The sequence below is a fragment of the Amphiura filiformis genome, chromosome 2 (genome assembly GCF_039555335.1).
Source record: "Amphiura filiformis chromosome 2, Afil_fr2py, whole genome shotgun sequence".
In the NCBI taxonomy this organism is placed as follows: Eukaryota; Metazoa; Echinodermata; class Ophiuroidea; order Amphilepidida; family Amphiuridae; genus Amphiura; species Amphiura filiformis.
In genome coordinates this window covers 7,143,230-7,425,962 of record NC_092629.1, presented here as the reverse complement: position 1 = coordinate 7,425,962, position 282,733 = coordinate 7,143,230, and the positions used below count along the sequence as shown (strand labels likewise).

General features: G+C 37.8%; 7 protein-coding genes and 2 long non-coding RNA genes across 15 annotated transcripts; 5 read left to right on the top strand and 4 right to left on the bottom strand.

The window, feature by feature from the left end:
- The first annotated feature begins 15,624 nt into the window (after window positions 1-15,624).
- Window positions 15,625-33,225, top strand: LOC140145836 (uncharacterized). The gene is made up of 2 exons (XR_011858139.1): window positions 15,625-16,532; window positions 19,226-33,225. It is a non-coding gene; the product is annotated as an uncharacterized lncRNA (long non-coding RNA).
- Window positions 33,226-46,712: 13,487 nt separating this feature from the next.
- On the bottom strand, window positions 46,713-66,719 carry LOC140145835 (uncharacterized). The gene is given in 9 exon segments (XM_072167520.1): window positions 46,713-49,405; window positions 51,994-52,131; window positions 53,115-53,303; window positions 54,227-54,316; window positions 58,422-58,597; window positions 59,185-59,356; window positions 60,317-60,409; window positions 60,412-61,054; window positions 66,546-66,719. Coding segments are annotated over 8 exon segments (1,665 nt in total). The 5' UTR covers window positions 60,872-61,054; window positions 66,546-66,719; the 3' UTR covers window positions 46,713-49,058.
- A 3,664-nt stretch (window positions 66,720-70,383) lies between these two features.
- LOC140145834 (exportin-1-like) lies at window positions 70,384-115,000 on the top strand. The gene is given in 25 exon segments (XM_072167519.1): window positions 70,384-70,644; window positions 84,060-84,239; window positions 85,286-85,387; window positions 86,677-86,811; window positions 86,962-87,122; window positions 88,045-88,159; window positions 88,959-89,078; window positions 89,813-89,832; window positions 89,834-89,939; window positions 94,586-94,744; window positions 95,646-95,846; window positions 100,975-101,113; window positions 101,543-101,646; window positions 102,426-102,660; window positions 103,265-103,428; window positions 103,655-103,789; window positions 105,080-105,184; window positions 105,943-106,128; window positions 106,562-106,684; window positions 107,158-107,205; window positions 107,208-107,400; window positions 108,092-108,226; window positions 110,973-111,135; window positions 111,481-111,577; window positions 112,098-115,000. Coding segments are annotated over 24 exon segments (3,219 nt in total). The 5' UTR covers window positions 70,384-70,644; window positions 84,060-84,113; the 3' UTR covers window positions 112,245-115,000.
- Window positions 115,001-130,982: 15,982 nt separating this feature from the next.
- LOC140138044 (melanopsin-A-like) lies at window positions 130,983-132,717 on the top strand. Its single transcript, XM_072159886.1, has 2 exons — window positions 130,983-131,793; window positions 132,641-132,717. Exons 1-2 carry the CDS (start codon window positions 130,983-130,985, stop codon window positions 132,715-132,717), a joined length of 888 nt encoding a protein of 295 aa, XP_072015987.1.
- Window positions 132,718-141,352: 8,635 nt separating this feature from the next.
- Window positions 141,353-143,023, bottom strand: LOC140138018 (uncharacterized). The gene has a single exon (XM_072159854.1). It carries the CDS (start codon window positions 143,021-143,023, stop codon window positions 141,353-141,355), a length of 1,671 nt encoding a protein of 556 aa, XP_072015955.1.
- A 10,195-nt stretch (window positions 143,024-153,218) lies between these two features.
- LOC140145831 (uncharacterized) lies at window positions 153,219-189,369 on the top strand. Its single transcript, XM_072167518.1, has 17 exons — window positions 153,219-153,458; window positions 155,589-155,761; window positions 158,748-159,053; window positions 169,954-170,268; window positions 172,464-172,763; window positions 174,314-174,442; window positions 175,725-175,808; window positions 176,233-176,463; window positions 177,062-177,190; window positions 177,754-177,843; window positions 179,498-179,725; window positions 181,823-181,957; window positions 184,312-184,407; window positions 185,376-185,606; window positions 186,663-186,845; window positions 187,788-187,918; window positions 189,231-189,369. Exons 2-16 carry the CDS (start codon window positions 155,749-155,751, stop codon window positions 187,907-187,909), a joined length of 2,592 nt encoding a protein of 863 aa, XP_072023619.1. The 5' UTR covers window positions 153,219-153,458; window positions 155,589-155,748; the 3' UTR covers window positions 187,910-187,918; window positions 189,231-189,369.
- Window positions 189,370-197,396: 8,027 nt separating this feature from the next.
- On the top strand, window positions 197,397-199,837 carry LOC140145833 (uncharacterized). The gene is made up of 3 exons (XR_011858138.1): window positions 197,397-197,495; window positions 199,279-199,401; window positions 199,821-199,837. It is a non-coding gene; the product is annotated as an uncharacterized lncRNA (long non-coding RNA).
- Window positions 199,838-214,553: 14,716 nt separating this feature from the next.
- Window positions 214,554-215,015, bottom strand: LOC140138000 (leucine-rich repeat-containing protein 3-like). Its single transcript, XM_072159832.1, has one exon. It carries the CDS (start codon window positions 215,013-215,015, stop codon window positions 214,554-214,556), a length of 462 nt encoding a protein of 153 aa, XP_072015933.1.
- Window positions 215,016-220,258: 5,243 nt separating this feature from the next.
- LOC140145830 (5'-AMP-activated protein kinase catalytic subunit alpha-2-like) lies at window positions 220,259-271,236 on the bottom strand. Of its 7 annotated transcripts, none has more exons than XM_072167513.1 (16): window positions 271,122-271,236; window positions 267,839-267,980; window positions 266,505-266,598; window positions 265,605-265,749; window positions 263,999-264,086; window positions 263,026-263,095; window positions 262,523-262,571; window positions 262,153-262,261; window positions 260,718-260,820; window positions 259,321-259,435; window positions 258,530-258,603; window positions 257,744-257,786; window positions 253,840-253,881; window positions 223,249-223,415; window positions 221,830-221,986; window positions 220,259-221,161 (listed from the first exon to the last, which is right to left on the bottom strand). In XM_072167513.1, the coding sequence occupies exons 1-16, from the start codon at window positions 271,228-271,230 to the stop codon at window positions 221,007-221,009; spliced, it is 1,662 nt and encodes a 553-aa protein (XP_072023614.1). In that variant the 5' UTR covers window positions 271,231-271,236; the 3' UTR covers window positions 220,259-221,006. The 7 variants fall into 7 exon arrangements, with proteins under 7 accessions (XP_072023614.1, XP_072023616.1, XP_072023615.1 ...); XM_072167515.1 differs by having other exon boundaries at window positions 223,249-223,388; XM_072167514.1 differs by having other exon boundaries at window positions 253,840-253,878.
- Between the last annotated feature and the right edge of the window lie 11,497 nt (window positions 271,237-282,733).

The window sequence follows — 282,733 nt, the reverse complement described above, 5'->3', positions numbered from 1 at the left end:
TGTCTGTCTGTCCGGCTATGCGTTTCGCCGCACTTCGACGCATCGTGCTGAAATTTTGGATATAGGTAGGTATTGGGAAAAGCATGTTGGCCATGTGGTTTTGAGGGTCATCGGAGGTCAAGGTCAAAGGTCAAAATTTCAAACTTTGTCCGATCGGGCCCAAATTTGGTGGGTGGAATCCTTGATAGGAGGGGAATATAATGCGCGAAATAAAATCAAGGTCAACCGAGGTCAAAGGTCATTACGGAGAGGTCAAATTTCAAACTTTGTCCGATCGGGCTCAAACTTGGTGGCTCGAAACCTTCGTATGAGGGAAGCATGAAAAACATTATATGGAGGTCATCCGAGGTCAAAGGTCAAAGGTCATGGATTTCAAACTTTGTCCTATCGGGTTCAAAATTGGTGGGTGGAATCCTTGATGCGAGGGAATATATGCATAAAATAACATTGAGGTCAACCAAGGTCAAAGGTCATGTAGGGGCTAAATTTAAACTTTGCCATATTGGGCTTAAACTTGATAGGTGGAATCCTTTGTATGAGGGGGGCATGAAAAAAATTACACCAAGGTCATCTGGGGTCAAACAGAAATGCTATCATGCCAGTGCTCTCACAGCATCAGGGCTCTCACAGCTGCAGGTGCACTAGTTACTAATAAAATAATAAGCGGGCTGTATCTGTCTATCTGTCTGTCTATCTGTCTGTCCGGCTATGCGTTCCGCCGCGCTTTAACGCATCGAGCCGAAATTTCGGATATGGGTAGGCCTAGGTGACGGGAAAAGCATGTTGACTGGGTGGTTTTCGAAGGGCCCCTCGAGGTCAAAGGTCATCTAGGGGGGAAATACCCCAACTGGATAGCAAAAGCAGCAGCAAGTGGATACAAAGATGTGTAATGGGCAACTATGGACAAGTTTCATTCAGCTTTTGGCTGTCTGCCCAATTTGAAATGCACTGTAATGTCTACCCAGAATGCATTGCTGCAAAGCTACAGGTGCACTAGTACTAATAAAATAATAAGCGGTCTCTATCTGTCTGTCCGTCTATGCGTTTCGCCGCGCTTTGACGCATCAATGTGATATTTCGGATATGGATCGGTAACGGGAAACGCATGTTGACCGGGTGGGTTTAAAGGTCATCGGAGGTCAAAGGTCAAAATTTCAAACTTTGTCCGATCGGGCCCAAACTTGGTGGGTGGGATCCTTGATACGAGGGGAATATATGCCCGAAATAAAATCGAGGTCGATCGAGGTCAAAGGTCATTACGGAGGGGTCAAATTTCAAACTTTGTCCGATCGGGCTCAAACTTGGTGGGTCGAATCCTTCGTATGAGGGGAGCATGAAAAACATTATATGGAGGTCATCCGAGGTTAAAGGTCACAGGTCATGGATTTCAAACTTTGTCCTATCGGGCTCAAAGTTGGTGCATGGAATCCTTGATACGAGGGGAATATATGCGCAAAACAAAATTGAGGTCAACCAGTCCCAGCAAACATTATAATATTGGCCCAGTAATGGCTTAAACCGGTCTACTTCTGGCAATACCGGACACGGCTGACGGTATAACGCCAGTACAAATCCGATACTGGTCAATGTTTGGCCGCCGTTTTCTTACCAGGATAAGCTGTGCCGTACTTGGTCCATTATTGGGCCAATTGAAGACTACCCGAATATGGCATCGAGCCGGCACATACATACTGGTCCAGTTGCGGCAGACACTTGTAGGCCGGGCGAGTGCCGGCCCTGTATTGGCCCAATGTTGCATTAATGTGGGCGTGGTTTTGAAACCCCGACATTTTCAACTATCAAAATACAATATTTGATCAGTATCATCTTCATTTTGAAGTGCCACGTGTTATTATTAATTCTTTTATTATTATAAAGAAGAGGCAGTGAGTTTGCGCTTGTTCCGAATATTTCATTTACTCCCTTGTAAAAAATCTATGTGAGCAAGGCATAATTTTTATCTGATGACACCATAGAATATATATTTCATTTATCAATGGCTCAGTTTTGTGAGCTTGGTTTGTTATCGACCTTTAATACTTTGCACATCAGTTAACACAAATTCAATTGTGCTGAGTGCAAGTAACCTGTAGGTCTCCTTTATAAAGAAGGAGATCTGGTTCAACAGGTGAAACTGACCAATAATGCCTGAACCAACCGGATAATCGAGGAATGAATAGAAGAATATTCCACAGCTAGACGTGGACCAAAATGAAATAAAATAAAAAGGACCAAAATTGGACCATTACCGTTTGCTTACGGTTGCATAATGGGAATATATTGGCAATATTATATTGGCCCAGTACAGTATTGAATAAATTGGACCTCTACTGGGCCAATTTCAACCCATTTTGGCCCAGTGCTGGCAATATCTATTGGGCCAGTCGAATGCCCGTGTGCACGACCGTGTCGGACCAATACAGGCTGCCATTCTTGGTCCTTTATAGCAGCTTTTATAGAGCCAATATCGGGCCGATTGTATAATGTTTGCTGGGGTGCTCTCACAGCATCAGGGCTCTCACAGCAGCAGGTGCACTAGTACTACTAAAATAATAAGCGGTCTCTGTCTATCTGTCTGTCTGTCTGTCCGGCTATGCGTTTCGCCGCGCTTCGACGCATCAAGCCGAAATTTCGGATATGGATAGGTATTGGGAAAAGCATGTTGACCATGTGGTTTTAAAGGTCATCGGAGGTCAAGGTCAAAGGTCAAAATTTCAAACTTTGTCCGATCGGGCCCAAACTTGGTGGGTGGGATCCTTGATAGGAGGGGAATATAATGCACGAAATAAAATCGAGGTCAAAGGTCATTACGGAGAGGTCAAATTTCAAACTTTGTCCGATCGGGCTCAAACTTGGTGGGTCGAAACCTTTGTATGAGGGGAGCATGAAAAACATTATATGGAGGTCATCCGAGGTCAAAGGTCAAAGGTCATGGATGTCAAACTTTGTCCTATCGGGCTCAAACTTGGTGGGTGGGATCCTTGGTATGAGTGGAATATATGTGCGAAACAAAATTGAGGTCAACCGAGGTCAAAGGTCATCTAGGGGCTAAATTTAAACTTTGCCCTATTGGGCTTTATCTTAGTGGGTGGAAACCGAGGTCACCGAGGTCAAAGGTCATATGGGTTCAAATGTTAGAATATGCCCAATTCGGCTTAAACATGGTGAAAAGAATCATTGATATGTCAGGAACATGTCATAAAGTCAAAAAGGGTCATCAGGGGTCAAGCAGTATCTCTATCATGCAGCTGGTGCCCTAATAGCTACAGGGCCATTGCAGCTGCAGCTGCACTAGTACTAATAAAATAATAAGCGGTCTCTGTCTATCTGTGTAGGCCTATCTATCTATCTATCTGTCTGTCCGGCTATGCGTTTCGCCGCGCTTCGACGCATCGTGCTGAAATTTGGGATATAGATAGGTCTTGGGAAAAGCATGTTGGCCATGTGGTTTTGAAGGTCATCGGAGGTCAAGGTCAAAGGTCAAAATTTCAAACTTCAGGCTCTCACAGCTGCAGGTGCACTAGTATTATATAAATGATTGCCAATACTCCGACTGCAGTCCGCATGGTGCATGTGCAAGCCTATATTTTGCCTAGGGTGATCCACAGCATCATCCCCCACTTTTCTCAAAAGAAGTTGAGATTTTTATATCACTGGATTACGTTTTCAGAAAAACCCAGAAAAACATGCTAAAAATATTTTCTTTAACCTACTTTTATTTTAACTCCATATTTGGAAAATGTGAGGAAGTGGAAAGAACAGGAAAAGTGTTTGCTCTGGTAAAGAACTGACTATCATAAATGATAGGCCTAGAAGCTGATAGAAATGGCACCAAATTTATTGAGAGTGCAGACATCAAAACCCGATGGACAGAATACTACACTGAGCATAGGCCTATATGAACAGAAGAGGAATCGACCATCAATCAGTGTTGTAGGTCTCGAGACCAGGTCTCGGTCTCGAGACCATCTCGAGACCTTTTTTGTAGTGTCTCGGTCTCGGATGTCAAGGTCTCGGTCTCGGAACTCAAAAGTCTCGGTCTCGGACCTCAAAAGTCTCGGTCTCGAACGTTTTTTGTTCGAGACCTGTCGAGACCTGAAAAAAGATATGATTTTCTGTTTTTGTTCATTATTTATTCCTTACCCTAAATTTCAATGAATGTTGAAGAAATTGTTAAGAATAAAGATACAGAAATCATTTTATAAGGTTATAAAAAGTTATAAATGAATCATAAGTGAGCTTGTTCGGATGTGAGCTTCCAATTTCAGTTCATGATTAAACATAGGTGGGCAGGTGGTGGAAGTGAGGATCCCACTTAACTTGTGCAAGGGGAACATTCTCCACAAAAGCAAAATAGATCTGAACAAATAGTTGCCCTGTGCAGTGTGCATCTTCTTTTCAGCACGAAAAACAAGTGTGTTTTTGGCCCAAATATGGTAAAATTGCTCAATTTTGTGCGCTTCGCGCACTGTTGTTTCCAGCCCTTCACACACTAGCCTAATTTTGCCTCCACTATCGCCAACATTTTTGAAATTTTCCCAAAATTTGGAGAAAAAATTGCAAAAATTAAGACAAAAGTGTTAACTGCAGGTCCAAATTTCTTGAACAGTTGGTACAATGATGGGTTCCCTTTTAAATTATCAGCGGCACACCCCTACCCAAACCAAACTTGAGTATCCCAGGGGATTAAACCAAGGTCTCAGGTCTCGGTCTTGGTCTCGGAACTTAGAGGTCTCGGTCTCGGAAGGGGTGGTCTTGGTCTCGGAAGGTTTGGTCTCGGTCTTGGTCTCGATCTCGGACGGGCAGGTCTTGGTTTTGGTCTCGGTCTCGGACATAGAGGTCTTGACTACAACACTGCCATCAATCAATGACTATGAACCACCACCTCTTCTGGAATGCTGGATGCAAGCAATGAAAGAGATCACCAGGCTGACGGTGAAGAGATTTCAGGCGTAGGCTAAGGCATCTGGTGAGCAAGGTGTGATCAGTGGCGTAGCCAGTGGGGGAACCAGGGGCCGGTGCCCCCCGCTCGAGTCATGGCCGTCGGTAGGCCTACATGTAAGGCCGTCGGGAGACGGAAGGTGTTGTTGAAAAAATTGTAAAGAAAATGATGAAAATTTTAGATTTTTTATTTTTTATTTGCTCTTCATTTTTCAAACCATGCAAAAAATTTTGGGGTCAACAAATCACAACTTCCGTCGATACAAAATATTTGCATCGGTACATTTACAAGTTGTGCCCCCTCGGTTCCAAAATCCTGGCTACCCCACTGGGTGTGCCGTGTGATCATCATTGGATGGACGAAATTGTTAATATTCGAGACATCATTGAAAAATCAGTGCAAAGGACATTCCATTCCACTCTACCTTTGTTTCATCGAATGTCAGTCATCAAGACTGGAACATCATGGGAGAATGGGATTCCCCGGTCATCACATGGTGAAGCTCATCAGTACGCTAGGATCAGGAATCTTCAGTCAGAACTAGAGGTGACGTGTCAGAGTGATTCCGAATTAGCAAAGGTGTCAGACAAGGGTGCATTTTGTCTCCTCAGATCTTTAACATCTATGCTGAGAGCCTCATGCGAGTTGTTCTGGAAGACTTCCAAGGAGGTGTTATATACTAGGTAACCCAGGCAAACCTTAGTTTTCCCACATTTGCTAGTCAGTCAAATTCGCCGACAATGTCAATGCATTTTTACATAGAAATTTAAAACAAGTGCCCGAAGAAAGAAACCTACATAAATATGTTTTCTATACTTCACTTGACCCAAATATATGATTTTTTATGGTGATAAGTCACCCGCACATGGAATTTTAGACGGATTTGGATAGCATTTCCATTAAAAAAAGCTGCTATCATAATGAGACTAAGATCTAGAAACACCCCCGAAATGCCGTTTTGGGGATTTTGCTAGCTGAAACTTTTTGATGAAAGTCAATCTTTGACAAGATGTAACTTTGCTATGGAAAGTGCTATGAAAAAATGGTTTTCAGTTTTGGCTTTGTTTACCCAAGGGCTTTAATTTGATATATAAAATGATGCAGTTTGATGGCAAATTTAAATTCACCTAGCATACCTATATATACAATAGGTGCTCAGCACTATTAGGGTACCTGAACTCATACTCTGCAACTTGAAGTCAAATTTTGCATTATGCTTGTTTAATTGAGGTTATTGAACTATACCATTGGGATGAGGCCATTGTGGTCCATAGTGTGATCTTGAACACAAAGAAGACCATGGTTGTGCACAGCAGGACGATTGGACATTGACACAAGACGCAAAATTCCCCTGGCCTTGGAAGCAGACCAAGCGGGGAGTACTTTTTGACAGGTCGAAAGGGGGAGGGGGCAAGCAATTTTTGGCAGGAGATGTTTTCACTGTTTCTATACGCCCTAAAAAGGTGGAGGAAGTCGAAACGTTAGGAACATGTTCAAAATGCAAATTTTCCTGCTCGCTGCACTGCAATATGATGAGACAAAATCTTGCATATAACACGTGTAGGGGGGGGCAAATGAAAGGGGCAGAGGTTTTTTGTCACGTCGAAAGGGATGTAAAGATTTTTGGCACAGTCATCATGACCAAAGGGTGAGGGGATTTGACAGACCATTTTAGGAATTTACCACCTCCCGCCCGGGGTACACATAATTGGACCATGGTTCTCGTATATATAGGGTGCACAACTTATAAGTTCCCCCCTACATATTTTTTAAATAAATCGAAAACTATTTGACGAAATGCAAACCTGTAAAATGATATGGATAGCCTGATTTGTTTTACACATGTGGACCAAATTTGAGCGTCACACGTCATTGCGGTCAGTCACAATGGTTCATTATGTAAAAAAAGGAGACCGTTTTAAACAGTGTTAAAAGTTGCATCTGAGTCCATAGGACTATTCTCAAACAATACAGTAGGACAGGGATATTCATGTGTTTGTAAAAGAAAACTTAATCTTTGGTATTCTTCTTCTTCTTCTTCTTGAAAAGCAAAGCAGGTGTTTTATTCTTTTCTTTTTAATGATAAATGTCTGAGATGGAAGGATATGTACTGCAGTGTGAATAGACCACATCGCCAGTAGTTCATCACATGTGAAAAGTCACATTTTAATAATGCCGCGTTTGCCCGAATTTCTTCGCGGTAGAGCAATAGCAAGGGGTGACACTAAATTCACGGTTGTTCTATTAGCAACGCAAAATCTATGAAAAATTCAGCTGGTTTACTTGCTAGAAAGTGAGGCCAGTTATCGATCCGTTATAGCTCGTTATGAATAATTCATGTTCGACCCCTTGGATCATGTTAATTGAGTTTGGCAAATAACAACGTTGTTAGTTTTGCGAACTTTGCCTGTTCAATGAGAGTATAGCACGCCCCCAATACATCTGGGCGCAAACCAGGCGAAAACGATCCAGTTTAATGAAATGGCGGACGGGTATTCCCATCAGGCACCAGTGATATGTTTTTTCAAAGAAAGTCTACTAATTTGATATGAAATGACATTTTGCAGTAGCAAAGTCAAAATTAGGACTTGCTGTCAATAATATGAAGGAAATATGTGACAGAGGCAAGGTGGAAAATACAAGTAGTATTTAAGTTATAATAACCTTTGATACCCGACCTGACCTTCCATCATGGCGCCATGATTCGTTTTATGTATTTCTATTATGCTCTCAAGTCAAATAAAATACCAATCTGCGCTGAGCAGACAATGTTACTTGGCTCCCAGCATGAATTATTAATTTTATACGAAGGTAAAGAAATGCACAGTGTATGTGCATGATGTGCAAGCATACTCCAAATATTTACGGTAAATCTGAATAGTGGTCACATGGTGACATATCATGTGTTCGGGAAAACACGTGGCAACATTTAAAGATTTCAGGCTTGTTTACTAGTTAATTGCCATTTGTACTCTTTATTATTTATCTTTGTTAATTAACATATATTTTAAATGCTGATAAATCATGGTTGGCTGCCCATGATATCTGTTAAATTCAATGTTTTATGAATATAATTCTACCACGCAGAGGGGGTCACGCAGCAGAATTTCACATCACCTGACTTAGCTAGATTTCGAAGCTCTGCTCTTCAAATTCATGTAACTTTCAAAGTTTATACATTTAATATATTTAATAAGATACTAATTTTTGTTATAACCAACTGGTACACGAAATATACTAGCTTATTACCTATACAGAAAGGTGATTATCAGCCTTCACTCAGCAAATTGACATGCCCGGCATATATGCAGCCATTCTCCGTCTGGATAACATGACTGTCGCCCTCAATACGTCTGGGCGCAAATTTAAATAACAATACGCTATTTACATATCAATGCGGCCTCATGCTAATTAAAGCTGCCCCATCCAGGAGATCATCCTTGGCAATAGGTTTGCTGGATGAAAATGTACCGGTGAAAGAAATTGCTCGACGTTGCAATGCACTTGTCAACAGTGCAGGAGGACACATCCCCTACTAAACATCTAGACTTTAAGTTTTATTTCCATTACAAACACATGGACAGGCCTAACATACTGTATTGTTTGACAATTGACTCCTATGGACTCAGGTGCAACTTTTAAAACTCCCTCTTTTTTACATAATGAACCATTGTGGCCAAACGCAATGATGTGTGACACTACAAATTGGCCCAGATTTGTAAAACAAATAAGGTTACTCATAACTTTTTACAATTTTACATTTCGTTAAATAATTTTCGATTTATTTCAAAAAGCATTAGGGGGAACTGATAAGTTGTGCACTGTATATTATGCTTTTAAGCATAAAATTTCTTGACAGATGTCGATCCGTATAATTATATAGGAGCTAAATCAGAACATAGATTCGCATTTCGCATATATCGCATGCCAATCGTGCGTGATTTTATAGTTGACATACGGTATCACATAGGCTATTGATACAGGCATCGAATCGAGTATTTTTTAAGTTTATCTGTTGGTCACGTCACAAACAAGTTATTTAAATGTCACGGCCATCGGACTTTTTTAAATTAAAAGGAGCAGAGCGCATCAGTGGCGTAGCCAGGGGAGGGCCAGCTTCCCCACCCCGTGAGAAGTCCCCCCCGTCTTGCCAGTTGCCATCCTGTGGGATGTTAGCCGCCCTGATATTTTTAGGCCTTTTTTGTACTTTTTAGCCCATTTTCGTCAACGTTTTCCCCCTCCTTGAAATTTGTCTCCCCTGCCCATCTGAAAAGTCTTGGCTTGGAAGCTAATAAACATTAAGGTGCGGGATTGTATAGACGAATCCAACGAGCCAAGTCATGGTCAGGATTTGGTCGACCAAAAGGCCGCTTAAATTAAAATCGATGTTAGATTCTTTTGTGTTGTAAACTGTTATCATTCTTTTGTCTAATGTGTAACACTTTGGCAGCCATTAAGGTATTGGAATGCGTGAAATTGGATTCGTCTATAAACTATCTAAATTTCTAAATTATCCTGACAAATATCCAATTAGCTTCAGCTATTAAGCTATTTAGATATTTAAGATATTTGGATATTATTAAAGGATATTATAGATAATTTGGATAATAGTTGTACCTATACCGGTACTGATATTTGGATATTTTAGATAATTTGGATATTTAAATATCAAGGATATAGCCTAATATGGATATTTAGCCTATATATTTTAGATATTTGGATATTTTAGATAATTTGGCTATTATTATGGCTAATTAGTATATAATTTGGATATTTTAGATATTTTGGATATTATTATAGCTAATTAGTATAATTTGGATATTTCGGATATTTGGATATTTTAGATAATTTGGATATTATTAGGGCTAATTAAGATAATTTCGATATTTTAGATATTTTGATAGTTTAGATAATTTGGATATTATTATTGCTAATTAGGATAATTTTGATATTTTAGATATTTTGGATATTATTATGGCTAATTAGGATAATTTGGATATTTTGAATAATTTGGATATTATTAGGGCTAATTAGGATAATTTGGATATTTTAGATATTTTAATATTTTAGATAATTTGGATATTATTATGGCTAATTAGGATAATTTTGATATTTTAGATATTTTGGATATTATTATGGCTAATTAGGATAATTTGGATATTTTGAATATTATTATGCCTAATTTGGATATTTCATATATATTTTAGATAATTTGGATATTATTAGGGCTAATTAGGATATTTTGGATATTATTATGGCTAATTAGGATAATTTGGATATTTTGGTTATTATTATGTCTCATTAGGATAATTTGGATATTTCAGATATTTTAGATATAGGCCTACTTGGATACGGTATTATTAGGGATAATCTTACTATAAATAGGGGAATGTTGTATGTGTGTATGTGGTTTATGTAAAAGGCTCCGTCAGTTTCGATCCACATGTCGCCAAATTCATACGGGAGATCGAGGAATATACGGGAAATTGCCTCGACTATATTTGGTTGAAATCGGTCAAGAATTGGCTGCAAAAACAGTGAAAATATGGGTAAAAACGGGGTTTTTGTTATGAAAATCAGTTACCAGCCTGCGCGTCACTGCAGCTGGCAGGCAGCGCGTCGGCGCGAGAGCGTAATGCGCACTACGCCAATGCGCGCGTAAACGGCGCAGAGCCACGCGACTTGCGAGCCAGAGACCAGTGGACATGATAATACAGAAAGAAGGAAAAATAAATAAAAATTAAAGGACAAAAAGGTACATGGACGGGTCACGGGATTATGATAAAGATGAACACGTCCGCATACACGCTCTGAGAGGACGTATACGGGAAAAATATGTGTGTTGTATAAACAACAAAAATCAAAATGTATCTTTTCGATGATTCTACCTGTCCATTAATTCTTCCTGTTATAGTGAACGCTCCCATTTACTCATCTAGCGGGGACCCGCGCGAAGCGCGGGTATCCCGCTAGTCTTACTATAAATAGGCTAATGTTGTATGTGTGTGTGTATGTGGTTTATGTAAAAGGCTCCGTCAGTTTCGATCCAAATGTCGCCAAATTCATACGGGAGATCGAGAAATATACGGGAAATTGCCTGGACTTTATTTGGTTGAAATCGGTCAAGAATTGGCTGCAAAAACACAATGAAAATATGGGTAAACACGGAGTTTTTGTTATGAAAATCAGTTGCCAGACTGCGCGTCACTGCAGCTGGCAGGCAGCGCGTCGGCGCGCGAGCGTAATGCGCACTACGCCAATGCTCGCGTAAACGGCGCAGAGCCACGCGAAGCTACGCGACTTGCGAGCCAGAGACCAGTGGACATGATAATACAGAAAGAAGGAAAAATAAATCAAAATTAAAGGACAAAAAGGTACATGGACGGGTCACGGGATTATGATAAAGATGAACACGTCCGCATACACGCTATGAGAGATACGGTATTATTAGGGATAATTAGGATAATTTGGATATTTTAGATATTATTATGGCTAATTAGGATAATTTTGGTTATTATTATGCCTCATTAGGATAATTAGGATATTTCAGATATTTGGATATTTTAGATAATTTGGATATTATTATGGCTAATTAGGATAATTTGGATACCGTATTTCAGATATTTTGATATTTTAGATAATTTGGATATTATTATGGCTAATTAGGATAATTTGAATATTTTAGATATTTTGGATATTATTATGGCTAATTAGGATAATTTGGATATTTTGGATATTATTATGCCTCATTAGGATAATTTGGATATTTCAGATATTTGGATATTTTAGATAATTTCAATGAAAATCAACCTTATTTTAAAATTGGTACTCAAACACGGCTGACGAAGCTACACGTTATAAAATATGAAAATTTCTGGTGTTTATAATTTTGAGTTAATTATAAACTTTGTATTCACATGCATAATTTGTTTCCAAAATTTTACAGTACAGAGCAGTTGCTGTATTTTTAGTTTTGCTGCTTTTACCAGTCAAGAACACAATTTCCTCCTAAAAACAAGTACGTTTTCAGAAAATATATACCGTATAGCTTTTTAGCTACAATATGAGACCAAAATCACATACTTGACTTGATTTTCAAATTTTGACAATTTGGGCGAGGGTGCTTGGAATTGACCATATTTTGATATTTTGGATATTATTATGGCTAATTAGGATAATTTGGATATTTTGAATATTATTAGGGCCTATGCCTAATTTGGATATTTCAGATAGGCCTAGGCCTATTTGGATATTTTAGATAATTTGGATATTAGGCCTATTAGGGCTAATTAGGATAATTTGGATATTTTAGATATTTTGGATATTATTTGGTGTGGGGGTGTGTGTTTTGTTTGTTTTTTTAATTTTTAATTTTTTTTTTTTTGGTTTTTCATGTTTTACAGCGGAGCGCCGTGGATTTATTTGTAGATAAATGGCGCTCTACAAATTAATGCTTATTTCTATTTCTAACATTTAGGCCTATGCGTTTTATACCCATATGGGCCTACATTGGTGCCTAGCTTTTTTAAAACTTTATTTTCTGTATAAATAAAACGGTTTAGTGGTGGTGCAATAATTATGTGTAGGCCTACCCCGGGGTGGTGAATTCTCAAAATGGTCTGCCAAAATTTGCTTGCCCCCCCCCTTTGGCCGTGACAAAAAATCTTTGCCCCCCCTTGCGACAAGCCAAAAAACCTTTGCACCCCCTTTTTTGATGTGCAAATCTTTGCCCCCCCCTACACAATGCAAGATTTCAGGGAACCCGAATTTAAAACCGTAAATTGTCTTATAGGCCTATAAATGCGCGCGCAGCGAGCAGGAAATTTTGCATAATTTGAACGTGTTCCTAACGTTTTCCTACACCTTTTTAGGGCGTAGGCCCTATATAGAAACAGTGCCCAAAATATAGGCCTATGTGCCAAAAATTGGTTGCCCCCCTTTTGACCTGCCCAAAATCGCTTGACCCCCCTTTCGATCTGCCAAAAAATGCTTCCCCCCCGTTTGGCCTGCCAAAAATCTCCCCCCTCTCTAATTCACCACCCCAGGGTAGGCCTACACATAATTATTGCACCACCCTTTGACAGTGTTATATTTTGGATTGGAAATTTTTTTTTTATTTTTATTTATTTTATTTTTAATCTCCTTCAAAATTATTAAATGATTTATTTTTCTTTCAACTCATCCAATATGCTCGAATAAAGCTGAATAACAAGCATTTTTGCACAATTGCACTCTCAACAGCTGATATTGCGAAATAAACAACGTAGGCCCTATTGATAACGAAAAATACGTGGGCTGATCGTTTTCTGTGGTCAGGCTGTGGTCTTATTATTGTTGGTGACGTCACAGGCACTTATGTACGCCAACTCACCAAATGACGCTTGCCAACATATTACTACGCGACATAACAGATTGTTTACGTGCATTGTACGTGCAGTGCGGGTGTTTACATGTCTATTTGCAGCATATTTAAAGTTAACGGTGTAAGAACCACAATTTTACTTTGATATGTGAAATAATTGACAAATTCAATATGATCATAATGATTCATGATACTATGTGCACATAAATACGTAGAAATAATTTTTGAGAGGAATGAGAAAAGTACAACAGATGCTGTGCATCAAGAGGGGAACTTATTTGCAGCAACGTAAAGGTTTATGGGCAATCCCTGCCCAGACACAAGCATTTCGCCTGAGCTATTATTTCGCAACACATGCAATAAATATTGATCAGGTTTATTGCACCTTCTTGTGCCAGATTTAGAACGATATTAATCTTTTTATTTGAATATTTCCAAATAAATTCACCTTTTATTATTGTACGTATTTACTGTGCAGCATGTGCAATATATGTGGGTGCCTGGGATATGACCCGCCCAGGGATCATTTATGTTTTGACTAAAATGCAAAATGCAGTACCCTGGACTGATTATTATCTGAACGTGATCTTCAGTCGGCTGGACCATGTTCAAGTCCCGGTGTTCAAGTGTTGTTTTCAGAGCCAAGTTCAGTGAACTTTGTCTTGTTACAGCCCGGTGGTACAGGCCAAGATGGAAGAAAAAGAAAACACACAAACACAAAATATTGCGATGAATGTGTTTTAGGGACCGTTCAAAACACTTGTAAGGGGGGCCTGATGCAAAAAACTTCATCGCGAAAATTTTTTGGGGCCCCCTTTACAGACCTCAAAAATTTCAGGCCACCCCTTTTTGACATGAAAATTATGGGTCAACTTGTGGTCATTTTTTAAGGCCCCCCCCCCTTAGGAGGGTCAAAAATTTTCAGTCCCCCCCCCCTTTTGCATCAGCCCCCCTTACAAGTGTTTGTGAACGGTCCCTTATAAACGTGTTTAGCCCGGTGTGTTATATTATATTTATGTCACAGGGGAAATCGCCCAAAAGATACTAATTTACCGAAGTTTACCAAAATAAAATGTACACAAAGTTTCATTAAGTTGCCTAAACATTCTGAAGTTGCGCAATAAGTTGCCTAAACATTTTTGCAAAGTTGCCCAAAACTTTTCATTAAGTGAAATAAAACTGCGCAAAGTTACCCGAGGTTAATGCAAAGTTTATTTATTTATTTCTTTTTATTTTTTATTTTTTTATTTTTTTTTATATTTTTTTTTTAATTGTTTAATTATTTTTTTTTTTTTATTTATTATTATTTTTTTTTTTTTTTTTTTTTTACCAAAAAAAAAAAAAGAGTCTAGAGTCAGGCCTACTTTTCCGACCTACCTAAAATTAAGCCCGACCCTAGACTTTTTTTTTTTTCTTTTTGAAACAAAATAAATAAGTAAATAAACAAAAAAAAGGAAATAAAAAATTTAATTAAAAAAAAGATCATTTAGGCCCTATCAAATGTAATTTACAGCTTTAAAAGTTGCATCGGCAGGGTTCGGTTTTTGCCGGCAAAAACTTGTTTTTGCCGTTGCCAGTGGCATAAACTGGCAAAAACCTGTTTTTGCCCGTTTTTGCCTGGTTTAAACCGGCAAAAATGGCAAAAACTCGCAAAAAATATTAAAAGTTAATGCGGAAAGCTCATAAACAGCAGCACACAACTTTTAATGAATCATTCAACATAATTTTTATCTCATCAATTCCTTAAAATGAAAAAGTTTTAAATCTGATATATGCCACATTTCGGTTAAATGCACTTGAGCAATGAAAACATATGCCTTTAAAATAAAATATGTTACTTATAAAATACAAAATCTGGCCTTGTTAGACTCAGGAAATGATTTTTGTAACTTAATAATTTGTTTTGAGATGAAAAAACTGAATTACAAATCACTTTTTTAGTTTTTGCCATTTTTGCCGGCAAAAACTGGCAAAAAGTGTTTTTGCCAAGCGGTTAAAACCGTGGTTAAAACGGTTCATCAGTAGTTTGACCAGAAATCTTTCCTGACATGTCACAGTTGTGTAAATTACTAATACTCCCTAATATTAATATTTGGTAAAGAATAACACAATTTAAACGTCACTGAAATCGTATGTTGGCCCTATTAAAACCTATTTTCCTCTATAAATAAAACTTCATTTCCTGTTAAATATGACAAGCACTTGAACATGAAAGGTTCATTCAGAGAGGAAATAGTTTTATTACTCATCATCCCGCTCATCAAATGTGAGCTTCTCTTAATATACATTTAGGTTTCCTTAACAACTTTAACCTTGTCCTGACCCATTGTTCTCCAATAAAAAGTTGGGGCATTATCATCACGATCTCAAAAGCAAAATTCATGGCTTTAATTCCATGCAGTCCCAGCTCTGCTTTTTTGTTTGCGACGGAAACACCGGACTACTTTTAATCTGCGAGAAGCTATCGCCGTAATTCGGTTTAAAAGCATATAAATAGTGGCGTCGGAACTTTTTTCGTCAGATAGGCGTCTTTTTATTGCCACGATAGGTGTCGTCGTTGTTTGGCTCTACAACATTGCCATCTAGAAATTTCTTTAACCATTTAAACCAAATATTTTCTACAAAGTTGCGTTCAAATCTCCAGTTTATAATCACCAACGTCTTGTTCATCGATATTTGCGGATGACGGTGTAATAAAATGAGATTTTCGTGTGAAATATTGCGTGCCAACTTTGTGGCGTCGTTTTATTTGTTTGACCGAATATGGCGCGGGTTGAGCAGTTTAGACGACGTGGATGGATTGTTCGAGCCAGGCAACTCGACTGAATTTGATCAGGGCGTAACTTAGGATTTTGTGAGTAGGTTTTCTTTAAAACAAAATGAATATTTTTGACTAGATAGGCACGTGAAAATGTGAAAAAGATAGGCATTGTTTGTAGGGCGCTCTCGGGTCGCGTTGCGTCGTGATTCCGGTTTGATCCAGTTTGTCGAAACCAATTTTGTTGTGGATCCGTGTCGTATGGTGAAATTGTCGACAGCATTCAATCGATGTATGAAAATTTACATATTTATGATAGTGGCAAATTAGGCAGTAAATTATTTTATGAACTTTTGTTACAATTTTTTTTACCGCCGAGCTGTTTTCTTATGAGTTGATAGCAACTTGCTCGAGCCGCGGTAGTCATCGAGTCAAGAGTGGTGACGACGCAGTCATTTTCAAACTTGAAGGTAATTTGATTAAATGATATCGTATTATTTAGTTTTTTAAATATGAACTATGGCCGGTACGTGTGTTTGTAAACGGACGTGTTACATGTGTAGCGTCACGTAAGTTCGAACTCATAACTCTGCTAAATTAATGATGCGTCATGAATTGTCAAATGCGTCATGAATTGTCAAAACTCGCCTGCAGTCATGTGGTTAGGTTATGCATTGACTTCAGAACGATGAATTTTTTTTAATAAGGATATGTTCATTTCCATTGTGCTATGTTTTCTATAGCGATACGTGAGCAGGATTTAAGATAGAACATCGTCAATAAAAAATTGTCAGGGGCACAGGGCGTGAAAGATGAAATGAGTTTGGATTTGGTGTTGAACTTGAAGTAAAGTTATACTAGAAAAATTATTCATGTATTTAATTCGTGTACATCGTGGAACATTCAACTACGCTCGTTACCCAGTCTCCTTACTATAGTCAGAATATTAAATTCTCGATCATGAGAGCCAACTTGGGAACGCACGGTTGTTTGCGTCAAGCGCAAGCGTACTACACAGATTGGCGCAAACACAGCTTTTGGGAATTGCCCAATCCCACGGTCATTGCTAGGCAAGGTCAAGCTTCGGTCATGCAGGTCGCGCAATCGTGTTTTTCTATGAAAAGTACGCTGACGCAGAAGGTTACATCCTCTCATGATCATGATGATCGAGAATTTGTTATTTCTACTATAATCCGAGCCAGGCCTTATATTAAGTATGCCTGAACCAGGAGCTAAAATGAGCTTCTGGTCCCAAAGATGGCTCCTGGTCCTATAGTTTGTAGTGTAAAATATTGGACACACCAGGAGCCAAAACTTGGCAACCATGGGGTAAAAAAAGCCTGGGTGCCTGGTTAATATAAGCCTTGATCCGAGCGTACAACGGCACGCTACTGACTACTCTACGACTACGCGTCCATGTGAGGTTATCTGCGTACAACAGCTTACTACGCACAGCCAAAAGAGTATGTTCCACGATGTACACAAATTAAATAATTTTTCTATAGTATCATTTTTTTTTTCATATCACTCACAAGTAGTGAAGTAGGCAAAGGTTTTTTTCAAAAACTCCCCGATTCCCCCTAATGTTTAATAATGGTGCATCCCTTAGCCATGTGGCCTTGGGAATCAAAAAGCATTGTGTTGTCACTATAAAACACCTGTCCCCTGTTGCAGTCATGACTGGATTTTGTGTAGATGTGAATTTTCATTTCAGCTCAACTGTACTTTTTACGGAAGTACTTTCCATTGAAAATTTCGTATATATTAGACTTTATTTCAACACGGAAAGCCCAATTCAACAAAAGTTGTTCTTCCTTGGGGCCGTGCATAAACAAACATACATGTACAAAATAACAAACAATTGAATACATGAATACAAAAGCCACCTAAGTCCATGGGAAGTGATTTTGAGAGAAAAACCTGTGTATCATTTTAATTCCTTCAGTTAGATTTACCTGGTCAATATGGTAAGTTTTACGTGCAAATGAGTGGATTAACCTGTATTAGGTATGACGATTAGCATTTCAGGGACTTCGTGGGGTTCATTTTAAATTTTGGACTTAGGTGGTTGTTTGAATCATATACAAAGACAACAATGTTAGAATGAGATTACCACTAGTAAGATAATACAAAATAAAGCGCACAGGTATGTATAATGTTGATAAGCATTCTGCCATGTAATATAAACCACACACTTTCCTTTATTAAACCCATTTTTTTTCAAAAGTCACTCTCTAGCAATGAATGTGTTACAAGTGGACTTTTATACATACTGGATTTTAATCAATGTGTTACAAGACTCAAATCATGGAATTGGGTGATTCTTTCATACATGCTATTTTTCACATGCTCAATAGACACAGAGGATGAATTTGAGTTGTTCTTTCATACATATGAGAGGCCTATGTAAAGGAACACTTTCCCATGCTTAACTCAATTTGGTTTAAGTATGGACTTAGGTGGTTTTTGTATTCATATATTCAATTACAAAAGCTTGCAGTATGCACATACTTAATAAGTGAAGGTACCAGTCTGTATCACATCACAGAAAATTCAATTTTCCAAATTCCATTACTTGGAAGAAGGGAAAGGGACATAAGGGCTTTCCTTAGTTTTTTTGACAACTTATTTTTATGAGATGACAATGGTAATTGAACTGCTTTTTTTCTTAACTTTTGAAAAAGACTTCCAGTGCGTGTTCATGATGATTAAGTACACGTTTTGTATAAATGGTATGCCATTTTTTCATTGCGAAGTAAATTTATACAATTAAAAGGGGTCAAGTTCACTTAACTGCGTAACCATACATGTAGACCCGATTTGCTCAGTCATGTTTATTTATTTTGAAAAACAACCAATGTCATTGGCATGTGTATCTGCGATACCCGCTATTTTCGGTGCAAAATATGTTATTTAAGTATAGCCGATTATTTGCAAAATTGTGTGTGTTAGGCTTTTCTTATTTTCTCAATGTTTAGAGATATAATATGGGCTCATACTACAGTGACATAAACTTTTTTTCATGGCCAGAATCGTAATTGCATTTTGAGTTTTTTATTTTTTTTACATTTTGTGTTGGGACTTTTTTATTTTTATTTATGACTTTATTGTATTTTTGTATATTTTTTCCCCTAATGCCAACATTTTCTTTTGTCCCTTCAAGGTATCCGTGAAGGTAGGGTAGCCAATGCAGGCCCCTAGGCCACAACCCAGATGTTAAAGATGCAAGCAGTGATTCAGTTTAGCTTCTCCATTTCAAGATATCAGGCAGTCAATAGAAATCTACCAATAGTACCAGTCTAAAGAGGAAGTTAAAGTTATGAAAAAGGAGGGTAAATGTTCAACATAGCAGTAACCACTTCAGAAAAATGTTTGGTTTGGGTCAGCTCCAAATTTTCTTCACAAAACCATGATCAGGGAGTCTAGAAATCTACCAATCTAACAGAAGTGAAAGTTTTTGAGAGATAAGGATTACGGAGGGTAAAAAAAAACCCATTTTTATCAGAACTTACAACTTCATACGTGGCTTATTTAGCTCGGACGTGTTAGCCATTGTGTGTCATAGCCTCTACCATATCATTGTAACTTAGTGTAAATGCAAGGACATTGAAACTGTGAAATGAAATGAATGATGATTGAAATAAGAAGTAAAGGATGATTGTATTAGCGGTGAACAATCCGTGATATCATACAGCTTTGAGATCTTTGTGTGCTTCAGTTTATTTGGCAACTTGTGTGACTGACTTTTTCTTTACGAACTTGGCAAATTGGAATGGGTGACCATGGGAAAATGAGTATGGGTGCATGTGTGCTAACCATCACCATGAGAGATGTGTGTTTGTGTATGTTCTTCTCGTCTCTTTGATAGTGCAGAAGTTTGCAAGTGCAACTTGAAGCTACAGTGTAGTACTAGTTTGTCCTGCCTGCTCACTACTCGCCCCCTTTAAACCAATCGACATAACCAAACCCTGGAAAGTTGGGAAAATGTGGTGTGGTGTTCCTACTCTGTGGACTAGGTGGAAGTTTCTTAACCGAAGTGGTCAATCGCATGGACAGGATTTTTTTCCCTCCATCTCTATTTTTCTTTGCATTGTCTTTGCACAGCAGGTTCAGATGAAAAACAACCAAAATAACCATATCGCCCACTCCGAACGCCCTAGGAAGTTTGAAAAAGTTCCAGGTAACGGAAAGAGAAAAATTTGAATATTGATGCATCAATTTTGTGTTCTCGATTGTTGTCTTTTGGTGTTTTTTCCCTCTCCTGCTTTTTGAGTATGCATACAGGTTAACAGCTAATGTGCTTAAAGACAAACCCACTTTTGGAGTCGCCTGGATACAAAGGTTCAAAGGCAAGAAAATCAGTTTTTGAATTATTTTTGGAATGAAAAATTTTGTGTTTTGCAAATTGTCTCCCTCAGTAGGGAATATTTTTGTGCAACATGCTTTTTTTTTTGTTTTTCCACTTTCACCAAGTTTTATTCCAGGCATTAACAAGACACTGGTCAGGTTCTTTAAAACCAGCCCAAATCATGTAAATGGTGCTATAAACCAGCCCAAATCGTGCAAAAGGTACTCAAAACCAGCCCAAGTGGTGAAAGGAGCCATAGTCTCCGGTGTGCTCAAGAAAGTTTGGCTTAATTCCTCACGTCTAGGGTTCTAACATCTAGGACAAGCATTTGGCAGATAATCTGTGTAGCCTACTATTTCATCATAACCATCTAGGATAACCTCGACTTGAACGTTAAGTAAACTTCCACTGCTGGCAGATATTTCTTTCACAAGAACTTTTTTCAAGTATGCATTGAAGATTTTATACAGCTTCATTCTAAAAGATTAAACAAGACCAGGATTGTCAGAACATTGCATTATTTTGGACAATGAAATGAAGATTTGTTGGAATTAAAGGATTGCCAGATGTTCAGTACATTCCATTATTTTTTTGGACCAATTACATAACCAATCAACTGAAGATTCATTGGAATTGGAATGTGAAAAAAAAATGCAAGATTTATGGACTGGAAAATTGTTTCAAATGAAAAAAAGGTGATTTGACTGGACTTGTTTCATTTAGTGAAATAACACATGTAGCAACACCGCAACTAAAAGCTCAACTTGGGACTATGTTAAGTAAAGGTAAACGCTCTGTCAAAAACGACCATCGTTCATAGCGGGGAGGGTTTTGGTGCAACATGTTTTGCTTCAGTTAATTTTTGCAGATCTACCTGTGGACTCTCTTAACCCCCCACTTCGCACTCGCCAATAACCGCAAGCCTCAATTGCAAGTTTCTTTCATACCCACTGCATCGTCACGCTGCTTTCAGTCAGGATTTTGTCTTCATCAGCTTATGTAACACATCAGGTAACCATTTGTCTTCATGTTGCGTGGTTTAACCCTTTTTGTTTTCCGCGTGTTTTGTGTATTTTCACATCTATTCTAGGACCGGAACAATCGATCGTTGGTAACAGTTGAGGTAACTTTTTCTTGATTACAAAAATTTTGCTGTACAAAAATTGGGGGGTGGGCTTAACTTTTTCTCTACCCAAGTTATTTATTACAGATTATAGCAAGCGTCTCATGATTTACGTGATGAACTTCGGTCCCTAGCAAACTCTGGAATCCCAGTGGATGAAAATACAGCCCGATTCGCATACTTTTCCAAGTCTCAAGATTTAACCAAGTGGTTCATGGGGCTTTAAGGGCAATCGGTTTCGAAGAGGTAATCCAGTGTTGTGGATTAATCCCTGTAAAGGGCAAAGAATGCTTTGTATTCCTACTTTGTGTAATCTACAGATAGCATTAAAAGAACAAGACACCCGACTATCCTATGCGTGTCCTCGACCAAGAACTTGTGATCAGTAGGAAGGTAATTTTGTGCTGTTGAAGCAAAGTTTTTGCAAATTTTGTAGCTTTGAACTTTTCATACCAAACTGGAAACGGTTCTAAACGTGGATGAGATTGACAATTCTGAAAGAAATGACCTTAAAAATTTGACATGCCAGAAATGTGAAACTGTGATGACCTTCAACGATTCGAATCGAGGGTGGGTGGGATTCATAACATTCCAAAGTTTTTTTCTTGCAGCCACAAATCGACCTGAAAATGTGACACATCCCAGACCAAATATCTAGCCAGTCTTCCCCACATCGGAATCCATGGGATCATACTAGTACTTCAAGCAAATCATGCAACACTAAGAATCTACATCTCATTCGGTTTACCCTCTCATCGGGGCCCCTTCGGATTTTGCTTCGCGTCTTTTCTTTGTTTTTCCTCCCTTTTGTCTAAATAGGTTCTAAATTTGCAAGGAGCTGAAGTGTCAAGAAATTTACCATGCAAGTACAAGATCTAGGTAAAACAAACTGCCTTTTAAATTGTCAGATTCTGACTTTGTTTTTGGAGTTATGCAAATTTTAAAAAGTGGATAATCAATAAACCAACAAAAGTTGGATGTTTTCAATAAGTTGAAGGAAAAGAATTTTGTAAATTGGGGTTTGGGAGGGGGCAGCTTCACATTTTTGTTCTGTACAAGTTCATCTTTTCAGCTCAGGTGACCAGTAAATATAACTGCAAGCAGCAAATCGTCCGCATCAAAAACAAAATCCAAGCCCATCAAGCGGAGACCTAACCATACAACCCAATCCATCAATCGAAACTAACCCATTCAGAGTGCTTCTCAATCATACCAAGCGTCACAGATCACGGTCAAGCTACGGTGCATCAGCTGCAGCCGTTTTTCTTTTTGTCTTTTTCTCCAGTTTGTCTTTTTATCCAAATCTTAGGTACACGTTCAATGCAAGCCTTTCAAGAATCGGTTTCGCAGTTTGCTCATCATTCGTGCTGTAATCTTGTAAGCCCTACTTTGGAAATGTTTAACTTGAAAACTCTGTAAATTATACAAAAACTTGGAATAAAATTGAGATGGCAGCACTTCAAAGATGAATAGCTTTTAAATGCAAATATGCAATGTAAAATTCTTAAGGATGATACGGGTTGGGGGAAAAACCATTTTTTGGTCTGCTTAGCATTATGTTGCAGGTTTTCGTGATTCATGCGGTATTTTGACGGCCTTTTCTGGTATGTGGCATAGCACTTTTGATTATAACATTCTAGTAATTTGTCATTTATTTCTGTTATCTATGACATAATAATCACTTCTGGCTTTTTTTGTGTTATAACAAACTTGTGTCCATTTTAGCATGTATGTTGTGGCCCTTTTGGACAGTTTTTTTCTTTCCACCTTCGTTTCCATAGCTTTTTACTATTCAATACAGGTGATAGTACTGCCTAATAGAACATGTTATCCATTGCGCTTCATCCTACTTTTTGTCTCCACCGGAATGCACGAGCTTCAGACTTGAAAACTGACACAAACTTGTGAGCTTTTTTAACCTACGGGACCATTATTACCCACGCACTGTGTACCTTCATTTGACTTAACACCTTTTGGCAACTTGGCAAGCATTTTCAATCGTTACTTGATGCACTTGTGTTAGTAGAAGTATTACATGTAGGTTGCTGTAGCGCTTTTTTTATATACATTTATAACCAAACGATTATTATAGCACTTTATTTTGCGTAACTTTTGCCAAAACTTCATGTATGCATCTGTTTGTTACTTCCATTTATCCTAAACTATTCCTAACATCAAAAACATCAAATTCCTTTCTCAATAGCAATTACACCCATATTTAGCCCTTTGGGAGCATGACTGCTTATCCATATTATTGCGCACTTGTTTGTTTGCCCATGTTAGGTGTTTTTGTGTTCGCGTGCTTTTAAAAGAGTTGTGTAACAACGGGGTGTGATTTTGCTTTAAAAGGATTTTGTGAACTTGATGTTTTTTAATGAGATTTCGTGAACTTGTGATGAATTTGAAAATATAAGGGTGGATGCTGGACCGAGGGGTGGGCGTTAGTTTTTGCGAGTTTTTGTTTTTCACAGGTATGGCAGTGACTGGTGTTTCATAGCTTAGTGATCATGTCTACTTGAAAATGAATGCAAGGACCTGAGCATGTCCCTTCAAGAGTATGCGACAACACAGGAAAGTGTGCATGTTTGAACATTTGTGTTGATATTTTACACTCGAGCGTAGTTGTGCTTTGTGACTGGTTGTTCGACTGATGACATAAAAATTATGACGAAATTAAGATCTACGAATTATGGTGTTAAAGTGAAAGACGGATTGTCTGAAAAGTGATATACCGTAGTTAGAACAAAGAATGGCTGCAAGACACGAAGAATGGCAGAGTAAACTTGTGATAAAAAGTAAATGGTGATTGTGTGGGGAAATGAGGGGAGGCAACGCATATCTTTTTTCTTTTCCAAAGTTTCATAGCAAGGGATGCAAAAGAGACCAAAGAGTGGATCGTGGTACCTCAAAAGCCGCAAGCTTGAGTATGTGAACATGCTACATGTAGCAACAAGTATGGTATTTGAGTATTTTATTCTTTGATAGCTAGTCTTATTCTGTAAGTAAAATTGGTTGTGAGCAAGGGTATTGTGCCAAACTGCTGATATTTTCAGTCGTCAAATACTATGGAAAAAGCCGAATTCAAGGTACTGTGTGATATTTGATAGTTAATGATCAAGTCCATGACGTAAACTGTATGAAATGTGAGCTTTGACGTACTGTACGAAATGCGAGCTTTAATAGTATCGATCGATGTCCGTGGCGTGGTAAACTAAACAAAATGTGAGCTTTGAAATTACCGATTAGTGGAAGCATGACTTAAAAGAAAAAGCAAAGTAAGTTGGACCAAAACGCAGAGATGACCTGGCCGTGTTTTCGAGGCGAGCGATATGCAGTGCACTGGTAAAAAATGACATGCGTGTTAACTGTAACGGATCTGTGAAAATTGATGTTTGTGAATGACCGATTATACTAGTCTGAAAAGTGGTGTAGCTTGAACAATGAATGGCTTCAAGACATCTATTGAAATGTGCACATGATTTAGTGTGGGGTTAGTGAGGGGAGGCAATGCATATCTTTTTTCTTTTCCTGAAATTAGAAAGTGATGCAAAAGTGACCAAGAGTGGATCGTGGTACCTCAAAAAGCCGCAAGCTTGAGTATGCGACAAGTAGCAACAAGAGTATGGTATTTGAGTATTTTATTTCTTTGATAGCTAGTCTTGATTGCGATTAAAGCACTTAGTTAAATTCTGTTTGTAAACTTGATGTTGACAAGGATTATGTTTTGAAAAATTCCGGAAGATAATCACGACTTAAAAGCTGAATTCAAGGTACAGTGATATTTTTGATAGTTCATGAAATTGTTGACGTGGATTTTTTTAATCGATAATAAATGGAAACTGGGCTTGAAGTAAGTTTGGAAATTGACGGGGAGGGTTGTGATCACCGGGTGGGTGTTTTTCTTTTTTCCATATTTCTTAAATTCTTTAGGAATCAACTGGAAACTTGGAAACCGTCTAAAGCGCAGAGTGATGTCCTGACTTATTTTTCAAGGCAAGCAAGATGCACTGGTAAAAATTGACATTCGTGTGTTTGTTCAATAACCAGTTGTGTGATGTTGCATTTTGGGATGTTCTTGTTTTCCCCTTTTCCTAGTTATATTTTCAGGTTACTTCCAAAGACTTAACTCGTGACAAGAACTTTCTGACAAGTCCCAGGGTAGGAGATGGTCGTTCACTTCATTCAGGTGACCCTATCTATATGGATAATTTACAGAAATTGACGAAAAAGTAAAATTAAAAAAAACTGATCGTGATGATAAATTGACAAACTTTACAAAATGATTTGCAGAAAATGGGAAACTACCAAAGAAATTTACTTGTTGAAATCGACGACACGGAAGACAAAATGCGAACTTAAAAATTATAAAAATGGAAATAAGAAGTTTGGAAATTAATCGGGAGGGTTGTGATCATCACAGGGTGGGTGTTCTTCTTTTCTCCATAGTTTTTGAAATTCTTTAGGAGTCTGCAAGAAACTTGGAATCTGTCCAAAGCGCAGAGTGGTGACTTGGTCGTGTTTTTCAAGGAAAGCAAGGTGCACTGGTAAAAATTGACATTCGTGTTTGTTTTAATAACCAGTTATGTGCAATTGCATTTTGGATGTTCTTGTTTTCCCCTTTCCTTAGTTGTATTTTCAGGTTACTTCCCAAGACTTAACTCATGGCAAGAACTTCTGACCGAGTCCCAAGGTAGAAGATGTCCGTTCCATTCAGGTGACCCGCCTTTATATGGATTTCAGAAAAAGGAAACTACAGAAATAAATTTATAAAAACCTCAGTGCTCGTAGAACTAATTTTCTTGCGAAGAAAGAGAAACTTCTGAATTAAAAAAATTAGGTAATACTTTGTGCAGAAATGTTTGGGATTTTTGGGTGGGGTTCTTACTTTCACTTGTTTTTTCAGGCAAAAGGACCTGTGCTTGGAGTGCAACTTGACTTGGCAGTGATAACAGACTCGCGAACTGCAGACACCCATGTTTTCAGGTGATCCAACAGTTTCAGAATTTGCATTTTACAAATTTAAACATAACCAAATTTGTAGGCATGTGTTGGGTTCTGTAGGGGTGGTTTTTACTTTTCTATTTCGCAGTGTGGTTAACTCGAAAGTTCCTAGCGGTTGGAAAGACTTTGTGGTGCCCGAAGTTGACGCGACCAGTACCGTTTCGAGTACATGGTAGGCAATGTTAACATGAAATTGCATCTTTTGTTTTTGAGTGTTCTTTGCTTTGGGGAAAATGGGTGGGTTTTTTTTTGTTTTTCAAGTCTTTGACTACAGATTTAGCAGGCCATAACACTACCCAACTAGCTTCTGTACTACCCAACTAAGACCAAAAAAGTAGCTTCTGTCTATGTGTGGTGTAAAGAAATGGTGTGCTGAGTGGTGCAAGTTCTCTATGGTGTCTAGATTCAAAACCAAACTAGGTGTCAACCCAAGCCTATAGATCAAGTTATCAAGAAAGGGAAATGGGCAACCACCATGACCAACAACCCCCGGAAAACCAGTCCTGTAGAGAGCCCTGTGGTGTGTGATCGGCGTGTCCCATGTGTGTCAACGGTTCAAGAAAACCAGTCCTTTGAGTCCTATGGTGTGTGATCAGCGTGTCCCAACTAGGTCAACGGTACAAGAACCAGTCCTTTACCCAAGTAGTGTGATCGGCAAGTCCCGAGTGGGTCAACTGTGGGGAACCAATCCTGAAGTATGTGATCGGCGTGTCCTGTGTGGGGTCATGGTGAAGGCGTGTGTAGGCTACCGTGAGCATCGCGGGTGACGTGGTATGGGGTCCTTAGGAAGAAGATGGGCAGAGGGATTCAGATGTGTGTGTAGGCGTTATGAGCATCGCAAGCGGCGTCATGTGAAGGGAAGGCTGTGTGGGTCCTAATGAAGATGGTTGAAGATCAAGTCCAAGGGGAAACGTAGGGAGTAACCAAGCGTTGAAGATCAAGTCATAGGGATGATTAGCAGGGAACATCGCTGGGTTAGGAAACGGGCGTGTCTTGAGGAGGTGATGTTAGCGTTTCATTCCAAGGAAGCTGCCATACCAAGCGTTTTCTGGGGGTTGCAGAGATACCAGTCGCTTACTGGGGGATCGGCGGCAGCATTGGTGTCCATTGGATGTATGTTCATGGGATTGTATTTTTGGATTTGTACAACTCTTCAGTAGAGGTTCTTTTCAAACAATGGAAATAACTTTTGAGTAATCATGAAATTGTATTGAAAACTTCAAAGCATTCTTGCATTTTAGTGCATTGCTAATTCTGTGGAGCAAAATTTTACAATGTCACATTTTCATAATTGAAAAATGTGCACATGTATGTTAGCAAACAAAAAAATTAAATAATTTACTCAAGACCTCTACTGAATGGTTTGCAATGTCTGTATCTGCAAGTGTATATCATCGTCTTTTTTTTTTTGTTCCGAGCTCGTGTTAACCAAAGTCCTGGCGCCATTCAGGACATAAAATGTTTTTTTCTAGAATTGTTACTCCTGTCCACAAATTCAGGAAAATTGCAATTTTTTTGTGTGTGTGTGTAAAAGGTTAGCTTAAGGGCTCGCTTTCCTGATGCCATTCAGGAAATATGTACTTGATGAATTAAAATGATTTATTGCCTGATATCATTAGCAGTAATGATGCAACTTTAAAGTTACTTTTTCAGTACGTTTTGAAATTGCCCACTTCCCAAGACTCGAAATGCGTAGGGCTGAGGGCGTTTCAATTGGTTGCTCATTTCTTTCAACAATGTGTTCAGGCATTCATTCAATGCATATTTTGTGTAGGCTATAATGAAAGCTGGTATATTTTCTAGGTAGACTACATTTTTTAAATATGATAGTAATTGGCTATTTTTATTGAGAAAACTGTTTAGAAACTGATTTTAGGATTTTCGCCAATTGCAAATGCAAAATTCATGCTGACAAAAGGAAAAGTATTAAACTAAAAAAATTGTCAAACTTGAAAAATGAGCAAATTGTGACAGTGCTGAAAAACATTAAAAATCATGAACTATTGTTTCAAAAAATTGCACAATTTTACAATTTTGTTATTGCTTTCAGGCATGTTCAGATTAATGTGAACAGTCCAATGGCTTATTTCCAAAAATTCAAACTTGTGAGGTGCAATAATGCTGTAGGCATAATTATGTTCATCTTACAGAAAAATTTTGATGTTTTTCTCAATGTTGCAAATACTGAAATGTTTGTTGATGTTAGCTGAAATTAATAGCCAACTAGGCTTGTATTTTTCTCAATGTTTTGTTAAAAAACTTAATTATTTGCTGAAATGTTTTGGCCACTTATCAGTTTATTTAGATTTGCCTTTTATAATTTATGAAATTGAGGGATTTGTTTGGAATGAAAAGTGCAAAATGCTTTAGATTGTCAGACAAAGTTATGATAATAACTCTAGTTTGCTTGTTTTGGTATTGACGTTTGAAATCAAAACTAAAATTGAAATGAAAATCCAATTGTCCAAAAACTTAAAAGAGAAAAATAAAAACAAATTGTGGGTGGATCGGCTGGCTAGAAGGGGAGATGTGGAGGCCAGCTTTAAAAAAAAAATGCTCCAAGTGCAAATTCTGGTATAAATTTGTATTGAAAGTGATGTCTTTGTTGAAGTTTGTTCCAGTATTATGTTTGGAAAATTTTTGTTATTTTGAAAAAAAATTTGAACTTCAGAAAATTATTGATCACCAAATGTAACAAGTGATTAGAAATACAATAGGTTGAAAATTTATCGTCACAGTAATAATTTTTATTTTTGTGTTATGTCATGATATGAAAACTACAAATTCACGTAATACATTTCTTATATATGTGTTTCGTTATCTGATGCAAAGTTGAAACTACTAGTTATTAATATGGAAATACATGATTTGTACAAAGGTGTATTTGAACTTCTCAGGGAATACTCTTTGAAATATTTGATTTTAAACATGCTTCAAGGCAAGTTATGTTGTTAATGACATTTTATTCAAATGGGAAAAATCAAAATAACTAGAAAATTGAATGGTTGGTTATGTGTCCGCAAAAGGGGCTAAAAATCTTCAGTATGATCAAATTCTGGTATTTGTTCAAGTATCATATGTTTGAAAAAATTTGGTTATTAAAACTTCAGAACTTTTTTAAAACTTGCACAAATTGATCACCAAATGTAACAAGTGATTGTAATAGATTAGAAAAACCAATAGGTTGAAAATTATTTTGTTAACAACATTTTTTCAAATGATTTTATTTGGAAAAATAATTAAAAAATTAAATGGTTGGTTTAAAAAACATTAATGTGTTAAAAATATTTTGGATTGCAGATAGTACTAAAATTGCTTCTGTAGGTTGAAAATTGTTTCTATTTTTAGGAAAGGTAATTATTTACAGTTAGAATTGTTATTTTGTATGTCATGATAAAAATGAAGGAAATACTTCTACAAATGTGATTGTATTCTAACTTCTCAGGGATACTTTTTAGTAAAATATTTGATTTTATACATGTTTCGATGCAGGTTTATTTTAACAGCATTAATTTTTTATTAGGTCAACCAAAATGACTGAAAAATGGTTGGTAAAAGAAACCAATACTGACCAAATTTGTCAAATCAATTTTAGATTCTTTTTCTGTCAATTGTTTCTGATATTTCGTACCAAGAGTAGTTTGAAACATGTAGAAAGTCAATGTTTGCTATTTTCTAATGTAATCAAGGTGACAAGAATTTTAATGTAGACGTTCCAAATCGTTTACAGGTGTAGAAGGAAAATGTATAGAAACCAGTTTCACACTCTGGATTATGAGTAACATAAATTGAGTACCGGTATATTTTGGAACAAATTGTTTCAGTATTTTTGAAATGTATACAAAGTTGAAAAGTAAACAATTGTCAAAAAACGTTTATCAGTGAATGTTACGCACACTGGTTGTTGGCTGTATTAATTGGTACATAATGTTATTCACAACGAAAGCAAATTGCAACATACCAAAATGGACATTGTAGGTCTTTTGGAACCAAATGTAATATTCAGTAACAAAAGCGGATTGTGAAAATCAAAATGTAATGGACTTGAATTGCAAATTTGTAGAAATTTTTCACAAAAAATGATTTGTGTGCTTACAAGTAATATCAGATTCAAAGTAATTTAACTTCAATTGAAAATATGTTAAACAAAAAAAGTGGAAAGTTAATTGCGTGTTTTATCAGATTAATAGAACCAAAATTTATGTAATTTTCAGTAACAAGTTTGCAGGAAAATGATGATTTATGTGCTTAATAATCAGATTTAAAGTAATAATTGAACTTAGTTTTGTTAGTAGTGACAACAAATATTGTGGGTGGAACGGCTGGCTATAAGGGGAGGTGTGGAGGCCAGTTTAAAAAAAAATAAGGTGTGATTTTTCATAGAAAATATTTTCTGTGTATTTTTTGCAGTAATGAATTTGCAGATTATAATTACAAAATGTTAGCAATTGTAAATTTTTTCTATCTTTTGTATCGAAGTGAATTGCGCACAATATTTATTTATCAGGTTAATAGTTTTGAAAGAATTGATACAAGCAAATTATGAACAGTACATAGTCTTAAATGTCAAAAAATCATTGTATATTTTAATGAAGAAAAGATTATGTGAAGTAGATTAGTCTTACATGATTGTAATTAACACTTCAATTGTGATATTTGGTATTAATTATGACTTGCAATATATTGTATAGGGAAATCATTTTGATCTATTCAGTAATGACATTGTATAGGGATCTAGTAACTATTTAGCAACCTCATGTATGAGTAATATTACTGCAAAATAGCAAGTTCAAATTCAAAATATTATGTTGTTCGATCAAGAGTGAAAGTAGTTTGTATAAATTGAATCAAAAACAAGTTTTTTCATAGAGCAAAATTATCAAGAGCTGAAAGATTGTTATCAAATTACTTTGTTGTTCGATCAAGAGTGAAAGTATAAATTAAATCAAAAACAAGTTTTTCAAGAGCTGTAAGATTTTGTTATGCAGACGAGCAAAAGTACTTTGTTATTCAAAGGCCAAAATGTTTAATTGAGCAAAAATGTTTTGTATTCAATCAAGATCAAAAATATTTGAATTCAATCAGAACAAAACAAGTTTTCAAGAGCAATAGTTTTTTAGTGAATTGTGTTCAAAGATGAAGTAATTTATTAGTAATTCATTTAGTACACATGTATTTACTTACGAATAGGATTAATTTTGAAGGAATTGATACAAGCAAATTGTTTAAATGTCAAAAAATAACATTGTATATTTTGATGAAATGGATTAGTCTTTTACTTCTGTGATATTTAGTATTAATTATGACTTGCAATATTGTATAGGGATCTAGTAACTATTTAGTAACATCATGTATGAGTAATATTACTGCAAATTAGCCAGTTCAAATTCAAAATATTTTGTTGTTCGATCAAGAGTGAAAGTAGTTTGTATAAATTGAATCAAAAACAAGTTTTTCCATCTAGAGCAAAATTACTTTGTTGTTCGATCAAGAGTGAAAGTATAAATTAAATCAAAAACAAGTTTTTCAAGAGCTGTAAGATTTTGTTATGCAGACGAGCAAAAATACTTTGTTATTCAAAGGCCAAAATGTTTAATTGGGCAAAAATGTTTTATATTCGATCAAGATCAAAAATACTTGAATTCAATCAAGAGCACAAATATTTTCTTAGTCAATCAAGAACAAACCAAGTTTTCAAGAGCAATAGTTTTTAGTGAATTGTGGTCAAAGATGAACTAACTAGTAATTCATTTAGTACATGTGTATTTACTTACTTAATAAGATTTATTTTGAAGGAATTCAATTGATACAAGCAAATTAAGTTTAAATGTCAAAAATTACATGTATATTTTTCGTGAAATGGATTAGTCTTTTACATGATTGTAATTATCACTTCTGTGATATTTGGTATTAATTATGACTTGCGATTTTGTATAGGGAAATTATTTTGATCTACCGTATTTAGTAATGACATTGTATAGGGATCTAGTAACATGTATGAGTAATATTTACTGCAAAATAGCAGTTCAAAACATGTTCAAATTCAAAAATATAACAAGAGTCAAAGTTTTGTTCGATCAAGAGTGAAAATACTTTGTATCAATTAAATCAAAAACAAGTTTTCCATAGAGCAAAATTATCTCAAGAGCTGAAAGATTTTGTTATGCAGACGAGCAAAATATTTAATTGAGCAAAAATGTTTTATATTCAATCAATATCAAAAAATTTTGGAATTCATTCAAGAGCACACATATTTTCTTAGTTAATCAAGAAAATTACGTAGGGTTTAAACTTAAGATCAATAACATGTAGGGATTGTAAACGCGTAGTTAGTGAACCAAGATTAATTTAATTAATTTATTCTTGTACCGACTTAAAAATTCTTTGTAAACTTGAACCGATACACGCTGCCGTTGAAAGGTTTTCCTGCTTTTATCCCCACGAAGGGTTTTTCAGGTTTTTACCTTTCAATTTTCAGCTATCTGGTATCGGTGAAAGTACTTAACTGATTCGAAAAAGAAAACTGGAAAAAAAATATTTTGAAAAACACTACAAAGTGAGAAAAAAAATGAAAATGTATGTAACAAACTGAAAATACAACAAAGAAAAAAAAATTACACTAAACTGAAAGGAAAATGATGCCTTGTGATAAAATTTTGAACAAAAAAATAAAATACTTAAAATGTTAAAAGATTGTGTGAAGTTGAAGTTTGTACGAGTCCTACTTATTTGTAGCACAAGGAATCATTTTCATCTGGCGGAATTACCCAAGTCTTGTTTTCAAGTCTGAACTAAATAAGTTCAGTGTATAGAAAACCGACTGGTAATCGAACTTGAATATGAGAATGGTATCTTGGAAGTAAGGAAATGGAAGGGGGGTCCGTATTAAGTCTAGATGTAATGCAAGGAAGCACTCTCGCATGGAAGATATCACTCGGAATCGGGGCCCATACACCATCAATATTGGGACCTTGGATGCTGAAGTCGGGGATGCAAGTTTTCCTGGGTTTTTTTCCTACTTCAGGCCACTTGCATCCCTGTGAAGTGTATACAAAATCTATTGTGCACTACTCGCGTCTACTGTCCTGGGGTCTTTGATATTGATCGTGTTTGGGCTGTAAGAACCGGCTGGCAAGTCCAAATACGAGAATGGTATCTTGCAAGGTAGGAATGCCCCAATTATCACAGGTGATTAATCCAAGAAGTATCAATTGGTGAACAGAACCTCGTAACACAAAATGTGTGCCAATTATATTCTTCGCATCACGGTGTGTTGGCATGGTGAATTGGATACTAACGATTGCACTGTATTTTTTGTGGGAGCCGAGAGTGCACCAGTATATCAGATTGCATTCTGAATTCTTAGTATGAGGAATGTCCTGATATCCAAGAAATTCGTGGTATCAGAGATGCCAGACTTCAGGAAATTTCCTGATTTCAGGAAATTTTGCTCAGATTTTTATGTGCAAAATTAGACACAAAAGGAAATTTTGTCATCGACCACTGGTATCTCTGGTTATATCACGAATTTCAAAAGTGTTTGATATCAGGACATTCTTTGTATTCAGAATGCAATTCGATGTGCTCTCATCATACTCTTGTCCCACAAAAAGTACTGTCGAAACATTGCTACCAGATCCTTTGCCACTTTGTGTAACAAGTTTCTGTAGAAAAGAGGGAGGTCCTGACCATCCCCTCCCGTGCCCCTATGAAGCTATGCCACCGACTGGTTAATCGCAGTAGCAGATTTTTGAGTGCCTACTAATCCTGCCAGGGATTTGTACACATAAGGCAATTTGTCCGTATGCTGGTGACTAATGGTGCCCATTTGAATCTGCCACTGCGAAATCCAATATGGTGACGTCCCTTATCGTGCCCCTAGGGACCGTTCACAAACACTTGATAAGGGGGGGCTGATGCAAAAAAAATTTCATCATGGAAATTTTTCAGGCTCCCCTTTCAGATCTCAAAAAATTCAGGGCCTCCCTTTTTCGACCCATATAGAAAAGCATATAAACTCAATTTAACCAGACAAATTTGTGGCCATCAGCCCCCCCCCCCTTAGGTTTAGGAGGGTCAAATGATGCACCCCCCAAATTTGGAAAAGTATACCAAAATTTCAAAAAGGGCAAAATTTTGTGAAGAAAGTCCACTTAACAAAATTGCCCCCCCTTGGAAAAAAGTCCACTTTTTCAAAACCAGCACCCCCCCAAATGAAATCCTGTGCACGGGCCTGGTCAAAACTGAGGGTCTCCTTTTTTTTGCATCAGGCCCCCAACAAGTGTTTGTGAACAGTCCCCTATGAAGCTATGCCACTACTTGCAGATTCGAATTATAAGTGCTGACCTAATCTGCCAGGAAATTAAAAATGCTGGCAAAGTGACGTAATAAATCAGATTAACTAACTTAGCAGTAGGTGAAAACAATTTGAATATATCGCGCTGCACTACAAGCAGGTTGCACTAATGACCTGTGTGTCTGCAATCATAGATTGAATACAATTATACTGGTCTTTTCAAAGATACTATTTTACAGGTGCAAGTGATCAGCATGCAGCATATGATTCAATGCAGAGGTACCGCGTGAACGTACCACTGCAGCGCGGTATTCTGTCGGTCCGTGCCACGTCACTTCCGGTTGATGATGCGACTCACGGTCGAGTGAAAACAAGTCCCTGATTCAATTTTTGTTGATGATTTCTGTCATTGGTGTTATGTAAATTTCGATCGCAAATAGTCAGTGGAATCAGAGAAGATGTAATAAAGAGGAGGTTGATCCAGCTATCCTCAAACAAAATATGTGTGAGACCGCTCATTCAAAGTAAATGATGAATCACCCTATTTAGCCGCTTTTTAATTATTAATTAATTAACTTTATTTTTTATTGTCAATTTATTTATATATTTATTTATTTATTTGTTTATGTATTTATTATTTTATTTTCTCTTGTTTCTTTCTTGTTTCTTTTCTTTCTTTTTTTCCCCTCCAACTATTTTGGCATAGTCGGCCCGGCAGCCGACACGTGCTGCTTGTGGGCATGACATAATGGTTTGCGATCGATGCCTATCATCAATGTATCGTGACCCCGACTTCCGATCGATGTCATTGAGTGGATAACGGTCACATGAACGGAGAGGGAACAATAGCGTGAGTGTTTGATTGACAAGGTTACCTGTCGTCCCCTAGCCGCTTGTCAAATGCTGGCGACTAAACGCACCAATTCGAATCTGCTACTCTGACAAAAGTGTTATTGTTTTACCCTTCCCCAGGACTCGTAATCGTTGCACAGCCCCTAAAAACAAGCTTAAAATGAACACCAATTTTGGCTAAAAATAGTTGAGTTTATTTTGATATAGACAAGACCTATAGCTATAATACAATTTACAAACAATACTACTACAATACAAAGCTTGTTCACTTCTCAATTTACACCCATAATGACATTAACTTGCAGTCCTTTTTTCTTGTTCAGATTTTTTTAGCATTTGCATTGCGACAAATCAAGCATCAATTTTGTCCAAGTTTTCTGAATGTCTACAGCATTTTCCACTGCAGAAAAGATTGAGACCAAAAGTTTGTAAGGGTAGAGCCTCAAACTGGCAGCATACATAAATGGGAATTAGGTATACCTCCGGGTATCATCAATTTTTTGGTGGGTATGCTCCCCCGAAATTCAGAGATGGTGGGTCTTTTGGAAGCTGATGGCGTAACGGTAGGGGGTCTTTCAGAACTGTGTGCGGTCAAAATCAAGGATCTTTCTTGGCTTTCTGATGATTGAAAATCACCTGGGAAAAATCAGAAATTTGATAAATGAGCAATTTTAAGGGATCTAAAATGAGCGTTTATTGTGTTTCGACAGTATTTTTTGTGGGACATGCGAGCACCTCAGACCTATCGAATTGCATTCTGATTACGAAGCATGTCTTTCTGATATCAAATAATTTTCATTTTTGAAAATCACAATATAATACAAATTTTATGACAACTTATAAAAATTGATATTTTTCAAATTTTGATATATAACAGTCCTCGAAGTAAATTATATAAATCTAATGATATATTCTTAAAGTGTATGTAGCAGGGAGGAAATGCCGACGGTCAATTGAAAATTTTGACCTTTCATATTGAAGATATGGATTTTTTCCCCAAAAGACCTAATTTTTTTTGGTGTTTTGGGAAAAAAAATCCATATCTTCCATACGAAAAGTCGAAATTTTCAATTGATCGTCGGCTTTTCATCCCACCTACATACACATTAAGTATAAATCATCAGATTTATAAAGTTTACTTCAAGTACTGTTAAATATCAAAAATATCAATTTTAATGATTTGCCATAAAATGTGTATTAAATTGCTAATTTCAAAAAATCACAATTATTTGATATCAGAATGACTTTCTTCGTATTCGGAATGCAATTCGATATGTCTGATGTGCTCTAATGTCCCAAAATAAATACTGTCCAAACGTTCATACCCCAGCCCTTAAGAGCTGACAATTTAAAAATTAAGTCTTTCTGCACTCTATTTTGGTAAACTTCAAGGGTTTTTCAGAGCTGCGCAGCCCAAAAACAGTTCTTTCCGATAGAGCATATACCCATTTGATCATGTTAAGTCCCCCCCCCCCCAAATGTTGTGTAATTCTTCCTTTCATGTCCGTTGCCAGGCTCAGGCTCTACCCAACATGGTGGAACCATGCCCGTAGTGAATTGGTAGCTAAAAGCTACATAAATCCAAATGAAAATTGAACCAACCTCTAAATGTCAAAATTATTTTCAAATTAAAACAAGCCCTTCCTGGCACCAGCATTTGATTTATGGTGTAGCAGAGGAAAATGTTCCATATTTTGGACAACCTGCTATACAAATTTCGGCTTGTATAGCAATTTTTTACAATGTAAATGTATGCTAATATCATGTAAGAATATCCCGAAGAATATCACCTGATACTGAATTTGATAAAAATTGCTATGCATATATTTTTCAAAGTACCGTATTCATTCCAATAAGTGCCCAGGGCACTTTACAGGGCACGTTACAAAGTCATGTTGGGCACTTATTGTTACCAGGTTTACCTAATTTATTCGCAAGGACGTTTATTAGAGATAAATTTACCAACGTTATAATAGGGTCCCGAGACAGTAGCTTTTCTGATGCAGTAAATGTATGTAAGTTTACACAGGACTACAAATCCTCAAGCTATTTCACTGTATCAACATCTATCAGTCACTTCAACATTAATGGTACCCTTCAGTGTCCGAAATATGCCTCAAAAAGTTACAGGCCAGCCGAGCTTGACCTTAAAAAGTTACCGGCCAGCCGGGCCGGCAACTAAATGCCAGTCAGAAAAGTTACCGGCCAGGCCAAAAAGTTACAGGCCAATGGCCGGCCGGCTCTATTTCGAACGCTGGTACCCTCGAGCAAATTGAAAATACCCTGGGTGGGCGCTTTATTGGGGTATGGGTGCTTATTGGAATGAATACAGTAAATCAAACTCTGTCTGACAAATTGAAAAATCACTATCTGGGCAAAATATGCTATTGTTCTAATTCATTAGCCCCCCCCAATTCATTTATACTGTAAATGTGGAAATTTTTGTGCTACATTTATTTTTGCGCCATCGTGATTCAAGTCGCTACCGCGAAAATAAAAAGCTCAAATATATTTCTTTTGTGTATAGACTGTCAATGTAAGGAAATTTAGAATCACAAATTTAAAAACATGGGAAACAGATCAAAATTGGCAAAATGCAAAAAATCAATCTCACAAAAATCCCCACCTTTACAGTAGTCAATCAACATCCTCTCTCACTCCACTGAGTCCTGGGTCCATTTCACTCACTTTTAACCCTTTGTAGCTCAAGTTAATGTTCATTAAGTGATGAATACCCAATACCAGACATGCACTCAGTAAATCCCTATTTCTTACCATTTAGTGAAATGAAACTTGTCATAAATTATGAACCATTTTGAGACTTTTTGAAGCTTCATAAAGTTAAGAGAAATGGACCCCTAGTGAAATGGAACTTACAACTCGTAGACTTTGAGACTTACAAAGCTTCGTAAAGTTTAGTGGAATGAACCCCTACACATAGCCAATCAGAAAAGCCGTTTTATAGTAAACTATACAGAATTCATATATATTGTATAATTGCCCGCAGTTTCGCATAGTGAATTCGCATCTTGCAGGATTAATTAATTTTTCTTGAAGGTGGCTCCATTTATTTTGTTCAAATTTTCCAACATTTTTAGTATTTGTTTGTTATAAAAAATAGAATAACTTATATTGCAGAAATTCTTTGTCATGTAATAGGAAATAGGTAATAATAAATGCACATCACTGAAATTCAGTGGCGTAACGTCATAGGGGCACAGGTGGGGGCATATGCCCCCAATCGATTCCAAAATTTAGAAAATGGCCAAAAAGCGGCTTGTGTCACCCCCCCCACAAGCAGACCCGGTGCCCCCCCCATATGATGACCCACGCAACGCTACTGCTGAAATTGGACACAATATAATGCACTTACACTGAATGTTGACGAGTTCAATGTTCTCCTCCTGCGCCACTCATGTATTTATTGGATTCGACCCTCAGCACATGTACATTATTGAGTCCCGATTTCTCAAGCAACAAGGGACCGTTCACAAACACTTGTTAGGGGGGCCTGATGCAAAAAGGGGGCCCTGAAAAATTTTTACCCTCCTAAGGGGGGTCCTGAAAAAAATTACCACACAAAGTTTATATGCTTTTCTATGGGGTTGACCCATAATTTTCATGTCATCAGGCCCCCCCCCCCTACAAGTGTTTGTGAACGGTCCCCAAGTGATATGTATTTATTAAAACCTATATAAATATCGAGGGTTGTGAGCCAGAAAGCCTCAACTAGGCTTGTCACCAGGGCAGGGCACTATAGAAGATACAGTCCATTAATCATGACAAACTTCAATAGAAAACAAAGACGTTCTGGAGGAAATATTGATTTTTCAAGATCAAAGCAAAGAGTCATCCTAACATGTCTTGTATGATTTTAAAGGGCATAAAATAAGAATTTCAAATCTGAAATATCTCAAAATATTTTGTCAACTTTATGCTCATTTTGTGAGACCTGCATGGTCATTGTGAGTTCAGGCTTTCTGACCCTTGTATGTTTTACTGGAAACATAAAACAAAATAACACACTAGATAAAAACTGGGCTATTCTAGCTGTAATCCATACACCCCCTATGAAAGACATGACCTTAATCTCTACACTATGGGTGTAGATTATAAATGTTGACCATTCAGGTAAACCCCATTTGAAATTCACACTCCCTGTGTGGAAGATTAAAGTCATATCTTTACATAGGGGTGTATGGATTTCAGCTGGAATAGCCCAATGTAACAGGATTATTTCAATGTGTCCCGTCACACAGTGACATCGCCCCGATATCTTCATGGCAGAAAATGCCATGGTAGGGTGAATCCACAGCCACGAATGGGTGTTCCCACCTGTTTATAAAACACATATTAAATAGGCTGAAGGACATCCGACTAAGGCTAATGACATTAGCCTGTGACTGACCTCTGTACGGTCAGCGAGCATACATACGCCATTGTTATATGCTTTTAACTGCCTTTACGATAGTCTCCTACACAGTCAGTTTGTGTCAGTCGGTCTGACACTCGCCGATCCTGTATGTTTGTGATAGCCACATACAGTCTGGCCCGAGACTACCTCCACGAGGGTCTACGCTGCGCTATATAAAATCTGATGATTTTGGTCACTTTTTCAGCTCAAGACGCACGCTGGTTTTTCAAAGCGCAACCTAACGCCGATAATACATGTTGAACATATATGTTCAAGTGCAAGGAACCAAATCTGGTTTCTTTATACGAAATCATTTACGGGAGATATTCATCATTTTCCACCCCGGTATCAAAAGATTTATCGTCTGAATATCAATCGTGCATAGCACATTTATGTGTATCGATCCCGTGTATTCATTTCAGTGTCTCTGGCTGTACTAATGTAATTATTAACCGGGCGATGTCGGTGTGCGTCACTCCCATGTCAAAATGGGCTATTCCAGTTGAAATTCATACACCCCTTATGCATGGGCGTCTATCCGGGGGACGCCCCCCCCCCCCCCACCTTTTGGCAAAATGACCCATTGTTTTGTGCTTTTCAGCCACTTTGAGACAATTTTGGTCGATTGTTCACCCCATATTTCAAGCCGGATTGGCACTTAAATATGAAATACATGACCTTAATCTCACAAACAGGGGGGGGGGGGTGTAGATATCAAATAATCATTCCTTTAGGTAACCCCATTTGAAATTCACACTGCCAATTATAACGGTCATGTCTTCCATAGGATGGATTTCAACTGAAATAGTCCAATTGAAGGTTACTTGGTAAGATAACCTGAATGCATATCAGTTCCATGAGACCAATCACTACAAAGATTCATATTCAAATGTTTCAGTTCAATTGCTTTTAAAAGTCGTTTGGTTTCTAAAAGTCTGGTAATATATGAGTCGCTTGATAAAGGTTTTGCTTTTAAAATCCAAACCACTGGAGCAAATTATATTACAGTAAACCTTTGACGAACACATATTTTAAGCATACATCGTGTATTTACTGCGTTGGACGCACTTGTCTCTGATTGGCTGCTGAGGTGATCTGCTGTTGCCGAGTGGAAATTTATGAATGAGCTGTGCGCCGTACGCATTGTTAGCTCTGAATTTGCAACATCACAGTAGTCGCGCTCGTCAAAGGTTTACTGCAAAATACTATAACTCAAAACTTAGCATTAGAATGTTTGAGTGACGGGCCTCAATGTCAGGTAGAAAACACAATGTGTTTACAATTCTCGCGATTCCAAATACAGCGCGCCACCAACGACGGCAGTGAAAATTGGCTTGGGGTCGACAGTTTTCATCAACCATAGCTGACCATTGTGATTATTACTCTAAAAACACAATGTTTTATAGTACTTTTGAAATTTTTAAGATTTTCTGTGTTGAAGTGAAATATTGCAGTTTGATATTCACAGATGTCCTTTTCTAAATCCATAAACTTGACGTTGATACTATGTGTTTCCTTTTTGTTATACATTTTCTAAAACCGCCTTTTTTGTTTTTAAACTTTGCGATGCTTTTCAGCCCGATACTGTGAGCCTAGTCAATGCTAAGTAGGCCTAGGCCTGTCCTTTTTTTTAATGGAAAACGCATATGTTTTATTTTGGTTATTAGAATAAATTGTTTTAATTCTTTCTGAATTTATTGTTTGTTCAATACGATAATAATATAACACCAACATCCATACTATCGGTGTTGCATTTTTGTAATCGGCCTACATTTTCTAAAAATGGTTTTTTTTGCACGAAGCCGCTTATAGCGACCCGTGCTGGATAGGCCTACCGCAAAGAAATTCAAGTAAATTTTAAAAGATTCTTAATGTCTCATTACTTATAAACATGCATCACATTGGTTTGCCGTTTTTGTTATTATTGTAATTGTTTGATTTGTCCTTATTATATTTTTAGCCTAAATTTGTATTTTTAATTGTATTACTATCAAACATTAAAAAATTACGATCACAATAAAACACTTTGTAGGCATAGCCTACCGCGCAAACCCTAAAAATAACATTTATTTTTTGTTAATATTTCAATTTTAGACTTTAATGCATAAGTTCAACAATACCTCATAGAGTTCTAGCATTATAATAAAGATGAAGAAAGTTTCAAACTGCATGCAAAAGAGTACATGAATTTAAAAGATCATTATTTTACGGCATAGGCCCATCAAGAAAATATGCATGAAAAACTCCATAGAACCAAGTATGCTAGACCTTTGGTGTTTTCACAGTAACACAATTTTCAAAAATGCCTCTTTTGCCCCCCATGAACCAGATCGTGTCACAATTAAGGTTTAAATTTGACAATTGTCATGCCCGATTTTAATATTAATTCATGTTTCTTTTTTATATTTTATTTTTACTTCCGCTTTCTTGCATGTCATACCATCTTTATTTCATATTTCCCCTTTTCATAACCCAAGGAAATTTACTCTTAATGTAGGCCTAGGCCTACTCCCAATTAAAATAGCACACGTTGGTTGGAATGAGTTTCTTTTTAGTCATATAATATCGGTCGGCACAACATTGAAAAATCAAAAACTGTTTCGACTAAATATTCAATTGGGCGATTTTAAACGCCTACGCCTATACACCAATCCGACTTCGCCATTACTGCGGTGTCCCCGATGTAAAACTGCGGTGTCCCGAGGTCGGGGGTTCCACCTTCCACCCATTATTTATTGCGTGCTACACAGAATTGTATCCGGGAATTGTACACAACAGTGATATTCAATACACGATCATAAGTATTGAATTACGAATTAAATCTCCCGCTCTGGTACATCTGTGTTACCGTCAATAGAGGGCCAAATACAGTAAACGCTTCTCGGATTGGTGTATACATGTTTTTTAAAAAGAAAATTTTCTTTTTCTTTCTCATGAAATTATAAGTCAACACTGTGAAAAGAACTGAACTGTAGTGTAGCCCAACCTTTACGGCATTGTGGACTTTGGCCAAATTGGAAAGGTTTAAATTCGGAGGGTCGACATTTCTTGCATATTTAAAATAATGGATCAGGCCCATGGATCAAGGACTCAACCTACAAAGTAAAGAGGTCAAATCTGGGGATGGACTTTATTGGAGGGTGAACGCATTGTTTAGGCCTGCTTCATTTGAGACTGAAGGGCGAACGGGACCCCCCCCCACATACACACCAATTTACGGTGAAGAATATACTGTACAATAAGGGACAAAACAAGATAACTTAACAATGTAGCTTAACAATGTAGTTTGGAGGTCATTATAGGCCTAAATGAAAATGAAAACATGCCTATTCATACAGAAGGGTAGGCCTATTCGAGCCCCCCCGCACCAAATTTATTGAGGGGCTGAGCCCCAGCCCCAGTTCATAAGCCTATGTAATTTTGTTGACAGAATTGCACCACAAGAGTTTATTTAAAAATTAACAGGTTTATTTGTTTAGTGCAAGTATATCTGATATATTTTCTCCCGACATTATACATTGGGGCCAAAGTGTTTTGTTTATGGCTATAGGCTATAGAAGGAAATGGCTTCTAAATTTACCACCTTTCGTGATCATACAGTAGGCCTACATCATGCTACAAAGAGCGTTTCAAAAAGTCACAAGAAAAATGCTTTAAAACAATTAATTCATATCTATTCAAGTTTGTAAAAAGGTTATAAATGTAAAACATCTATAGGCCTAGGTTAGGAAAAAATAATAAAAATAAAAAAATAAGACAAGCGTTCAAAACATTTATGAAAACCAAAAGCTTTTGTCTTAATCATGTATCACGCATGGTATAATTATGGGAAAAGTTATCCAAACAAGAAATAAAAAAGATTTAGATTAAATTTCCTGTTTGAAATTGTCTTGCATCAAAAGCATTTTCTATTATAGACCTACCCAAACTCGAAAATTGACATTTTGACATCGGGTTTATAGGCCTAGATGGTCGATCAGAGACATCAACATTTTTGACATCGAGTTTTAACCGTAGATGGTTGAATCCCAGCAAACACATAACGTTTTCGACATCATTCGCAAAAGGTTATAAAAGGTTGTCAGAAAACGTTTAAATGTCGGGTTATATAAAGGGTATAATAAGAGTATAAAACGTTTGCATAACCTTAAAAACATTTTTGATAATCTACTGCTCAGCAAACAAAAATGTTTTACAGAAAAGCGTTTAAATGTCGGGTTATATAAAGGGTATAAAAACGTTTTAATAACATTCCAAAAACATTCTTGAAAACTTGATACAAAACATTCTAAACAGAATGTTATTTTGGGAGTTGAAAAAATATTTTGCGAAAAATGTTTGCCCAAAATATTTTCAATAACGTTTTAAAAACGTTTTCATGACCTTTGTACAACCCGACATTTAAATGTTATTAAAAGGTTTTGAAAAAAACATTTTAAGAACATTTCTGTGTTTGCTGAATTCAAACATTTTAACATGTTTTTTACGTATTGACACAATATTTGGCATGAATGTTTGTAAAAATAGTTTACAATAACATTTTTTGAAAACATTTAAAAATATTGTTGTAGTGTGTTTTCATACAAAACATTTTAAAACGTTATCATGACCTTTATATAACCCGACATTTTAATGTTATTAAAACGTTTTTACCTAAACCAAATGCCAAAATATAACTTTTTTAAACGTTTTTAAAACGTTTTTGTGTTTGCTGGGATAGGAATAGAGTACATTTGAAATTGAAAACGTTTTAATCAGTATTAAAAAAAATGCTTTACGCTGTCCATGCTGTTAAAATATGTACCGGTATTTTGAATATTTCGTTATTCTAAAAATTGAGAATTAGGCCTCCTTTACTTAAAACAAACAAGGTTTAAAAATGGTTTTCTTTAAGGATATATTCATGAGGGTCTAAGTAGGCCTATCCCCAATCACTGATTTTTCAGTGTTTTCTTTTCTTAAACGAGAGCCTAAAGTATTTTCCCAAGCGCCTCGGATCGGGTTGGAAAAGTTTGAAAATAAGGGTTTAATTGATGCCCATTATTTTGTGTGGGAATAGGCCTAACACTCTGAACATTTACAGATGTAGGCCTAAACCATGACTGTCGAAATTAACTTTAAAATGGAGGCAGAAAAAAACATTAAAAAATATATACTTTACGCTGTCCATGCTGTTAAAATATGTATTGAATATTTCGTTATTCTAAATAGGGCCTATTGAGAATATTAGGCCTACTTTACTTAAAATAAACCAGGTTTAAAAATTGTTTTTTTTTTAAGGATATGCATGAGGGTCTAAAGTAGGCCTATCCCCAATCATATTTTTTTAATCAAGTCTATTATTGGCCTTCTTACCATGCTTACAACAAAGCTTAAAGACCTGAAAGTGTTTTCTTTTCTTGTAAACGAGAGCCTAAAGTATTTTCCCAACACCTCGGAAAGTTCGGAAAAGTTTGAAAATAAGGGTTTAATTGATGCCCATTATCTTGTGTGGGAATAGGCCTAACACTCTGAACATTCACAGAGGTAGGCCTATACCGGTAGGCCTAAACCATGACTGTCGAAATTAACTTTAAAAAGGAGGCAGAATTGGGAAAAAAATCGTCGGAGGGTTGAATTAACAGCTGATCATCATCAACGTAAATAAACACATTTGAGTAATCGATAGCAACACTCGTTACGTTTCCAGGGTCGATGGTTCATCGTCGACGCGTCATGGATGTCGACTTTTACCCATGATGCTCTGCGCGAAGTTGATCAGCCAGGCGTGATCGTAGGTGGCGCGCTGTATTTGGAATCGCGTCAATTGAGACCAATTTTCATTTCAATAGTTACAATTTTAAACAATCCAATTCTCTGTATGCAGTTGATGTGTCAAACTGCATCTCACATAACTTAAAATCTGTGTAATCATCTCTAGGTTATCACATGATTTCCTTTATACTTGAAGGTAAGTATATTGATTTACCCACAAGATGGCAAAAAAAGATGTCACACTGATGACCCCTATATCCAGTAGCATAGCCAGGAGGCAAATTGCACCCCCACCCAAAAAAAAAAATTCAGGGATCAAATGGGGACGGCAAATAGTAAAATATGTCATTAAAATGGGACAAAAATGTGAAAAATCAGACAAAAATGTGGCAAGTGGGGATGAAAATTGGAAACATTGCACCGAAAATATGGCAAATACGGACGGAAATTTGTACAATCTGGACGAAAAATTGGTAAATGGATGTGAAAAGTTGGCCTTGTCCCCATACACTAAAACACTGGTTACGCTGTTGTATATTATACAAATATTAACTGTCTATGAGTGTGATGGTGAAATATAATCACGAGGTGAAAGATGGATTGTTCCATTCCACGAGCCTGAAGCGGCGAGTGGAATGGAACAATATATCTTTCACCGAGACAGTTAATATTTGTTTTATATCACTCATACATAAATTCTATTACTAAAATACTATTTAAAGTAGGAAATACATTTTTTTTTTAACATAACACCATGTTTTGCTTTGATATACTTCACATTTTGGGATCCACCCCATAACTAAATCGGCGAGTCTAAGAGTCAGCTTGCGGCTTAGCGCTTAGGCAGGCGCTGACTCGGCAGGCACTATGATGGTAAAGACTCACACGGAGAGGCTGATAGTAAAAATGATAAATGGTAATCAACCAATGAACTGTCTAGAATTTATGTATGAGTGATATAACAATGAATATCATATAAACCATTATAAAAAAACAGGTAACAAGTAATGATTTAATATTCCTTCTGAGTTGTTTATATATATATTGAAGGGTGAGTGACACAAAGACGTAACTCCATTTTGGCCATTCTGAGAAAATTGAGTTTTAATATAATGGTCCACATTGACTATGTAGTTAAGTCTATGTTTCACTGGCCACTGATTTCAATGGGGGTGCTAAATGAAGTAACATACATGTATATGCGTTTATTGGAAAGTGCTCATGTTTCTGAAAATTTTGATATAAAAATCTTATTTTCGCAAAAAATGAAGGTACTTCTTTGTGTCACTGACCCCTAGATATGCACTTTATTTTACATGTTGCTCGAGGCACATTTAGTCCATTTGGCTTCTTAGAGAGAGTGACGTCAGTACTTTGTAGGAGTTACTTTGCACATATACAGATGTACCGCCTCTGACCGCAGCACGTAAACACATCAGTTCTCTGAGTCAATGTGTAATTTAACACTGCATACACTGGAGCACGCACTGACATCACTTTCTCGACAAAGCCAAATGGATTATGCAAAAACCTTCTATCATTGACGCGCAAAATTGCTGATTTGATCAATTCCCAACAACATGTTTCACAGGAGTTGCGTGTGCATCCATAAGTGTGCATAAAATGCATTGTAGCAACACAGCGTGCTAAGTGATACAAGCACAAAGCTTTCTGACACTATAGCTTACAGACACAGGTCAGTTATCATATGACTTTGCTGATAAACACTGAATGAACATATCATTGTCCCCGTCCCCATACATGACAATCTAGAAGTCTCAAAAGCCTGCCTTTAGTGATTCTTTTTATTGTCATCTAATTGTGATGAGTGAACTGTATACATTAATTTTGAGGTACTATCACAATATAACAACCTCATGTCCATTCATAAAAGCATACTGAAATATAAAATAACAATATGAAATACATCAATGATTATAAAAATCACACAAGGCAGCCTTTTGAGAAACGACAGTATATGATGCAGATGATTTGTCTAGAAAAATTTTAAGCAAAAGTGCCTACAAAAAGTGAGCCCAGAGAGAGTTTGTTGCTTTTTAAAGAAATCAGCCCTGTATAATATACCAGGATAATATATTGCAAAAAGTACCCATTCACTTAACGTAAAAGCAATTTCACTAAAACTAAATTACAAAATTAAGTGGTCGATAGATGGAGAATTTTGTTCTGCATCTTTTGATACTGCATTCGGTATGGTGCGACTCTATTTGCTGCTACTTTGTAGCAATTTGAATAAAGAGTTTTTTCGAAAGTTAAATGATTTACACTGACTTTTCCCTCAAAGCACACAAATTATCAACACAATGTAGTGAAGTGAGTGTTCATCTGTCGGGCTGCAATGAACCTGTAACAAAAGGACATGGAAATTGCCTTGACGGAGGAAATATCCAAATTTGTCACTTTTGAAACTTGACAGTTTACAATTCAAATGCGTATAACATGAGGGAATAAAGCCGCATTGTGCCAAATGAGGTATCAAAATGCGTAGCAAAATTCTCCATCTATATCTATCCACCACTTTATTTTGTAATTTAGTTTTAGTGTTTTCAAGAAATTGCTTTTGTTTTAAAGCAATAAGTGATTTGCATGAAAAATAGATTCCTATTTAAAGATGAAGCCCCACTTTTGGTCTAAATTCCTTAGGGAATTAGTCAAGGTTAAAATTCTGTTCTGTCTGTCATTAAAGTAACAGGTGTAAGTCAGTTCTCCTATGTTGAACTGGCCAAACAGGGCTTTGTGTTTAAATGTTTGTTTTCACTGATCACTTTGTCCCCTTTTAATTTTGAGCCAAATAAATGAGGTAAAACAAAGAAAATTGCTATTTCATTCCAGCGTCTACAATGTGTGTATTAAATCGCCGATCGTATTACTTCACAACAATCCTAGTATCAGACTGAATCAAAACATCTGTCTTACTCTACGTACATCCCTGTACAAATATTTTGAAGACCCCCACCGGGACATATATAGTGACTTTAACCAGGTGTAAGAGAGGTAATGATCCACTCCCTGAAAAACATGCAAGCAGAAGGTGAGGCGTTCAACAGGGGTCCCAGAATTTCATGGATTTCTGGAAGACCTACATTTGTTCAATCAATACCGACTTACACCTCTGTTTAACTACTTGATGACTGAGAACATCTGTCTTCAACTTATACATATAAATATAACTTTCACAACATAAAATTCAAAAGCTATCACTTTCCATGAGAGGTTCCAGGCCTATAATGGTCTTATGATGGTCAGCATCAACAACCATATGTGTGTGGTGTATGTCGCTATCCTGAAGCCCCGGTCCCACTTCGATATCGTCCGACACCGGTATATCATGCGCGCTGGCGTGTTCTAGTCCCGTCTGCAGTAGCGCATTGGTGTAGACGATGTCTTCTGTGTTTGTGGTTTGAGTGTCTGAGAACTGAGTACCTGCTACCATGGAGAGAGTATGCTGAGACTGGGATAAGACTATGTGCGTGTCAGAGGTAGGTGCATCACTGTCAGAGGACTTGTGATGGTCTTGGCCCAAGTCTGTAGGCACTGGAGAAGAAATGAAAGACACAACATTTGTTTATTGTGATATATCAAAATATTTGGCCAAAGCAAAGCCCAATAGTGGCTCAGAGGCCACTAAATGAAAGGGAGGCCTAAAATACACACACAAACAAGGGTGAAAATAAACACCCTACAGGCCTTGTTTCAGGACCATGAGTTGCCTACTGTAGCCCATTGAGATTAAAAATCTCAACACCAGACTACACTTTTAGTTCTGAAACACAGCCCATCACCATACAGTCTATACATATTAAGATACAAGAAATAGGAAATGGTGAACCAAAATGGGGTTTCTCTGCAATGTGAGGTCAGAGGTTGTGCTATTATTATTGAGTATTATTGTTGAAAGTAGACTTTTGAACTGTGCCATTAGATACTAGCATTACCATAATGTTACTAAACAAAAGTGATCCTGATCCTAAACTCAGGCAAAACCAGCACTTACTTTTTTACCCAAACTGAATCCTAGTAGAAAACTCTTATTTTCAACCTTGCACACAAACGTATACAAACTAAAGAAAATTTCATAATATAGCTGTACAGAACACAGTATAAGGAAGCCATTACATCAAATAGTCTTTAAATAAGCAAGTCTTAAGATTCTTTATGAATAACGCTTCCTTACGTCTGTCAGAAGAGCTTTCCAAAATTACTGATTATACACCGAGCTCTACTGAAGACTTCACACTGATCCCTATACAGAGTTACCTAATTTGCATAGGTCTTCAAGCATGGTATGTGATAACGTTATATTATCAGCCACTGACGTATGAGCGCTACTGACAACATCCTCCCTCACACTGATCCCCATACAGAGTTACCCCATTTAGCCCCCATTATACCAACCTTCAAGCATGGTATGTGATAAGGTTATATTATCAGCCACTGACGTATGAGCACTACTGACGACATCCTCCCTCACACTGATCCCCATACAGAGTTACCCCATTTAGCCCCCATTATACCAACCTTCAAGCATGGTATGTGATAAGGTTATATTATCAGCCACTGACGTATGAGCACTACTGACGACATCCTCCCTCACACTGATCCCCATACAGAGCTACCCCATTTTAGCCCTCATTATACCAGCCTCCACCGCATGGTATGTGATAAGGTTATATTATCAGCCACTGACGTATGAGCACTACTGACGACATCCTCCCTCACACTGATCCCCATACATACAGAGCTACCCCATTTAGCCCCCATTATACCAACCTTCAAGCATGGTATGTGATAACGTTATATTATCAGCCACTGACGTATGAGCACTACTGACGACATCCTCCCTCACACTGATCCCCATACAGAGCTACCCCATTTAGCCCCCATTATACCAACCTTCAAGCATGGTATGTGATAAGGTTATATTATCAGCCACTGACGTATGAGCACTACTGACGACATCCTCCCTCACACTGATCCCCATACAGAGCTACCCCATTTAGCCCCCATTATACCAACCTTCAAGCATGGTATGTGATAAGGTTATATTATCAGCCACTGACGTATGAGCACTACTGACGACATCCTCCTCACACTGATCCCCATACAGAGCTACCCCATTTAGCCCCCATTATACCAACTTTCAAGCATGGTATGTGATAAGGTTATATTATCAGCCACTGACGTATGAGCACTACTGACGACATCCTCCCTCACACTGATCCCCATACAGAGTTACCCCATTTAGCCCCCATTATACCAACCTTCAAGCATGGTATGTGATAAAGTTATATTATCAGCCACTGACGTATGAGCACTACTGACGACATCCTCCCTCACACTGATCCCCATACAGAGCTACCCCATTTAGCCCCCATTATACCAACCTTCAAGCATGGTATGTGATAAGGTTATATTATCAGCCACTGACGTATGAGCGCTACTAACGACATCCTCCCTCACACTGATCCCCATACAGAGCTACCCCATTTAGCCCCCATTATACCAACCTTCAAGCATGGTATGTGATAAGGTTATATTATCAGCCACTGACGTATGAGCCCTACTGACGACATCCTCCCTCACACAGATCCCCATACAGAGCTACCCCATTTAGCCCCCATTATACCAACCTTCAAGCACGGTATGTGATAAGGTTATATTATCAGCCACTGACGTATGAGCGCTACTAACGACATCCTCCCTCACACTGATCCCCATACAGAGCTACCCCATTTAGCCCCCATTATACCAACTTTCAAGCATGGTATGTGATAAGGTTATATTATCAGCCACTGACGTATGAGCACTACTGACGACATCCTCCCTCACACTGATCCCCATACAGAGTTACCCCATTTAGCCCCCATTATACCAACCTTCAAGCATGGTATGTGATAAAGTTATATTATCAGCCACTGACGTATGAGCACTACTGACGACATCCTCCCTCACACTGATCCCCATACAGAGCTACCCCATTTAGCCCCCATTATACCAACCTTCAAGCATGGTATGTGATAAGGTTATATTATCAGCCACTGACGTATGAGCGCTACTAACGACATCCTCCCTCACACTGATCCCCATACAGAGCTACCCCATTTAGCCCCCATTATACCAACCTTCAAGCATGGTATGTGATAACGTTATATTATCAGACACTGACGTATGAGCGCTACTGACGACATCCTCCCTCACACTGATTTCTGTCATACTAACTGGTGGGTCATCCTCTTCATGCTGTCTGTGTAGATTCATATCTGGAACACAATACAACCAATTATCATATTAAGTAATAAGTGTACATTTCTATGCAACACAATTTATCCACTGTGGAGTGGGCAGAGGTCAGACCCACACCCTGAGAAAAATAATAGACATGGGGCAGAATTAACACCCCTTATATAAACACTTGGGATAACCTTTATCATTTATAGAACCGATAAAATTCCTCTTGAGTGTCATCTTTACTTGTCTTTTACGAAATATTTAAGGAACATCAAAATATTTGAGTGAAACGCTGCTAGGTCATGCTCCCCTCTGACATGCCTTAACAATGTTTTCTTGGACACAAATAACAAAAACAGCAAATGACCCCTCCGCCGTCCACACCCACTAGGTCAGGCAAGGCGCATTGACTCGCCAGGCCGCGGTAAAGGATTCTCAAGTAGCCCAATTTTTAAGCTTCAAAAAGCGCCTAATACCGGATATTTGGGCGGATTTACCCAATTTTAACATAAAACACCCAATTAGGCGGAAAAGCACTTGACTTTGAAACTTCCGGTACTTACTGGGAAGTTACTGACCGATCAATAAATGGTCACAAAACCCATTGTAATTTCAATTTGGACCTTCAAAGACTCGAAACCTTTACAAATCGGCTAATTTGAAAGGAAAATACATCAAATTAGTGCCGCGGCCTGAGACTGACAAAAGTAGCCCAATTTTAGACAAGTAGCGGCATGCTTTTTTGAGTAGCGGCAAGTGATCGCCAAGTAGCCCAATTGTGCGCCTAAGGCACGGCGTTGGCACCACTGGGTCAGGGACTGTATTTTGGAATATGCTGAATAGCTCTTCTGGAGCCTTCAAGGAGAGCTGTTTAGAGCATTTACAATAGAATGTAAGGACAGAATGGTCAACTAAGGAGAGCTAAAAATCACTCTCCTATATCATATTTAAGGAGAGCAGTACAGCTATTGCTCTCACTCTCCTCAAAAGGCAGTTCCTGCTAGGTTCTTCTTACCATTCAAATGCATCTCAGCTTCTTGTTGAACAGATAGTATTTCACCATTTAACCCAAGACCATCATCATCTTTGAAACGGTCTAGGCCTCTCTGCAATGACAACCCATGTTGGCGCTTCTTGTGCGCATTGCGACTCCCGCTTTGAGAGAATAGCTTTCCGCACAGCTCGCATTCATAGGGCTTGTCACCTGAAATAAAAATCAGTTAATCAATATAATGAAAGACAGATAAAAAGACTAGTTTGCATCTGACGTTACTGTCAATCAAATTCCCTGCGATCCTTGATTGGTTAATTACGCGTAAAAGGAAAGTTGATTTATCTGGTGCAGATCGGAGAAAGGAATAGCAGAAAATGGGGGAAAATTACGTACTTTTACAAGGCAAAAAGCAACTTTTCTAGGCATTGTTGACATGGTGCCTTCGGAAGACCTACAAAATTAACAATAAGGCGCCAGGCGACCCGGTTTTACTGCCGCGTTCAGCAACTCATCATCATCAAGGCACTTGTAATTAACTGTGCTCGAGTTTGATTGACAGATAACGTCAGACACAAACTAGTCTTTTTATCTGTCTTCAATTATAGTTTATTAATTAATCAATTACTTCAGGAACAAACCAGAAGTTTGATGACATCCTATAAACAACAGCTTTCTTGAGGGGGTCAAAAAATCTGATTATGTTTGTAAAAAATAGTTTAAATATTGGTCAAAGTTGATCGGGTTGGAATTTTTTTAACATTTCACACTTACCTTTTAGGGAGGGAGGGAGGGAGTTGGTCAGCCTCCTAACGAAGGACGTCATCCAACTTTTGCTTTGTCCCTTACAGGCTAATCAAGTGAAATATTCAATTTGGAGCATTTTGAAATTTGACCCATGTATTATTGTTATTAATACCCTTTGACCTATATCTCATTAATTAGACATCGTGGAGATACACAGCCATTGACATTTTTATTCCTTGGGAGCAGAGGAACATTATGTGATATTTTATGACTTGATTAAAGCAAACTTAATCCCCTTGTGTAACCTTTGACCTCAATTACTAATTTGACCAATTTTGGCCCCCCCCCCTCCCCATTTCAATGTTTCCTGGTGATGTCACTGTCCATACCTGTGTGTGTTAGCTTATGCTTGCGTAGACTGGATTTCTCTGCAAAGCTGAGTCTACATTCACCAAAATCACAACAGTAGGGTTTTTCTCCTAAAAAAACAAATTTAAAGCAAAGTTTAAAACGTGTTATTCCTTTTATTATGCAACTTATAGATACTAATAACCCCACTAATTTATTGATCAACCAGCATTTTTCCAATTTAATAGAGGATGGTTAAGGGCTGGGGTATGAACGTTTGGACAGTATTTATTGTGGGACATTAGAGCACATCAGACATATCGAATTGCATTCTGAATATGAAAATCATTAAAAATTGATATTTTGATATTTAACAGTACTCGAAGTAAACGTTATAAATCTGATGATTTCTACCTAAAGTGTATGTAGCTGGGATGAAAAGCTGACGATCAATTGAAAATTTTGACCTTTCATATTGAAGATATGGATTTTTTTCCCAAAACACCAAAAAATATTGGGTCTTTTGGGGAAAAAATCCATATCTTCAATATGAAAGGTCAAAATTTCCAACTGATCGTCAGCTTTTCCTCCCAGCTACATACACTTTAAGACTATATCATTAAATTTATAAAATTTACTTTGAAAATACTATAAAATAATCTCCAAAATGTGAAAAATATCAAATTTTAATAATTTGTCATAAAATTTGTATTATATCGTGAATTTCATAAAATGAAAATTATTTGATATCAGAAAGACATTCTTCGTATTCAGAATGCAATTCGATAGGTCTGATGTGCTCTCAAGTCCCACAAAAAATGCTGTCGAAACGCTCAAAACGCTCATTCCAGTTCCCTTAAGTTTCGTCACAATCATGTTTCCCACTATGCTTGTATGATCCTGACCCCAGCCCACTCTCCATCTATAGAATGTCAGGTTGGTACATCAACCTCGAAATATTGCAGCCAAGTGTGGCACTTAGCACACATTTTCAGTGCAACATGTTACATGCTTTTATTGCAACAAGCACACACTCTAAATCATACTTCAACTGCACGTAAAAATAATCTGGGAATACCCTTGTTCCCCTCCATGAGCGACATACAGCGCTATCTCTATGTCATATTTGCTATACTAAAATCAATAACCATGTTCAATCAACAGGGAGTAATGTTTTGCCAATGTCATCCCATGATCATGATAAATATGCAAGCACAGTAAGGCAAAAAAAAAAAATATTGTTGTGTTGCCCTCAAGTGGGAAAATGGGAAATTTGGGTCGGACGGTCGGATTTTTTTTTTTTTCAAACCTTCAGTTTTTAAAAATCCCCCCAAATATTAAATAATGCTTCTTCAGTTAGGGGACATATTGTCAATTTTGACTTCTTTTGACCTGTTAGATATAAATTAAGAGCCAATCTCCCTTATTATGTACGGATTTGCGATAAAAAAAAAAAATAGAATTGTCTCTAAAAAATAATTTTGGTACATATTAGCACCAACAACTCACATGTAAAATATGAGCGTGCACAGCGCCCTCGTTCAGCTTGAAAAAATTCTTGAAATTTCAGCCTCTCTGAGCCTTACTTGCAAATGGTAAACTTTGGAGGTGCATAACATTGTGCGCCATCATTATCCCAACCTGCATTTTGCATTTTTTTAAAGTACCAAATGGTTACATTACAAAAACCAAGAAAAAAAATGGGATCTAGATGGCGACAAAATCAGCAAATCCAATGATTTGATGAAAAGCGCCCTCGTGCAAACTTCAAAGCATCATAACGGGCTGCGCCATCAAGATCCCAAGTCCGAACAAGTTTGAAATTAAAGATTTAAAGGTGAACCTCATTGAAAATAAAGTTATATATCAATGGAAAGCTTATGATGTCAGGAAGCAGAAAAGAATATTTTTTATTTGCATAGCGTACCAGGCTAGACATAATCTCCATGCAAAGATTGGATTTTGGCACCCCCTAAATTACAAAACGAAATCGTTCAAATTGGGCGCTTTCGTTGATGGCGTCAGCCCAGGGACACACAGTTACTTCCGGGTTTGATTGTAAACACAATGTCCGTGTATTACTGTGGCATGCATCGGTACAATGCACGAATTCAGTCATTGTCAACTTAAATAAAAAAAAAACTATCTTCAATAAAATAAGAATAATATGAAGGAAATATCATGATCAAATTAAGAATGAAGTTCCTGAATAAAGTGTGTGGATTTAAAAATGGGGAAGTGCTGGCGGGTGATTTGGGATAGGCCAAGCCATCCACGATATGCATAGGGAATATTACAGTAAAAGCACGAAGAGCGAAGATTAGCCAAGAACCGGAATGAAAACAGATTACAAAAAAATAACTGCTAGTGCTCGTCACACCAAGTTGAGATGAACTTATCACAATGAGAAAATGAAGGAATAGAATAAGGTACATGTACAGGATTTTTTAATTATTTCTTAGCTTTACAACCGGTCATGTATGATAGGCGAACTGTATATAGATACATACGGGATGAGCTCAGTGACTGACTGAGTCTCACTACGCCGAGTGTTTGGTATCTGCGACTGTACTGTACTTGCAGACAAAATGACCAATTTGATATTCACATTCTGATATTTCCAACTTATTGCTACTTCATCAGCAAAATTTATTCCTGTAAATGTTCCAAATATAAGGGAACGATTGATCAAATTTGCTGAAACACCCCATGAAACACAGAGGACGAAGCCCAAGCGAGTCGCTGTGTTTGTGCATATCCGTCCCTGCACTTCAGCAGCAATTTACGATCGTGTTCGGTAATCCATAAAACATGAATGTTTCACTTTTTCAGTACCATACACTGATTGTACTATCATTAAAGAATCATGACACAAGTGACAATATTTTAATTTTATTCAGATTTTAGAATTCCATCAAATAACGGTCTACTAAGCCTAAATTGTATTTATTTTAAAATAAAGTATCTGCCCGAGTATCTGTTTCTTTTAATCGCGATTGTGTGGAAAGAATGTATTACCGCAATACGCTAAATATGAAAACCTTTATATGGGCTGGATTTGATGCAATCGGCGGTTTTTTATTAATTTTTGGATTACTGCAAGACGATATTTTTTAATCAGACATTTTACAATGAATCAAGAATATATAGGGAATGTCACAAACAAGTATTTAATTTGTTATTCGATCATGATTATTCAGTCAATGACATCGGTAGCAGCAAGCATTTGCGCATGGGATTGATCCCAGCGCGAAATTCAAACTCAATTACCCAGTTATACCCAGCCAGTTATGACTAATTTTGTCAAAAATTTACGGAAAATTTATGTGTTGACAATAATTCTATTATTTCTAATATATAAAGAAGGAACCAGCAACTTGAAGATTCCTCTAATTTCAAGCTTTATTGTGAAAATCAGACTTGCCGGGCAGCTTGCAAAGTACAGGAAGCAAGTCTTGTTTACACGCTTCGAGTAAGATCACGTGACTCGCGTAACCCTGAGCTTACGCCACGAGCATTCCCAAGGTCATAGACGATTGATTTGGGTGCTTTTGGGCGCTTTGAAAAAGACCAAAAATTACAATCATTTTTTAATTTTTCAGCTTTATTGGCCATCAAAAAATCGGAAAAAATCATTTTTAATATCCTGACATCATAAGCTTTCCATTGATATATAACTTTATTTTCAACGAGGTTCACCTTTAAGTGAAAAACATTGATTTTTTGAACAAATCTGTATTAATCATCATTCAAAAAAAAAAAAAAATGCGACCCTGATTTTTCAGGATTTAGGGTCGGGCGGTTGAGGGCAACACAACAAATTTTTTTTGTTGGCCTAATGGGCTATTCCAGCTTTCTTGCTGGCTACCCCCGCTGGCTACGTTACTGCAACCTCTATGGAAGACCTTAAATCTTCAACGCAGGAAAAGTGAATTTCATGGGATTACTGGAATGTGTGACTCAATATGAAATTCACACTCCCTGTGTGAGAGATTAAGGTCATGTCTTCCACAGGGGGTGTATGGATTTCAGCTGGAATAGCCCAATGTGCAAATTGCTGAAGACCACAAAAATGTTGCCGTACCTGGATTCGTCAGAATCTCAAAACATATTTTGTCAAATTCTGGGAGAATTGAACCCTGTGCTGCAAGCGTGCCATTTGAGGTAAACATCTTTGTGTCCCATGTGAGTTCTCCCTCACCCTCTATCACACCTTCATTGAGTCATATTACTCACCTGTATGAGTCCTGACATGGTTTTTCAAGTTCCCTGCCGTAGTGAACCTCTTGTCACAGCTGTCACACTTGAATGGTTTGTGCCCTGTGTGAGTTCTCATGTGAACTTTCAAGCTTTGTACCGTGTAGAATTGTTTCTGGCAGTGAGGGGTTGTGCAAGCATATGGACGGTCATTCCTGTGTAATATAACATAATTAAGTATCATTCTTGATAAGATCCTTCTCCTTCGTCTCTCCATAATTAAAGATTGGTGTTTTCGAAGGTGGAGTATGTGAGGTGTGTGGGCCAAGCAAATTTCTAATACATCGATCCACACCGCAAAATTTGAGTATCAGTCTCGGCCTTGTATGCAACTTGCAAGACCCTCATCCCTCTCCCAAGTTCCCCTCCTCTACTTTAAGCTTTACCCAGTTGCAGTGCCAGGAAATTGAGGAGGGGGGCATTGAGGGGGCAAAGTGAATTTCGGGGGTAAAATCTATAAATTTTGCATAAAATTGCAGCAAAAAGTGGTAATTTTCGCAATTTTGGGTTTTTACTGGGGAAAAAGTTCTGACTGGGGGCATTTGCCCCCTCATGCCCCCCTCCATGGCGCCGCCACTAGATTTACCTGATGATTTACTGATATGTTCTGTGGTGATGGCCATGGTCAAACAAAGTTCCTATTATTAATAGCCATTCACACTACAATGGTGCATCAGGCTCTACAAGACCTGTGTCCCACTCCTCCCTCCCACAAATCTCCCCCTCCTTCCCCCACACTTACTGATGTGTTCGGAGGTGATATTTGAGGTGTGCTGGCCAAGCAAATTTCCTGTTACAGCCATCCACGTTACATTTGAGTACTTTGTTGCCTTTATGTGTTTCCTGGTGATATCTGTAGTGGCTATGGGACTTGAAGATCCTACTGCACTCCTCACACTTATACACACGCTCAGCTGCATAAAAAAGAAATATTGAAATACTTATTCATCATGTGATGTCTTTCTGTTTCCCCACAGAGACTTATTGTATTTCAAGTTGTATTATACTATATAATATCACCCATGTACAAGGTTAATTAGTACAATGTACTACTCAGTCGTTGTCCTACCCATTCGCTATCGTAGTCCGAGGTCACAACTACTTCCGTAGTGATGGATCAAGCGGTTGCATGACAATGTTATCTACGCTGTACACGTCTATGTTCTCTTGTTTGAAAATCAAGTTTTAGCCATTTCTTCCCACCCCTGATCTAGACCATTAAAGATGGGCTCTTTCACTCTGAAGACCTCCCACCCCTGATCTAGACCAATAAAGTTGGGCTCTTTCACTTTGAAGACCTCCCACCCGGGGCCACCCCTGATCTAGACCAATAAGATGTGCTCTTTCATTTTGAAGACCTCCACCCCTGATCTAGACCAATAAGCTGGGCCCTTTCACTTTGAAGATAACTTCCACCCCTGATCTAGACCAATAAGCTGGGCCCTTTCACTTTGAAGATAACTTCCACCCCTGATCTAGACCAATAAGCTGGGCCCTTTCACTTTGAAGACCTCCCACCCCTGATCTAGACCAATAAGATGTGCTCTTTCATTTTGAAGACCTCCACCCCTGATCTAGACCAATAAGCTGGGCCCTTTCACTTTGAAGATAACTTCCACCCCTGATCTAGACCAATAAGCTGGGCCCTTTCACTTTGAAGACCTCCCACCCCTGATCTACACCAATAAGATGTGCTCTTTCATTTTGAAGACCTCCATCCCTGATCTTGACCAATAAGATGGGCTCTTTCACTTTGAAGAACTCCCACCCCTGATCTACACCAATAAGTTGGGCTCTTTCATTTAGAAGACCTCCACCCCTGATCTTGACCAATAGGCTGGGCTGTTTTAGACTGGTTGTTATTAATGACTAACCTGTAGACTTTACTGTTGGCTTTGCTACATTTCCAAACTCTCTGGCAATACTCTCCTGAGTGGCGCTTATCAGATTAGCGTGAGCATTCTCGCCAATCGTAACAGCTGCTGTGAACGGGACGGATCTATCAGTACGTACTGCGTAGGCACTGGGAGATTGACAAATAGTAAACTAGTCTGAGGTAGACCTAATGGAGTTGAAATGTCTGTTGAGTCGCCGTCTTCACCACCGTTCAACGGCGACGCCAGTTCCTCACTGTTGCATTCCGAAAACGTAGAATCTTCGCTGGCTATATCGGTATTTGTTTGTACTACGTTGACATCGCTCAAGTCTAATTGAGTTTGTTGCATGGTTAAAGTTGGCCCCATGGACGTGCTGTTTATAAGTAACTGTACATTGCTGTCTGTAAGCGCTGCTGTACTGCATGATGCTACCGTAGATGGTAAGCTTTCTAACGATGCAACAAGTTCATTCGTTGACGTCACACGTACCGAGACATCGTGAGATTCTTTAATGGCGCCGCATGCCTGCTCCAATTCAGCACTACTTGCCATGATGAATAACCAGGTTTGTATGATACGTGTAAACACGTCAGGACTTGTCACACCAGCATGAGGTAGATAGGGGTATAGCGTAAATACAGGTAAAACAGAGCCGTCTATACATAACAGGGTAGTTAACTTCTTTTGGATTCAAAATTGCAAAACCTAGGCTTTAAATGTCGTTATTATCTCAACCTGTGAAAAGATGAAAAACACAAAAATATTCAACACTATTCAACACATGTAGTATTTTGAAAATAACAGGCATGCTACAAATCACACTTCTGGAAATGTTAAGGCAGGCTGTCAGGTGTGCTATTATTGCACTCAGTAAGAAGTTTAGGAATTGAGTAATTGCACTCAGACAGACGATTTAAGGTGTGTGAACAGTGGCGTGTCCGGGCCGGGGGGGGGCTTTAGGGGCACATTGTTAAAAATCATGTAAAATCAGCCTTTTTTTGGCGATTTTAGCCATTAAGCCCTTCACCGCAAAGCCCCTCTGAGAAACTTTGATTTTTTGTAAATACCTACTCCCCTAAATCATTATCATGTAATGAATACGGAATAAATCGCAAATTATACGTAGGGGACTAGGTCTATATGGAGGTTATTGCACATTTTGCATAGCAATTTTAATGCCCAGTTTTTGGGTCATAAACAAGCTGCACCAGAACCAATGAGTGTGGAACATTTTTCAAACAAATTCAGGCTACCGGGCGATCATGCATATCAAGCTATGCATGACTGGCAGATGATCGACTGGCAGCCTGCATTTGTTGGAAAAACTTCCCACAATGGGTTAAATTGGCTATAAATGATTGTTTTTTAAGTTGTGGAGGAAAATAATGTTCAGCACATGTTAGAATGTATGTATGAACAGGGTTCATTCATATAATTTTCATGACTTAGCAATGTATGCAATCGTTCAGTCATTTTAAAATATAACTAAAATTAAATAGGATTCTTGACCAAATACAAATGACTGAACTTGTTTCTCTTTTTTGCAATAAAAATGATGTGTAATGTTTGATTTTTGACATAAAAGAATGATAAAAAGTTATTTGTAAACTACGTTGTTATTTTGTTTGTTTGGTGTGTTTTATGCTGGGTAAAGTTATAATTTATAACTTTTATACAGTGTAAGTTCATTTTAATTACCAGTACAAAAAAAATAAATTTGTCTCATGACATGTCTCATGGGAGTTTGAAATCTAATGGGGTTTAAAAAACAACCCTAGCTAGCTTGAGAAACAAGAAAAAGTGATTGCAATGTGTTTATAAATGGATGAAAGTTATTTTGATGAATAGGGCATTTTGTGATCCACAGCATCAGCCCCCCACTTTACTCAAAGAAAGTTGAGATTTTTATGAGTATACCGTCATGACGGTGGCGAGGAAATTGCATTTTTTTTGCTGTGAAGATGCAGGGAGTGTTATTTTTAAGGATAATATCACAAAACTGAACATGTGAGTACTTTTATGAATGCAGGGTGAACCTTTGAAACTGCGACATGAGTTCCGTGAGGCGGTGCCCCGCTTTTTGCAATAGTATGGAAGTCATGGCCCTACTGTGAGGAAGGAACAGCTAGGGCCAGGCCCATGATGTGTCAGGCTATGTGTGCACGTTAATTAAAGGTGGGTAACCTGATTGACAACCTCATCCCCTCACTTTACCCCATCAAAATGCTGATTTTGGTATCAGGTAAAAGCTCATATTTTTCTCATTAACATGCTGAAATTAGGCATTCCAAATTGGTACATTTCCGGAGAAATCATCAAAAAACTGTTGAATTAGTCTCAAATATGGTATACCGTACCATATTTTAGACTACCATAATTCAACAGTTTTTTGATCATACATATCTTCGGAAATACACCGATTTGGAACTCCTAATTTCAATATGTTTTACGAGAAAAATAGGATCTCTCATTTGATAATAAAGATATCAATTTATTGCATGATCATGATGATATCATTAATAAAAACACTGTAGACTACCAAAATCACGCTGTATGTCAGTAATTCCATAAGGAATTAGTCACATTTACAAGGAACATTTACATGTTCGTTACGCATGAATGTTTGAAAGGGACGACAATATGTTATAGGTAAGTTTTAAAGAATTCGATTTTCCAAATATATCAGGTCACCTTCCTTTAAAGAACGTCACAGGCTATTCGAAAAGAGCAGGGGATCATCCCTGTACTGTTGACTGTACTTTAAGGGGGTACTACACCCCTGCCTAATTTTGTACCTATTTTTGCCTTTTTCTCAAAAATTATAGCGCATTGGGGCACAAGTAAGATATATATATTATAGGGGCAAGGACTACAACTACTGCACTGAAAATTTTATTTCAGCACAGACAACAGTTGTGGAGTTACAGTCAAAAATGAGGGAAAACCAATATTTGATCAATAAATCAATAACTACTTGTTTTGAGTTGCTGAATTTTCAGTACAGTAGTTGTTGTTTGAAAATTTCTAACTTTCGTATGAACAACCGATAGCTTGTGATACTGAAGTTAGAACGTCAAGGATTTGCGCTCATGTAACGATACCTTCACTGACCTTGTTTGGTACATGTACACGGTTGGCATACAGGTCCCAATATCATGCATATGAATAAAAACTTCTTCCTGAAGTTTCTTATTGTCTCAAAAATATGAGGATTAAGGCTGGCATTTTCGGGTCGGGTAAACGGGTAATTACCGAGATTACATTACCCGGTAGGAAATACCCTCCCGGGTATTCCAAAAAAAAAAAAAAAAAAAAATCAAGATATTTTGTTATTTTTAATATGAAAATTGATCATTTGTATTCATGTCATAGTCTATTAATGATTTCAAAATGCATTCAAATTCAATACATTTTGAAATCATTAATAGATTATGACATGAATACAAATTATCAATTTTCATATAAAAAATAACAAAATATTTTGAAATTTTTTTTTTTTTTAGGTCAACCATGAATGATCCTGGCATTTAGGTCTAGATCCAGAGACACTACAAAACCGAAATTTTTTTTTTTTTTTTTTTTTTTTTTTTGCAATTGGTACCCGTTACCCGCCTCGAAAATTGCGGAAGGGTACCCGGGTACAAAATTACCCGAAAATGCCAGGCCTAATGAGGATATTGTTCTTGACATATTACCGACACACTGTGCTATACTCCTGCATCAGTTCGTCATTATAATATTGTACTTACTAAAATCGTTATTTTGTGTACATTTTTCTGGAGTGATCGCCGGACATCAACAACATGTAGCGGCCGCCATATTGTAATTAAATACATACTTGCAACACTGCCAATTGATGACGCGCAGCCAAATTGTCTTATCTATAATTTTTCACTATCTTTTGCAAGTTTTCTGAGGTGATTGATTACAAATATTAAAAATATTGTGATTAAAATAAAATAGCATCAATTGGTATTTTCCCTTTCTTTGAATTTACAAAAAATTATTTTATTATAAGTTTTTTTCGTTAAAAAAAACCCAGGTGACCTATGGTACCTTGCAAGCTTGAGGCTCCATGAAGCGGGTGGGGAAAAAGTCGTGGGGGACCGGCGACCCAGTCAGTCGTCAAAACAACTGCGATCAAGAAAGATCGCAGAACTACAGGACCTATTACCGTTTTTTAAATGGTCAGAATTTGTACTTCGGCACCTGTATTTCCGGTTAAAAGTAAGCAAATTATCTTGCGAAGATACATAAATGTTAGCCAAACTAAATTGTAGCCAAATTTGATAATTACAAAAATTGTTTTAGAGCATTTTAAAACAGTCGACGAATCTCTGACTCGGGCAGGTATCATTGCCCATTCTAACTTTCGTATCACAAGCTATCGGTTGTTCATACGAAAGTTAGAAATTTTCGAACAAAGTAGTTGTAGTCCTTGACCCTATAATATACATATCTTACTTGTCACCAATGTGCTATGATTTTTGAGAAAAACACAAAAATAGGCACAAAATTGGCCAGGGGTGTAGTACCCCTAATAAAATACACTCATCTACTCTTGCCAAGACTTCTTGAGCATGCATGTATTACATGTGATCAATGAGAATCATGACAATGAATGTCAGACACTCATACTGTAAAACATGACTGAGTTCCCCTAGTCATGCTAGTCCGAATAATCAGACCCAGAACAAAATATTAATTAGACAATAATAACTGCGCATCATCTATTTTGAGGTCATTGTGGGAAATTGGAGGGTTTTGTTTTGGGCTGAGGTATTTCGAGGGCGGTAGCTCCCGAGAAAAAATACGAGGCCCAAAACAAAACCCATTTACAATTTCACACAATGACCTCAAAATAGATGATGCTTAGTTATTATTGTCATTCCAATGGAACTCGATTATTAGTTTCCGATTGGATGTTTGAAAAAAAGGACGAGGTCGTTATTTCATTATTCATTATTCGGTCTCTTTTCATTATCCATTATGTCAACAAAATCAATGATTTTATGAACAGCTTTCTCCAAATTTAGGTACCCCACCAGTATCAATGTATATATTGTTGATGAAAGACCATTTCAAAACAGGTATTAATGCTTAGATCATCATTACAGACATTTTGCAACAGATTGAGAAAAGATTTTATTTTTTTAAATTAAAATGAAAAGAAATTTGCAATTTTTGTAATCACCAGAAACATGATGAGGTAATCCGTAAATTTCCATTATTTACCACATCCTCTACCCCTACAACTAAGAAAAACTCCTGATTATGATCAGCAGGGTATGTCAGACATTTTGAGAGTTTCAATTTTGATTAGTTCCATCTCAATTTTCAAATAATTGACTTTTTTATAAAAATAATGAAAGTTTTGGTCAAATTGAAAAGGTGATGCGGGAGGTCAATAGGAAACTAACAATCGAGTTCCATTAGCCTTACCGTCGTATCTAATATTTTGAACAAATCAAAATGGCATTTTATGTTCTTTTATGCCATAAAACGCTATTACATATACCAGTTTTAATCATTGTTGTAACCTACCCTACAAAAAAATCAACCAGGCGAATATAACATTCGCGCCGACAACAAGAGCTACCAATCACAGAAGCGCGACGGCATCGCGTAGGCGTGTGCGTTGCCATAACGCGTTATACACGCACGCGCGCGCAGAAGTCATTGTTGCGAGTCCTTCCTATTGTCATTGTGAGTAAATGACCTCGCAATTAGTGCGCGGTCAGGCAATCAATTTCTTTTGATTGGATTACAGGCTTCGCGTATATTAATGAGGTTATGAATTTCTGACATGATCGTGTTCCCCATGCCATGCCAGACAGTACAAACAATAATAAAACAATAACATGCAAAAATGACATGGTATGACTTAGTCCGAATAATCAGACCCAGAACAAAATATTAATTTCTGACATGATCCTGTACTGGGTCTGAACTGTTTCCATATGAAATCTTGATGGCAAATTGGACAATAGAAGCACATGGTTCTACGTGACAGCTTTTTAATCCCTATTCATCAGTGATTCATGTTACGTGAATCACGCTATTGTGGACCATCCTTCTGATACTTGAGTGTTTGGACAAGCGGGACGGTCTTTTGTCTACCTCTCTGTTTGTAAACAAACCAGGAGGTCGAAATCGTCCTCCTCGCCGAATACGAAAGTCGGCGTAATAGTACGGCACTGGGTATGACTATGAATGATCCGCTTACCAAAGGTCAGAACTTGAAACTGCCTGCTTGCTTTCCCTCATCATGATCATCAAATATTGGTGCTCCTCCGTACGCAGAGATGTTATTTCTTCAATTACAAGGTAAGCCTAAAATAACATCACATAGCTCCATTTAGCAACAGAATTCAGCCATCTCCGCAGTCCTCAATGTTGAGTAAGTGTTGCCAGAAGTAGCCCAAATAATACCACTATATCCGCCCAATTAATCAGGTAATTAATTTAATAGCGAAAACCGTCATGATAAACCAAGAGAGGGCGCTCTTACGGCAATTTTAACGGTGCCTGCAGGTTTCCCCAGGTGCACTCAACTTTGGGAAGTGCCAATAATTATGTGCCTGTCAATAGGCCCTCTTTTTGAAGTCGAATATAACCGATGACCCCCGGGTGACCCCCCCCCCCTTTTTTTTTTTAGGTGCAGCTACTCAATCTCAACATGGTAGTACTTCCATGATCTCAATGACCCCTTTTTTTTCTCAGTCATAAAAAATGCTGGAAACTTTCAAATTCTCTTATTCAGGAAATTTGTCTTTTAAATTTGAAAAATCATTGGAATAAGAAATAGAATTTTGCTCCATTTTCTTCAAAATATTCTATCCGATGACCCCTTTTTTTTAAATTTTATACCCAATGACCTTTATTTAATGACCCCTTTTTTTTCATTTTGTTTGTACCCAATTAGTGACCAGGGTTCGGTTTTTGCCTAATTTACCACTGAGAAACTTGTTTTTGCCATTTCTGCTCGGTTAGACCGGCAAAAATGGCAAAAAATGGCAAACTTCACATTATAGTCTCTCAAATATTAAAAAGTAACACAGAATTAATGAATCATTCAACATATTTTTTGTCTCATCAAGTCCTTAAAATGATATAATGCCAAATTTCGGTTAAATGTACTTGAGCATCAATGAAAACGCATATTTTTAATTTCTTAAAAGGGCATTTCGTGATCAGCATTATGATGATCCCCCCACTTTTCTCCAAAAAAGTTGAGATTTTTATATCACTGGAAACCTCTGGCTACATAATGTTTATGAACAAAAAAATTCTTGCAGATTAATTCATTTACCAAAAACATCGTGCAATCTGAATTATTTACACCAGAACGCCAATTGACACATTGTCGCGGCAGTGTGATACGTAGTCACATAATACGCAAAATCAGAATCAACTGATATTTTAGGAACTTACGCTTTTTTCGTGGATACTAAAAAATTTCATAAAAAGAGGATGTAGACAAGGATCATTAATACTCTGTTTTTATTAATGATAATCATCATGATCATGTAATATATTGATTTCAAGTGAAAGGCCCTATTTTTCTCATAAACATATTGAAATAGTTCCAACTCAGTGTAGGCCTATTTCCGAAGATATCATCCAAAAACTGACTAATTAGTGTCAAATGTGGTATACCGGGTACCATATTTGAGACTAATTCGACAGTTTTTTGATGATTTCTTCGGAAATATATCGATTGAACGCCAAATTTCAATTATAAAGTGTTTATGAGAAAAATATGAACTTTCATCTGATACCAAAATCAGCATTTTGAGGAGGTAAAGTGGGGGATGAGATTTTATTTTCAATCAGCTTACCCACCTAATATCAATTTTTGATAATTTGCCATTAAAATTTTGGTAACTTTTCGTCAAGAAAATTTTGACTATATATAGGAGCGTCGATCTTCGCAGGAAAAACACTCGTTGTGGCGATTTCGAAGTAAAATGAGCCTATTCGTGCAAGTGAGCAGTCCTGAAAGCTGCTGTCCAACATGAAACATGATGCAGTCATGTCTACAGTAGAATTCATCTCGACCTTTGCAGGACTTAACCCCATTAAAAGCTATTAAACCAAGATAACACTTATTGAAACAGCTCAACTGATTAAATCGGATCTTCTCTGGTTGTGCACAAGTGTCTGTTTTCATGTGCGATATCGCAATAAAGCTGGTATTTTGGATCATTTGCAGCTCCGAAAGACCACCTATATTTGACCAAAATCCCGGGACCAAAATAGAGCTCTGAATGACCCTTGATTTTGATAATTTTAGCTCTAAAAGACCCAAAATTTCTCATTCCTCATATTTCTGGCATTTTCAACCAAAAAGCCAAGAAAGACCCTTGATTTTGACTGTTCGCAGCTCCAAAAATGTGTTCAGGTTCGCAGCTCCCCCGGGCAGCTCAAAAGACCCCCTTTTCCCGGTACATTAATTGTAGAATTATTAACTTTTGGAGTAGACTAGCAACTAGTGATTTACGTAGAACTCAAGTTCCAGTATTATGTATAAACTATTATATTCACTTGACCAAAAGAATGAATTACATTCTAATTGGATTGTTAAAGTTAAAGATACACTTAATTCATGTGGATTCTCTTACATTTGGAACTCACAAGATCCTAAATGCAAAAATCCACATAATTTCATCCTCCAAAGACTAAAAGATCAATTCAAGCAATCCTGGCTCTCTGATACCTGGCATTCAAACACTTGTATTAATTATCGCATATTCAAAACTGATCTTAATTTTGAAAATTACCTAATCAACCTTCCACGTAAAGATGCTATCGCACTATGCAAATTTCGAACAGGCTCAAACAAAATTCCAATTGTCTCAGGAAGGTTTAACAACATTGATAGAGTAGATAGAATATGTAATTTATGTCATTCAGACATCGGTGATGAATTCCATTATATTTTCATCTGCCCCACATTTAGTACTCTCAGAAATAAATACATTCCATCGTTTTATCTTTAAAAAGGATAAATACTTTTAAAATGAATAAGCTCTTCAATGCAAATAAACAGACATTAAGAAACTTAGCTATATTTTGTAAAAACATTATACAAACTTTTTCAAACACTGTGTAGTATTATATTAGTAATGTAGTGATATGTATTGTATTCTGTATTTTTATCCTTTGACTTCATATCCACATGTTATTTTAATTGTGCCTTACATGACTTATATGTTTGTTGAGGGCGCTTTGCTCTCCTTTTCTTGTACACCCCTGGTGGGTTTAAGAATCGAGTTAATAAAATAAACTTGTAAACGTGTAAACTTGACCAGGTTGACGCCGACAGCTCCCAAAGACCACCACCTCGAAATTCCGGGGAACATACCCACCAACATTTTTGATGTGCCCCCCCCCCACCCCTCCCGGGTCCCCACACTCCGATCCGACCCCAACACTCCGGGCCCGACACCCACCGCGCCGTGTGTTCATACTGTTCATATTGCGGAGTATGTTGGCCCATTGTTGGGCGTGAAATTGTCTGACAGTCAAAACCGGAAATCAATCAATAAATTTACCGTAATAGCGCCCTCTTTTTCACAAATGGGAATTTCATAATTTTCATTCATTAATTTTGCGTGACATTTTGAGTGACAATTTGTCACGCATTGTGAGTTTATACTCGATCGCTTTTGCATAAAAGCGAGTCGTAAACGATAGCACGCATGCTCAGTGTACATAAACGATATATTTTTCCATACTGAGCATGCGTATGATTCGCTTTCATGCAAAAGCGATCGAGTTTAAACTCAGCTTACTGATTGTAAAATGGTAAACAACTTTTTAACCACGATATCCGCCACTCTAACTGTCTTGTTATCAGATTTTTTTGACAAGTAAGGCAATTTATGAACTTTTTCCTTACCAATTTCGTAAATTTTAAGTTTCTTTTATCCAATGATGTGTATGTGGCCATGACTAAGGAGATTTGGGTTGTTTATTTCAAGCACAAAAGCCCATTACGAGAAATAATGATTCTGTACAAACTGGTTCAAACCGGTTCCATCTTGCCAAAATTTTCCATCAGCCGACCATTTGAGCACGAGCTTTTGCACTGAGAGGACACAAAAATAAGAGAATGATCGATTCTCGGGAACTTTATCATTTTATAGTAAAATCTGCGCTTGAATAAATAATAAACATAGGAATATTGTCAAATTTGTGCTCTATGCGAGTTGTATGTCAAAGGAGCGCTAAAGAAAGCAACACACGTGTGTTTATTTTTGCGCTGCATGTTCCGTCAAATTGTTTCGCGGGCGGGGATTTGAGCAACTAAAAAAGGCGAGGTAAGATAAGATTTGCAATAAAATTGTTTTTATACTACATTATGCTGACATATATCATGTTAGTATCCATATATTTTGATAGTTTATTCTTGTTAGATAAGATTTTTTGAATATCGCAAACTCTCAATCGGTGAATGAGATTTCCTGAAGGCTCATTCACTGTTTGAAGAGAAAGCAAAAGCTTGGTTTGTGTATGTGGAAGAGATTGATTATCACTGTTTGTAAAATGGTCCTGGATCATGAAGAGGCATTTTATTATTATATTTCATGATAACATGGATATTTATTCATTTTATTGCCTATAAATACACACTGTACTTAAATTTACTATCTACTAGTATTATTATAATTAATTTTCTACTCATCATTGTTTGTAGGTATGTATGTGAATTCAAATTTGCCATCAAACTGCATCATTTTTGTCTCGCCTGATATTAAGGCAGGAGAATAATCACTTTTCCGTGCGGATGTGTGTATGCGTACGTGTTCGCCGACAAACGAGGACACACACAAGATTTTTCACCCTAAACTGTGGACCTACTTCCAACCGAGGACTGTCCTCGGACCTCGGTCTCAAACTGCTGCAAAAGACCTCAAATGCATGCTAGATGCTTTAAACGCTATTTGCCTGAAACCGAGGACCACACGTGTAAAAACTACCGTCCGCAGGGTGATGGCTAAAATTCCGTTTTGTATTATACACACAAAAAATCCGCCATTTTAGTCCACGGTTAGGCGATGAAAACATCATACACACGTCCTCGGTTAGATAGCAAAACACAATGTCCACGTTTGGAGGCAAACACAGACAGGGGGTGTGTGTATGTGACAAATTGGTTAAAGTTTTGGTTAAAGTTTGCTTTCCGCCTATTTTCTCGGAGACTATGAGTCGCTCGTTCCTCAAACTTGGGTGGGTTCATCTTGACCCGAGACAGAACCGGTTTGTATTGGTTAGTGGGTCAAGGTCACTGAGGTCATCTAGGGGTCATCTGAGGTCAAATTAGTAAAAACTGTCGTATGTCCATGAAACTTGGTGGGTCCATTCAACATTTAAAGCCACATTTTTGGAAGGTCATTTCGAGGTCATCTGAGGTCAAATTAGTAAAAACTGTCGTATGGGCATGAAACTTGGTGGGTACAGTCAACATTTAAAGCCAAATTTTTGGAAGGTCATTTCGAGGTCACCAGGGGTCATCTGAGGTCAAATTAGTAAAATGTGTTGGATGGGCATGAAAATTGGTGGGTACAGTCAACATTGAAAGCCAAATTTTTGGAAGGTCATTTCGAGGTCACCAGGGGTCATCTGAGGTCATATCAGTAAAAACTGTTGGATGGGCATGAAACTTGGTGGGTACAGTCAACATTTAAAGCCAAATTTTTGGAAGGTCATTTCGAGGTCACCAGGGGTCATTTGGGGTCAAATTAGTAAAAACAATCGTATGGGCATGAAACTTGGTGGGTACAGTCAACATTTTAAGCCAAATTTTTGGAAGGTCATTTCGAGGTCACCAGGGGTCATTTGAGGTCAAATTAGTAAAAACTGTCGTATGGGCATGAAACTTGGTGGGTACAGTCATTCAGTCAACATTTAAAGCCAAATTTTTGGAAGGTCATTTTGAGGTCACCAGGGGTCATTTGAGGTCAAATTAGTAAAAACAGTCGTATGGGCATGAAACTTGGTGGGTACAGTCAACATTTTAAGCCACATTTTTGGAAGGTCATTTCGAGGTCATCTGAGGTCAAATTAGTAAAAACTGTCAGATGGGCATGACACTTGGTGGGTGCAGTCAACATTTGAAGCCAAATTTGACGCCAACTTCTTGTTTTGCCAAAAATAGCCCCCCCCCCCCCCCCCCCCTTTGGATTCAGCTCGCCAAAAATTTCTGGCCCCACACATCCATGGGGTGCCTTTTAAAAAAAAATAAAATGCTCAAAAAAGGTTTAGGAAAATAGTACGGAAACACTAAATGCAAATTTTCCTACTCGCTGCGCTCGCAACGTCTATAGCCAAAATATTAAATTCTCGATCATGAGAGCCAACTTGGCTACGCACAGTTATTTGCGTCGAGCGTACTACACGAAAGACCAGCGCCACTGGCGCAAACACAGCTTTGAGAATTGACCAATCACACGGTCGTTGCTAGGCAAGGTTCGGTCATGCAGGTCGCGCGATTGTGTTATTCTATGAAAAGTACGCTGACGCAGAAGGTACATCCTCTCATGATCGAGAATTTGTTATTTTGGCTATAGACCATTTAAAGTTTGCAAATTGGGACTCGTCAAAACATTTGGCATGAGGGGGGAGGCAAGCAATTATTGGCAGGCCAAGGGGATGGGGCAAGCAATTTTTGGCACACAATTTGACATTATTTTAGCATCTGGGGGCTCATAATTATTGGACAGCCCCTAAGGTCAAGTAAAATAAATAAAGATTTTTGTATTTCTCATTTCTGTGTAAAATTGCAAAGGCTTTGTCAACATAAAAGCGGAGAGGCTTTTTAATTATTGCCCCAAGGGTGGTGGTGCAATAATTATGTGTACCCCCGGGGGTGAGGTATAGGGGGGGGGGGGCAAGGGTTTTTTGGCAGGCCAAAGGGGGGGGCAAGCATTTTTGGCAGGTCGAAAGGAGGGGTCAAGCAATTTTTGGCAGGTCCAAAGGGTGGGGGCAAGCAATTTTTGGCACAGATATTTTGAGCACCATTTCTATATATGGTCATGTTTTTTATGTTGGGCACCAATTGCGTTGCATGTGTATTTTTCAAGCGAATCACATGTTTTTACAGGTTTGGTACTATAACTTCAAAAGTTTACATTAGAACCCAATTAAAGTATATATTCTGAGAGCATATACTCGGATGATTTCAGAAAGCGAAACAATGGGAGTCATTATACAGGGTGGCCCATAAAATATACAGGGTGTAACAAGCAAAATAAGGATGAAAATATTAATTCAGTTAGGGGTGTCACCCCCGACGATACATCGATAATGTAAAAATTTGACAATTGTTTAAAATAGCTAACTTAATTGCCCACCCAGTCATATGGAACTTATGGCGGTCAAGTAATTCAAAATGTAGATACAGGGTTGTCAAAAATCTATCTATAAATTCTATATTTATATAAATTTCTTCAAAACACACCTTATTTGGCACTGGAAATGCAAATTTTCATGATTGAGGTATGTAACTAGATGTAAAATAAGCTCAACAATCCAGTTTTGAAACTTAAAAGAGAATTCGACAAAGCGTTTTTGTAAAAATTGACTTTTTGGACCAAAATTGAGTGTGAGGGCGCTCTTTCAGATTTGTCGCAAACCTTCTATGTTTTACCTGTTTTAAGTTTACTAAAGTAAAGAGGATCACAACCAAGGTCTGCTAAAGAAATTTGAGCCTTTTATCATGTTTTGTTTGCCCGTAGCACCCTTTTGAATGTTCCCTACATTAAATCCCTATTCAAATGCATAGAGGTCAATGAACTTTATTAGTGTAGCAACAAGTAATTAGTAAATTTTAATTGTCTAATTAACAAATACTGAGGCAATGAATGCTAAACATGATATCATTTAGCCGAGATCAAGTACAGAAACAAGTAGAAACTAGATATGGTTGCGGTCGCCTGCGACCGCGAGCATGCACAACCGCCAGGTATTTTAGAAGGTATTTTGTTTAACACCGGAAGTGACGCCTCATAACCTTTGACCCTAAATGCAATTTTGCATGTTTTCTTACAATTGTTCACAAAATTGTAAGACTTGGTGAGTTGGTACAAAGTTTGTAAGTCTAAGGCTAAGCATTTAAAATCTCGAGTATCTACATGTAGGGTAAGAGTTAGCTCATTTAATTTTCATATAACATTTATTTTTTGCTAATTGGTTATGAAAAAGATTGTTAAATGTGTTTTCCAAAAATTAGAATGCATAACTTGAAATTAGTCTTTGTTCAAGTCTTTGGGCTTGATTGTCACAGAATACAAAAAAAGGTGGAAAAATGCCCTAAAAATGCATGTTTTTGGCCATCTCCAAAAACTGAATATTTTTGTACTTTCATTCATTGCCAGTAGCAAAACAGGATACCATAATATAAAATGCAGTAAACATTTGACGAGCGCGTATTTTAAGTATACATCACATATTTACTGCGCTGGACGCACTTGTCTCTGATTGGCTGCTGATGCAATCTTCTGTTGACAAGTGGAAATTTATGAATGAACTGTGCACCGTACACAAGCATTTTGTCACCTTGGCACGACATCCTGACAGAAGGACTACATGTATGCTGAGTATATAGCAAAACAGGATAATATAAAATGCAGTAACCATTTGACGAGCGCGTATTTTAAGTATACATCACATATTTACTGCGCTGGACGCACTTGTCTCTGATTGGCTGCTGATGCAATCTTCTGTTGACGAGTGGAAATTTATGAATGAACTGTGCGCCGTACACAAGCATTTTGTCACCTTGGCACGACATCCTGACAGAAGGACTATGCCGAGTACATCTATGTAGATGTAGATGTACGCATTGTTTACATTTTGTAGCTCCGCATTTGCAACATCACAGTATAGTCAAATGCAGCAAACCTTTGACGAGCGCCACTACCGTGATGTTGCAAATTCGGAGCAAACAACGTGTACGGCGCAGAGTTCATTCATAAATTTTCACTTGGCAACAGCAGTCGCACTCATCAAAGGTTTGCTGCATTTGACTATAGTTCGTATTTTTCTTGAATGGGGAGTAGTCCGATTTCAATTCAGAGCGTCATGAGTGACGAGAGTATAAAACCCGGGGGGGTCACTCCCATTGTGGCCTGTACACCATCCGCGATAATCAACTTTTGAAAAGCACCCTAAACAAGGATTTAACCCTTGGCTAAAACGACACCCTAAACAGGGATTTCATTCCTAACATCAAATTTCATACCCTAAATTTCATTTCGCAGATTTAGAAATTGCAATTTTGCTACCCTTTTTCCAATTTTTCATGTTTTTGACACCCTAAACGCGACACGTGCAGATCGTGCCTACCCCCAACTAAAAAACGACCCTTTTACGCGCGTTTTCATTATCGCGGATGGTGTACAGGCCACAATGTGAGTGACCCCCCCCCGGGTATAAAACCAACACCGAACTTTCCTTCCAAATACAATGTACATGCTTACCTCAAATGGTTGGTTGAGTATCTACATTCCAGCTCCATAGTATACTAATACATGTACACAGCGCACTGGCACTGTATGATACGTATTAAACACATCATTCACCATACTGCAAGCGGCTAGGGGACGGGGTACAATAACATTAACAATGTATTCCTTGTCAATCAATGGCCATTCTCACGTTTGAAAGTCTTCATTTAAATCGGTTGAATCTGGCCAGATCCGCTGGCTGCTCATTAAATCACCAATTCAGCATCTGAAGAATCTTGATTGTCTCCCACGCTGATAAATCAAGTCCAATTATCCATAATCATGTCAAATCAGTACAATTTCACGGCAAACCACGACCGGTTTCATTATCCCTTCCTTTGTTTTGATGGCAAGTCCCCATCTAACCTCAGGCTATTTGACCTCAACGGCCAGGGGTTTCGCTTAATCTGTGTGTTGTTTGACCCGGGAGAGGGGGGGGGGTGGTGAATGGACCAGCTAATTGATATAAACAAAACAAATTGACAAATATATGAAACATTTTTATGTAGTATTTAAAGGTTTGTGAGACCTTAAAAGTACAAAAATAATAATGTCATGTGCCCAAGGCTGATATGGCATAAGGGCGCACACCACCAAAATGGTGTTCATTATTTTTTCATTTTAGTGAAAGTGAGAGTCGCACACCGACATCGCTCGGTTAATAATTACATTAGTAGGCCTACAGCCAGAGACACTGAAATGAATGCACGATTGATATTCAGACGATGATGAATAGGGCCTAGATGATCTCCCGTAGGCCTAAATGATTAAAGAAACCAGATCTGGTTCCTTGCACTTGCCACATATCCCTATGTTCAACGTTTTGATTTTAAAAAAAATTTATGATTGACCTTTTGACCCCCTTAATGACCTTTGACCTCAATGAAAGAAAAACCTTAAATGTACACCGACAAAATGCATTGTTCCAATTTTAATTAAAAAATTCTACTATGTTTAGTTGTCGAGATAAAAATTCTTGAAGTTATTTAGCTAAAAACAGGAAGTGACCCCTTAATGACCTTTGACCCCCAAAATAAAAATACCATGCATACATCAGGTAACACTGATTCATGTATGATGATTATATTACTCTGGTCTGTTTACATTTTGAGATAAATTTTTTTTAAACATTTCTGATAATTTTGGTTTTTGACCGGAAGTAACCCATTAATGACCTTTGACCCAAAAACTGTATGCATCCTAAAGACCCAAGCTAGTAGCAATGCATGTGTGCTAATGGCGACTCTCTGCTATGTAATTTGTAAAGACAGTGATTTTTTGAATATTTTTTACAAATTTTTCATACTTTTACCGGAAGTGACCCCTTAATGACCTTTGATCCCAATTCTGTGAAGGACTTTTAGACACTCGTAATAGGCGATGCATGTGCGCAAGTGACGTCATGGTGCTATGTAAAATGTGGAAGAAGAAGCATTTTAGTGAAAATCACGTTTTGGCCACTGACCGGAAGTGAATAACCTTTGACCGGAAATGATCATGTGACAGTTGTGGCACCACTCAATGGTCCTAGTGATCAACTTTGATCAACATGGCTGAAAGCATGTGGCTACGATGGCTGATTAACATGATGTTGACAGAAGAAGAAGAAAGAACGAGATCTGATTGCGTTAAGCCTGCGATCATGAAAGTATGCACAGCCAGCAGTGACAAATGAGTTATGACCCCAAATCTGTGAGAACCGGAAGTGATCCCTTAATTACATTTGACCCCATAAAAATATTGCATAGTGCTTAGGATGTCATAAGGAATATTCCTGGTGAATTTCAGCTTAATCGGAACTTATACATGAATTTTGATTTTTTTAAAAATTTATGATTGACCTTTTGACCCCCTTAATGACCTTTGACCTCAATGGAAAAAAACCCTTATGTACACTGACAAAATGCATTGTTCCAATTTTAATTTAAAAATTTTAATATGTTTAGTTGTCGAGATAAAAATTCTTGAAGTTATTTTGGTTTTTGACCGGAAGTGACCCCTTAATGACCTTTGATCCCAATTCTGTGAAGGACTTTTAGACACTGACTATAGATGATGCATGTGTGTAAGTGACGTCACGGTGCTATGTAATATGTGGGAGGAGTAACATTTTTAGTTAAAATCCAAGTTTTGGCCAGTGACCGGAAGTGGATGACATTTGACCGGAAGTTGATCATGTGACATCTGTGGCACCACCAAAGCAGTTCTACTGACCAAGTATGGTCATCATGCCTGAAAGCATGTGGCTACGATGGCTGATTATGATGTTGACAGAAAGAAGAAAGAAGAAGAACGCGGTAAAAACAATGCACAGCGCCGATGGCGGCTGTGCAAATAGAAATCCATCAATAATGTTTATTGAAGATCATGTGGTGGAGGATCACCATTGTACAGCATTGTGATCCTCCGCCACATGAGCCACCCCTGACTAATTAGACTTAACGAGTTGCAGTAATTAGTACAAATGACAATCATAAATTTTTGTTTCAGAAATTGAAAGGCCAATGTCTAAGGAACAAAATAGTACTAGACAAGCTCATAATAAATATCAAATAAATAAACTACATGCATGTAAACACGTCTTGGTGAGTAAGAATGCAACAGAGCCACCCTTTTTAGGTGCCCAGTACATGTATAAAAAACATGACCATATGCCATAAAAAGGTGTAGGAAAACATTAGGAACACGTTTAAATATGGCATTGGCCGTGTGTCGTGAATTGGTGTTCTCAATAGGGTGGTGGTGTTTCATATTTTACTAAAAAAAATATTACCGTATACGTCCGAGTATAGTCCCATGCTCGAGTATAATCCCACCCCCCATTTTTCGAAAAATTTCAGAAATTGTAAAAGTGTCCCTGGACCTAGACCTAGATGCTAGGATCATTCATGGTTGACCTAAAAAATAAAAAAAATTCAAGATATTTTGTATTTTTAATATGAAAATTGATAATTTGTATTCATGTCATACTCTATTAATGATTTCAAAATGCATTGAATTTGAATTTAAAAATGGTTAGCGATTTTTCAAAACGGATAGTGCATTTAAAGGGCGGTTACATGTGAAACGTTTAAACGTAGACACCCTTACCCCCCACTATTTGAAAATTGCTCACTGTTTCTTCACAAATTGCTCCTGGGGCAGTCCTGGTTCTTGTAAAATCCCAGTGAACCAGGAGCAATGTTCAAAAACAAATTGCTCCTGGTTCCAGTCTGCTTATTTCAAGCCTTGTCTACAATGCATCAAAAACTTAAGGTGGTACTACAGTCTACACCCCTGGCCAATTGTGTGCCTATTTTTGCATTTTTCTCAAAACTATAGGGCACTGGTGCCAAGTAAGATATGTATATTATAGGGGCAAGGACTACAACTACGGTACTGCACTGAAAATTTTATTTCAGCACAGACAACAGTTGTGGAGTTACAGTCAAAAATGAGAGAAAACCAATATTTGATCAATAAATCAATAACTACTTGTCTTGAGTCACTGAAATTCCAGTGTATTAACTGGATTCCTTGCCCCTTATATACATAACTTTTGTTACCAGTGTTTTATTAGTTTTTGAAAAAAATGCAATAATAGTTACAAATTTATCAAGGGGTGTAGTACTAGGGTGGTCACATGAAAATTTCAAACCCACCCCTGGAATTACTTTTTCTGTCAGGATTGTTCCTTCTGCAAACTGATTTAAAAAACCGTTTGAATCAACTCAATCGGACAATCCGCTTGAAGATACAGCCTTTAAAGATTCACAAAATTGGCAATTTTACCCCATTTTAGGAAAATCCTGATTTTGTCATAAATTTGCATATTCATGAAGCGATAATTGTGGGAATAAAGCCAAAGAAGGCATGAGATGTATTGTTTTTGTTTATTTTATGTTCATTTGGGCAATTCCAAGCAAAAGTGGACATGACTCAAAAAAATGAAATTGCCAATATATATTTCTTTTAACTTTTATATTATTCCAAACAGATGTAAGGTTCAAGTTATAAACTTTTTTCGGCATTTTTCTAACATTTTGGTTGTTTTTTTAAAGTTTCTTTGGAGAGTGTATTTTAAGTGAAAAACTCCTGTTCAACTTAGATATTTTCCAAGTGGGCCTATTTTATTAAACATGGGCACTTTTCTTTTAAATTTTATACATTTTATATCTCTGAAATATGGTCTTCAAGAAACATCCAACACATTTTAAATAATCCCCACTAATTTTTTTTCTTTCATTATGCTTTTCATAGCACTAAATATGGCGTAGTACGAGTTACCGAAAAGATGCATTTTTTATGTATTTTCAAAATGTTGGCAATGTAATTGATGCCACTTATTATTTTCCTTCTACTAGTAGTGCCTTGAGTAAAAATAAGAAATTAATATACAAAACACTATCCATCACATAATAATGACCCATTAAAAACTGTAGCATGAGTTACCAGTAGCACGAGTTACCGATGTAGCACGAGTTACCATAGCCCACTTCCCCCTGTACCAGCAAAGGTAATGCAAAATCTACCACTTGGCAGCAATAGAGGATCTCCCAACTACATGAATATGCATTTATATGTGACCATGGTATTGGTAACTATTTTTTTCTTTCAGTGCGTTTTCATAGCACTAAATATGGCGTAACACGAGTTACCGAAAGATGCATTTTTTTATATATTTTCAAAATGTTGGCAATTTAATTGATGCCACTTATTATTTTCCTTCTACTAATAGTGCCTTGAGTAAAAATAACAAATTAATATACAAAACACTATCCATCACATAATAATGACCCATTTAAAACTGTAGCACGAGTTACCAGTAGCACGAGTTACCGATGTAGTACTGAGTTACCATAGCCCACTTCCCCTGTACCAGCAAAGGTAATGCAAAATCTACCACTTGGCAGCAATAGAGGATCACCCAACTACATGAATATGCATATTTATATGTGACCATGATATTGGTAACAGCTTTCTAGCAGCAGTGTAGCCAGTGTGGGGGGAGGGGCAGCCTGCCCCATGACAAACTAGAATTATGCAGTTCGTAATTAAGGTGCCCATACACACACACACACCCCCACACACAAAAGTGTGTAAATAACAAAGGTTTGTAAATAAAAGCTCATTAATATTCATAAATATGCAAATAACATGACACAAAATAATACAGCACATCAGGCCACCATATCCAACCAAACCAAGTATGAAGTTGATTGGTTATTGTGTTTATAATGCTGCAAAGTGGATTAATGAAAATGTTGGCAAAATTTGTAAATAAGCTCATTAATATTCATAAATATGCAAATAACATAACACAAAACTACACAGCACATCAAGCCACCATTATTCTATCACCATACCGGTACCAAGTTTGTAGTTATTGTGTTGGAGCTGTACAGTGGATTAATGAATTTGCTTCCGCCCGGACAGCCAAACAAAGATAGAAACAAACAAACAACCAGGCAACCACACATGTGTGGGGGCCAAAAATTAAAGAGAAAAGTGACCTCCTGTTGCAGGAAAATTAAAGTAAAAATATGGAAGGCAAAGATAAAGAAAAGATTCAAGGAGCCAGTTTCCACCCCGATCATGTGCCAAAATAGTGTAAATTTATTTATACCAAATTTTTGCACACACCAATAAAGTCCTTTTTTTTTTAAAAGCTCAAAGACTTTACATTGTACAGTCTCTCTAAAAAAACATGCTATTTAGCATATATCCCACTATCAATACCTGGTCAAAATGATGCAACCAAAATTTTAGCCCTCCACCCCTAGGATCTAGCCTAAGAACCAATCAATTAATATGGGCCTCATGGAAGAACAGAGGATACCTTAAAACATCCACTGCATGAGTAACCGAGGCAAAAGAAGAAATAAAACAAACAAACAAAATAGATACTGGAAATCCTGAGATTAACAGCCACAGTGACATTGGTGATACTGAGATGTGTGTGGTTCTGAGATTTGTATTGGAAATTGGTTTGTTGTTGAGTGTAATGAGGCTCATTTTCCAGCTTAGTGAAGTGATTGAAATCGGGCAAACTAGAGTATTTGCACCAAGCAGGAAATGGTCTCAACCAAAAGATGACCAAACATTCTTTAACTCAGAAAGCAATTTTTAAAAAACTTACAGAGCAAATAACCATGAACATTACAAGTTTTGTGAGGGAATTTAGAGTCAAATAACATGGAAGTAAAAGTTTTATCAATTGTTGACTGTTCAATTTAACTGTTTAAATTTAAACCCTAGAATAAAATATCCAAACAGGATCAAGCAAGGCGTATGTAAGGCTGGGATGTTTGTATGTAATGTGTGTGGTACATTGTATGCTGGTGCATACACTGAATAGTGTTATTTGTACATAGATGGGTTATTTGGGGGGTTATTTGTACATAGATTGAGTTATTTGATCATTACACCAGTTGTTGAGGAAATTGTTAAAAAAAAAAATTGACATTTAGATGAACAATACCATTTTATATATGGCGGACAAACTGTAGCACGAGTTACCGTAGTACGAAGTTACCATGTTTTTTGCCAGTCAATGTAAAACTATGAGGGGCACAACTTTTTAAGGTATACCAAAACAAACCTTATTATAGCAATTACTTATCATATAATCAATAAGGCTTTAGTGTTTTTGTTTTAGCACACCATCAAAATAAAAATGAGTGATTTTTAAGCATGTCCTCTGCTCGTAGTACGAAGTTACCGATTTTACAGCTGTCCCATACATACAAAAGTTGATATCCTGAATTAGCAATACTATGAGGATCTAGCCTTGAATGTTGGGTATTAAAATACAAAAAATACAGATTCCAATCAAATCAATTTAAAAGCTGGAGCACAAAGTATGTAAAAGGACGCCATAAAGTGTAGCACGAGTTACCGTGGAATTGCCCATTTATGCAAATATTAAAAATCCAGCGTCATAATTGCTATATTTGCTTCTTTACAACATTTTTAAAATGGCTGAAATCACAAAAATAACTCTTTTGCCAGGACTTTTAAGGTAAATATGTGTGATTTTCACCATTGAGGCGCTTATTATGTGCCAATTATGACCTTCAAAGGCCTGTATTTCCTAAACTACACAACCAAATTGTCTGATTTTTGCACAGGATTTTAAGCTCTGAGGGTCTAGATTGTAAAACTGAATATAGCATAATTGTACATCTTTGGGAAAATAGTTTTATTTGATGACAAAAATTTATTTTGTGCGTAACTTTTTTATGCTTGACCGTACAAAAATGCTATATTCACCTTCATTACGAGCAGAAAATTTTCTATCTAATTAGGTAGTCGGGTTTGCACAGAAGTTACTAGGAGACAAATTATATGGAATTCAAAATGCCCAAAAGTTTTCCAACTGCTGCAGAATCTGTTACATTTTCACCATACATTTGTGTATGTAGGCAGGGGTACACACAATAGCTAGCATTGTAGCCACCCTAGTAGTACCACCTTAAAACTCTTCCCAACATTTAACTATTTAAAATTAAAATCCCCAGTCCTGTGCTATAACTTGTGCACACAATGCCCAGGGCTGGATTTAGTCACTCATAGTAGTACACTTTTAGCATGTAATTGAGTACACAGGAAACCATCTTGCCATTTTAGTTAAATCTCTCAAACCTGTGACTGGCAATAAAAGTGAAATCTAACTGGCTATGAAAGTGAAATTTTGATATTTGGCACCTTTTTGTCTCGCCTGATGAACATGTTCAGACACTGCTGTCACTATATTGCCTTCTTTGTCTTAGAAGATGTGCTAATTCTGGTTTATCACTATCTTGAGTATGGTACATGTATAGGCCAAGATATTTGTTTACTGTTTTGTTAATTTGAATTATTGGTTATTTAATATGGAATGCAAAATGTCTTGGCTAAAATTTAAGAGTGCATATACATTGTTGTAACCTAAAAACTTAAAAAAGTCTTCAGGCTTGATTGTCAGTTTGTCACAGCATAAAAAAACACCAACAAATGCCAGTTTTTGGCCCTTTTAATTTCCGAAATTTTGCAAACATTGCAATTTGCAGGTTAGGCAAAACGGGTTATATTTTTTTATCCCAAAAAAACTTACTGTATTTTTCTGGAATCATGACATGGTACATGTAGGTTGAAACTGTTGAATGGTACATGATTTATGACATGATGTATTAAATTACATTTTATTTCAAGTAGGAAATGTGTTTTGTCTAGATCTGAATTGTATGTTTTGTTTTTCATTTTTTCAGATCAATAGGTAGGAGTTTTTTGAGCAAGTAGTGATCCTATGATAGCGAGCCTTGATGCCTTCCCAGAGCATGAGTACACTGGCTGAGCAGGCAGCTAAGCTGCTGGATTTCAGCCAGAAATTGGACATTAACTTGCTGGATAATGTTGTTGGATGTCTCTATAATGGAGAAGGGGCACAGGTAAGAACAGGGTCAATCAGGGGTATAAAGATGTACCATATAGGGTGGCAGGGAGCAGGAGAGGGGAAGAAATTGGATATCAGCTTGCTGGATGATGTTGTGGGATGCATCTACAATGGAGAAGGGGCACAGGCAAAGAACATGATCAGGGTGTACAATGTACATTGTAATTGGTGAAGCATAAATTCGACATCAACTTGCTAGATTTTTACAGAAAGAACACAGGTACAAACATGGCCAGGGTGCCACTAGGTTGGCAGGGTGGGGTGCAGAATATGGATGTCAGCTTGTTGAATAATTTAATGGGATGCCTCTACAATGGAGAGGAAGCACCTGTTGATAAGAACATAATCAGGGGCATGTTGATTGGGAAGGGGCAAGAAAGTGGACATCAACTTGCTGGATAATGAAGTAGGATGTATGTACAATGGAGATTAAATGGCATCTAGGTGAAGAACATGGTCAGGGATGGCAGCCTGGGAGGGGGAGAAATTGGACATCAACTTGCAGAATAAAGTAAAGGCCAGAAGTTTTATAACTATGTACAGTAATTTCAAAAAAAGTGTGACTGCCATGTACATGTCGAGTACTGTACATCAATTTTGTGCAGATGTTAAATGTATGCCTACTGGTAGCAGAGCTAAATGCATGTACATAGTGTTCCACAATCGCCACGATGAAGGCCTGTAGGGAGTATTGGGTGTAGGGGAGAGTAGATAATGTGGTGAGATCTCATGATCATTGCAGTGGAGTTGGTGGTTTTTCTAAAAGTACTCCTGTTAGTGTTATCAAATTACAGTGAAGGAGAAATATACATGCTTTTACATTGTGATGTTTACAAAAAATTTCAGGCTTATTGCCTGAATTCAGGCAGTTTTGTTGTCCAAATTTACGTGGTTTTTTTTTTTTTTTTTTTCTTTTTTCCAGCCTGTTTTGGGCCCTACTATTAGGCCGAATTCATACACTTTTTCAGGCAGTTTTCAGAAAAAACCATTCTCATGCTTGTATTTTGTATTTATTGTTTATTTTATATTTATCTTTGACAGCAACAAATGGCCCAACAGATACTGACCAGTCTAAAGGATCACCCTGATGCGTGGACCAGAGTGGACACCATCCTCGAATATGCTGGCAACCAACAGACCAAGGTAACTTGCAGAATTTTGTCTGTTTGCTTGTTTGTTTAATGGTAGGTTGGAAGCTATAGGGCCATGAGTTTTGAACTCGCCATGCAAAAAAGGTAGTGACGTTGCATTTTTCCAGATCCTTTCGCCAAAAAATATTTATAACTTGACAACCACATGAGTTATAGACATAAGTTTGGTGTCAATTTAAAGCTGACACTCCATACTCCATGCTGTGCGAAATTCATTAATGTGTGTTTTAGGGTGTTGGAGATATGTCCATAAGTTTTTGGACTGTTTAGAGTGGCGGTGGCTGAGGAAGCGGGCTGTACAATCCCTATGGAAGGCACAGCATCATGAGCATTGCAGTTATATTTTTAAATTGCTCCCATTTGCAAATTATTAGGCCCCACTCCATGTAACTTGGACCCAAGTGTCCATAAGTAAAGCGGTATTAGATAAGCTATGTTTTAGGTCAAAGGCGGAGTCAAAGGTCATTTAAGGTCATTTTCCAAACTTAAAGAAAATAGGTATATATGCCCAACACCTATACAAGTATACATTTTCTGAAGGGAAATTTCATGGGGAGTTCAAATATGATGAGCAATTAAAGATAGGGGCAGAGGTTAAAAAAATATGTCTTGAAAGATAAAAAATGAAAAAGTTAAATTTTAGCTGACAATTTCAGTCTGGACAACTTAACAATACCCCCTACAATTTTTTAATGGCATATTTGATTGCCCATGCAATTTCCTTTCAGGAAATGTATAGTTTGTATGGGGTGGAGTGCATATTTAAAATTTTATGTCAATTTCAACCTCGGAAGGCGTAAATAAGCTCAAAAAGGCTGCGCAACGCAAAATGGGGCGAGTTCAAGACACATGGCCATAGATGAGCTGACTTCTGACGTCAATGCCTGGCAGTATGCGCACGCATTGTAACAATTTCCATTGTGTTTTGTCTGGCAGTATGCGCGCGCATCATATTTTGTTCAGGACTTGTGTTTTTAAAACTCCCGCCACATCACAATAAGGCTATTGAACAGTGTAGTGGTTGCATGGGGTGTTGTCAAGCATTTCGATTACCAGTCCCTTGCCTTTGTTGATGAACATTCAGGTCAACTCATCTATAGTTTGTATGGCTTAGAATTGGCAAATTAGGTGCAGCATTTTCACTAGCTGTGCCTGACTGGCGCACGCTTGTGTGAATGTACATGAGCGTAGGTCAGAACTATCACTATTATATCAGCATTACAAAACAATGTGTGTCATTCTGTATTTTCAAATGTTGTTTCTTCTTTTTTTTCACTGTAGTACTATGGACTTCAAATTCTGGAAACAGTGATAAAGACAAGATGGCGGGTGTTACCCAGGAACCAATGTGAAGGGATCAAAAAGTACACAGTGGGACTCATCATTAAAATATCTTCAGATCCAGACTCGCTAGGGGTAAGCCTATGATTTGGTCATCTTACAAGCAAATTAGGATGAAAGTGATATTGATATTAATATTGAGAACAGAGTGCAATGTGGGTGAGGATGAGACTGTCAATTGGCTCATGAATTTGACACGATTGTCTTTGCTTGTTTTGTTTGCAGAAGGAGAAAACTTACCTTGGTAAGTTAAACATGGTGCTGGTTCAAATCCTGAAGCATGAGTGGCCCAGGAATTGGCCGTCGTTCATCAGCGATATCGTAGGAGCAAGTAAAACCAATGAATCACTCTGCCAAAATAATCTTGTCATACTCAAATTATTAAGGTAAGTAAAGAAATGTTAATGGTGATGGGTTTACACTGGGTTTCAGAGAAGAACGGCAGTCCTTTGCTCAGATTGATGTGAGTGCCCTATTAATGAGCGACATACGCGGAGCTTTGCGTGTCATTCAAGGGCGTCAACCAACGTTTGGACGCATAATCGGCCAATGAGATTATCGGTCGGTTGCTATGATTTTCAGGCAATTGACGCTGTGCACGCTCTCAAAATGTAAACATCTGCCGTTCTTCTCTGACAAAATCTGTAGAACAATATAATTCAAAGAGAGAGCAAGCAAGCAAAAGAGAGGGGAAGAGGGATGATGTCAATGCACATCAAAGGAACAGGAATCGCTGAAATGCCCTATATGTCTTTTCAATTAAGAGTGCCAGCAACTGTAATAATATTAACAGTAATGTGGGGATCCCTTGTTTATGGGCATTTTGATGGAAATCATGTGGTTGCTTTTCATTTCATATTCTGTTCAAATTTGGTATGAATAAGAGAGAAAAATTGAAAGTTTGTGTACCCTTTGAAGGAAGAAAAGAAAGAAAGAACATGACCATAACTGCTTCATTATCAACAACATCAACCCCCACTTCAAAAAAGGTGAGATTTTATACCATCGGGAAAATGGAACTACAGATTATTTGTGTGCATAAACTTTCTTGCAGATTTCAGTTGTATGACAAAGACATTGTCCAATTTGTGTTTTCTGTTTGTCAACAGACAGAAATAACAACACAGCATTGTTAATGTCTAAATCAATGAAAATTTAGAAAATTTAAGAAGATTTTTGTCAATATCCATTGATCCTTGGTTATCCTAAAAGAGCATGCTAGAATCGCAGACATTTATTTTCTTGTTATTGTTTACATACCTACTTGCCACCTGTTAATGTGTAGTTGTTGTTGTTGTTTATTTACAGTGAAGAAGTGTTTGACTTTTCCAGTGGTCAGATGACACAAGCCAAAGCAAAGCACTTGAAGGACAGTATGTGTAATGAATTCTCTCAAGTCTTTCAGTTATGTCAATATGTAATGGTAAGTTATATCCCCCAGGATTGGCAAGTTTTCCTAAAGTTAATGCTGGTTTCATACTTTCCTGTCGCGGTGACGATTTTGCTTCACTGCGCAGTCGCCCCAGAAATGCTAGCGGTGACCAGTGGCAAGCTGAAATGTTGATCATTCCACCGCTTTGCCCAAGCAGCAGTATCACTAGGAGTTCAATTCAAGTCAACTCGGGAGCGGTGCCACTCTGACGTATGAGAATGTTATACAATTTTTGGCGATGCTGATCAGCAACATTGGCTTTCATAGTCATGCAGCTCCGCTCGTTTCTGCAAGTGGCATGATGGAAGCGGCTGAAAGTATGAAACAAACATAAGGATGTAATTTTCAGGTAATTTTGTTCCCCGTTACCCTGTGTAATTTACGGGTATCTGGGTTCCAAGTATCGCCAGGGATCAAGTCAAAACGGAAAACGGATTGCAAAATCCGCACCTTTATTCCCTAAATAGTCTCCATACAGTTACGTCATGTAGCAATGATATTTATTGAAAATATATAAAATATTAAATGTAAACTAGTTAACAGATATTTGTTTGAAGTCGGTGTTTCTTGAAGTTGAAGTGACAAATCCCTAATCAGAACCCAATTCCGGCATTTATCATTGCAAAAGAAAAGCCAAAGTTCTCTCATAAACATTGTATATATGGCAGCTTTGGATGATCAAGTTTCATTTCCTAATCATTGTTCCCCAAGAAGAATACTTATATTCTTAGTTGGAAATTCTAACATCCCTTTTTTTATCTTTATCTTCTTTTTTTTTACCATCTTACAGGATAACTCCCAAAATGTGATGCTGGTAGGCGCTTGTTTGGAAACATTACTCAGGTTTCTTAATTGGATACCCCTTGGGTACATATTTGAAACCAAACTGATCAGTACACTAATATACAAAGTAAGTAGCCTAGTCTTCTATTGACATGTCTAAATAGGATATTCCATTTGAAATCCATACACCTATGGAATACATGGCCTTAATCTCCCATTCAGGTAACCCCATTTGAAATTCACTCTCCCTTTGTAGGAGATTAAGGTCATTTCATATATAGGGGTGTATGGATTTGATCGAATAGCACAATATTTAGAGAATAAAGATAGATTTTGCCTATCAATATCATATCACAATGGATGGGCTGGCCAATATTTTGAATACTGTCCGGTCCATTCATTATGACACGATATTGGATAGGCAAAGACAAAATCCTGTCAGATTTTATTAGCATTCTTCTTATTATTTTTTGTAAGAAAAACTGCTTTTTCCAGAAAAAAAAAGTTTTGTGAGGACATCCCTGTTGTTTTAAGTGAACGAAACTGTCACAAACATTTTAGGATGGACTGGCCAATATTTCGAGTAGTGGATACCGGCACATCCACTACTCGAAATATTGGCCAGCCCATCCATTATGACATGATATGGATAGGCACAAGACAAAATCCTATCTTTTATCTCTAAATATTATATGGTCCTGTGTCATAAACTGGGTACTTTCTTAAGTGTTTAGGAATTTGGGGTCAAACATCCTTAGAAAAATAACAAAGCAATTGAAATAAGTCAAACAGAGAGCATGAAAACAAGTGCAAGTTACTAGTCCACCTGCTTCAATTTTGTGTTTTGTTCTTTCTCTACAGTTCTTGAATGTTCCAATGTTCAAATACAACCTTGAAATGTCTGACTGAGATAGCGGGAGTGACAGTGAGCCAGTATGAACAACAATTTGTTGTCATGTTTACCCTTACTATGACACAACTTAAACAGGTAGGTAATCATTGATTGATTGATTGAATAATTTGTTGACTGAGATAGCGGGAGTGACAGTGAGCCAATATGAACAACAATTTGTTGTCATGTTTACCCTTACTATGACACAACTTAAACAGGTAGGTAATCATTGATTGATTGATTGAATAATTTGTTGACTGAGATAGCGGGAGTGACAGTGAGCCAGTATGAACAACAATTTGTTGTCATGTTTACCCTTACTATGACACAACTTAAACAGGTAGGTTGAGTTTAATATATTAGAGACTTTTTTGTTGTTGGTTTTTTTTTTCCAATTTCCAGCGATGGCAACTTGCTTGGGTATTTGCTAGGGCTAAAGTCTAAAATTAAATTGACAACATCTGTAGTTGTTTGGATGTAATTCACAGTCTTAAGAGCTCTTGAACATAATTTTTTAGAAGTGGCTCTATACCTCAAAAAATAGATTTTTCTGATATTTTGTGCAATGATGCATGTTAGGGTGTTGACTACTTGTGTGACTAAAAAAAATTCAAAAATCGGCTCGTTGCCATGGAAACGGCCAAAACCCAGATTTTGTCATTTTGGGCCAAATTGGCAGTGAAATTAGTGAAAAAACATGTTATTTCAAGTGCTCGCTGTATCTAAGCCATATATTGCTGGTACATCGCATTAAGTTCTTGTGAAAGGACATCTATTCATCTGATGATCAGCATATTTAGAGGTCAATAAGTTATTCTTAAGGGTACGTGCAGAGCCCATCTGACAGGTGTATTTTCACTTTTTCATAAAATGTTATTTTAGCACCTAAAATATCATCATGAAAATCAACAACCCGGTGTTCCCAGGAATTTGTCCATTCTAGTGTGGGTAGTATAAGCTAGGTACTTTACATTTTAATAAAAATCAGCTTGGGCAAATGTTACTTCTAAATACAGTGTTGCCAGAAAAACCGGTATTTTTGCAAATTGACATTTTGTCAAATTACGCCTTTTTGTCACAATTTTTTGCATTTTGACAAATGTTTTCCTTCAAGGTGAATCCAAACAACACTTTTTCGTCTTTGTAAATATCTAAACACTGAAAATTCAAAATTAGTGTTGCCAGAATTCTTGATAAAACACCCAATATTAGCATTTTAGTGATTTTGTGTTGATGGTTTGGTTAGGAAATGCTTATTTCTAATTTTCATACATCGAATGTACATAGTATAGATTGTTATATGAATGTTTAAACACCTGAGAACAAAGTAAGTGCTGCCAGAGTTCTTGATAAAACACCCAAAATCATATATATATATATATATATATATTTATATGTGCCATGATCCAACATCAAATTTTTTTACTATCATCAATATTAATAATAATATCAATGTAGGTCTATTAACATCATTATCAATACTAATCAAAACTATTTTAATCGATGTAAATAATAATCAAATGTATTAACATTAATTTGGTTTACTATCATCAATAATATTAATAATATCAAATATATTAACATCATTATCAACAATCATCAAAAATATTAACATTAACCCTAGAACTACTGAGCCATATTTTGTAACACGGACTACGTAAGGGGGTTGCAACCCCTAATTTTCAATTATAAACGCTCATATACCGTTATATTTGGAATCAATGTATAGCTATGGGTCTCCTCTACCCCAGTGATACCAATAAGTACAAACATTCCTCTCATATAATGTCGCAGACGTCATAATGTGAGGGCGCCCATGCAAATTTGGAAAATTTCAGCTATTTACAAAAGTAGTGGCAAAATTGATTTTAGGCTAAAATTCTACAAAAAATGCAATTTGACCGAATTTTCTCCTCAAACTAACAAGTAAAAAGTCAATAGCTTATAATAATTTTACATGAGCGAAATGAAAATAATTTATTTTACTGTAGAAACCATTGGTGGCCCTCACCAACACCCCCTCTATGGTTATCTTTGACAGCCGGTCCTACCCCCAGGTAAGGTGCTGGTAAAAATTTTTACACTAAAATGAGCGCAAAGGATGGATCTATGATTAGTTTAGGTCGAGGCGTAAATGCGCGCATTTTTTTTATGACGGATAAGAAATCTTGGGGTGGTACTTCGTAGTTCTAGGGTTAATATCAATAATAATCAAAAATATTCACATCAATATATCAATAATATTTAAAAATATTAATACCAATATCAATAACACTAATAAACAAAACTATCAATATCAATAATAATCAAAATATTAATACATCAATAATAATGAAAAATATTAATATCAAAATCAATAATGACAAATATATTAGTATCAATATCAATAATAAGCAAAATATTAATATTAATATCAATAATAAGCAAAATATTAATATCAATAATAATCAAAAATATTAATATCAATATCAACAATATCAAAATCTTAATATTTTAAAATTGATATTAGTATTACTATTTTTGATTATTATTGATATTAATATTTTGCTTATTATTGATATTGATATTAATATTTTTGATTTTTTATTGATATTGATGTTAATATATTTGATCATTATTGATTTTGATATTAATATTTCTCATTATTATTGATATAGATATTAATATTTTGATTATTATTGATATTGATATTAATATTCTTGATTATTATTTAAATTGATATTTATATTTTTGATTATTTTTGATATTAATATTAATATTTTTGATAATTATTGATATTGATGTTAATATTTTTGATTATTATTGATATTATTGATGTCAATGTTTTTGTTTATTATTGAAAAACGATATATATATATTTTTTTAATTATTACTGAAATTGATATCATTTTTGATTATATTTGATATTGATATTAATATTTATATATTTTTTAATTATTACTGAAATTGATATCAATATTTTTGATTATTATTGATATTAATATTTTTGATATTAATATTTTTGATTATTATTGATATTGATATATATTTTTGATTATTATTCATATTAATAGTTTTGATTATTATTCATATGACATATAAATATTTTTGATTATTATTGATATTGATATCGATATTAATAGTTTTGATTATTATTGATATTGATATTAATATTTTTGATTATTATTGATATTGATATTAATATTCTTGATTATTATTGAAATTGATATTTATATTTTTGATTATTTTTGATATTAATATTTTTGATTATATTGATATTAATATTAATATTTTTGATAATTATTGATATTGATGTTAATAATTTTGATTATTATTGATGTTAATATTTTTGATATTGATGATAATATTTTTGTTTATTATTGATAACGATATTTATATATTTTTTCATTATTGCTGAAATTGATATCAATATTTTTGATTATTATTGATCCAGTCCAGTAAGGTTTGAGTGACCAGTTCAAAATTCAATAGAAAACAAAGAACAAAATTAATACCCATAATTACCCTGACTATAACTCTGTACTAGATAATACTAGAACCGTGGGGTTTTTAAAATTTGAATACGCTTTTTAGGACAAGCTATTGATGATAGTAAACCAAATTTTGACATTGTCAACTTTAGCGTGAGAGGACTGGATCATGGCATTATGATTTTGGGTGTTTTATCAAGAATTCTGGCAACACTTACTTTGTGCTCAGGTGTTTAAACATTCATATAACAATCTATACTATGTACATTCGATGTATGAAAATTATAAATAAGCATTTCCCAATCAAACCATCAACAACAAATCATACTATCAGTAAAATACTAATAGTGGGTGTTTTATCAAGAACTCTGGCAACACTAATTGAATTTTCAGTATTTAGATATTTACAAAGACGAAAATGTGTTGTTTGGATTCACCTTGAAGGAAAATATTTGTCAAAATGCACAAAATTGTGACAAAAAGGCGTAATTTGACAAAATGTCAATTTGCAAAAATACCGGTTTTTCTGGCAACACTGTATTTAGAAGTAACATTTGCCCAAGCTGATTTTTACTAAAATGTAAAGTACCTAGCTTATACTACCCACACTAGAATGGACAAATTCCTGGCAACACCGGGTTGTTGATTTTCATGATGATATTTTAGGTGCTAAAATGACATTTTATGAAAAAGTGTATACACCTGACAGATGGGCTCTGCACGTACCCTTAAGAATAACTTATTGACCTCTAAATATGCTGATCATCAGATGAATAGATGTCCTTTCACAAGAACTTAATGTAATGTACCAGCATTATATGGCTTAGTTGCAGCGTAACACTTGAAATAACATGTTTTTTAACTAATTTCACTGCCAATTTGGCCCAAAATGACTTAATCTGGGTTTTGGCCGTTTCCATGGCAACGAGCCGATTTTTGAATTTTTTTTAGTGACACAAGTAGTCAACACCCTAACATGCATCATTGCACAAAATATCAGAAAAATCTATTTTTTGAGGTATAGAGCCACTTCTAAAAAATTATGTTCAAGAGCTCTTAAGTACAGACATGACTCGCAGCAAGGGTTGTGGTGGTAGCGACCGTAGCGGAAGTGATCTGATCTTGATTTCCAAGGCTATGAACAGCGATGTTTTGTACCATTGCAAATAACAGTAGATAAATAAAATACAAAAGTGATAGCTTTCATTAGCTAGCTGATGACAAATAATTTTATCAATCATTGACAATTAATTTTATCAATTGCTATTGCAGATGCTGCCATTAAATACCAATATCAAGCAAGCCTATGCCGTGGGGAAGGACGACGAGCAGAACTTCATTCAGAATCTCAGTTTATTTCTCTGCACCTTCTTCAAGGAGTACGTCAGGCTGATTGAGAAGAAGCCAGACCTGCATGACATTTTACTGGAGGTAACAAAATTTAGAACCTGGGGTGTATTGGGCTATTCCATTTCAAATCCACATTACCCCTGTGGAAGATTTTTTGGAAATATCTTCCACAGGGTGAGTATGTTTTTCAAATGTAATTGGTCAGAGTTAATCATTTTGAAACCTATACTCCCCCTTTACCTATATCTTCCACAAATGGAGTATTTCAAAAGGAAGTTACCCAATTGTCTATTCTATTTGAAACTTTTGCATCTGCTGTGGAAGACTTAAGCTAAATCTTCCACAGAAGGAGAATGGATTTTAAATGGAATAGCACATTTCACTAAAACTTTTAAAACCCTTCGTAACTCTAGTAACCGTTCTTAAGTTACGAATACCATTTTGGTAGACTAGGGTCCCTGTAGTAAATCTGTATTACTTGGCGAGGACTTGCGAAGCTCCGTGAAGTTCCCTGTGACTCAGTCATGCCGAGACTCGATCCTGGGATAGTTGAGTGCACTATTGTATAGACAAAATGAGGACTTTGCTGTCTGGTCTATAACATGGGGAAGTCCTCTTTTGGTCTATAACGCTAACCTGCTTGACTTTTAAACCTGGGATCACATGTTCAAATCCCGACAGGACGGAATCACAGGGTACTTAAGTCGAGGAGAGTTGATGGCAGGATAAGTCTGTGACAATATGTCTTAAGTAAATGAAACAAGATATCTTCAATGCAAATTTGTGGGAGTATGAGTGTAAAACAGTAGTTAAAATTTTACATTGAACATTAAGATCACATGGTTCAATGGTTTAGCCACAAACCTTCCCCTAATTTAATGTTCACAAGAGGAGATCTAGGTGAGCATTCTAGGAGAGATTTGAATGTCTCTTGAACTACATTTTTAGCTCTAACCAACATCACATGACTTGTCATCCCCAGGCACACCAGTACCTGATCTTAATCTCCGAAGTTGAGGAAACCGAGATCTTCAAGATCTGCCTGGAATATTGGAACACGCTAGCATCGGAGCTGTACCGAGAGAGTCCGTTTTCGTCCACACCGTCGTCACCTCTCCTATTAGGCGGTACAACGCCGGACATCCCGCCCAGGAGACAGATGTACTTGTTGATTCTCTCAAAGGTAAGAGACAGGAGGGGTCATTCCATTGGGGGGTGGGGTCATTCCATACCAACTGACGTGAGAGGTTTAAACCCCATACGTACAGAACTAATTCCACGCAATTGTTTATTATTCAAGGGTAAAAAATGTTGGTCATAATCACCTACAATGCTGGCCATAAGTGTTGGGACGGTTTGATAGGGTAATGTAAATAAGCCCCCCACTCCCCGATCAATGTTGAATTCGACTTTTTGGTCACACGAGCCTTGTGGCACCCAACATTGATTGGTGGGGAAGGGGAGGGTTGGGGTGTTAGGAAAGTGTTTAGGCTTGACACCAAAGAAACCTCCACTTTATCACGTTAATAATAACGGAAATAAGGTCATACTATAGTGTACGTTTTCCATAAGTGTCCCAACACATTTTGGCCATGGTTGTATTTGAAAAGTTGAAAAAAATCATCTAATTTCAGTTTTTTTCTTTTTTTTCAAAAAGTAAATATGATATTGATACCAAATTTGGAGCAGTTAGAGATCTTATCATGTGGCTTTATCAAAAAATTTTGGATGGCTACATTTGAAATTTAGGGACTGGTCACTTAAATTGTCTTTAAACGATATTTTGGCCCTGTCTAAGTTCACTATTCGTCACTTTAACTGTCAAAAACTTGGGTTTTAAAATGGAAAATTATTGTTTCCACCAATTAAAATGTCACATTACAGCTATAGAAGAAAATAAAAGTTATCACAACATCTCGTGATCAAAAAACAAATAAAGGAATAAAAGTTTGCTATCTTCTGAAGATGATGAAATTCTAATTTAGAAATTATGTGTAATATTATGATAATTACTTTTTTTATGTGCTATGTTATTTTTTTTATATTAATAGAGCAGCGAATATAATATGATGAAGGATATTGTAAAATAATAACAAAAAGAAAAGAAAAGATATATAAATAAATTCAGGGGCTCGAACCCGTGTCCACTGTGCCTGTGGCAGATGCCGTATCCATTGGACCACAGAGCTGTATTACTTTAACAGGCTTAAACTGTAATATAATGCTATTCAAGATGCATGTATATAAATATACGCTCTACGGACGATAAACAGTCAAACAAATCACACTTTTACGGCATTTGTTTCATTAACTGAATATTTATCATATAGCAGGTGTTGGCTGACATTGGTGCTCCACATATATTTCAGTTTTGGGCGGGTAAAATGATTTTGGGACAAAAGCGAACGATATACACGCTTGTAAAAAGAAAAAGAAAGTAATATTATATTAAAATTCTTTACTCTTTAAAGAGGCGTGTATACCGTCCGATTTTGTCCGTAGTCATTTATCCCGGACAAAAACTGAACTAAATGTGGAGCACAATGTCAGCCAACACCTGCTGTATGATAAATATTCAGTTAATGAAACAAATGCCGTAAAAATGTATTTTTTTGGACTGTATATCGTGTGTAGAGCGTATATTTATATACATGCATGTTGAATAGCATTATATTATAGTTTAAGCCTGTTGAAGTTACACAAGCTCTGTTAAGCATGAATGGATACGCATCTGCCACAGGCGAGTGGACACGGGTTCGAGCCCTGAATTTATTTAGATTTCTTTTTTTTTTCTTTTTTTATTATTTTACAATATCCTTCATCATATTATATTCGTCGTTCTATTAATTTTTGCCAATGTCCGTCCTTCTTTTTTTCTGTATGTCTACCTATATTTTACTTTCTATACTTACTATAAGTTTCTTTGAAAGCGCTTTAATAAATTTCAGTCATAAAATGTAATTTAAGCCTACTCCTGCCGACTATGATTATATTTACACGATATACTCGTTGCAAATACCACATACATTTTTGATGCAAACGATGAAAATGATTAAGGTTTGGTTTTTTTTTGTCTAAAAATTAGCTTTTTTTTAAATTTTAAGTATTTTTTTTCCCAAAATCACTCTTTTAAAAGACTTCAATCAATTCCTGTCAACAAATATCATGTATTTCTGGCGATTAAATCACTACTCTTTCAAAATAAAACGTCATTTTAAGCAAGATACGTAGTTGGCATAGGCTATAATAATGTTCAGAACGCACTGTAAAATACATGATATTGCGTATAAAACGTGACCGTATCCCTAAATCACATGAGGAAAATGCAATAATTTTTATTTAAGTGAAAAGATAAATAGTTTCTCCGTTTTCATGTAAAATTTGAGGAAAATCCAAGCTATGGTTGAGGAGATATGGGCCAAAACACACATTTTAAAATTTGATTTTTGTACCTTAGAGACAATGCTGGCCATAAGTGTTGGGACGGTTTGATAGGGTAATGTAAATAAGCCCCCACTCCCCGATCAATGTTGAATTCGACTTTTTTTGGTCACACGAGCCTTGTGGCACCCAACATTGATTGAAGGGGAGGGTTAGTGTTAGGAAAGTGTTTAGGCTTGACACCAAAGAAACCTCCACTTTATCACGTTAATAATAACGGAAATAAGGTCATACTATAGTGTACGTTTTCCATAAGTGTCCCAACACATTTTGGCCATGGTTGTATTTGAAAAGTTGAAAAAAATCATCTAATTTCAGTTTTTTGCTTATAACTCAAAAAGTAAATATGATATTGACACCAAATTTGGAGCAGTTAGAGATCTTATCATGTGGCTTTATCAAAAAAATTTTGGATGGCTACATTTGAAATTTAGGGACTGGTCACTTAAATTGTCTTTAAACGATATTTTGGCCCTGTCTAAGTTCACTATTCGTCACTTTAACTGTCAAAAACTTGGGTTTTAAAATGGAAAATTATTGTTTCCACCAATTAAAATGTCACATTACAGCTATAGAAGAAAATAAAAGTTATCACAACATCTCGTGATCAAAAAACAAATAAAGGAATAAAAGTTTGCTATCTTCTGAAGATGATGAAATTCTAATTTAGAAATTATGTGTAATATTATGATAATTACTTTTTTTTTATGTGCTATGTTATTTTTTATTTTATTAGAACGACGAATATAATATGATGAAGGATATTGTAAAATAATAACAAAAAAGAAAAGAAAAAGATATATAAATAAATTCAGGGGCTCGAACCCGTGTCCACTGTGCCTGTGGCAGATGCCGTATCCATTGGACCACAGAGCTGTATTACTTTAACAGGCTTAAACTGTAATATAATGCTATTCAAGATGCATGTATATAAATATCGCTCTACGGACGATAAACAGTCAAACAAATCACACTTTTACGGCATTTGTTTCATTAACTGAATATTTATCATATAGCAGGTGTTGGCTGACATTTGTGCTCCACATATATTTCAGTTTTGGGCCAGGGTAAAATGAATTTGGGACAAAAACGAACGATATACACGAATGAAAAAAGAAAAAGAAAGTAATATTATATTAAAATTCTTTACTCTTTAACGACGTGTATACCGTCCGATTTTGTCCCGTAGTCATTTATCCCGGACAAAAACTGAACTAAATGTGAAGCACAATGTCAGCCAACACCTGCTGTATGATAAATATTCAGTTAATGAAACAAATGCCGAAAAATGTATTTTTTGGACTGTATATCGTGTGTAGAGCGATATTTATATACATGCATGTTGAATAGCATTATATTATAGTTTAAGCCTGTTGAAGTTACACAGCTCTGTTGGCGAATGGATACGGCATCTGCCACAGGCGAGTGGACACGGGTTCGAGCCCTGAATTTATTTAGATTTCTTTTTCTTTTCTTTTTTTATTATTTTACAATATCCTTCATCATATTATATTCGTCGTTCTATTAATTTTTGCCAATGTCCGTCCTTCTTTTTTTCTGTATGTCTACCTATATTTTACTTTCTATACTTACTATAAGTTTCTTTGAAAGCGCTTTAATAAATTTCAGTCATAAAATGTAATTTAAGCCTACTCCTGCCGACTATGATTATATTTACACGATATACTCGTTGCAAATACCACATACATTTTTGATGCAAACGATGAAAATGATTAAGGTTTGGGGTTTTTTTTGTCTAAAAATTAGCTTTTTTTTAAATTTTAAGTATTTTTTTCCCAAAATCACTCTTTTAAAAGACTTCAATCAATTCCTGTCAACAAATATCATGTATTTCTGGCGATTAAATCACTACTCTTTCAAAATAAAACGTCATTTTACATAAAATACGTAGTTGGCATAGGCTAATAATGTTCAGAACGCACTGTAAAATACATGATATTGCGTATAAAACGTGACCGTATCCCTAAATCACATGAGGAAAATGCAATAATTTTTATATAAGTGAAAAGATAAATAGTTTCTCCGTTTTCATGTAAAATTTGAGGAAAATCCAAGCTATGGTTGAGGAGATATGGGCCAAAACACACATTTTAAAATTTGATGTTTTGTACCTTAGAGACAATGCTGGCCATAAGTGTTGGGACGGTTTGATAGGGTAATGTAAATAAGCCCCCCACTCCCCCGATCAATGTTGAATTCAACTTTTTTGGTCACACGAGCCTTGTGGCACCCAACATTGATTGGTGGGGTAGGGGGTGGGTTGGGGTGTTAGGAAAGTGTTTAGGCTTGACACCAAAGAAACCTCCACTTTATCACGTTAATAATAACGGAAATAAGGTCATACTATAGTGTACGTTTTCCATAAGTGTCCCAACACATTTTGGCCATGGTTGTAGTTGGGATGGTATTTTAACCAATTTGGTTTCCACATCATAATTTAATCACGATATAATTTATTCTCTTATTAACAGCCAGCTTAGATTTAAATTCATAGCACAGGGGGTTTCAAGGTCGAGTGAGGCAAGCGGTGTGTGGTGACAGATGAGCTGTTCCGTCCATTTGTGTCCCCTGCCAATAACAGCCAGCTTAAGATTTAAATTCATAGCACAGGGGGTTCCAAGGTCGAGCGAGGCAAGCGGTGTGTGGCGACAGAAAAGCTGTTCCGTCCATTTGTGTCCCCTGCTAATAACAGTCAACAAAGATTCATATTCATAGCACAGGGGGTTCCAAGGTCGAGTGATGCAAGCAGAGTGTGGCGACAGACAAGCTGTTCCGTCCATTTGTTTTCCTCCCCTGCCAATAGCGGCTTCCACTAACTAATGCTAATATTAAACCTACGACTTATACAGGTGAGGAGAATCATGATTTCTAGGATGGCGAAACCGGAGGAGGTGCTCGTCGTTGAAAACGATCAAGGCGAAGTGGTTAGAGAGTTTATGAAGGACACAGATTCTATCAACATGTATAAGAATATGAGGGAGACTCTGGGTAAGTGTTAACAACTCACAGAAGCGCCCTCTATAGTTGCAAATTGAGGGTTTCAATGGGTTCACCGTCAGTATGAAACCACAAAGCTTTTGTCTGGATTAGTGCAGAGTTCTGCATGTAGACTGCCCCTTGTCTACTGAGTATCATAGGGGACTGTCCCTTGCCCATTGATATAGCAGACTGCCCCATGAGTTGGTGGCTCTGAAAAGAGCCGTTGTAGTAGATTCAATGACTTAACATGTGTTCAAGTTTGGTGTGTTCCTAAAATTGGCCCATATTGGTCTGGAGTTATTTTGGTTTGCACAATACCTAGCCTAATTGACACTTGTAGCCATGTTAATTTAACAAGCACCCACCTGTGAAAGAAGGTTGTAATTGAGGTACGAATTAGTCCTTGAAACGTTTTGCTTTCTGTGTGTTTTATGACAGTGTATCTGACTCACTTGGATTATGCCGACACAGAACAGATAATGACGGACAAACTACACTTACAGGTCAACGGGCAGGAGTGGTCATGGAAGAATCTGAACACGGTAAGGTTAATGCAATGTTAAACTAAAAAAATTGATCTTACTACAGTCTGATTAGTTCGTAATCGGCAGGCCTTATAACATCGCGGATTAATATCAATATATTTTATTTGGAGAATTGTCTTATGACATCTTGCCAGAAGTATTATAAATTACTAATGGCAGTTATGTACTTTGTCTACTTTCTTTAACATGCAAAATATAGACCAGGCAGATCAACTATATCACCCTTAAATGTGGATCTACTTTTCGGCGTAGTGATAATTTCTCGCCGATTACGAGCTGATCAGAGTATAGCCAAGAGTTTTCAGATGAACCTTGGTAGCAAGACATGCGCCACAGCTGCTGAAGGCTGATGGTGATGATCAGTGGTGGCGGTGGTTGGCAGTCTTAGGCTTTGAAATGTGATTTTTGATAGGAAACCAGTCCAAAGAAATTCTTGCAACTCGCATTTGATGTTTAGAACCATATTTTGCGATGTTACTTGAAAACTGTTATGCTGTTTTTGTCTTGCCTGGACCACATTCTCTTTTGTTTCTCCACATGTTTGTCCGTATGTTACAAACATTTTGGATGGGCTGGAATTCTTGTTTGTGTTAGGAAGCAGGACTGTGAAATCCACACTCTATGTGTGGAAGATTACGGTCATGTCTTTCATACTTGTGGATGGATTTCAACTGCAATTAAGCCCATTTTGCTGTTCGAGAACAGCCTGCATCTTTGTGAGCCTGCAATGTAACATATACTTTTCACTTGAAATATTTGTATCACTTTGATCACAGTTATGTTGGGCGATCGGATCAATAAGCGGGGCAATGCATGAGGAAGATGAGAAGCGATTCCTGGTCACAGTCATCAAAGACTTACTGGGACTGTGTGAGCAGAAGAGAGGGAAAGACAACAAGGCCATCATCGCATCCAACATCATGTATGTGGTGGGACAGTATCCTCGCTTCCTGAGGGCGCATTGGAAGTTCCTCAAAACAGTCGTCAACAAACTCTTTGAATTCATGCATGGTAAGTTAACTTGTGCAAAACCTGAAATTGAAATAAATTCACTTGCAAGTATCACATCTCTACTCATCCATCGCCTGAGCTGCCCTTTGTTGGCCTGCAATCAGGCTTGGAAACAAGCGGGCATCCAGCTCTGTTTTGTGAACTGTTGGAAAGCGCCTGTAAGGGTACTACTACTAATAATGTTGACAGGCGCTGTTGCTTTTTACCACAGTAGCACCCTTTGCTAAAATGCTGTTGAAAAATGACAAATGTTCTTCTTTTCTTTTTTCATTTGCCCCTAATATGACACGTTTATTACCAAATTTTAAATAGATCCCCTTGTTCAGTAATGAAAATTACTCAAAAAGTAGCCCCTAGTCCTGTGCCTGTTATTTCCAGACCATGCTTCATTTTGACATGAGGCAAAGTTGCATTACTTACTGGTTAAATGGAGACCAATACGTGAACCCAGTATTACAAATATAATTGAGAAAATTTGCCTTTCTGGTGCATTTGGACATGTTCACTCGTTTTCAAGATTTGACTTTCTACTAGATGTATACATTTTCCTTGACAGATGGGTTATTCTTCATGCTTAACCACTGCTGATTCATTTTCTCAACAGAAACGCATGATGGTGTGCAAGATATGGCGTGCGACACTTTCATCAAAATCGCCCAGAAATGTCGGCGCCATTTTGTGCAGGTGCAGGTTGGAGAAGTGATGCCGTTTATTGAGGAGATTTTAGCCAGCATCAACACAATCATTTGTGACTTGCAACCTCAGCAGGTAAGCTGATTGAATGTGTAGTTTTTATAAGTAAAATCACATAACCCCTTCACAAGTGAGAAAATTCATCACAATTCAAGTTTGAATGACAAATCAGAGTACCAAAGGAGCCTAAATAAATAGCAAATGAGTTCAGTCGATATTTGATTGCAACCTCAAAAGGTCATAGACAGTGTATGTAACTATGATTTTGTATTTATGTCCATATATTTTTCATCTGTTTCAGGTGCACACATTTTATGAAGCTGTTGGCTACATGATCAGTGCGCAGACAGACAGTGTAGTACAAGAACATCTGATAGAGAAATACATGCTATTACCAAACCAAGTCTGGGATGGCATCATACTCCAGGCGACTCAAGTAAGACAAACCTTCAGTTATAATGGGCTGTTCCAGTTGAAATACATTCCCCTATGGAAAACATGACCTGTATCTCACACCCAGTGAGTGTGTATTTCAAATGGGGTTACCTGAATGGGTGTCTCTATTTGAAATCTGCGCCCTCGTGGGAGATTAAGGTTTTGTCTTCCATAGGGGATGTATGGATTTCAACTGGAATAGCCCAAACCGTATTGCAATAGTGTGATCCACAAGTAAAAATTGTCCCTTTGTGATGGACAGTCCGTGCTTGCAAGGCTGTCGATCATCCGTTTATCATAAAGGTAAGCTTGCCAATCAGTGCTTTTAATTTCAAATCAAGTAATGTGAAACAAAATCAGGTTGAGTGGGAATCTCTTGGATATAGGTTAAAGGCATATTCAGTCAATTTTTGTACAAAATATTTTGTGTAACTGGGCCTTATTTTTTTATCACAATATAATGAAAATGATATAGCTACCAATGAAATCAATTCACCTGTTCAGTAAATCTCATAAGACTTTGCAGGTGGACCCCTGATGTTTTCATTTGACGTTATACTGATGTGCACATTGGCGTGACAACATCAGAGGTCAAATGCATTGGCTTATAGGATTTACCAAAAAGGCCAATTAAGTGTGTCTGCTTATTTAACTGTCCGTAGAATAGTGTTTGGTGGTTGTTTTTTTCGTCTCCTGTATTATATTAAGAGTGCTTGTTTTTCTTTTGGTATGTGAAGTTATGGTGTATTGATATTGTTATTTTCTTGTTTTCAGAATGTGGAAGCTCTCCAAGACCATGAACAATTGATCTTTTCGGTAAATCCCATAATTCCTTGTGTTAGTACCCCTGATATTGTCATTTGACGTCACACCGACTTGCAATGCGCAGTAGCAGTGTTCACTAAACCATGTGCGCATCGACGTGACGTCAGATAACTATATCCGGGGTCTAACCACAAGGAATTGTGAGCTTACCGAAAAGATCAATTGAAAGAACAATGAAGAACAATAAATCAATCACTTGAGTGACAAAAATAAATCCCAATTGCTTTGTGAAAAAGTCAGAAAATGTTCAAAATATGTTTGTTATTGTATTCTCGGATTTTTCAAGCTTTCAGTGATTTGGAGGGGGGACATTAACCTTCTTCCCTGAAAAGGGGAAAAAAAGTTGACCAGTGAACAGTGTTTGGGGTTTTTCGTCGCCTTTGCCCTGTATTATGTTGACGTTACTTGTTTTTTCTTTTGGTATGTGAAGTTATGGTGTATTGACATTGTTATTTCTTGTTTTCAGAATGTGGAAGCTCTCCAAGACCATGAACATGTGAAACAGCTAGGCAGTATTCTCAAGACCAATGTCCGGGCTTGCAAGGCCGTCGGTCATCCATTCGTCATACAGGTAAGCTTGTCAATCAGTGCAAGCAGTTATTTTCAAATCAAGTACTGTAAAAGAAAATAACAGGATCACGTTGGGTTAGAATCTCTTCGATATAAATGGCATATTCAGTTATTTGACATTAACTAGCCTACAATATATTTTAAAAGTTGCTCCAATGTGCAAATGATGTCATTCTAGATCCAACTCTGAACCAGCAGTGTGGATACTCCAAGGAACCTCTGATGCACATTGTCTTTCACACAACACAAGAAATTCAATGTTTTTAGTTGAATAGTGACACAGCCTCTCGCAGGGCTGTGAACCTGTTGGATACAGCTTTTGGTGATATTGCAGTAGTTGTATGAATGTCAGATGATGTTATCAAAATGATTTTGTGAAAAATAAAACAGGTTGGCAGCTCTGTTATACTATGATCACTCTTAATAGGCCAGAATTTGGTTTTTGTTACTGTCAGTGAATTCTAAACTTACACCCACGTAATTGGCAATATCGTGCATGAAAATGACCTTAACCCTCTCCATGCAGGTGTCGACTGCAGACGACAAGTGTCAAATTTAGTTTTAATTCCAGAAATGTAAATTTGGAATCAGCATTGAAAATGCATTAAAATGAGTACAAACAAGCCTAGTATTGGGTCAGTGGTCTAAAAGATAACTCTTGATATTTTGAGAAAATATCTCGAAACTTTTTCTGGCTAGCATCATGCGCAGCATTGAGTCGATAAATGTTAATTGTGGAATTGGCATTGTGATTTTCAGCTCGGTAGGATCTACCTGGACATGTTACATGTGTACAAGTGTATGAGTGAGAACATCTCAGGAGCCATCACAAACAGCGGGGAAGGCGTCACAAAACAACCGGTCATCTGCAGCATGAGAACGGTCAAGAAAGAAACGCTCAAACTCATCTCAGGGTGGGTGAGCCGGTCAACGGATGCAAATATGGTAAGTGGTCAGTGAGGTTGCTTCTATGGCTATTTTTGCACAAAAGCTGCTGGTCATGTTTTAACCTACAGTAAAATTTAGTATTTCTTGACCAAACTGAAACACTAGTGGCTCCGCGATAAACATGCGAATATAGCGCGGTACAGAAGAGAGCATACTCGTGCCTTGCATTGCGTACACGCTTAGTACACTACATGGATGCAACGCGCATGTTCCAGTTTGGCCAAAAAAATACTTAATTTTAATGTAAGGGCACTACCAGCCAAATTATTGTTCTCTAAAGAACTAGTTTCATTGGTGCCCTGGCAGAACCGATAGTTGTATAATTCGCTTCTGAAGAATTTAAATTTTACGCTGGCTACCAAATTGTCTTCGTGTTGCGTTTTAAGTGTTCATTTAACACATAATTTATGGATGTTTTCTTTGTTATCAGGTGTGCGATAACTTCATCCCGCCTCTGCTAGAGGCCGTCTTGATGGACTACAAAGGTAACGTCCCGGGGGCACGAGAACCTGAAGTACTCAGTACCATGGCAACCATTGTCAACAAACTAGAGGTAAGAAAGATTGTTTTCTGTTTTTAGATTACATTAAAAAATGAGGATGGTTGGACATCCAGGAACATTATTCCTCTTTGTCCCCGGCCCCTTTGCACAAGCGCGCGCAACCGCTCATGGCAACCAGTTTGATGAATAGAAACTGATGTGAGCACACTGGTTTTACAAACCTTTTCCCTCTTGTGTGACGTCAGCTCGCCTAAGAGAATGATGTCTGAGAAAATTCAAGAGTTAGTGAATTAATATTACGAGGAGCTGTATAAATCACTCGGTTCCTCTTAAAAGACAGTACCTGAGAAATGGTTTGGTAGTGCATGAGAGCGTCAATAATGCAATCATATTGCATCAACAAGCCAATCATATTGCTAAGATTATAGCTTTTTTTTTTTTAATGACCAATATCACAGATAGTAGAAGTGAGGTGATCTTCATTGTTTTATTTTAATAATAACCTCATCTTTCCTCACCTACAGGGCCACATCACATCAGAAATTCCAAAGATATTTGATGCTGTATTCGAAAGTGTACATTAGAAATGATCAACAAGAACTTTGAAGAGTTTCCTGAACACAGGACCAACTTTTTCCTCTTATTACAAGCTGTTAACAGTCACTGCTTCACAGCACTTCTCAATATTCCTCCCAGGCAGTTTAAACTTGTGCTAGATTCTATCATCTGGGCGGTGAAACATACAATGAGAAATGTAGCTGACACAGGTGAGTCACAAGCCTATCTCTGCGGAATCCAGCAAAATGTATTGTTTTCAGACTGTCCCAACCCTACTTTTTTTTTGGACCCAAAATCACAGTTCTGACCCAAAACCACATGTGACCAAAAGAACATTTTTTGACCAATAACCACATTTTTGACACCAAGGAAAGATTCTGAAAACATAATAATGATATAAAATTGGATCAATTAAGCCCATATTTATTGGTGAGCTATGAGTTTTAAAATATTGGAAACCATCCAATTTTGTCATTATTATGTTTCGGATATATTCACACACTTGGATTCATTAAAACATAATAATGATAAAATTTTATGTTTTTTCACCCAAAATATTGAGGCTCAACCACATCATGTCCAATATTTTAAAGCTCATAGCTTGACCAAAAGATTTGTGTATTGGGTTCAAACAATCCAATTATATATCAACATTCCCTCATTTCTCCCTTTCAGTGGAGTGGGGAATCCATTGGCACCTCATGCCCAAACCGCACCACCCCCAAAGCCAAACCACTCCTCGACCCAAGCCATGCATGTTGAGATTTGAACCCGGGACCGCCTTAACCAGTGTGTCACGCAGCTCCCTTCATTTGAGCAGATGTTGGGAATGTTTTACCTGTAATTTGTAGATATCTTGTTACATTTTCTTGACACTAATGCCCATCTTTTTTCTTGCAGGTCTTGCAATACTTTACGGCTGGCTACAAAACGTATGGCAAGAAAACAATGCAGCACAGAGCTTCTACCAAACCTATTACACCGATATCTTACAACATGTTCTCTCTGTGGTCACAGACACATCACATACAGCAGGTAAGGAGTGCTTCCATTGGGCTATTCCAGATGAAATCCATACACCCAAGGGTGAAAATAAACATGCTACAGGCCTTGTTTCAGGCCCATTAGTTGCCTACTGTAGCCCATCGACCTTAAAAATGACCACACCAGGCTACATTTTTTGTACTGAACCGTAGCCTCCATAAGGCTCCATAACCATACAGTCCATAGTCCATACATATTAAAATCCCCAATAAATGGGGAACCAGAATGGGGTTTCTCTACCATGTGATGTCAGAAATTGAGCTATTATTGTTGAGAGTAGACTATTAGATTGGGCCATTGGATATTACACTATTTGGTTTAAATTCTGTTACCAAAATCAAAGTGAGCTCTAGACTAAATTTAGGTAAACCAGGACTTATTTTTCCCAAACTGAGTCCTGCTGGTAGAAAAGATCTTATTTTCACTCTTGCATACACCCCCTTATGGAAGACACAACCTTAATCTTCCACATAGGGAGTGTGAATTTCAAATGGGTTTACCTGAATGGGTGACTCCATTTGAAATCAATACCCCTTGTGTGGGAGATTAAGATTGTGTCTTTTGGAGAGGGTGTATGGATTTCAACTGGATTAGCCCATTCCCAAGTCAAAATGCAGTACTGTAAAAGTGGAATTTTAGTGCGATAAATTTTTTTGCAAGCTGCCAGTTTTGAACAGTTTCGCTTGCTTTTAAAACTCCTTGCTTGGAAAAATCGAATATATACACTCATTTTTGCAGTACAGCTGCTTGAAATATTAAAAAGCGTAAAAATTAATGTAGCTCGAAAATTTCCACTTTTCACCAGGTTGTACAACCTGCATGCAGGGTAAACACAGAAGTGGGGTTATGATTGGCTCTGATTAAACCTAAGAGCCCCAGTGATATTGCTGTCATAAAGCCCTCCTTTGCGTATATGTTATCTGGGAATTTGCATGCATCAGGAACCAGTTTTAGTGCGTTTTGCAAAAGCATGATGCATTGTGGTGATATCTTCTTTGGTACACATTATAAGCAGTGTTCGAATTTAGGAAAAATAAATGGTTGTCCCACGGACAACCAGAGTACAATTTCTGGTTAAGTTTTTGGTTCTCCGTGGGCCTACAAATGGGACTCGTGGGTAGATTTAAATATCGAATCAGTATTTTTGGTTGTCCGGCGACTTTTTAGTTGTCCCGGCAACGGACAACAAAATTTCTAACGCTGATACCATTTTAACATTTAACATTTCATATTTATTGAAAATAACATCGTGGCAAATAGCCAAATTGCGTCACTTTTTACAATATTAAAACATCAAAAATTATTTACTATTATTACACATAAAAGTTATTAAAATACATATTACAAGAAATAAACATAAGAAAAACATATAATATTCAGAATTATATTGCACATAATTATAAAATCTTATCTCCACACTCACCCCATCACACCACACTCACACACACCCCTGTCTGTGTTCGCCTCCAAACGTGGACATCGTGTTTTGCTATCTAACCGAGGACGTGTGTATGATGTTTTCATCGCTTAACCGTGGACTAAAATGGCGGATTTTTTTGTGTATAATTATAAGTCATCCCGTACCGTGCTCCAAATACACACCCTGGCAAAACATGTCTGCTGTGTTATTCATTAACAGATTCTGTAGGTTTACTCGGGAAGTGGTTGGAGCAGGCACTCTCTTTCGAGGGGAGTAAGAGCGTTGGCTCCTCTACAGCTCCTCGTAGTAAGTTGCATGTGCCATGACTTACTAACTCAAGTTAATGGCCATGGGTCCATACAGCTCTTGCAAAGCTGTTCTTGAGGAGATCAAAAGAGCATTCTGTAGCTCTCAACCTCATTTCAAAACACAGTGGCTCCCAGTTTGTGATTTTATCAATGGACCCATCATTTTTTGGGATTTCTCCCATATCACGGCACATCACACAGCTCAATTTTGGTGTGGGATGGTGCTTCAGTATATAATGGTGGCCACTAATGGTACCCGGGTGCTGCAGTGAAGCAAAAACAACATTGAGAATCGCTTGGAAAAAATGAATGGGAAAAGTAAGCCAAAGTAGTAGTTATGAATAGCCATCATGATATTTTGGGTTATTTGCATATTTATGAATAGTAATGAGCTTAATTTGCATATTGTGCCTGAAATTCCAATAATTCACTCTGCCACTGATTAACTTCTACCTTGTAGGATGATAGAGTATGATTATCTCTTGTGCTGTATTGTTTTGTATTTATTATTTAGTTATTTGCATGATGACAACTATTAATGGATTTATTTTGTATATTGTGCCTGTATTTAATTTTGTTAATGCACTCTGCAACCTACTCACAATATTTGATGAACTTCTTACTTGGTAGGATAATAGAGTATGATCACCTCTTGTGCTGTATGGATATCTATCAAGTTAATTTGCATATTTATGAGCTTATTTGCCTACTTTACCTGAAATTCTTTTGACTGCAGCTTTCACACAACACACAATAACCAATGAACTTCTAACTTGATAGGACGATAAGAGTATGAACAGCTCTAGTGCTGTATGGATTTGTATCAAGTTATTCGCATGTATGAATATTAATGAGTTTATGTGCCTGTTACCAACAATAACATGCAATAACCAATGAACTTCTAACTTGATAGGGTGATAGAGTATGATCACCTCTTGTGCTGTATAGTGTTCTATGTATATGAATATTAATGACCTAATTTGCATATCTGTTTTATTTTGTCATACAGGTTTGACGATGCATGCAAGTATCCTGGCATACATGTTTAGCATAATTGAGAGCAGTAAAATCACAGTGCATCTAGGTGCAAGCCAAAGCGAGAAAACAAATGACCTCTACATCAAAGAATTCACAGCTAGTCTTCTCAAAGCAGCTTTCTCGCATCTGCAAGAGTAAGTTCCTGAATTATTGCGAAGTATTATGTAAAAAATTACAAAATTTATAATAAATTTCATGTTTATATAATGGAAAGCTTAAGAATAGTTTCAAAATTCATTCCTGAATGTATATTCCTTCCGCCATCCAACATGAACTCTGAAAAACAAGTTCAAAACATTACGCAATCTATGAAAGCTACCTCAAATCAAATAAGTAAGTTGGCACATTATTGACGCAGTATAAAAAAACTGAATGATTCTTGCCTATTACGTGCTGATCATATTATATACATCTGTTTGTTAATCGAATTAATGCCCTTCCATTAACCATTTTCCTGTCGTTTTGTTTTTATCCCTTAGTGCCCAGATCCGGGTTTTTGTAACGGGACTATTCAGTTTGAACCAAGACATTCCTGCATTCAAAGAACATCTGAGGGACTTCCTGGTGCAAATAAAGGTACGTAAGGGGCTTGTCAGGCAAATGAGGTAATGGGGAGTCCAACTGACAAGCACACTATACACATCGAGGATTAATACAAGAGGAGGGTACAAATCATGTCACAATCACTTTTGTAGTCTGTTCTGTTTGTGAACACAGACTCTAAGTGCACCTTCCCCAGTGCTTATATTTGCGATGACCTGAAAAAGAACTTACAAGTGTTAAACCGTTTAAAACGCTTCGAAGATGTGAATAGAGGGCACAGTATGGTATAAGATCATAATTTTTCACAGTTTTATGAGGATGTACGTAGCGAGGGTGCTTGTTTAGGTCCTCGTTAAGCAGAGGTCTTCATTGTGTATTTTGTGTTGTTATGTTGGAGTCCTCAGAAGTAATGCAAGACACACGCATGTATGTGGGGGGTGTGTAATTGAAAATATTTCTAGAAATTTTGCAACATGAGTGAAAGAAATTTTCTATTTTACATGTTAAGAGCAAATACGATAACTTACACGCTCTCTGTCTTTTTGAAATACAGGAAATCGCAGGCGATGACTCCAGCGATCTTTTCTTAGAGGAACGAGAGACAGCCCTCAAACTTGCTCACGACGAGAAGCGAAAAGTGCAGATGTCGGTACCGGGTATAATCAACCCTCACGACATGCCAGAAGAAATGCAGGATTAATCTCCTTCCTCCACTGAAGAAACAATTTACTGTCATTAACAGATCTGTATCAGATCTGAATTATTGCTACAAGTTTTGAGGCGATTGCAAGCGAGAGGGCGTTCAATTCGTCCCAATTTCGGGACAATCAGTGGATTTGAGAACAGGGCATGCCTGCTTGAAGTATGGAGGTATTCAACATTGTATAGAACTTGAGTTGTCTTTCGACAACATGGATGCATTTATCTCTCTCTTCAGACATGGGTGAAAAGGGCTGCTCGTGTAACTTGAGCAAGGGTGCATACAGTGGTTCGAAAGCACATTAGTACAAGCTTTGGCTTGGAAACATCTCAATGGGTTTTCCAGATTAAATCCATACACCCTCTATGGAAGACATGACCTTAAATCATCTACACAGGGAGTGTGAATTTCAAAAGGAGTTATCTGAATGGGTGATTCCATTTGAAATCTTTCATGCCCTGTGTGGAAGAAAAAGGTCATGTGATGATGTCTTCCATAGGGGGTGTCTGGATTTTAACTGGAATAGCCCAATGCTGTTTAAGTTCATCACTCTCCTTTAGGCCCTTCGCACTTGATTATTAGTTTCCTGTTAAAGATTTTGAAAAAGGGACGAGGTGACTTTTAATTATTAATTATTAATTATCTTTTATTTTCTTTATTTAGTTTGAACTATTACAAGCAACCTTCAACTCATTTTGACTAGGGCGGGCATTTAATTATTTCACAACAATATTTGATTTTATAAATAAGTCAAGGTAGAGTTGTACTCTTTGTTTATTCATCATTATTGTTGATATTATTAAAGTCAGAAAATGGCAAGTTGATGTAGTTGAAAGTTAATTTAAAGGAGAAAATTAGAAATAAAAATAAAATAATTAATTATTTTGAGATTTTCAATTTTGGATGCGGGCGGTAAACAGGAAACTAATAATTAAGTGCGAAGGGCCTTATACAATGTACGTTATCAGCAGGGCAATGTGTACCTGGAATGCCTTCATTTGCACAATTGTAGCTGCTATATGCCAAAAAGGATGAATTTTGTTTGCTGTGCATCGTATTGGACAGAGTGTAGTTGAGAGTATGATAAGGCTTAAAATATCCACCTAACTAGGAAGAACTATTTGTTTTACAGAATGTACAAAAGTGTCCAGCACTTAATAGTGCCACTGATTGGCTGCTCAGGCCGGATAGTCGGTAACAGTAATTAAGCCCCTCCTAGTTTGTATAAAGGGTGATGACAGTTGTGCACTCTATGTAAAAGAAGTTCTGCTTCCTAGTGTAGACATGTATGTCAAATGTGCTATTCCAGGTGAAATCCTTACACCCTGTGGAAGACATTACCTTAATCGTCCACACAGGGGATGTAGACTTCAAATGGAGTCACCCATTCAAGTAACTAAATTTGAAGTACATCTCCTTGTGTGGGAGATTAAGCTCAAGTCCTGCAGGGAGGGTGTGGATTTCAAGTGGAATAGCCCAATAGCTCCACTTAGTTGATATGAAAGCTTTAAGTTGAATTTCTTTTGAAGTGAGGTAAAGAGCTGCAACAGGTTTTCCATAGGTTTAAAGTTCAGCTTATAATTGGCGAAAATTATTTGGTTTTTGTTACTGAGCATCTAGGGTAAGTGCTGTATGCACACCATTCTGTATCAATTCATGGATGATATGAATCTTTATATTTTTTGGCCAATTATAAGCTGAACAAACTCGTTTGGACCAACAGAAAAAAAAAGCCTAAGCATCGAGGTGATTCACTAAGAAAAATTGCTCAGCTTCAAAGAGAGCCCTTGCCTTCATTTAGCAAGATAACAAATATGGTGGGGTGTGCAGTTGAACTGATTGCTTTATTGATTGGATATAAAATCGTCATTATAATTGCAGCCGTAACGGTACGTACGTCGTACAGTGATCAAGAATGCGTGCCTGGAGCAAGATATACATACAAAATACAGCCGTTTGACTTGTGAGAAACCCTGGTGTACATGCAAAAGGTCAAATAGTTGCGTACAATTTCATACACGCACCTTGCACTAGACGCACAATAACTTATTTGTGGCACAGGGTTAATGGTGCTTTGGGGCATTCATTGGCCAAGTCAGGGCTAGATATTTGGCGGGAACCGATTCTCACACAGATCCTCCTGGGTAGATTTGCGAGAATCCAAGTAGATTCTTGTTGATATTATGTAATTGGAGGAGAATCAAAAGATTCTTGTCATTTTCTTGATTGCGAATTTAAATGGATTCTGGCAGCAAACAAGGAACTGTTAGCCCTGCAAGAGTACCAAGATAACTTTCTTTCAATCCAATTATAGCTAGAGACCAAGAATATTTGGGCTGCATACCTAGCTACCAGTTGTATAATCACCTGTACCAACAACGACGCACAGAATTATTACCGGGTACATCCTTTTGTCATGGTAATGAGAACTAACTGCTGATTAGACAAAAAGGAGTTTTCATTATCAATTGGACCAATCGGCAACATTGTTAGAATAATTTCACCACACAAAAAAATTGGGGTGAATTATTTTCAAAGCTCCATTTTGATTGGTGATTCAAGTGAAGATATCATGTAATTGACCAATCGGTGGCAATGTTAGATCGGCAGGTAGTGCTCAGGGGGTTAACCTTTTTTTTATTGACTCCCAATCTTTGTATATTCCTCTTATTACATTATTTATGTCCAGTTCGGGGTTATAGCCTAGACAATGCACCATTTGAGGTTACTGTTCAGACCCAGGCTACCTTTCATTCATTCATATTTATTTGGCAAAAAGCGACATAAAATTGTACAATGAAACATACAAAAATTAACACATTGAAAAGCTGCACACCAAAAAGACACCAAAATGCCGAATTGCCAGGATGACCCATAAAGTCTAGCTTCCTGTGTAGACTTAATTCCAATGGGGTCCCACAAAAGAACAAAAAGATGCCTGGGAGCGTGCGAAACAATAAGATAAAATAAAGGCGGGGACCTAAAGGAGTAAGCTACACAAATTCAGCAGACTCATGGGTCATAGCAACTCTAGCCAGGTATTTTTTCATAGCATGTTTATAAGTACATTTGTCCAGAATGGATTTGATATGCGAAGGTAGGTTATTCCAATCAAGAGTTGCATGGTAGAAAAAAGATTTTTTGGTATTTGAACCAACTCTTGGGACATGGAAATTCCAAGAGCTTGACCTAGTGGCATGAGAATGAATATCAGAAATTTTGGTAAAAACTGGGTAAGATAAGAAGGGCCCTGTGAATGGAAAATATTGTACATGTGGTTGAGTCTCAGCTGCCTAGCCCTGTTTTGGATATCTAGAAGTTTAACTAAGTCAAATTCAACCTGACCAACATGATCTCTGGGAGCTAGGTTCAAAATAACTTTTGGACATTATAATGCATACAGCCTGTAGTACGGCCCTCTATAACAATACGCATAGTATCAACACATCCGCCAATGGCCTCAAATTGAGCATGTTATGGTATATAGCCACAGGTGCAACTGGTAGCCAAGTATGAGCCCATGTTGTATATTTTCTTTTTTAGCCAGGATATCACTAAGTTTCTAAGATCCTTGGGAAAATCCAAAGCTGTGTATTTTTTTTTTTCAGTCTATGGCATTCATATCAGGGGGTTATCGCAAGAAGAAGGTCCTATCTGCAATAGGTGTTGGATATGTATGATAGTGCAGGAATTCTTGCTAGCATAGTTGCCAGGGAATAAAATATGTCCACAGAAAGTGAATGGACTATTCCAATTGAAATACATACATGAGGGGGGGGGATAATCTGAAAATTATGTTGAGGAGAATTGGCCAAGATTATTGTTTTGCTACGGATGGGGCAGTATAAGGCCAAGACGGTGGCCACAAATGCCCACTCCCCATGGTGCTGTCTCTCTCAAGGATCTGTAAGATAAATATGTTGAAGTAAGGTGACAATCCTGCCGTATTGTTATTGTTGTTGTAAGATAATGTCCAAAGCAGTTGATGTATAGTTTGTCTTTATGTCCCAAAGAGAAAAGACCCAAGAGTCCCAACTCTGCCATGTTTGTGTGTGGCTCATGGAGGGTAAAGTACTGTACCTCCAGTAGTTAGGCTGGTGGGTAAGCATTACTAGATCTCGCACGCTGCTGAGATTGAGACCTGTTTATCCAAGACAGTCTGTGTAGCTCAGTGATTAGGGCATCGGACTCACTATCTGAAGCTCAAATCCCACAGGCAGGTATTTCCAGAGGTTTTTTTTCCTCTTGCATAGTTGTATGTTATGTTTCTATTACAATATCATGTTATTTTCATGCACCTGCCGACACAGACACATGTTGTTTGATTTGGGGCTAATTGCAATAAATACCAGAGGTACACTATTTTGTTCTCCGTCATGACAAACCAATGTGGCAGGCAGATTGGCCATAGTGTTACACACTCTTTGGGTCTAATCTCGACACCATTTTTCACTCTGATGTGGCAGTAACGTTACTGCCACATCGGGGAGAAGAAAAATGTACAAAAATCTTCATATGTTTATTTATATTTTTTTGTTACTCAAGAGCAACTGGTATTAAAAAACTATTTGTAAAAAATGTAATGTAATGTTTTCTGGTTTTTTATTAATGGGACTCCCCCAGTGGTGTAGCTGGGATTTTCCAGATGGGGGACGGGCAGGATACTACTTATTTTGTATCAAATCATAATGGCTACTTGCCTACTTCCTTTATACATTCTAGTTGTAGAGACAAGGTACTTGTACAAATGAATTGTTTCAAAAATACACTACCCTTGGCCTAGAAATTCCCCAGGTAGTGGTAGAATGGGGTAGTCTAGTTGAAATCCATACACTCCGTATGGAATACATGATATTAATATCTCACAAAGGGAATGTGAATTTCAAATGGGGTTAGCTGAATGGGTAACTCCATTTGAAATATACACTGCCTGTGTGGAAGGTTACATCTTCCATGGGGGTGTATGGGTTTCAACTGGAATGTAGAGCTGTACATTTATAGTTTACAAATCAGGTTAAGTAGACAAATAGCAATGGGCTATTCCAGTTGTAGTCCACACACTCCCTATGGGAGACTTAGCCTTATTTTCCCTCACAGGGGATGTAGATCTCAAGTGGAGTCACTCACTGTGGTAATCTCATTTGAAATTCACTTTGGGAAGATAAAAGGTCATGTCATCTTTAGGGGCGTGATGGATTTCAACAAGAATAGCTCGATATGCTAACTAGCAGTAACTATGGTAACAGAATGTGTGCAACTTCATATAATTTTGAGATCTTGATATGCTGAGGAGACAGACGGTCTCTCAGGCCTCCTTTGAAAGCAGTGCTGTACATTGAATGGAGCTAACCTGGGGTCCATTTCACTAAACTTTTTACCCGTAGTAACTCAAGTAACCATTCGTAAAATTACGAATACCCAATACTAGACGTAAATTTATGAAGGGTCCCTGTAGTAAATCCCTATTACTTGCAAGTGTGCCATTCATAAGAAAGTTGAGTGAAATGGATGAGTCATAAGTTAAAACGATTTCGAGACGTACGAAGCTGCATAAACATGATAAAGTTAAGAGAAATGGACCACAGGATAAAATAAATAAGATATAGGCCTAAATGAAACTCTACCTCCCAAAACTTTTTGAGATGATGCCACTAACTTGTCATAAAGGTGCGACTTTGTCTTTCGTAAAAATAACGAAATTGTAAGAAAGCAATTCTACAGATGCAACAAAAATAAATATGTTGGACTTTACTGTAAAGCTATAATTTTAATTTTTCTGGAATACAGAAAACGGGCAAAAATCACAGAATCAGGAGTACGAAGTAGAAATGGAAGTAATCATGAAATTGCGTAAAAAACACCTATTAAATTCAACAAATCACCACTTCAAAATGAAATTTGATAAATGATAACACATAATCATGGTCAATTTGCTGACAGCTTCCATTTCACTAAACTTTATGCGCAAAACCACTTGTAACTTACAATGCATCATAAAATCCATTTTACTAAAATGTAAATGGAAAATAGAGAAAACAATTTAGAAAAGGGAAAAATTGTGGCTTTTACCGTACTTATGTGTCCTATAATGGTGTATTCCAGTTGAAATCCATACATCCCTGTGAAAGACATGCCCTTCTGCCGTACAGGGAGTGGGAATTTTAAATGGTGTTTAGGAGGTGTGTGGATTTTAAGTCGGGGGTAGCGCTAGGTTTTCAAACAAGGGGTTACAAATTCGAAATTTTGTGAATCTATGGATCCAAAACAATAAAAATGAAGGGTTCTAAAATGACCCTTAGCAAGCTCTAAATTGTAATTTTGTGCGCCAAAAGCTAAAAGAATGCGCCTATGACCCCATGGCACAAGTTAGCGCTAGCCCTGTTTCAAATGGAATTGCCCAATACTGGCTTTAAAGTAACACAAAGTCTGCAATTTATGGAAACCAAGATATAGGCAAAAAGTGAGGAGGAAAATAACATAAGAAAATGGATATATAAAAGGTTTGTAACTTTGCAACTAGGTTTTCAAGAGACCTGGCGATTCAACATTGGTAAGATACTGTGCAAGTAAGTTAGTAATGGTAGTAACTCAATTTTCAAAATTTCCAACTTTGGCTTGAGTGAATCAGATCGGGTCACTAAGTTTTTGCATTTGAGCTCTTCATTTGCGAGGGGTGTTAAATTGGGAATGGAATTTAGATTGACTGTCACTTAAATACTCATTTCAGTATTTTGGGGTATTATTTTGGTGTTTATTTAATGTCCCATAACCATGAAAGCATTGCAGTAACCATGAAAGTACCATTTTAAAAATCTTAGGTAAATATCATCTTTTCCAACTGTCTGCAAAATATTGCCTTGGTGAATGAGACTACTGAAGTACAGGATTTGAAGAAGTCTTTCAACTAGACTAAAGCTAACTTTTAGCGATGAAAACCACAACTTGATTTGCCCAGCCATTTGCCATTAAACATGATTGAGATGTTAGTATGATAGCATTATTGTTAAAAACAATGTACTGTCATTTTGAAGAAATCTTTCTACATAAAAAAAAAAGAATATCAATGTTAGCAAGTGAACTTGATACGAGATACTGAAAGAAAAGCTAACACACATTTCAGTTCATTTATTTGTCAAAATAATACCTTAACTTAACATCATTCAGTATTTAAGCACCAATTAAGTAAAAAGGATATTAGGTGACAAAAAACTCTGTTCTACAGGTGGACTTATTTTCCACACAATTTCAGTCAAAAGCAATACATTTTGGCCAAAAAATATGGCCAAAATAAAATATGAATCGTAAAAGCCAATCTGAATCACTGGCTATTCCATTTAAAATCCACACTACCCCTGTGGAAGATTTAGCTTAAAGTCTTCCACAGAGGGAGTATAAGTTTTGAATATAATAGACAATTGGGTAACTTCCATTTGAACTACTCACTCCATTTGTGGAAGATATAGGTAAAACCATTATACGGGGTGTATGGGTTTCAAAATGATTAACTCTGACCAATTACATTTGAAAAACATACTCCCCCAGTGGAATATATTTCCAAAATCTTCAACAGCGGTAGTGTGGATTTTAAATGGAATAGCCCATTCAGTCAAAATCAATCCATTTTGGCCAAAAAATATGGCTAAAATAAATTATGATTTGCAAGAACACAATCTGGATCGGTCTGACCCGTAGAACAGGGTTCTTTTCCGCCTTTCATGTATGTATTATAACTACAGCACTGTATATTCGGGCTTTTGTACCCATTGTTTTCGTTACCCTACATTTTACCCAATTGGGTATCTTGAAAAACATTGTGATATACCAAATTTTTTCTTGTTTGACCATGTAAATATTGTACAAATAATTATAACTGGTGGTTTCTCCCGTCAGTGTGAAGAAATAACTGAAAGAACAAGATTATGTTCAACTTTATATGTATTTTTGATGACGATTTATGTAGAAAACATGGAAATGATACGATTTTGTATTAATAAGGTTGGTCATGAGGCATTTTCTGAAAACTAGATGTTCTGAGCATGTTTAAAACACTAGAGAAGGGCACAATACAATGATCAACATGTCTTTTATTTGAAGCGAATCAGACATACTGTCAAGTTACATATTCTTTGTATCTGATTGTTTTACCAACAATTTATGTAGGTAATAAGCTAAAATGACTAATAATGCTAATTACCATGACAATACTTTGCTAAAAATCAATGCATAAATGTTCATGGTATTTTTATTTTGCAGAATATTGCCTTGAAATGTCAAAGAGTTACTAATGTATTGCACTGTCTATCTTCCATAATTTACATAATTAGTGAGCTAATTTGCATAAGGTTATTTATGCAAATTAGGGTGAATGTTATTTATGCAAATTAGGACGGTTAGTTAATTGATTTTGCATAAATGCTATAATAAGTCATTAGGAACACTTTGACCAAGTTTCAAAACAATATTCTGTGAAATAAAAATGACATGAACATTTATGCATTGATTTTTGGCTTAAGGGTATACAAGGTATTGCTGGTCGAAGCAGCCAAAAAAATTGATTTTTATAATCTGAATCAATATATTATTGACAAATTATACTTTGGTGTTTTTTAAAGGTTCATTCTACAAATCATATACTTTGAAAACTTGCTTAATTTATTATTGTTAATGAGTTATGTACGTTTTACAAAAGTGTTGTTGTTTCAGCCCTCTTTACAACAACTCAAGAACCACAGGACCTACAAAAGTATATCTGTGATATTTGAATTCTTCTACATGCTCCTATGAATTGAGCAATGCAATTTTTGCTGAAGCTCACTACCATTCGCAAGATGCTGTTAACTACTTTTTTTCTGCTGCTTCGACCAACAATACATCCTATAATCTTAAGGATTCATGGGCACTTTCAAGTCATTATCTACATTAACTACATTATTGGTAAAAGCAATACAATATTAGACATATAAAATGCATGTATTATAAAAACCGGAGGTCCGATGTGCATCACACAAAAGACATATTGATATATGTGTCCACTCAATCAGTGTTTAAATCATATTTGGAGCATTTTCAAAATGCCTGTTGATCCAACTGGGCTACCTGTGACCTAGTTGTTATGTCATTTATATTGTCTGTGTGTTGATAGACTGTATTAAAAAAGCTTACAAAGCATGTAAGAGATTCTGTCCGCAACTGGTGGCACAGTAACAAGTTGTCTTATAGCGACACTTTTCATTTCATTTACCGTATCCATATAATTTGAATCTTTATTCTGTAACTGTTTCCATGTAAGTGATGTCAGTTTTCAGGCATGTGCGATGTGCCTGATTTCAAGTATTTTGTTACTCCAAATTTCCTCACTTATTAATTTATTTTCAGCCCGTTTTAAGGCTTTACACCCATTCTGTTATATAACATTGTGTAAAGTTACATATTACGTCCTTTCATGTCTATTGCCAGTTCGAGGCTCTCCCCGCATATGGCGGAACTGTGCAATAGGCGAATAACACAAATTCACATGCTTTTTCCCTCAAAGTCACTTCAGGCCACTTACATCTATGAGTAAGTTAAGGGGGTACTACACCCCTGGCCAATTTTGTGCCTATTTTTGCATTTTTCTCAAAAATTATAGCGCATTGGTGACAAGTAAGATATGGATATTATAGGGGCAAGGACTACAACTACTGCACTGAAAATTCAGCAACTCAAAGCAAGTAGTTATTGATTTATTGATCAAATATTGGTTTTCCCTCATTTTTGACTGTAACTCCACAACTGTTGTCTGTGCTGAAATAAAATTTCCAGTTCAGTAGTTGTAGTCCTTGCCCCTATAATATACATACCTTACTTGTCACCAATGTGCTATAATTTTCGAGTAAAATGCAAAAATGTGCACAAAATTGGCCAGGGGTGTAGTACCCCCTTAAGAATCAAATTTAAGTATTGCAAAAAAATGTGGCATGTTAGTTGCGTGCTTTAGTGGTCTAGGACTTTGATGCAAAGTCCCTAGAGAAGATAGCTTGCCCTTCCCAGAATCCTTTGCAACATGATACATCACCTCATTTCTTCAAATAGACACTCCCATTACTTTTTACAGCTTCCTTTTGTTTTCAGTTTGAGTATAGACTGGCTGAACATGGGTTGATAATCAAAAAATAAACATATTTTGCAAGATCTGGATGTGCTCTGTTCATTGCGGTACATTTTGTCACTCTTGACCCATGTTACACTATAGCCAATCAGTACAGAAATTGAAATTGGAGAAGTGCATTGTGGGAAGTGTAAGATATCGTATTTGTTTCGTCCCTATAATTGCTGGTTTAATCTCGGCCGAACTGATCCATTTCTTTGGTGTATTCGATTTTAAGATTTAATATAGGGCGTGATTATCATTTGTACAGTATTTTTATGGGACATTTAAAGTGCATATCGAATTGCATTCTGAATACAAGGAATGTCCTTCCGATATCAAGATTTGAAATTGGCGATATAAAACACATTTTATGGCAAATTATTTATTCATATTTAACAGTCCTCGAAGTAAAATTTATAAATCTACTGATATCTACTTAAAGTGTGTAGCTGGGAGGAAAAGCAGACGATCATCTGAAAATGTTGACCTTTCGTATTGAAGATACACATTTTTTTCTCAAAAATACCTAAAATTTGTATTATTTCGTGAATTTCAAATTATAGGGTTGTTTTATCTTTTCAGTTTCGGGAGCTCTATTGTTCAGAAACGAAAATGCAAGGGATTATGTGAGTTGATCTGTAATTTGAATTCATTGAAGTTTGAAGTACCAATCAGCTTAATATTTCAATAGAGGTGGATGCCTGCTGTCAATAAAGGCTGGATAAGACAAGATACACACAGTGTGTGTGGAACACCGGTGTTTTTAGTGGTCTAGCGCCCCTCTCGCTTTTATGTCCTCTAATACCTATAATAGGCTTTTGATATCGTTAAAGTGGTTCATATTTATGTGACAAATTGCCAATTCGAATAAAAAGGTCTCTTTTTCTGTAAAAACGTTAAAAAGGAGCCCTTAAAGGTGGGTAACCTGGTTGACAATCTCATCCCCCACTTTACCTCATCAAAATGCTGATTTTGGTATCAGATGAAAGCTCATATTTTTCTCATAAACATTGAAATTTGGCGAAATCATCAAAAAACTGACGAATTAGTCTCAAATATGGTATACCACATTTGAGACTAATTAGGCAGTTTTTTGATGATATCTTCGGAAATGCACCGAGTTGGGACTTCTAATTTCAATATGTTTATGAGAAAAATAGGGCCTTTCACTTGAAATCAATATATTACATGATCATGATGATTATCATTAATAAAAACTTTGTAGACTACCAATATCACGCTGTATAAATGTCGGTAATTCCATTAGGAATTAGTCACATTTACAAAAAACATTTACATGTTCTTTTTGCATGAGTGCTTGAAAGGGATGACATTTTATGTTATACGTAAGTTTTAAAGAATTTGATTCTCCAAATATATCAGGTCACCTGCCTTTAAATCACAAAAGTCCGCTTTTGAGCCGATCGCACCCCAATAAATCCTGGCTACGGGCCTGTGTCGCCCTTCCCTCCTGACTTTTTTGTATCAATGTAGCACACCCTATTTCACATTCTCCCCCTCCGAATCATTACGGTATCCCCTCCCCCTCCCTGGCAATCTCTCCTCTCGTGTTCTTCTTTTTCTAGTCTTTCCATCTCTCCCTCTCTTCTCTTTCTCCCTCGCCCCCTCCCCTCACTTGTTCAGTCTGTCAGTCTCAAGTATCTCCCCTCCCTTTTTGTGAAATTTATCATTTTAATCAATGCCTGAAATCAGCTCCACAAAAATAAACATTTAGAATAAACTCCACACTCGCATATAGACGAATCCAAATCCACGCATTCCTACACCTGACTAGCAGCCTTTAGTTGGGTAGCCGTCGGCTACAATGCACCCAAAATGTGAAATGATTCGGCCTTGGGGGAAATTTTAAACTGCATTCCATCACCCGTGTTACACCTTCTCCGAAAACACAGGTAGACAAAGGAATGATTAAAGTTTACAACACAATATAGTTCCCTTCGGCAAAACACACAGCTTCTACATGGTCTATTCGCTGTTGAAGTGCCATATAATAATCGGATTAACTACACGCGGTATCTATGCATATACCATATCAAACGCTACAAATGGATGTACTTGCGAACAAAAGGACTATAAGTATGAATAGATGCGACGGGATTACCTGCGGAATTATCTCTATTGTATATATTATTCTATTAATCCTCCTCGTCCTTGCATCTTCTCTAGGTGTTAGGCGGCTTTTATTTGCACAATTGGGCACTCAAAACACCAGGTTGGTGCTAGCGGCTACCCAAAGATAGCCGACCAAATCCTGACCATGACTTGGCTCGTTGGCTCTATAGGCCCAACCAATTATCAGATTAGCAATTGCCAAGGTTATGAATGAATAGAATAAATTGTCTTCACTCCAATGCAATTCTTTTGTATTGCATTTCAATATAACATGACCAAATCGCCACTTGCACGCCACATTGGGAGATATTTGGCTATTTCACACGCTCGTTTCATCGCCATATAACTTGGCAACATGGTCAGTATATATTTCAATGCTAAGCTATTTTCACGAGCCACTCCTAGGCTAAATCCCCCCCCCCCAGTCCTTCAACATCTACGCACGGTTATCGGGTTGTGCTGAATAAGGCAACGTAAAGGATTGTGGGTAATAAAAGACGCTGCAATTCTGGGCCTGGAAGGATTCAGGCTAAGCCACTCCCGCCTAGGCGGAAGTGCCTATTATAGACATGTTTGGCGTATAATAGGCACTTCCGCCTAGGCGGGAGTGGCTTACCCTGAATCCTTCCAGGCCCTTCCAAGTCAATTGAAGCCGTAAAACTTATCGCGAATTTACGACCGTAAATTTTAGACACTTCTTTTGTCTAGATTGGCACCAACCCTCTCATCTCACGTTTTCATGTCAGAAATTAACATAACTCGCCAAACCGAAAACAGAAATTGTCTTCGTTCAACTTTTCAGTGAGCAACAAAAGACTAGAATAAAAGGATTGTTCACATTGATAACACTTCAAAATAACAATGAGATCCGAAACTGAAACAGGAACCGAAACTGAAAAGATAAAACGACCCATAGTATTCAGAATGCAATTCGATATGTCTGATGTGCTCTCAGGCCCCCACAAAAATACTGTGCAAAGGTGGAGTCTGACCCCTTAAAGAGGGCAGAGCATTTATTGCAAATTGAAATATAATTATATATAATGCGAATTGTATAAATATTTATACAATTTGTAAAAATTGCTCACGTACGGGGCTATTTGTGCTATTTGTAGAAATTGCACACTTTCTTGCAACTGTAGGCTATTCGTGCAATTGACTGGCATAAATCACACAAATTGCAACACCTGTGGCTATTTATACAATTTGTCCGACATAAATTGCATCAATCGCAAGTTTGCAACTATCTGTGGCTATTTATGCCATTTGTAAAATTGCTTATGCACCTGGCTAGCCGGCTATATGTGCTATTTGTACAAATTGCACACTTTCTTTCAATTGTAGGCTATTTGTGCAATGACCAGATGACCAATCCTGCGCCGCGCCTTCATGACATTTACCCGGAAACTGGTTACCGTTTTTTAGAAATACATTGGAGAAATACCTGAATAGTACTTTACATACGGCGCTGCATGTATGCGCATGGAAAACTTCTATATTAACCTCAATAGGGGAGAGCGGGGAGTGTTCGCCCTAGGGGCAGGTTCGCCCACCCCTTGTTTCTCAGCACTACGGCTATCCGGGAATTTGGTGATGGCAAAATTAGGTGACATAGGTCATTATAAACTTCTCATATTAGCTACGCGACATATAGGGATGAGTTCATCGAACTGCAGCCAAAACAAAAAATTACACCAAAACGTAATTTTTTCTTGCATTAATAATGTTGTATTATCATTGCTACATAAATACAGATGGTTTTAATGGAAATCTGTATTGGGAATATATGGGATTTGTCAAAGATTTAATGCAGTTATTAACTCCTTATTCGATTTGTATTTTGCATACCCTGAAGAAAATACAAAAATGTGCACAAGGGGCACGTTCGCCCTTTGAGGATGGGGCATGTTCGCCCTATATCTTCCCCGGGCGGACTTACCCCAAACTGGAGGGCGGACCTGCCCCATCAGCGTATTATGCAAAATATTTATAATTATACCATCAAACAAGGTAAAACTACTGAAAAGCATGTTTTTTAAAGTTATGTGGTATCAATATTACTCATACCACCGTTTATGTCCTAATCCATAATCTCCCCGAAGTTGTAAACATGATACATTTAAGCTCACTTTGGACCCCTACATTTTACCCTGACCCGACCCCTGCAACAAATTTAGTGACTCCCCAGAAGAGAATGAATGCCCTGTATACTCTTGCTAAATGTTAGCGTTTAATATGTTATTGTTATGCAATGTTTAAACCTTTTTTTTTGATTAGGGTGAACTTACCCCACCATATGGGCGAACCTGCCCCAATATGGGGCAAGTTCGCCACTTTGCAAATTTTTTTTGTTTGCTCTATCCTGTTGCTATTGTAAAGCCTATAGTTCTAGGATTGTGGCCGTATATAGCTAAGACACAGGGCTTTCACATGGGTTAATCAGGTCATCCCTAACCTTAAAATTGACATCGCTAGGCTGGTCAGAAAAATATAGGGCGAACACTCCCCGCTCTCCCCTAATATCATTAAACAACGAGTAAACAGCCAGCAGGTTTCCACTTTCAATTAACTCTGCCTTCTATCAGTCGGCCGGAAGATGAACAAATTGCATCCTTATCCTGGGGTTCGGAGTATCGAATCAGCTCTGTTACCAAATGAGATATGCCTACCAGCATAAGCTTTATGAACCGTATGCCTACTAGTATTCTTACGCCAGAGTTCTGAACAATTCACAACTTCAATTCAATCCTGGGTGTGTAACACACCGACATCGCCTGGTAAATAATTACACCGTACAGTAGAGAAACTACAATCAATACCCGGGATCGATACACGTGTATGTGCTATGCACGATATTTAGACGATAAATCTTTGGATACCGGGGTAGAAAATGATGAATATCTCCCGTTTGATTCTAAAGCCAATTTCAAGGCTTGCACTTGAATATATGTGACGTGTCATGTCAAAAGGAGACACTTTTGGGCAGGATCGTAAATGGAGAAATAGCCAAAAATCTGCCCGAGGGTAAATTTTTCACAATTTGGGTTTGTTGCGAGATTGTAATGTTATTAATGTTTAGAATATTGTCTGATAGTTTCAGACCGGAATATAACTGACATCTTGTATTTTTAGAGACATTTTTTCAAGATAATTGCTACTCTCAACATTGTCAATAATATTTTTAATGGCCGATATCTCAATTTGCAATTTTATAATACCATAACTTACGAACTCAATATCTTCGCTTAGGAATGTCCGATTTCATTGGGGAAAACGGTGTTGTGGAGCAAAATATCTCTTTATTTAAGATATGTAAAACCTCAAAATTGATAACCTGCCCAAAAGTGTCTCCTTTTGACATGACACGTCACATATGTGTTGCAGAGTTGTAACGAGTCAAGTCATTTCATGGTCGAGTCGAGTCATTTCTGACAATATCTCGAGTCGAGTCAAGTCAAATGACTCGAGTCACTGTACAATCTCTATGGGGAAAATTTGAAAATCCGAGTCGAGTCATTCCATTTTTGAAAAGTCGAGTCTCGAGTCGTGACTCGTTACAAGTCTGATGTGTTGAAAGAATATGATACCGTAGTCGTTAGCTTGCGTATTGATAAAGAATCGTGCGTTTTGAACTCAAATTCTGATTTTATATGTGCAGAACAAAAAATGACAGCTGCCCTCATTCGTAAACACTCGGGTCACGGAAGATACACGGTACTATAGCGCAGCGTAGGCCACTGGTGGAGGCTCCAAAAGCAGATGACGTATACGCTATGCGTAATGCGCGTATCGGAAATAACGGAAAACCTGATAAATGCAGTTAATTTCGCCATTTAAAAGATTCTCTATTCAAAACTACTGCAATGAGTGATGTTGACGAGTATATTGGAATGACATTTCACAAATTCATTGTTGATTGCTCTGGACCTAACTGTCGGTAATTGTCAGATTGATTATCTTTGTATTGCTCATGTGCAGCGAAGAAGTTACGCTTAAAAGAGCAGACCATGTTACTTAATTGCTCTTGACGGCGATGTTTAATGTCAAGCCCGGATTTCAAGGTTATCAGTAGTTATCTCATTATTCGAAAATAACTAATACATGTAAAGTCAAAATAAGAAATGATTATTGTGATCTAATTTGGTCAAATGCAGGCTTAACTCTCCTGAACAGGTTGGATCGCCATCAAAAACGTCTCGGTAGAGCAATCATTGGTGTCCCAATGCGCACTCCAACTCATTTTGTCTTTAATTCCCTAAACTGGGAAACTTTTTCTGATCGTCGTAAATATCATATCTGTCTCAATGTTTTTAAATGTCTTGGGGGGCTGGTACCCCCCAACCTGTGCAATATTTTCACCAAGTGTATTGATGCTTATACCAATCATACTCTCAGATCATCGACCGCTGGGAATCTGGTTATAAATAAGATGCGCACTGAGACTGGCAAGAGAACTTTCCTGTTCAGGGGGCTAAGGCCTGGAATGATCTTTCCCGGAACATCAAAAATCCCCTTCCTGTCAATGCAAATGTCTTCAATAACATATATACTAACTTGCAATAATATCTCTTTTATGTAGCACATTGTAAATGTAATTATCATATGTTATTTAAATTTCTTGTACATAGTATGTGTATAATTTATATGGTATTAATTTTATGACTTTTATGTATATTTTTAATTACTTTTAAATTCATGTTTGTTGTTTATCTGTGTTGTATCCTGGGCAGCAAGGGAGAACAGTGCTGGTCACTGATTGCATGTCCCAGGTTAAAGAAGAAATAAATAAATAAAATAAATAAATAAAATAAAAGAAAATATACTGTTCGCGACCAAGTGTTGTACAGGTTTTAAGGCTACATGCTCTTTTTGGTTGAAATTTTCGGCGGGAAATAATCCCGCCAAAACATTAAAGTAATCTTTTCCCACAACTAAATATCATAGTCAGGAAATTAATGATGCATCTGGTAGCTTAGATCATTGCACTTAGTTGCAATTATCCCAGAAAATTCTTGATTTGTTTTTACAGAGTCTTGAATTGTCGATGTTTTTGATCAAAAAACGTCACTCGGTGTATTTTGAAACTCGAGGCATTAACTCTTCTCAAATTAGCCCCAAATCATAATTTATTATATGCATGTGTAGCAAACACCAATGGGAATAATTGGACGTTGTTTGCGGAGCCTAAATTTAGTTTGATTTTATTTCACAATAATTCTAAGGTGAGAATTTTGACCTGACATTTACTTTTTGGATTTCAAATTTAAATTTATTGATATACATATTTTGAATAAATAAAGAGTGCGCTTACCTTTCTGCAACACTTCCCGGTATCATTAAGCATCTGCTGATAACCAACATTTTAGCTGAAAACAGTCCCTTCCTATCATTTTTGAACAAAATATGGTTCAAAGTCCGTACGCTGCGTGTATAAACTAGCACAGCGAGATAACGAACAGAGCTATTTACGGTGGGGTATCTATTGTAAGCTATTAGGGTAGGCCTATAGTAGCCTATATCTTCCCGTAAGTGACAAGATGTGTCAAGCAGGGCGGTATATTCAAACGCTATTGTCTGGATCATTGAGTATCGATTGAGCACGTATACATGCAGCACGGATGTGTGTGGTCCTCCCAGGTTTTGACATAAATTACAAATGACGTCGTGAATGACCCAGCGTTTTCATTTTATTATTACTAAATTAATCGTCGTTTATCACGAGTGCTAATATAAGAGTTGTACCAGTTCAATTCATCAAAATTAATTTGTATTAAATGAAAAACAAACAGACAAGTAGAGTCATATGTCTTTCTATGACCGTATTCCTACCAAAATCAAAATCAAAACGATTTTCAATACACTAGAAACGTGTTGATATGTATATCTTTGAAAATCGCCGAATGTTAACCACAGTCACCGTGGCACAGCATAGGCATCTTTAGCATTCAGTGAAATTGGCAGTGGTTCGAACCCCGGTGAAAATTTTAGTATTTTTTATTCTTTTTACTAATGCGCTGTGCCGTTTTACAAACACGCCCCTGAATGAAACTCATGGGCATGTACCCTTAAACACCATACACCACCAGCTCACGCTGCATGCGCTTCATAACCGCTGTGAGGGCGTTTAGATCATCAATGAATTGTGAAGATTTTGTCCTGAAATCACGCTCTTGCAGACTGTGACTTGCGCCAGCCTTTTACTTTATTTCGACACCCGAGGAATTGTGTGGCTGACTACCACTGACGAGTGCACGTATATTTGATTGTCTTGTGGAATTTGAGTGGCGTAAACGGTTAATGCATGGTACAACCTACTCAGTATGATTATATCCATATTTGGTGTTGTGTAAATGTTAGTGCATTTTGACAAACTGACATTACATGTTTAGAATCTCGTCATCGATATGAGCTCCATTTTGGGTTGACTTGGCGAGAGGCTTACTTCTACTTCAAGATCAGACAAGTGTAGTGCAACCATGGAACTCATTAAAAATACTGTTGAAATAAACATTTCTACGGGGCTACCGTATGTGGACGACACTTTTATATCTAAGGAACAACAGGCGCTGAATGTCATCAACGGTGTCATTGGATCCTTAGGTATTGTTGGTAATGGTTTAGTCCTTGTTGTAATCTTCAACAACTGGAAATCATTTCAGTCGCTTACACATCTTCTTATCTTGCACCAATCAATCATCGATTTCACGAGCTCTTTAGTTTTCACTTTACTACGTATGGATCGTTGGCAACCGCTTCTTGCGAAGCAAGGTACAGTGGGAGAGATATTCTGTCGACTTTGGCACTCAGAGTATCCATTATGGGCGCTTTTTATGACATCCACACTCAATCTGGTCTTGTTGTCCACAGAACGATATCTCGCTGTTGTCCATCCCGTGCGGCATTTGAATAAGCTTTCTCGAGGTAAGATCAAACTATCAATGGCTGCCGTATGGTTTATTGGATTCGGGTATCAATCTTATCTCGCTGCAACAAACACCAGTATCAATGGCGAGTGTGTTTGGGGCTGGAAGGCCGGTACAGAAGAATTGCAGAGATTTGTCGGTATTCTCACATTCTTTCTTGAATATTTTTGCCCATTGTGTGTAATATCTGTAGAGTACATTTTTATTGCACTCAAGCTTAGAAATCTCGACAAAAGTCGGTCAAATCGGCGCCAAACGATAGGTTTAGAAGATGGAGCTTCCCGCGCAACTAGCATGACCGCAGCATCAACATGCGGAACTGGAAGCGTTGAGCTAGACCAGCGGGGAACAGGTTCTACAAGACGTGAAAACCAATTTTCGCGCGCTTTTCGTAATGTCATAAAAATACTCCTGCTCGTCTTTCTTGTGAACGTGTTTTGTTGGACACCAACTGAATTCGAATATATGATTTATAATCTTGGCGGGAATATTGATTTTGACGGAACATTTCACAAAATCTCGGTAGTTTTAGTGCTTTGTAATATGGTATGCAATCCATTTATATATGCAATGCAGTATAAAGAATTTCAGAGTGGTTTTAGAAAGACATTTTGCGAGCGGTTGGGTGTTGATTTACGCGGGAATAGAGTGGAGTCGACAGTAAATACTGCCGTTGATAATCGGTAAACATACGGACACACAATATTTGAAAATTGTGTCTAACACCCACGTCCACAACCACAACCATTTCGTCACCTGTACACCCAAACAGACCACGCACAAACTCAAACGCATGTAAGCACGTATTTAAGCAAACGATTCTTTAAAGAAGTATTTTGTGATCCTAGCATCCTCTTTTAAGCTTTTTATGACATTTTCAGTAGATATCCTTTAAAAAAGTTTTTCACAAAATGTCAGTTGACTTATCCCACACCCACCTATACCATGTATGCCCCCAACCCACTGCCAATCTCTCACATGTAAAATATCAAATTATTTTTCTTCTCCCTTTTTCCTCTCCCTTAAAAATTTGCTGAATTTTCATCATATTGTTAACAAAATATTGTCCACAACCCTCAATAGTAGAGAAGATATAATAATAATAATAAAAAAGCAGCGTGTAGTAAAAAGCAGCGTGTTTCACTTTATCGAGCTTATAATGTTTTCTTCGTGTTTGTTAAACAGATCCTCTTATTACACTCTTTAATCAGGAAACAAATTGCATCAAACCTTGAAGTCCAATAAAACCGTCCCTTTCTCTAATGGATTAGACAAGAGTAATGAGTAGAAAGGGATCGAATAAAAGAGAAGGTCATTCTTAACAAGAATTATTTATTTCTAGGCGTTTTAAAGGTTTTTTTAATCTATTCCTTGTTGGTGAGTCGATCAAGGGCATTATTAAGCATTAATAACACGACTGTGAATACGACAAAGCGAGGCTGATGGAGATAGTTTCCGTCGTTGAAATACTCTGAATAGAACTTGGGCTATTCCAGTTTCATTCGGCTACAAAGTTTCTCCATATGTACTACAATTTGAAGCCAAAGTGGTAATGGCTTTGCTTACTTGCTTATTTCGGGTGGTTTTCCCGAACCACGACAGCTTTCCATATCCTCCTGTCCTGCATCGCCGTTCCCAGGTCTGATGCTTGTAGTCCAGTGTCCTGCTTGAGAACATCTACATATGTAAGGAGTGGTCTTCCAGGGTTTCTTGTTCCGTGTTTGGGTGTCCAGTTTATCAGATTGGCGACAGGTTCGCACTTACTCCTGAAGCAGTGTCCAGAGAAGCGTGTCCTCCTTTCTTTAATCTTCTCTGAGAGTCTTGGAAGGTCTCCATACAGCTCTTTGTTGTTTATATGCTGCTTCTAATGGATGTTGTACACTGCCCTAAGCATTCGAGTGTAACAGCCGTCCAGCTCTTTAGATAGTTTTGGAGTTAGGGTCCAGGCTTCGCATCCATATGTTAATACAGACTCCACTGTTGCACTGAAAACCCACAGTTTAAATTTCTTTGGTAGAGCAGACTTCCAGATCTTGTTTAGGCTGTTACATGCTCTCAAAGCCGCTGCCTTACGTGTTTTGATATCATGCTCTGTGCTACTAGCCATCCATGCTCCGAGATATTTGAAGTCTTTCACTTCATCTAGCTTTGTGCCATTATTTGTGCTGATGTTAACCTGCTGATCTTGGTTAAAAGACATAAACTTTGTCTTGGTGGCATTCATCTTTAAGCCGACCCTTCCGACTGATGTTTCGACCCTTTGCAGAAGTTCCCGAGCTTGTTTAATTTCCTCTGACAGGAGGGCGATGTCATCCGCGAAGTCCAGGTCGGTTACCACTTCTGGCCCAACTCGTCTGCTCTTTCTCCTTTCTAGATGCAATCCGAGTGCTTCTTCCTTGCCATCTATAGCCATTCTCAAAGCATAGTCGAGCACTATCACAAACAGATAGGGAACAAGTGTATCACCTTGTAGAACTCCGGCTAGGATGTCAAATAGCTCAGTTTCTCCATCAGGGGAGATCACTTTGGCTCTGGTTTTCTTGTATGTCCTTCCAATTGCATCCACAATCTGTTTTGGTATCCCATATAGGCTATGAGGATCTGTAGCATCTTGCCTCGGTGAATAGTATCGAAGGCTTTTCTGAAGTCAATGAATGTTATTATAGCTGGTAGATTTTTGGCCTTCACTCCTATTAACCTTCTAAGAGCCAGTATGTGGCTGACAGTTGTTCTTCCCACTCTGAAACCATTCTGGTTGTTTCTCAGAAGTCTATCAACTTCAGGTCTTATCTAATGGCAGTGGCAGTAAAAAGTTGTCGAAGCCATCCCAATGGGGTGTAGAGAGCATATCTTCTGCATGGTTCATCTTCCTGCATCCTCAGGATATGTCCCAGGAATCGTAGTTGTCGTGATTTGACAGAGTTGAGAGGCACAGTGTTAGTGATGGTATAGATCCTTTACTAATATGGTCCGTAGTACGCTTGATGTTCAGCAAATTCCTGCAACATGATGTACCAAAAGCGTTGATTAATGTCTTACTGAAAACATGACCTTAAAAGCGCCGGGGAAAGCTTCCTATAAGCCTACGCGTTCAATTTTATTAGCTTTTATTGGACAACATTGTGTACATGTACCATTAATAGTGCACTAGATTTTGCATTTTATAGGGTCTTTGATATTGCCCAATACAATTGAACGTGTATGTGTCCCGGGCCCGGTCCCGGGGGTATGTGTGCCACTTTAGGCGACGAAAATACTCTGTCTACCTGTTGGCAGACAATTCAAGTAGGGTTGGTGGGTCGGGCCTTTTGTTTTTGCCCCCCCCCCCATTCTGGGTCGGTCGGGCCAGTAGGGGTGGTTTTATGGAGTGTGTATGGCGATGGAGTGACTCCCGAGGTGACCCATTCAGTTAACATGTGAAATTCACACTAATTGAGTTCATGTCTTGTATGGGATTCAAATGGAATAGCATCAATACACGTCCGTCAAGACAACTGACCAAGGCCATTGAGTTAATTGTTTGGATACAACGCCAAGAAAAACGAGCAAAGGAATAGAAACTGATCGAATTAAAACAGCCTTCATTCTGAAGGTTTCGTAATATCATGATTTTCATCAGTGTCCCTCGTCTTTTTTGTTTCTTGCAAAAAAAACCCATAAATGTGATGTGATCAATCAAAATCAGTCGGAAGTCGGATATGTTGATATAGCCAAACAAAGACAATAATTTCATTTACGGCGCGGCATATTGCTTTGGAAACACTTCAACTGTCCATACCTTTGGAACTAAATGTTCAATTTCAATGGGGGTTTCTGCAAAATGTAGCTTTGCATATGCTCTATACATTCATGTAAAAACTGAAAATTGAATATGCCCGACTTCACACTGTTTTGTTTGATCACATCCCATCACATAATTATGTTCATCACCACATGACCTCAAATTATAAAATATCTCTAGGCCTATCTACAAAGTGCTTTTCCCCACTTAGTATTTTACCAGGGGGGGAGGGGGATACACATTGAACAAATTTGCATGTGGCTCATTAATTGGGGCCAAATAAACACTATCTGTTTATTAGTTCCCCGGGAAAGGTTTGTAATATAATAACACAGGTTTTAAACTAAATTGATCGAAAAACGAAAGACGTCTATTTACCTTTTATAGAATGATAAAGGTCTGAATAATAAAATAAAGGTCTGAACAATAATAATAATCTCGAAATGTTTGACATTTTGACATCAAAATGGACTGATTCAATTTAATTATGTTATTATTTTTTGCTGTAATGGGGTAATTATGTTGCTGGGGTTTTCATTGTTATTGATGGTATTTTGCATTTATTATATAGCCACCATTGTGTTGATGACAAAAACGTGCATTTGGGGTATTCCGTTTAAAATTCATACACCCATACATGCCATATGCATGCTATAGGAGACGTGATCTTAAGGGTAGACGAAGTATTATTGGTCGAAGCAACAACAAAATCGACTTTCATTATTTAAATCAATATATTATTGAAAAATAACACTTTGATGTTTTGCAAAAGTTCATTCTACAAATCATACTTTGAAAACTTGCTTGATTTATTGTTGTTAATGAATTATGTACGTTTTACAAAAGTGTTGTTGTTTCAGCCCTCTTTACAAAATAACTCAAGAACCACAGGACTTAAAAAAGTATATCTGTGATATTTGAATTCTTCTACACACTCGCTATGAAATGATCAATGCAATTTTTGCCAAAGCTCACTACCATTCGCAAGATGCTGTGAACTACCAAATCGCAACAGTTTAAAATAGTTGCTAACTTCTCCCACGCTATACAGGGGATGTTTAATTATTTCAAATGGAGTCACTCATTCAGGCAACTCCATATTGAACTTCACATTATGGGGAAGATTAAGATCATATCTTCCCAGGGGGCGTATAGCTTTTAACTGGAATAGCCAATTATTTCTATGCTTATCTTAATTTTTATCAGGTAATATGATCAAAACGTCAGAAAGATAATAAAGATGTAACAATGACTTTGGTAGCTGAATGTCGTGAATAATTTTATTTTGGCCATATTTTTATGAAGAAAAATCTTCTTTTTTTAATTTCTACAACGATCAAGTCAATTTCAATTGTATAAATGTAAATACTGTAATTCAGTATTTTTTTGCTGCTTTTTAATCAAAGCTTTCTTTGTTAGTTTTTACATTATACATTGTGTAAGATGCCAATGACCATATAGTAACATTCATGAATGAAGACTATTATTAAACTTCTATTTTGTTTCTTGATTAGATTTATTTAAATCAAGTTTACCCAATCTTTTCATTTTCTATTGAAGCAATTTTAGAAATAATTTCATCACTTTGCCAGCAAACAGCAAAATCAGAAATAACATTATCATACTACAAAATAAAAAGCTCCTCTTCAAATTAAATAATAATATTGATATACACAGACAGGGATATTGCCATTAACCAGAGACACAATATATTAGCGCGGAAAATGTAATATCTACTCTTGATTGCAGAAATCAAACAGCACTATTTGATTAGCTCATATAGGTGGGAAATGTTAGGCTTTTACCATTACGCCGAAAAGTAGACCCACGTTAAGAGTGCTATTAGTTGACCTGTCTGGTCCATATTTTTTGTGAAAAAGAAAGTAGACAAAGTATAGGACTTATAATAATTTGTGATGCTTCTGGCGAGATGTCACAAGACAATTGTCAAAATAAAATAGTTTAATATTAATCCGCGATGTAATAAGGCCCGCCGATTACGAGCTGATCAAAGGAGGCCTGTGATATTTTTGGTTTACAAAAATATTATCCTGGTTTGCCAAATGAAACATAGCTAAATCCTATATCACTTTCTAACTGGCGATGAAAGTCAAATTTTAATATTTTGGTCAACTTTTATATAGATATAAAAAAAAGGGTCAAAAACATGCGTTCTTAGACTGTTTTTCGTATGCTGTAAGCCCAAAGACCAAAGAAATTATGCTTATGTTTATTATTTCATAGCTAATTATCAAAAATAACATAAAATATTAAAATTATGAGCGAACTCTTAGCATAATTATAGTCAAGATTTTGAATGCTTAGACTTGCGCCAAGTCTTACAATTTTTTGTGGCTATTATTGTAAGAAAACAATGCAAAATTGTATGTTTTTTTGCCAATTTTCACTCAAATTGCAAGAATATTAAAATTTGACTTTTATTGTCAGTCAGAACTAACTAAAGAATTAGGAGCTGTGATTCATTTGGAAAAACAAGATAATACTTTTATAATTCTTTAAAAAATAGTGCTGTCTTTTCTGGGATTCAGGAGTTCTTTGCTTAATGCTATCAGATACTGCCATTTACCATGTTTACTTGGAACATACTGATTCAAAATGATATTTTCCTTACAAATCAAAGTATCGAATCTGCTAAGTTATTTAGATAATTGATTTTGTGAGCAGAGTGGCCAAAATACATGTCTCGCAATTCGAGGGGATGGGTACTCACGTATAAGGTATACGGAGATGTGCCGCTGCAAAAAAGTCCCTAATCATGGGTCCCGATTTGAGAAAAAAATTATTAATAAAGTAGCTATCTACTGCTGATATGGGTATTGATGAAGTAGCTATCTACTGCTGATATGGGTATTGATGAGGTAGGTATCTACTGTTGATATGGGTATTGATGAAGTAGCTATCTACTGCGGATATGGGTATTGATGAAGTAGCTATTTACTGCTGATATGGGTATTGATGAAGTAGTTATTTACTGCTGATATGGGTATTGATGAGGTAGGTATCTACTGCTGATATGGGTATGGATGAAGTAGCTATCTACTGCTGATATGGGTATTGATGAAGTAGCTATCCACTGCTGATATGGGTATTGATGAAGTAGCTACCTACTGCTGATATGGGTATTGATGAAGTAGCTATCTACTTCTGATATGGGTATTGATGAAGTAGCTATCTACTGCTGATATGGGTATTGATGAAGTAACTATCTGCTGCTGATATGGGTATTGATAAGGTAGGTATCTACTGCTGATATGGGTATTGATGAAGTAGCTATTTACTGCTGATATTGGTATTGATGAAGTAGGTATCTACTATACTGCTGATATGGGTATTGATGAGGTAGCTTTAGGTCCTATTTCTACTGCTGATATGGGTATTGATGACGTAGCTATCTACTGCTGATATGGGTATTGATGAGGTAGGTATCTACTGCTGATATGGGTATTGATTAAGTAGCTATCTCCTGCTGATATGGGTATTGATGAAGTAACTAAACTTTATCTACTGTTGATATGGGTATTGCTGCAGAAGGTATCTACTGCTGATATGGGTATTGATAACGTAGCTATCTACTGCTGATATGGGTATTGATGAAGTAACTATCTACTGCTGATATGGGTATTGATGAGGTAGGTATCTACTGCTGATATGGGTATTGATGAAGTAGCTATCTACTGCTGATATGGGTATTGATAAAGTAGTTATCTACTGCTGACATGGGCAATGATGAAGTAGATATTTACTGCTGATATTGGTATTGATGAAGTAGCTATCTACTGCTGATATGGGTATTGATGACGTAGCTATCTACTGCTGATATGAGTATTGATGAAGTAGCTATCTACTGTTGATATGGGCATTAATGAAGTAGATATCTACTGCTGATATGAGTATTGTTGAAGTAGCTATCTACTGCTGATATCAGTATTGATGAAGTAGGTATCTACTATACTGCTGATATGGGTATTGATGAGGTAGCTTTAGGTCCTATTTCTACTGCTGATATAGGTATTGATGAAGTAGCTATTTACTGCTAATATGGGTATTGATGAAGTAGCTATCAACTGCTGATATGGGTATTGATGAGGTATGTATCTACTGCTGATATGGGTATTGATTAAGTATCTAATAATAATAATAATAATAATGAGGCGCTTGTATAGCGCAGAAATACCTTAAAAAGGCCTCTAAGCGCTTTACATAAATATACAACCAATACACAAAATTAAAAGTTATAAAAAAACAATGATAAAACCGCATTAAATATACACATTTTAGAGAGTGAAAGCAGCACTCATAAACATGACCATACGATAAAACGTGATTTAAAAAGCTAACATAGTATAGGTCCAAAACATACAATATACATATGACTTAAAAACAACATAAGCAATCTGAAAAGAAAGATTGCACAAAATTGATTCATGCATGGTATCCAGGCAGCAGACGAGTTGGAGAGAGCAAAAACAGACCATCACCTCCGTGGAACGGACAAGCCGAACGGATGGAAAAAACCGACAGAGGTGAGAAAACTAAAACGTCTGCTTAACTGGATACCACGCACAACATAGCACCAAATCACATATAATTTAAACTGTTGGACTGATAAAAAGATGAGTTTTTAACAGTTTCTTGAAGGTGGCAAGTGACGCGGCATTCCTAATCTGCTGAGGTAACCCATTCCACAACTTAGGTGAAGAAACTGAGAAGGCACGCTCTCCGTACGTTGATGTTGCTACAGTCCGTGGTACTTCAAGGAGAGAAAGCGACGACGACCGAAGGGAGCGGCTCGATTTGTAGATGTTAAGAAGTTCTTTCAGGTAAGGTGGAGCTAGTCCATTCAGCGATTTGTATGTGATCATGAGGATTTTGAAGACAATTCGATCTTTCACAGGAAGCCAGTGCAGCTCATTTCGGCGTAAATCGTTGATATTAACGCGATGGCCACTGACTCCTAAAACAAGTCGCACGGCACTGTTTTGTACCCGTTGAAGCTTAGAAATTGCAGAACTTGTTAGACCAAAGAGCAGACTATTGTTAGCATCAAGTCTGGATGTCACAAATGCATGCACTAAACGTTCTGCCGTAGGACGGTCGATGTATTTCCGAATACGGCCAATTTTGGAGATAGCCAGACACGCAGGGCGACACACATTGTTCACTTGAGGTATGAGCGTCATGTACTGGTCAAATAGGACTCCAAGGTTGCGCACTTCTGAAGCAATGTCAACTTCTGAGTCGCCAACTTTGATGGTAGAAATTGGTGTCGGATTCCTGCTAAATCGCGAAGATAAATGCAACACCTCAGTCTTTGAATCGTTCAGAAGCAATCTATTTTCTGCAGTCCATGCTTTCACGCCTCGAACGCAGTCTTCAAGGCGTTGAAGTTGGTCGTCGCTACTAGGATCCAATACAAGATACAACTGTGTATCGTCCGCGTAGATCATAGTTTCAACACCATATGACCTAATCAAGTCTTCAAGCGGAGCAGCATAAACTGTAAACATGAATGGTCCAGCGACAGATCCTTGAGGTACGGAGCAGTTCATGAAGTGTGTCGCAGATACACTGTCGCCAATAACAACTGATTGTTGACGATTACAAAGGTAGCTAGTACACCAGGCAAGCGCTTTTCCGTGGACTCCGTAACGATCTCTCAGCCGCCGAAGTAATATCTGATGGTCGACTGTATCAAAGGCGGCCGAGAGATCGAGTAGAACAAGCACAACATCAGAACGCTGGTCAACAGCACGCAATATATCGTTCTGTACTCGCACTAGAGCAGTCTCCGTGCTGAAATGCTTGCGATACGCTGATTGTCTACTACCATACAGTTCGTTATCAAGCATGTATTCTTGAAGCTGGGCTGACGCCGCCCTCTCAACAACCTTTGAGACAAACTTCAGGTTGGAGATAGGCCTGTAGTTGTTCAGTATATTAACGTCCAGTCCAGGTTTCTTGATCAAGGGAGTTACACTAGAAACCTTGTATGATGCAGGAAAGATGCCAGATAGGAGCGAACGATTGACAATTTTAGTAATCGATGGAAGTAACTCAGGAAGGCATTCTTTTAGGAGCGAAGTTGGAATTGAGTCCAGCGAGCATGTCGACGATGGTGATTTCATGATGATACGATGGATAGTCTCTTCAGATACCTCGCAGAAATTACTGAAAGTTGAGGTATGGTTTTGTTCAGAAGGCACGGATGGTTGCAGAGTGATGTTGTCAAGCTTATCTCTAACTTTTCGGATCTTATCCGCAAAAAAAACTCCGCGAAGTCATTTGCCAGCTTTTCAGTGCTGTCATGGGAGGGAAGAGTTCTGTTGGAGCCAGTCGAACACATTTTGTCAACCTGTCGAAACAACTGTTTTTGGTCGCAGTCCTTCAGTTGCAATTTATGGTAGTTAGATTTTGCTTCTTCTAGCTTAGCTGAGTATTTCTTGCACTGATCACGATAGGTTTGTCTGTGTACTTCAAGTCCAGATTTACAAAACTGACGCTCACAGCGACGACGTTCCTGCTTTTCTTTACGGAGCGCCTCATCATACCAGGGGGCATGAGGTCGCAATGAAACGCTTCTAGAAACCTCCGGAGCATGACAATGTAACAAGTCAGACATGACATTGTCAAATTGAGTACTGAGGGACTCAACGTCATTGGCTGGATCAGTCACAAGAGACGAAGCAGCGATGTCATTATTAAATGCATTGATATCGATGTCACGTAGTTTGCGAAAGCGAAACTGATGTTTGGTGACAGGTGGACGTGACACAGCAAGCTTGCAAATGACAGCAAAATGATCAGATGGAAGTGTATCATCAATTGTCAAATCAGAAATGATGGAATCGGAGCTGCGCGTAATCACCAAATCTAGCGTATGACCGCAGCGATGTGTAGGTTTGTTTACATGCTGATCAAATGAAGCAGAATCAAGAAGTTCACGAAAGATTATAGCTTCGCGATCATCCAGAACGTCCATATGGAAGTTGAAATCGCCCGCTATTACAAATGGAATAGCAAGGGATGTACATGTCTCCACAAATGCAGAAAATTCATCGAAGAACATCTTCGCTGTGAACTTGTTAACCTTGGATGGATAGGGTCGGTAAATGACGTAAAGCCTTATGGATGAAGATTTCGACGAAATTGTCACGTCCATTTGTTCGAAAGATTTAGCGAGAAAAGACGGGTTGATAACGATGTCAAATCCTCTGCGCAAGAGCACTGCAACACCACCACCCCGTTTCGGGCGCGGAACATGATGCATAACATAGTCAGGAAGAGCATTTTTCAAGTCAGAAAGAATTCGATTATCTCTTTCATCACCAGTTAGCCAACTCTCAGTTATCGCTAAAATGTCCAGATGTTCGGACATCACAAGATCAATTATTGCGGAAGCTTTCTTACGCCCCCTAATTGATTGGCCATTCCAAACAGCGAACTTTGCAGAGGGTGTATTTGAATTGCACTTTTTGACACGAATCAAGTTGTGAGGATTTATTGTTTTGGTGGCACTCTCATTTCCAAGAAACTGCTGAGATGGTAATCGATTAGTAACAATCGAGTGGATCCTTCGTCTTAAACGCTTTCCACCTCGTCGCCCACGCTTTGTTTTTCTAACAACGTTCAATCGTTTTAGTTCATTCCACTTGTCTGGGCTGAATGGTTTTGGTTCAATAGTGTTTATCACACCTTTTCGGATAGACAACAAGGTGTCCTTCGAATATTCTTTAATGTTGAAAAACGTTAAAGAACTTTTCCAGAGTAAGCTTGAAGTAAGTCCAAATGACATAGTGAAAACTGATGTAATATCCACTGAAAAAGGCTGTCTCGTAAAAGTACAAATGAAAAACAAAACGGCAAAGCACACAGCTCTTACCAATGCCAAAAATTTGCACAACGATGAAGTGTACAACGATGTGTACTTGAAACCAGATCTGACGTATGAACAGAGGAAAAAAGAGGCAGAGCTACGTCAAGAACTTAGGCAGCGTAAAGCGGAGGGTGAAAAAAACTTGAGGATAGTGAGGGGGAAAATTGTCACAGTCAGACCTCCTCCCTCACAAGAAGAACAGTAGGTCAACAAGACAAGAACTATGTAAATAGCGCACAAATTAGCACCAAGCACCAAACTTCTACTGGCCTGCAAGAACCAGAGTCTTCAGAGGAAAACCACCTTGAAGAGAATTTGCAGACAGACATTGAAGAAAAAATTGTTGATGCATACCAAGAGACTGGAAGGAAAGAAAACCGACCAGTGGATGCAGACAGACATTGTTTTGATGGCCAAAAACCTGGTGAGACAAGGAAACGACCAGCAGCCAAGAGAAAAAACAGTACAGCCAGAAATCCAAAGACTGGTAGGATAAGTAACCAACCAGCGGATGGCACAAGAAAGAAGTTAAAATGCACCTTCTGCAACGCACAAAGTATTACAAATAAGAGAGACGATTTGAGATATCACATTGAAGAAGAAGATCCAGATATAGTAGGCATTGTAGAGACATGGCTTCACCAAGATATTGCAAATTCAGAGCTTCAAATACCTGGCTACCAGACTACCAGACTAGACAGACAGTACAAAGGACATGGTGGTATACTACTGTATACAAAGGATGGTATTGAAGTACAGGTGAGAGAAGATGCAGCTTTAGCGGAGTATGAGGATGCATTATGGTGTGACATCTCATGTCCAAGCACGGAAGCTGATATGCTACTGGGGATCATGTATAGGAGTCAATACAACACCAATGAGCAAAATGATAGCCTGAACCAGGTATTAAAGAGCCTCAAAGACGAGAAAAAAGACATCATGGTTATTGGTGACTTCAACTACCGAGAAATTAACTGGGAAATCATGCAAGCTGGATCAGGAAGAGCAGAAGCCTTCATGGATGTTATCCTGGACAACTTATGGACCCAACATGTTACAAAGCCAACTAGACTGAATTCCTTGATCGACCTGGTGATAACCTCAAACCCAGATATGGTTGACGATGTGCAAGTTGTAGCCCACCTAGGCACAAGCGACCACTGCATGTTGATTTGGGATACAAATTACCTTGTCGAACCAGTGAAATCACCGCCAAAGAGAGACTTTAGAAATGCCAATTTTGACCAAATGAAAGCCAAACTGAGCCAAATAAAGTGGACTGAAGATTTGGAAACAAGATCAGCAGAACAAGCTTGGAACTATACCAAAGAACAATTGCACAATGTAATACATGATCATGTTCCAATGAAGATCCAAAGAAATAAAAAGAAGCCGCTGTGGCTGACCAAGAAAGCACAGAAACTTGTTCGCAGGAAACAAAGAGCCTGGAAAAGATATCAGAAGAGAAAGACTAGTAGAAACTTGGAGCACTACAAGAAATGCCAGAAAGAAGCTAAGTATGAAGTAAGACAGGCAAAGAGAGACTTTGAGAGGAAATTAGCAGAGAATATAAAGCAGGATTCTAAAAGCTTCTACGCCTACGTGAGATCCAAACAGAAAGTAAAGGACGCTGTTGGTCCACTGAAAACCGACACTGGAGAAACAATACCACCAGGGCAGCCCACAGCAGAAGCATTGAATGACTTTTTTGCTTCAGTCTTTACAGTGGAGAACCAGAATGTACCTGAACCAGAAACTATTTACACAGGACCAGAAGAAGAGAAACTTGAAAAATTTGTAATTACCAATGACTGTGTCAAAGAAAAGCTGAAAGGACTTGATTCTTCCAAAGCAGCTGGCCCAGATCAAATTCACCCTTCGGTACTGAAAGAATGTGCTGAGGAACTGTGTACCCCATTGGCGTATATCTTCAACAAGTCATTAGCAGAAGGCATTGTTCCTGCAGACTGGAGAATCGCGCATATCATACCACTCTTTAAGAAGGGTTCAAGATCCAAAACAGGGAACTACAGACCTATCAGCCTCACTTCAGTAATTGGCAAAGTCCTGGAAAGTATCATCAAAGACCATATAACAGAGCATCTCGATAAGCATAATCTCATCCATGACACTCAGCACGGATTCAGAAAGGGGAAGTCTTGCACTACAAATCTTATTGAGTACTTGGAAGTCATCACCAAGACAGTAGACGAAGGCATCCCAGTAGACGTTGTGTATCTAGACCTGGCCAAGGCTTTTGACACAGTACCACATAGAAGACTAGTAGAAAAGATTAAAGCTCATGGCATTGAAGGCAAGCTGTTGTATTGGATTGAGGCATGGTTGACAGATCGGAAGCAGAAAGTAGTTATGCAAGGAGCAGAGTCGGAATGGAAAGAGGTGACAAGTTCGGTGGTTCAAGGATCAGTATTAGGACCCCTCTGCTTCCTGATATATATGAACGACATGGAGAGCAATATTAGCACATTAGCTACAGTGAGCAAGTTTGCAGATGATACAAAGTTAGCAAATCCAGTGGCAACAGATGAAGACATAAAGAATATGCAAGAAGACATAAACCACCTGCAAGTCTGGGCAGAAACATGGCAGATGAGGTATAACGCAGACAAATGTGCCGTTATGCACTTTGGGCATCAGAACCAGCACAACAAAAAAAAAAAAGAAAAAACAGAACTGAAAGAAACAAAAGAAGAAAAGGATTTGGGAGTGCTGATTAGCAACACACTGAAGGTATCCTCGCAATGTGCTACTGCAGCCAAGAAAGGGAACAGAGCATTAGGCCTCATTAAAAGAAACTTCGCCTTCAGAAGCCGTGACATCATATTGAAACTCTTCAAGTCTCTGGTTAGACCACACCTGGACTATGCTATGCAAGCATGGAGCCCGCACATGGAAAAGGACAAGAAGGTCATCGAAAAGGTGCAGGCAAGAGCAACCAAGCTCATCCCGAGTATCCAGCATCTTACATACGAAGAACGACTGAGGAGGCTCAACCTCACCACAATGGAGAAGAGAAGGGAAAGAGGGGACATCATCCAAACATACAGAATCATGAATCAAATCGACAGGATCAATCCAGATACCCTTTTCCAGAAAGCGGACTACCAGGGCACCAGAGGACACTCCCAAAAACTGGCCAAATCAAGATCAAGACTAGATACAAGGAAGTATTTCTACAGTCAAAGAGTGGTGGAAAATTGGAACAAATTGCCTGAAAGTGCTATTCAATCGCCCACACTCCTCTGCTTTAAGCAGGAACTAAGCAAATTGGGTTTTAATGGGCAAAAAGCCCCCAAACCCCTGCCACACTATTATCATCTCAGAAGAAGGTGAAGGTGTGGCATCTAAGGTATGTCTAAGGTATGTCTATGTTAGACGACACATCATGAAAAACACTAAGTAGGCCTACAGTACATGGCTGACGAATTCAACAGTACGTAAATACAGTGATGAACGAACCGAAGAAAATGTCGAAAAATACTAGACAAGACGCAATTCAAAATTATCACAAAGAAGTTGAAACTGGTCACATATTACTCACAAGTTCATAAAAAGTTATAATATTGTCCACAAAATAGTTTAAACTGCAGGGAAATGCTTGTATAATCGGAGCGAAGTGAAAGTGCAGCTGATCTAGTAGAGCGCCACCGGAAACTATCTATCTCCTGCTGATATGGGTATTGATGAAGTAACTAAACTTTATCTACTGTTGATATGGGTATTGATGCAGTAGGTATCTACTGCTGATATGGGTATTGATAACGTAGCTATCTACTGCTGATATGGGTATTGATGAAGTAACTATCTACTGCTGATATGGGTATTGATGAGGTAGGTATCTACTGGTGACATGGGCATTGATGAAGTATGTATCTACTGCTGATATGAGTATTGTTGAAGTAGCTATCTACTGCTGATATCAGTATTGATGACGTAGGTATCTACTGCTGATATGAGTATTGATGAGGTAGCTTTAGGTCCTATTTCTACTGCTGATATAGGTATTGATGAAGTAGCTATTTACTGCCCAGCTAACATTTTTCGTTGTTACAACGTTGTCTAAAAGTTATATAATTATAAAGTCGTACAAACGTAATATATGGACGTTGTAAGTACGTAAATCTGTGAACTCGTATTCGTGTCATGAAAACGTTATTCGCGAACGTTAATGTAACGTTATTATGACGTCGAAACAACGTCACTATGACGTTATATCAACGTCCGAAAATCACAGCACGAATACGAGTTCACAAATTAACGTAATTATGACGTCCGTAGATTACGTTGTATCGGGGTCAGACCATGACATTTAAACCACGTTTTAACCATGTGCTTTATACCTCGAGACAACGTGATTATGACATTATATTAACATCCGGCAACAATGATGCTCTATCCCAAAAAGGGAGAGCGTATAAAAATTTAAAGTTTAGAACTTCAGGAATATAAGTCGTTACTTTGAGTTTCACGCCTAAAGGCGATCGTCAAACGACACGATGAGAAAATTGCTGACGAAGCTTAGGAAATGTCACCTCAAACCCCAATATATTATAATAACAAAAAAGTTTTGCATAAAGTCCGAAATTCTGTCCCCCAAAAGTTCAAAATCAGCCTCCTTAAATCCGCCATTTTAGGCAAATTCACTACATTAATGAGCACCATAATGTAAACTCATGGAAAGCATATTTTCATATCAAACAATTATGTTATACCATCTCCAGGCACACCTTAATTAATATTTAGCCCGTGCGGTTTATGCCGACCCCTTCCAGTCTATTCTTGGGATTTTGCAACAAAATGGTGCACCAAATCCGCGTAACTTACTAGTTTAGTAGCTTACTTCTTTAGTAACTACTCTGCAACTGCCGCGTATCTTACTAAACTAGTATTTTTGGGACTTGCGCTGAAGCGTATCTGGCGAGTAACTACTTTTTAGTATCTTCATTAATGGAGCAGTAAATCACAATCAGCACCTTTAATATCACGTTTTTAACCACGCGGTCAATTGTTATTTAATTTCAACAATAGGCAGTGTTATGTCACTAAATACCCCGGTGACAAAATACCATATCAGTGTATTTAGCGTACTTTGTAGTAGTAGGCCTATAGGTTTATGATTATGATATCTATTTTGTCACACCATGACAGAAGGGGTAACACGCCGGGGGTGGGGGACTCAGCAGTGTAGTTTTTGTACAAATCCTTTCGGGGTCAAAGCAGTTTACGTGTTCAGTCGCGTATCAGGGTCAGTTGTAGGAGGGGGATAGAAAAAAAATTGGTGGGTATTTTTTCCTGGGAAAATTGAATTTATATGCTTTTCTATGGGTTGACCCATAATTTTCATGTCAAAAAAGGGGGCCCTGAAATTTGTGAGATCTCAAAAGGGGCCCCCGAAAAATTTTCGCAATGAAATTGTTTGCATCAAGCCCCCTAACAAGTGTTTGTGAACGGTCCCTTGTCATAAATTTGTAAGGCATAATATAAACGCATAAAGTAATGGGACTTTGACTCTATCATGACTTACTAAATAGTAGCTTACTCCGCAGTTACGCGGATTTGGTGCACTCAGCGGTTAATGTCAAATCTGTATATATCTACTGCTGATATTGGTATTAATAGAGTAGCTATCTACTGCTGATATTGGTATTGATGAAATAGCTATCTACTGCTAATATTAGAATTTATTTATTCACTTTTAAAATTCATCGAGTTGAGAGTTCGCCAAAAATAAAGAAGATTTTTAACCTATTTTTGTATTATGAAGAGAATGACTAAAAATATTTATTTTGCTTTATATTTTCTGAAATTAAATCCAGTTCAGAGCACGTCTTATGATCCAGGTTGCTACCAAATTAAATATAATTGTTTTATTATTGATACAATATAAAAGCTTTTAGTGTTTGGTTTGTGCTTTAATGGGAAGCAAGAAGCCTACCAAAAAAGGTAACATACTATATGAAATTAAGTCCAGTTCAGAGCACATCTTACAACCCAGGTATACATGTAGATTTTGTTGTGTGACACTGCAGATAAAAGCTTTTTATGACTTAGTTTCTTCTTTAGTACAAATCCCAGGGGAAACATGCTAAGCAACGTCAAGTGATAGTACGGTAACAATTAACGCGTATCCGCAAGCGATAGCTGCCATATAAAATTTATGAAGTATCAACAATCCTACTTAATGGATGCTATGGTAATTCTGTATGAGATGAGGGTTAAGGGCAAGAAGGTCCTAGCTGCAATAGCTGCCCTATATATTTTGATAATTTCTGCATTCTATATTATATTTAACAATATGACACCAGGGCAGCTATTACAGATAGTGCCTTCTGGTCCTAATCCACCGAAGTGTAAATGTAAGAGGCATTTTTTTAATTGTGAGCATGTGTAAAATGTAATTTCTGATAAAATGAAAATCATATAATTATGCGTATCTATAATGGGCTATTCCAGTTGAAATGATGAAGTAGCTATCTACTGCTGATATTAGTATTGATGAAGTAGCTATCTACTGCTGATATTAGTATTTATGAAGTAGCTATCTATTGCTGATATGGTATTGATGAAGTAGCTATCTACTGCTGATATTAGTATTGATGAAGTAGCTATCTACTTCTGATATTAGTATTGATAGTGGCAAGAGTGGCCAAAATACATGTCTCGCAATTCGAGGGGATGGGTACTCACGTATAAGGTATACGGAGATGTGCCGCTGCAAAAAAGTTCCTAATCATGGGTCCCGATTTGAGAAAAAAAATATTAATAAAGTAGCTATCTACTGCTGATATGGGTATTGATGAAGTAGCTATATACTGCTGATATTAGTATTGATGAAGTAGCTATCTACTGCTGATATGGTATTGATGAAGTAGCTATCTACTACTGATATTAGTATTGATGAAGTAGCTATCTACTGCTGATATTAGTATTGATAAAGTAGCTATCTACTGCTGATATTAGTATTGATGAAGTAGCTATCTACTGCTGATATGGTGTTGATGAAGTAGCTATCTACTGCTGATATTAGTATTGATGAAGTAGCTATATACTGCTGATATTAGTATTGATGAAGTAGCTATCTACTGCTGATATGGTATTGATGAAGTAGCTATATACTGCTGATATTAGTATTGATGAAGTAGCTATCTACTGCTGATATTAGTATTGATAAAGTAGCTATCTACTGCTGATATTAGTATTGATGAAGTAGCTATCTACTGCTGATATGGTATTGATGAAGTAGCTATCTACTGCTGATATTAGTATTAATGAAGTACCTATATACTGCTGATATTAGTATTGATGAAGTAGCTATCTACTGCTGATATGGTATTGATGAAGTAGCTATCTACTGCTGATATTAGTATTGATGAAGTAGCTATCTACTGCTGATATTAGTATTGATGAAGTAGCTATCTACTGCTGATATTAGTATTGATGAAGTAGCTATCTACTGCTGATATTAGTATTGATGAAGTAGCTATCTACTGCTGATATTAGTATTGATAAAGTAGCTATCTACTGCTGATATTAGTATTGATGAAGTAGCTATCTACTGCTGATATTAGTATTGATGAAGTAGCTATCTACTGTTGATATTAGTATTGATGAAGTAGCTATCTACTGCTGATATTAGTATTGATGAAGTAGCTATCTACTGCTGATATTAGTATTGATGAAGTAGCTATCTACTGCTGAGCTGATATTAGTATTGATGAAGTAGCTATCTACCGCTGATATTGGTATTGATGAAGTAGCTATCTACTGCTGATATTAGTATTGATGAAGTAGCTATCTACTGCTGATATTAGTATTGATGAAGTAGCTATCTACTGCTGATATTAGTATTGATGAAGTAGCTATCTACTGCTGATATTAGTATTGATGAAGTAGCTATCTACTGCTGATATTAGTATTGATGAAGTAGCTATCTACTGCTGATATTAGTATTGATGAAGTAGCTATCTACTGCTGATATTAGTATTGATGAAGTAGCTATCTACTGCTGATATTAGTATTGATGAAGTAGCTATCTACTGCTGATATTAGTATTGATGAAGTACGAGCTATCTATATCTGCTGATAATGGTATTGATGAACTATTTACTGTTGATATTGATAAAGATTGAAGAAGCTATCTACTGCTGATATTGGTATTGATGAAGTAGATATCTATATTGCTGATATGGGGTGTTCGGGGGGGGGCCTTTGGCCTTCAGCTGGATGGATAAGTAGCTATATATAATGTTGATATTGGTATTGATGAAATAGCTATCTACTGCTGATATTGGTATTGATGAAGTAGCTATCTATACTGCTGATATGGGTATTGATGAAGTAGTTATCTATACTGCTGATATTGGTATTGATGAAGTAGCTATCTACTGTTGATATTGGTATTGAGTCAGTAGCTTTATCTACTGTTAATATTGCCATTCATGAAATTTAAATGTAAATCAATATTATGAGATGAAAGTTTCGGCAAGAAGCTCCTATTTGCAACTGCCATATATATATTTTGAACATTTCTGCATTCTATGTATGCATTTAACGATATGATATACCTGCCGGCAGCTATTACAGATATGGCCTTCTGGTCCTAAACCCCCGAAGTGTAAATATAAGAGGCATTTTTTACGACATAAAATTTGAGCTTGTGTAAAAAGTAATTTCTTATAAAATGAAAAGCGTGTAAGAAGATGTGCGTATCGATAATGGACTATTCCATACACCCCCTATGGGAATCATGACCTTAATCTCCCACAAACGAATGTGAATTTCAAATGTGATTACCTGAATGGATGATTCCATTTGAAATGTACACCCCCCTTTGTGAGATATTAAGGTCACGTCTTTCATAGGGGATGTATGCATTTCAACTGGAATAGCCAAATAGGGCCTACGTGACGTCATAAGGGTTCCAATCCCAAAGAGTTTTGGGATTTTCCGAAAAGGTCTAAAATTGTATTACACATTTATACACGCAAGGCTAAAACAGTAGCGTAGCCAAGGGAGGGTAAGCTGCCCCCCCCCCCCCCTGTGAGACGTCTTCCCCCATTTCCCCCACCCCACCCCCCTGTGAGATGCTGAACTCCTTGATATTACGATTTTAGGATCTTTTGTACATTTTAGACCATTTTCGTCAAAGTTTGCCCCCCCTGAAAGTTGCATTGCCCGACCCAATTCCCCACTCATTGCCCTCCATCTGAAAAAGAGCTAGCGACGCCAATGGGTACGGTACTGATGTATTACATGTTTGCATTCAAGTGCAGTCACGTGACGTTGATTATCTACGATCACAATCGCACTGCACCATGGGATCGAAATCGACTACATGCAAAATTACCCTTTATGAAACAGGTCACAGACTTAAAAGTTCATAAAACATCATGTATATGCCAAATATTGTATGCATTATCCGAGACTACTGCTACAAATATAACAGTTTTCACACATTATTTTACCATCGATCTGCCATGGCATAGATATGAAAATATCCTTAAAACTCATATTTTCATATTTTTATACTCATTCCATGATATAGGCCTACATGTACGGCCTGTACATGTCTGTAATGTATATTGCACACATTCACGGCATAATATAGTTCCCATCATGCCACACGTTTATCATTATTATATTCATGTCATCTTCAGTAGATAGCAAAAACAAAAATAATAATAAATCATATTTTTACTTCAAATTTCATGACACTACACTCAACACTGAAAACTAATGTTTACCTTTATTAACTTTTATTATTAATTTAATTCTACAATTAATTTTACACCATACAATTTCATTCTGACCCAAACGAACTATCCAAGCGCAACGCCAGGGCAAATTTAGTTTACAAAGTTACAGAGTGAACGCACGCAAAGTTCATATCTATTCCTGAAAGTGCCGTGCTACGGTGCTACGCTTCATTAACTTAATATTAAAACCCACATGAACTTGACCTTCACCACTAACGTAGAACAGGTATTATTCAAGTATTCTCAGATTGGTATAAGAAAAAAGGATCTCTTGATGGGCGATGCCGCTTTTCAGTCGTCGTACAGATTTGACAATAGAACAAGTGAACCATGGTCTTCTATTTGGTGTACCTTTCTGCCAAAAGTCGTCAACATACGGGCTTTCGGCTGAACCATTTTTTCGTGTCTTAATGGTGGACCAAGCCCAATTTTCCAGCCGAATTTTTGTGGGCAGTTTTACCACCACTAATGCCCCGTTCGAGGGCCGGTTTATAAACTTTTTGTAAGGATTATATTGGGAGTGCTATCCGTCATGGAATTTATACAATTTTCCTGTGTGATTCTGCTACTATTTGCAGGTAGGTTGGACTCAATTATGGCTACTTTTCACTTTTATGTGCGAGTTGGTTAAATTATACCATAGATAATTAAAACATTACTGTTTCTGTTGATAAAATATTATTTAGCCAAGTTGTCCAAAATAAGATATTAATATATAATGTATGTTCTCTGAATCATTTACATAGAAAACAAGTTGGTATTATTAGGAATAGAACAAAGGAGGTTAATTTTGACGTAAATGAAAAATGTAACATGTACTGCATTTATAGTGTATAGGTTTATAAAGAAGCCAGCACTGTAAATTAAAGTGTTAGGTAATTAATTGTTTAACAATGATAAATAACGGTAAAGGAATTTATATTCTCTGTTACACTGCAAATAAATGTTTATATTTAAACACGATATAGTGTGTATTAAGAGCAACACTTAATAAACACGTAATTATAGTGTTAAACTACATGTTTATTAACACTATTGTTATAGTAATAACATGATGAAGCATTGTTAGTAAACAGTAATTACGTATTCATGAAGTGTTGCTCTAAATACACATTATATTGTGTTTACATAAACATTTGTATCATCTAAGCACCTTAAATTAAAGGAGGATTTCGTGATCCTAGCATTCCTTTTTATGACTTTTCAGAAGATATCTACGAAAAAAGCTTATTCCCAAAATTTCAGTTGATTCCGATTTTGCGTTTGCGAGTTATGAATGATTATGTGTAGGTCTACTGTCCCATTATAGGCCACTGCTAATTTCGTTCTGGTATACCAGAACGAAATTCAAATTTGACGATATTTCAGTGCTAAACGAATTAATCTGCAAGACATTTTTGGTATACATGACCATTATGTAGCCAGAGGTTTCCAGTGATATACAAATCTCGCGTTTTTTTGAGAAAAGTGTGTGTGTGTGGGGGGGGGGGGATGAGGCTGCATGCTGTGGATTACGAAATGCCCTTTTAAACACTCCATAACCATATCGTAGATGCGTTCGAAAACTAAGCACCTCAGTGCAAAAAAACCCCAAAAAACTTCAACGCGCATTGTTATACTCTGCACGTAAAAGTGCAGGCAGGAAGCGTTGAATACGATTAACATTAGGCCTATAACACGTTTAGGTATAAAATTGTGATAAATATAAGCACTCCAACACGTTTCGTTGAAGTGTTTATTAAAGTCATAATGTACGATCTTATAAAATGAAATTGGTAAAAAAAATTCAAAGCTGATTTTTTGGCATATTAGCAATGATTATAGGGGAAGAAAATGCCAGCCCCCTTTAGTAATGTTTACACATGCCCCAACTTGCACCTAAATGGAATCAGCTAAATGTGTTGTGTTTGTGGATCAACAGAGCAAAAGTTCGACATAAAGTCATAATTCAAAGAATTTGGAGAAAGCTTGTAGTCGCCTGCTCCGCAGCCGACTGATGATGATGATGATGATGTCCTCCTGAGACTGCATGTTAACGGCCAAAATAACCAAATAGGGTTTCTTTCACTTTACCTTCTTATTTCAGCTCAAAATGGACCTTCCATTCATTATTATTACTTATATTATTATTTCAGCATTTTGAGTATAGAATAACAAATTTGAAGGAAATCGTATTGTTAAGGGGGACACTTAAAAGTGTCACCGGTTTTTTTTTTTTTGCAGTGAGCTATGAGAACTAATGTATAACATACATGCACACGTTATATCCGAGTAGGCCTGATTAATATTCTGCTAATTCCAAACATATTTATAATTCTGAAAATTTTTAATAAAAAAATAGAACTTGTCGTCTGCAGATGACACCTGCATGGAGAGAGTTATAATTCTAAACAAGGTCAGATAATGTTTAGCCTGTGAACATTAGGCCTATAGGGCTCTTGTCGACAAAGCTATTTTCCCGATTGTCGACAAGCGTGGAATTGGTTTTCAAAATGTTGACCTTTTCTGAACAAAAATGCATAAAAACCTAGATTTTTCGCTCGGTACTCTCGCATGGTATTTTTTGGGTAAAAGGGACCTTTTAGCCTTTGGCGATGGACGAGCGCCTCCGATCTCTCCGACCAGAATGCGGGAGGGAGTAGGCCTGTCATTTGCAAACTAGATACTAATTTGAAGTTATTTGTATGCTCACAATTTATTAATTTCAGCCCTAGACACAACAACGGCAGTTCGCAATTGCTACGAGGCCTTAATATCTGGAGCTTTGTCTACGTCAGGAGTCACAGGCGACGGGTATTATGTAATTGACCTGGTTCATATGGCGGCGCCGGTGCCGGAAATATTCCACCATTCACCGTCTGGTGTGACATGGCAAATGGAGGTATGTATTGTAGGGTGGTGTAAACGTGGTGTAAACATGTACAGGGCCGTATTTACCTTTTTGGGGGGCCCTCGGGATATTTCCTCAATTCAACAATACGTTAATGTGATGTTTCAAACCTGTTTCAAACTGAATTAAAACACATCACACCATGCATGTCAAAATGTTAGGCCTACATGTAAATTCAGGGCCGGATTTACCATTGGGCCAGATGGGCCCGGGCCCAGGGCCCCCAAATTAGGGGCCCCCAAAATTGCCATCTGTTCCTTTTAAGACCCTAAGTGAGGAATTGGTTTGAAAATGTGCCCCTAAATAAGGAGAGACATTACAAAAACACCCTAAGCAAGCCAAGGAATTGGCTTGAAATTCGCCCCTAATCAAGGATTGCGTGTATTCCGGTGTGAGTGTCATTCAGTGACGATGGTCGGCTATTCCTTGCGCTGTTGAAGTCGGCTCCGATATTTTTTTTACCTGGTTTGTAAAATCGCTCCGAAACGAGAGCATGTTTTAGGCGAGTTACAATATGGGCGAGTTAGGTAAAGGCGAGTTAAAAGGCGAGTTACCCCCACAGAGTCAGGCTATTTTAGATATTCCCATGGGTAACACTATGAAGTCCCGGTGGCGAGTTACAGTAACACTATGAAGTCCCGGTGGCGAGTTACAGCAACACTATGAAGTCCCAGTGGCGAGTTACAGTAACACTATGAAGTCCCAGTGGCGAGTTACAGCAACACTATGAAGTCCCAGTGGCGAGTTACAGTAACACTATGAAGTCCCAGTGGCGAGTTACAGCAACACTATGAAGTCCCAGTGGCGAGTTACAGTAACACTATGAAGTCCCGGTGGCGAGTTACAGCAAGACTATGATGAAGTTCCAACAGTGAATTAAAAATGTCACAGTGTATTAAGTACTGTTTTTTTTTAAAGCTGCTAGTCCAAAATCAGCAAAATCAGTTTCCATTTATCATATATTTCTCTCGGGCTTGCAATGATCTTGGGAATTAATATATAGAGACAGTGCTACTCTCGCCTGTGCATAGGCTGCCCTCTTCTTCTAGTATAAATAAAATCCGAAAAAGTTATACAAATAAAAGTCATAAAACTTTGTTATATAAACTTTTAAAAAAAACACAACACAAAGGGGCACAACACATAATCAGTCAATTGATTGTACCATGAATAATCGGATATACAAGCAACCACTAATATAAAAGAAACCTAATCATATCTCACTACTCTTGAAATAAAAAATCATACAAATACATTTTCATCAACATCAGTGGCGGTCACTGTGCATTCTACTGATACTGAAATCCTTTTGTTTTTACCATCAAAAATCAAATTGTATGTACCAAAGTCAAAACACATATTGCATTTTTCACAACTCGCCACATGGACTTTCCGGAAATTCGCAACTCGCCACATGGACTTTCCGGAAATTCACAACTCGCCATGTGGACTTTCCGGAAATTCACAACTCGCCGCGTGGACTTTCCGGAAATTCACAACTCGCCTCGTGGACTTTCCGGAAATTCACAACTCGCCGTGTGGACTTTCCGGAAAACACTGCAGGGGGTAACTCGCCATTTTAACTCGCCTTTTTCTAACTCGCCTATTTTTTAACTCGCCAATAACCTGTTCTCCTCCGAAACCACTCTCTTGCGCCGAATAATTTGATAACTATGTAACCACTAATGGCCGTTATTGGGTAATTCAACCCTAGGATCGCTCTTCAAAAAACACCGCTTCTTCATGTTCTTCTAGATGAGTGGGTGTGTTTTTTTGAGACCCTAATCGCGGATCCGCGCGGATCCTCGTTTTACCTTTTCAAAACGACCCTAAATCCTCGTTTTCCTTCACGGGACTGGGAATATAGGTGGGATGGATGGATGTAATAATTAGGCTATTATCTCTCAATTTAATGACAAAGACACTGGCGACAAGGGCTGTGCAATGATTATGCCGGGGATTATGCAATATGCATATCCAAACGACGTCTCAAAATGTGCTTGCTCCGGGGCTTGCCAGGCTCTCTCATCCTGTCGAGAATTGCAGCGTCAATTATCAACCTTACCCTTAAAGCCAGCCAAATTATTTGCATAGACCCTAAGCTCTGCCCTAAATTTAAAATAGTGAAAAAGTGTGATTCACTTACAAAACCACTCAAAAAGAGTGAACCCCACTCTAAAGAGTGAATTTCAACTCGTTCAAGGAGTTAAATGAAAGACAACACATTTTTAGAATTGTCCTTCATTTAACTCCTTGAAGGAGTTAAAATTCACTCTTTTAGAGTGGTTTTCACTCTTTTTTTTAAAAGTGGTTTTAAAGTTTAAAAAACGCATTTCACTCCTTTTTGAGTGGTCTCATAAGTAAATCACTCCTTTGGGGAGTGAGTTATGCAGCCTGCTTCTTTTTTTTTTCCTTCTTTTCTTAATGATAGTTATTATTTATTATTTTAGAGCTAGGCCAGGAGCTTTTGACATAGAAAAATGAAACGATTCCCATATTGACTAATTAGCAGCGCTACCAAGTTACCCTATCCCCTTATTACGAATATGAGTAGGTATGTTTGACAATTTTACTTAGGTCTAGGCCTACATGTAGCCGCTAAAAGTAAGTTTCGATAAATCACACATTAGGCCTAATAATGGGTTATTGCTTTTAAACGGTTTTACGATCTTAATTTATAAATTTAAAAAAATACTTTAGAATTGACACATAGCAATTGTCAAATGGGTTATTATTTAGTACACCCTGTCATTAGCGCCAATGCGACTTGAAATGGGTGGAGTGACAATCGGCCTGAATTGTCAAAAAGTTGCTGAAAAGAAAAAAAGATGAGTAATTTTGCCGAAAGGTAGGGAGAGGGTACACGTCCCCTGCCCCCCCCCTGCCCCCCCCCCACCGATTGACGCCCATGCATCCTGTAGGTATATAATAATTTAAATCTATCCTCGAAGTGGTTTTTTTTTCTTTGTACGTACAGGTGTCACACATGTAAGACATAACAGAATGACACTGACGTCAGCACCAACTTCAGCTCAGGGTTTAACCGCCGGTCTGACCTACCGTACTGATGGCAACACCGGCAACATCATCTCGACCGACCAAATTGTCGCTCTCGTCGATATATCGCGATCATGTAGACAAGAATTACAGCTGGACTGTCAAAATGTATTCATATATAATGGCGATATAGCAAGCACTTACTGGTATGATAGGAATGGAGTCTCGCGAGGAAATTGGGGAACTGAAACCAACGTGGAAGGCTGCCAGTGTCGAGTTGATGGTGGTAAGTAGACCAGTGGTATTCCGCAGGGTTCGATTCTAGGTCCAAATTTAATGTATTCATATAATAATGGCAATATAGCTAACACTATAATACTGGTTTGATAGGAATGGAATGAAATGATGGTGGTAAGTAGACCAGCAGTGTATTCCACAGGGTTCGATTCTAGCCCCAAATGTAATGTATTATAATGGCGATATAGCAAGCACTTACTGGTCCCGGTTACGGGTTTAAAAGGAATGGATGGAGTCTCGCGAGGAAATTGGGGGAACTGAAACCAACGTGGAAGGCTGCACAGCGTTCGATTCTAGGACCAAATTTAATGTATTCATATGTAATGGCGATAAAGTTAGCACTAATACCAAGGGCGGCGGAACCGGGGGCCAGGGGGGCCAGTGGCCCAGTAGCGTAGCCAGCAGGGGGGGGCAGGGGGCAGAGTTCCCCTGACAAAAAAAAAATGAAAGAAAAAATGCCCTCTGACAAAAAATGAAAGAGAAAATCAGAAGGGCAAAGGAAAAGAAAAGGGCAAGGAGCCCTTTTCTAGCAAAATTCAGGGCCAAAATAGTGTAAAATACAAAATTTTTCTGCGCTACGCGCGCACATTGTAACAATAAAGCCCTTATTAGCCGGATAATGGGCAAAAATAGTGTAAAATACAATTTTTTTCGCGCTACGCACGCACATCATCCCAATAAGGCCCTTTTCGGGAAGCTCGAAGAAATACAGTCTCTATGTATTGTATGATGCAACTGCGATTTTTTTTTGTCTGTGCCCCCAAAATTTTATTTTGCCCCCCTGACCAAGAAAGCTGGCTACGCCCCTGCAGTGGCCCTCCACTTTTTTTGACCGGGGGCCTGCCCCCCCCTTTTAACCCATAATGTGCTGTGTGTAACATGTCTGGGTGAACATAGGTAATCAAATCTCTATTCTAGACCCTTAACATGCTTAAAAAAGTGTAAAAATGATGCACGAAATGGCATCAATTGGTCCTTCATTTTGCAAAATTTTCTAACTCCCCTGGGTTAATACACAGTGTGTAGGCCTATGGATAAACAAATTCCCCTTTTCGATTCTGCTTTGGACACCCAACACTAAAAGCAATAATTTATACAATATTAGTGAAAACATACCCACGAATGGCTTCAATTTGGGCCTTCATTTAACCCATTTTCAGATTTTTCAAACTAAAATTGTACACAATAATGATGGTCCAAGGGGGGCACCTCCCCCCTCAGACACTCCCCTGCTTTCACCATTTTTTCTGCTTTGTACACCCGACACTTAAAGTTTACAGTAATAATTTATACAGTTAATCAGTGGCGGCGCCAGGAATTTTTTTTTTCGGGGGGCATTGAGGGGCAAAGTGAATTTCAGGGAGGGACAAAATCACCAAATTTTGCGCAAAAATTGCCGCAAAAAGTGGATTTTTTTTGCAATTTTCGGTTTTCACTGGGAGGGCAACAGGGCCCATGCCCCCCGTGGCGCCGCCACTGCAGTTAATAATAGTGAGAACTTGTCCACAAATGGCTTTAATAGCTTCATTTCACCAATTTTCGGCTTTTTCAAACTCAAATTGTATACACAATAATAGTACCAAAATAGTCCATCAAATGGTTTCAATTGGGCCTTCATTTTGCAAAAGTTCCGCAGACACCCCCCTGTGTCAGGCAAGCGCGACGCAATGGCCGCTTCGCGCCATTATTTCGATTTTTTTACATCACCTTGACTGGCCCCCACTTTCAAAATCGTTCCGCCGCCCCTGACTAATACTGGTTTGATAGGAACTGAGTCTCGCGAATAAATTGAGGTACACGCTCATTCTACAAAATCCGGTGCCAAGAATCCACTATAAAAATTGAAAAAATAAAAGTTGTTCACAAGTTTTTTAAGAGTAAATGTATCACTACTTTCAGATGTAAAAAGTTGACAACACCACTTGCATATTTTTCTTTCAGGAAGTCATGATGTTTTTAACACTAAAACTCAATGTAATGTGAGCTACGTTACCGACTACAAAATGGGCTGATTTTACTCAATCCAAGGTCATAAAAAGCAAACTAAAGATCACTTGAGTGAAATGTAAAACAGATTTCACCATTTCATAGAAGTTTTGAAGATGCGTAAATGAGTGTGTAACGTACCGTAGCTCACAGTAACGTAAGCTAACGTAGTTCACTGGTTTTAATGTTTTAATGTGATTTGCGAACGTTAGAACGTTATGTCGGTTAATTCTAATATAAATGGGTTCGACATGGTAGCTTTCACATATTATTAGGAAGTACATATGTAATACAAGTGCATACTATAGAATCCTGGTAACGTAGCTCACCAATCTTAACATGGTCGGTCGAAATTTCAATGTTTACAACATTTCTATGCCAAAAATGCTACAGCATCATGATTTTTACTGTGATTTTTAAAAACCTATGAGTGTTTCCTTTCAAAAACCGCAAATGACATTGATACCTCTGTTTTACTTCTTTCCAATAACGTGTGTTAAAAAGGGGTAATGTAGCTCACAGCGTTTTGGTGGATCTGGAAAGTGCAATTTATTTTAGAATTACACAAAGACGTTTTAATCACTAAAAAATAATGTTGATAAACAATATGATGGTGCATTATCTAATTAAAAAACAACAAATATGTAAAGAAATCGCATTTATTCAAAGAAAATATTCAGGGTTAGATGTGACACTTGAGCAGTGGAAACGCATTTTTAGCGATTTGTCCGTGTAGATCTCGTTGAGTTCTACCAGAAAAACAACATATTTGATGCCCTAAATACTCGACAAAGTGTTTGTGGACCAAAGAATGGAAAAAAGGCTATTGGCACCGGATTTTGTAGAATGAGCGATCAAATTATTATTCGTCTGGTGTCATGCATTACAAAAATATAAAGTTTGTGCGCAATAGTTAAGAGGTTATAGGATATAAAAGGCAAATGGTTGATTTGCTTGCATGAGCACATACTATAGTACATTATGGAACGCATTGCTATTAGGAATAGGGCCTAGTACAGGCGTAAGAAAATCAAAGTTGCTCCACAAATATTCATAAAAATTAAAAGCAAATTATTCGTCTCCGTTCAGAAAAAGAATAGTTTGCACTATCTGTGATATATGGTTAGTGCATCTATTAGGCATACACAATAAAGAGTTAAAAGGTCAAAATATTATTTATGACATGTGTCTATATTTATCTTATGCATGAACGTGACATGGCAGATAGTTCAAACTATTCTTTCCCTCAGCTATAGACATTTTTACGAAAAGTGCAGCAATTTTAATTTTGTTCCATGAACAACACGCATTAAAGGAGGATTTCGTGATCCTAGCATCCTCTTTTTATGACATTTTTCAGTACATATACACGACAAAAGCCTATTCCAAAAATTTCAGTTGATTCCGATTTTGCGTTTGCGAGTTATGCATGATTATGTGTATTACACTGCTCCATAGACAATGCGTTGTAATTTCGTTCTGGTGCACCAAATTTCACGACATCTTTGCAAAACGAATTAATCTGCAAGAAATATTTTGTACATAAACATTATGTAGCCAGAGGTTTCCAGTGATATAAAAATCTCAACTTTTTTTGAGAAAAGTGGGGGATGAGGCTGTGGATCACGAAATGCCCCTTTAATGTCCGTATAGGCTATAATAAAGAAGTGCGCACAAATGCTACATTTTTGTGATCCTTTGAATACTGAGTGATCAGAAGAAATACTTTGGTTGGATGCCCGGCAAGAAATGACTTTAATACAATCTTTTCAGTTAGCGGAGGAACCTAATAATTACCACATGCACCAAAATATTTTTAAACACTCCCAAATGATAGTGAATGTGGAACATTTTTACCCATGCCACTCTATGACCATAATGGGACATTTTAGGTTCCATGGGGAGAGTGATGTGTGTGGTACAAAAAAAAATCAATCTGTCCATAGAGTGTTTTCCAACTTGGACAGGACAATTAATTGGAACAGTAATTGAACAGGAATTGGACAGGAAAAACCTCCTATATTTGTGTCCCTTGAACATGTTTAGGACAAAATTGTCAAGAGGTTAGGAAGCGGCTGGAAAATATATTTTCATGTTTATATTTTACCCCCCCCTTCTTTGTGAATCCAAAACTCTGACCTCAAACTTTTGGACCTCACATGTGCATTAGGCCTAATGTGCAATGAGTATAATTATAAAAAAGATGTGGAAATGTTTTGTCATTTTGTAAGGTACATAAACATTATGTACAGTAGCCAGAGGTTTGCAGTGGTCTCGGGCATGGCAGTGGTATAAAAATCTCAACTTTTTGAGAAAAGTGGGGTTGGGGCTGTGATCACGAAATGCCCTGTGACAAAAGTTTTCAAATGAAAGAGGGCGGGTTTTTAAACCTTAAAAGGCGACGAGCTGTTGTTAGCGAACGTCGTCGGCGGATGTTTTGCTTTTTTCCTGGATGAAAGGTTTGATCTGGGGTTTGATTTTGGGAACGTTTTTGTCCCAAATATTGCATAATTGCTAAAAACGAATTTAGTTGAATGTTTGTTAGGTATATAGGGAAGGTGATCGTGGATCATTTACAATAAGCCATTGCACATGTCAAGTTTTATTATCAATCATGCAGTCGGAGATACGTCTTTTTGCAGACGACTGCATTTTATACAACATTGTTAAAAACACTGCTGACTGCGAGAAACTTCAGAAGGACATTGACCAACTTGACGAATGGGGTAAAAAATGGCAGATGCAATTTAACGCGAAGAAGTGCTTTATTATGAATATGGGCAACAAAAGGGAGAAGCTGAGTTATAACTACAGGCTCCAAAATCAGACTTTAGGTTCAGTTGAGCATCATCAATACCTGGGGGTATTCTTATCGCATAAATACAAATGGGATCACCATTACAACCATACTGCAAAAAAAAGCTAACCAGGTCCTGGGAATGCTGAGACGTAACTTGAGGGGGTGCTCTAAATCAATCAAGAGCACCGCTTATCTGGCACTCGTTAGGCCGCTCCTGGAGTATGCTGCCAGCGCTCTGCTAATTCTTATGAATCTAAGTATATCTACAAGTTGAAATGATACAGCGCAAGGCTGCAAGATTTGTTTGCAACAGTTATGACCGTCATGCTAGCGTCGCTGACATGATTAGGGGATTGGAATGGGACACGTTAGAACACAGACGTGAAGCTACCAGACTTTTGCTTATGAAACAAATTCAATTGGGTGAATCAGCTATTCAAATCGTTAACTCCATCAGCAGTTAGAAGATCCCCGCCGCTCAACAACTGGCAACAGTCAACAGCTTAACCAGACCCACTGTAGGACAGACGCACTCAAATTTTCTTTTATTCCCGGACAACCAAAGACTGGAACAAACTACCCGACAACATAATCAACAACAGCTCAATCAACTCTTTCAAAATCCAAGTATTAGATCACATCCGCAAAGAGCCCAATCTAGCCCATGACCACATTACCCTCACCGTGGCTCTACATGGACTACATAGTCTGTCGTCACGTACCAACGAAGAAGAAGAAGAATAATGCTAGTGCCGTACTATTAGTATTACGCTGACTTTCCTATTCGGAGAGTATATCTGGTTCCATACAGCAATACGCAGTATTGCTGTCTGGTAAGCAGGTACGAATTGAGACGTCGTGAATTGAGACGTCGGAGCCGGTCAAACACAGAGGACTAGCCTACATCCCGTATCCTACTATCACTCAAACAAGCAAATCTCTTCACGAATTCACTCACCTTGCGATCCTACATCATCAGTTGAAACAAACATCTAAGTTTCCAAAAACAACTTTGTCATTCCTCAAAACTACAAGTAACTTCATTAATAAAAAATTGAAATCATACTATTACCCGTTATTGAAAATTTTGTTCAATTTATGTGAACCAAAAGAACGCACGAGTCGAGTTCAGTTTACCAAAATGGTAGCTCCTGCCTCCTGGTCACCTCAGATATGACGTCAGTATCAAGCTGCTTATTAAACGGTGGATCGGATTGGTTGAAATCAACCAGGTGATCAACGCCACGTTTTTGACCTTACAGAGGTCAGAGATATGCATATTCATGCATGAAAACAGCGATGCGGATATAGTATCATCACCGGAACTGAGATTTTGCGACATTTTCGATGTTTGTACCGGGAATTTCAGGCACGGAGACTCCGCGGAGATTTCGAAAAATTCGTCCAAAGGTAACCAAAGGGTTGGGGATCGCATTTTTAACTATCACTAAATGTTTCGGAATTGAGGTCGGCTAAAAAGTAGACAGTTTCGGGGACTGTAATTGGTGTAGATGTCACATTTTGAACAGTGAGCGATAAGTGACCAATTTGATGCTCAGCGCAAGTGACTATCTTTACACAGGGTATTCGGAGAGGATGTCAATTTCGACATCCTCGTCTGTTTACAAACAGAGAGGTAGACAAAAGACCGTTCCGCTTGTCCAAACACACAAGTATCAGAAAGATGGTCCACAATAGCGTGATTCACGTAACATGAATAGGGATTAAAAAGCTGTCAAGTAGAACCATGTGCTTCTTTTGTCCAATTTGCCATCAAGATTTCATATGGAAACAGTTCAGACCCAGAACACGATCATGTCAGAAATTAATAATTTGTTCTGGGACTGATTATTCGGACTACAATAATGCAAATCAATTCAGTTGCATATAATAAATATATATATTGGTCTTATTAAATTCTAAATAAGCTTACATTACAAATTTCATATAAGCATACTTTTACAGTATATGACTAGTACAACAAGTCATACCTAGACTATTTTCTCAATTTGAATTTTATCCATTCTAGGTATGACTGCTTTTAATAAAGGGGCATTTCGTGATCCACAGCCTCATCCCCCACTTTTCTCAAAAAAAGTTGAGATTTTTATATCACTGGAATACTCTGGCTACATAATGTTTATGTACAAAATATTTCTTGCAGATTAATTCGTTTAGCAAAGATATCGTTAAAATTCGAATTTCGTTCTGGTGCACCAGAACGAAATTACAACATATTGTCTATGGAGCAGTGTAATACACATAAAATCATGCATAACTCGCAAACGCAAAATCGGAATCAACTGAAATTTTGGGAATATGCTTTTTTCGTGGATATGTACTGAAAATGTCATAAAAAGAGGATGCTAGGATCACGAAATACTCCTTTAAGGTGCTTGACCAGATCACTTTTTTCATCTTCCACAAGTTTTCCTCCATGAAAATTGAGATTTTGGTATCAAAGCCCATATTTTTCTCATTACCATGGTGAAAATTAATTTGGAAGTTAGGCCGTATAAAATTAATGTTTTGGTTCTCGCCCAGAGGATTTTCATGAATTGATGAGGGAGGGAGGTGTTTTTTTTTTTTTTTTTTTTTCAATGTAAAATTAGCATTGTCAGTAGTTTTCGGTCTTCTCCAACAGTGCTCGAGGAACGATGAGGCCCTTTTTTTTTTTTTTTCAAATGTGAGATTCTGAGGATAAACCCCTAGAGTACCACAAAAAGACTTGGAAGTGATGCTTGTTCTCTAATAAACTGATTTATATGTATGAAGATTTCATAAATCATTCCAAAGTCTAAAAAAATTGAAAAATCTAAAAAAAAAAAAAAAATCTGACAAATCCCAGAAATTGAGGAGGGAGGGGACGAGAACCAAAATATTAATTTTACACGGCCTTATGAACAAAAAACTGGCTAATTAATGCATTGGCCGTGAGTCTCACACATTCGGTCACTTTCTCACGGTCTCACGCCAAGGTAGTAAATTCTCACGCCCGGTACACCTCTGTCTCACGCCAAGCAATTCCAAAAAGTTGACAGCCCTGCTTTCAATTCTACAGTCTTCTTTGGGACAGCAATATACATTTTTGCGGATATGAATACTCCTGGGGCCATTTCACTCAAAATTTGGAATATGACTATTTGGACTATGGGTCTCAATGTAAAGTAGAAAACTCCATATGCAAAAATAAAAAAAAAGTGATCTGGTCAAGCACCTTTAATACCGTAAAATTTGTGTTAATTCCCGATGTTAGGTATGTCCACATTGCTTATTATAGAGGGCGACGTTCAACTCAAAAAGCTCAAAAAGTTGCGACCACAGTAAATGGCTTAAGGGATCTAAAATGAGCGTTTATGGCATTTCGACAGTATTTTTTGTGGGACATGAGAGCACCTCAGGCGTGTCGAATTGCATTCTGAATAATGAAGCATGTCTTTCTGATATCAAATAATTTTCATTTTTGAAATTCACGATATAATACAAATTTTATGACAAATTATTAAAATTTGATATTTTTCAAATTTTTGATATATAACAGTCCTCGAAATAAATTTTATAAATCTAATGACATATTCTTAAAGTGTATGTAGCTGGGAGGAAAAGCCGACGATCAATTGAAAATTTTGACCTTTTATATTGAAGATATGGATTTTTTCCCAAAAAGACCTATTTTTTGTGGTGTTTTGGGGAAAAAATCCATATCTTCAATACTAAAGGTCAAAATTTTCAATTGATCGTCAGCTTTTCATCCCACCTACATGCACTTTAAGTATAAATCATCAGATTTATAAAGTTTACTTCAAGTACTGTTAAATATCAAAAATATCAATTTTAATGATTTGCCATAAAATGTGTATTACATTGCATGTAATTTCCAAAAATCAAAATTATTTGATATCAGAACATTCTTCGTATTCAAAATGCAATTCGATATGTCTGATGTGCTCTAATGTCCCACAATAAAATACTGTCCAAATGTTCATACCCCTTCCCTTAACTGTGTCATAATCCCCATAGGAAATTTTTTTTGAAATTTGGACACCAGAAACTTAGAGATGTAGTCTAAAAAGTGCTGGTACTTTATCCTTGATACAAAAGTCATCATGCAGTGATAGTTAGATTTCATAAAATAAAATCGCCTCTGTATAAAACGGATCGCCTCTGTATAAAACGGATCGCCGTGGTGAAAAATGATGCATTACTTGCTGGCATTGTCAATGAACTCTGCGCGTCCATATATGCGAGGTTTACAGCATACAACAGCTTACTACGCACAGCCACACAAAGAGTATGTTCCACGATGTACACGAATTAAATATTTTTTCTATAATACTATCTAGACTATAATTCGAGGCCTGTCAACCAGACCGAAATTGCCGTACTGCTAGGTCAGCAACCAATCACGCCGTGCCTTTGCCCTGACGTCAGACGCAAATTAGTCTTTTTAATTTTGTCTTTGATTTGCATGCATGCATGTATAATAACAGCCCGAGGTACTCACACCTCCGTCACTACGATTTCCACTGACTTCTCCGCTTCGAGGTCTGAGATGTCTACTTAGACCTTTCCAGAGTACACAAAAAATACAACTTTTTCACATAAATGCCACTTCCTAACATTCCTCACGGGAAGATGAGACTTAAACAAATTTGGTGCATGTTTGTAAATTTTGAGCCCATTTGAGGATGTAAAATGACCAGACTATAAATAGAGTGTGACGTCATCACTGCGACATGAGTTCAGGGTGGCCAACTTCTTTTAATGGTACCTCGTTCATGGCCATATGATGAGGAAGGAACAACTAGGGCCATGATGTTTCGGGCTAGTATAATAATCTTTTCCTGTAAACTTCTGACTGACGAGAGTGTATTTTATAAGCATACATCGTGTATTTACTGCTATGAAATGCACTTGTCTCATATTGGCTGTTGAGGCGATCTGCTGTTGCTGAGTAGAAATGAATGAACTTTGCATTGATTGAGAAATCTACTATCCATTTTTTTGTTGCAATTTCTGCCAAATACAACGTGATGCCTAATACTTTGCATAAAGAATTTTTGAGAAATAGAGACAGTTTGTGCTTTACAAATGTATGCATATTTTATTGAAAATACTATGGAAAATGTGATACAAGGTATGTTTACGCTGCCAAAATTAACAAAACAAATGCAGAAATAGAGTCAGAATTTGAAAGAAATTGATGATATTATGCGTTTATGCTGCAGTTGAACATAAATAAACCACATATGTGTACATCCATATCAAAATGATGCACTTGTCGGCTGCTACATGTGTCTCATTTCACATAATAGCTAGGAATAAATACCAGACTCATCTCTGAAGTGGAATTCACTTCAAATCATCCCAAGTCACATGGTTTAGGAATACAAAGAACATTCCTTATACAAGTTGACTTGGGGATGATTTGAAGTGACCTAAACTTGACATGAGTCTGGTATTTATTCCTAACTATTATGTGAAATGAGACACATGTAGCAGCCGACAAGTGCATCGTTTTGATATGGATGTACACATATTTTGAATATTATAAACCAAAAAAAAAATGTGACCGTGATTTTTCAGATTTTTGGGTCAGTCGATAAGGGCAAGTCAATTTTTTTAAGCCTGACTGTGTGGATAGAGATATAGAGCATGGAACTATAACTTCTTACTTCAGTCCATCTTTGCCATCAAACGCATTAACCCTATGAGAACTACCTGCCGATTGGCCAAAAAGAAGTTTTCCTTATCAATTGTACCAATCAGCAACATTGTTAGAATAATTTCACCACGCAAAAAATTGGGGTGAATAATTTGCAAAGCTCAATTCTGATTGGTGATTAAAATGAAGGTATCATGTAATTGACCAATCAGGAGGCAATGTTAGATCGGCAGGTAGTGCTCAGGGGGTTAAAACAATTCTTTGTGATGTTTAATTAGTGATTAAAAAAAAATCATTTGATATAAATCGTGATTTAAATCAGTTGATTTAAATCGTGCCAACCCTGCTGTGATTTCATACTGTATCCTCTCATGTGATTGCTATGTAAGGTGGAAAAGCATGTGAATAAACTATTTTGAATTGAATTTAATGTTACAGATTGTGCAGACGGCCAAGCTCGATGCAATTGCGATGCAGAAGGTACAGGTGTGCGAACCGACCGTGGCTACATCACAGACCACAACCACCTACCAATCACTGCCTTGTTTATTGATGAGGTCGATCAGGCGGGCGAGTCTGCATCATACAGAGTCAGCTCTCTTCAGTGTAGTGGTTCCGTGAGTAACTTGTACCCAAGCTGTGCTGCTTTACAAGAGGCTGGTTTGTTAACACAAGATGGGGAGTATTTAATAGATCCTGATGGTATAGACACTGGTGAAGATCCTATTATTGTCAGATGTGATGCATCTACAGGTAAGTCTAGTATAATTAGATAAGCCATAATGGGCTATTCCATTTAAAATCCACACTACCCCTATGGAAAATTTTGGAAATATCTTCCACAAAGGGAGTATGAGTTTCAGATAGAATAGACAGTTTGGGAACTTCCATTTGAAATACTCAATCAATCCAGTAGACTGCGCTGCATTCTTTTTTTTTTTTTGATAAACAATTCATACGTTTCCATGCATGAAACCATTTAAAATCTATGACGAAACACATCACATCTCTGCCCTGCCCAGAGAAAAAAGGACTGCGGTAGTTGGATATGACCTGTGTGACCCAGCATATCTTAACACATAGACTCAACCTCTTTCATCTCGAATCTGAGATGAATGTTAATGAAGTAAAAATCAATGTGGGTGGTAAATCTTAACCAATAACAGATAGGCAAGCATACATGTTTATGCATTAGCCCAACCCACTGTGTTCACTGAACTCAACCCACGTGGGGTAGCTCTATCTGGGTCAGGTAAACTTTTATTCAGATTTCATTTGACAGCTTAACCATCGCGTATATGTGCGCGACGTCAAGCGTATACATATACATTGGACCTTGTGCAAATAATACGCGCTGGATTCAAACGGCTTAATTGGTAAAAACCACAGGATATGTGCATAATCAGCCAAGACTGCATTTTTAATGAGGTAACATCATACCCACTATAGAGTGCATAGTTCATTGTATATTCGAAATACAGTAGACCAGTTTTCTCATGGATATCTGAGCTGTTGAATCAGAACAGGAATAATGAGTTTTCCAGTTCAGAGATTAATTTAGGGAATGATAAATTAAACTGGTCTACTACAGTAGACTATCAATCCAGTTGTGGAAGATGTACCGTGTTCGTTCCAATAAGCGCCCATGCCCCAATAAGCGCCCACCCAGGGTATTGTCAATTTGCTAAAGGGTACCATTAATGTTGAAGTGACAGATATCAATACAGTGAAATAGCTGGAGGACTACAAGTCCTGTGTAAACTTGCAATACATTTTCTGCATCAAAAATACTATTAGATAACTCTCATAAACGCCCCTTCGCTGCCTTCGGTAATGCATTCTGGCGATGGGGTACCCGGCTTTTAGCAACTTTAGCTCAAACTATAAAAGTAATTGACAGTAAAAATACAATAAAAATTGACAGTCTTACAAGTGAATGCTTCATCAGGGTTGTCCCCAGTGATTTTTTAAAAGAGGAAAAGTGCTTATTTCGAACAATATTGGTCACTTGTAAGGTTGGTCTTAACCCAGTTCCAATAATTGAAACTCCCGTCTCCAACTGGGAGTTCCAACAGGTGCTGTGTATGTGTTTATATGTGTTTAATGTGCATTCACATACACACTTGGCTGACGGTACGATTAAATTGTTGCTGCAAAAATGATTGCAAATTACACATTTGTAATCATTTTACACCACAAAATATGATATTATATGAAAACACAGGTGAGCAATGTATGAATATATGGAGAGGTCAATTGTTAATTATTGTCAATATTAATATTTTGCGACATTTATAATGAAAATAATTAACAATGAAGACACCCTATGGAACCTGCTACAACTTGAGAACAAGTTCTCAAACGTTCGAAATTTGTAGTTACTACAACTGGTCTTAACCCTGGTATTATGGAAACTTTTTGGCCTCATAATTGTTGGTCTAAAGTATATAAAAGTATACATATTATTTAGAATAACAAAGACTTGATGAATCCATCTGTGAGGTCAAATTTGGGCAAAATGCTCAGTTTTGGGGAAAATCCAAAAAAAAAACCTGACAAAAAATTCTTGAGTAAAAAAAATTTTATTGAGTTTTTAAAAACTAGATATAAATATCTAGGACCTGTTTTTTATAATTTTTTTGAATTTTGACCAACTTTGAGAAATTTTCACCAAAAATGGTTAAAATTTTTTTTTAATGTTTCCTGAAAACATTTGGGCAAAAAAACTGTTTTTTATGATTTTTGCCCAAATTTGACCTCGCATATGGATTTGCCAAGTCTTTGCCATTCTAAATATGTATACTTTTATATTCTTTAGACCAACAATTTGGCAGTTATGAGGCCCAAAAGTTTATATGCAATTTTTATTTTTTACAATTTTGATTGGATCACCGACAGTTCGGGAATTATTATGATTTGCAATTTTATTCCTTACTTTTACTTTGTAGGCAACACAGTGGTTGTACACAGCAAACCAGGACAAATCATAGTTCCAGAGGGTCCTGGAACGCCTGGGTACTACGTCATCGACCCGACCTATGCCAATAACTTGACCCCAGAGGAGCTTGCCTTGCTTGTAGAAAGCTCTGAAGAATGCTGGCAGTGGCTGAGTCTGACTTGTCGCAGCGCTCGTATCTTTGACGATAACGGTGTTCCCATCACGTGGTGGATTGCTAACGATGATAGCGAACACTTTAACTGGGGTGCACCGGAAGGCGTGACAGGATGCGCTTGTAGTCAGGAGTTTGGTAAGTAATAAACAGGAGCTATTGCAATTTACTTGTAAAATATCAATGAGATCAAGCAGTACGGCCCAGCCAGGGGGAGCTGGGGAGGGGGAAAATAGCCTCCTACATAAAATTTTCAGGGATAAAATGGGGATGGCAAAGAATAAAATATCATTAAAATGACTTATATAGGACTAAAAATTTATAAATCAAGATGAAAATTGGGCTTTGCCCCCTCATACTAAAAGGCTGGCTACGCTGCTGAGAATACTCACATCTTGCATTGTCAAAACATATTTCAACTAAAAACATAATTATATTATAGCATTCTAACAATACTTGTTGAGGATGATCTTAAGTTAGTATGTCCTGTAAAAGTGGTAATTTTTGCGAGTGTAATTTTGCACGATTTGCCGATGAATCAAAAGTGCAGTGGGCCATTGGGCAGTGTTATGCACAGGTCTGTGATTATGGCACTGGACCATTGGGCAGTGCTGTGCACAGGTCTGTGGTTATGGCACTGGACCATTGGCTAGTGCTGTGCACAGGTCTGTGGTTATGGCACTGGACCATTGGCTAGTGCTGTGCACAGGTCTGTGGTTATGGCACTGGACCATTGGGCAGTGTTGTACACAGGTCTGTGGATATGGCACTGGACCATTGGGCAGTGTTGTGCACAGATCTGTGGTAAATGGCTGTACCGTTGGGCAGTGCTGTGCACAGGTCTGTGGTTATGGCACTAGACCATTGGGCAGTGCTGTGCACAGGTCTGTGGTTATGCCTGGTCCTTTGTTGCCCACTCTCTCAGAAATTTCATTATCATATTCAGGCTGTGTATCTTTTCGCTAATTTCATGTATAATATAAAGCGCAGTGATTAGTGCGCTATGCACAGGCACAACGCCTAGACGTTGATCCACAAGCCTCAGCACACTTTACAGGCCCCACATCATTACAACAACAAATCAGGGAATTTGCTGCTTCAAGAGCGCACACTTTAGACATTCCACAAATAACCTTCATAACCAGGATCAGCTCCCCAAATTCCGTACAGGTTACAACGAGACAATTAGCAGTCAGTTTCTTGCCCAAAGGAATTTCAAGCTAACTCAATTTTTCTACGAGAGCGTAGGCACTGCCAGGGTTCGAACCCGTAACCTCTCCCACCATAGTCGAATACCTAATCGATTGAGCTAACTTGACTTCCAATAGTGAAATTTCTCATCACTCCCACTCAATATGTAGAATGTACAGATATAAACAGTGGGTACCCAACATCTTTTGGTTCAAAGGGTTACATATAAATGTTTCTCTGTCTATCAGACAACGTTAAACCTAAGCCGGTGAAAATACGCAGGCCTTATCAGAAAGAGACTTTTCAGAGGAACCATCCCATGTTACCTGGACTCGGCCTCACAGTCCAAAGCAAGTTGGCTATATATAGTGCAAGAAGCAAACTTGTCCAGACTATAAAATTGATAAGTTAACTGAAATTGAAAAATGTATCTTTCTAAGAATTGGTAAATGACAAATTCAGATTAATTTTTTAATTATCCTCTCTTTTTCAAACAGAAATTAGCCTTCATAACCAGGATCAGCTCCCCATTTTAACCGCTGAGCAGAGTTCTACCAGTACTTCAACCAGGACTGCTGATAAAGCCATTGATGGTTCAACATCCACCTGCCAAGAAACACAAAATGGTAAGAATAAGTAGCTTGAATGATAAATTCAACTTGAACAATTTATGACAGAAATCATAAATATTAGCTGACATTCTTCTTCCTCTCCTCCTCCTACTTCCCCCTCTTCCTTCTCCTTCTCCTCTTCTTCTCCTTCTCCTCTTCTTCTTCTTTCTTATCTTCTTCTTCTTTCTCCTCTTCTTCTCTTCTTCTCTTCTTCTCTTCTTCTTCTTCCTCTTCCTCTTCTTCCTCCTCCTCCTCCTCCTCCTTCGTCTCCTCCTCTTCTTCTTATTCTTCTTTATCTCCTCTTCTTCTTCTTCCTCCTCTTCCTCCTTCTTTTCTTTCCATTTCCCTTCTTCTCTCACAAGTTGGTTTGTCAAAGACAGCACTATTTTGTAAGCGGATTTGAAAATCTAAAAAATGCACCCCTGTTAGTAACAAGTATGACAAATGGAATTTCCTATCCTAAGCAAGTATTGACATTATTATTTACCCTCATTAGAAGCAAATAAATTGGTTATTTTCTGGACCCTTAAACTTATCCTAACAACTGGGAAACCACAAATTCAAAAGTTCATAACTTTAAACCTTTATTTCATGCTACATTTGTCTCAAGGACCCAAAGCACTGCAATTTATTGTGCAAGGTATGCCCTTAAATTTCCCTGTTTTAGATACCCTATTCACGATACGACCATGAAGAAAGACCCTTTTTACAAAAATCTTTGGTCACACATGGGTAAAGGCTAACATCATTTCTTAAACCCATGGGCACTACCGCCTTGCTTACAGCATTCTGATTGGTTAATAATTATGCAAAATATATTCATCTGATGAGTTACCAATTAAAATACAGCATCTAAATATTTAAGCTCCGTCCTCCTCAGCCCTACCACCATGTTGTTGATTGGCTCAATAAATCATATTAGTCTTCTTGTAACCAATTAGCAAGTAGTACTCATTGGGTTAAGCCTCTACAGTCCTACCACCATTCTTATCATGTTGCTGATTGGCTCAATATATCACAATAGTCTTCTTGTAACCAATCAGCAGGTAGAGTACTCATGGGGTTAAGCCTCTTCAGCCCTACCACTATTCTTACAATGTTGCTGATTGGCTCAATAAATCATGATAGTCTTCTTGTAACCAATCAGCAGGTAGTTCTCATGGGAAGCCTCTTTTGCCCTACCGGTACCACCATTCTTACCATACTGCTGATTGGCCCAATAAATCATGATAGTCTTCTTGTAACCAATCAGCAGGTAGTACTCACATTGTAAAATTTCCTTTTTTTTTGTATGCAGCCGGAGCGCTCAGATGGTGGGCAATTGATCTGGAGCAGGAATTTTGTATAAGCCATGTAGAAATCACCAACACAGCTACTGGCAGTAAGTATTTTTAGTTTGGTATTTTTGGTTTCAAAACTGATAATTTTACATCATTTCAATATTTGTGTCTTCCTGGTCAATGAATTATTACACCATACAATCCAACTCTTTTATCCGGACATGATGGCACCAAGCATTGTCCAGATAAATGGAAGATCCGGTTAATAAGAACAAATAAATAAATCAAAAATGCAAATTTCATGATTTTTGATCCCCCTTGAAATTCACTTTGGTCCCCATTGTTACAGTTAGGGTTAGGCTTAGGGTTAACATTAGCTTACACAAAATAATAACATGAAGGATTAACAATTGTTATTTCATATTTTTTTACAAAGAATAGCAAAATTAAATTTAGACAAAAATTGCATGATTGTATACTATGGCTACTAACAATATAATGCTCACATTTCTTTTTACACTTCAGATCAACGTCTGACTGGAGCATATGTAACAGTTGGCAACAGTGAATCCTATGCCACTAACCCATGGTGTCGAGATCCTCTTGCTTCCACTGAGGTGAATGCACCTAGTGGTGTGGTACCTGTATATTGTGAGCAGACTAGGTGTGGGCGATATCTTGCGGTTATTCTTCCTGATAACGTCCTGTCAATGTGTGAAGTTGACATCTTTGGATTCCAGACTTTCCCTCATACAGGTACATATGTTGTAATAGGCCATTCCATTTAAAAGTCACACTACTCATGTGGAAGATGTTAGAAATATATCTTAATAAGAGTTCCACCAAATTACATCACTATATGCCTTACCAGTTGCCCGGGACCAGTTGCAAGGAATTACACTCACAACCCCAGACGGATGGAAGGAATGATAGACGGACAACCAGGAAACATGATACCTTTGGTGGAGGCATAAAAATGATGCTTGCACCAAAGATATCTTCAATTGTAGCTTCATTTTACTCAAGAGATACCACTGGATTAGGCCACCAATTAGGTTACCAATCTTAAATTATTTGTCATTGGGCTATATTCCATTTAAAATCCACACTACCCCTGTGGAAGATTTTACAAATATCTTCTATGGAATAGCCAATTATAGTTCTCATTAGTACTTCTGATGCACACACACTGTTTATCACATAAATGATCCTACATGGATTGTTCAGCAAATGAGGTGCCTATAAACAGTAATGATGTGATTCAATTCTCCAATCAGGACGTTACTAGAGCACTTGCTAAGTAGCAAAATGCGAAAGAATGCTGATAAAAAATTTCTTGGTTTCTTATTTTCAGCCATTGATCTTGAAGATTTGGACACATCACAAAGCAGTGTGAAATTTGACGGAACCTCGAATCTGGCCACTGATGGCAATGATAACCCTGATTTTGATGATGGTGATTCGTGTATCGTAACTGATGCAGGTAAGAAGACAGAATGAAATGCAAATCATTGCACTCGGAAGGTTTATGCAGGATAATTACTTCGCAGAAGTGCAATTTGTCAAGATAATCGTACTTGACCGTGGAGTTATTGCATTTAGCTCAGAAACAACACGAGTGACGGTTACAGAATGAAGCCAAAAAAGGCTGTCAGTTGCATGGGGTGGTGGTGGGGTACAGTGACCACCAGACGGCTTTTACAGAGCTGGTCAGCTGCATCTGCTGGGCAGAAATCAACCAGAATTCCCCTGTAAATCTTCTTTTTAGCCCGGGAAATACTTTGATTTTGGTAAAAATAATGTCAAATTGTAAATTGGCTTGGTAAACGCAAAATTTCACCTTGATTTTTGGCTAAAATAGTGCAAAATGTTTAGGTCCCGGGAAAACCTGGCAAAAGTTATGCCCAGCTGGAAAATTTTCTTGTGGCTTATTTGTGTCAGCGTACTGATGAAGGCAAATTCTTTCTTAGATCAGCAGATAGTGCTTAGGGGGTTAAAATTAACCCATTGTATAATATTGATTGATGTTATGTGATTTGTTTACAGAGCCTGGTGTTGCCCAGTGGTGGGCTTTGGACTTTGGGAAATATCAATGTGTCTCTAGAATCGTGATCAAAAACAGATTGGACTGTTGCTGTGAGTATATATCATAATTGGGTTGATTTAAGGGCTCGATTAGCATCGTTTACACAGTTTTTTTGTGGGACATGAGAGCATAGTATCAACAGTCTGCCAATGATAACGAACGAGGTCTTTTTGATTGGCTAGCTGTTTCCTATGACGTCATCCAGCAAGTGCTGCTCGCGTATCTGATTATTCAGCCAGGAGTTCAACCCACGGGCAATCAAGTTCCTGGATGCAGCACTGCTGTTCGGTTCTCATTGACTATGCATTGTCGCCCTCTTAGCTAATCAGAAACGCCGTATACGTGGTCATTGGCAGACTGTTTGTGTGGAGGGAGCGTAACCAAACTGGCTGCGTAGGAGACTAATGAGAGCACATCTGACATATTGAATTGCATTCTGAATGCAAAGAATGTCCTTCTGATATCAAATAATTTTGATTTTTTGAAATTAGCAATATAATACAAATTTTATTGCAAATTATTAAAACTTGATATTTTTGACATTTAACAGTCTTTAGGTCTTTTTGGGAAAAAATGTTATCTTCAATACAAAAGGTCAAAATCTTGATACTATCGTCAGCTTTTCCTCCCAGCTACATACACTTTAAGTACATATCATTAGATTTATAAATTTTACTTTGAGGACTGTTAAATATGAATAATAAAAAAATATCAGTTTTTAATAATTTGTCATAAAATTTGTATGATGTCGCCATGTCCCACAAACTATTCTATTTGAAATGTTGTCAGATTTCAATCATATTGTTACAAATCGGTCAAATTAGAGCTGATATGGAAACAGAGAATGGCCTTTTGACTTATATTTTAATCATGTCAGAATACTTATACATGAGTAGTACCCACAGAATTAGAGAAGGAGAACCGGGACTCCCTATAACGCCACATACAATCGCGCCAGCTATGGGGAGAAAATTGGGGGTATTCGGGTCCTTGCCGACGGTGCGCAGGGATGAACGAAAACAATTCTGCGTCTCATCTGAAGCGTCTTGGTACTTGCGTGCAGGTCGCATCAAGTGCGTCTCTCAAATACGGCCTTCATCCATGTCACGCTTGCATGACAATGAATGCCTTCATTTGTTCCATGCCTTCATCAAGATGGCGGCTGAGTCCCGATTCTCTTTCTTTAATTCTGTGGTAGTACCCCATCAGCAAACACAAAACATTTTACAGAAAACGTTTAAATGTCAGGTTATATAAAGGGTGTAAAATGTTTTAATAACTTTCAGAAAACATTTTTTAAAACTTTATGCAAAACATACTAGCATGATGTTATAACAAATATTTTGCCAAAATGTTTACCAAAAATATTTTGCAATAACACCTTCACATATCCCGACATTTTAATGTTATTAAAACATTTTTACCAAAACCAAAACATGTTTATAACATGCGCGATTATGTGTGCTTAAAACATGTTTGTGCTTTTGGGACCTTGCTAATCAGATACAAACACATTTTACAAGCAAAGGATAGGATACAGGATAGACTATATCCATACGCCCCTGAATTTCAAATGAAGTTGCCCGATTGGGTGACTCCATTTTGAAATCTATACCCTCATATATCTTCCATAGAGGGTGTATGGATTTTGTTTGAGAAACTCTGCTCTAAAAATGCTTTGCTTATATTTTGTGCCAATCACAGCAAACCAGTTGGCAGGGGCAGTTGTAAGAGTCGGCTCGGATGAAGCGTACGGAAACAACGACCAATGCGGTGTTGCCGTTACGACGGAACAAGCCCAGGCTGGTGCCGAGGTGGTGATCTTATGCGCTCAACCTGTATGCGGAGTTTATCTCAGTGTTCATCAAGCGCCTGGAGGATACTTGACTTTCTGTGAGGTGTTTGCCTATGAGCCTATCCCATATGATGAAGGTAAGTTACATCACACTCAACAGATCCTGCAGTAAATGCCTATGGGTAAAGGCCATCAGAGGGGACCAAGTGTGGTAGAATTCATTCATAGAATTTCTTAAAGGTCCTTGACCCAGAGATGCCACTTTTCCGGAAATCCAGATTTTTGGAAAAATTGAAAAATTCTCTGGAATTTTTTTTTTTTAAATTAAAAAAAAAAATGCTTTTTTGGGTGGAGGGGTTTATTTAAAAAAAAAGTTTTTGGCAACTTTGGAGAACCACAAACTAATGTTTATCTATCCCATATTATAAATGGCATAGCCCCTGACCCTACCAGGGGCCCTTAAGCAGGCCCCGGGACCCTCGGCCATGCGGGGGCGAGAGCTTCACTAGCTATGCTCGCTCTGCTTCGCAAAAGTTCAGGAGATTTTTCAGCAACCCTGTGGCATCTCTGCTGAATGATCGACAACCTCATCCCCCATTTTTCTCATTACCCCAGTGATATTTTTCGTTAAATGGTGTGGAAAAAACATAGTGATTTGTGGTAACCACACCGGAAGTGAATGTACTATCCTATGGGGACATTGTTGTACACATTTTTGCTTCTCATATCAAAACCACTATAGCAATACAATACAAAATTTGGAAAAAAGTCTCAATCTATGATAGCAAACAGAACATGAACAATTGGAGCATGCCTCTTTAATATTTTGATACTTGGTATCGGTACATTCATTTATGTGCTGATAACAAAACTGAAAAAGAGGGTATTTTAGTGTCAGATTTTAAGAAAAAATAACAAATTGTGCTATTTGCAAATTTTACTACAAGCTTCTATAGAAAAAAGTCAAATGTTGCTTAAATTCTTCATTATGACTTCATTATGATCAAAATCATTTTTTTTTTTCAATTTCATTACATAAGCAATTCTCAAAGCTTTATTTTGCTGAAAACCAAAACCCCCTTCATAATTAGACTTAGGGTTCCAAAGGTAGGTCCATTTTAGTTTTGTTGAAGAACAATAAAGTACATAGAAAGTTGAATACCATTATTGGTGATATCTCGTACATCTTACTCATTTTGCTTGATTGCATCACATATGAAAAAAAATTTGGCACTTGATACATTGACATATACGAAGCCTTGTGATCACAGTATCTCTTCTCATGTGTACCTTATAAGCACATAAGTATTTAAAAGCCACATCTTCACTGATCCTCTTGACTGTTGCTTCCCGGGTTGTATCATAATGTGTGCATGATCCCTATCCACACAACAGCATGGTGTCATGACTCGGACCAGCACCAAAGCAAAGATATTGGTAACACCGTCCATCATAGGGCTGGATAGCTCAAATAGTAAAGTACTGGTCTCGCAAACCAGAGGGCGCCAGTTCTGCTCTAGCTTCAGCTAAATTTTCTTTGCTTCCCTTCTTCATTTGACATTATTACCTGGTCAGTTTCTCTGTAGACATTGTTTATTATAAGCACATACTGTATAAGTGGTAATTTTCGGAATGATCTGGAATGAGAGACACATTTTCGCGAATGTTATTTTCGTGATTGTCCAGTCCTTCCCTATACTTGATACATTATTGCATATATTCGCGAGGTGTTATTTTTGCGGTTGGAGCTCTAATTGCGAAATTCGCGAATACAAAACCTTCGCAAAAATTGCCAATTATACAGTAGTAGTGACTTAGGGATTATTCTTGTTCAGTGGGTGTGGTTTGTAAAGAATTCGCATAATTTGATTGGCTTTCGGGTGTTTAATGTCACACGATAGTGGATAGTGACATAAGATTCTTCTTGATCCTCAATGATTGTGCGATAATGTGCTTACGTAATACACATGCACAAACTAAGAACGTGGTTCAGCGGCTGACAGTTTCATTCATTTAAAACAAACAGGGATGTCCCCACGAAAATAATTTTATTTTTGTTTAAAAAAGAGCAGTTTTACTTATAATAATTACACTACACTTAAACTGAATAAGAATGAGATGCGCCGGTATCTGCTACTCAGAATATTGGCCAGCCCATCCATTATGACACATTATTAGAGAGTCAAAAGACAAAATCCTATCTATTATTCTCTAAATGTCTTTCTTCCTCATAGCACTGCCACTGGCTGGTTTGCCTGTGGATCAGAGTACTGCCAATTCAGATGATATTGAAGCCAATGCAGCGAGAGCCATTGATGGAGATGATAACCCCAATTGGGGTGGTGGAACATGTTCACATACAGAACCAGGTGAGTATCCTGTGGGAAGGATTAAGGAAAGTCCGAAGTTTTCCGTTTCACGGAAAACAGACAAAAATTCGAATCGGAGGTACAACACGGAAAATGACATTTTTGTATGATGTGACAAAAATCGTGAAAAGATACGAGAAATAAATGTTAAAAACAATCATGAGTTGTGTGTGTCAATATTTATGATAAAAATACTGTTTAATAATACTGAAATAATGGTATATTACAAAGGGATGAACCCCTATATCCCTCTCAACATCGTAACAGTCGGCCTATTATCGTGAGAATATTCTAATCAGAGAATTCTGATCGCGTCCAGCTGCGTCTGTGTGGTTTACTTACCGGGCAGCTAAAGCTGCCCTCGAAAGTAAACCACTCAGACGATCTTGGATGCATTGTTGTTAATCGGTGATGAACAACGGTGAAACGTGATTGAATCCCTAATTAATGCATGCTAATTCCAAATATGGTCATGAATATTTACAATTCTGAAATTTGTGAATTTTTACAAAATATTGAAATTATCGTCTGCAGTCGACACCTGTGTGGAGAGAGTAATAATAATAATAATAATAATGAGAGATTTAATATAGCGCCCAACGCAAATAGCCTCTGGGCGCTTTACAAAACATAAAACCTAGGGAACAAAAAATTTAAAAACAATATATAGCCTAACTTAAACATACTATTACACATACACAATATTGCAAGAAAATGACCGGGTACATTGCACAAGATTGGAAGCACACAGCAACTCTTAGGTGGGGAGCCGAGCCGGGAGAAGAAAACAGAGCAAAAACAAGGAGCCGGCAAGACGCAGACCAGTCCACCACCCTGAGTCACTATGCAACTCCAATCAAGTACAAATAATAATGGCAACAACAACAATGCATTAACAAAATTAAATAAGTTAAAAACAAGAATCAAATCAAAAGCAAAATGATTCCAAAGAGTCAGATCATGCAGTGCTCCACAGCCGGAGGCACAGAAGAGAACTCAACAAAAGGAAACGGAGAACTACATAATCCAACCATAAGAAAAATACAGGGCGGCATAATGGCAAAACCATCAGATTTTATACGAGTTTGATCCAAGGCACAATAATTAAAAATATAAATATTATATCAGCTAACAAGTACAATAAATATTATAATACAGATCTAAAAGCATAATAACTTAACATACTATTACACATACACACTATTGCAAGGTAAACACTTACATGGTTGTACAAGATTGGAATCACACAGCAACTCAAAGTGGGGAACCAAGCCGGAGGAAACAGACCGGACGCAAGGTACCGGCAAAACGCAGAACACTCCACCACCCTGAGCTACTATGCAAGTCCAATCAAGTACTGGTACAAGAAGAGGCATTAAAGAACCAAAACAAATATGCATGTCAAACACAGTGAACTAAAGCAACAGAAAAAATTATTTTAAACATGCTAAAAATGACATTCATAAGCAAAAATGATTCCAAGAATCAGATCATGCAGCGCCCGCAACCGCCCTAAACGGACTCAGGTTCAGAACAAAACAAAAAGAAACGGAGATCTGCATAACCCAACCAAGTCATAACAAGGCACATTTTCTTATAAAATAATTTTATAATATATCAGCAAACAACATACAGTAAATGCAGATTATACAATATAAAAGAGCAAAAACAAAGTGATCTGTGACCGCACAATAATAACAAGAATTAAAAATTGGCGACCCAGGAGAGGAGAGGTTACCAGCACATTCACTCTCAGCAAGTGCAACAGCAACTTGCTCCCTAGGATGGAAATGGTTAGTAGGCGCAACAGCAACCTACTCCCAACAATTTGGGCTGGGTTAAAATTGCACGACGGAACAAAAGTAAGTGACCGGCACCGGTGAGACGTAGAAATACCCTGGAGAGGAGAGGTTACCAGCACAATCACTCTCAGTAAATGCAACAGCAATTTACTTCCTATGATGGAAAAATGGGCAGGGTCAATTCAACACAATATAATAACAAAATAAACAATATCATGGTGGAACAATATACATTAATCAGGAAGCGTGAACAGATGGGTTTTCAAGCTGGTCTTGAATTGGTCGACAGATTGCGAACTGCGAATGAATGATGGTAGTTGATTCCAAAGAGATGGTGCGGCTGAAGAGAATGAGCGATAACCGTATGAAGCAGTCTTGAGCGCGATAGTTGGCGTAAACAAATGCATTACACAGGTTGTCATCCACAATAGCTGCCAGGTGTCATGTTTACATTAATATAGTATGCAGAGATTGTCAAATGTCTACAGGGCAGCCATTGCAGATAGAACCTTCTTGCACTAATCCCATCAATTTTTTTTTTTCACAATTTAGATCAAAATGGTGAGCAATGGTGGGCAGTTGATTTGGGTGAGAACACCAACAAATGCATCACACGGGTCATCATCCGCAATAGAGCAGACTGCTGCTGTAAGTACATTGAATATGGCCGGAGTGCCGGGAATTATTTTTTGTAAACATCTTGAATGTGTTATAGGACCATAAAAGGAAGCTAAAAAAAGTTGGTTTGGTAGAGTCCTGTGGGGGGTCATCATTAAATTTCTGTATATACCGGACTAAAAGGTGTGGCATGATTGGTTGCTGACCTGCACAGTACGGCATTTTTGGTCAGGTTGACAACACGTAAGGCTGCGACAAATTTTATTTTTAGCTTGCCCGATCGGGCAGGCAATAGTCAAAAATTGGTTGCCCAAAATTATCCTTATCCTCATCCTCGGCAACAATTGTCGACAAAGTCACATACTCATCATGCAGTGCATGGACATGATGGTAAGGATGCCGAATTTGGCAGTTTCATTCTTACGCGAATCCGATACTTTTCTTGGTTATAAAGTTGATACATAAATGAGCATTCATGATTGAACTATAAAAAATAAACATTTCATTCACTACTGTTTGTTTCTTGTGGAAAATAATGTTCATTTTATGTGAAATTTTGCCAGTAAAACCACAGCGATTTACGTATTTTGCCAAAAACTAACACTTCATTCATAGCGAGTGTGTAGAAGAATTCAAATATCATATATAGATATACTTTTGTAGGCCCTGTGGTCTTGAGTTATGTTGTAAAGAGGCTGAAACAACAACACTTTTGTAAAATGTACATAACTCATTAACAACAATAAATCAAGAAAATTAAAGTATATGATTTGTAGAATGAACTTTTGCAAAACTTAAAAGTGTTCTATTTCAATAATATATTAATATGGATAATGAAAATCAATTTTTTTGGTTGGTTCAATCAACAATGCATTGTCTACCCTTTACACAAAAAGTTTGAAAATGGCGTATATCGCCTTTTGCATCTGAATCCCCCAAATGTACATACTGAAACAGGCTGATTTGTGGCTCTAATCCAGAGTTTTTTGTTGTTGCAGCTGATCGCATAGCCGGTGCCCAGGTCAGAGTTGGCAACAGCGATACGTACGGGGAAAATGCACTCTGCGATGTAGTAGAGGATGAACAAGCCACAGCTGGTGCCGACATCACGGTGACCTGTGTCAATCCCAGATGCGGTCGTTACATCAGTATCCATCAAGATGAGGGGGAAAGGATCCTTACCCTTTGTGAAGTATGGGCTTTTTCAACACTACTACAACCTACACTAGGTAAGGAACTGCTTCCAATTCCAGCAAATACAACACTACTTTTTGTGTGACTTCCCTAGACTGCTGCCCTCATTTGTCAACCTTCTGGATTGATGACTGAGAAAACTATGTGGAAAAAAGTGACAGATTTTGAAATAGGATTCTTCGTGGCATAGAGCATGCCCAGTTGACCTTTGATTGAGTTTGTTGTTTTTAGAACTTAGAGCACTATCTTGTCACAATGGCACTGTACAATTTTCATAAGTCTGTCATGCTATGAACTGTAAGTTATCCAGTTGTCACTACAAATCATAACATAGTACATGTGCAGTGTACAAGCTTGTACACGACTATTGGAGTTAGTCTATAATTACCCTAGACCAAAGGGTCCTATCCACCTGGCACCTCAGAATTCTAACATCTTCTGATTGGTCAATTACACCATATATATATGCATGAGTGACCAATTGAAATAAAGAATCTAGCTTCTCAATCCTCTTCAGCCATGCTACCATTCATATTGTATCCTTGGTGTAAGATATTCATGAGTTAGACTAGTGTTAAGTCTCCATTGTAGAATGAAGCAGCTTGCAGAATAAAGCTGTATAATCCTTCAATGGAAGATTTGTGCTAGGCTAATTCCATGCATTCTTACACGAAGGATAAACCCCATTCTTACCATGCTGCTGATTGGCTCAATAAATCAGAATAGTCTTCTTGTAGCCAATCAGCAGGCAGTACTCATGGGGTTAAGCCTCGTCAGCCCTACCACCATTCTTACCATGCTGCTGATTGGCTCAATAAATCAGAATAGTCTTCTTGTAACCAATCAGCAGGCAGTACTCATTGGGTCAAGCCTCTTTAGCCCTACCACCATTCTTACCATGCTGCTGATTGGCTCAATAAATCAGAATATATAGTCTTCTTGTAACCAATCAGCATGCAGTACTCATTGGGTCAAGCCTCTTTAGCCCTACCACCATTCTTACCATGTTGCTGATTGGCTCAATAAATCATAATAGTCTTCTTGTAGCCAATCAGCAGGTAGTACTCATTTTAATTTGATTCCCGCTCTAGGTGCATGTGAGGTAGGAGATGAATGTAGCTGTGATGCCAACGACGCTGTACAAAGACAAGATGCTGGATTTGTACGTGATCAGGACGCCCTCCCAATCCAACAAGTACGCATCGGTGATGTTGTGGATCATGACGTGGACACTGCCATTGTTGATATAGGAGAACTTGTGTGTGAAGGAAAAGGTAAATATTACCAGGATTCGGGATTATCGTATTTGACTCTGGGCACTTAGGGTCACTTAAGCCGTCAGGCACTTATTAAAACAATTAATTAGTAAGAATTGGGTATTGAAGTCAAAATTATAATCCTAAACTGGAAGGCTTATGTTGGTAATTTATTGAGACATTTGTTGAAATGGGCTATTCGAGTTGAAATCCACACTTCCCCTGTGGAAGATTTTGGAAATGTTTTTCAAATGCAATTGGTCAGGGTTAATCATTTTGAAACCCATACTTCCTCTGTATTATAGCTTTACCTATATCTTCATATGAGTATTTCAAATAGAAGTTATATAATTATCTATTCTATTAAAAACTCATACTCCCTCTGAGGAAGACTAGCTAAATCTTCCACGGGGGTAGTGTGGACTTCAAATGGAATAGCCCAATTTAGTTGTACAAGTGCTAAAACATTTATTTGTCACATGAAAAATTGTGCAGGGTGTTTTTATTAGGGGAGGGGTTCCAATTAGGTCGATTATGATGTAGGACTGTATATTGTGTAAGTGAAATCATGAACAGATGTAAAGGATGGTATGGTAGTCAAGATTGAGAGTTGAAGTGATCCAAGTTTGCCTTTTTCCTGTACGTAAATATGCCAGAAACTCAACAAAACGTGCAAGGAAAATGTGTGCTGTCCATAGGCATCAACATAAAAAGTCAAAGTTTTGAGATATTTTCTTAAAATATCAAGGGCTATCTCAACAACCACTGAACCAAATACCTGGCTTGTTTGTACTCATTTTAATACATTTTCCATGCTGATTCCAAATATGGTCATGGGAATGTAGAATTCTGAATTTTATTTTAATTTTTAAAGAAAATTTGGGACTAGTCATCTGCCGGCGACACCCATGTAAAGAGGGTTAAATTTCTTAAATATTCTGTCATTTTTTTTCTCCCCAGATGTACCAGCCTTGCGTTCATGTCAAGAGTTATTTGCAGCAGGTTTGAGTACAGCGGACGCTATGAGATTGATCCTGATGGTCCACAAGGGTTTGACCCATTCTTTGTGTACTGCAATATGACTGATACTGGTAAGATATCAATCAATCAATCAATCAATCACATACACTATGAGATTGATCCTGATGGTCCTCAAGGGTTTGACCCATTCTTTGTTTACTGTAATATGATTGATATTGGTAAGATATCAATCAAGCAAGCAAGCAAGCGATCGATCGATTGATCGATCAATCAATCAATCCATCACAAACACTATGAGATTGACCCTGATGGTCCTCAAGGGTTTGATCCATTCTTTGTGTACTGTATAATATGATTGATACGGGTAAGATAATAATTGCGCAACTTTGGAATCTGGCTCCTGTCATGCACCATCTGATTATTTTGAGAATGGTACATGCTCACAGAATAAAGCGCAGGTTATGGGTGGTGTACCTTTTTATGAAACCTAGCCCAGTCAATCAACTAACCAAGCAATCAAGCAAGCAGTTAAAAATCAAGCAATCAGTGCCCAATCAATCAGTGAGTCAATCAACTGCTGATTAAGTGTCCCATGTTAAAGAAGAAATAAATCAAGCAAACAAAATAACTGCTTTAGCCACAGTTGGCCATATGAGTAGAACACTTTTAAATTAAGTGGATTAAAGCCATGAGTGATATACTCACAGCGACGCCCTCAATTTTTCTTGAACTTCTACTTTTTACATGATTGTTACGCCCAGTGGTGTACAAAAATACCATGTGAAAGACTACAGCTGAAGTGCTTTAATTACAGTAAAATTTAAGTTTTTATATTAAATTCGGAGATCTCCAATTTTATTAAGAGTCAGGCCCGTACGCCCCCAAATTTGGAAAAGTATACAAAAAGTCCTAAAATTTGCTTTTTACGCTTTTTGGACAAAAAGGTCCAAATTTTCATCCACTTTTCACAAAATGCCCCCCCTTGGAAAAAAGCCCAATTTTTCAACATCAGTACCCCCAATGAAATCCTGCGACGGGTAGTCTGTTTCGAGTTCACCAATCGAAAGTGATAGCTACTATCGTGTGCATGTGACATATAAACTGTACATATTGATATTCGTCTTATGTCTTTATGTATAAATTGTGTGCATATCACTATTTATCTTACGTCTTGTTTGTACATCCCAGCTGCGTGACGCACCGCCAATAATCATGATAATAATATGGTCGGCGAGCTAAGCACATACTGTAGGCAATTTTCGTCGTTTTACCTCATTTGTTTGGCTCTAAATTAAAAGGGGACAGTATGTGATCAGTAGCTATCAGTGAAAACTAACATTGAAATAGGATCTATTCTTTATGCAAATCCCACATGGGAGCCACAAGGAAGGTTTAACATGATTTAACAATGATATTTTGCAGGTGGTATAACTTGCATCGATCACGATGAAACAGAACCACGATGGGTTGTTGAAAGCGCGGACACCGCAGGAGAGTACACACGTAATGTTGATTACACTGCTCAACTAGACCAGATCTATGCATTGATAGATTCATCTGTATATTGTCAGCAATATCTGAGGCTTGACTGTTGGAATTATGAGATATGGAAGGATGGGAATAGTTATACTTGGTGGATGGATAGAAATTTGACGAGACGAGAGAATTGGGGTTCTCCTGCAGGAACTCTAGGATGTGAATGCAACATGGCTGGAGGTAAGGGGTACAGCAAACATAGGGAAATTGCGTGATTTTTAGAGTAAAATGCATGCATCAATTTTTGAAAATTCGCAATTTGCGCATTTTTTACCAAAATGCATGATTTTTCTCCCCAAAAGGTTCAAATATTTGCAATATTTTCCCCCTGCCCCCCACCCCCCCTGGATGAGAGAGTAAGATCATGTCTTTCATAGGGTGAATGGATTTCAACTGGAATATAGCCCAAAGTATTCAGACAAAAGAGGAAATTCAAGTACTGGGGCAGAGGGCGCTTAATGATGGTACTTTTTAAATCCTGAACATTTTGTGCGATGGAAAATAATAATAATAAAATAGTTACAAAGCTCAACATAAGGGACTGTCTTTTGGAATCTTCAGGAAAGCATTGAATAGCTCTTCTAGAGCCTCCAAGGAGAGCTGTTCAGAGCATTTACAATAGAATGTAAGGATATAATGGTCAACTAAGGAGAGCTAAAATCACTCTCCTATATCAGATTTCTGGATAGCAGTAGAGAGCCATTGCTCTCGCTCTCCTCAAAAGGCAGTCCCAGCAATATAAATTTCTCATTTATATTTTCTGTTAAGATTGTACCAATGGCCAATCTCGCTGTAATTGCGACAACAACGCAGCCGTGTGGAATTGGGATGACGGCTACATAACAGACAAAGACTATCTACCTATCAGGAGAGTGCGTAGCGGTGGTATCACTGCTAATAACGAAAAGGCTAGGGTAACCGTTGGAGAGCTCAAATGTTGGGGACTTGGTGAGTTCTTTTTTATTATAGTGTTCGGCAAGGTGCTTCAACAGTATCCAACTGCTCTTCTTGCTTATTGCATAAAAAGAGCTAGGTCATACCTGGGTCACATGATGCTGCACACCCCCATGTGTAATTGCCTCCAAATGTGGATGCTGTTGAGGACTATATGCAAACGTGGTTGTCTAAATCCGTATTAAATCGACATACCGAGGACGTTTACCGCCATTTTGTTTGTTCAAGTTCAAGTTATTTTATTGACATCACCAAACAAATAGGTACAGTCAAGTTATACAAAAGATACACATATAGAAAATATAAAAGAGAATAAGTAAATTATAAAACTAAACTATTAAACATCTAGTTTACTACGTGCTTGAAAAGCAGAGTTTACAAAAGTAAGAACAGGTTTTATACTATCAAAATCTGTGACACTCATTATTTTTATAAATTTAACATCGTCAGTCAGATTATCAAAGTTATCATACATATCAGTTAAAATTTTCAACATATCTCTACGCCAAGTATCATAAAATGGGCATTTAATAATAACATGAAATTCATCCTCAATCATATTTAAAGTACATAGATGACAAATTCTCTTATGAGGATCTAGTTTAGGTATTAAATGACGCCCTTTTCAATCATCAAAGAGTGAGCACTGAGTCTTAATCTACTGAAATTTGATCTAAATGCGCGATGAAACATAAGAACATAATTCTCACAATGAAAATTTGTTTTGAACAAACAATAAGAACGAAGTTTAGGCTGATGTTGACACATAAAATCTAAACATTGAACTTCATAATTGGATTGAAGATTGGAAAGAATATTAACATGAAAATTGTGCTTGTTTGTGTATTTATGTATCTATGGAATTTAACCTAGTTGCTGCAGACGTTATATCTCGTATAACGATAGAGGTCGTATTTTGCAAATACATTATATATGCATATACAGTCGTTTGCAGACCTCCAGAAACCGATGACGGTCCCCCATTACAGAGTGGTCTGTGGTTTAAATGTGAAGTTCGAGTGTGTGTGCTGGCAAACACCTACACACAGCTTCTTTGGCGAATGTTGGTTATTAGCACATATTGGCTGTGAAAGACCATCTTTTATTGTTATTATTAACAGAGGCACGCAAAGTGCTTTTGCCAAAGGTTACTATGTGCAAAAACAAACAGCGGACATTTAAACATGAAAACAAACATAAATCAAGGAAAAGTATTTATTTTCAAAATAAATGCTTCTTTGTCTTTGTCGTCATCAAATGCAAATTCTGTAAAACGTTTAAAAGTTGAAAATTTTGTACTACATTTATTTTGTGCTTTTCAGTTCCAAGTACAAATATATTCCTCATGTGTATCCCCAGGGTCCATTTCACTTTACGAAGATTAAGTAAGTCTTGAAATCATTTGTAACTTATGACGAGTCATAAGTTCCATTTCACTAAACTTACTTACAAACAGTACCCTTTGTAAGTAATAGGGATTTACTACAGGGACCCTTCGTAAAGTTACATCTAGTATTGGGTATTCGTAACTTTACCAATGGTTACTTGAGTTACGAAGGGTTAAAAGTTTAGTGAAATGGACCCCCAGGACAATGTGCAGAAGTTTAGAATCATGCATTTAAAAACAACTGAAATGGTTACAATTGGCAAATGTGCAAAAAATAAATTGTGCAAAAATGTTGAATTTTACAGTTTCTGAAGACCATTATTTGATGAGTATGGTTTAATACACCTTGAATAAGTTCATCAGGATTGTAGATATCAATTATTGGTAAATTATGCTTTACAAATCCACTTGATTACTCACGTTTTTAGACGTTTCATCTTCCTACGGAAGACTTCATCAGTAATGTGATGAACCAGCAACACTCCTACTCTCATCTCCAGAGGGTGTAGTTCTTTGCAATAGCTGGTCATATACATGATTGAGTGAGACGCAAGAACTGACAGATCACCTCAACAAAGCGGATCCAACCAACAACATTAAGTTCACGCACGAGGAAGAAGCAGAAGGAAAAATACCTTTCCTCGATACGCTGATCAATCGGAAAGAAGATGGTTCGTAAAGACAACAGTGTACAGAAAGAAAACGCACACCGACCAGTATTTAAACTTTGCTTCGCAACATCCCTTACACCAAAAATTGGATGTAGTCAGAACATTGCTTGATCGGAAAGACGCGATTGTAACGGAAGAGGAGGATAAACAACAGGAGGAGGAACACATCAAGCATGCGCTAAATCAATGTGGATATCCTAACTGGACGATTGAAAAAGTAAAACAACAGATCAGTGATAAGACCAAAGCGAAGAAGAAAGCAAAGGACAAGAACACAGAAAGAAGTAAGGGCATGGTAGTGATACCCTATGTCCAAGGCGTGCCCGAAAGACTGCAACGTGTGTTTAAAAAGCATAACATCCAGACAGCGATGAGACCACACAATACGCTGAAACAAAACCTTGTACACCCCAAAGACAAAATAGAAGCCACCAAAACTTGCGATTGTGTTTATGAAATACCATGCAAAAGTTGCAAGAAGTCGTACATTGGGGAAACCGGCAGACCTTTCGGGTAAGACTGAAAGAACATTTAAAAGAATCTGAAAAGTTAACAGAGAGAAAATTCACGCGCGCTGTTCGAAAGGAGTCGGTCGATGAAATTAACAAGTCCGCCATCACAGATCATGTTTCGCAACAAAACCATGTTATTGATTGGGACGGAGCCAAAGTAATCGACAAAGACTCATGTAAGCAAACCAGATGGATTAGAGAAGCAATGTGGATCAGAAAACGGGGGGGCCAACGTTATCAACCGCGATGAAGGGACATACTCACTCAATCATGTATATGACCAGCTATTGCAAAGAACTACACCCTCTGGAGATGAGAGTAGGAGTGTTGCTGGTTCATCACATTACTGATGAAGTCTTCCGTAGGAAGATGAAACGTCTAAAAACGTGAGTAATCAAGTGGATTTGTAAAGCATAATTTACCAATAAATGGTTTAATACATATTTTTTATTTAGATGAATGTTCTGAGGATCTTGATAGTTGTCACGTTCTGGCAGATTGTATTGATACAGATGAGAATTATAATTGCCAGTGCAGGACGGGATATGAAGGCAATGGATATGAATGCGAAGGTAGGACAATTCAATGACTTTGAATGTGTGATAGGTATACTGGGTGTGCATAGGCATAGATCCCGGGGGATGGGGGGGGATCCTCCCAATATTTTGCCAGGGGGGATGGGTCCATACAATCATCCCCCCAATGTTGATGCCTGTATGTGGGTTTCTGACCAAATTAACCTCATATTTGGCCATTTTAGCCCCCAAAGTGCTAATTTATTCCACTTTTAAACCATATATTATCAGTTTCCAGTACCATAAGCTTATTGGTTCGCCAAAAGGTGCTGGATTCACATTACTTCAAGAAAAATTTCCCCCCAATGTCAACAAAAAATCTACGCCACTGTGGGTGTGTGTGGGTTGGTGCTTGCCATGTTATATGAGGCGATATAATATGGCTGCAGTGTGTGGGGATAGGGGGTGTGTGTGTGACATTTTGACAGATTATATCGATACTGAATAAGACTGCCAGTGCCGCTGTCGATTTCATTTGCAATGTCATTAATATAAACCAGAAACATAAGCGGGCCCATAACGGTTCCCTGTGGGACGCCCGACTTCACATGGACTGGGTTTGATGTGATTACTTGTTGTGATTACTATCTATGAATTATCAAAGACTATTTTACCCTGTAATCATCACAATAAGCATCTGCGCATTAATGTGCTCTATGACCAGCTCTCATCCAATCATGCATGCTGTTCAAAGCGCATATGTATGAATACATATTTCATGCATAATTGATCACTGATTATAATCTGTATAATTGATTATTGATTACAACCGATACATTCCAGATATTGATGAGTGTGAAGCAGATACCGATAACTGTGCTGAAGGCAGGTCTACCTGCGTCAACACTGACGGCAGCTTTGAGTGTGAATGCCTGGATGGTTACCAAGGTGATGGGGTCGCATGTAATGGTAAGTCAAATATGGCTCAACTTTTGATGGATATCGATGCATCTTAATTACATATTCAAGAGCTGATGGGGCATTTGATTGATCAGCCATGCAGGTGTCAACTTCCAAAAATTATTCTTATACATAACAGTCTTCATGCTGGGGGCATTTTCCCCCTCCCAGTCAGTACTCTTGCCCCCCAGTAAAAACGCAAAATTACAAAAAATTTCCACTCTTGCAGCAATTTTGAGCAAAATTTTTGTTTTTCCCCCTGAAATTCACCATGCCCCCACCCAAAAAAATCCTGGCTCCCCACTGGTCTTCCCCTTCCCTTTTTGCCAAGTGCTGCTAGCGATTTTGACATTTTAATTACGCTATTCATTTTTTCAATGGTTATATTCCACTACAGATATCCATGAGTGTGATGAAGGTATAGGACAATGCCATGAAAATGCACAATGCGAGAATGGTGATGGCACTTTTATTTGCATATGCAATGATGGCTATGTTGGTGATGGATTGAACACCTGCGATGGTAAGTTTGACCCATTGCTCATTTTGTAGATAAAATTGGGCTGGGTCAAGAAATAGTTGGTAGGTCAAAAGAGGAGAGGGGGTTAAACAAATTTAGACACGTTTTGGTGTTATGCAATCATTCAGTATAGAAAATGGTATAATAGTGTGCAAATTTAAATTTTGAAAAAAGGTAAATTTATTTGCTCACTGCACTGGTATTATGTGATATGACCTGCAGGGTCAGAATTTCAACGTGAATCAGAGAATTGATTCTCGCGAAGATTCTCGTAAACAGATTTGCGTGAATCAAAGTTGATTCCCGCAAACGTTTGTAGTTTACACAGAAGTTGAATCACCAACGTTTAAGTTGATTTGCGAGAATCGAATGATTCCCGCAAATTTATTCTGCAAGATTGATTCTCGCACTGTGAAACAAAATTCTGACCCTGACCTGATCCACTCAGGCCAAAGTCGGAAATTGTGAAAATTGAGTTATTACCATTACTAACTTGCCCAGGACCTATCCTTACTGATGCGGAAATCCTTAAGTCCCTGGTCTACTTAACTTTTATGCTCATTATTTATGCCTATTCATCCACCCAGGTGTTTAAATGGGTACCGGCATTCTTAAATGCTGGGAAGGTAACAGACTCGCTGTAGAGGAGGTGTAGCGATCCCCCTATAGCAACATTACATGGAGGAGTCTGGTCCAATCGCCAATGAAAAAGAGATGGGACTGATTTGATTAGATCATATCACATATGACATGAAAAAAGTTTTTCATACCTGCATTTGAAGAACATTGATTACAAGATTACAGTTATATAACCTTTAACCTCTGTTAATCTTTGACCTTCATCACAGATATCAATGAATGTTCAGGTGATACTGATGAATGTGACCTCACAGCTGTATGTGATAATACCATCGGTGGATATAACTGCCTGTGTCCTAGTGGTTATGATGGGTCAGGCACGACCGATGATCCATGTGAAGGTAAGTTCCTTTAGACCACCCTTGCTATATACTTTTACATCAAGATTAAAGATGGTGTTTGGGGGGAATCCTATCTTCAATACAAAAGGTCAAAGCACATCCAAAACAGGTTGTCTAACCTCTTGAGATGAATACAATTTATCATTTAATGACCTTTTATGACATAAATCTACAAAACAGCTGGATGTTATACTGCATTTTGATATTGGATATTTTTATCTTTTTGATACACCCTGTATTCAGTTCGTGTTGGATGTTCAGTGATCTAAAGGGTCACATATAATGTCAAACATTAGGCATGTTCATAAAATTTTGAAATTTAATAAATTCATCTGAAATTGCTTTCATTGAAAAGATTATCATTTAACTTAAAAAATGAGGGGTCAATCATGTATGTATGTCTACAATTGGCAATGTTATGAGGAAAAGTATGCTAGCCTGAATTGACCCAAATTTTGTGTCGCAGAATTATTAATGGCTTCACTATGTCTTTACATGTGTGCATGTATCTTTACATGTGTGCATGTATTTCATGGCTAAATTTGTGAGAACGGAGGGCCATGTTACAAAAATGCGCATATGTGTCATGAAATGTGGTTGTCACTACATTAGAGCATGAAATTATTATTCAAATGGTAAATACTAAAATACAAGTTTGATTGGGGTTTGATGGTCAAAATCAAAATTTACCTATTGGATTACACAGTTAAGACAGGATCTTGGGTCACAAGAAGGTGTACTGAAGTTTAATGAAGCCTGCCCTTACATTTAAAAATGTGATCATATCTACATGTAAAGCACATCCATTAAGGGAGAGTGTGGCGCAATGGTTAGGGTACTTGCCTTTAGTGCATGAAGTCCGGGTTCAATTCCGGCTGTGGCGATTTGCTGGGATATTGACTTGGCAAAAAAAAGTCTGAAATTAATTGCCAACTTCTGTAGATTAAATTCAGTCGGTCCCGTGTGCAGAGAGTCATACCTGTACATGTATTTCGCAGCCAGTTTCGAGTAGGGTGTTAACCCCTGACTGTTCCCAATCCGTCCCGGTGTTCAAATGGCCCCTTTTTTCTTTTCTTTTTTTTTTTCTTGAGTAAGGTCTAATCTACATTAGACCCCAATGGAAATAAGCTTCAATAGAGAGAGGCTTTCTTGGGTTATCCAGGGATGTCAAAACCCGAACAAATCAAATCAAAAATCAAACAGCTGGATGTGTCAGAAATGTTAATTTTTTGTTTGTATACCGTTTTTCAGATATCAATGAATGTGAGATTAACACCGATGACTGTGGTACTCAAGGTTATTGCGTGAATACACAGGGAACATTTGGCTGCCAATGCAACCCTGGATATGAAGGAAATGGCAAGACGTGTGTTGGTAAGTGTTGGGGTGTGGGGGGTGAGGTTGCCTGTGGGTGGGGGTACTCAAGGTTATTGTGTGAATACACAGGGAACATTTGGCTGTCAATGCAATCCTGGATATGAAGGAAATGGCAAGACGTGTGTTGGTAAGTGTTGGGGTGTGGGGGTGTGTGTGTGGGGGGGGGGTGAGGCTGCCAGTGGATGGGGGTACTCAAGGTTATTGCGTGAATACACAAGGAACATTTGGCTGTCAATGCAATCCTGGATATGAAGGAAATGGCAAGACGTGTGTTGGTAAGTGTTTGTGGGGGCAGGAGGAGGTTAGGGTGCCTGTGGGGGTGCGTTTGTTTTCACCTACAAACATGAACATTGAGTCCACACTTATGTAGTGAAAAACCACACATAGCGAACTCTGGACATCCATGGTTGTAAAACGGCGGCAGAGGGCCGTGCTATACAGCATAACTTTGCATATGAGTAGGGTCCTCTATCATAGGTGTAATACCAGGTCCACGGTTAGCAGTGAAATATCACAGATGTCCACGTTTGGATTATGATATGTTTGTGTGTGGGGGTCCACGGTTTCACTGTTAACAACCACACACACAATACGGGTCCATAGTTGTCGGTGAAAACATGTAGGGGTGGGGGTGTGTGTGTGGGGGGGGGGGTGCCTGTGGGTGTGTGAGCGCATTTGTTTAACCTGCAAATGAGGACACCCCCAGATAACCTGACACCCCTCTCTACCTTACCAGGTTATCACAATTGATGTAAAAATGCATAAAAGACTATGTCTCCTCAAGTTTGCCAGTCAGGCTTATATCAGGGTCATGTTCCATAATGCTAATATTATGTCCGCAACCATGGGTGTCAAGGGTCCAGGAAATTTTCCCAAGAAAATTTACCCATTACTGTTGACTGATGAGTGTGTGTGTGGGTAGACTGTCCCACAGTCTCGGTTCGGTCCGGTCTGGATAATGGAACGATACATAATTACATAATAGCCTACCAAAATATGCCATAGTCCTTCACCCCCGATTCTAAATACACAGCCCAAAACCAATTCTTCTCTCTACACAAATTAGCTCAAATTGATGCCACTACACTCCTATATTGAACGCTACAATTCAGTGACCGCTCCCCACGCCGAGACTGTTCCGAAGTGTTAAAGATTTCACTTCCAAATATTCGTTCAACGAAGCCCGGTGATTCTGATGTCAATTACGAAAGCCCGCCCCAGTTTCAATTCAAATATGGTAGCACAAAGCTATGCCGCGGGATGTGGACTTAAGATCGGATGGGACACTTGTCATTGCTTGTCAACAACTGAGAGGTATTGAGCTCAAGTGGCACGCGTCTGATAGACCTATGGTACGCACTTAATAATAAAAAGGCAACCACTGACTCGGACTTAGGCCTATTGTCCATATTGCGTATATTATCGCGTGCGGTTTGCAAATGTTTGCACGTTATTTAGCTAGGGAAGCCTTTTCAAATATCCCCGCGCTGCCAAGCTGCGTTGATTGGTCGGATGCAATATCTTTGTTTTAGTCGCTACACAAGCGTTAATGTAGTGAAAACATGGACGTGGTATATAGAAAGATTGCGTGACTCCAAATCCGTAAAAGTGAACTCCCAGCATTTTGTAGGAACTGGAAGTCAAATTGCTTACAGACTGGGAGGGTCCATGTATTGGGTTGATTTTTAATGCTATGTAATCTACATTACCAGTCGTTCTCCATGGACCCGAGGGAGGGTCTAGTGTGTGGGGGGATGCATTTATTTCTATGCCTGCATAAAGCAATGTCAAATCGGTCCACAAATTGGAACAAACTTGGATATGTACTAGGTTACTTGTTTAGATGGTAAATGTTGGTTTTCAGGTCTTCAGGGAATCTACTTAAGAGTGTCATGGGCCTGTTACATCAGTTCTCATAGCTAATAATAGCCAGTATTTATCAACATTTCAAATCATGACTATACTGGGCTTCAAAATTGCTATATGGAAATTGTGAGTGTTGTGGCCCTGTTCAGTTATAGCTGAGTAAGTAACTTATAATCACTTTCTCTCATATAGATGTGAATGAATGTGCATTGAATCTTGATAATTGCGATGAGTACGCTTCATGCCTCAACACTGATGGCGGTTTCTTGTGCGAGTGCCTGGACAATTTCCGTGGTGATGGACGTCAATGTGTCGGTAAGTTTCCATGCTATACTGCAATTTTTTTAATGTTCATAACCTTAATTTGCATTAAAATAGTGCACAGCACTGCGTACACAAGGTTAAACATAGAAGTGATAAACAATCACGCTGATCAACTGTCTTGACAACAAGACAGTTGACCCATTGGTTTGTCGGTGCGTAGAAGGAGAGGAAACCTCGCCACTTTTATATTACGCGATCACATATCACCAGCACGTACTGGGACCACAGAAGTAATAATAAATGAACTTAAGTAATGTATAGATCAATTGAATTGCAGGTGAGGAGTCATTGTTCACTAATAAGGGATTTTTAGCTGTGGAATTCCAGATTACATGTAATGCTAAACAATGTGTAGAACACATATAAACTACAAAACAGTTCAATAAAGCAGTATTCTTATTTTCCCCCAGATATTAATGAATGTGCTGAGTCCCGCGATGACTGCTCAGACTACGCCGACTGCATCAACACCAATGGAGGATATGGCTGCCAATGCTGGGAGAATTACAACGGGATGGACGACAATGCACACCGCCCCTACCAGTGAACCACCTTTGTTGACTACCGAAGCTATCATCGGTATCTCAGTCGCTGGCGCTGGCTTACTGCTGTTGCTATTAATTATTTGTTGCTGTTGTTTCGTGTTCACACAAGCCCCTGCCACACCAGTACCAATAGCAGCGCCATTGCCGGCCCCAGCACCACAGCCTTATATAGAGCAGCCACCACCACCACAGCCAATATATCTTGATCAGAAAAGGGTATGTGACCTAAGCATGTACAGGCCCATAGCCAGATTTTGTTTTTTGCAGGAGGTTCTGATTTTTTTTAATGTGGATCTCTTTCCCTCAATAATTTACAGCCCCTGCTATGTCAAAGGTCAAATTTAACTATAAATTGGATTTCAATAGCATGCCCTACTCCCAGGGAGGGGGTGTTATCAATTTTGTTTTTTCGAAGTGACAGATGAAGGATGATCTAATTATATAAAGCATAAAAAGAATAAATTCACATTATAGCATAGTAGTTTTTTCCAAAAAAATACTCCTAAATGAGGGGAATTGACGCATAGGACGACGACGTAGCCTTTTTTTAGTAAAAAAATGCAAACAGCTTTGCCTTTTTTCCATTTTCTCCAAAGACAACAGTTCTGCCAGGGTGCTGGCAGTTGAAAGGCAGTTGGGATTATTCATTCATTCATTCATCAGAAAAATAACTTAATTACAACAATTAACAAGACATGTTATGGAGGAGAAGGCTGGAAGGCCAAATAGGCCTGTAAAATGCCTTCCCCTATATAGGGGTAGAAACAAAAACAAACAAAAAATATTTAAAAAACAAAAACAAAGCCAAATAGTACAACTACGGAACAAGACAAGGACGGGGCTCAAAGAAATGTATAAACCATAGGTTAAATTTGTTTTAAGTGCTCAAAAGAGAAGAAAAATATATCAAACGTAAGTTGAAATTAGCTTTTGCTTAAATTGATTACGGAAATGTTTAACTGATTTAGATTGCTTAAATTCATTTTTTAGTGTATTCCAAAGATATGGACCGCTAGTACGAACAGAATGATCCGAAAATGTTTTCTTATTTTTAGTTAGATTGTAGTTGTTACAGTGTTTTGTTGAATAGTTGTGGATATCAGACCCTTTCTTATTTAAATGAGGAAGGTATCTATAAAACACCCAATTCAAAAGTATACAAATCGATGACGGTTAAAGTATTGTATTTGGCAAAAATGGGTGCAGTATGACTTCTGTAGTAACTATTAGAAATTGTCCTTATTTTCCACTTTTGGAGCTTAACAAGTTTGTCTAAATAGGATTTACAAGTATTTCCCCAGATAAGTATACCATAGTTTAATAACAGCAAGATAAGGGTACAGTAAAGAGTGAATAATATATGGTTAGGGACAAAGTGTTTAAGTTTATTTATTACACCAATATTTCTAGCAATTGTTTTGGACACACAATCAATGTGATGTGTCCATGTAAGGCATTCGTCAATTAACACACCTAGGAATTTGGTATGTTTAACTCTCTCCAAACAGGTATTGTCTTAAGTTACATTAGACTATTCTAGTTGGAATCCATACACCACCTATGGAAAACATGACCTTAATCTCCCACACAGGGGAGAAGATTTCAAATGGAGTAACTCATTCAAGTAATCCCATTTGAAATTCACACTCCCTGTGTGGACGGTTAAGGTCATGTCTTCCATAAAGGGTATATTGATTTCAACTGGAATAGCCTATTTTCAAGTCATCCCTAGCAGAAATCCGGCGGGTATTCACCTTTATTGGTAAGAGGAGGGTTAACAAGAGTATGCCATCTTACAAATATTCAAATTAATGTCACATCATGAATATTCTAAATAATGATGTCACATCATGAATATTCATTAATAACCTCAATGTGGTAAGAGGAGGGTTAACAATAATTTTTGTATTATTATATCCAGGAACCAGAAGTAATATATTTACAAGAGCCAGATCGTTTCCCCGGCCCACCACGGCGGTACATAGACGAAGCCCCATTGATACCATCTGGTAGTTACGCCAGACCGTATGGAGGATTCGGCGGGGGAAATTTCAATTCCAATAACAGCTCAGATCAACCTACGACAACAAAACAGGTCTTCTATAACCCATCGTTCTCAGGACGCCAGCAGAACAAATGAGAATGGTACGCTTAAAAACAATAAAAATACAAAATGGCGACTAACATCTTTGATAAGGCCTAAAAAAATTTGTATTATCCTTTTCGACCAACCCTGAAATCTCAAAAATGGGGTTGCGTTGTTTTTTTGTTTTTTTTTCATATTTAAATTTTCATATTTGGTTTAAGATTCTCAAAATGTTTTGCCTGTTTTGTAATTTGTACCACACAGCTATAGTATATATTTAAAAAAGAACAAGTCTGATAAACCTTATTAATCATTGTTTACCATCATATTTTTTGATGAAACAAAGAATTAATTTTGTTTGGTTTCATTTTAGTTATAGTTTAGTTAGTTTTAGTTTAGTTACTTAAGTACTTTACTTATAACAACTATTTTTCTGTTTTGTTTTGTTTCAGGTGACGCCCTTCAACAATCATGAATAAATTCACATGTGGGTCTTTCAAATAAGTTGTGTTGAGCAATCCATACATGTGCATGCTTTACGGGCAGCAACACACACATGCAGCAGCTGGAACCTTTGCAGAACTAGAGCCAGTCGTACTCCTGGATAACATAATCAAGTAGACTTTATCTCATGTAGTGTACGTTGCATGTAAGTGAATTGGTGATGCATATGTCCCGTAATAGCCACACACTTTTTGTAAGACCTGTACATATCATGCAACATTTGTGTAAATATTTTAAATTCATTTAGTTTAGAAGCAAAACAAGTTATTTTTATAAATATATAGGTAGATTGTTTTATTCTTTCATGTAAATTATTTTTCTAATTTTTTTTTAAACAAAACTTTGAATTATATTTTATGGTGGTTTGTATAGGTAAAAGTATTATTTTTTTTGTAAATATTGATATGCAAAATCATGATCAGTACTATAATAATTGATATGCAATCACTTTGTAAAACAGTACTAAATGTGTAGACAGTTGATCATGTCATAACTCTGAATTGAATATGATTTTGCTTCTCATGGAAATTCTGAGGGCTTGGAAACCAGAACTTATCCTTTGATTAAATGTTGGACAAATCCAGTTTTGGTGTTCAAATATTAGAATAAAACTGCAGGTCTTGGGTTCAAGTCCTAGCTCTGTCATGCCCTGTAAAATCAAATCAAATACAGGCATCATCCAATTAGTAGCCTACCCTTAAGAAAATGCTTTTTACCTGAGGTAAAAGCATATTGCCACCGCTTCGACACTGAAAAGTTTTGCCAACACTTCCTATGTATGAGAAGCGTATATTTTATTCAAAATGCAGAGTTATGATGATAAATAATTTACTTATTTAAACACTCTCACATATGAAATCTTAAACCATTTTTGTGTCATTGTGTGATCCCAAATTGTGAATACTTACTGTAAAAATGTAGTTAGATTGATTATAACCAGGGAAACAGTAGCTTATTTACAGTGGTGGCACTGGTGAGCAAATGCCCCCTTCAGAACTCTTGGCCCAAAATTACAAAAATGTCCACTTTTGTGGCAATTTTGCCCCCCTGAAATTCACTTGGCACCCCCAATGCCTCAACAACAAAAAAAAGGGCCACCGCCACTGCTTATTTATAGTATACGACATACAGTTATCGGCATGGGGATTCCAGGATCATAGTTAGTAGACAGATTTAAAAAAAAATTATCATCATTTTTTTTTTGCTTTTTAAAAATTACATTTAAGAAAGTACAGAATGAATTAATTGGGAAAATATTTTCTTTGAATTGGACTATTCCAGATAAAATCCATACACCCCTTATGGAAGACATAACCTTAATCTCCCACACAGGGAGTGTGAATTTCAAATGGGGTCACTTATTCAGGTAACCCCATTTGCAATTCACACTCCCTTACTGTGTGGAAGTTTAAGGTCATGTCCTCCATAGTGGATGTATATATAGATTTCACCTGGAATGATACATTGGTAAAATTAATGAGAGTTTGCACCAAGTGTACACATGTCATGTGAGAGATTATTGGAATACTTTATCAGAACAGGACAACTGGTAATGAAGAGGTAGAAATAATGATTATTAAAACTTGATATTTGTTATTTTCATATTTTTTTACTATTTAAGAGTCTTACAATTGATAGAGTAAATCAGTATGGAAGCTTTTGTAAAATGTAATTTTGAATAATACATTAAAAGTGAATAGACAATTACACGTAAACAAAAAACAATAGTATGTTTTCTTTCATATGTGGTTATACCAATAGTGTTGTAGCTTTTAAGCAGGCATTCTCAAATTAATATTCTGAAATGCCACTGTGAAATAAAATGAACCTAAGTGCCACTATCCGGGAGGGGGGTCCAGGGGGAAGAACCCCTGGATGCTCTTGGAATTTAGTTTTCTGGGAGGGGCTGTCCTGGCATATTTTGGTACAAGTTTTCAAATTTCAACAGTTATAGTTATACTTCAAAATTAACTCAAAAAAGGTATAGGTATTATACTGGTTGCAGAGTGAGTGAAATTGTGAAACTTTTTGACTTTGATTTTTTTTAAACAATGTTTAAGTAAGGGCGTGCACCGCGTTGAACCGTCACACGCACCACTATTTGAGAAAAAGGAGACGGTGCACACAGCTTTTTAAAATTTGCACTTTAGTGCATTCCTTTCTTGTTAGGTATTGAAAGGGTTTTTTTTTAGTTGTTGGAAAAAAATTAAGAAATGTGGTGGTGGCCTAACAAAATAATGAAGAAAGGCGACTCATAAATGAAAATAAAAAGAAGGAAATTGTGCATTACAAAATTGCATGCTGCTTTCCCTTTTTACCATTTGTTCCGGAGACAAACTTTTTTTGCCTTCTAATATAGAAAACTAGCAAAATCATTCAATTAGGGTTTACTGGAATGAAAAATGTGAAATTGTAGGCCTATTATATTTTCAAGATAAGTTTGCTATGCTGAATCCAAAAATTAATAGGAAAATTATATTATATCAAAATGAAAGGCAGAATGTGACCTTTCACATTACACCCCTTTATATATCAAGCCTTGGGATCTCCATTTATAGAACACTGGTTCCTTTTGTGTGTCAATTGTATTTGTCTTAATATTTGAATGCAAACACTACTAGGTCATGCTCCACTTCAACCAGTGGCATAGCCAGGATTTTGAAACAGGGGGGGGCACAACTTGTAAATGTACTGATGGAAATATTTTTTGCTAACGGAAGTTGTGATTTGTTGACCCAAATTTTTCATGGTTTGAAAAAGTGAAGAGCAAAAAAAACACCATAAAAAAAAAAAAAAAATTATGTTTATTTATTTATTTATTTTTCATTTTTTTTACAATTCTCCCCTTTTAGTGTCACCCTGGGTAAAAAGTACAAACGCCTTCCGTCTACCGACGGCCTTACATGGACCGACGGCCATGACAGGAGGGGGTGGGGGCACCGGCCCCCCCACTGGCTACGCCACTGACTCCAACCCACCTTTATTTTTATCACAACCCTATATATCTGATATAGGGTCCACAACTTACGAGTTCCCATCTAAATACTTTTTAAGACAAATCAAAAAATATTTGACAAAATGCAAACATGTAAAAATATATGTGTAGCCTTATTTGTTTTACACATATTGACCAAATTATAGCGTCACACATTGTGTTCAGTCACAATGGTTCATTATGTAAAAAAGATACCATTTTAAACAGTGTTAAAAGTCCATAAGGAGTCAACTCTCAAACAATAGTGTAGGCCAGGCCTATTCATGTGTTTGTTAAAGAAAACCCGACTGCTATGGACTTGTGGGGCAATTTTTAAAACAGTCTCATTTCTTACACAATTAACCATTACGACTGAACACAATGATATGTGACGCTCTAAATTGGTCCACAGGGGTAAAACAAATAGGGCTATACATATCTTTTATATTTTTACGTAAAATATTTTTGAATTGTTTTAAAAAAGTATTAGGAGGGAATTTATTAAATTACTCTGTGTAGATCTTTATTCAAATTGATACTTTCAGGGTCGGTTTTACCTTTACATGGGAGCCCTGTTACAGGCCAAAATTTGAGAGGCCCTCAAACTCAACGTGCACTCAAGTGGTCAAGTTTTAGTTTACCTATACTATATGATTGACATTGGCAGTGGAAGCAACAACATTTAGAGGTAGACAAGCATATTTCCTTCCGATTTGACTATTCACACGTAAAAATTCAATTTTAGCCCAAAATGAAGGTGATTTTTGCTTTATAAAGGGCCAGTGTGCACGGAGCATGCAAAATTTTGCAATATCATCCTATGCTGTTTTGGGGCTAAAAAGGAAGATGCACAGTGCAATTTTTGGCCCTGGATTTTTTTAGCACACACCTAGAACTTGTTCAGTGCCGAGGGGACCAAGGAACTGGTAGATTTTGTACTGTCAGAGAGGGTCTGTCATAGTCTCCTCCACACTGAGCAAGAGGAGTAGATTTTGTTCTCATTTTTTTATTCTAATACACTGACAATTCGCCACTTGCACGGTTCCGCCATTATGCACTATATGTGGGAGAGCCTCGAACTGGCAGCATACATGAATGGGAATTGAACCAGTCATATAACATTCTGTGTAAGGTTACGTAATTCTTCCTTTCATGTATGCTGCCAGTTCGAGGCTCTCCCGCATATAGTGCATAATGGCGGAACTGCAAGTGGCGTAATACTGCACCCGAAACAAATATGTTAACAATACGATCCATGCATGGCATTTTGTGCATGCTAATATGGTTACAAATGGCTTGTTTTTAGTTTTAAGTATGAGATTTTGATGCTGAAGGGGAAGCTCAACCCTAACACTTCCAGGTACTATATGATGTAATAACGCAATCACCCCAAGTGATATATTCACATGCTTTCATTAGGGGCTGTCAATAATTATGAGCCCCGGCCATAAAACAGCCCACCAAAATCACTTGCCCCCCTCTCGGCCTGCCAAAAATCACTTGCACATGCCCAATTTTTGGAATCCCGATTTGCAAACTTTATATGGTCTAGATATATGTTGTGAGCACAGCGAGCAGGAAAATTTGCATATTAAAGCGTCTCCATACTGTTTTCCCGAAGCCTTTTTGAGCGTTTTATTTAAAACGTGCCCCACAAATGTGTGCCAAAAATCGCTGTCCCCCCCTCGGCTGGCCAAAAATTGCTTGCCCCCCCCTTTTGGCTTGCCAAAAATTTCTTGCCCCCCAATTTTACCCTCCCCTAGGGCTCATAATTATTGCACAGCCCCTTAGCCGGGCCAGTTAAATACCCGTGGCTACCAGTCGCTGACCTAGTGCTTGGCACACAATGGGTCTTGGGTTCGAATCCCGACCAAAACAAACAACTTGCTTGTTTTCTCTCTTTATTCCTTCAAGTCACCAAGAAGCCCTTTGGAGTGTTTAGGGTTAAACTGTTGCAAAACAGGGCAAGACTCCCTGGACAAGGGTTGACCACCAAATGAAATTGACAGTTGAACGTAAACTAATAAAACACCACATACACATTCATTTTTTTTCTCAATAGTTACATTTATTTTTGTTATTGTTCTATTCACATATATGTATAACAACGAAACATTCCCTTGTAATCATAGACCATCATCACAGGTACCCAGGGGTACCACATATGTACTTTATACATATTTACAAAGTCATTTATGTATACTGTAATCTACACTATGTTCCAATACATTTTATGTATACAGAATCATACAGGATTGAATAGGGGCCAGCATATCTGCTCTTCCAAGCCAAAATGGGCTATTTCAGTTATAATTCATACACCCCCTATGGAAAACATGATCTTAATCATCATACAGGGAGTTAGATTTTACATGGAGTCACCCATTCAGGTGACCCCATTTGAAATTCACTCCGTGTTTGGGAGATTAAGGTTATGTCTTCAATAGGAGGTGTATGAATTTCAACTGGAATAGCCCAATGCAGTATCTCTGCAAATAAAATACAGTATATGCTCCCTGTTACTTGGGAGCAGGCCTGTAGCCAGAGGAGGGACCACCCAAATCCACCCAAAATACCCATAAATCCCTCCCAAATCACCAACATTGGCCCATCAAGATCACCCAACATTTCCCCAATATTATCTACAAAACCTTCCCATCATGCACCCAATTTTACATGGTGCCCCAAGCATAGGCCTCTTAAAAAACAAGGCGTATGCCCCAAGAAAGTCACCTTCTTGAAAATATGCCCCCAAAAGATCCACTTTTTCATTCAAAATATTTACCCCGCCCCACAATAACTCCTGGCTACGGGCCTGCTTGGGAGACAGGTGTTTTTGAAATAAGTCTGCTCACAAAGTCAGAGCAGATATTACATTTTGAATCGGGAAGGAAATATTGTAAATCAGGCAATATCTTCTAGTAATTAACAGGTTAGCCTTTTCTCATCAACGTCTTTATAACTTGAGCAATGCATAAGCCAGCACTTTAAGAAAACCCTCGCATTTTGCAGCTGCAACCAGTGAAACATAACACTATACCAGTATTCACCCTGTGATGTCAGTGCGCATTTCATTGGGCGCAGCCTCAAATCGCTAGTGTTTGCTCAAAGCGCTGGTGTCACGCACACGTTTAAAGACACAGCATAGATGTGCAAGCGAAACAACTGCTTCAGTAAGTTGATGTTACTGCCACATCAGGATGAAAAATGGTATAGATAGTTCCAATAGTAAGGTACTGTGGAGTGTCAGTTGCATACATGAAGCCAATACGATTACACAAATCCTCAAGTCAATTATAGATTGTCCATCAAAAATAAGTATGTCTGGCACTGGTTGACCAGATTTAAATTATATCTTAATGCAATAGTGCTTTAAATCATCACAAGCTCTTCCCTCTGACAGACTCAGGGGTACACCCCCTGGGGAGTTAAGGAGAAACAAAAATGTTAATGAATGTAAACAAATAACCAATTATAGTTGATACATACAGTACTGGTATAATTATACGGCAGACAGAAGTATACAGATATTATTTCAGTTGCTGTAAGGCCAAAATAAGAAAAAATAAAGTTTGTTTCAAAGCTGAAGAGATCAATAATTTAACACAATGTGTATTATTTTAATAACAATAATACTAGTAGCAATAATATAAATAATAATTACACTGATATAAAAAAGGTAATTTATGTAAATTAATTGAAATGTATGCAAATTTTAATAACAAGCTGTCTCTAATATGCATATTTATTCTAATAAAGAGCCCGTAACCCTATTTTGCATAATTATAACTATGAATTAAACTGCATTCGAATATTGAAGAAATATGTTAGGGTAACGTCAACAATTATCATATGAAAACAAATTTTGTCGTAACATATATTCTAAGCTACTACTAATAATAAAACACAAAATGGTGTTATTGATGAGATGTTTTGAGATTTTTTTTCTTATTTTGGCCTAATATGGCACAATATTTCTGTGCTTATAGAAAGCACCTTCCTTCAAGGCTGGTAGTGTTCTCATAGAACTGCTCTTGATTCCAGAAAATTACAGCACTTAATTTTTAGGATTAAAAAAAAATCAGGTTTTGCCAAAGGAAACATGGCTAAATTCTAATCCTTTAGTTAGGTCTAACTGGAATTTTTTTTAGAAATAAGAGCCAAAAACATGTGTTTTGGGGGCATTTTTTGTATGCGATGACAATCAAGCCCAAAGACTATGTTAAAGTTATGCATTTTAATTTTAGGAAAACACATTTACTAATTTTTTTCATAACCAATTAAAATTAAACTTTTGTGACTACAATTGTAAGAAAACATGCAAAATTTGCATGCTTTTGGTCCATTTTCCCTCAAATTATTACAATTTGACTTTTTTCGCCAGTTAGAATTAACTAAAAGATTAGGATTTAGCTATATTTCATTTGGCAAAACAAGATACTTTTTTAATTCCAAAAAATTAGTGCTATATTTTTCCAAATATTGGATTCAGACATAAAAAATAAGGACAGTATTGTCATTCATCATTAATGACTTGGATGACAAAATAAAAACCTGTTCTACAGGCAGACAGACTTTTCAAGTAGAATTAAAAAAAAAAAAAAAGAGGCTAAAGGACTTTTTTCAAAAATCCCAAAATGCAAAATCTGAGTCGGTCGGCCCCTGTAGAACAGGATTTTTTTGTCGCCTTAATATCTAATTATATTTAACATTTATACATTACATAATTACACAGATCACAAAAATAAAATATTTTATTATATGGGAGATTTTTATCTTTTTTTTTTTTTCAATCTTTTTGTTGTGGTAGTTGCTGCTGCAGTAATTCATATCATGAGTTATTTACAGTATAGTTTCTACAAATGATTCTGCCTCAATCAACCACAGAGTTAATGCCCTGCATGCTAGCTATAGGCTTCAACATAAAAAGTATCAACTTTGAGATATTTTCTCAAAATATTTTCTCGAAATATCAAGAACCACTGAACCAATACTAGGCTTGCCTGTACTCATTTTAATGCATTTTGTATGCCAATTCCAAATATGGTCATCATAGGCATAGATCCCCCAATATTTTGCCAGGGGGATGGTCCATACTATCATCCCCCCAATGTTGACACCTGTATGTGGGTTTTTGACCAAATTAACCTCATAATTTGGCAATTTTAGCCCCAAAAGTGCCATTTTTTGCATGTGATTTATTCCACTTTTGTATCATATTTCACCAATTTAGCTTCAATATGGCAAAATTTTCTTGTAACATAAACTTATTCTGTCGCCAAAAGGTGATGGATTCCCTATACTTCAACCTCATCCCTCATACTCCACAGATGGTGATGAAAAATTATAATTCTGAATAATTTTTGAATTAAAAAAAGAAACTTTCCGCCTGCAGTCAACACCCGCATGGAGAGTTGATACACACCAATGGCAGATCCAATAGGAGCAAAAGCGCCATAGAGAACAACAAAAGAAATAAAGTAGTACCGTATTTACTTGATTAAATGCCCATCCCTCCCTACTCATGGACACATAGACCAATTAAGACCTGAAACTTTGGAAATTGGAACAATGTTAGAAACCTTAACCTCTGAGGAACACGCACCCAAGGATCACAACTGAAATTTTAACAATGACATTAAATATGTCCCTAAATGACCCATGGATGACCCCTGATCCCAAATTATTTGACCTTGACAAATTACTTCTCAGATACACAGAGCTGTTCAAATAGAGTAGAATTAATTAATAAAAAATGAATGCAGTCAGACTTGTATAAGTATAATCTTTCATTAAAACATACTTTCTGTTTTCATTTTCTTTGAAAGCACGCTAGTTTACATAGTTCCGTCCTTGTCCATTTCCTTTAACACTTCCTTGTTGCGCAATATCTGATGAAGCAATGTCTTTACTTAATTTTACTTGTATAAGTCAGGAACCTTTCATTAAAACATACTTTGTTTTCATTTTCATTTTATTTGAAAGTGTACTGGTTTACATAGTTCCATCCTTGTCCATTTCCTTCAACACTTCCATGTTGCGCAATTAGGGAATCAATCATGTTTCAACGATGCGGCCGTGTTGTCTGCATGGTTTACTTTACGTGGGCAGCTTTAGCTGCCCGAGCGAAGTAAACCACGCAAACGCGCAGGACGTGAGTTGTTAAATGGTGATGAACAACGGTGAAACATGATTGAATCACTTTCAACAACGAAAAGAAGCTAAAGAAATTAGATCATATAATTCACATGATTATTTCATGAGGAATGTCAGTTAATCATTGCCACTCAGCCTTACAAAAACTTCTTTGTTGATATCAGGAATAAAACGGCAATGTTTAGCCGCTACCCGAAAAATACTGAATTCAACTTGTAAGCTTGCATACGCACACAGGTTCCAGGCATGACGAATTTTAGGCTCGCTCGCGTTCGTGTTAAGCTACAGTGTGGATTCATCACGGATTGACAACGGTTGGCTCCTGTACATAGGTATAGGAGGAGTTGTTGAATATCTGATGAAGCAACAATGTCTTTCAGTTATCAGTAATTTCTCCGATCTGTACAAGATTAAGTACATCTTCATTGTCCTTTACCATCCATCCTTTACCATCCATCCATCATCCATAAAATTTTTGAATGAAACTACCATAGTTTTACGGCTTTCATAAATACCAGGCTGGAATGTTGCCTCTTTTTTCAGTTTCAGACAAAGACGGAGCTGTCCGTATCCATACTCCACGATTTGAAAGAGTTGACCATTTATCAATTATTTTTCCGTCTTCCCGTGGTAGGGAACATATGCGTGACTATTGAGCTATTCCATTTAAAATCCACACTACCCCTGTGGAAGATTTAGCTACAGTCCTCCACAGAGGGAGTATGGGTTTCGAATAGAATATACAATTGGGTAACTTCCATTTGAAATACTCACTTCAGTTGTGGAAGATATAGGTAAAGCCATATACAGAGGGAGTATGGATTTCAAAATGATTAACCCCAACCATTTGCATTTGAAATTCATACTCCCTCTGTGGAAGATATTCCCAAAATCTTTCACAGGGGTAGTGTGGATTCCAATTTGGTGCTTCTCAGGCTTCAACATTATCCTCAACATGGCTATTAATAATATTAATAGCATCATCATCAATGTGACGTCGTCGATATTTCCTATAAATGGTAGCAATTATTACTATAACAATTACACACGCAACAATAACAGCTGATCCGATACCGATGTAGTATGCTAGATTGCAGTCTAAACTAAACTGTGTAATACCAAGTCCATGACGGCTAGGAGGCGACTTGCACAGGTAAGTAGGTTGCGGATCTATGTATATTGTCTCATCTGTAAGTATCCAATCTTGCAGAGGTTTTATATCACATGTGCAATAAAACGAGTTGTCTCCAAAATCAAGATGCTGTAAGTTGTATGGTGTTTTCATCAAGAATGTAGGTAGTGCAAACAATTCATTATCAGATACAATAAGTGTTTGTAGACCAAAAAGTCCTTCCAAACCATTCACATCGACAAGTTTGTTTCCAGCCAAATTAAGGTAGCGCAGATTCGACATGCGATGAAATTGATCGTTGGGTAAACTATCTATTGCATTATGACTGAGATCCATGTGGTTGAGGTTTACCAGTGAAGAAAAGTCAATACCATTAATATCTTCAATTTCATTGCTACTCAGATCCAAATACCGCAGGTTGCGACTTTCAAGGACAAATGGCTCAATTGATGACAGCTCGCATTTTGTTAAAGTCAGTTTTTCCAGCCGAGGAAAATTGTCTATTTCTTGGCCACCAAAAAGATTTCCAATCGAGTCAGATATGGTAAGCGATTTCAGCTGTGAGCAGTTACCCCACGGTATGTCAAAGTAGAAGTATAATTGTCCATTGAAACTGACTGTCTCTAGTGCAGGCGTTAGGGTACACAATGGCGTAGATACATAGACTGAACCTGAAATGCTCATAGATCTGAGTACTGTATTGATACCATACAACATTATATGGCCCAACCTGTCAAAACCATTCAAACGCACATCAACCAATTGTTCAAACCAGCTAAGATCAAATTCATCAATTGCATTGTGTGACAAATCCAGGGATTCCAGTTGTAGACGGATAACAGAGGGTATAATAACTGGTATGTTATTTTTGCTCAAATCCAAGTGTTTCAGTGAGTCTGCAAGCACTCCCAGTGCTTCATAAGGAATTTCAGTAAGTTCGTTTCCACTGAGATCCAGCGAATCAAGGCGCGATAAGCCGCGAAAGGCGTATTTGGATATATATATGATGCTACCTGTTGAACAGTAACTATTAATATTCAAATTTCGTAGGTATGGAAACATACTAAATGCATCATCTTCAACTGATGTATGATGATAACCACCATCAAAAGGGCAATAGGAAATTTCCATTGACGACAAAGATGAGTTCAAGTACGATCCATTCATCACAGATTGAAACACACTTTCTGAATATACTTCCAGGTGTAGAGTCGATAGTAAAGCTGGTAAGCGTGTGATAAGTTCTGACCATTTAGTTTCATTCCAATATTCAGTACCTTGCTGACCGGTCAAGTATGATGCTTGTACTTCCTCTAGACTCGTCATATTTCCAAAAGGACAAGGTACATAGACAAATGCATTTTGATCCATGTTTAGTGTTCGTAACATTTGGAGGCCTTGTATCCCGTTACATGGTATAGAGGTTAACTGGTTCATTGAAATATCTAAATATGTAAGACGGATCAGTTTCTTAAACAAAGTCTCTGGTAAGCTTGATATGAAATTCCAGGATAGGTCCAAATATTTGAGATTCACAAGCAATGACGTCTCTGTTATCTCTGGCATTATAAAGCCCAATATCTCATTAAAGGATAGATCTAAATGTTCCAGACTGATGAGGTCTTGAAAGCGAACAACGGGTAGTAAAGATTCTATTGAATTCATGGATAAATCAAGCTCTTGCAACTCATGTAACCCATCGAATATCGCTGGTGGTAGATAGGACAAACCACTGCCGACTAGAATTCATCTTTTCAATGATGTCGTTGAACGAAATGCACTTCCATGGAAAATAAGTTGAAGTCCAAGGCTTAGATCTAGAGATTCCAGCTTGTTCAGTCCTGCAAATGTATTTGTGCTGATATTGAGAATCTTATAGTAGCCCCCGCACCTCATATCCAACACTCGAGACCCAACTTTGCGCCTAAAACTTATGTTACTCACAGAGTTGTTGCTCAAATTTAATTCTTCAAGTTGATCCAGATGAATAAAACTACTCCCATTCACAGTTTCAAGTTGATTAGAACTCAAATCTAGACTTCTGACGTTGGTATTTTTCAGTGGTGGAACGCTTGTAAGTTTCCTATTACTGCAGTCTAATTTTGTCTTGTTGTACACCTTACATGGTAAACCTTTTGGGAAGATGAATTCACTGGATTCCACGGTGGAAACGAGAAGAGGAAACAGGTATATCAGTGAGAACATCATGATGAAAACTTAATCTGCAGCAAATATGTGTTCCAACAGAGGTGAAGAACCAGGGATAAGGAAGAACCAGTGATGAGGAGGAACCAGTGATGAGGAGGAAACAGTGATGAGGAGGAAACAGTGAAGAAGAACCAGCGAAGAAGAACCAGCGAAGAAGAACCAGCGCAGAAGAACAAGCGAAGAAAAATCAGCGAAGAAGCCAGAAGACTTGTTTTACCAACCAATGTACAGCAAAATAGACAGGGCGGATTTAGGGGGCGAGCGGCGCGCGCGCCTCTATTTTTTTGACTAGCAACGGCGCTACCGCCTAACTTAAAATACAAAAATGAAAGAAATTAAAAAAAAAAAAGAACAAATTCGCCATGAACAGCAAACAATAGGCCAAAACCGTTGAGTTTTCGAGGGGGGCAACCCCCTTAACACCATTTTTTCGTCGTCGACCAAAAGGCGCCCCCTCTATCAAAAATTCCTGGATCCGACCCTGATAGACAGTGTATGAATTGTATCACAGACCAACAGTGTGTGAGAGAATAATGCACATTGATGTACAGTTTCACTTCCTTCCTTGTTTAAAAAGTCCCGCCTATCTGGGATGATTTTACTTAAATGATAAAAACATATGACATGATGTAAAGCAAACATTATAAACATATATGGTGTGCTTTTTTTTAATGGTGTGGGTTATAGTAAGCTATTCCAGTTGAAATCCATACACCCCCTATGGAAGGAAGACATGACCTTCAATATTCCACACCATCGGTATGAATTTCAAATGGGCTACCTCCATTTGCAATCTACACCCCCTGTGTGGGAGATTAAGGTCATGTCTTTCATATGGGGGTGTATGGATTTTAACTGGAACAGGCTAATACAAAACTGTGCGGTAAGAGAAGGAAGTAATATGCATGATCGCATGTAGGATATTGAATCAAGTTTCTTTTTACATGGAAACCCATTCTCTCTATTAAACCACATTCACTTCCTGTGAACAATCCTGTTTATATTATACTACATACATACTGTCAAGGTAAAATGAATCAAGTATAATACATGTATATAACCTCATTTCAATTGAATGGGTTTGCCAGTTCAGTTAACAATCACTGGTGGGTAACAGATTGGGTTATTCCACTTAAAATTCACACTCCCCCTGTGGAAGATTTTGGAGGAGTATGTTTTTCAAATGTAACTGGTCAGGGTTAATCATTTTGAAACCCATACTCCCCCTGTATTATGGCTTTATTTACCTATATCTGTGTGTATGTGGGTGTACAATGTAGGGGGTGTAGGTTAAGGTTTCTGAAATGGCTCAAATGCCCCTGTCCATGCAACATGGACACAACACAAACAAGTGTCCATGAGTGAAGCTATGTTTGCGGTCAAAGATCATTTTCCAAAAAATGTCAAATGCTCCAAAATTTTCAAAATGGCATGAACTTTGGGTGCAGGTTCCTCAATGGTGCCCAAGCCTTTGTGCTCAAAAGGTCATCTAGTTTACGATACAATTTTGTTGAAATAACACATTATGCATGCTCACAATAATATTAGGAAATAAATGATAGTACATTACACATTCTGTGGAACAATAATAACCATAAGCCAGTACAGACATTGGGCTATTCCACTTAAAATCCACACCACCCCTGTGGAATATTTTGGAAATATCTTCTACAGGAAGAGTATGTTTTTCAAATGTAAATGGTCAAGGTTAATTTATTTTGAAACCCATACTCCCCCTGCATTATGGCTTTACTTTTATCTTGCACAACTGGAGTGAGTACTTCAAATGCAACTTACCCAATTGTTTATTGTATTCAAAACTCATACTCCCTCTATGGAACACTTTAGCTAATCTTCCACAGGGGTAGTGTGGATTTTAAATGGAATAGCCCATTGTCAAATTTGCCCACAATGAGATCTTGCAATTTGGGTCAAAATCATGCTTTGTTGTGATTTTTATTTAAACGGCTCTGTATATCTGAAATGTAACTTGGTAAATATTTCTCAGAGTTGGGTCGATCCTTCATGTAATTATTTTGTGTAAGCTAATCCTAACCCTTACTCTAACCCTAAGTCAAATCCTAATCCTAATCCTAACCCTAAACTAATCCTAACCCTAACCATAATTTTGTGTAAAATTACATGAAGGAATAACCCAGAGTTGGAAAAAATTATGCTTTTAGTGTCCCCATGAACATTCATTCAGGCGACACAAAAAATTAACCAAAATATTTTAAACAACTTTATATTTCGGCTCTAAATCTTGCACTTTTGAAATTTGACTTCCCAAAATGACCAACTATACAGTACCGCTAAGCACTGGCCAATTTTTTGGAAATAAGGGCCAAAAACATGCATTTTTAATTTGTTTTCATATGCTGTGACAATCAAATCCAAAGACTTGAACAAAGGCTAATTTCAAGTTATGCATTCTAATTTTTGGAAAACATGTTTTCTAATCTATTTCATAACCAATTATCATAAATAACATAAACTATTACATTTATGAGCAACCTCATATTATACTCTAGATTTTGAATGCTTAGACTTGTTCCAAGTCTTAGAATATTATGATTCCAATTGTAAGAAAAATGCAAAATTGCATGTCTTTAGCCCATTTTCCCTCAAATTATTCAAATTTGACATTTATTGCCAGTTAGAACAAAGTTAAGGGCTGGGGTATGAACGTTTGGACAGTATTTATTTTGGGACATTAGAGCACATCAGACATATCGAATTGCATTCTGAATATGAAGAATGTCATTCTGATATCAAATAATTTTGATTTTTTGAAATTCGCAATTTAATACATATTTTATGGTAAATCATTAAAAATTGATATTTTTGATATTTAACAGTACTTGAAGTAAACTTTATAAATCTGATGATTTATACTTAAAGTGTATGTATGAGGGATGAAAAGCCGATGATCAATTGAAAATTTTGACCTTTCGTATTGAAGATATGGATTTTTTTCCCAAAACACCCAAAAAAATTAGGTCTTTTTGGGAAAAAATCCATATCTTCAATATGAAAGGTCAAAATTTTCAATTGACCGTCGGCTTTTCCTCCCTGCTACATACACTTTAAGAATATATCATTAGATTTATATAATTTACTTCGAGGACTGTTATATATCAAAATTTGACAAATATCAAAATTTTATAATTTGTCATAAAATTTGTATTATATTGTGATTTTAAAAAAATGAAAATTATTTGATATCAGAAAGACATGCGTCGTATTCAGAGTGCAATTCGATAGGTCTGAGGTGCTCTCATGTCCCACAAAAAATCTAATCTTCCACAGGGTAGTGTGGATTTTAAATGGAATAGCCCATTGTCAAATTTGCCCACAATGAGATCTTGCAATTTGGGTCAAAATCATGCTTTGTTGTGATTTTTATTTAAACGGCTCTGTATATCTGAAATGTAACTTGGTAAATATTTCTCAGAGTTGGGTCGATCCTTCATGTAATTATTTTGTGTAAGCTAATCCTAACCCTTACTCTAACCCTAAGTCAAATCCTAATCCTAATCCTAACCCTAAACTAATCCTAACCCTAACCATAATTTTGTGTAAAATTACATGAAGGAATAACCCAGAGTTGGAAAAAATTATGCTTTTAGTGTCCCCATGAACATTCATTCAGGCGACACAAAAAATTAACCAAAATATTTTAAACAACTTTATATTTCGGCTCTAAATCTTGCACTTTTGAAATTTGACTTCCCAAAAATGACCAACTATACAGTACCGCTAAGCACTGGCCAATTTTTGGAAATAAGGGCCAAAAACATGCATTTTTAATTTGTTTTTCATATGCTGTGACAATCAAATCCAAAGACTTGAACAAAGGCTAATTTCAAGTTATGCATTCTAATTTTTGGAAAACATGTTTTCTAATCTATTTCATAACCAATTATCAAAAATAACATAAACTATTACATTTATGAGCAACCTCATATTATACTCTAGATTTTGAATGCTTAGACTTGTTCCAAGTCTTAGAATATTATGATTCCAATTGTAAGAAAAATGCAAAATTGCATGTCTTTAGCCCATTTTCCCTCAAATTATTCAAATTTGACATTTATTGCCAGTTAGAACAAAGTTAAGGGCTGGGGTATGAACGTTTGGACAGTATTTATTTTGGGACATTAGAGCACATCAGACATATCGAATTGCATTCTGAATATGAAGAATGTCATTCTGATATCAAATAATTTTGATTTTTTGAAATTCGCAATTTAATACATATTTTATGGTAAATCATTAAAATTGATATTTTTGATATTTAACAGTACTTGAAGTAAACTTTATAAATCTGATGATTTATACTTAAAGTGTATGTATGAGGGATGAAAAGCCGATGATCAATTGAAAATTTTGACCTTTCGTATTGAAGATATGGATTTTTTCCCAAAACACCCAAAAAATTAGGTCTTTTGGGAAAAAATCCATATCTTCAATATGAAAGGTCAAAATTTTCAATTGACCGTCGGCTTTTCCTCCCTGCTACATACACTTTAAGAATATATCATTAGATTTATATAATTTACTTCGAGGACTGTTATATATCAAAAATTTGACAAATATCAAAATTTTATAATTTGTCATAAAATTTGTATTATATTGTGATTTTAAAAAAATGAAAATTATTTGATATCAGAAAGACATGCTTCGTATTCAGAGTGCAATTCGATAGGTCTGAGGTGCTCTCATGTCCCACAAAAAATACTGTCGAAACGCAATAAACGCTCATTTTGGATCCCTTAAGGATTAGGATTCATTGGCAAATGAGATAATTTTTTTTTTATTTCCAAAATATTAGTGCTGTATTTTTCTGGAATAGGGAGTAATGCCTTGCTTACAGTATTTCTGATTGGTTAATTACACAATGTGTTCATCCGAGTGACCAATTAAAATACAGCTTCTAAATATTTCACAATCCTCTTCTGACCTACCACCATTCTTACCATGATGCTGATTGGCTCAATCAATCATACTAGTCTCCTTTATAACCAATCAGCAGGTAGTACTCATAGGGTTAACTACCCCATATGAGGGGCAACCCTTACAGTGTCTACCAGAGAGATCCAGCACTTGCCAACATGTGCACAAAAACAAGCAGGTCATGCCTAGGTCAAGCAATACTAGATAGCTTGTTCAACCAATGATATGCCGGTAATTTATGACATGATCCAATTAGCCAATTAGGACCCACTTCGGTGCAGGACTCCATTTGACATCTACACCCCCTGTGGCAGGTTAAGGTCATGTATTCCATAGGGGGTGTATGGATTTCAAATGGAATAGCCCAATGTTTTATTTCCCGGGAAGACAAGCCTTTCCCGGGAAGACAAGACTTCAGCAAAATTTCCTTCCAATCTTTAAATTTCAAAAAAAATTCCCAGGAATGAACTACTTGGATTCCACATTTTTTCCAGTCCTGCCTCTGTGCCGATGCAACATGGTGCAGCATTATACCATATTGTCTGTAATAAATGCCCAGGGGCATGCGCAATTCTATGAAAGGGGGTGTTTATTAAAAGCAAATTTTTAGTGAAACAAAGCTTTAAAATCAGGGTTCAAATCCAATATGGCTGCACCTACGTAACAAAATATTATCACGGTAAATACTACTAAGTGCATTTTAAGTACTTAGTGAAATTCTACCATAAATTGGTAATGAACTGGATGGAAGTCCCAAGTTAGAATTGGTTTTGTCCACGCAAATTAGCGCTTGTGATGGCCAGTGCTGATACCAGTATTAAGCTTACTCACATGATATAGCATCTGAAATGTTTGTATTTTGGTAACTATTTCATTGAAAAAATTATGGGGGTATTTATTAGAGGGGGGCATCTATTACAGACAAAACAGTATGCAAATAAGTGCTTAACCTCTCTGATTAACAATATACTTTGATGACAAGAACTCTGAGCATCGTCTTCTTATCATCATCTTATCCTCAACATGTGGCGTCTTCTATCGTGCCAACGCTGCAATAAGACTAGCACACATCTCAAAGAACTCCATAGTCTGGTGCATCATACATCCCGGTGACCCTGGCGATGTCATCATGGATGGAGTACTAGGTGATCTTGGAGTTGGTGCATTGTCATCTGTGTCCATGCGGTCATCTGATGATCAAAAGACAAAAATGCAACAAAAAACAGGTAAGATGTTGTGGTGTTGGAAAGTAGCTCAAAGTTTTTCAACATTGGTAAAAGTTGTAAATTTATTATCATCAAAAAACCTGATACTTCAATGATTGCTGTGTTCCAAGAAGCAGTTTTTCATTCTGATATTTGACCTTTTACTTCTTTTGCAGTCTCCTTAACAATAGGTGCTCATTTTACCATATTATATATACGAAAAGTGACAAAAGGTGTCAAGACAGGTTTTGCTATTTTCAAAACGAAGTACGGTGGTGATTTGAGGATGTCACCAATGAAAAGAGCACCCTCACATTATCAAAGATATGGATTTATCTCAAAATGTTTAAATTTTAAGGTAGATCATTTTACTAAATCAGGACTGACTATATGTTGGTACCCATTTATAGAACAAAATATCACCCCTTAAAATTAATCTTTAGCCTCTAGCAACGTTTTAAGTCACCTAATTGGGCTGAACATTTTGTGTGCTGGCAACACCTATATTAACACAAGTGAGTTTAATGCCAGTGAGTTTCATTTTTCTTAATCAGAAATAACCCAAAATTTTACAAAATTTTCAATGGAGCATGCATACCCACTAATACCCATGAATACACATCAGATAAGGGAACAGGGGTCTGTCACCATACCTAAATTACTGCCACCCATATTGATGAGGCTCTTGAAGTCCAACAGATAGCTCTTGTTGTCTACTTGGTATAATTGTAGGCTCATCTTACTTGCCACTCCTTGCAGGGAGTTCATACGCCGTACTTGGATGTGGAAGGGGTTGACAACTTTCCAATCCTGATATAGGAAAAGAAAAGGTAACAGTAAGAAACAGGTAAAAATTTGAAACCCAAAGTCATCAGTAAACTTTCTGGCTTTGTCACAAAAAGTTTATAATCTACAATCATATTAATGCATCTACTTATGGAAACACTTGCATGCGGCTTAATCTGTGCCCTAATTTCAAGTATTGAGCTGCGGGGCACCTCGAAACCCAACATTTCTGATGTAATGACAAAACAGACGGTCCAGTCCAGTCTGCTCTAGAAAAAAGAACATGTGGGTCAGGGTACATCAGGTTTGCCTTAAAATGTTTGGGTTGGGTCGGGGGGTGTATCAGACAGGGAAGTCCAGGATAGGGTAAAGAAAATATTGCCCCGCAGGGCTCCAATTCCAAGATGCCATTTGGAGCATTTTCTGACATTGTCGTCATGCCACAACAAAAAACAACACTTACATTAAGAACACATATTAGTGAACACAAATGCCCCACTTCCCCAGTTGGTGAGCACATCACTAAGCAGCACCATGGCATTGACTGGGATGGCGTACGCATTCTCGACCGTGAAGAAGACTGGTTCAGGAGAGGGGTCAGGGAAGCGATCCAAATACGGAGAACTGACAGCGACTTCAACAGAGACCAGGGGCGTCATGATCTTCCAGTTGTTTACAACAAGATTTTGTCACTTGACCAAAACCAATCAGTATGTGGTAGTCAAGTGCCAAGTCAAGTGGAATAATCTCTTCAGTGGCTTAGAGACCCTATTCTAGACTTTTTATTGAACATAAAATATTTGATGTAACATCTACGTTATTTAATCCATTCCCATTTTATTTCCAGTAATATTTAAGCTCTAACAAATGTTTGATGATGTAAAATCGATAATATATTTCTACCAGATATTCTATGTAACATATATTAGATTAAATAACATATAGATATGTTACATCAAATATTCTATGTTGAATACCCGAAGACCTGTAGATGCAGGTCGCAAGCTACCACAGCTATGCAAATAGTAAGTCTTATGATTGTTGTTTTAACCCCATGAGAACTACCTGCCTATTGGTCAAAAAAAGGTTTTCATTATCAATTGGACCAATCAGCAACATTGTTAAAATAATTTCACCATGCAAAAACATAAGATGAATTATTTGCAAAGCTCCATTCTGATTGGTGATTGAAATGAAGATATTATGTAATTGACCAATCAGAGGCAATGTTAGATCAGCAGGTAGTGCTCAGGGGGTTAAATCTACTACTGTACTATATCACTTACATAGTTGAGTGTCTTCATTGCCCTATACACCTCTCCCATTATATCATGTGGCCTGCTTTGTGACCTAATGCCAAGATGCCATTTGGAGCGCTTTACTGGTGTCGTCGTCATGCGCTTCTGCATTTCCGGCGTTCTTTGGTCTAGGTTGGATGTGTCGATTGACAGAGCTGCAGAGAAGGTAAAATTTGTATATATTAATACATGCTAGTGAAAATTATATATCTTATCGTTCTAGATTTAAAGCTAAATTCTCCTACCTATCAAAGGGCTCAAAATATTGTTTTGGTTATAAGGAATTATTTTGGACAGATTCTGCCAAAAGGAATCTTTGTGTACATTCTGGCATTGACAAATATTTTTACAGGGACTATTTTGTTAAATCTGGGGGAAATCACCTGTTCTGGGCCTGCCCTGCTATCAATCATGTTTGGATGAGTTGATGAGATTAACTTCTTGGAATTGATCAGCTGATTTATACTTATCACTATCAGTGCTCAGTTAAATTAGAAAATCTGGAAATTTTCCGAAAATATGGAATTTCGCAGTTTTGTACAGGTGTGCTAAAATGCCCTGCAAGTGGTAAGAGTGTATACGACCTATAAGGGTCAAAGGTCATATTTTAATCAATGTTAGCAAAATCTGTCCATATGCACAAACACTTACAGCTACATGTACACACGGTTGTTTGATGTATAAAGAATTGGCTTCATTATTAACTAAATGCAAACTATAGATGGCGCTATTTATCCTAAATCATATTTCTCTATTTGCAAGGGGTATGTGATTATTACTGCCATTAAAACACCTGGAATAGGTGACACAAGCAACAAGGAAATTTTATAAACATATTTTATCAAACAATAAAAGGAATTATTTGCATTAAAAGCTTGAAAGAGTAATTTCCAGTAACTAAATAGCGCCACCAATTTTGTCATTAATAGATACATTTTATATCCAAAAAATGCTATAAAAGTGAATCATTTTGTAAAAGAGGGGAAATTAAAGTTGAGAATGACTCAACAGCATCTGTATACATTAGCATGATATCACTTATAGCTGTTTAAGCCTAAATTTTGGTTGTACACGATGTTTTGTTTGAAAAACGAATAAATGATCCCATCAAACAACCGTGTACACATAATCAATCCTGCAAGGGTGTTTTTAGATTTTTTTGCCATTTTTTTTGCATATGAAAATCACCTCAATGGCAATTGTATTGACTTATCCTTCACTTGTAAGCCATCCTTAAAAAATTATATTATATTTTACTCCTTTGTGGCAATCACCGATATAGTGTCTTTAAAAATAAAATGGTTTCCAGAATGTGTTATGTCCCACTCCAATGAATGGAAAGAAGTTATGTGCAATTGCATGAGAATCAATTTCCGAGCAACAATAGTGAGCCCTTTATCACAAAAAGTTAAATGAAATGGCTGCGATAATGCAAGTTGAAAGCTACCCTTCTTATGACTGAAATGAAATGCAGTCAAAATAACCTCATTTAGCAAATATTCTGCAACAATAGGCTGTTCCAGTTGAAATCCATACACCCCTATGAAAGACACAACTTTAATCTTCCACACAAGGGTGTGTGAATTTCAAATGGGGCTATCTGAATGGATAACTCAATTTCAAATCTACACCCCCTGTGCTGGACATTAAGGTTGTGTCTTAGGGAATTCAACTAGAATAGCCCATTTATCTTTCCACAGATCAGTAAGATAATAAAGTGAGATTTAGTCATCTTTTTCATGGCACCTTGTTAATACAACCAAAATACAAATAAAAATACATATTTTTGATAAAAGTGTTTCATTAATAAAGACACCAGCGATCTGCAGCAGGTATCAATTGTATTATCTTATTCCTGTATGACAAAACTCAACCTTTATTCCCACTAAAATATATGCGATATTCCAGTTGAAATCCATACACCCCATACGGTGACATGACCTTAATTTTCTGCATAGGGAATGTGATTTCAATGGGTGACTGCATTTGAAATGCACACTTCATGTGTAGGAGATTAAGGTCATGTTTTCCATAGGGGGTGTATGGATGTCAACTGGAACAGTACAATATAATTCCTTAAATAAAAGCAGCATATTTCACTACAATTCTTTTCATTCAAGCATGACTTTTTTTTCAGAATGCTTAAATATTTCAAGCAATTTTTTTTAAAATGCTTAACATTTCTACAATGAACTGCACGTCCACTGAGCAGGAATACAAATAAGTTCAAATCTCTGTGGGCCGTGTAGGCCTAGGTGGCATGTTTAAGCCCACTCCATGGGTGAAAATAAGCGGGAGTCAGGAGCCATTTGTCTCCCATAAATCACTAACTTAAATACGTGAAAATATGCAAAAATATACTGTGTTCGCCACTTTTGGTAACTTTGAATTGGATTAAGTGGCCACTGGTTTACATGAAATGGCTGCAAACCAAGAGTTAATTTCAGCAAAAAGTAGCTCCTGGTTGAAATATCCTTATTTTCACCCTTGACCCACACACCATTTTTTTTGTGATTTAGGCCCCAGCACCTGTCTTATTTGCATCCCTGAAAACAGCTAGCACATTTTTCTTCCTTTTTCACAGTTACTCTTGCTTTTTTTTTTTTTTTAAAGAAGCCGTCAAATTAGCATTAGAGTAAGACAGGAAATGTTGGCTATTCCAGTTGAAATCCATACACCCCTGATGTAAGACATGACTTTAATCTCCCACACAGAAGGTGCAGATTTCAAATGGAGTCTTTCATTCAGGTAACCCCTTTTGAAATTCACACTCCCTATGGGAGATTAAGGTCATGTCTTCCACAGGGGGTGTATAGATTTTTACTGGAATAGCACCAATCAAGGATACACACACACACATAGACAGAGACAAGAAGAGATCAGCATTGATGCAAAATTCTTACTCAATTTGCGCATTTCGTCGGTGAGCGCCGTAGAAGCAGTAGCAGAATGGCAGTGTGTAGTGGTGGTGTGTGTATAAGCACAGGTGAGATAGAAGGAGAATGTTAAGTGGTTTACACCAATGTCAGAAAATACATGGAACTTGTTATCATCGGTATAGCAGGAGCGTACCCAGACACCCTCAAACCCAGAGAGCTGAGCTGAGAACCCACCTTGGGGGCTGAGTGGCTATATCAAGCCCAAAATGGGCTGATTTTGCATGATTATACAGAAACACAGGGGGATGATGAGCCCCCCTGCAAACAAAATACCCCTGGGCACGCCACTGAACATGCAATGCAGTTAGTAGAAGAACACAGAAATCGGCATGATGGACAATCCTCGTATATTTATGATTCTGCAACATGCATGCAGTCACGTTTGTTGAAGAAACCACAGAAATGGACATGATACACAATCATTAGGTAATTCCATTTGATATCCATACACCCTCTAGGGAAGATATGACCTTAATCTTCCACTCAGGGAACTAGTGTGGATTTCAAATGGGATTACCTGTCCATCATAATACATAGTCTATTGAAAGATGACTGATTATGCATACACTCAGATTTAGTGAAAGATTACACAAAAATAAGCATGTTGTAGAATTCCCATTGATTGTGCATCATGAAAGTGTTCTGAGGCTTGTGGATCAACGTTTAGGCGCTGTGCCTGTGCACTATAAATCACTGCGCTTTTGTTTTTTTTACATTTATAAGTCTACAAATGGAAGAAAACACAGAAATGGCTATGATGGACAATCATGATTGATGGTTTGAATGTGTTGTAATATATATATCTATCTAATGGAAGAGACATACATAAATGGGTATGATACGTTGTGCTCCAAGATGCAGAAACAAAAACAGTGCTCACTCACGATGATGGAGGAAAGCTAATGGCTATTCCACTTGAAATCCATACACCCCTGATGGAAAACATGACCATAATCTGTTAATCCACACAAAGTGTGTGAATATCAAATGGGTTACTTGAATGTCAACTCCGTCTAAAATTCACACTCCCTGTGTGCAAGATTAATGTCATGTATTACACAGGGGATATGGATTTCAACTGGAACAGCCTAATGGTAGTGATGAAAAGATGCGGCAATGGGCACAATGCTCGCTGATGGTTATAGAGGGAGTGATGAAGTTAGCTTGTGTGAAGCAAAGATGCGAAAATGGGTACAATGACATGTGGAAATGGGTGCAAGGCTCACTTGCGATAAAGCTGGCTTGTTAACTATATGTGATGAAATAATAAGCAAATGGGCACAAGGCATACTTGTGATGAAGTTACATATGCTGATAAAAAACATGTGGAAGTGGGCAAATAATGTTCTCTCATGTTTGATGGAGTGTGTCAGTCACAATGTGTGTTTTAGAAATAATAATAATAATAATAATAATAATGTACATTTTTCTACCACAAGCAAATCCACTTATAAGCACTTGTGGTGCAAGAAGAGTTCAAGCGAAGATCAATGAAACCAAGCAATATATGTCAATAAGCAATAAACAAACAAGAACTTAACCACAAGCAATTCATGAGATGAGTTTCAAGAGATGATTTAAATGATAAAAGAGAGGAACAAGCATGGATGTGATGAGCAGAGAGTTCCATAGATGAGGAGCTGAAACAGCCAATGCTTCAATCCCCCAAGAATTATTTTTGTTCAACAAGAAGATCTTTTGTTGCCAGGTGCAAGCCTGTGCATGGTGGATTGTATCATTCAGCGATTTATGATGGTGCTTGTCCATTACAGCATGATATATGAGAAGCAGTGGCTTATTTGAAGACTCAAATGAACTGGCAGCCAATGTAAATCAGATAAGCTTGCAGGACTGGAAGGTTTGGTACATGTGACAAATTGGCTATTGCAGTTGAAATACATATACCTCCAATGGAAGACATGACCTTACTCTTCAACAAAGGGAGTAAGACTCTCAAATGGGGTTACCTGAATGAGTGACTCCATTTGAAATCTACACCTCTGTGTGGGAGATTAAGGTCATATCTTCCGTAGGGGGGGGGTGGATTTCAACTGGACTATAATAGCCCAATATACATTAATACTCACAACTGCAGCTGTAGAGGTGAGTTAGTGGTGCAGGCACACAATATAAATGGGGGATCATATAGTACTAAAATATCAACTTTCAGGTTTCAGGAATGGGACTACACACTCTACATGAAAACTTAGATTTTGGGAGTTCAAGTGGAACAACATTGGGCCCAAAATATACTCTTTAATGGTGGAAAAAGTGTTCAATGTATGGATGTTGATTGATGAAGACAAAGGGCGGAAGGAATTGGCTACATGATGCAATGTGTGTGGGCAGGGGTGTGTGGGGGTGGGTGTGGGGTACCTTTCTAAATACTCATAAATAGGGGGACACACGCATGAGAAAATGCAGTGTAGCAGTGGGCACACAAGAAACGAGAACCGCAGCCATCTGCACCTGCCGGATGGTGAGGCATAAGTGTCCATAGATTGCAAATAGCATATAAATCCACTTTGAGGGGTCAGCAATTAGCCCAATATGTAAGGATACAATTAAAGCATGTGGAACATTAACTGTAATTCTATATTCCTATATGTTCAACCCTTCAATACTCTTGTATAGTCCTCCAACTGGATGTTATTTCATTTCAATTTCATCGGATAAAACAACTGCGAGCCCACAAGTCTTGCTATATGTATATTTTTAATTAGTATCAAATTTTAAACAATATTATCCCAGTCCAAACATTAACAAATTCTCTATATTTTGTCTGGAACTTATTCTGTAAGGGCAAAAATAACAATCATTGGCTTTTAACCCCCCCCAAAAAAAAGTCCATAACGCTGGTTAGGAAACATGCTTCTGAACCGGGGGAGCTAGGGAGTTCATCCCCTCCCCCCAATAATTTGGGTGTGGGGGCTTGAATATCCTTCATCAAATTTTCTGACTCTGATAGGGTAAACAGAACAGGTCATCAACAATAAATTGGTTTTGTCAGCCCCCCTCCCATGTAAGCCACTGGAAAAGTCAACAGTTTTTCCCCTGAAATAAGTACAAAAGATGGTCCAACTATAGTAGCTCCAGTCATATGTGAGCATGTTAGAGCATCATTATGTAAGATGTTGATTTTGACCAGACGATGGTGGACGACATTATTCATGTGGCAACAGCCAATAGCATAAACAAAACAGACAATATGACGGCAACACTGCCTGGACGTTGGACGCCCTGTGCCAAGTTGTGTTTTTAGCTCTATTGGCCCGTTACAGAAAAAAAAATGCACAAAATATAGTTCTCAGTGAATGTATACATTTTCACATAAAAATAAATATTTTTGGATTCAAAATGAATGTGAAGAAGAAAAAAAAAATTTCTAGCCGGGAGTGAGTGGGACTCGATCTCGGGACCCTATGCGTGGCAGGCGAAACTTTACCATTACACCACGCTAACCGTGATACACAGTGGAGGAAATTTTAAGTATATCATAAACATACCGTCGTTATTCATACAAAACATTCAAAAACAGTACTTACAATGAGGTTCACTGTCGAACCTCAACGGATTTAGACTGATAAAATAGTACTTAATAACATGCGTACAGTTTTGGAATAATTTGAGACATTTTTGTGTTTACGTGTAAAACCAATGATGACGTCAAAATTCAGTCAATCTTGGCCGCCCCCCCCCCCTGATTTTGACTGTAAAATGTTCACTATTCAAACTATTAATGCCAATCCTCAGCCATACTTAAATACAGAATATACATGTATGCGTACATACACACAATTACAATTCTTTGCCGATGTAAAAATAATATTGACATTAAAAAGTCAAGGTAAAGTAAGGGGCCATGCCTGTGAACACAGGCTGGTGTGCCTCTTTCAAAACAATTGGGCCAGACTCAACCATATAAGGTTGCTGCGCAAGGATCAATACATCTCCTCCACAGCGAGTCTCTTACCTTCACAACACTGAATTAAGCCGGTACCCATTTGTACATCAGGGCGAGGATAGGCAATACGGGTGAAAAGTGCCTACGTGCACTGAGTTCGACTGGGTTCGAACCCACAACCCATGAGGCCGAAGTTTTGGACTGCTATGCCACCATACCCTCAATATTGGCATCGTCTTTTTCAAGAATGTACAATGACACCAAGAACAGAACTACTGGGTTTTTTTATAGTCTAATGGGCTATTCCAGTTGAAATACACACACCACCTATGGAAGACATGACCTTAATATCCCACACAGGGAGTGTGAATTTCAAATAGGATTACCTGTATGGGTGACTCCATATCTGCACTCCCTGTATGGGAGATTAAGGTCATGTTTTCCATAGGGGTGATTGATTTCAACTGGAATAGCCCGATATGAATTCATGTGGAGCAACTGAAACTGATAACTTCTTATTGAATATAATTATTACAATTTCTTGCTGATGTAAGCATAATATTGGCATTGCCATACAAAACAAGAACACTACTATTGGGGTTAGTCTACTGTGAATTCATGAGGAACAACCGAGACTAATATAGCTAATATCAACTTTATTGAAAATGATAAACTACACACATCCATAGCCAGTCAACAGCAAACAAGATTAGTATCTGAAAAACAACTCGGTGTGTGGGACTAAAATCTGTGTGAAAAAAAGAACAGCAGAGAAATTAGAATATTATAGGTAAGTTAAGTGTCTCATGATACTCATCATGAAGATTATGTTCATTTCATGGCGAAAAAGTGATCTATGTTTGCTGAAATTTTGGGATAACAGATATATTGGATATGGACTTTGTTTCTACCAAAGGAATTCTGAAAACTTAATGTAAGAGATTTTGGGCTTCATGATCGATGTAAGAATTTTATTGTCTCAGATATATTAGAAGATATGGACTTTTGTTTAGAGAAAGAAACCACAGGAATTCTGAAACCAAAATTTTGCTCAAAAAATATGAATTATTAGCAGACTTGTCAGATTTTTGGAAAACATTTTTAAAAAGCACCCTTCTTTAAACCAGCTTTTAAAATTTACACCCCAAATCTGAAGGGGAAAAAGCAGCCCAAACCTGTCACACATCCCTGTACCACCTCCCTCTCCCCTGGGGAATCACCTTTCCATGCATGAGCGTCAATCCCGAGGGGACATGTCCCCCTCACCCACCTTTTGGCAAATTTTTTTTTCTTTTCATCCGCTTTTTGAAAATTCAGACCAATTATCCACCCATACTTCAAGCCGGAATGGCACCAATGTTTTCAGGTACTGCTAGTCGCAATATGTATTAGGCTTTTTATCGACAGACCTACTGGCGCCAAAATTGTCGACAATGAGATTTTTTGAGATTTTTCTGACAGGCGATAAGAGACTATCACTGTCGACAAAATAATAAATCATGCATGACTAGTAACTACTAGTAAAAAGTAGTAAAAAATATCAACCAAGCGCTTCACAATCTTGTTAAAATGACTCTACAAAGGGAAGCAAATTAATATATTTCACACTGGGACAGGTATAGGCCTACCATTTGTCATCGTTGGCCGTCATGGATGCATAAATAAATTCATTGAGAGCTAAAATTCTGAAGCTTTATAAAGTATTTTTCACTTGTTTGTCGACAAAGATTTGATGTCGGATTCCAAGTTTTGGCAACATGTCACCAAAGAAAAATGAAACAACAACAAGCCTAATATTTATAGGGGTATCTAAATAATAAAAAGTTCTTTATTTGCTCTAAAATTTTCTGTGAATTGTGTGAATAAATGCTTTAAATATCACTGTGGGAAAAACAAATTAATACTTAACTGCCAATTAGAAAGATGGAGATAAGTGACGGGACCATATAAATCTAAGACTGTTAATATTATAATAATTGAAGTCTATAATGTTATATCTGTAGGTCAGCACACAATTATAGAATTTTCAGCAAACATATTAAGGGGAGTTGTGAAAACACTATTATGTTTTTTACTTAGATCTTCTGTGACTTTCTGCTGTAGAGCAGCCTTATACAAGTCTGTAATAGAAAGAAGAGAAGAAGATGAAACATAATTTCATACATGAACATGTAGTAAGGTTGCATGACTAATTAGTCGTCAATAGTCATAGTCGCGACTATTCGTGATAGTCACAACTTTTGATTATGATGCAGTAATAGTTGCCTAATGATGATTAGATATGTTCACATAAAGGTTGTTGTTGGGACCTATCAGCAGGTTAGTTTTAAAAATCTCTCCCAAACAAATATGATGGAGAGAGAAGAGTTAAATAAAGAAACAAAGACTTTTTGGAACATACAATAAAGAAAATTCTGGCAAACCAGATGTCTTTCAAAATCAAGTTAGTTTTTAGAAAGATTTGATCCCCTGACTTTGATTACACACAAAGCTCTCTTGCAAGCATTCAAGATAGCTCAATTGGTATAGGTGTTCGAATCCTATGCATTGGTATTTGATGATGCAAGTTCAAACGGGTAAAAACAAAGAACACTGTGACCAGTGGCGTCTGCAAGTGACAGGAGTCAAGGGTCTCGATTCCCCCAACTGGGTACATATTCACTAACTGACTGACAAATGTGGGGAGCTCACCCGGCTCCCTTTACACATGCCACTGATGGTGACAGAAGTGTCTCACCGATTCAGTGAGAGTGAGTATCCAAGAAATCGCAGGAAAGAAATTGAGACTGTTAGCCAACTCCATGCAAGGCAATATGTACAGCGGTAACAATTGGGAGTGAAACCCAAATCCTAAACATCAAAATATCTTTACTTAAAGCTCCAAGTTTTTTTTTTAAGCACTTAGTAGTCCTAAGGGGTTAAGTCATGTGGATTACTCCAGTGCATATGGGAAGATATAGGTCTTGCAAAATGCAAAAAGGTGTTAAAGTATATTTTCAACCTTATATACACCACAAGAATTTGCCTTAATATGTTACCAATATTTTCTCCATATTTACATTTCCGACATTTGCACAATAATGCCCTTGTCAAACTTTTGCGGCAAGCGGTGTGAGGTATCAGCCAATGACAAGCCTTGATTGTGTCTGTTAGTCTGCATTGTCGCACGCCGCTCAGCGGCATAGCCTCAGTTCGAGGCGTTAGGGCGTCTGGGATAGAGCAATGGCAGGGAGAAAGATCAGAGATCAGAATAAAAATAAATTGAGAAGCAAAAAAAGGAAAAGAAAAAAACACACTATCCCACATGCCTTGAACCGAGGCTACAAGCGGCATGAAAACAGCATAAGATTTTCAAAATGTTAAACCGCATTTCAAATACCCATTGCTATATGCACTGCATATTTGAGATATCCTCCACATGTAGCACTCCTGGAGCATAACTTGTTTCCTAACCACCAAGTGGTGCATTTATTGCATTTATTTTAAAAGCTCCCAGAGCATACACATTTTAACCTTCCAGTCCCCCCTCTTCCTGGCTAAACCATTGTTAAAGTTTGTTCAGCTTAGAATTGGTGAAAATTACTCGGGTTTTTGTTACTAAGCGCGTTAATAAAGTCACACCTTATGCTCCCGTAATTTCACATAGGGTCGCTAATATAATTAGCGAGGGTCACTAATATAATTATGTATAAAGTTCTGTAACACATTGAGACATTATTGTCCTTGCAGAGACATTGCGAGACACTCTTGTCCTTGCAGACCTTGTGTGTGCCAGTCACACATTATGCAATGTAAAACTAGCATAGCTGCTGCGCCCAACTGCGTGCACGCCATTCTCTATCAACGCACAATGTTATGAGTCTTGATTTTTTCACTCATTATAAGCCGAACAAATTTTATCACCCAAAGTACACAAAACCAGTGTACAATATTACGTAAACTGCATCTTTCCAGAATGATATTTTCAGAACCATATGTTAATAATAGTAGTAATGAATTTCCAAAGCAAGCAATATGCAATCATAAACAAGCATGACTTATACTGAATAGCTTATATTATGGTGGGTTTTTTTAATATCAATTATACTCCACCTTTAACTGGAATTTCACAGGTGTGATTTGGTGGTTGACAACATGTAATGAAAAAGACAAGGCAATGAAGAATACAATATCATGTCAACTAAGAACAGACATACATATATACTGCAGGGCAGTGGTGTAGCGTCATAAGGGCACATACCACCCCCCCCCCCAATTAATTTGAACATTTAGAAATCCCATAGAAAACTTGCAGAAAAATGGCTTGTGCCCCCAATCTGGCCTGGTGCCCCCAATAGTATGATTAACACTACAACACTGCTGCAGGGCTGTAACATTGATATATTCTTGTCTTTATAACCATTGAAGTCACTTAGCATCGCTTTCTTTAGGCCAAAAGTTACATAATTATATTAAGATGTTCACTTACAAGCTTATTATAAGTCAGAGAGTACCAGCAAGTTGCTCCCTTTGAGCGGAGAAGAAGTCTATGGAAGACAGCTAAGAAATGCATGCCAGATCTCTTTAAAATTGCCAGCGCACACTTGTAAGCAGATTTTGCAAAGCCCTTATATTCCCTATAACTTCATGCATTTGCTTAATGTAATCATCATCATCAACAAGATTTCTCCATGCACAGCAATTTTTGGCAAACTGCTGCTATGTTCTGCTTGAATCATGCATTCATTGTACCCTAGTTAGCACACATATTTTGGATGTAGATCTAACAGGTGCGATTATAATAATAGTACTTTGTGGTTTGATATTTGTCTTTTATGTCCATTTGCATCTCTTAGCTGAATTCCAGTGGGCTATTTCAGTTGAAATCCATACACCCCCTATGGAAGACATGACATTAATCTCCCACACAGGGGGGTGTAGATTTCATATGGAGTCACCCATTTAAAATTCACACTCCATGTGTGGAAAATTGTTAAATTAAGGTCATGTCTTCCTTAGGCATTGTATGGATTTCAACTGAAACAGTCCATTTCATGTGTCCTTTCTCATAATTGGGTACAATATTTTGTAGTTTCGTATATTTTGTTGTATATCTTGTTAAAAGTGTAATTCAGCCACCTGGCTGTGATGTTATGGGGGTTAAACATGTATATAGAATCATAAACACTAAAAAGTACTTCTAGATGAACAAGGTAGTAACATGAAATTTTGTTGGTATCCACAACAACAATACACAATACTGTGACAAGTGATGAACAGAGGAAGAAGGAACATACACTCTGAGAACAATGTATACAGTGTAATCTGCATTTGAGTGTCCTCTAGAGAAAGACTACAATTGAATCAATAATTGAGCTAAGTAAAATGACATGTATGGCTATATGAAAATTAAACTCAGAAGTAAACAGTAATTTTGATGATTGTATAACAGATATTATATGGATTTCAACTAAACATTATTTTTTAAATTGGATATATGCAAGACCCATTGGTTGGTCCCCAGCTACTGTTTTTCTTACTTACTTGGCAGGGTGACATGGATGGAGGGAGCAGGGAGGAGAGAAGGTAGGGCAACAAATGGTAGAATAATGCAACTCAAACTTTTGATCATAGAACCAGGTGCAATTTTCATCCTGAAGTATCGGCTGTCATAAACAGAAAATACAAAATTCTTGGTAAAGAACAACTTTATTTTAACTCAAATTATAACTATTTCCTGTGTATTTTTACCTAATAGTTTGCCTTTTCTTGTTACTTGCCTTCAGAGGTCATAATTTGGTATTCTTTTGCTTAGTTTAATGTTTACTGGTGTAAATTTGTCGAACATGCTGATGGCGACCACTTGAAATTTAGCAATGGTGTTTCTACATAGTATATTTTTTGTCAATATTTGTAATTTTCCTAAAATCATGCAAAAAAAGTCCTGGTATGCCCAAATTGAGTCCTGGTTCCAGCTTAATTCAGGTAAACCAAAACTGAGTCCTGATAGGAAAGCTGTTAATTGCACCCTTGCCAATCACATTGCACCAAAGGAATAGTAAATAAATATGTTTACCAGTACTATATGATTTTTTGTGTGTTTCTTAAACACCTTAAGAATAGGTTAAAAACCAGTTGCAGAACCAGCGGTATAACTGCATTCCATTGTTCCAAAAACAATAGAAACAAGGCTCCGGATCTGCCAGGCGCCGACCGTCAACAGTAGGCTGATGGTATGCAGAAGCTGAATTAATCTAATTCATTCCCATTCATCTCTTTCTTCCTAAATCAAAATTTCAACCAAAAATCTAACAGAAAATAATCAAAATAAAAAGTGATATGATGATAACATGATTCATTCCTCAATGATCATTCACATCAGCCATGCACAACATCCATCGACAGTCAGCAGCCAGGTTTTTAAAAACATGATGATACCAAAAGCATTGTAACAATTTGATTCTTTTACTTTTACGTGCAGTACTTAGTTCTTCCGTTTTACCGCTCGGATCTACAATAACCCCCAAAACCTTTTGTTGTAGAGCAGCTTTGTAAAGGTCTGAAAGAATGAGAGGAGAAATAAGACATAACATCTGTGATTGGATAGGAAAATTGGCTCCACATGAAACAACATCTGTGATTGGGCAAGAAAGGCAGTCTTCATAATTATGAAACAATCTGTGATTGGATGAGACATCTAGACTTCATATGAAACAACATCTCTGATTGGATAAGAAAGTTGGTAATATATAATACAACATCTGTGATTGAATAAAATACATGTACCTGTGAAAGAGTGAGAAGAAATAAGACATAGTATCTGTGATTGGATAAGCAAACTAGGCTTTATATGAACAACATCTGTGATTGGACAAGAAACTGAAACTTGGCTTGATATGCAACAACATCTGTGATTGGATGAAACAACTGGACTTCATAAGAAAACACATCTGTAATTGGATGAGAAGACTAGGCTTCACATGAAACAACATCTGTGATTGGATGAGAAGACTAGACTTCATATGAAACAACATCTGTGATTGGATGAGAAGACTAGACTTCATATGAAACAACATCTGTGATTGGATGAGAAGACTAGACTTCATATGAAACAACATCTGTGATTGGATGAGAAGACTAGACTTCATATGAAACAACATCTGTGATTGTATAACTTCGCTTCATATGAAACAAAAAATGTGATTGGATAAGAAAACTAGACTTCATATAAAACAACATTCTGTGATTGGGCGAGACATCTAGACTTCATATAAAACGACATCTGTGATTGGATGAGAAAACTAGGCTTCATATGAAATAACATCTATGATTGGATGAGAAAACCAGGTTTCATATGAAACAACATTCTGTTGAAACAACATTCTGTGATTGGATAAAAAACTTGATTTCAAACAAAAATTGGATACGAAAAATAGATTTCATGTGAAAGAACATCTGACTGGATAATCAAACAACATCCATCTGTGATTGGATAAGAACATGGCTTCACAATCATATGAAACAACGTCTGTGATTTGATGAGAAAATTGGACAACTGAAAACTAGGCTTCATATGAAACAACATCATTCTGTGATTGGATAATGAAGCAACATCTATGATTGGATAAGACAACTAGGCTTCATGTGAAACAACATAAAACAATATCATTCTGTGATTGGATAATGAAACAACATTGGATAAGACAACCTGACTTCATGTCAAACAACATCTTTGATTGGATGAAAAAAGTAAACTTCATGTGAAAAAACAAAGATGTGACCAGATGAGGAAAACTGGACTTCTAAGAAACACCTCTCAGGGACAAGGACTACTTTATATCAGCTACCAAAAAAGATATCTATTTTCTAATCTTGGCTATGTGCACAATTTTTTTGATTTTTTATTAACTACTCGTATGAATTACCTAGTGTATCATATTGTAGTCCAGTTAGTTCATTGATTAAGGCACTTGACTCTACCGAGTGACTGCCGTAAGAGTTCAAGCCTGGGCAGTGTAATGTATTGTCCCAACATTGATTGGTGGGGAGAGAGAAGGGGTATGTGGAAGAGGAACTGAGGCAGTAGCATAGATTTCTTTTTGACATTTGGGGAATGGGGTCGTAAAAGAATTTCTGGAAGTATAGTTAATCCAGCACCTTCTGGTGGCAGAATATGTTTTATGGTACAAATGCATGCAAACATACTAAAATTTTGCCATATTGAAGCTAAAATGGTGAAATATGGTGCAAAAGTGGAACAATTTACATAAAGAGAGCAATATCAGCACTTTTTAGGCCAAAATTGCCAAGTATGAGGTTATTTTGGTCAGAAACCCACATACACGTGTCATCATTGCCGGATGATTGTATGGACCATCCCCTTATCAAAATGTATTGGGGATTCACCCCCATCCCAAGATTGATCTACGCCTATGAACTGACAGTTCAACTGAGGCTACACATTTATAATTTATAATTCTAAGTGTCAAGTAACTCGAATAGTACACACAATGTGGTAAAAGAAAATGTAAGCTAAGGCAAGTGGTCGAAACATTTTTTCTGAGATTGCAGGCTAGAAAATATAATTTTTATGGATGATGTGTACAAAGAGTGCAAGTAGGGTGTGCATGGAAGTTGTGTAGTGCAGAGGGGGTATGAAAATATTGAAGATGGTCAAATAGTGTATAGGTTTATCCTTTGTGGATGCAGGGACAGATATGTGCAAGAGGGTCCTATCTGCAATAGCTGCCCTATACTATATGCTATAGACATATGACAATTTCTGCCATTCTATAATGTACACAATCTGAAAATATGACACCGGACAGCTATTGCAGATAGGGCATACTTGTACAAACCCCTTCAAATATCTGCGGTGTCACCACATTGGGCTATTGCAGTTAAAATCCATACACGCCCTATGGAAGACATGGCCTAAATGGAGTCACTCATTTAGACATGTAACCCCGTTTGAAATTTACACTCCCTGTGTGGGAGATGAAGGTGGCGTCTTCATTAGGGGGAATAAGAATTTCAACTGGAATAGCCCATTGCTACCGTATTAAGTCAGATACTGCAAATCAGAACAAGAATTATGAGATACTATAGGCCTTTGAATTTGATTGTTCATGCACGCACAAACTCCACTAAAAATGTTAATGAAAGTTCATCTGTGTTGGTATAAATCATGATTTTGATTTAAAATTTTGATCTAAACATAAGGAATTAATTCCTACCTTGGAATTTTCACACTCCATCTTTCATCAGCAAGTGAGTGACTGTCACTCGATGTGAAGATGGAGTACCATCTGAAAATTCTGAGGTAGAAATTCTGAAGTGTTTGAATTAAAAGTTTAAATCAAAATTCACTTAAAATGGTTATTAATTTCCATGATTGCTTGCACAGAGGAGAATAAATCGTGCTCCAATCTGTAACAGACAAGTCTATTGTTAGAATTAAATAATATCACATCCATATTCTCTCTAATAAAAGTCAAAATTGTTCAATATCCTTCAGGCATGCCAAAAAAACTTTGAAACCTTTGTTCAAAATATTTGGTCACCAAACATTAGCACTGGTCTCTTACTATAACAAGTTTATGCTCCTAGCAGTCAACACAGACTTTGCTTCACTTTCTCCATTAAATTCTGACTAAAATTCAACCCACCTAAAGACCATCAAATGCTACACACAGACGAAACTCTTCTACCAAAAACTCTAAATCTAGAACAGTTTAAAAATCACATCTTTAGTGCAGTAGTAATGTTGTGATCATAATGGGCTATTTTAGCTCAAATCCATACACCCCCTATGGAAGACATGACTTTCATCTTCCACATCTAGGGGTGTAGATTTCAAATGGAGTCACCCATTCAGGTAACCCCATTTGAAGTTCACACTCCCTGCATAGGAGATTAAGATCATGTCTTCTAAACGGGGTGTATGGATTTAAACTGGAACAGCCCAACCAACAAAATCAAAATCAACAGACAAACCAAACCCACTAAATAATATCAAGACAGAAATGAACTAAGAAGGTATTTGTTTGTTTTTATGTTTGTTTGTCATATCTGGCCTCACTGGTGTTTGTTTCTATTTTTCTGTAAATCCAAGAAATACCTGACAATAGAAATACATGTTTTAACACTGCTCAAGTTTGCAATCTCAGAAAGGAAGCGTGCAAGATTTTGGTAATTCCTTCATGTAATTTTACACAAAATTAAGGTTAGGGTTAGGATTAGACTTAGGGTTAGGATTAGGTTTAGGTTACACAAAATATATAATTACATGAAGGATCGACCAATATTTCCCTGTACCGTATGATTGCAATGTTTAATAGAAACTGACCAGCTACCTCGTTTCAAGCGACATCATTTGTTCACCTTGGTCTATTCCATTTAAAATTCACACTCCCCTGTGGAAGATTTTGGAAATATCTTCCACAGGGGGAGTATGAATTTCAAATGGAATGAACACATTAGCAGCTCCATTTGAAACTCACCCTCCCTCTGTAGAAGATTCAGGTTGAATCCTTCTCAAAGGATGCAAAATGTGTTCATTCCATTTGAAATTTGTACTCCCCCTGTGAGAGATACTTCCGAAATCTTCCACAGGGGTAGTGTGGCTTTTACATGGAATAGCCCATTAGCATCTCTTTTGGTAGCTAAGCATCATGGTGAGGTCAACCCTTAGTATGGCAAGACAAGTTAAGCATTTTCATCGCATAATAGTGCATGCATGCACATATGGATTTAAGGATGAAAAACTTGAGAAGTTGTAATGTATGATTGCTAGCACAGCCTCCAGAAATCAACCAGACCAAGTGTGCAGAATTTGGCAGTGGTAGGAAACATAAAATGCCTACAGTATGCTTTTCTTTTTATTGCATACTGGTGCATGCATTGCTAGCACAGCCGCCAGAAATAAACCAGACCAAGCTGAGACCATAATAAGTATGCAGAATTTGGCAGTGGAAAGAAACATAAAATGCCTACAGTATGCTTTTCTTTTTATTGCATACTGGTGCATGCATTGCTAGCACAGCCGCCAGAAATTAACCAGACCAAGCTGAGACCATAATAAGTATGCAGAATTTGGCAGTGGAAAGAAACATAAAATGCCTACAGTATGCTTTTCAATGCTAAAAAGCTTAGCAAACACAGTCCACATATCAGTTTGGCGGTGCACTGAATTAACAAAACACTCGAGTTCACAGACATGTCTGTGAAATCACATACCTGGGGTCTCTGCGATTTCACATACCATACTTTTTTCACTTTTTTCAATTTTGACAAGAAAACATTTTGATAGTCTGTTTAGTGCATCAGGCCACTGAAATCCATACACCCTCTATGGAAGACATGACCGCACAATTCAAATGGAGCTGACATGAAAAGTCTGAACTCTCACACTCCTAGAACAAACTGAATCTTAAAATGCAGGGCTAGGAATACTACCCACGAGCTGCGTGTTACTTTTTATGCAACATTCTCTAAATTATGGCTGGATTGGCATACCAGATTATAAAGTTCCGTCAAATGGGCTATTCCATTTGACATCCACACTCCCCCTATAGGAAGATTTTGGAAGTATCTTCCACAGGGGGAGTATGATTTTCAAATGGAATGAACATATTAGCAGTTCTATTTAAAACTCACCTCCCTCTGTGGAAGATTCAGGTGGAATCTTTCTCAAAGGGTGTATGCAATTCAAATGGAACTGCCTAATGTGGTCATTCCATTTAAAATTCATACTCCCTCTTTGGAAGATATTTCCAAAATCTTCCACAGGGGTAGTGTGGGTTTTAGATGGAATAGCCGAATGCAGTAAGAGTATATGAACTATTAACAGACAGGTCTATGAACGAGAAGTATCTATAAATTCACAGTGTCCCCAAACTGATATTCAAATATTCAAGATTTCTCAAAGTAAACCTAAAAATGTGAGTAACTATTTCATGTTGTCCAATTTCTACTATGATTTATAGGACTGTTACTATAGTTCTACTGACTGGGCCCACTGGTTTACTACTTTAAAGCAAATATTCTTTCACAGAATGAGGAGGAGAATTTTACACAAAATTGGACACAGAAAAGCTACTCTCGGCTTTATTTCACATAAACTTGCACCTGTCCCAAAATTACTAGAATTTATTTTCAAAATCATCCCCTAAATTTCTTTGAATTCAAGATAAATTATTTGATTTATTTCACAAAATATTAAGATGCATTCGAAACCTTTGCACTGAAGTTAGACTCTTGCAATGCTTGGCAAGTTTGTGTGAAATCAGGCCCTATATATACATATATATTATATATGTTCAAAATACCTCGGATAGCGACATCCTGGGAAAGGGATCGACGGAGACTAGCATGCGGGTTGGGCCTCCCTTTCAATGATCCTCTGTACATTAGCTCTACACAAAATTTCACAATGTAGAGTGGAATGAGTAAATTGGGTTATTGCAGTTAAAATCCACACACCCTCTATGAAAGACATGACCATAATCTTCCACACATGGAGTGTGAATTTCAAATGGAGTTACTCGAATGAGTGGCTCCATTTGAAATTTACACCCCCTGTGTGGGAGATTAAGGTAATGTTTTCTATAGGGGGGTGTATGGATTTTAACTGCAATAACCCATTATGAGTAGGGGGTCAAACAAAAATGTACATGAATCTTTTAGTACTCATTGTTGTTTTTAATTGCTGAAAGTGCAATTTTTTGCTTCTCAAATTGCACATTTGAAAGATCCCTAGTAAGCTGGAGACATGATTGTATCACAACTAATATAGACTAATGTTAGTACTGGTTGCAGTTGATAGATATCGTAAAAATGTGTTGATAAGCATATGTGCCTATTAACAAGTTGCTGGGACAAGAATAAATTTTTAAGGTAATTTGTTAAACTTTTTTGTTTTCTTTTAATTAAAATATCTGTGTTACTTTTTAATAATTTGTCATAAAATTTTTATTATATCGTGAATTTCAAAAAAATTATTTGATATCAGAAGGACTTTCTTCATATTCAGCATGCAATTTGATATGTCTGATGTGCTCTCATGTCTCACAAAAAATGCTGTCCAAATACTCATACCAGAACCCTCATCAAACTACCCTAAAAATTTGTTCTAGTCCGAGCAACTCGTTAAAAGGCACATATGCTTATTAACAAATTTTTATGGTATGATTTATACAAAATACCCTCACACTCATGAAGGGTAATTTATTAATACATGATTAGATATGCGTTATACTGAGGAATGGGGTATGATGATTGCATGGAACAGCACATGATATTTGACATCAGGGGGTTACTATACACATTAGATGCACTGAACAAACAGACACTAAAGACCAAAATAACGGACATCAAAAACATTTTGAATCACAAATACATAGTATGTGTATGATGTATAGGCCTAAAACTAGTCCCAAACAAAAATGTTTGGTAGACTCATAACCGGTGCGATCTTACCTTTCCGATGTTGATTAAGATACTTCTTGCATCGATCCCGAGATGCGGAAAAAACCAATAGTCATTTTGTCCCACATAAATGAATAAATAACAAAACCCCGATCCCCGGTGGACTCACCCAAAAGGTGACGTCACACCATATGATAAATCCCTTATCCGACTTGGGATCCCCTACTCGGACCAAACTTGTAGGGGTGGCGGGGTCGGGATAATCAACATCGGAAAGGTAAGATCGCGACCGGTTATGAGTCTACCAAACATTTTTGTTTGGGACTAGACTCAGTACACCGGTCGATCTTACCGCTTCGATGTTGATTAAGATACTTCTTGCATCAACATCTGAAAGATCGATCTAGCAAGTAACCGACGGATGGAGGTACAAGATTGGTCAGCATCTGATCAGGGATCGGGAGCGGATAACGATAGTTTTCGCAAGGTCAGAAAATATTTTCCCCAACGGTCGGGAAACAAAAAGACCACGCGATCACAGACATAAACCTCCTTACTTAATAAGTTTGGTGGTTAAGAATAGCGACACTGGTTCTTACCATGCTGAGTATTCTGTATAGTCTGAAAACCTGGTACCCGTACACCACCGATTATGATCGCCGAACAATGTCCCGGTAAACCTCCGCCCGTCTCCGATTACTAACGTAAACGGAAGTATCGTAGAGAAGGGCGAAGGTGGCTTCCGGGACACCGCCTGCTAGATCTCCTCAAGGGACAACCGAACGGTATACCCAAGATGATGAGATAGCTCGTGTCGAGTGGGTCGTGGGACGCGAAACCTTCGCGATCCCCGGACCCCACCAACACCTGGACCAGCCATTGCGACAGCGGCTGGACCGAAAGGCTCTGTAAGGGTGATGAATGCGGTCGTGAGTCCCTCGCAAGGCTTGTGTTCGGAAGAAATAGTGCTGCAGCGCCTTATCGGACACCCCAGCCTATCTTTGGCTTCAGCCGAACCTTGCCCAACCCTGGGAATTGGAGAGGGACGAATGTCGGCATGCACCGCGCCCGTCCGTAGTCACGAGAACAGAGCGCCGAAACAGTGTCGCTCCAGTGTTTGTGAACACGGAAGCTAACCTCGAGACCGTGTGCAACTCAGCACCGCCGTCCCGAAGCCAACGCCAAACCGGAAAGCCATCTTGAGAGTTACGTATTTAAGCCGCTTTTGACGGAAGGTCAAAAGGGTGACCCTTAAAGTAATCTAAGACTGTGTTGGGATCCCTTAGGAGGATCACTTTCCTTTTTGGTAGACACTCGTTGAACATACCGTCGAGGCGTAGACTAATAAGGTAACCATCGGCTATGATAGTCGACCCGCCTCGAAACCTCGGTGAATGGAGAGGACAGCTGACTTATAGCTGGCCCCAGTGGCCCGCTGAAGTCTTGCTTGGAACTTTTCTGTCAGAAACTCCGGAACTAGCAGCACAGAGGCTCTAGGGAGAGCTATTTGTCTCATTGCACCAAGCGTAGTATGGAGCCAGACTCTGGCTATATCGCACGGAGGGTAGACTTCCGCCTAGCCCCGTGATGAGAAAAACAGCTTCTGATGAAAAGTATCCCTCCGCTGCGTGTTCCCTGGTAAGGGCCATGCAGCTAACTGCAGGTGCTCTAGTGATAGACTGGTACCTCCGCTCCGGGCATCCGGAGTAGATCTGGTACTGGGAGTGCCAGCGGCCTTGCCGCTAGCAGAATGACAATGCAGTCTTCCCACCCGATCTTGGCCACCACCCTCATGAGTAGTGAGATCGGAGGGACTGCATAAGCTGTCATCCCTCCCCAGCCTATGGACAGAGCGTCCACGGCGAATGCCTGGGGGTCCGTGACCCTTGCGCAGTACACCGGCAGTGGATGACTGCGCTGAGATGCGACCAGATCTTTCGAGGGGTGGTACCTCCCTTGAAGATCGCCTGAGCGACTTTATGGAGCAAGGACCATTCTGCTGGTCCCGACACCCTTCCTCGTGACAGATTGTGCGCGAGGATGCTGGTGACGCCCGCGATGTGTATCGCTCTCATCGTAATCTGCCTGAACTTGCACCACCCTATCAGGTGTCGTGCATGCAGGCTCAATCGTGGTGGCCCGGAGTCCCCTTGTCTGTTGGGGTAGGCTACCACGGTTGTGTTATCCGTCAGGACAACGATATGTGATTCCACGATCACCTCCTCGTAGCGAGGGAGGTTGATGTGAAACTCTGTCTCTATGGCCCCCATAGGCCCGAGACGGAGTCTCCGTGGATGTGGACCCCCAGCCCCGCTTTTGACGCTATGGTCGTCACTACGTGACATACCGGGGTGCAGGAAACCTGACACCCTGGGTCAAATTGGGCTGATGGGTCCACCACCAGAGTTCCTCTCGCGCGATCTCCGACAACGGAACCGCGAGGGATATTGGTGACGACTGGGCCTGCAAGCAGGCTAGAAGGTGTAGTTGGGTAAGCCTAACGTAGAAACGGCAGTACAGTACGAGGTCTACCATACTGGCCATTAGGCCTACCACCTTCATCCATGCCACAGCGGGTTTTGCCCGAGACTCGCCAAGAGTCAGGCACACCGCACCATGTTAAATCACCCGCTCGGGTGAGAGCACCGCCGAACCCCTCCGTGAGGGTGATCTGGGCCCCTACAAATAGTGGTGACTGCGTCGGGACCACGCTGGACTTTTTTGAGCTGATCAAAAATCCAGGGTCCCGCACCCTACGGACTATCAACCCCATGAGACCCGTAGTCTTCAGTGGAGTGCGTCCGTGATATGAGCCAAACGTCCAGGTAGCAACTGATGTTGACACCCCTGTGCTTCAGGTACGCTGCCACCGCTCTGACCAAGAGTGTTAAACACCCTGGGAGAGATGGACAGGCGGATGGCCGGTATCAAAACTGGTAATTTTGATCCTGTACCTAGAAGCGCAGATGCCTCCGATCTTGAGAGGCGATTGGCATATGCAGATAGGCGTCCGAGAGATCTAGCGATGCTGTTCCCATGCCCCTGATGGAGCAGGCTAGCACCGAGGCGAGAGTCCCCATTCTGAACCTCTTGGGCCTGAAGAACGTGTTCAACAGCCTGCGGTTCCGGATGGGGCTCCCGTCGCTTGTCTTCCTTGGAGCCAATGGCTCCAAGATCACCGTAGAGAACGGGGGTAGACCGGGACAATCGCCCGCCGTGAGAAGCTGTGTGATCCCTGTCAGTAGTGCCCGACGCTGGGGGCCGTCTGACGGCACTACTGTGGACCTCTGAAATGTGCAGATGAATGTGGGGAGACTGGGTTGCCAGTCTGAAACCCCCACTCACCACTGACCGTACCCAGGCGCTCAAAGAGATGGTTTCCCACCTCTGGGTGAAAGCCATAAGCGGTCGCCCACTGGGAGATCCCCTGTGGAAAAACCGCTGAGCCCCCAGGAATGCTCTGCCTAGCTTCCCTTGGAAGAGCGCTTGCTCTTCTTCGGGCTTGCCAGCTGTTCCTGTGCTACCCTTGCGCCTCCCAGAAATGGGTGCTGCAGAGGTAGTGGGCTCGGGTACTGTTGGTGGTGCACGGCCTGCTGAAGTCGGAGCTCCTACCCATGGTAAGGGCAGTTTCCGACCTCTTCAGAGTGCTCCCGTTGGTGGCTTCTTTGCACGGTCCTCCACCGTAGCGCAGAAGCATCCAAAGAGAAAAAGTACCCTGCCTTTCCATCGCGTTGAGCGATTGGAGTGGCAGGCCCCTCCCGGGCGCTGAGTGGACACCCTATGGGCTAGGCCCATGGAGCTCTCGTTGAGGCTAGCTGTTAGCACCGCTAATAGGCTCACCTCGCGGAAGAGCTCAGATGTTGTCTGAGCGTGATACGTTTGACGACATCTGGGTCCCTCTCGGATCCCCTCAGGTAGGTCCGTGGTCCTCCCGCGTTACACGCAGAGGCGTGCAAGCACGCTGGCGCCATAGCTCTACTGAGCTCGACAGCCCTACGATATCTACCCGTGAGGTTTGCGGGAATGAGAGTGCAGGCGTCCCCTGTGAGGAAGCAGCAGCTGAGCATCCTACTGAAAGGATCCCCTGGTCCTCCTCCATGGACTCCCCCTTCGGGGGTGTCCGGAGGAAGATCAGTGCTGTTGCTCCCCTCGCGGGGCAGCGGGGGAAGGAGACTGTAGTGATGTCGCTACTGAACTCAGCTTCCGACTCCTTTCCCTCGCCCACAGTAGCCGTATCATGCTCCGATGCTGACGGTAACTGAGGACGGGCATCTGAAAGCGGGTAAGAAGGCATAACCACTGTGTGGCTCGCCGACTACCTGCCAGCAGAAGAGGGAGTACTCCGCAAGACCCTGAGGTATCCGCCATGGCACCACTGGGTCCGCGATGCTCTCGCAGCCGTCGCCCCTAGCGCTAGCAGCACGGGCCTACCCTGATCAAGATCTGGGTTAGCTCCATGCCGGCTGGCCTGGTCAACAGCTGATGTTGGTACTGCGTGGCCATCGCTAGGGCGACACTTGCCACGGTGCTAGGCCGTGGAAGAAACACCCTGCGGCGGGTACCACGGGCATACCCAGCCGGCAGCTGACCCTGAAAGGATCCGCCACCAGGGTAACCCCATGGTACTGCAGTACCAGCACCGCCCCCCTTGTTGCCACAGAGACTGTGGCGACTAAGGCGGTGCTGCGGTACCGGTGCGGTATCAGCGTGGGTACCCGTGAGGGTTCCCAACTGTGGACCGCTGTACCCTCGCCACACCGCGTTCCCTGTTTGGGGATCAAGCTGTGTGCTGGCGTGGTACCGCGCGTACTAGCGTAGGTGCCCGTGAGGGCTCCCGGCTGTGTACCACTGTACCCATGCCTCACTGCGTTCCCCCAGCCCCGTTTTGACGCTATGGTCGTCACTACGTGACATACCGGGGGTGCAGGAAACCTGACACCCTGGGTCAAATTGGGCTGATGGGTCCACCACCAGAGTTCCTCTCGCGCGATCTCCGACAACGGAACCGCGAGGGATATTGGTGACGACTGGGCCTGCAAGCAGGCTAGAAGGTGTAGTTGGGTAAGCCTAACGTAGAAACGGCAGTACAGTACGAGGTCTACCATACTGGCCATTAGGCCTACCACCTTCATCCATGCCACAGCGGGTTTTGCCCGAGACTCGCCAAGAGTCAGGCACACCGCACCATGTTAAATCACCCGCCGGGTGAGAGCACCGCGAACCCCTCCGTGAGGGTGATCTGGGCCCCTACAAATAGTGGTGACTGCGTCGGGACCACGCTGGACTTTTTGAGCTGATCAAAAATCCAGGGTCCCGCACCTCACGGACTATCAACCCCATGAGACCCGTAGTCTTCAGTGGAGTGCGTCCTGTATATGAGCCAAACGTCCAGGTAGCAACTGATGTTGACACCCTGTGCTTCAGGTACGCTGCCACCGCTCTGACCAAGAGTGTTAAACACCCTGGGAGAGATGGACAGGCGGATGGCCGGTATCAAAACTGGTAATTTTGATCCTGTACCTAGAAGCGCAGATGCCTCCGATCTTGAGAGGCGATTGGCATATGCAGATAGGCGTCCGAGAGATCTAGCGATGCTGTTCCCATGCCCCTGATGGAGCAGGCTAGCACCGAGGCGAGAGTCCCCATTCTGAACCTTTTGGGCCTGAAGAACGTGTTCAACAGCCTGCGGTTCCGGATGGGGCTCCCGTCGCCGGTCTTCCTTGGAGCCAATGGCTCCAAGATCACCGTAGAACGGGGGTAGACCGGGACAATCGCCCGCCGTGAGAAGCTGTGTGATCCCTGTCAGTAGTGCCCGACGCTGGGGGCCGTCTGACGGTGCTAGGCCGTGGAAGAAACACCCTGCGGCGGGTACCACGGGGCATACCCAGCCGGCAGCTGACCCTGAAAGGATCCGCCACCAGGGTAACCCCATGGTACTGCAGTACCAGCACCGCCTCCCCCCCCCCCTTGTTGCCACAGAGACTGTGGCGACTAAGGCGGGTGCTGCGGTACCGGTGCGGTATCAGCGTGGGTACCGTGAGGGTTCCCAACTGTGGACCGCTGTACCCTCGCCACACCGCGTTCCCTGTTTGGGGATCAAGCTGTGTGCTGGCGTGGTACCGCGCGGTACTAGCGTAGGTGCCCGTGAGGGCTCCGGCTGTGTACCACTGTACCCATGCCTCACTGCGTTCCCCGCATGGGGATCGAGCCGTGTGTATGGGGACCCCGCTATCCCGGCTGTCCCTTGGCTAGAGGGAGCTTGCCTAGTACCACGGGTAGCTGAGCGTGCAGATACCCCGATCAATCACCTCGCCACCTGAATAGGCAGCGTCAATCAATGGAGCTATGCCCTGTTGATTTGACAGTGATCGATCAAGAGAGGGTAATTGACCCATTGACGGTAATGGATCACCCACGCTCCGCTGGCTCTCGAGGACATAAGTGGGTTGTTGATCAGCTAGGCTGTTCAAGCTACTTACTGTACCCTCTAGAGCTTCGCCTAAGGTCGCTGTGTGTGGCGGACCACTCACGGCAGCTATGGGCGGGTGCATAGCGGCTACCACTGAAGTCAAGCCGTAGCTCGCCTTTGTAGCTGCCACCGAATGCACCTGGGTCGCTGTCCCGTGAGAGACTGCGAGCCCAACCCCTGAATAATCGCCAGCCAGTCCCTGTGGACAGCCAGCAGCTATTCTAGGGCCCAGGGTATCACTCGGCGGTCCCGCCATGGGAACGCTGCGCGTGTGACAACCCCAGTTGGTTCTGCTAAGACTACACCCACAGCGTTAGTCAGCGGTATCGTCTCTGCTGAACCCATGCATGCTAGGGTTCAACCCAGGCAAGCCCGGGTACCCTTGCATGCTGCCCGCCGCTGGCTACTACTGTGGCTGTTTGAGCCTGTAGATATGCCTGCAACAGACGGGTGTCCTCCTGCTAAAAACCCGTGAGGATTTTCGCTAGAGGACTGGTATCCTCCTGCTACAAACCCGCTTAGGGTTTTCGCTGGTGGTTACCGCTCTGCTGCCTGCTACTTTGCTCCGGACGATAGTCAGTGCTTTCGCTGGCTGCTGAGCCTTTGGACGCTTAGCAGTCCCGAAGGAACCGCCTGCTTGTCCGGGGACCGGAGCCCCTTAAGCAGACCTGCCATGACCCATAGGGGCTGTCACAGCAGAATCTACCGATCGACTGGTATCCTCCTGCTGCAAAACCCGCTAGGGTTTTCGCTGGTGGTTACCGCTCTGCTGCCTGCTACTTTGCTCCGACGTATAGTCAGTGCTTTCGCTGGCTGCTGAGCCTTTGGACGCGCTTAGCAGTCCTCGAAGGAACCGCCTGCTTGTCCGGGACCGGAGCCCCTTAAGCAGACCTGCCATGACCCATAGGGGCTGTCACAGCAGAATCCACCGTGATCGACCTTACCAGTGCCCTTGGTAGATTTCTTCTTCGTCTTATGGCGATGGACGGAGCCTATCCAAATCGTCAAGCTGGAACTCGGAGAGTCCTAAGCAAAAGAAAGACATCTAGAAGATCGTGAGCACTCCCTGTGGGTGAAACAGAGCGGGTGTGGGTCCCGCTCCGTCACCAGGAAGGGCAAGCCCGACAGGGCCGAGGCGAGCGAGGAGAAAGGGAGGGGGGCACTACCCCCCAACACGCGACTCAAGCCCAGTAAGCAAACCTGAGCACGGAGGCTGGTCGCTAACGTTAGTGGTAAAGTAAGGACTGGCTAACTTTATTACTAAAATGTCAGACGGGTCCCTACCAATCCCCACCGTATGAATATCTGATTAACTCGTCTTTATTGGACGGTAATGAAGACATAACGATAGAGTAATCACCCTAACATAGCAACAATAACCTACCGTACATGAAATACAATGTGTATGTACAAACATCTATTGTAACTTACAGGCTGCAATGGTTGTTTTACGTGGGAAACAAAATGAATGGCGTCAACGAGCGGCCATTTTGAATTGCTCGTGTGTCCCGTATATAAACGGAGGCACGATATGTAGCTAAGTTTTGGATCGTTTTTTGTCACTTTTTCGCCAGAAAATGCCGCCAAAACTATCCTCAGCCGAACAATACCGGTTTGGTTTTACCTAAGGTGTGAAACTACAATCAGATATCTCGCCTTTTGGTCGAGAATTGATACACAGTGCTATGAACAATCGATAGGCACGCGTCTGTGTCAGTCGGAGACCAAGGAGGATAAGGGACGATCATATGGTGTGGCGTCACCTTTTGGGTGAGTCCACCGGGGATCGGGGGTTTTGTTATTTATTCATTTATGTGGGACAAAATGACTATTGGTTTTTTCCGCATCTCGGGATCGATGCAAGAAGTATCTTAATCAACATCGGAAACAGTAAGATCGACCGGTGTACTGAGTCTTGTTTGTTTTACCAGGCCAAAACATTCAGGTTGTCAACAGCTTTATTATCCCCATGGGCACTACCTGGTCAGATTATCTAAGAACCATTGGTTAAGTTGCAAGGAGATCTAAAAGCTCAATTTTGATTGGTTACTCAGATGATTATATCATGTAATTGACCAATCAGGGGCACTGTGAGACAATCAGTAGTGCCCATGTGATAAATTACCAGTAAATGACAGTTTCTGTTACTGGACTGTTACCATCCAACACAAATTGGCTGCAATGTTGGCATTTTTACTTCCTTTTGAGTTATTGGAAATGGAATTTTTCCTCAAAATAAGCTTTATGTTGAAACAACAAAGCAAACGCTTGATGACATCCTATCTAGAGTCCTTTCATTAGAGATGGAGGGTTTAAAAAAAGTCCAATTAGGTTTGTAAAATTAGAGAATAAAGGTATTGTCATTGTTTTACGCCAAAAATAATGTTGCATGTTATATGAGATGATAGATGCACAACAGCGGCTAAAAACAATACCTTTGTTTCTCATTCTTAAACACTTCAATTCAAATATATCCTACATTTTACAAGGAATTGCCTAGGGCTTAGAATCGATCAGTTCCATTGTTGCTATGCACCTCCGGTTGGTTCAATTAGCGTGTATGAGTAGTGCGTGAATGCGCACACGCTAAAGTGTGTGATATCGTGTCATATCACATGGGTAAGAACCAATAAGTTTGCAAGAACATTCTCAAGTGTTTAAGAATGCTAATTAAAATCACAGTTGATCTTTTGGGTTGGAATTTTCAACATTTCACTTACTTTACAGGGAGGGAGGGAGGAGGGTCAGCCTCCTAATGAAAGTACTTTTGTAAATACGATGTCATCAAACTTTTGGGTTGTACCCTAACATATCTCCATTGCTTGTTTGTAAGATACTAAAAACAGAAAAAGAGTTGGGAAATCCTTTATTTTCTGTTGTTTTTTGAGAGGCCCAATGGAGCATATCTCAAAACTAGCTCTACCGACATTACAGACCATTTATGGTGGATGTGGATGGACACATAACGTAATGTAAAGGACAAACAAAGGGGAATTGATCGGTTCTAATATGGTAAGAAGGTGTATCTTCTTGTTAATCACTAACAATGTTGCATCCATTTGCCATGTAAGGGTCATTTAACCCCCTGGACACTAATGGTCATCTAACAGCATTTCTGATTGGTTGATAACTTGAAATGCTCATTTCAACTGCCAATTATGACAAGGCTTAAAACTGTTTATGGACAAACTTGCATTATGCAGATGATCTTACTAATACCCTCCTTGATTGGTTCAAAATTGGACACAATATTCATTTTGGCCAATCGGCAGGTAGTTCTCATGGGGTTAAGAAAGTTGCTATGGCAAAAGGAAGTAACATGTTACTGAAGTAAATATAAGACACACCCTTTTATCATAATAGGCATGAGGTGATTAGATTAATGGGAGTACACATACAAATGTCAACATGCAAATCACTTCCATCATTATTTGGTACACTGGACCAAATTTAAGATGACAGTGACAAGTAATCACAAGTAACCGTGGCAACATGTCCAAGTTACAAAATCCCACATATAAGCATGGTGGGTAGAGCATAGCTTTTTTGCATTAACTACGCAATACAGTGCTGTGTATATGGTCACTTTGATCAATATGCAGTTGGTCACCACAATGACTGATTTGAATCAACACCCCCAAGTTGCATGACCTTTGACATAACCTTTGACATCAACGACACAGTGTCATGTGCTATGAATATTTTTAGTTTTGATTGACATTCAAGGACTATATGATTTGTGGTGGTATGATCCTGCATTGCAGTGTGCCATGTACACAAATGCCAGATATCCAATGAGGATTTTTAGGCATGAACTACGCAGTGCTTTGTGCCATGGAGGTTTCTGTATAAAGTCCTACCTCCCAATTCAGGAATGTCTGTTACTCTTTTTGACCATACTACTGCAATAAATACACACTGCATGTTATAGTATACAAATATTAACTATCAGAGTAATGGTTGAAATAAAATAATGAGTTTCAAGACTGATTGGGCTATTCCATTTCCAGTTCACACTCCACCTGTGGAAGATTTTGGAAATATCTTCCACAGGGGGGAGTATGGATTTTGAATGGAATTAGCACATTAGCCAACACTATTTGAAACCCACCCTCCCTGTGGAAAATTCTGGTTGAATCTTTCTCACAGGGTGTATAGAATTCAAATGGTACTGCCTAATGTGTTCATTCCATTCGAAATTCTTACTCCCTGTGGAAGATAATGCCATAATCTTCCACAGGGACAGTGTGGATATTAAAATGAATAGCCAGTGTTCCCTGCGAGTGGAACAGAACAATATATCTTTTACCAAGTGATTATATTTCTACCATTACACAATTTCAAGACAGTTAACATTTGTTTAAGGGATCTAAAATGAGCGTTTATTGCGTTTCGACAGTATTTTTTGTGGGACATGAGAGCACCTCAGACCTATCGAATTGCATTCTGAATACGAAGCATGTCTTTTGAAAATCACAATATAATACAAATTTTATGACAAATTATAAAAATTTGATATTTTTCAAATTTTGATATATAACAGTCCTCGAAGTAAATTATATAAATCTAATGATATATTCTTAAAGTGTATGTAGCAGGAGGAAAAGCCGACGATCAATTGAAAATTTTGACCTTTCATATTGAAGATATGGATTTTTTCCCAAAAGACCTAATTTTTTTTTGGTGTTTTGGGAAAAAATCCATATCTTCAATACTGAAAAGGTCAAAATTTTCAATTGATCGTCGGCTTTTCATCCCGCCTACATACACTTTAAGTATAAATCATCAGATTTATAAATTTTACTTCAAGTACTGTTAAATATCAAAAATATCAATTTTAATGATTTGCCATAAAATGTGTATTAAATTGCTAATTTCAAAAAATCAAAATTATTTGATATCAGAATGACATTCTTCAGTATTCAGAATGCAATTCGATATGTCTGATGTGCTCTAATGTCCCAAAATAAATACTGTCCAAACGTTCATACCCCAGCCCTTAATATGACTCATACATAAATTTGAAAACATTTCAAAAATGTATCATATCTTACAACACGACACAAAGTTCTGCTTCATTTTTCAACCAAATTTACACACAACTTAATCAGCGAGTCCATGACATAACACACATAAAATATTTAGCTAATTAGCAGTCTCATCCCTGCGTCAACAGTGGTTGATGGTAAAAATGGTAATCAACCAATGAAATGTCTAGAATTTATGTATGAGCGATATTATAATCATATTGCAAGGTTGCCAAACTCGCTATTTGGTAGCTCAAATAGGCGATTTTGACCCACAACTTGAAAATGGCCGCTCCGATTTTGCAACATTTGGGCGACTTTGGAGCTTGAGCGGTAAAAGTTAAAATTAGCCCCTTTCAGTACATTTTGATTAAGAAAATCAACAAACTATAAAGTTTTCGAAACTGATGTTTGGATCAAATTTACAGAAAATAGTACAATTTTAGACCAATTTTGATATAAAATTGGATGGTTTGATGCCCATATTTATTGGTCGAGTTATGAGTTTTAAAATATTGGACGAGACGTAGTCGAGTCCAATATTTTAAAACTCATAGCGAGACCAATAAATTTTGCATTGGGTGAAAAACTCATCCAATTTTATCATTATTATGTTTTCAGAATCTTTTTCAAAAGACAAAATTCAAATTTTTTTTCAATTTTTTTTTTTTTTTCGTGATTTTTTTTGGCGGGGTCAAAATCGACTGATCTTACATGTCTAGAGCAACAAAAAATGAAATTTTTTTTTCCGCCTGTTTCAGACTTTTTGGCCCTACTTCCGAATTCCATAAGTTTCCGTAACGTTTCCGTCAATGGGGATCCATTTCACCAAAATTTATGACGATTCGTAGCGATTCGTAAGTCTCAAAATCTATCGTAACTTTAGAACGCATTATAAAATACATTCCATTAAAATAATTTACAAATATGCACTTCCCAGAGACCAGTACCAACACTAGAGGAAAAAAATGGGAAAAAATCCCTGTGTCTCATGAAGTTACGTAGGCTACTCGTTCCGAGTCGATCGTCAATTGCGAAATGATATAATTGAATTATGAGGGTTAAAAATATGAAGTAATAAAGTGTTTATAATGATATTTGATAGGCAATAAACTGATAAAGTAAGCGTAACTTAGAGTGCAAGCCTGCAGCCAGTGCAAGAGCCAAGGCAACAGTGCAGCTATGCAGTTGGGTGGACTATATTTGCCGATTTCATAAGCTTATCTAAAACCTACCTTGTCTGTGCTAACATCATTCATACCTTGCAGAGTCTCAAATTAGTTCAAAAAGTGATATTTGGCACTTGGCAGGTATAAATCCTCTGGTTTGGTCAGAAAATTTGATCATTTTTGATGTCCGATTGTGTGAGATTACCGAATTCTGCAGCTTTTACGTAGTGGTTTAGCACCGGTTTTTACTAGTTTTTTGTACTTTTCAAGGATATTTCAATAAAGCACATTAATTCCTTCATTTCTTAGCAGCTGAAACATGCATTTAGTACACCACAACGTTGATTTTCAAGCCTAGAATCATGAAATTAAACATCTCTTTTCGCGTCCAGAAAATCAAATTCTCCGGTTTGACAGCAAAATAAACAAAATCGAGTTCATGAATGAATAGTCTCATACAGTGCGTTTGTGTTCTCTCTTGATCACATACGATCGGTAGATTTACAATACGTTAAAATTGGCGGCAAAATCGGCGATTTTAAAAATCACGGGGGATTGGGATCCAGGTGGCGCTAAAATTGGATTCAAAATGCATCCAATATGCTATTTTTTTGACGTTTTAAACTGTGTGGAGAGGTATAGGAAGCAAGATTCTGAAAACATAATAATGTCTCAAAAAGTCCTCCATTTTCAAGTGTTGCATCCATAAAATGGGTTGACAATTTTGGTAACCCGTACAGTTGTACAGAGACAAGGGTGAATATATATGTGGATAAGGTGACATTGAGCTGATCTATTTAAAGTCCACACCCCTCTCCCATGCAGAAAATTTTGGAAATTGATTTCACAGCAGATGTATTCAAAATGGAATTACCTCTATTTGAAACTCACCCTCCCTCTGTGGGAAAATTCAGATTACATCTTTCTCAGAGGGAGTATGAAATTCAAATAGAGTGGTCTAATGTGTTCATTCTATTTGAAATTCGTACTCCCCCTGTGGAAGATATTTCTAGCATCTTCTGCAGGGGTAGTGTGGATTTTATATGCAATAGCTCATTGTGACATCATGACCAAAGAGTTGACAAAGAGTGGCCACTATTCTTTGCCCAGAAGGCAGTATGTGTGTGCATTCTGTTTTGTTCAGAACACACACCGTAAATATCTCCTGCCAATAAGATACAGCGCAACAAGGCTACTGTATATCAATATATCGATATACTCTTCACTTAGGCCAAAGAAATTAATTGTTGTAGCTCTCAAGTTCTATAAAGAAATTGGGCTAGTCCAGTTGAAATCCATATACCCTAGATGGAAGACATGATCTTAATCTTCCACACAGGGTGTGTATATTTCACATGGAGTCATCCATTCAAATAGCATTTGAAATGCACACTTCTTGTGAGGAAGAATGAGGTCATGTATTCCATCCATAGGGGGTGGATGGAATTTAACTGAACTAGCCCATTTTAGGTTTCATAACACTTTCCTGTAAAACGCTTAAATATTCAACCGATTTACAAACACAATTTTCAGAAATGTTTTGTCAATAATGAGGGAAGCATACTTACGTGGCATTTTCTCTGGATGAGCTTTTACTGGTGGGGGAAGCTCCTGTAAATGAAGTCAAAGAAAAGTCAATCAATGAATCAATCAATCAAGTTATTAATCAAACCTAATAACATTTAGTGTGATTGATAGAATAGCAAGACTGAGCTTGCCGAATGAGGCAGAAGCAATAGGGTATATTGCTGATCCATTAATTATCCTTTTCTGGTGCATTTGGGATAGAAAAGGAGCAAATTAGCGATCGATTTGCTCCTTTTCAATCCCACAATGCACCAGAAAAGGATAATTAATGGATCAGCAATATACCCTATCAAGTAACTAATCAATCAAGTAATCTATTAATCAAAATAAAATAACATTTATTACGATTAATAACACAGGGAGACTGAGCTTGCCGAATGAGCCCTAAGCAGAAGCAATCAAGTAACTAATCAATCAAGTAATCTATTAATCAAAATAAAATAACATTTATTACGATTAATAACACAGGAGCCTGAGCTTGCTGAATGAACCCAAAGCAGAAGTAATCAATCAAGTAACTAATCAATGAAGTAATCAATTTATTAATCAATCAAACCAAATAACATCTAGTGCGATTGATAGTACAGGAAGACTGAGTTTGCTGAATTAACCCTAAGCAGAAGTAATCAATCAAGCAATTGTTAAAACAGTTGACTTGGAAGGTAACTTTGTCGCTACATTATTGTGTAAATATAACCAGTGTTTGATAATTAGCAATTTCTTAAATCGTACACTACGATTGCTAGCATGATATGCCAATTACTTACCCCGAGATCAAGGTAGGATTCTTTTGGCGGTGGACTGGAAGCGAGATAGAAATCACGCATTTGGGACTTGGAAGCTGAAAGAGAAAAAATAGAAAGGGGGTAACCAGATTGGTTCAAGATATGGATCGTGTTCAAACTTATGTACAATGTCAAATATTGTCCCTTTTATGTAAAAAACCCAGAACATTTTCAGCGTAAGGTAATGCCAGTTTACACATGCTTTGTGTTGTGGTCCCGAAGCACTACAAACAAATGAACATGTTGATCATTTTATTGTTTCTTTTGAGAAAAGGAAAAATAGGTATTCTATGTGTTTTATGCAATAAACATGAGATATTGAGATGAAATCAGCCTAGATATATAATTTTTGATCATTTGGAGGTTCAGTTTGATAAACTATTTTGGACTCAAATTTGCTGAATACGCAGATTTAGGGTTTCTCTACCGGAAGTCAATCTGTGCCAAAATTCCTTCCCACAATACAAGATGCAAGATGGAACCCCCTGACCGATAGAATGGGCTATTCCATTTAAAATCCACACTACCTCTGTGGAAAGTTTTGGACATATCTTTCACAGGGGGAGTACGAATTTCAAATGTAATGAACACATTAAGCAGCTCCATTTGAAACTCACCCTCCCTCTGTGGAAGATTCAGGTGAAATCTTTCTCAGAAGGTGTATGATATTCTAATGGAGCTGCCTAATGTGTTCATTCTGTGGAAGATATTTCCAAAATCTTCCACAGGGGTAGTGTGGATTATAAATGGAATAGGCCCATGTGTCATCTCACCTTCATCCATAATCCTCTTATTATCGATGATGAGATAGTAAGCAATGCGTAGCTGATCATGTGTATCACCCGTCAGCAACGACGTCTGGATTTCTTGTTCATTCACACCAAATTTCTGAAAACAAGTCAACAAAATGCAAATTGTCAAATCCAAAACACACACAAAAACATTATAATGCATCAATCTGAAGTGCAGACCCTAATCAGCTTATAATAAACCATACAGACCACCAAAGAATATTATGATGGGAAATTCCAGTAATAGTTTTGATGATCATGCTTAATCACAGTACCTGTGGTTTAATAATGTAATGTGCAGTATAAATTTGGGGTGCAAGTTTTACAGATTGGGCTATTCCATTTAAAATCCACACTACCACTGTGGAAGAATTTGGAAATATCTGCCACAGAAGGAGTGTGAATTTCAGATGGCATTAGCACATTAGGCTGCTCCATTTGAATTTCATACACACTCTGAGAAAGATTCCACCGACTCTTCCCTTGGGCCTCAAGGAAGAACAGATGATTAATTGTGTTTTCAACTGATTGAGTGTCCTAGGTTAAAGAAGAAATAAAACAAGCATACAAACAAAAGGGAGAGTGGGTTTCAAACAGAGCTGCTAATGTGTTAATTCCATTTGAAATTCATACTCCCCCAGTGGCAGATATTTCCAAAATCTTCCACAGGGGTAGTGTATATTTTAAATGGAATAGCCCATTGTTTTGCTCACTTGAATTTTGCTACTTGTAGTAAAATGTTCACCAAAATGGTTGTTACACATGAAAATATGTGACCCATCACATCGAAACACGGCAGTTGTCGGAAACCAACATTTAAAGATAATAAAGAAAAATCGCCATTCTACATGCGATATTAGTGGAAGAGGTGTCATTTTAAAGCTTAAAAACAGTCCTTTAGTTTGGTAAAGAAATCTACAAATTGATTTTTGACGACAACTGCCGTGTTTGGGTCACATATGCTACACAGTCAGACCTATGGCTTTTTGATCAAATCTGAATGAGTTTTATCCCTAATTTATGACCACTAACTACTGTAAAAGTGGAAATATTTGCGCGATTAATTTTTTGTGCTTTCCCAATTTTGGAATAAAAGGAATCTATTCACACATTGTTATTTTTGCGGTGGCAGCTAAATTAATCTTTAATAAACATAGCGCAAAAATGTCCACTTTTAAAGTAATTGGCCTCAAAAGGCAAGTAATACATTCAAAATAGCCAATATTTTAGGTGGAAGTAAGCTGTGCTTTCCAATTTTTACTCAAATTCTGTGATTTTTTTCCATTTTTCCATAAGAATACTTAATCAATCTTGATTTTATCATGAGGTACACAAAGATCACAGGTGGGAAGGAATAGTCTCTTACACAATGTCCTTACCTCACACACTTCCCTTATTGCATCTTGATCTATGATAGAACTGTCAAAGTCATCTTTGGGGAAGAGATATTCTGGTAACTCTACTTTGAACCATTCATGCTCCCTGAGAAAAAAAAAAATATAATACAAAGATTAGGCCAGAAAAAAATGTTTGCTTGTCCTTGTCAGGACCACCAAAAGTCCCCAAACAAAAAACTATTTTTCTTACTACTTTCATCAAAACATATTGTCCCACAAAAGCTCAAAAAGGGGCCAGGTTTTGCAATAGGGTATGCTACCCACAAGTATGCAACATTCTTAACCCCATGAGAACTACCTGCTGATTGGCCAAAATGAATACTGTGTCCAATTTTGAACCAATCAATAAGGGTATTAATAAGATCATCTGCAAATGCAAGTTTGAAGATAAATAGTTTAAAGCCTAGTCATAATTGGCATTGAAATGAGCATTTCAAGTTATCAACCAATCAGAAATTCTGTTAGATGACCAGTAGTGTCCAGGGGGTTAAAATAATCAGAGGGTGTATATTTTGTATTATATCACTCATACATAAATTCTAGACAGTTCATTGGTTGATTACCATTGATCATTTTTACCATCACACTCTCCCTGTGATAGTCTTTATTATATCACTCATACATAAATTCTAGACAGTTCATTGGTTGATTACCATTGATCATTTTTACCATCACACTCTCCGTGTGATAGTCTTTATTATATCACTCATACATAAATTCTAGACAGTTCATTGGTTGATTACCATTTGCCATTTTTACCATCACCCTCTCCGTGTGATAGTCTTTACCATCATAGTGCTCTGCTGTAGTGCGCCTGCGCCAAGCTGTGCGCTGACTCTTGACTCACCGATGAAGTTATGGGGTGGACCCCAAAATGTTAAGTAAATGACGGCACAATATCGTGTTATTTTGATCAAAAAATGTATTTCCTACCTTAGATAGTATTTTAGTAATAGAATTTATGCATGAGTGTTATAAAACAAATATTAACTGTCTTAATTTGTGTAATGGTGAAATATAATCACTTGGTGAAAGATCTATTGTTCCATTCCACGAATGGAACAATCCATCTTTCACCTCGTGATTATATTTCAACCATCACACTCATAGACAGTTAATATTTGTATACTATCACACTCATAGGCATGTAATATTTGTATACCAGCAGCTTATCGATCAGATATCGGCAATGCCACCATGACCGGATAAAAGCTGTTAGACTGCATATCTAATATTAAACATATGGGTTATAATGGGATATTCCAGTAGTAATCCATACACCCCCTATGGAAGACATGACCTTAATCTTCAACACAGGGATTGTGAATTGCAAATTGGGTTACCTGTTTGTTTGTGTGAGATTAAGGTCAGTCTTCCATAGAGGTGTAAGGTTTTCACTTGGAATAGCCCAACTCACCTAATATCTTTAATAGATGCCCTCCTGAGTGGATCTACTTGTAACATATGCACTATCAAACTCTTCACAGGTGACCTGGATATGTGATCTGGTATTGGAAATACACCACCTAGAAGAGAGAAAAATATATGCATAAATTATGCAAATTAGGTCCTTAATTAGCATATTTTGTGCTGAAAGTCTAATCAGGTGGAGAACCTCTGGCTGCGCTACTCCCCACCAGGTTACGTCACTGTACCCCATACGGATCTCCAGATAATCTGGTCACAAGGTATTTTGCTTGTTACGCATAAATTATGCAAATTAGGGGGGTATAAATGGGACAGCCTAATTACAAAACATGATTGACTCAAAACCGCAGTTTTATTACCTTTGATTTTCCTAAAAAGAGTTGGTACATGTTCATCGTCAAATGGGAGCTGCAAAACAATAACAAATGAAATGTTTTTGTTATACTTCAATCTTCAAACCTCATATTAAAGGTGGGCAGTCCAGTTGACCTTTTCAGTAAATCCCATAATTCATTGCGGTTAGACCCCAGATGTTGTCATCTGACATCATGCCAACTTGCAATGGGCAGTAATGATGTTCGCTATATGATGGGCACATTGGCGTGACATCAAATGACAACACCTAGATCTGGTCTACCTGCAAAGACTTTACCAAAAAGGGCAACTGCAAACTGCATCACACAACATTTTTTAACTCATAAGGGCAAATCTTTATGGTATTCCAAGTGCTGAACTTCAGTTGCACCCTTATTGAAGCAAAATTATTCTGATATATCTCTGTGACAGCAAAATAAAATGTGCATGTTAAATCACAGAAATTTATTTTAAACTAAATTATGATACATATAAAATATGTCCTTACAGTTCCACATAGGAGAGCATACAATATGACACCACAGCTCCAAATGTCAACTTCTGGACCTGCATACAACCTGCAGAAATGCACAGAAACAGAAAATAAAGTAGCATACAAGAAGTGCCGTAACCAGGGGGGTCAAGCTTCCTCACCTCCTTGTGGGACAGCTGGTCCCAGTACCCCCTCAGATGTTGGTTGCATTATATATTGTAGATTTTTAGTTTTGTTTTGTTTTTGCTCATTCATCCAATCCACCTGACTCCCAAATCAAACAAGTCTTTTTAAATTCTGTCTTGAATTATAGCAGGGCTGTCAACTTTTGGAATTACTTGGTGTGAGACACTGTCGAACAGTGGCATACCAGTATGGAATTATTGTTTGCAGACTACAATGTTCCTTTTGACCCATGATTATTTGCATTTTTACGATGTGTGAGATTTTACTAATTTGGCAGCTTTTGCTGTGAGGTTTACTACCCTGGTGTGAGATTATACTAAAGCCCAAAATTTTCTGCTTTACAAATGTCAAATTCAGCTTTTCCGTGTTGTAAATTTTACAAAAATAAAATTTTCACAAAAAAACCTCAAGCCTACAATTTGGACTAGGTATGGCCGTATAAATTGGCGATTCTAAGATCGATATATACGGTCTATGCGGGTGAAATGATAGATTATTAACTTTATTTCACTTTATTATATTGAATTTTGAAGCCGATTTCATTATTTAGTTGTTGTTTTTTAATTCATTTCACTTTTTTAAGCATTTTTTCAGTTCATTTTTTCTCTTTTAGCAAAACTGCTTTTTCTGAGTTTCTCAGAAATTCCGCAACGCGGAGGCCTTCTGGCTTTAGATTATACTACCTTGGCGTGAGACCATGAGAAAGTGCCCAAATGTGTGATACCACACCTAATGCGTGAGACTCACACCCAATGTGAGAGAGTTGACAGTGCTGATTATAGAGGCATGGTAATATACTTACTTGCCAGATATAACTTCTGGTGCTGCATAGTTAGGAGACCCACAGCTAGTCCTTAAGAACTCCCCATCTGTCATCATGTTGGATAAACCTGGGTTAACAATAACAAGATTAGGGATAAACTTTGGTTAAAAACAGTCAAGTGTTATATAAACCTGGCTTAAGGTGGCTGTGTACTCTCAGATACGCATGTAGTAAAAGTGCCATAACTTTGTAATTATTTACGCAAGACATGTAAAAGTATACATTTTATGAAGGCAAGACATCAATAAATCTTAATATAAATACAGATTTGGGGTAAAAACAACAATTATGAAGAAAATCACAAAAAGTGAGTTTTTGGCAATATTTGTTAGGTACATCATAACAAAAAACACTCTTTCCAAAATATTTTATTTTGTTTTTAACTCAATCTTGAGGCTCCATTCCAAAAAACGGTTTTTTTATTTTTTGATATTGGCCTTATTTTTTGAGATATTGACCATATAAGGCATCAAATTGAACTTTTAAAATTCACAAACGCCTAATTGCAAAAAATGATGCCTAAAATCATAAATAGACCAAAATATAAAAAAATGAGAAAACCGTTTCTTGAGTCGATCATGCTTTTTACGATGATCATATTTGCTTACATATAGATGCTGCATTTATTGAGTTATCGTGTACCTAAATCGTCATTTTACCGAGAAAATGAACATTGAAATAATGGCCGGTGAAGTTTAAAGTGGTCACATTTTGGACTTTCATCGAATCTCACAGGAGAATGCGTCAGTTTTCGCTTTTTGTACTTTATATTACGTGAACATCGGGTAAATCCACAGCCCCTTGAGAAGTTTGAGCGAAATCCATTCATAACTTGATATTTAAATCGGGGAAAGAACTTGAAAAACCCACATTTTATCAGCTAAAACGGAGCCATTTGACCACTAGGTTTTGTGAACTCAGTTCATCCGCGGTGTTTCCATAAGATGCGCCGCAAGATGCAGATAAGCGTCGGCAGTATGCGTCAGCGTATTTGTGCGTTAACAATTGCGCGATACGAACGCGATGCGATGTTTGCCAGCGTGTACCCTGCTGGTACAACAAAGATTTTCTTTCCTTTTAAATTTCAAACACGAGTGGAATAGTGAAATAAAATCCTTAAAATATTGCAATTGGAGTTTATAAATCTGGATTTTCATTCCTTGTATTTATAAAAAACATAACAAAGTACAAACATATAAAAAAACTCAATTTCGCGAAAGAAACAGTGTCTATAGTACACAGCCGCGTTAATAACAGTAAAGTGTTAGATAAACCTAGGTTAACAACAAGATCTTGGCTAAACTGGGGTTAATAAAAAAGTGTTTGATAAATCATACACTATATAATCAATCTGGCGTTAACAATATTAAAGTGTTAGATAAACCTAGTTTAACAACAAAGTCTTGGCTTAATAACATAGACCATATGGATAAGCCCAGGTTAACAGCAGTAAAATAATAAACCTGGTTTGACAACAAAGTGTTTTGTTGAACAATCACTGGCACACTGTACAAAGCTCTAAAACCAGAAATTCCTAAGAAAGCTAAAAGTGCATCTAGATTACAGGGTATTTATTGGCACCTACCAAAGTCAGCAATTTTGACATGAAGATTGTTGTCTAATAGTAGATTTTCTGGCTTGAGATCTCTGTGTACAATCATATGACGATGGCAATAGTCTACACCTGATATTATCTGCTGGAAGAACCGTCTAGCTTCATGTTCCTTCAACTGTCACCAGAAAAACAAACAACATCCAAAACAGTGTTTGTTAGTTGTACAATGTACCACATTCGTTCCATTAACCGCCCATACCCCAATAAGCCCCACCCAGTGACTTTACAACAAGCAAACTGTGGATATTAGTTTATTAACTGCCATGGATGCAAATCTGAATCATGTTCTGAAACATATGACACACTGATGATGATGGGTGAATATTTTGTGCCCTTTCTACATTTTTTTTTCGGCTTAAACAATGTACAAATTAGCACCCACCCAAAATGACATTGTTAAGCACCTTGGGCGGATAATGTTTTGCCCTCCCAAGCCTATTTTTTTTAACCAACTCAACCATTTGATACCTACTATTTCACTGTCACATGAGTGAAGAGAGGAAAACGCATATTGGCTGTATTTTTTTCTTTGGTAATTTTTTTTTTAAACACAGCACCAAACTGGTTCCATACATGCCAACATTGAAAATGAAAAAATGTACTCCTTTGCATACATGCTGAAAATGTGTGCACAGCACTCATAGAAAAATACTGGATATAGGAATGTATTCTGGAATTGCTAAGCTGAGGGTATGAGGCTATCAAGAAGTGTAGTGAACCTGGACATCTGTGATTATGATGACATAACCTGTCATCCAGAGCTCAGAGTAAAATATTGGATTTGCCTGGCAAAAAAGTACTTTTGATCTGAAACTGAAACAATTGTGTTTATGTAATTCTTCAGGATTTTTAAATTGTTGAAAAAATTACCTTTCCATGCTTGACTATATAATCAAACAACTCTCCACCAGCCACATATTCCATCACCATAAATATATCAGTAGGTGTACTGATGACTTGGTATCTGTAGCAGAGATGGAAAAATAATATATAGGGTGCATCATATAACAAAATTTCTCATAGGAATTTTTAATCACTTTTAAGACAGATCAAAATATATCTGAAAGCTCAAAATTGTGTAGTATTGCGGTTAAAATTTGAATGACATTCCAAAAACATCCAATGCAGAGGTTGAGATTTGCCATTAACCACAATGCAAATTTATGTACAGAAAATCTTTTGAACTTATCACACAGACTTATATCAAAAGATTTTGGGCATAGCTCTGGGATATACACCATTATTTTCGTAAGGGTTCGTTTTTGTGAATTCAAAGAGTGGACATGCTGGGCGCAAAAGTAATTACACAACAAAATTGATTTTTTTTTTAAATATAAATTCTAAACAACACGTTCTGTACACAAATATAGTCTCAGACAGTCTTGTGAGAGGCTCAAGGGTGATTGCTCCTCTACAGCTCCTCTTAAATGGCATGTGGGAGAGTGATTTATAGCTCCTCTTGATGACTCGCTATTGGTCCAAACAGCTCTTCTGAAGCTCTTCTTCAGGAGACCAGAGGAGCATTTTACAGCTCTTCACCAGTGGTGTAGATCATTGGGGGTGGGGTTGGAAACAATTTTTTGAAGTATAGTGAATCCAGCACCTTTTGGCGACAGAATAACTTATGGTACAAATGCGCGCGAAATGTGCGAACAATGTTGCCATATTGAAGCTAAAATGGTTAAATATGGTGCAAAAAGAGCGCATAAAATGACACTTTTTAGGCTAAAATGAGCTTAATTTGGTCAGAAACCAACATACAGGCACCAACATAGGGGAAGATAATTGTATGGACCGCCCTTATCAAAATATTCCCTCCATGGATTTATACGCCAATGCTCTTCGCCTCATTTCAAAAGATAATGTCAGCAGCATATACAGCAGCAGTGATGAGTCCTCAACTAAATCCATGACAGCGGATTGACTAACAGGTGGGGTTCACTGGCTTACTTTGATACATCTGATGGGGTCCATGGGCAACTCCCCAGTGGGGTCCAGGGAGCAGCACCCTCAAAAGCTCTCGACCTTTTTTTATAAATGGTATAGGAATTGATGGCTCTTGAGTAATCAAGGTACAATACCCTCTTTTTCCCCTTACTAGCCACTGTGCACAGTTTGGAATGCGACACTGCACCGCAAGTGGTGCAGGTGCCGCCAGTTGCAGATCCCAGGTATAAAGTTGGTGGTGATTCATCACTACTTACAGCTTAATGATGTGTGGGTGTCGGAACAGTTTCAGGTTCTGTATTTCTCTGCGGATTTTGCTGACAACATCTAGGTTCTTGATCTTCTGTCTGTTCAGGATTTTGACGGCTACTTTATGACCTGTAAGTTGATGCTCACCCACTGTACAGAATAAAACAACATGAAGACTTGGTATTCTTAGAATGGATACATAATGATAATCCCAATTAGTGCTGTCATATATGGAAGTATTATGACATGTTGTTGACATCAGAAATGCCAACATAAAATGTGGGTTACAACATATATCGACACGGTACTTGCGAAATAGTGTTGACATTTGAAATTTTTCAAAAGATGGGACCACTGTTCATCGTACTGATCACCATTTTCACAAACTTTATTTACTTCCTGGTTACATTTTTCCATAGTCTATTTTATAACACTCTGTGGTATATTAATTATTATATGATTGTTTATTCAACTTCACTGATACTCTCGAATGAGAGTCAAGGGAACAATTTTATGTTGACATGATTCTGACATACAAGAAAAAACATTTGCAGCACTATTAATCCCAATGCAGTTGAGATTGGCCTCATCACAGCACTTTCTTACTGCACCAAGATTGCAAAAGCACTACAATACAGATTTACAGATTAGTGGTCTTTAAAACCAAACAAACAGGGTATTGTCAAACAAAAGCACACACAAAGCATAGAAGTACAAAATTTATACTACCGTATCAAATAAAAATACTTTCTTAGACTAGTAGATTGAAAAGCAGTATCACTATCAGCACATGTATCACAATATATCAGGACCTTCAATGGTGTTAGCAGCAGCTAGCAGCCAAGTGAAGTTCCCTTTGTGAGCAATTCAATTAAGATGAGACTTAAGGGGCACTACACGCCTGCTCAATTTTGTGCCTATTTTTGAATTTTTCTCAAAAATTATAGCGGATTAGTGACAAGTAAGATATGTATATAATACAGGGGCAAGGACTACAACTACTGCACTGGTAATTTTATTTCAGCACAGACAACAGTTGTTGAATTACAGTCAAAAATGAGGAAAACCAATATTTGATCAATAAATCAATAACTACTTGCCTTGAGTTGCTGAATTTTCAGTGCAGTAGTTGTAGTCCTTGCCCCTATAATATACATATCTTACTTGTCACCAATGCGCTATAATTTTTGAGAAAAATGCAAAAATAGGTACAAAATTGGCCAGGGGTGTAGTACCCCCTTAAGGGCAGAGTAATGGGAGAGAACATGGACCTTTTCGAAGCTTCATTATTTCTGAATTGTATGTCCAAAGTATATAAAACTATACATTTTTGGAAAGGAAATGAGTCAAGGAATCCCATGGTGATGTAAAAAAAAAAAAAAAATCTCAAGTTTTTGAAAAAATCACAAAAATCACTTTTTTAACCAAATTTTTTTGTGACAACTTAGAAAAAAATCCCTTCGGAGTAAAAAAAATTCAGTTAGCTTTTCATGAAGAAGAGACATGAACTTAGGGAAGGTTTTTTAATTTTTTTGAAATTCGTCTCTTTTTTCGAAATATTGAAAAAAACATGTGAAAAAAGCCATTTTGTCACTCTATTAAGGGGGTACTACACCCCTCGATGAATTTGTGTCTATTTTTGCATTTTTCTCAAAAACTAATAAAACAGTGGTAACAAAAATGTATATTATAGGGGCAAGGAATCCAATTACTACACTGGAATTTCAGTGACCCAAGACAAGGTGGTTTGTTATTTATGATCAGAAATAAGGTACCGCTAGGATGTACCTCGTTTCCTATCATATGTACTGAACCGCTTGTCTTGAGTCACTGAAATTTCAGTGTAGTAATTGGATCCCTTGCCCCAATAATATACGTAACTTTGGTTACCAGTGTGTAATTATTTTTTGAGAAAAATGCAAATTAATAGTCACAAATTTACCACATGGGTGTAGTACCCCCTTAAGCTAAAAATTGCACATAATGGTGTATATTTTTGTTTAAAACAAATATTTTGAAAAAATGAAAAAACCTTCCCTAGACTTTGATGTACTCTAAAGGATAGTGCAAAAAGTTTACCCTTTGCTTGCATATTTTTCGAGTTATCTTGTCACAAAAATCGCGCAATATTGTCAAAAGTGAACTCTGAGAAATTGACGTTTTAGTAAAAAAATGTCAAAATTATGCACAAAACGTCCTTAAAATTTAAAACGGTAAGACTTTCACACTTGTAAAAGCTGTATCTGGTGCATGGTCTAAATATGCATCTTTTTGCACCAATGAATCTATAATCTCTGCTTTCAGTGTGCACGTGCCAAAATTCAAAATAATTAAAAAATCTAAGTGGCATTTTGACTGCAAATTTTTGTTTTGTTTGCACCACATTTGCTGGCGTTAACAACATACCGAATGCGCCTTGACTCGTTGGACATACGCAAGAGAGTTGTTAGCGTCACGCGACTCGAATCGTAGCGTAATCACAATATTTCGCGATTCACGCATTTCTGACTCATTATTTCCCGCCAATTTACTAAGCTTTCTTGAGCCATGTGACTTTTTAGAGTTGAAAAGAATGAAATAAATCAAGCAAAAATACGGATAAATATTAGCAAGTTGTATTTTATCAGTTTCAAGTGAAAGAATACATCTTAGTGTTGATAAATATCAAAAAATCTCAAATTCGGTCGTGGACGAATGTGTCTTCCATTACTCTGGCCTTAAGCAGAACATTTGTGTAACTTTTGAGCACATTTGAGGATGTAAAATGACCAGATAATTTGTGACCGTTATATATCGTCGCTGTGTTTTGAATTATTTCTATATTATTAAGAGTCCATCAGTGTGACGTCATCACCGTGACGTGAGTTCAGGGTGCCCCGTTTCTATGTATGTACAGTATTCATGGCCCCTTGGTGAGGAAGGAACAACTAGGACCATGATGTTTCGGGCTACAACTTGATGAACTTGAGTTGAGAACAGGTCCTCAAACGCTCAAAATTTTACTATTACTGCATAAAATGGGAAGTGCTACAGATCATCTGAAACTTGACTATGACTTTTGGGTACAACATCTGAATTGAAATCAAAAGAAATTCGGAGAGGGTAGTACAGGAAACTTCGGACAAATTTAATGAAATGACATAGAATGACCCAATACAAATTTGTAAACAAACCCACAACATGCAATACTGAAAAAAAAATCGTGCACTACATGCCCACTCAAAATCAGACTAAAAGTGATATATAAAAGCGATAAAACACTGAATCAATACATTGAGTTACAAAACTTACTCTTTACTTTTCCAAACGTCCCCATGCCAAGTGTCTCCCCGAGCAAATAATGCCCGATTTTGACTTGAGAAGACCCGGACATTTTGGTGGCCGATTTTATCAGCTCCATACTTATTTATCTGATCTGCTTCAATTATGAAAGTGTTCCTAGAAATAATACATGTCAATAAAATAATTTTGCATAAAAAATTCGAAATTGAAATTTACATTACACAATTACTTATGGTTTAATCATGTGTTGAACTATTATACGAGTTGAACAGAAAATAACACTTCATATGATTTAAAATTACGTCGTATTCAAATCATGTTTTAATTATTTTATTAGTAAACACCGCAACATGTCAACATGACCTTAAATGACCTCGAGACCTAGATGGACGTGCAGAGCTGCATGCACGCTACATAAATTTGGCATGCATGCCTGGCTGCAGAATTAGCTCAGCTCAGTATCGCGCCGTAACTTTGCCCAGGGTCCTTGTGATTTATGGGGTACCTAAAAAGGGCCCGTTTCAGCATAGATACTAAAAATAAATTAGTATCTATGGTTTCAGCAGCGAACCGGGCCAGCGAAAGTGTAAAAAAAACTAAAACTAAAAAAAAAAAAAAAAAAAATAGGCAAAAATAAAAAAAAAAATAAAATGAAAATAAATAAATAAATAAAATAATAGGCCTATTGTGTTTTTAATAAAATAAATAGGCCTAGGCCTAATGCTTTCGTTTTCGTCCAGAGGATTTTTATGCAAATAGGATTTTAGAAAGGGAGTTTTTTGTTTCTTTCGCCCACCTATGTAAATTATAAAGTTTTCCTAAGGGCCGGGCTGGCATTTTCTTCGGAAGTGGGGGGGTCCCAAAAATACTGGGGGGGGGTCATAGAGTTTTCAGACCAAAAATAGGGGGGGTTATAATTTTTTTAACACCCAAAATAGGGGGGGTTATAGAATTATTAAGGGCTGGTGACTCGAAATTTTCGCGCGCTGCGCGCGCATTCTTTAACTTCACAATCAAAATGTGCATACAATCTATACAAAATTTTTACACGCTCCGCGCGCCTTCTTTACACTTACAATAAAAATTTTAACGCGCTCCACACACTTTCTTCACTTTTAAGTTTTGACGCGGAGCGCGCCTTAGTTCTGGCAATGAATAATTTTTCTTGAGTCTGTGTAGTTGGAAGGGGGGGTCATAAAATTTTTCGACCCGCGATAGGGGGGTCGTAAAAAATGTTGCCCGCGATAGGGGGCGGGTCATCGACATATTTAGGCCCCCATCCAAAGAAAATGCCAGCCCCCTAAAGCATTTCATAGTAGGCCCTACCATGAGTAGACCTACAAGCCGCCGGTAGGCCTACCTTACAAACTATGATGATAAAACATCAACTTCAAATCAGTAGGCCTAAATGATTCTAAAAAACGGCTATCATCTGCAGATAGCTATCATCATAGTACAAATGCTACCATGCGTACCGGTAGATACCCGGTAGCAACTGATTCTAAAAATGCTATCATCAGTAGATAGCAACTGATTCTAAAAATGCTATCATCAGTAGATAGCAATTGATACTACAAAATGCTATCTTCAGCAGATAGCAACTGATTCTAGAAATGCTATCATCAGTAGATAGCAACTGATTCTAAAAATGCTATCATCAGAAGATAGCAACTGATTCTAAAAATGCTATCATCAGTAGATAGCAATTGATACTACAAAATGCTATCTTCAGCAGATAGCAACTGATTTTAAAAATGCTATCATCAGTAGATAGCAACTGATTCTAAAAATGCTATCATCAGTAGATAGCAACTGATACTACAAATGCTATCATCAGTAGATAGCAACTGATTCTACAAATGCTATCATCAGTAGATAGCAACTGATTCTAAAAATGCTATCATCAGTAGATAGCAATTGATACTACAAAATGCTATCTTCAGCAGATAGGAACTGATTTTTAAAAATGCTATCATCAGTAGATAGCAACTGATTCTAAAAATGCTATCATCAGTAGATAGCAACTGATACTACAAATGCTATCATCAGTAGATAACAACTGATTCTAAAAATGCTATCATCAGTAGATAGCAACTGATTCTAAAATGCTATCATCAGTAGATAGCAACTGATACTACAAATGCTATCATCAGTAGATAGCAACTGATTCTACAAATGCTATCATCAGTAGATAGCAACTGATTCTAAAAATGCTATCATCAGTAGATAGCAACTGATTCTAAAAATGCTATCATCAGTAGATAGCAACTGATACTACAAATGCTATCATCAGTAGATAGCAACTGATTCTACAAATGCTATCATCAGTAGATAGCAACTGATTTTAAAAATGCTATCATCAGTAGATAGCAATTGATACTACAAAATGCTAAGTTATAAAGACAGCAACTGATAAAAAGGAATACTATCATCAGTAGATAGCAACTGATTCTAAAAATGCTATCATCAGTAGATAGCAACTGATACTACAAATGCTATCATCAGTAGATAACAACTGATTCTAAAAATGCTATCATCAGTAGATAGCAACTGATTCTAAAAATGCTATCATCAGTAGATAGCAACTGATACTACAAATGCTATCATCAGTAGATAGCAACTGATTCTACAAATGCTATCATCAGTAGATATCAACTGATTCTAAAAATGCTATCATCAGTAGATAGCAACTGATTTTAAAAATGCTATCATCAGTAGATAGCAATTGATACTACAAAATGCTATCATCAGTAGATAGCAACTGATTCTAAAAATGCTATCATCAGTAGATAGCAACTGATTCTAAAAATGCTATCATCAGCATATAGCAACTGATAATACAAATGCTATCATCAGTAGATAGCAACTGATTTTCAAAATGCTATCATCAGTTATTGGCAATTGATTCTAAAATGCTATCATCAGTAGATACTACCTGGCTGAAAATGTAATAGGTCTAGGCCTAATCATTAAATCGCATTTGATACTAAAAATGCTACCATCAGTAAATAGCAATTGATTCGAAGAATGCTATCATCAGTAGATAGCAACTGATTCTAAAAATGCTATCATCAGTAGATAGCAATTGGTACTACAAAATGCTATCTTCAGCAGATAGCAACTGATTTTTAAAAATGCTATCATCAGTAGATAGCAACTGATTCTAAAAATGCTACCATCAGTAGATAGCAACTGATTCTAAAAATGCTATCATCAGCATATAGCAACTGATAATACAAATGCTATCATCATCGCTTTGATGATGTTGCTTTTATTGAGGATTTAGAACAGGTTCCGTGGGGTACGGTTGAAGACTTGGATGACCCTGGCTTGGCATGGGGCATGTTTGAAAGTTTATTTATTCCCATCTGCGATGTTCACGCCCCATTTAGGCAGGTTAAAATTCCAAACAATCCTCCTCAGTGGATTGATGATGATTATATTGCGTGCAGACAAGACCTTGTGCGTGCTAAATCTCATGCCCAAAATACCTGCTCTGAGGTTGACTGGGATGCTTTTAGGTACCTCAGAAACAAAACTAACAATCTTGCTACCAGGCTCAAGCGGAATTTCTTTGAGTCTTCAATCAATGAAGCTGGAACAAACTCACATAAATTGTGGAAAACAGTTAAAACTGTGCTTCCCGGTTCTAAACAACAATCAATCAACAGCATAAGAATAGGTGATGAAATTGTCAATGATGGTAATTTAATTGCTAATCATTTCAATGTTTTTTCTCAAACATAGGTCAAAATCTAGCCGATGCCATTTGTTCCAACCAACCCCTATGAATGTCAATCTACCCTGCACTGAAGAGACGATACCGGAGGAGAGTCCTTTTATTTTCTCTAAGATATCTGAGGAGGATGCTCTTAAGCTTCTCAAAGGTATTGATAGCAAGAAAGCCACTGGTCTGGACAATATCAGTCCAAAACTCCTCAAAATTGGGTACGTGCAATTATGTAGGCCACTAACCTACATCATGAATCTTAGTCTCTCCACCGGTGTCGTACCTTCCGCATGGAAGAAAAGCAGAGTTTCTCCAATATTTAAAGAGGGTGACCACATGGACACTAGTAATTACAGGTTAATATCAGCCGGTTATCCCGGCCTGTATGAAGGTGTTTGAAAAGTTGGTCCATGGCCAGCTTTACAGCTACATCACAGATTGCAATCTTTTGTCTCCTAACCAGTCGGGCTTCAGGGCCATGCACTCTACTCAAACATGCCTTCTCGGTGTTACCGACTACCTTCTCGACAATTTTAACTCTGGTTTTTTCACTGGTGCTATCTTTTTAGACCTCAAGAAGGCGTTTGACACGGTGCACCACAACGTCCTGATTAACAAACTTCATAGCATAGGTGTGCATGGCACTGAACTTAACTGGTTTGGATCCTACCTTAGAGATCGCCAACAAGTCACTAAGATTGGTGAGGTGGTTTCCAGTCCTGCTCCAGTAAACTTTGGAGTCCCGCAGGGATCTATACTGGGGTCCCTCCTCTTTACCCTGTACATCAACAATTTATCAAGTGTCATTACCCATCCTGACTCCAAGGTAGCATTATATGCTGATGACACTGCTATTTTTGTCAGAGCTAAAACTATCAGGGCCATTAATGACATTCTGAACTATGAACTCACCCATGTTGCTGAGTGGCTAAACCACAACTTCCTCACACTCAATGTTAAAAAAACCAAAGGGATGATTTTAGGTACTGCCCAAAAACTTGCTCGTAAAGACATGGAGCTTGAGGTTTACATCAATGAGTCTGTCATAGAGAATGTTGAGAAGTTCAAATACTTAGGTGTTTGGCTGGACCTGTCCTCACTTGGTCTTCTCACATTGAGAAGATTTCAAGCTCCGTTTCTAAACGTAATGGTTTGTTAAGAAGGCTGAGAAACATCTTGCCCAAGGAAACTCTCATTCTTTTGTATAAAACGATCATCATTCCGCAACTTGATTATTGCGATACTGGACTTGATAAACTCCAAAATGCAGCTGGTAAGATCATTCTGGGGCTCCCACGCAGATATCCCACCGAAGTACTTCTCAACAACCTGAAATGGGATTGCCGCCGTAATTTCCATCTAAATATAATGGTGTACAAAAGCCTTTGTAACCTACTCCCATCACCCCTGTGCAATATATTCCACACATGCTTCGAGTCACAACCACCGGACTAGAGCAGGGTCACAAGGTAATCTGGTCATCCCACTTAGTAAGAGCGAGTCGGCTAAGCGAAAATTTACATCCAGAGGCGTGGTCTCTTTTAATTCATTGCCAACCCAGGTTAAAGTACCATTACCTCATACACTAGGCCGTTTCAAAGCGATGTGCAATTAAATTATTTAATTATTCAGGTTGTTGCATGATGGTCGGCTGCAGTGCGGACTCTGTCTGCGGGCTGTCTTTGAAGCCTGCCGACATTGCTGCACTGCAGCCGACCAGCATAGATGTACTTCCTTGGTGTGTTCATATATATTGTTTTTTGCTAAATCCATGGTGTGTAATTCTTTTGTATGTATTTCATTTGTATTTTTGATGTATTTTGTTTGACCCCTGGGCCAGACTGGAAATCAGTGTGGACCACTGAGTTTGTTCCCCAGGCAAAATAAGATCTAATAAAAATAAAATAAAATAATAGTAGATAGCAACTGATTTTCAAAATGCTATCATCAGTTATTGGCAATTGATTCTAAAATGCTATCATCAGTAGATACTACCTGGCTGAAAATGTAATAGGTCTAGGCCTAATCATTAAATCGCATTTGATACTAAAAATGCTACCATCAGTAAATAACAATTGATTCGAAGAATGCTATCTTCAGCAGATAGCAACTGATTCTAAAAATGCTATCATCAGTAGATAGCAACTGATTCTAAAAATGCTATCATCAGTAGATAGCAACTGATTCTAAAAATGCTATCATCAGCAGATAGCAACTGATTCTAAAAATGCTATCATCAGTAGATAGCAACTGATTCTAAAAATGCTATCATCAGTAGATAGCAACTGATTCTAAAAATGCTATCATCAGTAGATAGCAACTGATTCTAAAAATGCTATCATCAGTAGATATATAGTAATTGATACTACAAATGCTACCCAGGGGTAGCATTAAGGCCCGAAAGTCGGGGTTGTTTTCCTGTGTTTTTCACTCCCAAGCATGCAGAAAATCCAAATACATAGCAAGTAGATAGCAACTGATTCTACAAATGCTATCATCAGTAGATAGCAACTGATTCTAAAAATGCTATCATCAGTAGATAGCAATTGATACTACAAAATGCTATCTTCAGCAGATAGCAACTGATTTTTTAAAATGCTATCATCAGTAGATAGCAACTGATTCTAAAAATGCTATCATCAGTAGATAGCAACTGATACTACAAATGCTATCATCAGTAGATAACAACTGATTCTAAAAATGCTATCATCAGTAGATAGCAACTGATTCTAAAAATGCTATCATCAGTAGATAGCAACTGATACTACAAATGCTATCATCAGTAGATAGCAACTGATTCTACAAATGCTATCATCAGTAGATAGCAACTGATTCTAAAAATGCTATCATCAGTAAATAGCAACTGATACTAAAAATGCTATCATCAGTAGATAGCAACTGATACTACAAATGCTATCATCAGTAGATAGCAACTGATTCTACAAATGCTATCATCAGTAGATAGCAACTGATTCTAAAAATGCTATCATCAGTAGATAGCAATTGATACTACAAAATGCTATCTTCAGCAGATAGCAACTGATTTTTTAAAATGCTATCATCAGTAGATAGCAACTGATTCTAAAAATGCTATCATCAGTAGATAGCAACTGATACTACAAATGCTATCATCAGTAGATAACAACTGATTCTAAAAATTCTATAAAGACCTAACTTTTGAGATGGTTTGTATGTTTGAAGGTGCAAAATTAACAATAAGCTTAAAATCATGGCCCAGTTTACTGCCGAGTTTTGCAAGTCATCATCAACCACTTTGACAGATGACGTCAGACACTTATCTCTGTCTTGATAATATCGATAATATAAGTCTTGATAGTAATACGCTGTTTTACTTAGCCTATATCTGGTGGCAGCAGCATTTTTCTGATAATACACGGGGGGAACTGACGGTGTCCACATCTTTTTTTTTTTCTTTCTTTCTTTTTCAGTTTTTTGTATTTTATCAGTAGGCCTACTTAGAGCTGGTGGGGGAGAGAAAGCATTAAAATACATTCAGGAAAAAATACAACTCGAACCAAAGATGAAGGCTCCATTTCAAAATCAAAATTACAAAAAACACAAAAAAAAACACACCAGACAATGAGCAGGTTCAAAGACCCACAGAAGGAGACCTGACCCTATCCGAATCCTATTTTGACCTTTACACAAATAAACCACCAGCCCCTTCTTCATCACATACAATATTTTTATAAAAACATCCAGCATGTCCAGTGTTAATTAAACAAAAATATTTTTGTATTGCGCTGGTATAGGAGTTGCAAGGGCCTGATACTTTGCTGATATCGAATGATGAAATTCGCCATCGTTGGTTGGTTGACGTAAATCCAAGGGGGTGACACTAAATTCACGGTTGTTCTATTAGCAACGCAAAATCTATGAAAAATTCAGCTGGTTTACTAGCTAGAAAGTGAGGCCAGTTATCGATCCGTTATAGCTCGTTATGAATAATTCATGTTCGACCCCTTGGATCATGTTAATTGAATTTGGCAAATAACAACGTTGTTAGTTTTGCGAACTTTGCCTGTTCAATGAGAGTATAGCGCGCCCCCAATACATCTATCTGGGCACAAACCAGGCGAAAACGATCCAGTTTAATGAATGGCGGACGGGTATTCCCATCAGGCACCATCAATTTGCAATAGCAAAGTCAAAATTAGGACTTGCTGTCAATAATATGAAGGAATTATGTGACAGAGGCAAGGTGTGAAATACAAGTAGTATTTAAGTTATAATAACCTTTGATACCCGACCTGACCTTCCATCATCGGCGCCGTATTCGTCTTATGTATTTCTATTATGCTCTCAAGTAAAATAAAATACCAATATGCACTGAGCAGACAGAATGTTACTTGGCTCCCCACACCACTCCACGCCATACATAAATTTTGCCAGTCACATTTCCCCAATATGAAATTTTTTTAAAGTAAAATTTCAATTTTAATTTTACTTCATTAAAGTTTGGCGGAGGCGGGGTTCGAACTCACGGCGGCGGCGGACTGCTTTGGATACACTATGAACCCAGCGCCTTAGACCACTCGGCCATTTGTCTTCTTGGAATTCATTTGAAACTTATTTGAAGGTATAATCGCAACTTCAACATAGGCCTACCACGTGACAAGCAAAGGCAGAATACCATATTTTGGAATTTTATTTGCCTAAAACATTTATGTGTATTATTAGCGCTCAATTAAGTTAACTGCGTGTTTTATATACAAAAAAAAAATCCAATAATAAACAGTGATAACTGGGCGTCTGTATGGACAATACATTATATCGATTTTGACACGTGCTTGTGTCTCAGTACATTTCCATGGTCAGTAAAATACTATAGAGGAAAACCTACCATTTTCTTGTATACACGTTCGATGTTTTTATCAATTACATAAAAATTCCATTTTAGACCCCAAATGTTTTTTCAGGAAATAAAAGATTAGATTACCATAAAAACGAAACAGTAATCTTTTGCCGGGTCTAATGTAATATTCACATAGGATTTTCAACGTTTTTTCTATCCTTATTTTTGCTCAATTAAAAAAATATTTTGGCGTATATAAAATTGAAATAAAATTCTCTGCTTCTTAAACGACATCAAATGTGCCACAATTGGGTATCACGAATCGTTATATATGATGTGCAGTTAATATTCATATTTTCTTTTATGCAGAGGATGCTTCAGTTTTGACAGGAAAATATTTTCTTGAAAACCCTCTCACTCGGTTATTTTAAAAGGTAACCACGCTTCCCTAGAATGTGCAATAAATTAGCATTAAAATTTTTCTTATTCTAACAGCAAGCGTTTCTAGAATGTATTTTGGCGAAATGTGGTGTGTTGGCTCCCAGCATGAATTATTGATTATAGTTATACGGAGGTAAAGAAATGCACAGTGTACATATGTGCAAGCCGTACAACAAAGGCAACAATAGGCCTACTACAAATATTTACGGTAAATCTGAATAGTGGTCATATGTTGACATATCATGTGGTCGGGAAATCACGTGGCAACATTTTAAGATTTCAGGATTGTTTACTAGTTAATTGCCATTTGTACTCTTTATTATTTATCTTTGTTAATTAACATATATTTTAAATGCTGATAAATTGTGGTTGGCTGCCCATGATAGGCCTATCTGTTAAATTCAATGTTTTATGAATATAATTCTACCACGCAGAGGGGGCCACGCAGCCGCGGATTTCACATCACCTGACTTAGCTAGATTTCGAAGCTCTGCTGTTCAAATTCATGTAAATTTCAAAGTTTATACATTTAATATATTTAATATGATACTAATTTTTTGTTATAACCACCTGGTACACGAAATATACTAGCTTATTACCTATACAGAAAGGTGATTATCAGCCTTCACTCAGCAAATTGACATGCCCGGCATATGCAGCCATTCTCCGTCTGGATAACTTAATGGATATTTATTTTTATTTATTTATTGGAACATACACTTTTGTAACAGTGGCACACGCCTAACCAGCGGTGCGTTCAAAACAATATCAAACATAATTATATACAAGAAATGATTTAAAAACAATATACACGCACAATTATTATGGCACAGAACAAAAGCAAAATAAATAAATAAATTGCCTGTGTCAACCCAAGTTGATTTGAAATGGGTCGTTAGCAGGCAAATAAAACGAAATATAAAATAATATTAAAATAATATACATTAACATGGCAAAATACTGGCATTAATTGTGCATAGAATCATTTAACAAGAGAAGCTCTAAGAGCCCAAGCACGTTTAAGAAATGATTTACAAAAGAATCAAAACAAAACTACCTTCTTCACTGTCTAAGGGGCCCCCAGCATCAAGCACGTTTTAATGTCCTCATTCCCAGCAATAAATATGTACCAAAAGGCCTCAAGTTGTTGATCATAAAGGTCACTTTCCAGTTTCAGGTACTCTTCTGCGCGAATTGTGTTCAGAGTCCTACAGGTGAAAAGGAAGTGACTAAGATTTTCGCTGCCGCTTTTTGCATAGAGGGCAGGTGTCGTCCATGCCCTCGGTCCAACCGTGGATTCTACCATTTAAGGAGAGTGTTTGAACGTGCTTTAAATTTGAGGCTTATCCCCCAAAAATCAGTTTTGTCAAGAAGGTAGTTTTCAAAGGCAAGTGTTTGTTTAAACTTAACATATTCAGCCAGAGAAGATTTGGTTTTGGCATTGTCATACCACGAGATTTCATACACATTTTTCATAATTTCTTTACAACATTTGGCCCAGTGTGGATTGATCATGTTGACAGACGCGTCGTTTGTGAAAAGGCCCCGTGAAAAGGCGGTTCATATCACATTTATCGAGAGCAGATTTGGTCGAGCTTAACCATTTAAAGCGAATTTTGTCAATATTGCAATCAAGAATGAATAAAGTATTGAAAAGCAGTTTTGGCCATCGATGTAAATCCATTGATCTGAGACTAGCAAAATAGTTAATCCTAATAGTATCTTGAATGGAGGCAATTGATTGCCATCCTAGATCACCATAAAGGGCTGCCGCTGGGGTATTACGCGGTGCCTTAAGAATATATCGGGCCATTTGTAACTGCAGGTTTTCAATTCTTTTGATGTCCACTTGACTTCAGTCCACATGTCCACACTGCGCACGCGTAATTAATACATGGTAGAGCAAGTGTACGCCATAAAATATCCCCATACTGCACCCTATTAAAGTCATCGTGACCATCCAAAATAGATCTAATATAACCAATAAGTCTATTTCCTTTTTACAACTTCATTAACATGTGTGTGATCAGAAAGATTTTTAGAAATATGAACTCCTAAATATTTATAACTGTCACATGAGGAAATGGTGCTATCACATAGGTTCCATGTCTTGTCATTACTTACTTGTTTTCCAATAACTACAACATTTGACTTATCATAATTAAAATCTAATTTCCATAAGCGAGAGAAAGAAGATGCAATATTCAGCATTTTCTGAAGTTCGTCTTCATCATTTGCGATCAAAACAACGTCATCAGCCCAGAATAAGCAACCTATTTGAACATCACAAATGCGAATACCGTTACCACTTTCTTTGAAAAGTTTAGCTAGCTGGTTTATATAAATGCAAAATAAAATTGGGGATAAGACACATCCCTGTTTAAGACCTTCTTCCACCTCGAAATATTCAGTGTCAATATCACCAAACTTTACTTTAGCTTCTACATTACAATAAAGACTATGCATTGATCAAGGGGTATGTATTATTTTAACCGTGATATTTTATCTTGTTAAAGTTCTGTGGTGTAAAAACTGGGTGAGTTGAATTGAACAAGTCGAAAATCAGAAAAAATAGGTAAGCTTACGACTTTGTGCCAATGCAATGTCATGAATGCATGCCAATGTCATGAATGC

Coding starts and splice junctions, on each gene's coding strand:
- LOC140138044 (XM_072159886.1), top strand. CDS start 130,983: ATGGAACTCATTAAAAATACTGTTGAAATAAACATTTCTACGGGGCTA. Junction 131,794..132,640: donor GGGAACAGGTTCTACAAGAC/GTGAAAACCAAT, acceptor CTCTTTAATCAG/GAAACAAATTGCATCAAACC.
- LOC140138018 (XM_072159854.1), bottom strand. CDS start 143,023: ATGTCATTTGGACTTACTTCAAGCTTACTCTGGAAAAGTTCTTTAACG.
- LOC140145831 (XM_072167518.1), top strand. Junction 181,958..184,311: donor ATGTTCACATACAGAACCAG/GTGAGTATCCTG, acceptor TTCACAATTTAG/ATCAAAATGGTGAGCAATGG. Junction 184,408..185,375: donor CAATAGAGCAGACTGCTGCT/GTAAGTACATTG, acceptor TTGTTGTTGCAG/CTGATCGCATAGCCGGTGCC.
- LOC140138000 (XM_072159832.1), bottom strand. CDS start 215,015: ATGATGTTCTCACTGATATACCTGTTTCCTCTTCTCGTTTCCACCGTG.
- LOC140145830 (XM_072167511.1), bottom strand. CDS start 271,230: ATGGAGCTGATAAAATCGGCCACCAAAATGTCCGGGTCTTCTCAAGTC. Junction 265,750..266,504: donor ATATAGTCAAGCATGGAAAG/GTAATTTTTTCA, acceptor TTCTGGTGACAG/TTGAAGGAACATGAAGCTAG. Junction 259,436..260,717: donor CAATAAGGGAAGTGTGTGAG/GTAAGGACATTG, acceptor ACTTGTTTTCAG/AAATTTGGTGTGAATGAACA.